This window comes from Scardinius erythrophthalmus (genome assembly GCF_964197995.2).
Source record: "Scardinius erythrophthalmus genome assembly, chromosome: 12".
Lineage (NCBI taxonomy): Eukaryota > Metazoa > Chordata > Actinopteri > Cypriniformes > Leuciscidae > Scardinius > Scardinius erythrophthalmus.
Window position 1 is genome coordinate 42085266 of NC_138232.1, and position 286013 is coordinate 42371278.

The 286013-nt window shown below is 40.4% G+C and overlaps 12 protein-coding genes across 21 annotated transcripts in view; 7 read left to right on the top strand and 5 right to left on the bottom strand.

The window, feature by feature from the left end:
• Positions 1 to 32032: 32032 nt before the first annotated feature.
• On the bottom strand, positions 32033 to 37519 carry LOC308699945 (uncharacterized protein). Of its 2 annotated transcripts, none has more exons than XM_081381141.1 (11): positions 37452 to 37519; positions 35887 to 35933; positions 35703 to 35776; positions 34931 to 35617; positions 34739 to 34784; positions 34547 to 34638; positions 34335 to 34445; positions 33538 to 33814; positions 33268 to 33451; positions 33010 to 33051; positions 32033 to 32876 (listed from the first exon to the last, which is right to left on the bottom strand). In XM_081381141.1, exons 4-10 carry the CDS (start codon positions 35608 to 35610, stop codon positions 33041 to 33043), a joined length of 1401 nt encoding a protein of 466 aa, XP_081237267.1. In that variant the 5' UTR covers positions 35611 to 35617; positions 35703 to 35776; positions 35887 to 35933; positions 37452 to 37519; the 3' UTR covers positions 32033 to 32876; positions 33010 to 33040. The 2 variants fall into 2 exon arrangements, with proteins under 2 accessions (XP_081237267.1, XP_081237266.1); XM_081381140.1 differs by having other exon boundaries at positions 34335 to 34463.
• An 8762-nt stretch (positions 37520 to 46281) lies between these two features.
• On the top strand, positions 46282 to 60657 carry LOC308699949 (granzyme K-like). The gene is made up of 5 exons (XM_081381152.1): positions 46282 to 46410; positions 46517 to 46661; positions 59541 to 59688; positions 59782 to 60042; positions 60143 to 60657. The coding sequence occupies exons 1-5, from the start codon at positions 46347 to 46349 to the stop codon at positions 60311 to 60313; spliced, it is 789 nt and encodes a 262-aa protein (XP_081237278.1). The 5' UTR covers positions 46282 to 46346; the 3' UTR covers positions 60314 to 60657.
• A 16866-nt stretch (positions 60658 to 77523) lies between these two features.
• Positions 77524 to 81366, top strand: LOC308699951 (uncharacterized protein). Of its 2 annotated transcripts, XM_081381156.1 has the most exons (5): positions 77524 to 77560; positions 79642 to 79730; positions 80005 to 80068; positions 80185 to 80319; positions 80399 to 81366. In XM_081381156.1, the coding sequence occupies exons 3-5, from the start codon at positions 80044 to 80046 to the stop codon at positions 80647 to 80649; spliced, it is 411 nt and encodes a 136-aa protein (XP_081237282.1). In that variant the 5' UTR covers positions 77524 to 77560; positions 79642 to 79730; positions 80005 to 80043; the 3' UTR covers positions 80650 to 81366. The 2 variants fall into 2 exon arrangements, with proteins under 2 accessions (XP_081237282.1, XP_081237283.1); XM_081381157.1 differs by having other exon boundaries at positions 79642 to 80068; positions 80399 to 81363.
• Positions 81367 to 82466: 1100 nt separating this feature from the next.
• orc4 (origin recognition complex, subunit 4) lies at positions 82467 to 195147 on the top strand. Of its 5 annotated transcripts, none has more exons than XM_081381143.1 (14): positions 82467 to 82592; positions 183264 to 183320; positions 183403 to 183479; positions 183738 to 183828; positions 186002 to 186077; positions 186168 to 186253; positions 186350 to 186398; positions 187559 to 187710; positions 190595 to 190768; positions 191039 to 191125; positions 193396 to 193504; positions 193637 to 193732; positions 193817 to 193884; positions 194768 to 195032. In XM_081381143.1, exons 2-14 carry the CDS (start codon positions 183270 to 183272, stop codon positions 194948 to 194950), a joined length of 1299 nt encoding a protein of 432 aa, XP_081237269.1. In that variant the 5' UTR covers positions 82467 to 82592; positions 183264 to 183269; the 3' UTR covers positions 194951 to 195032. The 5 variants fall into 5 exon arrangements, with proteins under 5 accessions (XP_081237269.1, XP_081237272.1, XP_081237268.1 ...); XM_081381142.1 differs by lacking the exon at positions 82467 to 82592 and adding an exon at positions 182533 to 182611 and having other exon boundaries at positions 194768 to 195147; XM_081381144.1 differs by lacking the exon at positions 82467 to 82592 and adding an exon at positions 182610 to 182865.
• On the top strand, positions 140464 to 142891 carry LOC308699644 (protein N-terminal asparagine amidohydrolase-like; the record flags this gene model as incomplete). Its single annotated transcript, XM_081380542.1, has 4 exons — positions 140464 to 140515; positions 141073 to 141170; positions 141424 to 141540; positions 142769 to 142891. Coding segments are annotated over 4 exons (390 nt in total), but the record flags the coding sequence as incomplete, so codon positions are not given.
• Positions 164635 to 167736, top strand: LOC308699398 (GTPase IMAP family member 9-like). Its single transcript, XM_081380180.1, has 5 exons — positions 164635 to 164660; positions 165207 to 165243; positions 165547 to 165615; positions 166199 to 166852; positions 166931 to 167736. The coding sequence occupies exons 3-5, from the start codon at positions 165597 to 165599 to the stop codon at positions 167242 to 167244; spliced, it is 987 nt and encodes a 328-aa protein (XP_081236306.1). The 5' UTR covers positions 164635 to 164660; positions 165207 to 165243; positions 165547 to 165596; the 3' UTR covers positions 167245 to 167736.
• A 939-nt stretch (positions 195148 to 196086) lies between the features above and the next one.
• Positions 196087 to 198166, bottom strand: crygm4 (crystallin, gamma M4; the record flags this gene model as incomplete). The annotated part of the gene is made up of 3 exons (XM_081380543.1): positions 196087 to 196356; positions 197280 to 197519; positions 198158 to 198166. The coding sequence occupies 3 exons, from the start codon at positions 198164 to 198166 to the stop codon at positions 196087 to 196089; spliced, it is 519 nt and encodes a 172-aa protein (XP_081236669.1).
• Positions 198167 to 201606: 3440 nt separating this feature from the next.
• On the bottom strand, positions 201607 to 203822 carry sowahcb (sosondowah ankyrin repeat domain family Cb; the record flags this gene model as incomplete). The annotated part of the gene is made up of 1 exon (XM_081380544.1): positions 201607 to 203822. One exon carries the CDS (start codon positions 203820 to 203822, stop codon positions 202392 to 202394), a length of 1431 nt encoding a protein of 476 aa, XP_081236670.1. The 3' UTR covers positions 201607 to 202391.
• Positions 203823 to 208862: 5040 nt separating this feature from the next.
• On the bottom strand, positions 208863 to 243255 carry mbd5 (methyl-CpG binding domain protein 5). Its single transcript, XM_081381666.1, has 10 exons — positions 242960 to 243255; positions 237975 to 238514; positions 232719 to 232821; positions 227736 to 227916; positions 224437 to 226347; positions 215362 to 215630; positions 212274 to 213236; positions 210748 to 210821; positions 209205 to 209280; positions 208863 to 209114 (listed from the first exon to the last, which is right to left on the bottom strand). Exons 2-10 carry the CDS (start codon positions 238079 to 238081, stop codon positions 209055 to 209057), a joined length of 3744 nt encoding a protein of 1247 aa, XP_081237792.1. The 5' UTR covers positions 238082 to 238514; positions 242960 to 243255; the 3' UTR covers positions 208863 to 209054.
• Positions 243256 to 244279: 1024 nt separating this feature from the next.
• LOC308700282 (mpv17-like protein) lies at positions 244280 to 253072 on the top strand. The gene is made up of 4 exons (XM_081381851.1): positions 244280 to 244788; positions 244927 to 244997; positions 245104 to 245133; positions 251680 to 253072. The coding sequence occupies exons 1-4, from the start codon at positions 244485 to 244487 to the stop codon at positions 251869 to 251871; spliced, it is 597 nt and encodes a 198-aa protein (XP_081237977.1). The 5' UTR covers positions 244280 to 244484; the 3' UTR covers positions 251872 to 253072.
• A 4177-nt stretch (positions 253073 to 257249) lies between these two features.
• On the top strand, positions 257250 to 262894 carry bmerb1 (bMERB domain containing 1; the record flags this gene model as incomplete). Its single annotated transcript, XM_081380410.1, has 5 exons — positions 257250 to 257365; positions 258423 to 258496; positions 259573 to 259687; positions 260545 to 260606; positions 262782 to 262894. The coding sequence occupies 5 exons, from the start codon at positions 257250 to 257252 to the stop codon at positions 262892 to 262894; spliced, it is 480 nt and encodes a 159-aa protein (XP_081236536.1).
• Positions 262895 to 266520: 3626 nt separating this feature from the next.
• The window catches only part of marf1 (meiosis regulator and mRNA stability factor 1), a 42508-nt gene continuing 23015 nt past the window's right edge, over positions 266521 to 286013 (bottom strand). For all 4 annotated transcript variants that reach the window (XM_081380917.1, XM_081380916.1, XM_081380915.1 and 1 more), the window contains 15 exons: positions 284945 to 285123; positions 281503 to 281583; positions 280919 to 281152; positions 279876 to 279995; positions 279493 to 279674; positions 278554 to 278774; positions 278119 to 278261; positions 275939 to 276072; positions 274393 to 274595; positions 272423 to 272650; positions 271069 to 271302; positions 270348 to 270575; positions 270178 to 270238; positions 268860 to 268937; positions 266521 to 268344 (listed from right to left, as the gene is read on the bottom strand). In XM_081380917.1, the coding sequence (XP_081237043.1) occupies positions 268052 to 268344; positions 268860 to 268937; positions 270178 to 270238; positions 270348 to 270575; positions 271069 to 271302; positions 272423 to 272650; positions 274393 to 274595; positions 275939 to 276072; positions 278119 to 278261; positions 278554 to 278774; positions 279493 to 279674; positions 279876 to 279995; positions 280919 to 281152; positions 281503 to 281583; positions 284945 to 285123 (2619 nt within the window). In that variant the 3' untranslated portion in view covers positions 266521 to 268051. The remainder of the gene's footprint in view (positions 268345 to 268859; positions 268938 to 270177; positions 270239 to 270347; positions 270576 to 271068; positions 271303 to 272422; positions 272651 to 274392; positions 274596 to 275938; positions 276073 to 278118; positions 278262 to 278553; positions 278775 to 279492; positions 279675 to 279875; positions 279996 to 280918; positions 281153 to 281502; positions 281584 to 284944; positions 285124 to 286013) is intronic.

A 286013-nucleotide genomic window follows, 5' to 3' on the forward strand; every position in this document is an offset into this window, starting at 1 on the left:
TGTTACATATTCACTGACAGATTTGCTGATTATGCCTTTCTCCTCTATCTCTGATAACACTTCTCTCAATTTTTGATAGTGGCCAGGTGGGATGCGGCGATAGGGCAGACGGAATGGGCGCTCATCATAAAGATGGATCCTGTGCACAAAATCCCTCGCCTCTCCACAACCCAGCTTATCCTTGGAGAAGACATCAAGGTAGGAGCCAAGAAGAGCCGCCAATTTCCCCTTCCACATCTCAGAGACCTCACATCCATCAATGTCAATGTCCCTCAGACCAAGATCCTTCAGCAACTGTGCCGGATTAAAGGACGTGTAAGGTATGAGGGGATCTGAATCAGGAACATCACAATGGGTTCTGCTCAGACCCTGCATGACAGTGAAATCCTCCACAGCTAGACAGGAAGAAACATCAGTCAATTTAGTGCTACGGCAAAGGGACACTGATATTGGGTTAGGGTTCAGTACCTTCATTGGCACCCATGGATCACCCCACATAAGTGTTACTATTCATCCGACAAGAATGTTTTTAGAAGCTGAACGTGCAGTGGTTGGTTCAAAAATTACAGTACTTCCTGGAGAAACAGGCACAATCGCTGGCAATTTGCCCCAAACAAGATACTCACATTTGGGAAGCAGAGTGATTGCCTGACAGAGTTTCACAGTGCCAAGTTTATCAGGCTGTTGAGGCACAGACCATCGGGAGATGCAGCTCAACAGCTCAAGGAATTGCTCACACTCAGGATTACTGTTATTGCAGGAAACCAGCTCCCAGTACTAGTGATGGGAAGTCCGGTTCTTTTCCGCGAACCGGTTCTTTCGGACAGTTCGTTTCAATGAACCGGTTCAAAAAACCGGTTCACCAGTTCTTTTACGTCATCACGTAATGACGTCAATTCAATCATCCCGGCGGATAAATATACATTCAAATAAAGGCATTTGTAATCATAACTTCAGTTAAATAATAGTACTCATCGTCATAATCATCTTGGATAGGTTTCTTACATTTACGTTTTGAAAATGAACCCTGTAGTAGGCCTAAGGCGATGTTTTACATGTCTTGAAGTGAATAAACTGGTCTTCATCATTTTTTATTTTATTTGTAATTAAATAAACTTACATTTCGCCGAATTCGGCCCCTCATTCAAGTCCTTGGTTCACCCTTGCTCATGTATCAGCACAGCACATAGACAGTATAAACACAGCATCAGTTGGCCAAAAGAAAGTTCGGTTCAGAGACGGTGCGATCACGCATGCGCAGTCTCTCCAGCTCGTCGGTTCTGTATCGAACGCGTCCGAAAGAAACAGTTCTCGGTTCTGTACTGGTGATCCGAGAACTGCTGCAACAACCAGTTCTTGACTCGAGAACCGTAGCATATGCCTCTGTGTGAGCTGAGGACTACTGAAAACTAAAAACTCGATGCATGTCTCCAGTTATGTTTTGATTAACACATTATAAACATTTACTTTGCACCCTTTAAAACCTTGGCAAGAGTTTACGTCAAAAATGTATATCAACTTACTTAGAAATTAAATGATCTTTTCCAGAAAATAATGTTTTATAGGCTATAATAATAAATGTTTAGTTTTACAATCCATTCATTGTGTTTCCAATCTTTAAAATAATACAGTGAAAAGGCAGCCTATGTGATAAACATGTTTCTAACATGTTTTATTTTGTTACACTTATTGATGTTCAATAAAATACTTAAGAAACATGCATTTCGTCCCTCTGAAAGAATTGCACGCATGCTCAGCTCATGCATCAGCTCATCGGTTCTCCGTATCGAACGTGTCCGGAAGAAACAGTTCTCGGTTCTGTACTGGTGGTCCGAGAACCGCTGTACCTGTACGTTTGGTAGTGCGTGCATGCTCAGCTCATCAGCTCATCGGTTCTCCGTATCGAACGTGTCCGGAAGAAACAGTTCTCGGTTCTGTACTGGTGGTCCGAGAACCGCTGTACCTGTACGTTTGGTAGTGCGCGCATGCTCAGTATCAACTGCTCGTGCTCATCACTTCTCTCAGCACAACATGTCTCAGTTCAGTGAACTGTTGGATTTACTGGAGTAACATATATGCCTACTCCGGGATATTTGTTTATTTTGAGTCGAAGGGACTGTCAGGACTCAGGCATGTCCGAAAGTGAGTAACTTTAGTAACTTGTTGTGGATCAGTGCTGACGCAAGACGCGAACTGTTTTGAACGATTCAGTCCGATTTGGTGTACTGGTTCGACCAGTTCACTAAAAAGAACCGGTTCAAAAGAACGATTCGTTCACGAACCGGACATCACTACCCAGTACCTGTCATGCAATTTCATCTTCTGCACAACACATTTGATCACATTACTTCCAATTATGAACTCATCTTTTTGTCCAGGCACCACAAGGAACGACAAACTTAAATCCATAGACTTCAATCTCCAAGTCGTATGTACACTTCGGCTGAATCGTAAGGCCACCACAGCCAACCAGAACCACATTACTTGCAATCACTTGATGATGTGGAAGAAGACCATCAGCTTGCAGCTTGGACTCACCCTCTTCACTAAGCGTGCAGGCCATACTACCAGAATCCAGTAACCTCTTTAAGGTGTAACGGTTGCAAACTGAAACAGGAGCATAAAACAACTCACTTGCCCCATCAACTCTCTGAGACCCCACATATAACACGGTTTTGTCTTCTGGCAATAGTTTTCAGCTGTTAACAAAAACATTTCGCACTTCTTCTGTGAAGGAGGTTTTATGAATATTGCCCATGCTAGCCCTCTCATCACATGGGCTCTTCAGTTTAACTGAGCAGTATCTGAAGGAGCCCCTGGGCATGCTGCTTTAGGACAGTCATTCTTAAAGTGGCCAGGACTGAGACAGCGATGACATAGCCTCTGACGTCTACAATGTTCATACGTGGTGTGTTCCTTGGATCTACAGAGACCCTACATGCAGAGCTTAAGTTTGTTTTGAAATCTGAAGTTTTGCCTGTATGAACCTGACTGGATGAAGGTAAAGAGGCAGTGCACAATGACAGGACTCTATCCATCATGCCAACCATGTGCTGAAGGCTGGTATCTGGAGAGAAAGGAACAGCATTAGGATTAAGAGAACTTACAGAAGGCAGCGACTGGGCTGGCATGGAAACAGACTGCTGAGGAGAACTGGACACAGAATTGGGGCCTGCCATAACAGTGCACTGGTTGCATGCTGACAAGGACATTGTGTGCTGCATCCTTGAAGAAACTCTTTTTAGATCCCTCTGATGACTGTCCAATCGCTCCTGGACCTCAGCGGCACTTCACTTCTCAGCTGGCTTAAACTGAAAAGACATAGCAAGACTCTGGTCCGGGCAATGTGAAATAAACATCATGACATCTTCAGCAGCGGGATCCTCAACACTCTTATTACGTCTGCGCAAGCACTCATCAGCAACATCTATGGACTTGTTAAGCCGTATCCAGTAATCCATGGGGCTTTCATCTGCTCTAGGGACAGTGTTATAGAAGTCAGCCATAGGCATGTTAGAGTAAGACAACTCACTGAAGTTGCGTTTCAGTATGTCAAACACTGCGCTTGGGAGCTCACTGGCACTCAGTTCAGGGCGGCTTCGCAGGGACACCTTAGTACATGAAAAATCTTACATATAGCCCCTTTAAAGGGACAATTCACCCTTAAAATGTAAACTTGAGTGATTTTATTCTTTCTGTTGACCACAAAAAAAAAAGTTTCATTTGATGAAACCTCATAAAACCACATCCAAAAAAAGCACTGAAAAAGTTGTCATTACAATTAATTGATTATATTCTAAATCAGAAGGTCAATTGATGCTTTATGAGAGGAACAGACTCAATAGTCATTATTCATGAAATGTGTCCCTCTGTTGAATAACGGCTTAAATGTAGATTAACACATTGTGTTTTATTGAGTTCTTTGAGTCTGTTCTTCACACAGAGCTGATGCATGACTTCAGGAAACTCTGACTGATAACATGCACATCATAATTATGTTTCTTCAGAAATGAATGACGTGACCAGAGACGGGGTTCACCGGCCCGTGGTGTGTGGGATAGGTAATGTCAGCTTCTCTTCATGATGTCCTCTGTTCTCTGAGCTCTGCGTTTACAGTATCAGCTGAACGTGATGAAAGAGAAATACAGGGTGACGCACAATAATATAAAAACACTAATAAAGGCACATTTTTCAGTTTCACTCAACAATAAACAGAAAGTGTGACCAGTGCGGTCAAATTGTGATAAATATTTAATTTCAATTTATTTGATTTTTTTAAAGCTCCAGGTTTGTGCTTGTTTAGCCAAAATATGGGCAATGACATTATTTGGGCAATAAAATAATAATTATTATTATTAGTTTTATAATTTAATGATGATTATTATATTACTCTATCAAATAAAGTATTTATTTTAAAAATACTGATTTATTATTATTTATTTAAATGAGTATATTAAGAAAATTAATATAATAATAACATTATTTCACAGTAAAACGGTACTTAATATCTTAATTTTCAAATATTAAACTATTAATCTTTTATTTGATTTAAATCACCTTAAAGCTTCTCTTTTGTTGTGTGATCTCCAGTTTATAAGCGTTTCTGGTTGCAAGCCGCATCAGTGTTGTGACGTGTCGGTGTTGTGTGGTTTCAGGTGTGAACGTTAAAAGCGGTCACATGTTTCCAGCCTTGTTTGCGTGTCGAGGGCCGGAGGAGGAGCTCAGATCCGCGCGCACCTTCTCCGGTGGAGAGGTACACAGATAACACAACTAATCTCCTTCAAGTGTAGATCTCATTACAAATATCTGCATGATGATACTACTGACCAATCAGAATCTGAGTAGCCGAACTGATGGAGTCTCAGCTCATCCAGATCTTCAGCCAGATGAACTGGATAATAGAATGTTCTGATCCAATCTGACCTCTGACCTGTAATGCTGCCTGGATCATGATCATACACTATTCGCTCGTTTGCCAGAGGAGAACTGAGCGACAAGCTGTCAACGATGGAGTTTTGGTTCCTCGCCACTGTCGCCATTTTTTCGCCTTTGTCTTTTGTCTTCCTTAGTTGGGGACATTTAATATAATATTTAACAATATTATTGATCTCCTGCATTGACACCATTATATGAACTGAGCTGGACGATGACATCACGTTTTTCTCCAGAGCGGCTGTATGTATAAATGAACTACCGGTAAATTAATCATTTTTTTACAACAAAAATGAACCATCACTGAATTACTTAAAGGGATACTCCACTTTTTTTGGAAATAGGCTCATTTTACAACTCCCCCAGAGTTAAACAGTTGAGTTTTACCGTTTTCGAATCCATTCAGCCGAACTCCGGGTCTGGTGGTACCACTTTTAGCATAGCTTAGCATAGATCATTGAATCGGACAGGACCATTAGCATCTCTCTCAAAAAAATTACCAAAGAGTATATTTTTCCTATTTAAAACTTGACTCTTCTGTAGTTACATCGTGTACTAAGATTGGTCATTTTTTTGAGAGAGATGCTAATGGTCCTGTCCGATTCAATGATCTATGTTAAGCTATGCTAAAAGTGTTTAAAGGGGCATTCCACCCATTTGAACATTGTTTTTTATTTAAAGTGGGTCATATATGTAGTCGAAATGTAAAATAAATTTTGAATTTGGTGCCTTCGTGTCCGAGGAAAGACAAAAAATAACTTCAGGACGCATTTGTATGAAAGACAACAACTCCCACAATGCACCACATTGCACAGCTCCGCAAGCCACTCCCACTAATCCAGAAAGCGCATATCTGCCTATAAGAGAATCACTCTTCCGTCTACAAGGCTAGCTACCACCAGAGCTTGAAATTCATTTCACATTCACACAAAATGTCTAGTTAGTTGGCGAACTCATTAGTGCATTACTCCTCGTTTGTATTTCTTTCGAAAAGGTGAATTATTGCATGGTACCTGGATGTTCAGTCAATGTTGGGCAAGAGTCTGACCTCTGAGGAGGGGGGGGGAGAGAGAGTCTGACCTCTGAGGAGGGGGAGTTGGCGATAGTCTGACCGCTGAGGAGGGGGGCAAGAGTCTGACCTCTGAGAGGGGGGGGGTCTGACCTCTGAGGGGGGGGGGTGGAAGAGAGTCTGACCTTTGACCTCTGGGGGGGGAGTCTGACCTCTGACCTCTGGGGAAGGGGGGGTGGGCGAGAGTCTGACCTCTGAGGAGGGGGGGGGGTCTGACCTCTGAGGAGGGGGGGGTAGAGAGTCTGGGGGGGGAGAGAGTCTGTGGGGGGGAGAGAGAGCCTGACCTTTGAGGAGGCTGGGGGGAGAGAGAGTCTGACCTTTGAGGAGGCTGGGGGGAGAGAGAGTCTGACCTCTGAGGAGGGGGAGTTGGTCATAGTCTGACTGCTGAGGAGGGGGGCAAGACTCTGACCTCTGAGGGGGGGTGGAAGAGAGTCTGACCTTTGACCTCGGGGGGGGGGGGGGGAGTCTGACCTCTGAGGGGGAGGGGGAGGGGGGCAAAAGTCTGACCTTTGACCTCTGTGACCCACTCAAACCCAGCCAAAGGCCTTTGAACGTTACAGTAGAAGCTCCTTCACACTGATCTGAGACCTGCTGTGAAGGCCATTTATGCAGAGTGAAATATCTGAAGATGGATTTACTAATGCGTGTTTTCAGAGATGGCCCTTACATCAAGACAAGAGCTTATTAACTCTTTTATTTCTGTTTTATTTCATATGTGTTTTGATTATGCATCATTATTTTTAACTGATATGTCACATTGTTTTCTTCCTAACATCCAGCTTTGTCTCATTTGCTCTTTATGAATTCATTTGAGAAACTGTAAATAAAGTATGTTTGTGGTGAAATAAGAGAATTAAAATTCTGTTACCAGAGGAAACATGTTTTATATATTGAGTCCTTTATGTAATAATAACAATGGAAATGTTAAATATATTCAATATATTGAATAAACAGAATGAAATGGGGGAATCTGTTTAGAACTCAAAATTATAAGGCAACCTGGTAATTTACTTTTTTAAGTTAGACCAACAATATTTTCTTACAAGCCAAGATGTTTGTACTTAAAAATTTAAGGCAGCAACTAAACGTTTATTTTTTACAGTGTTTAAATTCAAATGTATTCATGCTTTTATCCAACCTAAAGCAAAACATTGTGCTACAAAGTTGATCAGATACAAGCTGGTACAGACATTAAAGCGCAAACAGTCCAGAATAGTATTTTTTAATGTTATTAAGTATATATTTCAAAATGCGCAGATACAAGTAATGTGAGTTACGTAATCAGAATACTTTTTTCAAGTTAAGTAATGCATTACTTTTACATTTACAACAAAATATCTGAGTTACTTTTTCAAACAAAGAAAGTCCAGCCCAGATGAGATAAAGTAACACAAAAGTAACGTGACATATTACTTTTCATAAAAAAGTAACCAAGTAATGCAACTAGTTACTTTTTAGGCAGTAACACAATATTGTAATGCATTGCTTTTAAAAATAACTTTCCCCAACACTGGCATTGTATATTTTCTTGAAAACTGCGAGTGACAATCTGTCGGTTGACACTGGAAAACTGAAACCTGAAAGACAGAAGAAAAGAGAACAGAGATAAAAGACTTTTACTAATTTGTACTCCTGAATGAAACACAGACTAGGACAGAATGAGTGAATACTGGTGAAGTGGGATTTATTATTATATTCTTGCATTACTAAATACCAGCATTCATCCTAAACTTTGCCTCTTTGGTTCTTACATCATTTCTGTGGGAATAACACATTTAGACAGCTTTATATGCTTTATATTAAAGATGTGAGGAAGTTAAACTGCAGGTGTTTGCTAGATTTTGTGCTGTTGTTGATGAAGTTTCCTGAGCAATTGTGAGAAGAAGAGATTGTGGAGTCCAGAACTACAGTGGAAACAGGAACATACGTTATAAATATGCAACACTCATAATGTTTTCCTTATAATTTTTTATTTGTCCTTAAGGATCTTACATATTTACATATTTGGGGATATTAACACGTTTTAAATGTTTAAATATGTTTCTCATATGTCATGGCTAAACGACTGTACAAGCACTGTGTAAATAAAATGTATTTGGACTAAAATACACCATACCTCCACCCTAGGAGCTATGTTGTCTGGGGCTATATGCCCCTGGTAGGGTCTCCCAAGGCAAACAGGTCCTAGGTGACAGGTCAGACTAAAAGCGGTTCAGAAACCCTTTATGATACCGATAAATTCAAGGACCATGTTTGTCCATAACGAACACCATGTTCAAGCGTAAGTGTCCATCAGTGCACGTGGCACCAGGACACCCTAGGCCGGAGGTCAATGATCGACTTTGTGGTCGTTTCATCCGACCTCCGGCCGTATGTCTTGGACACTCGGGTGAAGGGAGGGGTGGAGCTGTCAACTGATCACCACCTGGTGGTGAGTTGGATCCGATGGCGGGGGAGGAAGCTGGACAGACTCGGCAGACCCAAACGTACTGTGAGGGTCTGTTGGGAACGCTTGGCTGAATCCCCTGTCACAGAGATCTTCAACTCCCACCTCCGACAGAGCTTTGACCGGATCCCGAGGGAGTCTGGAGATATTGAGTCCGAGTGGACCATGTTCTCCACCTCCATTGTCGACGCGGCCGCTCGGAGCTGTGGCGGTAAGGTCTCCGGTGCCTGTCGAGGCGGCAATTCCCGAACCCAGTGGTGGACACCGGAAGTAAGGGATGCCATAAAGAGTCCTATTGGGCCTGGCTGGCTTGTGGGACTCCTGAGGCCTCGAAGAGATTCTGGCAAACCGTTCGGCGCCTCATGAGGGGGAAGCAGTGCTCTACCAACGCTGTTTTCAGTGGAGGTGGGCAGCTGTTGACCTCGACTTGGGGATGTCATCGGACGGTGGAAGAAATACTTCGAGGATCTTCTCAATCCCGCCGACATGTCTTCCATTGAGAAAGCAGAGACTGAGGGCTCGGAGGTGGACTCATCCATCACCCAAGCCGCAACTATAGGGGGATCACACTTCTCAGCCTCCCCGGGAAAGTCTATGCCAGGGTACTGGAGAGGAGAATACGGCCGATAGAAGAACACCGGATTCAGGAAGAACAGTGCGGTTTTCATCCCGGTCGTGGAACACTGGACCAGCTCTATACCCTCTCCAGGGTGCTGGAGGGTTCATGGGAGTTTGCCCAACCAATCCACATGTGCTTTGTGGATTTGGAGAAGGAATTCGACTGTGTCCCTCGCGGCGTCCTGTGGAGGGTGCTCTGGGAGTATGGGGTCCGGGGCTCTTTCCTAAGGGCTATCCGGTCCATGTACGACCGGAGCAGGAGCTTGGTTCGCATTGCCTGCAGTAAGTCAGACTTGTTCCCAGTGCATGTTGGACTCCGGCAGGGCTGCCCTTTGTTGTCGGTTCTGTTCATAATTTTTATGGACAGAATTTCTAGGTGCAGCCAGGGGCCGGAGGGGGTCAAGTTTGGGGACCACACGATCTCATCTCTGGTCTTGTAAAGTTAGTTCATGCATTCATGACCTCGAGACTAGATTACTGTAATGCGTTATTAGCCGGTTGTCCTGCATCCTCAATAAACAAGCTACAGTTAGTCCAAAATGCCGCCGCTAGAGTTCTAACTAGATCAAGAAAGTATGATCATATAACACCGATTTTATCATCCCTACATTGGTTACCTATAAAGTCCCGTATTAATTACAAGGTATTGCTACTGACTTATAAAGCCCTAAACGGCTTAGCTCCAGTCTATTTAACGGATCTTCTATCGCCCTATAATCCATCGCGCTCTTTAAGGTCACTAAATTCGAGGCTTTTGGTCATACCTAGGATATCTAGGTCCACCAAAGGAGGGAGAGCATTTTCACATTTAGCACCAAAACTCTGGAATAGTCTTCCGGATACTGTTCGTTGCTCAGACTCGCTCTCCCAGTTTAAAACTAGATTAAAGACGCATCTCTTCAGCCAGGCATTCATATAATACTTTTAATCCTACAGTTAAATCCGACCTCTAGTTCATAAACGCCAGAGGAGAACTGGCCCCCGACTGAGCCCGGGTTCTCCCAAGGTTTTTTTTTTCTCCATTAGGTCACCTGATGGAGTTTTTCGGTTCCTTGCCACTGTTGCCTTTGGCTTGCTCAGTTGGGGATATTTGGGGATATTTAATTTAATTAATCAATCAACGATAGTATTGATCAGCATTACCAAACGTAGACGTTCCACTAGAAACAAACATTGATGTATTGTTCTAATTTATTACTGTGAAGCTGCTTTGATACAACCTGTGTTGTGAAAAGCGCTATATAAATAAACTTGACTTGACTTGACTTGACTTTGTGGATGATGTTGTCGTGCTGGCACCTTCAGACCAGGACCTTCAGCATGCACTGGGATGGTTTGCAGCCGAGTGTGAAGCGGCTGGGATGAGAATCAGCGCCTCCAAATCCGAGGCCATGGTCCTCAGTTGGAAAAGGGTGACTTGCCCACACAGAGTTCCTGCCTCAAGTGGAGGAGTTCAAGTATCTTGGGGTCTTGTTTACGAGTGAGGGAAGGATGGAACGGGAGATTGACCGACGGATCAGTGCAGCTTCTGCAGTAATGCGGTCGCTGTACCAGCCTGTCGTGGTTAAGAAAGAGCTGAGCCGCAAGGCGAAGCTCTCGATTTACCGGTCAATCTACGTTCCTACTCTCACCTATGGTCATGAGCTGTGGGTCATGACCGAAAGGACAAGATCCCAGATACAGGCGGCCTAAATGAGCTTTCTCCGCAGGGTGGCTGGGCGATCCCTTAGAGATAGGGTGAGAAGCTCGGTCACTCGGGAGGAGCTCAGAGTAGTGCCGCTGCTCCTCCACATCGAGAGGGGTCAGCTGAGGTGGCTCGGGCATCTGTTCCGGATGCCTCCTGGACGCCTTCCTGGGAAGATGTTCCGGGCATGTCCCACCGTGAGGAGGCCCCGGGGAAGACCTAGGAGACGCTTGAGGGACTATGTCTCCTGGCTGGCCTGGGAACGCCTCGGTGTCCCCCCGGAAGAGATGGAGTAAGTGTCTAGGGAAAGGGAAGTCTGGGCGTCCCTGCTTAGACTCCGGCCCCGCGACCCGGCCCCGGATAAGTGGAAGAAGATGGATTAATGGATGGATGTACTAAAATAATTTTTGTTGTTTAGGATTTCATGTATACGTTATTAAGTCTAAACTAGACTAATGGCCCAGTAAGCAGATACTGTCAGTTTTGGGAAATATATTGACATTTAATGGTATTTCATTGCCATATGTCATAAACAATGTTATTTTCCACCATTTTGCACCTGATAAAAGGAGCTGGTAAAAGCGAGAGTTCATTCATGGATACGGAGAGATGAAATTCATTAGATTCACTGTCACTACATTCTCTTTTTTTATTCCGTCCAATTTTACATACCCCTTTTGGAACTAAAAACACAAAGGGCTGAAAATACGTAGTTTTGAAAGCGTATAGGCTAATATTCTGACTGGAATTTAATTTTGAAGAATACCAGAAAAAGAAAAAAAAAAAAACCTTTGATTAATATTAATGGTTTCTATATCTATGTCCTTAAATTCACTTTCCATTCCATTAGGCTTCAAAACCAGTTGTTCAGTGACATCATCCTCCAGGAAGTGACATCATCTTGGAGGGAAATCAGCAGCACAAACATCAGTAGAAGTGCTCTTGTTGCTGTCTCTTTTCCTGCAACCACATTTTTTGGTCTTCTAATTTTATATATTTTGGGACAAAACATAGATGACACTAAATAAATGTTTGTATCACTAACAAAATTACAGAAATGTCCTACAAAATATTAGAAAGATTTAGGCTGGAAAAGAAGTAATTTTGCATTTGGTTTTAAGATTATTTTGGAAGGATCTACATACCTATTAACAGAAAACTGGGGTCTATGATAGAAATGTGTGTATTCAATGTGCTTTTTTATTTTCAAAATCACTTTTTGGAAATTAAAGAACAAATACATAATGCATTTATTTATTTTATTTGGAAAATTAACCAACTCTTTATGAATCAGATTTCTTACATTTTATAAATGAGAAATTTTACATAATCCTTTTGGAAAAAACTAAAACTAAAAGTGTTGAAATGTAACTTAAAAAAAAAGTCATCAGTTTCAATCACATTTATGCCTTCACTAGTTCATTATAAATGGTTTTGTGTATGATGTAATGCATGATTATTATAAAAACTATGATCAAAATGTTGTTTAAAATAGTTAATATGGAGTATGATTGTCACTCAGAAGAAAGTATTTAATGTTTAAAGTAACCAGACACACAGAAATCACAAATTGTGCAATCTTTATGTATTAAAGTTTTTTTCAGTCTGTATTTATTTGCAACGAATAAGATTTGAGAAAGTATCTGGATTTTTTAAACATGACCAACCAGATCCTGCGAGATCACGCCACCAGAGCTCGCATGCGCCTTATGGGCAACTAATATTAAATATTAATTTACCTGGGTAAAGCACTGTTCAAAGTTTATGCACAACACCATAAACGGCATAAATGAAAGTATTTCTTACACGGAAGTAAAGGTACAGAAAAACAACCAGCTAGCAATTCAAGGTAGGCTGAATCTATATTAAATTTTGCTTATTGTTTGATACTTTTTAAACTTTTAAAACAGTTTAAGTGTATTCTGCTGTTGAATAAGCTTTTGTTCAGTGTAGGTTCACTTGAAGCTTAAATGAGAAAACAGGACTTGATTTACACTCCTGAATGAAACACTGGACAGAAGGAGTGAATAAAGGTGAAGTGGGATTTATTATTGTGTTTAATTATCTTCAATCAAGGAAAATGCCAATCAAATGCATCACAAACAATATTAAAGAAATGTACTAGAAATACTATATATGATTGATCCAGTTAAGCAGGTTTTGGAAATATCTAAGCTATTTCATATATACTTGTATTTTGCAGATTGGAAAAGATTATTTTGCATTTGATTCCTCATTGTTTTTAAGATTAATTTTGGAAGGATATAGATATCTATAATACTGGGGTCTATGGTAGAAAGAAATGTGTGTATTTGGTGTGCTTTTTTATTTTCAAAATCCCTTTTTGGAAAATAAAGAATAATAAAAAATTATATAATTATTTATTTTATTGGTGAAAAAAGTGGGCTCTCATTTTATAAACGACTTACTAACCTAAATAATGTTAATATTATGTGAATAATATTATATTCAGAAAAGCCATATTAAATAAATGCTGTTCTTTGATATTTCTTTTAATCAAAGAATCCTGCAACAACAAGTCAAGTCAACAAAAACAGTTTCTACAAAAACCTGAAGCAGCAGCACAACTGTTTTCAACATTGATAATAATAATCATAAATGTTTCTTGATCATCAAATCATCATATTAGAATGATTTCTGAAGGATCATGTGACACTGAAGACTGAAGTAATGATGCTGAAAATTCAAGAATAAATTACATTTTACTATAGCCTGGCTAACGTCAGACCAAGTCTCATTTAAGACTTGTTACAGTCTGGGAACCACGTGTTCATTTTCTCGTATTTGAGGCGTGGTTTATGAATGCCCAGAGCCGTTTATTGGGCGCTATGAATGTCTATCAAATGCGCCTGTACGTAGCTCATAGCCAATCGCTTCAATTATACCAGATGACGTATGTAGAGTGACAGAAATTCGACGAGGAAAAAGACGATGGGTCAAAGATTTATTTGTACACAATGGCGTTTAGCGAATATTACCGTTTGTGCAAGATAAACATGAGGGTAGAAGGTAACGTCGACTCCGATGCCATGTTGGATCCATAGATATAAACAAACTGCTTCGGTGTCGTCATCGTCTTGCTGCTCCCTCCCCGTTCTGTGATTGGTTCCCTTTTTCAGGGGAAAATTTGGTCCATGGTGTCCAGACTGCCTTAGCCTAGAAATCTAGACGCACCCTAGCGGCAGCAAAATGTATTTTGCAGCCAGGGGGGTCTAGCAACTCTCAATAGACCTTCTAGCTGCAAAAACCCAAATTGGGTCAGGCCAATCACGTCGCTTATAGAGTAGGCGGGGGCGGGCTTAACATATGACGACAGAGTTGCGACGGTTACCTGCCTGCGACTTGAAAACAAAGAATGACGGCTGCTGGAGAACAGTCTTTCGAATCGGCTTTGTCCGCGACTCTGGAGGACTTGGAGTTAAGTTTTTCTTTGAGAAAAGAGCAAAGAACGGCACTTAAGTCATTCTTTAAAAAAGGAAGATGTGCTCGTCGTTTTGCCGGCCAGATATGGCAAAAGTTGAATGAATCTATCAACTAGCTCCGCTGTTGGGAAAACGCTCTGGGGTGCGTTTCCCGAAAGCATCGTTGGCCAACTATGGTCGCAAGTTCATCGCAATGTCCATTGAACTCTATTGGTAACGACGGAACTTGCGACCATAGTTGGCCAACGATGCTTTCGGGAAACCCACCCCTGGTTGGTTGAAGCGCTGTCCTATTGCGTGCAGAGGGAATTTGAAAGACAGCCGTTTATCCCGCCCCTCGGAGTGAGCGTGTCTATGGTGAGTTGCCAGACTAAACATCTTGATGTAGTCTGGCTTGCCAGGCTAAGACTGCCTAGCAGCGTGAATAAAATCGCGCTGCGAGCAAGGCAGTATGGGGAAACCCAGGCTAATTTTACTATATATTCACATAGAAAACAGATACTTTAAATGGTAATAAATATTATAAATAAATCATATTTCACAATAATACTGTTTTTACTGTATTTTTAATCAAATAAATGCAGCTTTGATGAGCAGAATATACTTATTTAAAAAAACATTAAAAAAAACTTGTAATGTTTCCAAACTTTTGACCGGTTCTGTCGGTGTCGTTGGCTTATGATGGCTGATGAGGTATGCTCAGCGTATGCTTGGGTCACTATATGAATATGGGGAATAAATGAATGAATGAGGCATTTGTAGGCGCCGCCCTGACTGTGCTCGTCTCGAAGAGGTGGGGTTGTGCTCACAAATCCAGGTTCTGATTTCAGGGGTTCATCACCGTTGGTCCACTGGGTGTTATCCATTTATCATAAAGGTCTTTCAGTCTTGCCTGCAGCTCTTTGGGAGTCTCCACTTGTCGTAGGGCTTTTGCCCTAAAGCGCCGCCTGTAAGCCTGTTGTGTAAAGCCCCACAGTGTTTCTGTTCTCGGTGAACCCAGAGCTAATAAACTAATCAATAATACCACAAATTAGCATAAATAAGTGCTACAAAATAGTGTTACGTATTTTATGATAAGGCAAGATAAAATGTCTGTGTATTCAGTGAAACCTGTAGAACCGACTGTGTGTTTTCTTATTATCAGTTTCATGAAGAGCAAAAACAGCTTCTCACACTGATATCATGGGTATACTTTCTGAAGGTAGGTCAATCCTTCTGTGTGATTTATTTATTTCAACAATAAAATAATATGATTAGACACCATTATGGAATAATATTAATTAGATGAGAATTATGGTGATTTCTTCATTCCACAAGATGGTAAAGAGATCGTGCTCAGGATGAGACGTGGAAGTAATGGGTTCATTCCTCTTGACAGTGAGTATCTCTCCACTATTCTCTCAATTACTGAAGCACTGATTAATGAGTGTTATTTTCTTTTACAGTGAGAAATGACAACCACATCGGCCCCAACAAATTATTGCTGATAGTGATGGTTCTATGTGGAGCTCTTATTGGTGCAGTTGTTGGAGCTCGACCTGGATTTCATGGAGTTCCAGGGTCTGGTGTGGGAATCATCTGGGGTGCTGTTGTTGGGTTTATATTTGCAAAATTGATCAATCTCATGTCATGACAACATTACTTCAGACCTGTGTGCCATCCAGCAAGTGAACAGCGCCTTATGGTGCCATGATCCCAAAGAGGCACAAAATGACTTTCACGGACCACTTTTTTAGTGGCAATTCAGACAAATCTCTTTTTCTATCAGTTGACAGAATAATACTAAAGCATCTGCTAAATGTAACAATAACATAAGTTTCAAGCAATTTCAACTTTTCTAGTTAAACGAGATTCAATTAGCAAATTTTATTTTTTATTTTTTTGTCAGTTTAATATAATTTATCTTGAAATGACTGTCAAGTTGATTGTACTTAAAAAAGATCTTTTGTACTCGTACTTTTTTTTTTCAGTGTTCATTATTCATTCAAATAGTCCAAGGTCGGAAGGCATCAAGGCATCAAGTTTTACTAATGCGTGTTTTCAGAGACGGCCCTTACATCGAGACAATGGCTTATTAAATCTTTTATTTCTGTTTTATTTCATATGTTTTATACTTGCATCATAAGACGTGTCCTTTATTTTAAACTGATATGATGTCACATTGTTTTCTTCCTAACATCCAGCTGCATCTCATTTCTCTTTATGAATTCATTTGAGAAACTATAAATAAAGTATGTTTGTGCAATGGAAATGTTAAATATATTCATCTTTAGGAAACAGAATGAAATGAGGGAATCTGTTTATTGACAGATTTTAGATGAAATGTTTGTCCAATATGAAATACTAAAGTACAACATATCTGTATTTAAAATGTATGATAGGCTATTTAACTTTTTGCCTATAATTTAAACAATGAAACAAAAAATGTAAAATATTTGAAAATAATCAACTCATTGTTTTAGGCAACAGAAATTATAATTCATATATGATAAGGTGCTGCATATGAAAATAACATGTATAATGGTAACACTTCAGTGTAGAGAAGTGTCCTACAAAATACTAATATTTTATTAAGAAAATTAACCATAAACATTGAAAATTGTCCATGCCTTTATGGCCAGCTGTTAATAATTAAGTTACGTGGATAAAGTATTGCTCAAAGTTCATAAATGAACATATTTTACACAGAAGTAAAGGAAGGCCAGAAGAACCAAGATGAGGTATGCTGATAAAATATTACATTTTGCTTATTGTTTGATATGTTTTCTGTGCTTGCATGTTTAAAAAAACTTTCCAAAAAGTGTATTCATAAGCTTTTGTTCAGCGCAGGTTCACTTTCGCACATTCCCTACACATTTTCTTTCATATAATCCCTTTGGGGGAAAATCTTAAAACAAATGAGTTAATAAGTGTTATAAAATTAGTGTGACATCTTCTGTGATTACTATTGCTTAAAGAGGGGGGGGGGGGTATGAAATGCTCATTTTCACTCAATCTCCTGTTAATCTTGAGTAGGGGAGACCGGGGATGGTTGTAACAGTTTTGACCTTTCTGTCTATATCTTGTAGTACTTTGAAGTCAGTGTGTTCAAAATGTGATCCAAACTAGTTACAAGTGTCTGCTATTAAATGACATAGCTATTATCTTTGCAACACAAACAGAAAATGCATGGTTTAGTTTCAAACACGAGGAGTGAAATGTTACAATTCACCCCATAGTCTGGGTTAGTTGTAACATACCCTGGGGTGAGATGTAACATTATGATATCCACCGGGGTGATATGTAACATAATGAAATAAGGATTTTGACAAAAAAATTATTTTGAAAGGTTTTTATTCAACACTGACTTTTCAATATAACTGATGTGTGTGTGTCACTCTTCGATATAACTGATGTGTGTGTGTCACTCTTAGTCTCAGTGTGTTTGTCACTCTCAGTCATAGTAATTGACCATTATAAATTGATAAAATTATAATAAATAATAAATAAAATAATAATAATAAATTGAATAATAAAATTGAAAATTTTAAATAATAATAATTAATAAAATTGAACACTTGAACAGTGTGTGTGTGTGTGTGTGTGTGTGTGTGTGTGTGTGTGTGCGCATGTGTGTGTGTGACTCTGTTGTTACTCTGTCATAGTAATTGACCATAATAAATTGAACTTGAACACTTGAACATTCTATTTGTGTAAGCATAGTTGTTACTGTCAGTCTATAGTATTGGCCATGATAAAATTTAATGTTTCATTGTTGTTACAACTAACCCAGAGTCTTGTTGTTACAACTAACCCAGAGTCATGTAGCCATGAACTAGCTCAACTTACAGCTAACAGGCAAAACATTAGCACTAACAACTTGCATGGAAAATATCTACACAGACACACAATAAACATAATAAAAGTTTGATGAGTTTAACTACAAAGCAGAAATTCCCATAACAAAAACAAAAAAAGTAAAAAAAGTAACTTTCTTATCTCAAAATTGTTTTTTCCACTCTAACATGTGCTGTGTCTGCCACAGGGCTCTACTTTATCACATGTGGAATAAGAACTAAACTGAGCGTGTGCGAAGTGAATCAGGTGATTTGTAACTAGTTCCTGATTGGACAGATTGGAATTGTTACAACTGACCCGTGTTACAACCATCCCCGGTCTCCCCTACCTATAGAGTAGTATTGCATCCTTCATATCTCCAAAAAGTCTTTAGTTTTATTATATTTATAAAAGAAAGATAGGCTGTACCGAGTCTTTCCGGAAAAAAACGAGCGTCTGGAGGCGGGCCGTGTGGGCGGAGCCAGAGCCATAGAGAGAATCCGTCGATCTGGGCTTTGTTTATAAAACATTCATCGTCGAAATGCATCCACTGTTCCTAACGCTGGGTTCTTTGGGAAGCTGAACATGGTAAGCTTTCCCTCACATCCAAAAACACACTTTGGAGACACTATGCAGCCAGGGCCGGATTAACCATTAGGGCAACTGGGCACTTGCCCAGGGGCCCATGACATCTAGGGGGCCCTGACAGGTAGGAAATACACAGAAATTTAATAAAGGTATCAAACTCTTTACGATCTTTTTCACTGCATAAGATGCATCTACGCGGGTTCACGCGACTTTCCTCCCTCCCCGCTGAACGCCAGCGATTACTAATTCGTGAAATGCACTCCCGCTGGTTGAGCGCGGTAAAGTTCGTTTCAGTTTCGATATTAGCCGGACATTTGTTCTATAGGGTCGGTAGTCTAACAAAGATATCAATAGCAAGATTAGTTTTAACATTATGTGACCATTGTATATCGACATGATGAAATATTCGTTCAAAATCATTCGTGCATTAATGCTGCATAATGAATGCTTTGACGCGTTTCCACAGCGCACAATGCTTAAGGGAACGTCTGCCAATTCCACCAACTGCGCTAAACGTAGTCTATAATTTTTATTATTTAAAATTACTTTTAACATTTAAAAACAGACGTTTTCAAATCCCAAAGCTTGCAGAAGGTTCCTAATGACAATACTGACTTTACAGCTATACAGCTTTCCTGGTAGCCTTGAGTAAATTAACATGTCTAAGAAAATGATTCATAAAACGTATAAATATCAGTTGATCCTATGTTTATTTTCGTCACTGACACAGACGAAAATGAAAAGACTATCAGTCAAAGTTCAGCTTTAGGAGAGGTAGATATAGGCCAGTATAAGAATACTGAGAGAATAAGAAATATGAAGATGAGGAGAGAGCAGACAAATAATCTAATGACAAGGTTTTAAAGATAGCCTATTTCTTATAATTTTTTGGCCTTCAAAAGTCCTAAATTGCACATATGTAGGTCAGAGAAATCCAAATTTTCTCGGGGGAGCATACCCCCGAACCCCCCTAACTACGGGGGGCCTAGAGTCTTGTTGCCCAGGGCACAGGAAATTGTTAATCCGGCCCTGTATGCAGCGCTGCCGATGATTTCCTGTTGAAGCGCGTTGATGTGCGCGGTCTCGCTCTCCTCTGGTTTTCCGGGAGAAATGCTCATATAAGGAGTTCCACTCTGGTCTACGTCATTAGATCCACGGTCGAAAAAAAACAGCCGAAACTTGTACCAACCCGGAAGTAAGATTTTCGGCACAGAAATTCTCCGTTATTCGTCCAAAATATTTTTTAAAAACTTTGGCCATGTTAAGCATGAGAATCCATCTCTTTAACACTGTAAACAACTCTGAATACATGAAACACCATTGTTAGGGTTGCCAACTCTCTGAAATGAAAATAAGGAAGGGGGGACACGCCCCCCAAGGAATATTTTTTTTTTAAATAACTCCTGAAATGATGACTTCTGGTGAATATTGTGGAAACTAATTGATATATTTAGATAAATATATTTAATAATACATTGTAGCATATTATAATACAACTTAGAATAGCAAAGTAGGCCTAATCAATATACAAGACTGAACCACATAAGTTAGATGTGAAATATAAAGCCTATCATGATCATTTTGCCAACAATAAACCATGGATTTGTTTAGTTTATAATACATTTTATTTTTAACTTAAACAAATACAACATCTAACAATCAAAACTTATGTAGCCTTGTGCAAACTTATTCAATAGAATTAGACTTCTAGAATGTTCTTTCCAGTGCAAAAAAAATATATTTTTAATTTAATTAGACAACATTTTAAGGAGGTGTAGTGCAAATATATTTATATAATTATACTCCCATTATAGTTAACTTTCTTTCCAGTGCAAAAAAATAATATAAAAACATAAATAAAAAAGCTAATAAAGAAAATCTCAAATATTGCACTCAAATACTGCATTCAAGCAATACAACACCTGTATGCACATGGAAAATCTCACAGAAATAAATAAACCTCCAGACTAAGCACATTGTGCAGCTATTTTTTCCATGTGGACTTTTTTTTATTTCTTTGCAATGTTAGGCTAAACCTGTACTATCTCTTTTAATATAATCACTTTCTTATGAACTAATTTGAGTTTTAAAATTACATAGCCTACCATATCAGCTGGAGACGTCTGACGGACAAGGAACCGTGACATCGCTCGGCCGTGTATTCATTGTCCCTCACGCATTCCAGCCACGGGTAGTCATTTTCCCATTCAATTCTATATGTTTGTGCTCTTTTCTTTTTCGCCGGCTGCTCGGAGGAAGTCATTTTTACATTTCCCGCTGTTGTCACTTGTCGTCGTCGTTGCTACGCCCTAACCATTGTACCCAATTCAAATTCAAATTTTTAATTTCAATTAACTCAAAATTATAAGGCAACCAGGTAATTTACTTTTTTAAGTTAAACCAAAAATATTTTCTTTACAAGCCAAGTTGATTGTACTTAAATTTTAAAGTACAATCAACTTGGCTTGTAAGAAAATATTGTTGGTTTAACTTAAAAAAGTAAATTACCTGGTTGCCTTATAATTGACATTCAAAATGTAAATTCAAATGTATTCACGCTTTTATCCAACCTAAAGCAAAACATTGTACACCATAAGCTACAAAGTTGGTCAGATACAAGCCGGTACAGACATTAAAGTGCAAACAGTCCAGAATAGTATTTTTTTAAGTTATTAAATGTTCATAATATACAAGTAATGTGAGTTACGTAATCATAGGACAGACGGAGTGAATACTGGTGAAGTGGGATTTATTATTATATTCTTGCATTACTAAATACCAGCATTCATCCAAGTTTGCCTCTTTGGTTCTTACATCATTTCTGTGGGAATAACACATAGTCTTTTTTTATATATAAATCTTGAAGTGTGGAATAGAACTTCATCACCTTCTAATGCAGATAGAAAATGTGCTGTTTTGCAGAATGCAGAATATTTGTCAATAAATAAGTTCTGCAATATCTTTTGTATTGTGTATATGGTTTACTCCCTGCATTTGGATTCTTAATGTGAAGGCTATACAAGTATCTGGGTTAGATATTTGAAGAAGTTGAATCAACTTAAAAAAGTAAAGTAACCAGCTGCAAAGCTTTTTTGAGTTTACTGAACTTCAGGACCTCTGTAGTTGTGCTTACTTTTTTCTTTGAGTTGGACTGGTAGTTGGATGAACTTACTGAGGAAGGTATAAGTAAGTTTAGTGAACTTTAAAAAAATGATTTGGCACAACTTCGACCACTGAAGTTGAGTAAACTCAAAAATGCTTTGCAGCTGGTTACTTTATTTTTTTAAGTTTACTCAACTTTTATTTTTTACAGTGTAGACAGCTTTATATGCTTTATATTAAATGTGAGGAAGCTAAACTGCAGGTGTTTGCTAGGTTTTGTGCTGTTGTTGATGAAGTTTCCTTGAGAGATTGTGGAGTCCAGAACTAGTGAAAACAGGAACATATGTTATAAATATGCAGCACTCATTATGTTTTCCTTATAATTGTTTAATTGTCTTTAAGGATCTTACATCTTGCAGGGGATTTTAACATGTTTTAAATGTTTATACTAGGGCTGTCGAAATGTGGTAGAAATGTGTATATTTGATGTGCTTTTTTATATTCAAAATCACTTTTTGGAAATTAAAGAACAAAATACATAATGCATTTATTTAATTTAATTTTTGGGAAAATTAACCAACTCTTGATGAATCAGATTTCTAACATTTTATAAATGACTTCTCATTTATAAATGAGAAATTTTACATAATCCTTTTGGAACAAACCAAAAATAAAAGTGCTGAAATTAAACTTTTTTAAAAATGTAATCAGTTTCAACCACATTTATGCCTTCACTAGTTCATTATAAATGGTTTGTGTATTATGTAATGCATGATTATTATAAAAACAAATATCAAAATGTTGTTTAAAACAGTTTATATAGAGTATGATTGTCACTCAGAAGAAAGTATTTAATGTCAAGTAGCCAGACACACTGAAATCACAAATTGTGCAATCTCTATGTATTAAAGTTTTTTTCAGTCTGTATTTATTTGCAACGAATAAGATTTGAGAAAGTATCTGGATTTTTTAAACATGACCAACCAGATCCTGCGAGATCACGCCACCAGAGCTCGCATGCGCCTTATGGGCATTAACATTAAATATTAATTTTACCAGGGTAAAGCACTGTTCAGAGTTCATACACAACACCATAAATGGCATAAATGAAAGTATTTCTTACACGGAAGTAAAGGTACAGAAAACAAATAGCTAGCAATGCGAGGTAGGCTGAAACTATATTAAATTTTGCTTATTGTTTGATATGTTTTCTGTGCTTGCATGTTAGAAAAACAGTTTAAGTGTATTCTGCTGTTGAATAAGCTTTTGTTCAAGATTAAACGAGAAAACAGGACTTGATCTTCAAAATTTCCTCAAGTTTTCCTCTTTTATGCCTGTTGATATAAGAAGTATTTTTTCATAATGTAAGCCAATTGTTAAAGTATTTAGACCTTAAACTTATAATGTCTGTGGATTCAGAGCTGATAAACTAATGAAAATCTCCCTTGATAATTTGCAATATTACCTTTTTCTGAGCAATTGTTATAAAATTAACCTATTTCCTCTGAAAAATCCATGCCACAAATTAGCATAAATAAGTGCTTAAAAATTAGTGTTACATCTTCTGATTAGATGATTAGGCATTGCTTAATGTTTTAAAACAAGATATAATGGCTGTGAATTACTTGAAACTTGTACAACAGACTGTGTGTGTTCTTGTCATCAGTTTCATGAAGAGCAGAAACAGCTTCACACACTGAGATCATGAGTGATACACCTTCTCAGGGTAGGTCAACCTTTCTGTGTGTTTTCCAACGAGGAAATGATTTGATTAAACACCATTATGGAATAATATTAATGTTAATTTGATTATGTTTGCTCTTTAAAGGAGGTTCGTCTGTACAGTCAGAGCTCAGACTTGTGATCCTAGGAAATGGAGATGATAAGAATAAAGTGGTAAAATCAGTTGGTCAGTGTTTGTTACATCAGCGAGATCAAGCAGGACGGAGGATCAGTGTTGTTGAAGCTCCAGGATGGGACAGATCCTCAAAACAACAAATGAACATAAGAGAAGAAGTTGAGAGAAGCGTGTCTCTCTGTCCTCCAGGACCTCACGCTCTTCTTCTGGTCATACCGGTGAAAACTCTCTCTGAAGACCCTTCTCCACATGAGATTACAGCAGCACAGACTCACATGGAGTTGCTGTCAGAGCGCGTCTGGAAACACACGATCCTGCTGTTTGCTTGTGATGAAGGAGTGGAAGATCCACAAATCAAAGAACACATTAGCAGCTGTAAGAATTGATAAATTAGGAAATTCCGGACAGTCAGTTTCTGGGTTGACCAGACCCTGAGAGGACAAAAGGACCTCTCCGGAGATTACCATTTGAACTGGCCCTCGTGCACCATCGAGACGAAAGTCTCACCTCCGAGTCATCCTAATCTACATCTCTTTACCTCTCCCATCACCCCCTCTCTCTCATGCCAGATGATCACTTGATTTCTCCAAAGAAAATGTATAGTTTAATGTGAATGATTATCACAGAGTATTTTCATGTTTGGTATTGTTTAAAATGTCACAGTGCGACTGGTACAAATGTCTCTTTCCAAATAAGTAAAACAAAAGGTAATAAGGTTTTTAAGAGTTTATGGATAACTGACTTACAAAGGAAGGTGGTCTCTCAAGCAAATGGTCACCCACCCCCATGAAGGTGCGACCACTGCATGCAAATTTCTTTTGTTAGTACATGTTTCCTGGTGAAAGGTTTGTGTATATAAGGAGATGCAGCAGAGAGTTCGGGGCCTTTTCTGTAAATAGATCGGCCCGTGAGGCTGAGAGAAAGAAATCTCTCAGCCTCACGTACTTCTTAAAGTTGGGTTTGCATCTTCTCTCTATTCCAGAGTATTTGATGTTTTGTATCGATTATCTTTGAATTGATTATGAAATTGGCATGATACATTTACCTGACATAATAAATTGTTACATGTGATTATTCCAACTGTTCTTGACATTGTTCATTTAATGGTTAAAAGGAATAGTCATTCGCTCACTATTAGTGAGGCACAGATATTATTAAGACCTTTCATTTATGGAGTCAGATGAAATTACGAGAGAATACATAACTAAATGTATTGTAAATTTAAACAACCAATACTTCGCATGAGGAAAGGACAGAGCACGTGAGACCTTCCCTGTGTTATTGGAAAACCTCCATTGGACCAATTTCACGGGCCTTACACAGCGCAGAGAAGATCCTGGACAAGTGCGGAGGACGATACTATGTTCTTCAGAAGAGTGCTCAGATCCATGAACTTATAAAGAAGATAGACGACCTGGTGGAGGAGAACCGTGGGGATTTCGTCTTACAAGTCGAACTGATTCAAGACAAGACACAAGAAGTCTGGTGAGAGTGAGCTCAGAAAGAGGGAGTATTGAAGATCCTCCTAGCTGTGAGTATTACTCCACAAAACCTACAGCTACTCTCAGTTACTGAAGCCCTGGATCTATTAGTGTTATTTTCTTTTACAGTGAATAAAGGAGATTCTGTGGAGAAGGAAGAAACCACAGAGGCTGACAAACCTTTGGAAGACACACCGAAAATCTGCATGGACGTCAAACAGTTAGTGCTGATTATTGTAGTGATATTTGTAGTGATATTGATGGCTGTAGTTGGAGCTCTTATTGGTGCAGTTGCTGGAGCTGAAAATGGAGTTTCAGGATCTGTCACTGGATTAGTCTCTGGTACCATTGTAGGGATTTTACTTGCGAGTATCTCCATGTACTTTTACACTCACATTTATTCACGCTCGTACCCAAAAAAACCTACACATCACACACCATAAGCACTTGAATCATAAGGTGCTGCAAGGTTTGAAAGCTGAACAGATACAAGCTAGTACAGATATAAAAGAGCAAACAGTCTAGGAAAGTATTTTCTTATGTACATATATATTTAAGAATGTGCATTATGCATATTCTGGAAAACTGTGAGGGACAATTTGTTCAAGGTTGACGATGGACATGTACTGTAGATTTGAACTGAAAACAGAAAAAAGGGCAAAAAACAGCTAGTGAGATTATACAGAGATCAAAGACTTTTACGAATTTACACTCTTGAATGAAACACAACAAACTAGGACAGAAGGAGTGATTACTGGTGAAGTGGGATTTATAATTATGTTCTTGCATTACTAAATACCAGCATTCATCCTAAACTTTGCCTCTTTCTGACATAATTTTTGTGGGCATAACACATTTAGACAGCTTTATGCTTTATATGTCAAGAACTACAGTGAAAACAGAAACATACTCTAAACATGTTACATTTTTTATGAATTTTTAATGGTTTCCTTATACATTTTTTTAATTGTCTGTAAGATCTTACACATTTCAGGTCTTCTTTTTTTTCAAACACACCAGCATGTTTCATTATGTTTCTTGTATGTCATCATGCGGCTTTAGATACTGTACAAACACGATGTATACTATGTAAATAAAATGTATTTTGGCTAAAATAATTTTTGTTTGTTTAGGATTTCATGTATACATTACTAAGTCTAAACTAGACCCATGGTCCAGTAAGCAGATACTGTAAGGTTTTGGAAAATATATTGACATTTAGGCTAATGGTATTTGGTTGCAGTTTAATGGTAAATCGTTAGTCAGACACGTGTCATAAACAGTGTCAGGCCATTTTCCATGTCTGGAGTTTACACCTACTCACATCAATGTACTGATAAAAAGAGCTGGTATAAGCGAGTGTTCATTCATGGAGCTGGAGTGATGAAATTCATTAGATTCAATGTCATTATTACATTCTGCATAAATTTGGTCAGCCAGGAACCAGGAACCAGGGGCGGACTTTACCATTAGGCAAAGGTCGGCAATTGCCTTGGGCCCCGAGCTACCTAGGGGCCCCCAAAATGCCCTATTAACTTATGTCTAAGTTTTTTTTTTTAATTATATATTTCTAAAACTCCATTTGCGAAAAATGGCATCAAATCATTAGTGTCGCAGACAGGAGGGGGCCCCCCCGCCTCACTACATTGGATTATTCCATTATCTCACTTACTGCGCATCTGCGAAAGTGACAAGGCTGTGCCAAAAAACTGACGGAGAAAAGAAGTGATTGACAGACAGAGTGTACAGAGTGACAGAGACAGAGTAAAAATGAAGCGAAGCTAGCTACCCAAGCGGTGCTGAAAAAAGGAGGAAGCGGGAGGAAAGCAAAAAGTCCGTAAAGGTGCGCGGCGCGAAAGATAAACAACACGCAGTAACAGGGGAGAAATACACAAACAGAGCAAGACGAGTCTAAACGCGAAAATTTAAAGTTTCGAGGTTACCCAAGCGGCTCAAATAAAAGAAATAAGTGAAAAGACGCTGATAAGTATTATTACGGCTACTGTTGGGGATACAGATCAGGAACAACAACGTCCAAGTCCAACGCACAGAAAAATCGTGAAGCAAAGAGGACACGGAGATCGACAGACAAAACTGAGCAGTTTATGAATCATGATATTTAAAAAAATCTCAGCTCTCAGATTCTGTCAATTCTATAACGAAATACAAACAATAAATACCGTTTTGCCGTTTTAATGTTACGTGACAGATTCCTATAGCGGCACGTGAACTGATCATCTCTAGCTAATAGTAAATAAACACGAATTAACAATGTTGAAAGATACAGTATAACTTACCGAAATGTATAATCCTCTTTCATAATATCGATCAATAAGTGTTTTTCAACCGTGGAAAGCTGTAAAACAGCTGGAGAACAATCGTCACATAACTTTACCTCAGGAAAGCCATTTAATTGGCTAGAAAAATAAGAGCTATAAGAGAGTATTTGGCTAAATATGTGTAGGCTACTATATTACTTATTTTAACCTTAAATTATACCAGCTGATAGGGCTTTTTTTTCTTGAGAAAAAGTAACGCCTATCTTGTGAAACGTTACCTAATATTTATCCAAATAAGTCAATATTGAATCAAATCACAAGAATTGAATCGAAATGGTGAAATTTGTCAAGCAAAAAAAAAAAAAAAAAAAAAAAAAACATAGCTTACCAGAAATTGTACCATGTAGGCTAAACATTGTAACATGTTTCTGTTTAGGAGTAAAGAAGTGTATGGAGGTAGATTTGTGTCTTTATTATTCAATCAAAAAAAAGGTTGCTTCAATCAAAAAATATATTTTCAATCAAAAAAAACCGTTTCAATCAAAGAAAAAAAGTGTTTGAATGCAAAAATATATTTGAGACTCAAAAAAATGCATTTGAACACTATTTTTTTTTGCTTGAAAATGTTTTTTTTGATAGAAGTGAAGGTTTTTTTGTTTGAAGCAACTTTTTTGATTGAAGTATTGTTGTTTTGTGTTTGGGCCATATTATGGGTAGGACATTTGTGTCTTTATAATTCAATCAAAAAAGAAGTTGCTTCAAACAAACAAAACATATTTTCAATAAAAAAATCACTTCAATCAAAAAATAAACCTTTTCAATCATAGAAAAAATGTTTTTGAATGCAAAAAAATATTTGAGACTCAAAAAATTGCACTTGAACACTTTTTTTTTTGATTGAAAATGTTTTCTTTGATTGAAGTAATCTTTTTTGTGTTTGGACCATGTTATGGGTAGGACATTTGTGTCTTAATTATTCAATCCCAAAAAAGTTGCTTCAATCAAAAAAAAACATTTTCAATAAAAAAAAAAATAATTTCAATCAAAGAAAAAACTGTTTAAATGCAAAAAAAAAAAAAAATCATTTGAAGTGTTTTTTTTTATTGAACTTTCTTTTTTTTTGAATGAAGTGAAAAAAGTTTTGAAGTCGTTTTTTTTTTAAATCATTTTGACACAAACGTACCGCAGTGGGGGCGGGTGCTTCCCCATTGGTCAGACATGTTTGAGTGACAAGTGTCTACACCAACGACGTCTTTCTGACAAGCAAGTCATGGTCGCCACTCGCCAGCGAGCCAGGAAGCAGTGGTGGAGTTGTTGGTAAGTAGATAAAACCGTATTAAAATGATTGGTGTCACGTTATTAGCCTACTCTGTTTGATATTTCGATTAAACATACAGCTTGCTAACTTAGCTCACGTTGACTAATTTGTGTGATGGTGTTAGATATCTGACGCCTCATATTGTCAGGCAGGCTAGCAGGGTGCGCTAACGGCTAATTGAATTGTTTATTTCACTTAAGTAACGTTACAGAGGCTTGCTATGTGCTTGTGCTATATTGTGTTATAATACGTAACGTCATTAGTGGTCAAACAACAGTCCACAGGCCAACTGTTGCCCACAGCGCTGCCTGTTTAGCAGCAACAGGTCATGCAGAGCCTGAGTCTATCTTCTCACACAGCCCACAGGATTACAGCTATTTGACCGTCCCGCTCTCTCTCTCGCTCACGGGTAGTGGTCTCCCCACCATCACAGTCAAATGCTCGCAGACACAGAGGCAGATGCTGTTATTTTGAGAGCGGGGCTTACATATGCCGTCCCGTACGGAAAATAATGTTGCATACCACCGGTAACATGAATATATATTCCGTTGCTCGGTGCGCAAACTAGCTGTGTCAGGCATTATTTATAAGTAGCCTAATGTCCTGCACAACTCCACATGGAAAACTGGCAGTTCAATGAAGTGATGCTTATTGTCTGACATAGTGTACAAGTAGTTACTAGCTTAAAGTATTGTGCCAATAATGATCCTTCTGGTAAATTTGGCATTCAGTTGAGACACAAAAGCTCTTAGTTTAATGAAAATCCTTGGAAAAGAAGACAAGATGGTTTGTTTAATTAGTATTCATTTATTTATATTTCTAATATCATATAGTATTGTCCTGTCAACCCATTACAAGTCTTGCCTTATTCAGTGTTGATTTATTGACATGTTTATGTAAGATGTTTTATTAGAAGGTGTGTGAGTGAAAGTTGTCTGAAGTTGTATTTTTCTATTTTATTGCAATGCTGATTGATAATGTAGGACTCTGGTCCTGGCTTGGCCTAAGTTTTGGTGTCTCTAAGTGCTGTGCTCTGTAGGCATGACACATTAATTTCTTTATGTGATACTTTATTTTTTGCATCAAATTATTTGAAGTATTGATAAGCAGTATTGATATCGATACAGGTATTGCTGCACTCTCAATTATAACTGCTCAATAGTGTCGTATGGTTACTTTTATTATACAAGCCATCAATTTTGATGGCTTGTTAGTGTAACCGTTAAGCATAATGGCATTAATGCTATATATAGCGTACATTTAGCCAGATATTTTTTATTTTGTTTTGTTTTTTTTTTAAGTAGCTAACTAGCTAAAGCCTTAAGTAGCTGAAATTAAGTTGTCTCGTGTCTCTGTCTGCAGCAACACACACACACACACACACACACACACACACACACACACACACACACACACACACACACACACACACACACACACACACACACACACACACACACACACACACACACACACACACACACAGACAACGATAGCTACCTACATTAAAGGTCACAAGGTCATATGCAAGTAAATCACAGACATTGTGGGGAGTCTGGGTACGCTACATGAGCGACCTACAATCTGTGCAATTTATGCTTGTTCTACTAGTGCAGCTTACTCCCCCCCGCTTTTGGTAATTTTTCTAAAATCACGTTTTGCTTTCAAATCAACTGAGCTGCACCAATGTCAATGTCATCCATCAAACTGAATATGAAACTTTTTCACCATTTTCTTGCATTTGACTATGCTTAACTAAAGATGGGGACACCAGTCAGCCTGATGAAGAAGACAATGGAGCACCGCTCTCGGTTCCTCGAGTGATGCAGTGGCTCACGGGGCAGGCTCACAGACACATGCTGGTCTCAGAAAGGGAGAATTTCAAAATCACAGTCCTGTTCGATCACACTTGTCTTGAACGCATGCCAAAGCACACAGTGTGCTACCCTGTTGTGAGTGCATGCAGCACCACTATAACATTCCCCACAGCACATCTGAAAGATAGTGATGCATTTAAGTCCAACCTTGAAATTGCAATCCGATATGGTTCCAGGTTTGATAGAGTTTAACTTTTTGTTTTACTAAACCTGATGTGTTTAGTCAGTTAATTTTAGTTCAACCCTGATCCTCTCAGACTACTAGTAATCACCACTCCTGCAAAATGTCTCCTGTTGTCTGCTGGGTGTTCTGTTATTTTCTTGCAATCAGTCTTGCATATAGAAACGTTCTGAAATATACTGTACAATTAATGGTATACCAGCATTGACACCCCCTCCTTCTCTGGGAAACAAGCAGAAACTGATAACATGACAGCAGAATTTCAATTGGCAACACACTCAAAAGCTCTGAATGTTTGGACAGTTGCTATTGCTCTCATGTGTCTGATACACTGTGCTCAAAATTATACAAAGCAAAATTTAAAGAGGGATGTATTTCTTTGCATTTCTGCTTGTTTCCCAGAGAAGGGTGGGTATAAGTCTGACATTTGACATTAGGTGTTGACCACTGAAGAGACCAGAAAGTGCCATAGAGGTGTTAAAAATCTTGTTAAAGTTATAGTCTTTTGTTACTATAATAAGAATTGTTGTTAATAATAAGAATAATAATTATTATTATTTGAGCCGATAATGTAATTCATTGTCATATGATAATTGTCATTTTAAATATTTTTGTTATATTGAATATACTGTATTTTTCACCGATCGTTTTTACACACAACAAGCAGGCAGCAAACTTAATTGATTAGGCTATTCAAATCTTCCTATGTGGCGGCAGGACAATTCAGGATCTACTGTAAGGTCATTAATGTTCTGTATTTTGTTCCAGCAATAAAATAATTTGAATTAAAGTGGTTCTCGTCAGGATGCGAGGGTCTGATGCTCCTTCTGTTTATGCATTTTTCATGTTTAGAGATGTGTGTACATACGGATATGATTACCCAGCAAACATTTTGATGTCTTTCTCACGTCTGATTAATGTTGTACATTACGAACCGAATCGGGTTGAATCGGAAGCTGACGAATCGGAACCTAACTTCAGCATCGCTTGGAGTTAGGTTCATCCAGTCGTCTATTTGAGGCAATAGAGGGGCTGAAATGAAAGTTTTTCTTAGGTCGTTTTTCAGATGATTAAACGCCGGCAAATCGACGTGGAAGCGACAGAAGGAAAATGCAAAGATTGAGACTTGAACTCACATGTCCCAGCTGAGAGACGTGTGCTACCAATGCACCACTGAATTGAAGAGCCCCTTACGTGTCAGGTTGATCTGTATCATCATGTGTACACAGCTGATCAGAGAGGGATTTTGTTTCGACCTACATATTGTTATGATTCTACTTACCGAAAACAGATAATTAAAAATCTTTATATAAAACAAATGTTCAGTAAAACCAGCTGTTTGTGCTGTCACCTTACGTTTATTCCCCTGCTGTATAATTACATATTTATATGGGAATTTTATATGAAACAATTTTACATTTTATATGAAACATATTCTGTTACATCATTGCAAGTTTTCCTCAAAATCACCATTTCCTGAAGATTATGTTTTAATGCTCTAATTATCATTTAATCATAATTTATGAATGTTTTTCTCATATGGACAGCTAGCAGCAGCAGGATCAGCAGCTTTGAGAGCTCCACAACACACATTCCATACATTATCTTTCTGATTTATGGCAAATAAAATATGGTTTGGGGAAACATCACAATGTGGAAATCAAAGACCAACACTAGTTATCATTTTAGGGTTTAAAGATCCTTGGACGTATTCATTGTTGATCAAAAATGACCACTTCCAAATACTGTGCTATTATGAACAACAAAAATAAAACTACTAGCAATAACATAAACAATTTTTAAAAACATGTTTTCCAACTGCTTCACATTTCAAAAATTCACGTATAAATCAATATAACAGACATGCAATAACATTTCATATTTAAAATGTATTTTCAAACTTATTATACGGGGTATATGCAGGAATGCAAAAGTTTATTTCAATACCTTTTATAAGACTTTTTATAGACCTCAAAATACTTTTAAGACCTCATTCGGTCGGTGGAGGAAGTGGTGTAGGACTTCTTTAACAGGAACAGGAAGCCAGGGAGGCAGAAGAGGACATTGATGAACTTGTGGAGGTGATCTGTAAGGTGGTGTAGTGATCCATCATGAAGCCCCAGGCGTGTTAGGGCTGCAGTGGGTTATACTGTTGCTCTTTATGCTGTTGAAAGGGGGAGGGGTCTAGCAGAACAAATAGTTTTATATGTTATAGTAATCAGGTTTTAGATTATTATATATAGGTTAAATTTTGGACATTGACAGAAAATACTTAAATGCCTGTAGTGTAGAATGTGAGTAACCATGTGTTAGTTACCTTCATTCAAAGCTGAGTGGTGTCTGTCCATTTACGCATGGGCTGTGGGTTTCAACATACAAAGGTTGGGTTGGTTTTTGGAACGCATTTAGAAAAATATGTTTAAAATTTATTTCTAGGAATTTGTAAAAAGTAAAGACATTTTCTTAGTGCCCCTTTTTTAATCATAACATTGAAATGATTAGCTGTGTATTTGTATTGTTTCAAAACATGTTTGCTATAATCATTAAGCATTTAATAGTGTGGAGCGTCACTCACTCATTACAAATTGAAGAGCACGCAGGTATATATCCTGACCAAAGGATAAGGAGTCAGAGTTAGGATTAACTTCATGTTGCAGCAGAGCAAGATTCTCTGCAGACAGGGGGGATGGAATGTAAGGAACAACAATCCCATGGTCAGTGTCTTCAGATACCTCCTCCTGATGGTCTATGTGCTGCAGCTGCATGGCCCAACAAACAAATTAATGATAATAGACAAAGTGCTTAAGGGAAAAACTGCCATGCCAATCAAGTATTACATGCCCACCTCTGCATAATTTGGCTCAGGCACAGGTGCTTGGAGCATTCCAATGTTCCACATCTGTTGAGGTGTAAGGTTTGCCTCTGTGCGGATCGGGTGGTTGTTCCAACTGTCTGTGAAATGCTGTAGATCTGACCGCAGACGAGGTACGAACACATATTGCACACAGAAGAGGTGGATCGCATTAGACAGATCAATGAAGCCCTCTTCTTCCAAGCTGTGTAGTGCGTTGTAGTACTTTGATGTTACAGAATTCCAAACATCTCTCCATAAGCGTTCCACCCTGAAAAAAGGCAGACAGACAATGGTTAGAATAAGAAACACTGGTGCTGTCTGTTCATAAGTAAATGGCATTTATGGCTTTTAAGTGGTGCAGCCACTTTTATGCCGGTGTGTGTGTGTCCGCCAGTTCACACCAGGAAATTTCAATCAGGAATGGAGAGTATAGGAGAGAGCAAGCTGAAATCTGTGCCAAGGTTTGTGACCACTGTTCAATGTAAAAGATGACTGCCAACTATAACCAGCATACCATGGAGCTTGTTGAAAGCAGCCATCTTGACAGAAGAGGGTAAACCAACATCCGGTCAGACTGACACATGATTGACACAAATTGATAATGTAATTAATGCTTCCTGTTAGTCACATTAATACAATACAAGTTTACCTTCAGTTCTCTCAAAGGAGCTGCTATAAAAAATGGTCTATTGTTGCTAAGCAGCAGAGCACTGCTTACTCCTCCACTCTGAGAAGGATTATCAAAAAAGCAGATGTCAAGTGTAGATGCGACAAGTTCATTTAATTACCTCTGGTTATGGACACTTTTGCCTGCAATAAAGCTTCCACGGCCTGTTCCTCGGACAGTAAACATGCACCTGGCTATGTCGACATTTTCCACCCCTTGATCAGCTCTCACTCTGAAAGAAAAGCAAATGCTTTTCCCCCCCATATATGACATAACTTCATAATGTACAGCAGCACGTCGTTCTTTTATTTCTCCTGCAATTTGAATATATACCTTGAGGGCCATCCATTTCTCTGAACACCCTCCATGAAGAAGCCAAAAGCAGTTGCTGCTTTGTTGTTAGCTGCTGCATCCAGATACAAAATCTATGAAAGAGGTAGACGCATACCATGTATGTTTTGGAGTTGTTCATAAATAAACAACGTTTAACGTATGTTGTGAATGAATAGAAAATAAAATATCTACCTTCCTGGAAAATCCATCTATTCCTCCAAAGATGACGATGTTATACCTTTAAAAAATGCATTTGAAAAAATATATAATTCATTGTGTATTACATGTATGTAAAACTCCCACATCATACAACACAGTAAATTGGTCAACAAGCAACGTCATACAAACGTAATATAAGTTCTGCCAGACAAGACATTAATTTACCTTATCAGTTTATGATTTGTATCAACATGGACGAGAGACAGGGGAGCAGGGACAGAGTAGCTTCGTCGAGCAATGCAACGAAGCTGGATCATCCTGGCAATGATACCTGCACCATCTACACGCTGCAAAGACAGCCTCACTCTTTTCCATTGAAGACGAAGGCCCATTGCTTGGAGACTTCCTTTGACCATTCTGTAGCCTGCATGCGGCATCCTTGCCTTAATAGCCCTGACTTTCTGGTCTAATTCTTCATCAGAAATTACAGAATAGCATGCCCTCACTGACATGTTGTGGTCCTTCATTCTTCTGTAAAGGGTTGACCGTGAAATGCCATGCATTTCTACTAAATGAACTAGAGGTAAAGAGGTATCCAGCAACGTCTGTAGTGTGTCACGACTCATTTGTAGTTCTGGCCGTCCTACATTCCCACTCCAACAAGTGGTGGCTACATCATTAAATAGTGGAGGAACAGGATTCTGTGACAGATGTGAACTGAGCACTAAAGTCAACTGTTGCAGACCATCAGCCAGCTCTGCGGGAATATCCATGTATTGTGTGCCAGCTTGAATAAACTGCAACTCTTGAGTGCACACAAACAGGAGGTACTCAAAATCAATGGGTACTCTATTGATGACAGAAACCAACCTATCCCTTAACCTCAGTAAGAGCTGTTGTGCCATCGGATGCCTGCAAATTAACATTTAGCATTATAAGAGGAGCAATTTTGAAATTCATGTATAAGTGTACTTGTATGAGATAGTCAGTGCATTACCTGCAATAGATAATGGGGAGCACAACCCCAAAATGGAGAATCAGCAGCAGAGGTGATGTGTAGTATTGGTCTTTCTAAATGGGAGGGAGAAAATATGGCTGTTGTGAAAATGGTTATGACCTACAATACACCAGACACATAAAAAGAGCAAAACCATAAATAAAATCTACCCATCCATTCTTACCTTTATTAAGCAATCCTGTTCCAAAAAGTTTTAGTGGAGTTCTTGGCCTAAAAAAACATAATTTGATCAACAGGAAAAACAATTAGTCCATCTGCTGCCTGGAAAGATGTTGCAGTTAATGTAGGTAGCTATCGTTGTCTGTGTGTGTGTGTGTGTGTGTGTGTGTGTGTGTGTGTGTGTGTGTGTGTGTGTGTGTGTGTGTGTGTGTTGCTGCAGACAGAGACATGAGACAACTTAATTTCAGCTACTTAAGGCTTTAGCTAGTTAGCTACTTTAAAAAAAAAAAAAATAAATATCTGGCTAAATGTACGCTATATATAGCATTAATGCCATTATGCTTAACGGTTACACTAACAAGCCATCAAAATTGATGGCTTGTATAATAAAAGTAACCATACGACACTATTGAGCAGTTATAATTGAGAGTGCAGCAATACCTGTATCGATATCAATACTGCTTATCAATACTTCAAATAATTTGATGCAAAAAATAAAGTATCACATAAAGAAATTAATGTGTCATGCCTACAGAGCACAGCACTTAGAGACACCAAAACTTAGGCCAAGCCAGGACCAGAGTCCTACATTATCAATCAGCATTGCAATAAAATAGAAAAATACAACTTCAGACAACTTTCACTCACACACCTTCTAATAAAACATCTTACATAAACATGTCAATAAATCAACACTGAATAAGGCAAGACTTGTAATGGGTTGACAGGACAATACTATATGATATTAGAAATCTAAATAAATGAATACTAATTAAACAAACCATCTTGTCTTCTTTTCCAAAGATTTTCATTAAACTAAGAGCTTTTGTGTCTCAACTGAATGCCAAATTTACCAGAAGGATCATTATTGGCACAATACTTTAAGCTAGTAACTACTTGTACACTATGTCAGACAATAAGCATCACTTCATTGAACTGCCAGTTTTCCATGTGGAGTTGTGCAGGACATTAGGCTACTTATAAATAATGCCTGACACAGCTAGTTTGCGCACCGAGCAACGGAATATATATTCATGTTACCGGTGGTATGCAACATTATTTTCCGTACGGGACGGCATATGTAAGCCCCGCTCTCAAAATAACAGCATCTGCCTCTGTGTCTGCGAGCATTTGACTGTGATGGTGGGGAGACCACTACCCGTGAGCGAGAGAGAGAGCGGGACGGTCAAATAGCTGTAATCCTGTGGGCTGTGTGAGAAGATAGACTCAGGCTCTGCATGACCTGTTGCTGCTAAACAGGCAGCGCTGTGGGCAACAGTTGGCCTGTGGACTGTTGTTTGACCACTAATGACGTTACGTATTATAACACAATATAGCACTAGCACATAGCAAGCCTCTGTAACGTTACTTAAGTGAAATAAACAATTCAATTAGCCGTTAGCGCACCCTGCTAGCCTGCCTGACAATATGAGGCGTCAGATATCTAACACCATCACACAAATTAGTCAACGTGAGCTAAGTTAGCAAGCTGTATGTTTAATCGAAATATCAAACAGAGTAGGCTAATAACGTGACACCAATCATTTTAATACGGTTTTATCTACTTACCAACAACTCCACCACTGCTTCCTGGCTCGCTGGCGAGTGGCGACCATGACTTGCTTGTCAGAAAGACGTCGTTGGTGTAGACACTTGTCACTCAAGCATGTCTGACCAATGGGGAAGCACCCGCCCCCACTGCGGTACGTTTGTGTCAAAATGATTTAAAAAAAAAACGACTTCAAAACTTTTTTCACTTCATTCAAAAAAAAAAGAAAGTTCAATAAAAAAAAAAACACTTCAAATGATTTTTTTTTTTTTTGCATTTAAACAGTTTTTTCTTTGATTGAAATTATTTTTTTTTGATTGAAAATGTTTTTTTTTTGATTGAAGCAACTTTTTTGGGATTGAATAATTAAGACACAAATGTCCTACCCATAACATGGTCCAAACACAAAAAAGATTACTTCAATCAAAGAAAACATTTTCAATCAAAAAAAAAGTGTTCAAGTGCAATTTTTTGAATCTCAAATATTTTTTTGCATTCAAAAACATTTTTTCTATGATTGAAAAGGTTTATTTTTTGATTGAAGTGATTTTTTTATTGAAAATATGTTTTGTTTGTTTGAAGCAACTTCTTTTTTGATTGAATTATAAAGACACAAATGTCCTACCCATAATATGGCCCAAACACAAAACAACAATACTTCAATCAAAAAAGTTGCTTCAAACAAAAAAACCTTCACTTCTATCAAAAAAAACATTTTCAAGCAAAAAAAAATAGTGTTCAAATGCATTTTTTTGAGTCTCAAATATATTTTTGCATTCAAACACTTTTTTTCTTTGATTGAAACGGGTTTTTTTGATTGAAAATATATTTTTTGATTGAAGCAACCTTTTTTTTGATTGAATAATAAAGACACAAATCTACCTCCATAGGTTTAAAGGGGACGTTTTTTCTCCTCTCTAACCTTTACATCCCCGTAGATTAGCTTTACCTGCCTATCCACCATTCAGTCCATACATATTTTTTTCGCTCTCTTTTAAAGATTGGATGGGGAGGGGGCCCATAGCTCTACCTCGCCTTGGGCCCCCGATTTGCTAAATCCGCCACTGCCAGGAACACTTCCTATAACACTCAGTGTACTCGTTACATCATAAGAAGAATGTTTGTTTGTTTTGACTTTGTTTTTTTCCAGAATGCATTAACCCTCAAACAGGCAAGAGTGGAAAATTATCATCAACAAATTATTTCATGTCACTTTTAATTTCATCTGGATTTAAGTGAAGCATATCCAAAGGGATTTTTGAAATATTTGATTTTATTAGTTGTATCTAATATTAGGGTATTATTAGGGTATAGAAAGGCCCATAATATGCTAAATATGCTGCATGTATGACATGTTTAAGTTTCCTAAAATTGAGGCATATATAATTCTTGCATGCATGCATGTATATATATTATAAGAAATAAATTGTATTTATATCTAAAATATTTATATATAATATAAATTATGTATAAATATAAATACAGTATATACATGCAAATATTTCTTAAATATATACATATGTGTTTATTTATATATACAAAATAATTATACACAGTACACACACATATATTATGTAAACACAAACTTTTATTCTGGATGCGATTAATCGTGATTAATTGTTGCCTAGCACTATATTATGTTCAATATCAAAATTGAATATTACCATTTGCAAAACATTTGAACTCAAAATACATAGATTGGGAAGGGGGGCTGTGTACAGGGGTCCCTGAGGCCAGGAGGGCCTATAAGGATCTTCGTTAAGGGCCCGGGCCTTGGAACGAGATTTCTACTGGCCTACAACCCACCCATCACCCCGGAATGCACAATAATGCCATCAATAATGCCATGACCAGGAAACAGAGGGCTCATTTTACCTTGAGACACCATTCATTGTCAATACTGTGAATAATCCCTTTTTTATACCCTAATCTGCCAACGGATCTCAGGGGATACATACTTTTCAAAATGCGGTAAATAACAGCATGATCAACATATGTCTTAATTTTCTATTTCAACATCTTAAGACAATGTTCACAATTAATATTAGCAGGTGTATTGTTTGTTTGTTTTTTCAGAAAAAGTAAGATTAATATATGCCTACTTTATACAAAGTCAGAATGTCCAGCACTATGGACGGTCATGTTGGTTTTAGGTCAAACTGACAAAACGAGCACAGAAAGTTTGAACCAAGTCATGTGACCCACATATTCCAAACAGACTCTACTATGATATTGACAACAGTACTGGATGAAAAATTCTTTCTCGTGCCTCCTACTGTCATGTAACGCTATGTAGTAAGTCGCAGAGCCATGGATGAAGCTTGGTCGATGGAACTAGGGGGGTGAATTTCTGCGACGAAACCGGCCATGATGGAGAACCAGACGGAGCTGAAGAGACACGGAGCCAGGGTGACACCGAGGGTCCAGAGGGCCAAGGCGGAGCTGACGGCTCATGGGACCGAGACGGAGATCCGGAAGACCAGCGACCAAGGATACCGGTGTACCCGGAGGGAAGGCGGAGCCCGGTGGAGCCGGAGGTAGGGCTGCAACAAACGATTATTTTGATAATCGATTAATCTAATCGACTAATCGTTGATTATTTTGCCGACTAATCAGTAAGTTCGGAACGATTATTCAACATTTTCAATAAGTTAAAACACTGAGTTATACATATTATAACCTTAAATAAAAAAATAAAGAAAATCACTTCAGGTTTTGAAATGGTGTTTTAATGAACTTTAATGAACCTCCAATTAAACAGGTCAACAAAAATAAATCAGCTGCATTGCAGACAAAAACAAAATGTTTGAATGTAGACATCTCTTGGCAGCAGTATTAAGAGCTTCATTTCTAAAACCAAGTGTTCAGTTTAATGAAAAGCAGAAAGTAACAGTGTCCTTTCTTTCAAATAAGTGCTGAATTAAAATGAAGGAATGTCAGCATATCAACATGTTCACGTGACAAGCTTGCTCTTTTTTGTGAGCAAATGTTTTCTGCAGCTGAGAATATCCGTTCTGCTGGAGTGGATGTGGCAGGAATGCAAAGAAAAGATCTTGCCAGCTTTGATAGGTTAGGGAAGCGTCCCTCCTTCCACCAACCTAAAGGATTTTCTTGTTTGGCTATTTGCGATTCTGAGAAGTACATTTGTACTTCCTTTCTCACCATCTGAAACTTTTGTTCCTCGTGTGACTCCTCCTCTTCACTGAGCTTGTCGGTGTCAGACTGGAGGAGGTTTTCTAACACTGACTCTTCCTCTCTACTAGGAACAGTGACGCTGTGACACTGAAGCTGCCCTTCTTGTGTAGATTTCCAGAACTCTTTTCCTGCTTTAATAGCAAGGACCTCAATAGTGCTTTTAACCTCTATCTTCTGTTCAGGCAAAAACTTTTTGTTTTCTAAATCTTGGATCTAGGGCTGCTGACAGAACTATGGTTTTATCTTTCTCCTTGAGGAAAGTGCTGAAATCCCCCCATCTTTCTTCTAACTCTTTAGAAGCTTTGGCTAATAAAGCTTTTCCAGGAGTAGTTTCGAAGATCTGGGATTGCTGCACAGACCTCTGTAGCCCTTTTGCAAGCTTAGGAAGGCATGACAATGTTGTGTACTCTTGGCCACTAAGAAACTCAGTGGCACATTAAAAAGGCTGCTGGCCCTGGGTCAGCTCTTCAAGTAATGACCACTGATCAGGCTTCAAATCAAAGTAATGTTTGCCCCTTGGTGTCACTTCAGGATCCGAAAGTGTGGCAGTAACAGGCCGGCGCTGCTCCAGCAGTCTCTCCAGCAGGGTGCTATTCCTTGTATCTTGTAGTCTTGTATCAGCTTATGCTCTGGTGTGTTCATTTGCTGCTGCTTTTCTTTCAGCTTAGTATTGTTCTCCTAAAATGTTCAACCAAGGTCCTTGCAGCTCCCAAAGCTTTGCTAATGCTGGTCTCTTTAAAGGAGAACTCCGGTCAATTTTAACATTGAGCTAATTTTTTTGTACATTTGGAGTGCTGTCAATACAGAGAACAACGACAAAAATCGGTGTTGCCTACACCGAGTTATTCTATTTTTAAAATTTGCACCCTGTTGACTTCAATGGGGCAAGTACTAAACCTGCTTTTAGCCTCTTCACATCCTTGATGTGTCATTACAAGTGCACAGCTAATGTGAGTGATTCCTTCAGAGTGAACACGAGTGGATCTGACTGCATTAGATGTGAAAGATATGTATAAAAATGATGTTATTTAAGCCAGCGCAAATACCTGTGTTTACATCCTGTTTTCGGGTGAAGTCCAAAGTAGTCTTTTGCCGAGTTCACGCGCATAGGTTTAGTTACCTATGATCACGCGTGTGAACTCGGCAAAAGACTACTTTGGACTTCACCCGAAAACAGGATGTAAGTCAGATTCACTCGGTCAGATTCACTCGTGTTCACTCTGAAGGAATCACTCACATTTTCTGTGCACTTGTAATGACACATCAAGGATGTTAAGAGGCTAAAAGCAGGTTTAGTACTTGCCCCATTGAAGTCAACAGGGTGCAGATTTTAAAAATAGAATAACTCGGTGTAGGCAACACCGATTTTTGTCGTTGTTCTCTGTATTGACAGCTATCCAAATGTACAAAAAAATGAGCTCAATGTTAAAATTGACCAGAGTTCTCCTTTAAGGGAATGGTTCACGACAAGCTAAAGTGTGTGTCCAGTATAGCGGATGGAGACCCAGTTATGTTTCTCAGCCAGCAATTTCAGTGCAGCCACAACATTTGATCCATTGTCATGAACAACTGATTTAATGTTGTCTACGGAAATGTTGAATTTTGTGACAACCTCTTCAAGCCATGTGGCTATGTTGACACCAGTATGTCATTCATCAAGAGGCATGGTTGCAAGAGTGAGACTCTTCATTTTCCAGTCTTCAGTTATAAAGTGGCATGTGACACCAAGGTATGCTTCTGTTGTGAGGCTAGTCCAGTTTCAGTGGTCAGTGCGATGAAGCTTCTTCCTTCCTGAATAGTTTCCTTAACCTTTAAAAAAACATCAGAATATTTGAGTTGAACATTTTATTTTTAACTCTTTTAGTGGTTAAACTGATGTTTAGTCATCATCTTTACTGGGTGTTTAGTTTTAAATCTAGAAGCAATAAACCAACGCTACTTTTGCGTCATCGAAGGGTAACGCCCCTTTTTGGGGGAAGACAAACGGATTCCCCTGAGAACAGAACTCCCTCTAGATCTGCAAAGTTTCTTGATAGCAAAAATGGCACAAACATACACACTCTCTTTGCCGGCCGAGGATCGTGAGCAGTATTTAAAGAAGCTACTGGATACGGGGTTACCGAGGGGTCCCTTTGAAATGGTCGAAAACTGGATTAATGACCCCACGCAGTGGCCAAATATGGACTATTCAGACATCTACCACTATCTCGTGGAATCACCAAGTAAGTAGCCCATTTTTTTCATTAACACACTCACAGTATGACGAACTAGACGATGAGGCCATGTCAAGAGGAGTCGGTGGTTTACTTGGATCATATTTCACTTGATTTAAGCTATTGACAGTTTTGTTGTCGACTAGCTATACTAGTTAGAAAGATGAAGTTGCTAGTAGCTACGTGATTAGCGTGAGTACACAAATTCCTCCTCAGGAAAAAGTCATCAATATTAGGCCCACTGCTTTTCTTAGAACTGAAACAGAAAAAGGAACGTTTAATTCAGGACATAACATTTTTTTAAATATTAATTTGCAAACAATTATTATAAGTATAATATGGCAATCTTTTTTTTCATGACATTTGAGCTGACAGAGGCATTCTTTTTCACCATTTAATTAACAGTATGAAAAAGTAACTGACATGATATTCTTCCTAACCCCTAACTCATATCTCCTTTTGTAAGTCTTCATGAATATGGAATAAAATACATGCAAGTAATAAGACTATTTACCTAATAGTGTTACAATAATAAAAACAGCCCTGACCCCTAAGCTCGATCAAGCTTTATTCTATGCAAAATAAATCATCACATTACTGTATTTATATTATTATTATTAATATTATCACTTTTATTAATAGTAGTATTGCATTCTCTAATAAAGAGATTTACAACTAGTTAGTTAGCTTCACCTGGAGATTGAACACTCACCTCTCACCGGCTCCTTTTGATCCGGGATGCTTTCTTTTTAAGTGCTCCAACATACATGTTGCGCTCCCGTGAAACGCAAGCTCAGCCTTGCATGTATTGCACATGACAGCATTCTTAGTTGGCAGTTTGTGGTTTGGACCAGTAAGGTGTGTGAAAGTTTCACAAAACTGCCAACTAAGAATGCTGTAAAAAAAGATGGACGACGCCCCTTCGCTCTCTTCCATTGATGAGAACTGAAGCCGCCAGAGTCCCGATATGGCGCTGACATATTGGAACTTGAGTCTGCGCAGTGGCGATCTCGGGACCAGACCTGCGCAGTAGTGAGCAGGAAGTAAAGCCGCGAAATCAATGCTCCGCCCTCACTCTCGCCGAATGCACTCAGGGAGAGTGGATTCTGCACACTTTTTTAAAAATTGACTGCAGTACGACAAGAGGCTTGTTAAAATAAAGTAAATACAATCTCCTCAGTCCTCCGAAGATCCCGAAAAAATGTCCTTTGGTGCTTCAGTGACTACTTCGCTCAGAGAACCTGTCAATCACAGCTGTCAATCATCACGTTACACCACCGCATCATGTAACTAACTAAAAACCAACTTATTTTTGAAACAGACACTTGAAATTACATCAGCGTGATGAAAACGAAAGCAAATGAAAGAAACCACCTTTGGAAAAAAGATATTTGAAGTGTAATTTAATAGTTTAGTTGGTCTCACGTCCCGTTGAATAACACGGGGAGGAGGGGCTTATGACCTATACTAGGACCAGTCACCGGGGGGCGATCGAGACGTTTTGGCTTCACTTTTCAGGGCTTGTGCGGCACGCTTGGTCCAAACTCGTTTACACTCCGCCATAATTCGCCGTTTATTTACTGTCTATGTAATTCGCGCTGTTTTTTCTTCTACCGCAATAGCATTTGTAACGGCTGCATTACACTCTAGCGCTACAGCGCCTTAGCAGTCAAAACGCGATATTGCAGGCCCATACATTGGTCACGTGAGATCAAACGACTACTCGACAACAAAGATATTTGTCGACAATGTCGACTAATCGTTTCAGCCCTAGCCGGAGGGAAGGCGGAGCCCGGTGGAGCCGGAGGGAAGGCGGAGCCTGTTGGAGCCGGAGGGAAGGTGGAGTTAAAAACCGGTAGCCATAAATCCTGAGGTGGAACCAGGGTGATGCATGATCAAGGCAAAGTTAGTGGGACGAGGGAGCCTGGTGGATATGCTGGTAAAATATAGGAGATGGGAGAGGGAGGCTGGGCGGGCAATCTGCGTGAGGGGTATTTTTCTTGTATTTTCTAAAATAATTTGATTGCAGTCTAACAATCTGTAGTTTGATTTCAAACCTTTTTAGTGCAACCCAAATACAGCTTACATGAAAAAAGAAAATGGGAACAGGTAAACCTCAAATTCTTTCCCATGGTATTTTCGTTTGTCATGGTGGTATTTTGATGCATATTTTGCTCTTTATTGTGATCATCAGTAGATGTTCAAAAGGTGTTTTGAACATCTGGGCAGCATCGTCTAGAAGAATGTACCAGTGTGTGTTTGTTCCCAAGACCACAACATTTTAAAAAGATGAAAAAATGTGCTTCGTTTCCTGTGCTAAAAAAAAAAAGCTTAAATTTCCCAAAGTTCCACTTCAGGAGTAATGTATTGTTTTTTTCTTCTTCTATATAAATGTATCTGTATTATAATCTAAATTATTGCATTATAATATTATAATGATAATGTGAACATCAATGATAGTTAACCACAGCACAGTTTGTTTGTTTCAGTCGTCTTGAAATTCTTCACAACATCCGTTTTTTCAAAAGCTCTGTATTTGTAAATGTCAAGTTAAAATATTCTCATTTGCAAGTAGTAGCCTAACTCATTTTATAAAACAGTTTCATTTTCCCCTTCCAAGATCTGATATATTCTCTCCTTGACATGAGGTTAAATTTGCTGTGAGGTTCATTTGCTGTGATTCACACTTCTATAAGGTTGGCGCATCAGCCGCATGTTTTACTTTGAAGCTTCTGCTTTGCTACTAAAGGTGTGAAAGCTTCATATCAATCTTTCAGTGAGGACTACATGTACCCTTTTACTTTCAAATCTCATGTCTGAACTCATGTCCCCTCTCAGAATTATTTTAATAGGGGAGGAATGTAAAAATACTGTATCTGGTTACTCGAAATGGTGCCATAGTTGGAGTCTTACGTTTGATCTACAGCATTGATTAATGCAGAAAATACGAGTTTGTGTTATAGTTTGTAAAGTACAATACCTTACTAAATAAGTCTTTAGGGATCCAAACAGTTGCTGTTCATTGATTGTCCCATAGAGTTTTGTAAAGGCCTTTCTGTCAATGTAAATACTATAGGGTATGGGTTCAAATTAGTTCCTGTTTTCTTATTTTTATTTACAGTCGGTAAAGCTTTACTCTCTTTAAAGAGCTTTTACAACTCGCTCTTAGCGTTAAAGCACTTTTATTTTCTCTCATATAACAGCATTTACAGAAAGTGTTATGACAGTAGATTATAAGGAATTGTTAAATAAGTGCATTTTTCTGTTGGTTTTGGACTCTTCAAACAGAGATGAACTAAATGTCAACTTGTTAAAATTTGCAAAAACAGATGCATCACATTGTATGCAAACACTCCCACATATACACACCTTTTGATTCTGCTCTGACCACAAAGTAACCAAACCGTGCATTGAAAAACCTCATTGTTTCCTCATTGCTCTCACACTTGACATTGTTGGATGTCTGAGGCAACACATTGACTTTTGCCTGAGAGAACGGTCGGCAAGATGGATGTTTGCAGATATTTGATTGTGTTTCACTTCCTGGCGTTCACCTTTTTCAAAGTGGCAGGTAATGGTTATTTATCTGTCACTGAGTTTGATTAGAAAGTTTACAAAACAAAATCATCTGTTGGTTTTTGTTAAATCTGTAAATGCCTTTAAAATCTCCATTCCAGCTTGCTCTGAGGGGTCCATTATTGGAGGCAAAGATGTCAAAAAACTTCAGCCGTGGATGGTGTCCATTCAGATGAACGAGAACCATGTGTGTGGGGGAATCCTTATTCAAAACCAATGGGTTTTAACTGCAGCACATTGTAAAATGTAAGGCAACCACTTTGATGAACTTGCAAGTCTATGTGAAGCTTAATATAATCTTTCTTTTTTTCCTCATTTTTATAATAAAATAATTGTCCAAACTAAATATACAATTATTATTTAAAGAATGTTTATTTATTTATATTTATCGGTTTAAATTTGTATTTTATTTTTATTTATTGATCTATTTGGTCACACTTACATAAAAAAATGTTAGGTACAATGTACTGTACTTATTGTGTTCCTGTTGTATTGCAAAACACTTTTGCTGCTATTGAGGTCGGATACAGGATTAGGGACAAGTTTCATGATATGGTTAGGTTTAAGGGTGAGTTAATACGTAAGTAAATAAGAAATTAATTGGAGCTGTAATTAATTGCAGGTGTAACCTCTGGCTGGGGTACTACAAATTAAAAAGAAGTATCGATACCAAATGAGTGTGTACAAAATGGTCACAATAATATGAAGGACCCTGCCGATTCATTTTTGGATTGAAAGATAGAGACGTGACTTCTTAAAGGGTTAGTTCACCCAAAAATGAAAATTCTGTCAGTAATTACTCACCCTCATGTTGTTCCAACCCCGTAAGACTTTCGTTCATCTTCAGAACACAAATTAAGATATTTTTGATTAAATCTGAGAGCTGTCTCACTCCTCCATAGACTTCTAAGGGATTGAAACTTGCCGGCCCAGAAAAGTTATTAAAGAGATCGTTAATATAGTCCAAGTGACTCCAGTGGCTCAATCTTAAGTTTATCAAGCGACGAGAATACTTTTTGTGCACAAAAAACAAGAAAAAAACGACTTTATTCCACAATTCATTTCCTTCTCTCTGGGCCTCGAGTGAGTTTACGTAGTGTTTTAGCGCTGCGCTTCTGTGTTGTACGTCACACGTTGGCAAAATGTATAATTTTGCTCTTAATTTCACGTTATCCTCTCCAAAATGTACTGTATAAACTAAATCTAACCAAACATGCTTTCTCCAAAAAAACAATTATTGCTTTAAAAGCTGTAATTCTCAGCATTCTAAATAAGCATAAGTAATCTTTGTTAAGTAGCTTAGGTCCTAAACCCAAAACTATATTTTGTATCTTTATTATGTTTGGTTTCTTAAAAAATTCTTATTATTTTAAGTATAAAATATCTGAGTGTAATGAGCTATAAGATCACTGCAACTTATCCTAAAGATAAATTATTATAATTAGAAAATATTTCTGGTGTTATAAAATATCGCATAGCCTGTTAATTTTCCAAGCAAAATGTATTGGTCAGAATTATTGCACTCCTATTTGGCGCGCATGCGCGCAGCAGCGCTCGTTCAATGTGAAGTTTAGCAGCAAAATGGAAATATTTGCACGACTTTCTAAGATTTACAGATGGAGAATATTCCTGTGAAATGTAAGTTTTGCAAACACCATGTCTCAAAACGCATAAAACAGCACAAAATATACAATGTTTGATGGTGGATCGATTTGATGATCGACTTCTAGGGCTGCTTAAGAAACGCGTGCACAAGCAATTATCTAGACTAGATAAACCTGGATCAAATTAGTTGAATTGCGTGAACTTGAATTACCTTTTATGAAACCGCTTAAGCCCCAACTTATTTGTTAGGTTTACTCAAGTCGGGTTTTGGAGTTTAATCCCCACTTTTCTTAGCATGGAACAACCCTCAGGACACATACCCCAGTTTTGTATGCCAATCCAGCCAGCATCCCTTTTCCATTTCTTAACTTAAGGTTCTCACTGTAAAGTATCTGCACCTATGCACATCTAAGTCAGTTCCCTTTCGAGGGAACTCGCGATGCGTCAATGACGCTTTGGGAACGCTTCTGCGTGATTGCGTCTGAAGCACTTGTATCAACTAGTCCAATGGCGAGAGTGGGCGTCACGGGCGGGTGAAGTGACGACCAGGAAAGGCTAAAGGACATCCGGTTTAGAACCGCGCTAGCTTCTGTGCCTCAGCAAGCGCTCTGTGTTATACTGTCTGTCTTATTTATTGTTGTCTGTCAAATAGATATTATGGCGAACAAAACAACCTTATATCGTGTGTTCCTCCCTGCCCTCTGTCTTTACGGGTGGGGATACACACGATGTATGTGTTGTTTGTTTGTAACGGAGCATGTTCTGTCAGCGGTCGAGGGTGCTGACTACGAGCATTGCGAGTTACTATCGTACTCGCTCCGTTCCCGCTTGTCACTCTTTGAGGAGGGTGTTCAGGCTCGTGTTCCGCGCAGTGCCGACCCCGTGTTGCCGAGGCAGCATGGAAGTCGTTATTGTGGGTTCGCAAATAAATCTTGCGGAGGAGTTAGAGACGGGCTCCCCCTTTTCTCTGCTTTTATCCGGGGGATCCAGTGCTCTCTGTCTGCGATCGGAAGCCCGCGCCGCGGCTTCTTTTTCCGTCCTGGTCAGAGAGCCCGGTGTTTCAGCAGTATATCTCTGACGAGGAAGAGTGCTGAGCATCGATGCATGTCCACAAGCATATTATATTTAGACAGGAGTATGGGAGCAAACAGCTTTTGATCGTGTGTTTCTCCCTGCCCTCGCTTCATTACGAGTGGGGACACATGCAATTCATGTGATGTTTGTTTGGGAGTGGAGCATGCACGGTCAGCTCTAGTAAAATAAGGGGACTGACAGTGTTCATTCATAAATTCCCGACGTGAATCTTTTGCACTATCGAGAGTTTAGCTCCGCTCCCGATGGCTTTCTTCTCGAGGGAAGAAAGTCAATAAAGATTGTTGGCACGGATCTCGCGTTTGCTGAGGCAGCGCGTAGATTACGGGTCTGCAATAAAGATTCTCGATCTCGATCTCAGATCTCGCGTTTGCTGAGGCAGCGCGTAGATTACGGATCTGCAATAAAGATTCTCGATCTCGGATCTCGCGTGTGCTGAGGCAGCGCGTAGATTACGGGGTCTGCAATAACAATAATAGTGAAACTGGATACGTTCATTCATAACATTACCGAACGTGTTCACTATCAAGAGTTTCCCCATGCAACTGTTTATTTAAAAAATAGACTGCAATAAAAGTCCAGTGGTTATACAAATGCAATGCATTGATTAAAGAGATACATGTTTTGCAAGCTACAAATTTAGGATTATTTTATTGTATGTTAAAACTATTTTTATATATAAACTTATATATAAATATTTATTCAGCCACAGACTATATTATCTTCTTGTCTGGTTGATCTTTTGCTGTTTGATTCTGAGGAATTAAATTAGTGGGCTGCATTTAAATTTGCTTATCTGACTTTCATTATGTGGCATGAAGGGATACACTTCTCAGGGCTTAAGCCCAGGCAGATTGCAGACTACGCCACGATGGGAATTTCACCCAAAGATTTAACCATTTTGTTCAACCAAGGCACTCAAGTTCGTTGATGGATAGCCAGAGACAGTGTTCCAGTACAAAAATAGAATCTTTATTTTCACTTCGACAATGATTGAGATTTCACAACAAGCATGCACTGTACACTAAATCAAATAAAACACATACACTCAATATTCACTCCACTCACTATACTCTATTCGCAACACACACATACAAGGGAGGAGGGCAATAGGACGGAATCTTACCAGTGGGAGGCTAGTGGCTCGAGCAATGAGCATCCATGAAAAACACCCCAATCACACGTGTCAAATTTCATACACACAGCAAGAGATATGACCACACTTAGTGAACACGCAGCCACAGCACACCAAGGGACCCGCCACCGCAAGGGGCACTGCTCCCACTGGCAGTTCTCAGCACCTGGACAATGAACAGACACATAAAAATTAAACAATTACAATACCCAAGGTCTAATAAGCCACCTGTTCTAAAGCCCAAGGTGGTACTTGGATTAGCAATATGAACAGACTCAATCACACAATAAATCAAAAATAAACAATTAAACATGGACAAATCACATAAAAAGGTCAAACAAAAGAAATCAAAAATTAGGCCAATCCTCTTGGATATCAGCAGCAAGAAAAGGCCTCCATACAAGAGTTAAAAGAAATAAATAAAACAATTAACTTGGTGTCAGTCCATCAAACACTCGATACTCAAACACTGAATCACAAAAATGACAGGCAGAATCAAACAGTGTTAAACAGGCAACGATGTAACCCGCCAGTCAACAGCCTGTTAATCACAGGTTTAATAATCCTTAGTCCCGTGTGAAAAAGCAGCCGGGTACGACGAAAATCCATAAACACGTAATGTGAAAAGCATAAGCAAAGCAGCAGATGTTCAGCGTCGATGTAGCCAACTGGCGACCGCACCCCCGGTTAAATAGCACTCCCTAAAATGCAAAGGATGTCCATTTACAAATGTCCCACAATAACCATTCAACTCTCAGTATAGCAACATACCTATGATTAACCTGTTAAGCTGCAACCCCACTTTTGAAAAATCCCAAGAAATGACATACCCAAACTGAAACAGATACAGTTCATGAACCCTTTGTACTAAAAGCACAAGTATGATCTCATTTGAAAGCTGACACCTGGCAGTTTATTGTAATGTAGAATTAATTATTGTCATAATGACAAAAATTGTTATAAATAGCTTCAAAGTTTTGTAAAGTTATTAGAAATTATTTTTTATGAAACATCCTCATGAAAATAAAATTGAAGTTGGCCCTGGAGCAGTCTAGAAATGCACTACAGCTAATGCCACATGTCTAAACATTTTATGTTTAAAATCTTAAGATAATAAGTCCAAAACTCTGTATTTAGTGAAATGTTTTTCAAGACTATGTCATGTGACTTTATTTTGATTTGATGCTAAAATGCTACTGATATTTAGTGTCATCTTCTTACCATCTATGCAGTATATTGTCTTTATCGTTTTGTGGTGCAAACGAGCCCCATTCAGTCTCAGTCTCCCCCTGCACACATTCACACCTCTCCAGCCAGGTTATGGCTCTAAATATGCATTTCTTTTGTCTGCATTAGTTACTAACGACTGGCTATTCACATGCTATTCATATGGTTTCAGTCACTAATTTATTTTCTCAAAGTTCACCCTTACATTCTAAACTGTTTTAAATGCATTTCTTGAATAAAGAAACATTTCAGTAAGCGTTCAAAAAATAATAAAAATATAACTTCTAGGTGGCAGGTGCACCTAGGGCTAGCTAGCATGTTAGCTTAGCACACCATCAATACACGACAATTTATGAGATTAAAACCATGTTTGTGCTTATAAACTTACTTTATAAAGCAAATCGAGTATTTTAAATAATTTTCTGTGATCTAATTTGGCTTCAGATAAAAAAATCAGACAGAAAATATACTATTGTATACTGTTCTGCACAATGATAGTCTATATAGATTAGCATTACATTATAAATATAATCTATTATTATGGAAATACCTGGCATGGATTGAAAAACACAGGTAACTCAAATATCATAGCAAACATGTTTATTGTCTTCAAAACGACTGTATCTCCATGTTACAGCGCGATCTGTTGTTAGCTGTGTGTGTGTTCGAGGCTTCCTGGATTGTCACATGATTATGGCACTTCTTCATGTTCTAATACTGTGCACAGGGCGGCGAGGGCGCCCTCATGCTATTGGTATGAATTGAAAACGCATTAACAGAGTATACAAACGCTCATAATGATTACATCGACGCATTTGGGTATAAATTCAATAAATATTATTCCTGTCTATAGAAATCTGATGTAAACCTATGAGAATATATCAATATTTCTCCAAATCTGCACATTTTTTAGCTAAAAGCCCGGAAGGACGTTGTTTTGTGTATCGCTGTCATGACGACGGCACGGGAGTTTTTTATGAATGAAAGCGGCTGACGCGCATAATTCATATCAAAGGTATCGACTCATTTTTTCATTTCATAACTCCTGACACAAATTAAGAAATAACTGTCGCTATAAGTTTCTCAGAATACAATAGTGGTCAAATTCTGAAACTTGAGTCTTATATCTTTGTAATGATGTATAGTTTGTCAAGGTATAACATTAAATCTGATAGTAACTTTGAACTATTTATAAAAAAAACCGCTTCAGTGCGCCCGCGCTCTGGCAACGGTTAACAGGTTAACAGCGTTGCGTCACAGGCCCTAAGCTCTGATTGCTGATCGCAGGGCGCACACTCAGCTGGTGAAAGGGCTGCTGCCACACCGGGGATTCTATAGCACGAAACATTCCCTATAAGCCCACGTTATAAAGTTAAGGAGTGGAAAGAGAAACAAAGCTAACCATACCTGCGGCGCTACGGTAGACAGATAACCAGGCAGACATCAGGTCTCTGGGCAGGTAAACAAGACAAGTCGCATACCGGTGACATCATTTGTCAAAAGAAAAGTCCCGGTTTATAAAGGGGTGAAGCCCTCGCGATTGGCTCAAAGTTAACTGCCCAGAATCACTCACAGCTGCAGCAAATTAAGTGTCACTTAGGAGGCATGATCCAAACAACTGCATCCTGCTACAATCTGCCCCGTTTTTTTTTAAATCGGCGCCCCGACGATGACCCCAAGACACTCACCTTCGCTGTGGGACGCTAGTAGAGCGAACAGAGAGACCCTTGGTACAAGTCCTCTTGCCATGACGGCTACACAGGAAACACGAGACACTTGTTACAAGTGCTCTGCCATGACGGCTACGCAAACACGAGATACTTGGTACAAGTTCTCTTGCCATGACGGCTACACAGGAAACATGAGACACTTGTTACAAGTGCTCTGCCATGACGGCTACACAAGAAACACAAGCGATAGTACAAGTCCTCTTCTCATGACGGCTACACGACGAGAAACACGAGATACTTGGTGCAAGTCCTCTGGCCATGACGGCTACTCGACGAGAAACACAAGATAAACTTAGTACAAGTCCTCCTGCCATGATGGCTACACAATAAACACGAGACACTTGCTACAAGTGCTCTGGCCTTGACGGCTACACAACAGGAAACACTAGAGACACTTGTTACAAGTTCTCTTACCATGACGGCTACTCGACGAGAAACACGCGATACTTGGTAAAAGTCATCTTGCCATGACGGCTACACAGGAAACACGAGACACGTTACAAGTGCTCTGCCATGACGGCTACACAAACACGAGATACTTGATACAAGTCCTCTGACCTTGACGGTTACACAACAAGAAACACTAGAGACACTTGTTACAAGTGCTCTGCCATGATGGCTATACAACAGGAAACAGTAGAGACACTTGGTACAAGTCCTCTGGCCTTGACGGCTACACAACAGGAAACAGTAGAGACACTTGGTACAAGTCCTCTGGCCTTGACGGCTACACAACAGGAAACACTAGAGACACTTGTTACAAGTCCTCTTACCATGACGGCTACTCGACAAGAAACACGAGAGCAGGGCCAGGAGCCGGGGCAGGGACAGGGCCTGGGGTCTGACGTAGGCGCTCATTATGCGCTTTCAGCTGAGCTATCAAGTCCCTCAACTCCTGTAACTCATTCCCCTCGGCCACCCCGTTCCATATTTTGGCAATGCACAATCCAATTGGCAAAAAAAAAAAACACAATCCCCACCTTACCTGCCTTGTTACCGCTCCACCAAAGAACAGCTGCTGCTTTGCTTGTAAAGGAAAAAGAAAAAAAACAAAGAAAACAAAAAACAAAATTGGAACACGTCTCTGGCTTTACCAAGCGACCCTGCCGACTATACGCCAAATGTGGCATGAAGGGATACACTTCTCAGGGCTTAAGCCCAGGCAGATTGCAGACTACGCCACGATGGGAATTTCACCCAAAGATTTAACCATTTTGTTCAACCAAGGCACTCAAGTTCGTTGATGGATAGCCAGAGACAGTGTTCCAGTACAAAAATAGAATCTTTATTTTCACTTCGACAATGATTGAGATTTCACAACAAGCATGCACTGTACACTAAATCAAATAAAACACATACACTCAATATTCACTCTACTCACTATACTCTATTCGCAACACACACATACAAGGGAGGAGGGCAATAGGGCGGAATCTTACCAGTGGGAGGCTAGTGGCTCGAGCAATGAGCATCCATGAAAAACACCCCAATCACACGTGTCAAATTTCATACACGCAGCAAGAGATATGACCACACTTAGTGAACACGCAGCCACAGCACACCAAGAGACCCGCCACCGCAAGGGGCACTGCTCCCACTGGCAGTTCTCAGCACCTGGACAATGAACAGACACATAAAAATTAAACAATTACAATACCCAAGGTCTAATAAGCCACCTGTTCTAAAGCCCAAGGTGGTACTTGGATTAGCAATATGAACAGACTCAATCACACAATAAATCAAAAATAAACAATTTAACATGGACAAATCACATAAAAAGGTCAAACAAAAGAAATCAAAAATTAGGCCAATCCTCTTGGATATCAGCAGCAAGAAAAGGCCTCCATACAAGAGTTAAAAGAAATAAATAAAACAATTAACTTGGTGTCAGTCCATCAAACACTCGATACTCAAACACTGAATCACAACAATGACAGGAAGAATCAAACAGTGTTAAACAGGCAACGATGTAACCCGCCAGCCAACAGCCTGTTAATCACAGGTTTAATAATCCTTAGTCCCGTGTGAAAAAGCAGCCGGGTACGACGAAAATCCATAAACACGTAATGTGAAAAGCATAAGCAAAGCAGCAGATGTTCAGCGTCGATGTAGCCAACTGGCGACCGCACCCCCGGTTAAATAGCACTCCCTAAAATGCAAAGGATGTCCATTTACAAATGTCCCACAATAACCATTCAACTCTCAGTATAGCAACATACCTATGATTAACAGCGTTGCGTCACAGGCCCTAAGCTCTGATTGCTGATGGCAGGGCGCACACTCAGCTGGTGAAAGGGCTGCTGCCACACCGGGGATTCTATAGCACGAAACATTCCCTATAAGCCCACGTTATAAAGTTAAGGAGTGGAAAGAGAAACAAAGCTAACCATACCTGCGGCGCTACGGTAGACAGATAACCAGGCAGACATCAGGTCTCTGGGCAGGTAAACAAGACAAGTCGCATACCGGTGACATCATTTGTCAAAAGAAAAGTCCCGGTTTATAAAGGGGTGAAGCCCTCGCGATTGGCTCAAAGTTAACTGCCCAGAATCACTCACAGCTGCAGCAAATTAAGCGTCACTTAGGAGGCATGATCCAAACAACTGCATCCTGCTACAATTAGTTAGATTCATGTATAAGTTCAGCATTTTATCCAGACTGTGTAACTTGTCTGGTTGATCTTTTACTACATTTTATTTGGAAAAAGGAATTATATGGTAAAATTATGTGCTGAGCATCGAGTTAAGGGAATTGAAGATTCTAAAAACCATCTCAATCTCCTGTGTACAATGAGTTTGGAGTTTATAACTTCATAAATGGGGCTGCTGGGCGGAGCAGCACTAGCCATTAACAAACGTCTTGTACAGGCAGAGTGTCATTCCCTGTGCTCCCCCTCAGAAAGATAGGGGACCAGAATGGCATTCTCAACAGAAGCCTTTAAAACAGAAGATGGATCTGAGGACTGTTTTTCTGTGAAAAAGGCTTTGGCCAAGGTCCTGATGCCACTGGTGTCAGACCTCTCGGGGCAACCCCGACCGGGGTGGAGCGGTGTTCACCTCAGTATACGGTGCCCGCCCCACCTCGGTGCCCTCAAGAGGCCGTTCTGTCAACCCCGCACCCTTGGTCTCGGGGCACAGCGGTCTCCAGCGAGCACATGGTTCAGTGTCACCACGACGCCGTATCAAACTCGCACCCTCTTAGGGGGGTTCAAAAACAGTCAGTTCGGTTGTTTCCTGCCAGTATGCTTCAGGTCACCGAAGTGGCTGTTACAATAACATCAGAGGCCAGTCTCGAGAGACTGGTACCCTTAGTAGATTTTCTGACAGAGTGGAAGAATCTGCCGAATATATCTCCATGGGTCCTGCAGATAATAGAGAGAGGTTACAGAATCCAGTTTCGTTCTCCTCCAACTTGTTACAACGGGGTGCTACTCGTGTTAGTACATCCCGAGCAGGCTCTGGTAATGGAGCAAGAAGTAGAGTCTTTATTAGCAAAGGGAGCTATAGAGCAGGTGTACTCGCCCGACAGAGAATCGGGGTTTTACAGCGCTACTTTATTGTTCCGAAAAAGGTTGGGGGGTTGCGTCCCATTTTAATTCTCCGTCTGTTGTATCGTGCAGTCATGAAACTCAAGTTCAAGATGCTCACACTCAAACAGATCGTGACTCAAATCAGATCCGAGGACTGGTTTGTCACGATAGATTTAAAAGGCGCTTACTTCCATCCTCCCTCTACAAAGGAAGTTCCTGGGGTTTTCTTTTGGGGGCAAAGAATACCATTATCGGGTGCTTCCATTCCGTCTAGCTCTATCACCCCACACGTTCACAAAGTGTGTAGATGCAGCTCTGGCCCCGTCAGGCTGCAGGGCTACGCATTCTGAACTACATCGATGACTGGCTGATTCTGGCGGAATCAGAGCAGTTAGCGGTTCAGCATCGAGATGTTGTACTCGCTCAGATGAAGGAATTGGGGTTGAGACTCAATGCCAAGAAGAGTGTGCTTTCTCCATTACAGAGAACCACTTTCCTTGGTGTGGTATGGGATTCAGTCACGATGCGAGCCACACTATTGCCCGTTCGTGTAGCTGCTATCCTCTCAGCCACAAAAGAGTTGAAGCTAGTCTAGTCACGCACTGTAAAACAGTTTTGAGAAACTGTTGGGCCTCATGGCAGCAGCGTCCAAAGTGATTCCCTTTGGCCTACTATATATGAGACCCTTGCAGTGGTGGCTCAGAACCAGAGGGTTCTCCCCGAGGGGAAACCCACTTCGTATGATCAAGATCATGCGGCAGTGTCTCCACGCCTTGGTTATATGGAGGAAATACTGGTTTCTATCTCACATGAGCAGTCACGCATTATGAAACAGTTTGAGAAACTGTTGGGCCTCATGGCAGCAGCGTCCAATGTGATACCCTTTGGTCTACTGTACATGAGACCCTTGCAGTGATGGCTCAGAGCCAGAGGGTTCTCCCCGAGGGGAAACCCACTTCGTACGATCAAGATTACGCGGCAGTTTTTCCGCACCTTGGTTATATGGAGGAAATACTGGTTCCTATCCTACATGAGCAGTCACGCATTTTGAAACAGTTCGAGAAACTGTTGGGCCTCATGGCAGCAGCGTCCAATGTGATACCCTTTGGCCTTCTGTACATGAGACCCTTGCAGTGATGGCTCAGAACCAGAGGGTTCTCCCCGAGGGGAAACCCACTTCGTACGATCAAGGTCATGCGGCGGTGTCTCCGCGCCTTGGTTATATGGAGGAAATACTGATTAATTTCCCAGGTTCCGGTGTTGGGAGCTCTTTGACATCGAGTTGCTATCTCGACAGATGTTTACCTCACCGGCTGGGGAGCGGTAATGGGAGACCGCTCATTCCAGGGCCTGTGGAGGAGTCATCTTTTTTGGCACATAAATTGCCTGGAGATGATAGCAGTCTTCAATGCGTTGAGACATTCCTCCCAGACCTGAAGGACCTTCATGCGCTTGTCCATCAGACAACACATCAGTGGTCTCTTACATAAATATGTTGGGAGCAGATATCCTGTTGAGGCAGGGGCTGAGGCCCGGGGAATGGAAGCTCCACACCGAGGTGGTGGAGCAAATTTGGGGAGAGGATACGATGCACGGTCCACTTTAGTTCTCCCTCACACACCCAGCTCCCTTGGGGCTGGATGTTGTAGTATGGACATGGCCGAGGCTATGTCTGTACATCTTTCCCCGATTACTCTGCTCCCAGGAGTTCTGGAGAAGGTCCGCCGGGTTGGATAATTATACTACTAGTAGAACCGTTCTGGCCGAGTCTTCTGGTTCTCGGACCCGGTGTCTCTCCTCGACGGCTCTCCCTTGGAGATTCCAGTCAGGAGGGACCTTCAGTCTCAAGTGGATTGGGTGATCTTTCACTCAGCTCAGAGATTTGGATCCTGTGGGTTTGGCCTCTGAGGGGGCCCAACTCATTGACTTTGGTCTCTCAACTGAGGTTGTGGAGACCATACTTCACTCCAGAGCTCCCTCCACGAGGAAACTTTATGTATTAACTGATGGGTTTTCACTTCATATTGCGGGTTTCGGACAGTGGGGCCCAGTTTACTGCCCGATTGGTACAGTGCTGGAGTTACTGCTGGTTCATTTTTCCGCAGGGTTATCCCCTTCCACACTGAAGGTGTACGTGGCGGCCTTAGTGCCAACCATGTCCCTTGTTGGTGGTATTTCCCTGAGGGGGGGGGGGACCTTTGGTTGTTTCTTCCGTGGTGCTTTTAGACCAGGATATGAGTTTGGCGGCTTTGAAGCCTTATTATATATGTAGATATCCCTGTAGGATGTGGTATGCGGCAGCCTGGTCCTCTCCGCTCACATTCGTAAGGTTTTGCAATTTCGACCTGGGCGCTTCCCCAGGTTCTCAAATGCTCTTGTCTTAGTTGTGCAGTATTCACACAGACAGGTTCTGTTTCGTATGGCGTATTGGGCATTCTCGTTCCCAAAGCGTCATTGACGCATCGCAAGTTCCCTCGAAAGGGAACGTCTCAGGTTACGACTGTAACCCTAGTTCCCTGAGAAGGGAACGAGACGATGCGTCACTTTGCCATACTTCCTACATCCCTGTGATCGACTTGCTTCGGCCCTTTTCGAAGCTAGCGCGGTTCTAAACCGGATGTCCTTTATCCTTTCCTGGTCGTCACTTCACCCGCCCGAGACGCCCACTCTCGCCATTGGACTAGTTGATACAAGTGCTTCAGACGCAATCACGCAGAAGCGTTCCCAAAGCGTCATTGACGCATCGTCTCGTTCCCTTCTCAGGGAACTAGGGTTACAGTAGTAACCTGAGACGTTTTCTATTTCAGAGAACCCATTCAATCTGTGAAAGTTCTCATAGGATCTCTGTCTCTGAGTCATACTAAGAAAGGCTCTCAGTATGTTGGCATCCTCAGTTATGAAAGATCTAAAACATTCAGTAGAATAAATAAACAAGATGACATCATGCTGATTAAGGTAAGGATGAATTGAAAGTGGTTGTTGTTTAGACACGATGACCGTATGATGTTTTTCACAGTATGCATTTGAGTATTGATTTTTCTTTTGCAGCTAGACAAAAAAGTGAAAGCAAAGCCCAAAAAAATCCCTAAAAAGCAAAAAGATTATCCACCTGGAACAAAATGTGTTGTGACAGGTTGGGGAACTACTAATTTGAATGTGAAAGTCTTGAAACCTTCTGATAGACTGCAAAAGTTAGAGGTGACAGTTGTGGGCAGAGATGAGTGTAACCTCCTCTACAAGAATGATCTTGTGATCACCAGAGATATGATGTGTGCAGGAAACGAGCAGGAAAACAGAGGCGTCTGTCGGGTATGTCATATTGTTGTCTTTGATTTATGGCTGTTGCAGGCTCTTTGAAATCATCCCTTTACCTGTTTAAAGGAAAAATAACCTTTTTTTTCTATTTCAGGGAGATTCCGGTGGACCTCTGGAATGTAAGACAAACATAGCTGGATTGGTATCAGGGTCGGACGGATGTGGTAATCCCGAGAAACCAACTGTGTTCACATTTCTCTCCAAAAGACATATCTTCTGGATCAATAGCATACTGAAAAAGCAACTCAACAGCACAACTTTTTAAGAACCTAAAGATTTCCAGCATATATACTGTTGTTTGTTCAGATTACTGTAAATTTTAAATGTTATGCTTTTGGAATTGGGGTTAATATATATTCACAAAGTAATATCATTCACATTTTTTTTTAAACAAGTAAAACAGAGCTAAGTTAAAATCCTGTAAATGTATCTGATATTGCATTAATACATGAAGAATTCCCACTGTACTTTGTTATTGATGGACACAAACATGGTTAAACAAACATTGGAAGATGATATATTGTCTGGTGAAATATGAAATGCATTGTATTCCTTTTTGTGATTTGTTTGCAAAACTAGGCTAAAATAAATTTTATCATTACATTTTCTAAACTCCACTAGTTAATGACTTCGGATTTGTTTAATTATAATGGATTCTGTCTTGTTTTTCATCCGTTACATTGAACACATTTCACATTAACACCAAAGTGCATCAAGTAAACTCCCATTGCTTTATGATATTCTACGGTGACGCATTGCTGCCACATACATATTATTTTTTCCCCTCAATTATGTCGTAATAACGAGATCTTATGTCGTTTTAACGACATCTTTTCTCGTAATAACGAGATCTTATGTCGTTTTAACGACATCTTTTTCTCGTAATAACGAGACCTTATGTCGTTAAAACGACATATTTTTCTCGTAATAACGAGATCTTATGTCGTTAAAACGACATCATTTTTTGCCCTTATAAGGACATGTGTAGTCATGTACAAAATATGCCTTTATCCACATAAAATTGACAGCCTATCGCGCCTTTATCACACGTTCAAAAAGCTTAAGCAAATAGTAGTAGCCCTCAATCATGCAAAATTAATCAATGAGGCTCTTTTTGAAAATCTATTTTAAATAGGCCTGTAAGTTTTTTTTTTATATAATATATTATATATAAGATTTATTTTTGTTAATAGGCTATATATATCTTCATTCATTACCTAGAGATATAATTAAACAAAAAGTAGTCAAAACACATCTAAAAGAAAATTTTACAACATTGTGTTCTTATTTTGCTTAATTAACGAAATGTCAATCTTCGCCTTTATAACAGAAGATACAATACAATACAAAAATCTTCAAGATACAGCCTACAATCTTCACATATATAACGGATTGTCACCTTATAAACAGTCCTTTGTGTGGTGGAATAAGCAATGCTATATAGAAATATATGGTTAGTATCTTAATTTAAATTTTATTTTATTATTTTATTAGTTCATTAATTATAACTCAGCTAATTAAATGTGACGAGCTGGATACTTACTAATGAAATAATGTCAAATATTAAATGTAGGCTATTGATTAGAGTTGCCATAGACTAAAGGATTTTTCTAGTCATTAATTTAAGCAATTATGACTAATCGCACGTTTATATTCAATCCTGGGTGCATGTAGGCTATAGCATATTCCGCACTCAAGCGCATGCAGAAAACTTGCCACAAAGCACCAGCAAAAGTAGGCTAATGATATAATAAATGTATCTGAAAAAAATAACGAAGCATTTTAATTGTTTATTAATTAACTAGTCTTTTCTAAATCAGTGTAGGCTGCCTGCATACATATCTCCATACATCTCCGCTGTAATGTAGCCTAGATGCGCCTTTATTACGGACAGGATTACTTAATCAGATAGTATAGCTACCGTATTTGCTTTCGATTGGATTTTTTTTTCGTTGGTGGGCATTTTTTTTATTAACTTTATAGTTATATTTCTCATGTCTGTGAGGCTTGTCTATACACTGTTTTTCAGTTCATTTTTGAGGCGCGCTCAAATTCACAGAGATCATAAAAGCGCGCCCTGTTCGTTTTATTTTGTTTTACAAAGGCACACCGTTTTCTTGTTGTTGTGAGTTTACACAAATAAAAGTAGTTGCGACTGATGTATTATTATGTTCTGTATGACCAGAAATGATGGGGTATTTTAAGTTGTTTCCACTGTTGATAGGAAAATGCGAGTGATGGCACCGGCGCCTTCATCCATGTCATATTGCGCGCTCCACACTCCGCACAAACACTGGATATGCGCTTCATAATAGAGAACATTTATCTAGGTTAACGTTAGAGCGAGCGGTCATGCCAGACAGATAATCCTCTTCATGTTTAACTAATCAAATTCTGTTGCATTTTATTGTGCCAGTTTGAAAAACACTTAAACACTTAGCCTACAGATAAACGCCCAACGCTGGTGTTTTTCTTTAAACAAATTCGTTTAGACTTTAAAATAAATATTGTTTATGGGCTAATTAATGCCACAATAATTTGTTTATTTTATTGGCTAATTGTATTTTTCATTTTTGTTTTGCATTGAATACCATTGAATATTTTCATTGAATGCATTGAATATTCGCTGTGCACCGCAATACCACCCTCCCATAGAAAGACACGTTAAGAGCCACCTATTTTCTTTATAATAAAGGGAAGGAAAACGCTTAATGTATAATTAAATGCATTGCGTTCATATTCTTTATAACTGAAGCGTTTTCTTTATTATAAGGGTGTATTATTCCATTAAAAAAGGACTGTTTATAAGGTGACAATCCGTTATACATCTTGAAGATTTTTGTATTTTATTGTATCTTCTTATAAAGACGAAGATTGACATTTCGTTAATTAAACAAAATAAGAACACAATGTTGTAAAAAATAAACAACTCAGGCTATGTTCTGTTAGATGTGTTTTGAATACTTTTTGTTTAATTGTATCTCTAGGTAATGAAGATATAGCCTATTAACAAAAATAAATCTTATTAGGCCTATATAATATATCATATTAAAAAAAACTTAGCCTATATAAAATATATTTTCAAAAAGAGCCTCATTGATTAATTTTGCATGATTGGGGGCTGCTACTATTTGCTTAAGCTTTTTGAATGTGTGATAAAGGCGCGATAGGCTTTCAATTGTATGTGGATAAAGGCATATTTTGTACATGACTACACATGTCCTTATAAGGGCAAAAAAGATGTCGTTTTAACGAGATAAGATCTCGTTATTACGAGAAAAAGATGTCGTTTTAACGACATAAGATCTCGTTATTACGAGAAAAGATGTCGTTAAAACGACATAAGATATCGTTATTACGACATAATTGGGGAAAAAAAATAATATGTATGTGGCAGCAATGCGTCACCGTACAAAACACATTCAGACACTTCCTCTAAATAATTTAAAGTCTCAAACTAATTGATACCTACTGGTGAGGACACACAACAAATCTTATTCAAAGTCCAGGACAGAAGTGTACACTGGGGCTGCGTCCGAAATAATATACTCTATTGAGTAGGTATTATTTTGAATAATTACTTACTTTGCGAACGCTAAAAGTACATTATATGCATGAATGTGTGTAGTATGAATGAAATTCAGATGTACTACATAAGAGGTGAAATGTATTCTGATGGATAGATAATTTGTTTGTCATCAGAGAGATGACACACCGTAGAAAGCCACAACACCTATAAGGTTTGTTTTAAGTTCACTTAAATTAAAATTTGTTATATTTTTTGAAGCCTATAAATGTTTAACATTTTGGGGGGAAATCATTTTCATCGAGACATCAGTAGCCATGTTAATATCGGTGATACTGGCATAAAAACCATGCCATTAAACATTTCTGACTTTTAGAATGATTCTCTATAAAGTCATGGCAATCGGCCCCTATTAAACAATAAAGTAAGACGGACATCTTTTTCTTATACATAGTTTAGTAGCCTACTATTCTTTTTGGCAGAATTTATCATTATAATCAAATTATTTCCTGGATTTTGTATCACCATAGTCCCTAAATGTAAGTAAATGCAGGAAATGGGATTCAAATTGAAAACATTTTCCACCATTTTGTCTTTAGGTATTCAGTGAAACCTGTAGAACCGACTGTGTGTGTTCTTTTTATCAGTTTCATGAAGAGCAGAAACAGCTTCACACACTCACAGAGATCATGGCTGCTAAATCTGCCAAGAGTAGGTCAATTCTTCTGTGTGAATTTTTTATTTATTTCAACAATAAAATAATTTGAGACACCATTATGGAATAATATTAATTAGAAGATAATCATAGTAATTTATTAAAGCTCCAGTATGCGACTTTGGTATTTGACCACAAGAGGGCGCAGTTTCAACAATAACAAAGGCGAAGCTTGATGACGCTATGAAGGAGGTGACGATGGGAGATGTCGTTTTTAATGCGTTTTCACCATCTAGCGATATATCTACATGGAATTAATGAATCATGATCACGGATGAGGTAATTTATTCGTTTTTGTATTACCTGTATGTCTGATCGTATTAATTTATTTCATCATAATTTATGAACTGCAAGGAACGTGAAATGTTATGCTATATTATCCCGTTACAACATACAGCTATTTGTCAAATGATTTGTTTGGATAATGTTGTGCAGTTTTACGTTTTTATGGTTAATGCCGTGTTGTTTAACGTGTTCAAACCAATATCTAAAAGTAAATTTGAACGAACATTTGCAAGTAATGACTAAATATATTTTTTTAACATCATATCCGATTGTATTTAATTGTACTGCCATAAGCTCGGTCACCACACGTGATAAAAAGCCTTACCAAAGTACAAAGAGCAATATAACTTTGTTTATAAGTGCTATTATTGACAGTTGCATGTCTTACCTGTCTATCAATACACTCGTGAGACCAGAGTCTCGGTCAAGTCCAAGATTGACGCGCAGCTCTCTCCATCTCGAAAACGCCTGCCGATATTTATCTGGGTTTTATTCCTCCAGACATTTCTTTTCCGGGACGGCCAGTTATTTAAAATCGGAATTTCTCTGAAATAAAAAATCTTTGGAGACTTTTGAGATATTGTAAGTACACAACTGGAGGAAATATATCACACTGTGCAAGTTATTTTTGGAAATTTTATTACAAAATTCCTACATATTGGAGCTTTAATTCCTCAAGATAATGCACTGATTCAGAAATTATGTGAAAGTGATCTCAGGCTGAGACATGGAGGATTGCAGATTAATGTTTTTAACAGTGAGTATTTCTCCATTAAACCTAAAGCTGCTCTCACAATTACTGAAGCACTGATTAATGAGTGTTATTTTCTTTTACAGAGAGAAATGACAAACAAGATGCAGAACAACACCACACAATTGTTGTGACACTGACTGCTTTATTTGCAGCACTTACTGGTGCAGTTGTTGGAGCTCAATTTGGAACATTTGGGTCTTGCTTTGGAGTAATCTTGGGTGCTTATGTGGGGATTATACTTGCAAAAAATTTTTGATCAATAAGTCATGTCAACATGATTTTACATTACTTTAACTCATAAAATAAGTTAAAGTCCCCCTATAGTCAATCATTTTATCCCTTAAAACTCATCTTTGATTACCAAAATTACATATTTAAAAGTTTTTTCCTGTGAAAAAAAATTCTTCTAATGTAACTCGACACCCTTGCCTCATTTTGGTTCTATGAAATTGCCAATTAGCCCCGCCTCCACTCACTCACGCCAGCTCACAGATTTATTCGGCCAACTTGCTGAGGTAAACACAAGGATATCGCTCTTTACATCATCGGACACATAAAGGTAATGAATATGATTTGCCTTTTACTTGACTATGTTATCAAACAGCTAATAATGTGTTGCTAATGTTACATGAACCATGTTTCTGTTCGCCATCTCAGAGTCCGACCACTGCCTTCTAACAATCCTCAGAAACGGTCTGGCCTTAAAAATTTATAATAAAGATTTTTTTTTGTCGCGTCTGCATAGTCATGTGAACCCGAATTATACCGACAACATTTTATCTGTGCCTATTAGGGAGTAACGCGCAATATTGTAATGCATTACTTTTAAAAGTAACTTTCCCCAACACTGGCATTTCGTGTAGACTATTTTTTTCTTGAAATCTGTGAGTAAGGGGTTGAAACTACTAATTTACTAATTAAAAAAAAACCCACCAATTTACACTACTTAATGAGACACTGCATACTATGACAGAAGGGTGAATACTGGTGAAGTGGGATTTATAATTATGTTCAGTATGTTAAATCATGGAAAATGCCAATCAGATATATTACTATCCATAAAGCAATGTGCTACAAAATACTATATATGATTGATACAGTTAAGCAGGTTTTGGAAATATTTAAGCTATTTCATATAGGCCTATAGCCAACTTTAATAATAATACATTTTGCAGACTGGAAAATAAATAATTTTGCATTTGATTCATCATTGTATAAGATTATTTTGGAAGGACATATCTATAATACTGGGGTCTACTATAGTAGTAATGTGTGTATTTGGAGTGCTTTTTTTCAAAATCACTTTTTGGAAAATAAAGAATAATAAATTATGCAAAAACACAAAAAGAAGTGGGATCTCATTTTACCTTTTGGAACAAACTAAATAATGTTAATATTATGTAGATATTCAATGCCTCTTCTTGTGGGATTGAATTTAAAAAACTGAATATTATCAATAGATCTGATGAATTTTGTGATGTTTTGCGGTGTTGGTTTGTATCTCTCTTTCTAAAGCATTTTTCCTGTTCGAGCAAATTACACAAATCAGCTTTTCAAAGCTGTTAATAAACCTTTGTTAATTAACTTAAAAAAGTTAATAAACTAATTATGTCAGTGTGAAATAAACAGTTATGGACATGTAGAAATTAAAGCAGAATCTCCAAGCTTCCTCCCGAAAATCGGCCAAAAATTCCGTTGGTGCTTCAGTGACTACCTCGTTTAGAGAAGCTGTCAATCTCAGCTTTCAATCATGACTTCAAATTCCCGTTCTTATAGCATCAAATAATTACTAACAGACCAAACTCATTTTAAAAAACGTACAAAATTAAATTTAAGAACTTTCTTCTGATGAACACAAAATAAGATTTTTTGAAGAATGTCTGTAACCAGTTGACGGCACCCATTGACTTCCATAGTATTTTTTTTCCTACTATGGAAGTTAATGGGGTCCATCAACTGTCTGGTTACAGACATTCTTCAAAAAATCTTCTTTTGTGTTCATCAGAAGAACAGGTTTGTATGAGTTTAACTAATGAACTAATGAAAAACAAACGAGACCAATATTTTGATAAAAATGTAGATCATTACTAATTTAGTACTGTTTTCTTGAAAGGAGGTTCACATCATCTGTCAGAGATCAGAGTTGTTATCTTGGGAAATAATGAAGTTGACAAGAGCAAAGTGGTCAAATCCAAAGCCGTTCGAGATGCATATGTCAATCTTTTTTTTTCCAGTTATTTTAGAAAATGTCTTAGATCTTTCAGTGGTTATAATGTGAAGTTATGGGGTCCACCTCCTTCAAGTCCCAAAAATGTGCATGCATCCTTCACAAAAGTAATTTAAGTAATAAGTGCTTAGTTTGAAGACGGTGAGAGTGCGCGTATGCGGCCGAGCAATTTACGCGTTAACACATCATTTATGCGTTAACATGTAATTATGTATTAACACACACATGACGAGTTAACGCATAAATTGCGTGGTAAGGCGTAATTACGCGTCTACAAGACAGTTACACATGTTTTGGCCCTTTTGGCCTTCCCTTTTTTTCTCCATTTCTGTAATAGATGGAGTTTGGGTTCCTTGCCACTGTCGTCTCTGTCCGGCTTAGTTGGGGAAACTTAATATTCACAGCAACATTGCTGATTCGACATTATCGAATGAGAACTGAACTGAGTTGGATGACGTCACTGTTTATAGCTGAATTGAACTAATTTCATAATTAGTATGTTTGCATGCACTGATTTTCATCAATTCAATGTATCATCTTTTTACTCTTTTAATTCATTTTATATCTGTTTTAATTTCTTTTATAACTGTTTTAATTTTGCTTGCTTTTATTTTGTGATTATTTTAATTCCTTTTGTGTAAAGCACTTTGAATTGTCATAGTGTATGAAATGTGCTGTATAAATAAACTTGCCTTGCCTTGCCGATCTGACCTCTGAGGACGGCGGCTGGACAAGAGTCTGACCTTTGACCTCTGTGACCCACTCAAACCCAGCCAAAGGCCTGTGAACGTTACAGTAGAAGCTCCTTCACACTCATCTGAGACCTGCTGTGAAGGCCATTTATGCAGAGTGAAATATCTGAAGATGGATTTACTAATGCGTGTTTTCAAAGACGGCCCTTACATCGAGACAAGAGCTTATTAACTCTTTTATTTCTGTTTTATTTCATATGTGTTAAGAGTATGCATCATTATTTTAAACTGATATGATGTCACATTTTTTTCTTCCCAATATCCAGCTTTGTCTCATTTGTTCTTTATGAATTCATTTGAGAAACTGTAAATAAAGTATGTTTGTGTCCTTTGAGAAGAAATCAGAGATTTAAAATTCTGTTACCAGAGGAAAAATGGGGTTTTGTATATTAAAGCAACACTAAGAAGGATTTTTTACCTTCAAATAATGTTTCCAAAATCGTTTCAGTGGTTCATCAAGTCGTGACAGGGTGAAAGGCACTTAAGCCACCGCTTTGCGGTCCTTTATCTGGTCCTATATCCACGCTATGTAAGATTCCCAGATCAGGTCGTGTTTCTGTAGTTCTAATGAGACTAAACTACAAATTTGGCTTGCTTTACGGCAAGCATTACAATTGCCGATAGGTGGAGCGTACTCGACAGCAGACCAGACCATTGTTGATTCCAAAGCCGGTGCTGGATAAACAGCGAGCATGCCCGTACGCATGCAACAGTATGAGGTAGGCTAAATTATTTACGACAGCAGTAATGGACAATTCCGCATCCAACCTGTAGGGCGTTGTTATTTAATAATAACAATGGAATATTCCAAATGCTCCATGGACACAACATACCCTTATTTTGCCTTGACATGACATCTGTAGATCTCTAACACGCTCCTCTCTCACCAGCGTCTGGCTAGATCCAGTGTCTACCAAAGCTATGAACTGCCTACCTCCTATTTTCACCGCATCCACTGTGTCTATGTTCTGACCAGGGGCCTGTACCATGAAGCCGGTTTAGGTGGTTAGCCAGGTATGTTTCAGTTTAGTTCATGCCATAGTAACTAACGCTCCACGGCTAACCTGGTCCGGGTCAGGTGATGTTCCAGGTAATAGGTTGCAAACCGAACTTAGACCAATCAGCTGTGAGTAAAGGATAAAGTCACTCCACCTGTTTCTACTCCAAATTAAAGGTCACTACACAGCAAATGATTTTTAAAGACAAAATCGTCTGGCTTTTAGTAACACTTATTTAGAATAATAATTTTGTATGATTTAGACATTATTTATGTAATTATTAATTACATTATTAATTGTAATAATGTTATTAATTGTAACACATACAATTTTAGTTTATCAATTCTTTTTATGCACAGTTTAAAGGAATAAATATATAAAGGTAATATAAATACGCTTTAGAATCAATAGACTAGGCTATAAAATGTGAGCTTAAATGTTCACTTATACCTTTATCAACTGTATAAATTCAATTCACAACTTTTACTTGCACTGATATAGCAAGACTTTTTCTTTTAGTTGTCCTCTTTCATAGTCTGCTATTTTGTTCTTGCTGTGTCAATTTGTTTAAATTCTTAATATTTTTCAATCTCGTAATATTCTGCAGAAGAGAGAAGTGAATCGCGCTGCTTCTCTCGCGAGAAATTAATCTCAGTTTCACTCTTTCTCAGCCTGTGATTGGCTGTTCGCTACTGATGTCACACCTAAACTCCTAAACTCAGGATCAAAGCCTGAGTTGACAGAGAAAGTTGATGATCAACTACCATCATGGTACAGGCCCCTGCTTCACCTAGTATTTGAGACGGTCTGGGAACATAACAAAGATGCGTATTACTGACTCTTTGTAATGTACATTCTCTTCTTCTGTCCTGCTTAGCCGCATCTACAACATATAAGCACTGACTGTTGATAACTTTTAGGGTAAGATTTGGATTGGGGAGTCAGTGAACTAAAGCCTAGTGATGCTATAATGTTGACCACTACCGAATCCCCTCCCAGACTTACCAGTTGTACTGTAGGCGCCGCCATGACTGTGACCCAGCTGGTAAGTTGCATGTCTAACAGCGATGCTCAGCTGCTTGTCTCGAAGAGGTGGGCTTGTGCTCACAAATCCAGGTTCTGATTTCGGGGGTTAATCACCGTTGGTCCACTGGGTGTTATCCATTTATCATAAAGGTCTTTCAGTCTTGCCTGCAGCTCTTTGGGAGTCTCCTCTTGTCGTAGGGCTTTTGCCCTAAAGCGCAGCCTGTGGGTATCCGCATTAATCTTGCATGTCAGCAATGGCACTATAGATGTAACGCTCAGTCCTCAACTGGCCTTCTACAGGCTTGAGTAATCCACGCGAAGGTTGTCAAATAGTGCTCAATGTCGTCATCCTTTTGAAGAGGTCAAATCTTTGGGCCTTGCCAGCCAATCCATTTTAGAGGAACGACTCCTTGCATAACCACAGGTGATGCCATCTCTTGATCCCCTTCTTCATTGCTCTGCCTTCTGTGGAGAACACGTGCGGCGCTTCCACACCTCCCAATGTTTGCCACTCTCACTGCTCGATCTGCTCCTTCATCTGACTGATGTTTAATGTTGATGTTCTTGACGTTGTGCTTCGTTTCCCTGATGAGACTCTGGTTCGCTGAGCCTGCATGAAACTCTCCAGCATCTTTCTGAGCTGATCCACTGTCTGTCCTGTTGGGTCTGCATCTGTGAAGTGGTTCTGACCCTGTTCCTTCCTGGTCCGGCTTGACTCAACTATCATTCCTCTTCATCCCCTGTTCTCTGAATCGTTTGGGTGCATATAGCGCTCTACTGAAGCCTTACACTGCACTGGACAAGACCGCGGTCACCGTTTGTCATAACGTGTCCCGTGGAGATCAAGGGGAGTTGGAAGATCAGGACTCATCCCAAGAGGATATTTATTAAATTCCATATATTTAAAGGAACACTCCACCGTTTTTTGAAATACAAAAACTACATTTAGATAGGTGGGCAAATGCATTTTTGTCTCAGTGCATGCATTGTTTTAGTTTGACAGGGTTGGCACTAGCTTAGCTTAGCATAATGAATGGAATCCTTTGTTGCCAGCTAGCATGTCCTGAGTAAAAGTGATATAAAAAAAATTAAAAACCCACCTAATTACTTATTGTGGCCTGCGTATTCACAACAAGTACAAATAGCGATGCAGATTAACACTAGGTGATTTCCTAGGCAGATATTGACTTGGACTATATTAGGGGGAAGCACAGGTGAAGCACTGCTACTTGGGCGCAGAGATATCACGCCCAAGTAGCAGTGCTTCGCCTGTGCTTCCCCCTAATATAGTCCTTAATATATAAGTCAATATCTGCCTAGGAAATCGCCTAGTGTTAATCTGCATCACTATTTGTACTTGTTGTGAATACGCAGGCCACAAAAAGTAATTAGGTGGGTTTTTAAAAAATGTTATATCACTTTTACTCAGGACATGCTAGCTGGCAACAAAGGATTCCATTCATTATGCTAAGCTAAGCTAAACAAACTAAAACAATGCATGCACTGAGACAAAAATGCATTTGCCCACCTATCTAAATGTAGGAAAGAAGGTGAAAAAGCCCTATTTCAAAAAACGGTGGAGTGTTCCTTTAACATGAATATTACATACACATGTGAATTTTGTTGACTGTGAAAAAATAATAATTAAACTCCAAGAGGAGTAGTCTTTGAGTATTTAGTCAATTAACTGGAAAGAATACTATATTATAAATTAATCCATCCATCCATCCATCTTCTACCACTTATCCGGGGCCGGGTCGCGGGGGCAGCAGTCTAAGCAGGGATGCCCAGACTTCCCTCTCCCTCGACACTTCCTCCAGCTCTTCCGGGGGGACACCGAGGCGTTCCCAGGCCAGCCGGGAGACATAGTCTCTCCAGCGTGTCCTAGGTCTTCCCCGGGGTCTCCTCCCGGTGGGACATGCCCGGAACGCCTTCCCAGGAAGGCGTCCAGGAGGCATCCGGAAAAGATGCCCGAGCCACCTCAACTGACCCCTCTCGATGTGGAGGAGCAGCGGCTCTACTCTGAGCTCCTCCCGAGTGACCGAGCTTCTCACCCTATCTCTAAGGGAGTGCCCAGCCACCCTGCGGAGAAAGCTCATTTCGGCCGCTTGTATCCGGGATCTTGTCCTTTCGGTCACGACCCAAAGCTCATGACCATAGGTGAGAGTAGGAACGTAGATTGACCGGTAAATCGAGAGCTTCGCCTTGCGGCTCAGCTCCTTCTTCACCACGACAGACCGGTACAGCGACCGTATTACTGCAGAAGCTGCACCGATCCGTCTGTCAATCTCCCGTTCCATCCTTCCCTCACTCGTGAACAAGACCCCGAGATACTTGAACTCCTCCACTTGAGGCAGGAACTCTCCACCAACCTGAAGCGGGCAAGCCACCCTTTTCCGACTGAGGACCATGGCCTCGGATTTGGAGGTGCTGATTCTCATCCCGGCCGCTTCACACTCGGCTGCAAACCGTCCCAGTGCATGCTGGAGGTCCTGGTTTGATGAGGCCAACACGACCACATCATCCACAAAGAGCAGAGATGAAATCGTGTGGTCCCCAAACCTGACCCCCTCCGGCCCCTGGCTGCGCCTAGAAATTCTGTCCATAAAAATTATGAACAGAACCGGTGACAAAGGGGAGCCCTGCCGGAGTCCAACACGCACCGGGAACAAGTCTGACTTACTGCTGGCAATACGAACCAAGCTCCTGCTCCAGTCGTACAGGGACCGGATAGCCCTTAGCAAAGGGCCCCGGACCCCATACTCCCGGAGCACCCTCCACAGGCCGCCGCGAGGGACACAGTCGAATGCCTTCTCCAAATCCACAAAGCACATGTGGATTGGTTGGGCAAACTCCCATGAACCCTCCAGCACCCTGTAGAGGGTATAGAGCTGATCCAGTGTTCCACGACCGGGACGAAAACCACACTGTTCCTCCTGAATCCGAGGTTCTACCATCGGCCGGATTCTCCTCTCCAGTACCCTGGCGTAGACTTTCCCAGGGAGGCTGAGAAGTGTGATCCCCCTATAGTTGGAGCACACCCTCCGATCCCCCTTCTTGAAAAGAGGGACCACCACCCCGGTCTGCCAGTCCAAAGGTACTGTCCCCGACCGCCACGCGATGTTGCAGAGGCGTGTCAGCCAAGACAGCCCCACAACATCCAGAGACTTGAGGTACTCAGGGCGGATCTCATCCACCCCCGGTGCCTTGCCACCGAGGAGTTTCTTGACTACCTCTGTGACTTCAGCTTGGGTGATGGACGAGTCCGCCTCCGAGCCCTCAGCCTCTGCTTCCTCAATGGAAGACGTGACGGCGGGATTGAGGAGATCCTCGAAGTATTCCTTCCACCGTCCGGGTGATATCCCCAGTCGAGGTCAACAGCTGCCCACCTCAGCTGCGCCGGACGGTTTGCCAGAATCTCTTCGAGGCCGACCGATAGTCCTTCTCCATGGCCTCACCGAACTCCTCCCAGGCCCGAGTTTTTGCCTCCACAACCACCCGGGCTGCAGTCCGCTTGGCCCGTCGGTACCCATCAGCTGCCTCAGGAGTCCCACAAGCCAGCCAGGCCCGATAGGACTCCATCTTCAGCTTGACGGCATCCCTTACTTCCGGTGTCCACCACCGGGTTCGGGGATTGCCGCCTCGACAGGCACCGGAGACCTTACGGCCACAGCTCCGAGTGGCCACGTTGACAATGGAGGTGGAGAACATGGTCCACTCGGACTTAATATCTCCAACCTCCCTCGGGATCTGGTCGAAGCTCTATCGGAGGTGGGAGTTGAAGATCTCTCTGACAGGGGATTCGGCCAAGCGTTCCCAACAGACCCTCACAGTACGTTTGGGTCTGCCGAGTCTGTCCAGCTTCCTCCCCCGCCATCGGATCCAACTCACCACCAGATGGTTATCAGTTGACAGCTCCGCCCCTCTCTTCACCCGAGTGTCCAAGACATATGGCCGGAGGTCGGATGAAACGACTACAAAGTCGATCATCGACCTCCGGCCTAGGGTGTCCTGGTGCCATGTGCACTGATGGACACCCTTATGCTTGAACATGGTGTTCGTTATGGACAAGCTGTAACTAGCACAGAAGTCCAATAACAGAACACCACTCGGGTTCAGATCAGGGGGGCCGTTCCTCCCAATCACGCCCCTCCAGGTGTCACTGTCGCTGCCCACGTGGGCGTTGAAGTCCCCCAGTAGAACGATGGAGTCCCCAGTCGGAGCACTTTCCAGCACCCCTCCCAGAGACTCCAAGAAGGCCGGGTACTCTGCACTGCCGTTCGGCCCGTAAGCACAAACGACAGTGAGAGACCTATCCCCGACCCGAAGGTGCAGGGAAGCGACCCTCTCGTTCACCGGGGTAAACTCCAACACATGGCGGCTGAGCTGGGGGGCTATAAGCAAACCCACACCAGCCCGCCGCCTCTCACCATGGGCAACTCCAGAGTGGTGAAGAGTCCATCCTCTCTCGAGGAGTGTGGTTCCAGAGCCCAAGCCGTGCGTAGAGGTGATCCCAACTATCTCTAGTCGGAATCTCTGAACCTCACACACAACCTCAGGCTCCTTCCCCGCCAGAGAGGTGACATTCCATGTCCCTAGAGCTAGATTCCGCGTCCAGGGATCGGGTTGTCCAGGCCCCCGCCTTCGACTGCCGCCCGATCCACTTAGCACCGGCCCCTTACGGTCCCTCCTGCAGGTGGTGGGTCCACGGGAGGGTGGCCCCACGTCGCTCCTTCGGGCTGAGCCTGGCCGGACCCCATGGGGGGAGGCCCGACCACCAGGCGCTCGCATACGAGCCCCAACCCCGGGCCTGGCTCCAGGGTGGGGCCCCGGCTGCGCCATACCGGGCGACATCACGGTCCTCTTTTTATTTGTCATCATAAGGGGTTTTGAACCGCTCTTAGTCTGACCCGTCGCCTAGGACCTGTTTGCCTTGGGAGACCCTACCAGGGGCATATAGCCCCAGACAACATAGCTCCTAGGGTCATTCGGGTACTCAAACCCCTCCACCACGGTAAGGTGGCAGTTCAAGGAGGGGATTATTATAAATTAAATTTTTGCTAAATTCCATTTACATAAATGTAAGTAGAGTAAAACACAACCTTTGTTTTTGGTTCTTGGTTCTTGGCTGTATGTTTTTTTCTATTTGTATATATTGTAGTTCTGACTGTACATTGACTTTGTTTGTTGAAGTTCAATAAAAATACAAATTAGTCAACTGACCCTTCGCCAAGCCACGCCCGAAAACCGCCACAGGCCAATCGTGGCTTAGCAACCGTAACTAGGCGTGGGAGGTCTGGCAAGCTTTCGTATGGATTGTGCAAATCTGATACCCGGTATCCTAAAAGTTTGGACGGGGTGGTGGATTTTGTTCCCTTCCCGAAACCTAAAACTCAAGGGGAGAAATGCCGGGCGTCATCTTCATTTATAGCGCTTTTAACAATGTAGATTGTTCCAAAGCAGCTTTACATTGATAATAGGAAATTTAAAGTAAAGTGTTTTGGCTTTATAGCAGCTCTAGAATAAAGTTATTGTCCAGCTCGTGGATCAAGCAGTGTGATTAAAGGCAAGACAGAGGCTCACTGACATAACTTAACATTACTTAAAAATATATTTCAGCATTTTGTAATTTGTTAATTGACGGCCAAACTAGTAACTTTACCCCAATCCGATCGCGACTCTCCCGGTGTTAGTTCTCTAGTAAAAGTAAAAGGTAGGCTAGTTAGTAAAAGGAGGGAACATCAGGGGGCTTGCCGGAGATCTCCAAGGAAAAGGTTGGCATGCAAATTTAATCAGTTCATAACAGTAGTCACTAATGTGACCCACGACGTGTGAGCAGTAACGTTAGCCTGGCGCGCTAAAAAAAAAAGCGGGAGAATGTTATCATTGCAAAGTGGTCAGGCTAATGTCTTGTGTTTATTCCACAATACATATGGATAAGCTGTTTGATTTATAAATATTAGAATATTTTCACATTTCACTTACCCTGCTGGCTCAATTTGTGTGTTTCCCATTCGAATGGTCAGCGTATGAGGCGGCTGCTGCTTGCGCTGGGACCTAACGTTATAGAGCTGGTAAGTCCCGCCCATCCGTAAAACCCCGCTGGACCTCTAGGTTGAAAAATCGTCAATGCAAGTGAATGTGAGAAAATAATTATTTTCTGGTCCCGTTTGAATTGTGCCATGAATGTGAACATATGTTGTCTGTGAATTTGTTATATAATTTTTCATGTTACGAGTTTGACAGTATATGGTATGATTCTTCGGCTAGCAGTTGTGGAAAAGACATAACGAGAAAGACTACATGTCGCCTATGTGAAGTGACATGTGCACCGTGAAGTGCACCAAAGACACAGCCATGTTTAGCGGGATCCGTGAGCTAGTGTCCGTGTGCGAGTGGTGGTGACGTTTCAAACGCGTCGAAAGCAGCGAAGAGTTGTAGTCCACAAAGTGCTCTCACACAAAGTCTCACCATATCAAACTTCTACCCGCTAATTTGTAGCATTCTTCACACGAAAAGTTATATAAAAAATTCACAGACAACATATGTTCACATTCATGGCACAATTCAAACGGGACCAGAAAATAATTATTTTCTCCCATTCACTTGCATTGACGATTTTTCAACCTAGAGGTCCAGTGGGGTTAGCGGAAGGGGCGGGACTTACCAGCTCTATAGACTTTAGCTTCAATTTTGATGAAATTATTCTCTAATCGTTTGCATATTATGTCGTGGATATAGCCCTCGAATGCATACTGCATTCTTGCTCTCTCATATTTTCACCTGTTCGCCAAAAATTACTAATTATCTCCTAGGAATGTCTGAAACCAGTGCATACATACCGTAATAGACGTGCCAGGCGCAAAAGCTTGATAGGCGTAGCAACAGTAACTAAGGAGGGCGGGGCTTAGCGAAGGGTCAATTAACCAGAAATCAAAAAAAAAAAAAAATCATTCTGTAGCCTATTTATTTGTAACCGTATTGCTGAGATTTGAGAAAGCGTCTGGATTTTTCCAGACCAAGCATGCGACATTTTATGGCCAACTTTAGGCTAATGTGTCAATATGTTAAATTATTGTGTAAATGGGGACAGCGCCATCTATGGGGCGAGTCATGGTATTTAGCGAGTGGAATAAGGATTAGGGTCGTCGTCCCCCCCCCCCCCCCCCCCCACACACACACACACACACACACACACATTCAGAGTTGAAGAGAGAGGTGCTACCTGGGTAAGTTACACGCTCGTAGCAGTCTGTGAATTATCTGTTAAAATTGTTCAAAGCTCATAAATAACTGCTTTATAGTTAATGTACACTGCAATGAACATGTTATGAATCTCTTGATGAGAGTTTGTCGAATATAACGGGTTTTTTCCTGCATAGGGAATTGAGGCTGATAATCTGCTGGTCGGGCGGGCAAGTTTAAAAAAAAAATCCAATTAACTGTGGGTGGTTCAAAGTTAAATTATTAATATGTTGATTTTAATAAAGACAAAGAACTCTAATTTCACGGGAAAAAGTTAAAAACGCCTTTGACGAGCATCACTGTTTTTTACTTTCGGTTTCAATAGCCTAGTGATGTCCGGTTCGTGAACGAATTGTTCTTTTTAACTGATTATTTTTAGTGAACTGGTCGAACTAGTTCACCAGTTTGGACTGAACCGTTCTGAAGATTTCCCGTCTCGAGTCGCTGATCCACAGTTTCTAAAGTTAGCCTACTTACTTTCGTTCCGGAGTGTTTCTCTTCAGTGAAAACCAGTCAAGGAAACACGTTTACAGCACCTGCTAATGTTCATCTTATAAAACACAAATGAAAAACATGAAAAACCCTACATGAAATATCCTTTTGAGACCCAGAAAAAAAAGTTTTGTGAATTTACTATTTTTTCGTGTCATTACATTGTACTTTAGAGCATAAGATTGTTTTAAAAGTCTTCAGATGTGCACTGTTCGCCATGATGATTTTGAATTGCTTGAAATATGATTGAATCACATAAAAAAGGAAAATACAGTTCAGTGCAACATGTGCAGCGCGTCTGTCATATAGGCTACATAAAATTGTAATCAGACTCTCAAGAATTCTATAAAAATTTGGATTTAGATTTATCAGCCAATATATTGGTTATCAGCTTTATATAAAGAATTATGGTATTGGAAAAATGATTTCATAATAATAGGTAAAACACAATGTTTGTTTGTTTTTAAATCACTAATCAATTTTTAGGTTTCAGGATTTTATATACCAAACTTTGTATAAAGATGATTCTCAACTATGTTATGAAAGATATAACCAAATGATTTAATATACCATTTTGCGTTATGCAATATTTGTGTCAAATGGTCATAAGCGGGTTTTACCATTTATACATTGTATCTAATTTGCATATTAATGTGGATTTGGGGCAACATAATGAAAAAAAAGAAGCCTAATAATGAGAGAAGTAATTGGAAAGATTTTCATACTATCTAATATTTCATAGGAAATCGATGTATAATTTCTTTCCCTATTCACTTGTGTCTCCCAGAATGCCTGATAAAGTCATATTTTGATTTGAAACCCCATAACATTTCCTGAGATGCTTATTTATGACAAACAATTAAAAAATAAGTCAGATTTAAATAATAATTACAAAAATATGATCATATTTCGATAAGAGTGTTACTTGATCTCTAAATTAATGTCAGTCATTTGTAAAGTCCAAGGAGAGGCAGTTTTCACTGTGAAACTTCCAAACATTTGCTATCTCTGAATGGGCTCTTAATATATGATGTGATATGAATGATGTCAGAGAAATTCACAAAAAAAAGTCTATTTCTGGGTCCCAGGAGGATATTGCTTTATGAATTTAACAGCTTTAACTAAAAATATACACAAGCTTAACAGAAATGATTCTGATGAGAGTGTTTTCCGACAATGATGTAATGAAACCGTGATCATTTCAGTTTGAAGGGAGTAAAGCCAGTGTTTAGGCTTTAAGGAAATGTCATTTTGCAAAAGAAAAACTTGTATTTTAAATAAATGTTCATTTAAAGCCTACTTCAGTGTGATATGTTAGCATGTTTAAGATAATTATAATAATTGTAATATGATGATCAGGAGCAGATATCTTCTAAAGCAGAGAATATTATGGGTTTGTGTGATTGACTCGGTGACGTTAGAGCTGATCCGCACAAGCCCATTCACAGACGTTTTCTGTGTTCAGTTTGCACACTGATCATGGGTTATTTCTGCTATTTCATGTTGAGTTATTTCGACTGTATTATGAGGCCTGATCATAATTCCTCTGTGTGTTATCTTGTGTTTTATGTAGGATTGATCTATTTCCATCCATTGTGCAGCATTACACACATGGAGAACACACCGCCCAGGCAACACAGTCATAAGGATTAATTTACCAGGGTAAAGTATTGTTCAAACTCCACAAACACCATAAACGGCATTAATGAAAGTGTTTTAATACAGAAGTAAAGGAAAAATGTCCTCAACATGGTAAACTTATAATGACGGCAGTGTTTCTGTTCTCGGTGAACCCAGAAACTAATCAATCATACTACAAATTAGCATAAATAAGTGCTACAAAATAGTGTTACGTCTTTTATGATAAGGCAAGATAAAATGTCTGTGTGTATTCAGTGAAATCTGCAGAAACGACTGTGTGTTTTCTTATTATCAGTTTCATGAAGAGCAAAAACAGCTTCACACACATGAGATCATGGGCGCTTCATCCTCTACTACAGGTAGGTCAGTCCTTCTGTGTGATTTATTTATTTATACAATAAAATAATATGATTAGACACCATTATGGAATAATATTAATTAGTTGAGAATCATGGTGATTTCTTCATTCCACAAGATGAAGAAGAAATTGATGATGAAGAGACTGATGAAGAGACTGACGATGAAGAGATTGATGATGAAGAGATCATGATGAGAGATGTTCGTGCGGTCAGGATGAGACGTGCAAGTTATGACTTAGTTCCTCCTAACAGTGAGTATCTCTCCACTAAACCTAAAGCTGCTCTCTCAATTACTGAAGCACTGATTAATGGTGTTATTTTCTTTTACAGTGAGAAATGACAACAACATCATCCCCCACACATTATTACTGAAAGTGATGGTTCTAGTTGGAGCTCTTGTTGATTCAGTTATTGGAGCTCGAGATGGAGTTCCAGGGTCTGGCGTGGGAATAGTCTGCGGTGCTGTTATAGGGATTATACTTGAAAAATTGATCAAATACTTTGATCATGTCAACATTACTTCAGACCTGTGTGCCATCCAGCTGCGTTCTGCAAGTGAACAGCGCCTTATGGTGCCATGATCCTAAAGAGGCACAAAATCACTCTCAAGGACCACTTTCTTAGTGGCAAGTCAGACAAATCTCTTTTTCTATCAGTTGACAGAATAATACTAAAGCATCCGCTAAATGTAATAATAACATAAGTTCCAATCAATTTAAGCTTTTCTAGTTATACGAGATTCAATTAGTATTTTTTTTTTTTTTTTTTTTTTCAGTTTAGTCAAGTTGATTGTACTTAAAAAAATACTTTTGTACTCTTTGTACTTTTTTTACAGTGTTCATTTACATTCCAATATTCCAAGGTCGGAAGGCATCAAGACACGTCATAATGTGATGTTAGTTAGACGATAGTGAAGGAAGAGAGAGGACCAGGCCTGGACTATTTTATTTAATGTTTTGTTGTATTATGTGTGGCGGCAGTCGACTGTGAGGGACTGGCGTCTTTACTTTTTGTATTTGTTTTATTTTGTTAGTAAAATCTTTTGCCTCCCTCCCTTTTTTGTTCCCTCCTCCTTCTTCCCACAATTTTGAACTGCGTTTCAGTAGTCATTAAATATTCTCTTAGTTTTAAATTAAAAACTTTTTCATTTCGATTTAACTCCCGATAAAATTTGCGATTAATTCGTTTTTTTATATATATTTATATATATTACTCATTTCGTGTGTTTTTTAAAAACCATGTGTAAATATGAATATGTTATGATGCACAATACAGCAAATAAACATGAATAAATTATTTACTGGACTAAAATCATTTTTGCTTGTTTAGGATTTCATGTAGCCGATACCAAGTATAAACTAGACTCTGCCTAGTAAGCAGATACAGATAAGGTTTTGGAAAATTTGGAAAATATATTGACATTTAGGCTAATGGTATTTCATTGCAGTTTAATGGTAAATAATTTATCAGACACGTGTCATAAACAATGTAATTTCTGGATCTAATTGCTACAATCTACAGAGTTCATGAATGGAACTAAATCCATTAGATTCACATTATTACATTCTCTCCTGTTGATTCCCTTTTGTTTGTGCATTCATCCTTTATGCATTTATTAAATGTAAACTATTTAAGATATAATGTATGTACTATGAATAGCTTAAAGGAACACTCCACCGTTTTTTGAAACAGGGCTTATTCACCTTTTTTCCTAGATTTGTATAGGCTGGCAAATGCATTTTTGTCTCAGTGCATGCATTGTTTTAGTTTGACAGGGTCGGTGCTAGCTTAGCTTAGCATAATGAATGGAATCCTTTGTTGCCAGCTAGCATGTCCTGAGTAAAAGTGATATAAAAAGTTTAAAAAACCCACCTAATTACTTCTTGTGGCCTGCGTATTCACAACGAGTACAAATAGCGATGCAGATTAACACTAGGTGATTTCCTAGGCAGATATTGACTTGGGACTATATTAGGGGGAAGCACAGGTGAAGCACTGCTACTTGGGCGCAGAGATATCACGCCCAAGTAGCAGTGCTTCGCCTGTGCTTCCCCCTAATATAGTCCTTAATATATAAGTCAATATCTGCCTAGGAAATCGCCTAGTGTTAATCTGCATCACTATTTGTACTTGTTGTGAAAACGCGGGCCACAAGAAGTAATTAGGTGGGTTTTTTAAACTTTTTATATCACTTTTACTCAGGACATGCTAGCTGGCAACAAAGGATTCCATTCATTATGCTAAGCTAAGCTAGCACCGACCCTGTCAAACTAAAACAATGCATGCACTGAGACAAAAATGCATGTGCCCACCTATCTAAATGTAGGAAAGAAAGTGAATAAGCCCTATTTCAAAAAACGGTGGAGTGTTCCTTTAAAGTGCTTTCAGGTTCAGTTTTGGGCTGCACAGCGGCTCATGTGGCCACCGGAAATACAAGTGCTGTGTCCCGGAAACACAAGCGCTGTGTCCCGGAAACACATGGGGCAGAAACTGCTAGTGTTGCGAAATCTCTGGACATTCGTGGGTGAGTTTATGCTTTTACTGTAGCAGTTTACACATAATTAACTGGTTTTTACTATATATGTGAGCAGTTGCAGCAGCTCCTGCCTTATGACAGACTAAACTGCATCTTAAACTCTTTTAAATGATGTTTATAAATCTCATAAGTCATGTCTGCACATATAAGAATACAGAAGGATGAAATAAAATAACACGGAATGTTATTTATAAAAAACACACACTGTCAAAATTCACCGAGTCAGACTGCAGTAAATGTAAAATAAAATAAAGAAGGGATATTAATTTAGCAAATCACTCAATGATGACCAGTGACAGGGCATACAAATAAAATACCCTATACATTCATATACATTTCTAGATCCTTGATGTTGGGATTTTTTAATATAAATAGCCCATGTTATCTCTGATTTGGTCTGTAACTGTATATTTTTCTACTGTAATGTTTGCTGTATATTTGTCCAACATACTGTTTTTTGCCTGTATTTATAATAGTTGCATTCAGGTGTGTGTGAGAGAGAGAGAGAGAGAGAGAGAGAGAGAGAGAGAGAGAGAGAGAGAGAGAGAGAGAGAGAGAGAGAGAGAGAGAGAGAGAGAGAGAGAGAGAGAGAGAGAGTGTGTGTGTGTGTGTGTGTGTGTGTGTGTGTGTGTGTGTGTGTGTGTGTGTGGGTGTGTGTGTGTGTGTGTGTGAGAGAGAGAGAGAGACAGAGTGTGTGTGGATTCTAATGCTGTTAGTGAGAGTACAGAGAGATAAAAGACTTTAATTTACACTCCTGAATGAAACACTGGACAGAGGAAGTGAATAAAGGTGAAGTGGGATTTATTATTGTGTTTAATCTTCAATCATGGAAAATGCCAATCAAATGTATCACAAACAATATTAAAGAAATGTCCTAGAAATACTATATATGATTGATCCAGTTAAGCAGGTTTTGGAAATATCTAAGCTATTTCATATATACTTGTATTTTGCAGATTGGAAAATATTATTTTGCATTTGATTCCTCATTGTATTTAAGATTATTTTAGATATCTATAATACTGGGGTCTATGGTAGAAATGTGTGTATTTGCTTTTTTATTTTCAAAATCACTTTTTGGAAAATAAAGAATAATAAATTATGCAATTATTTTTTTAATTGCTGAAAAATACACAAAAAGAAGTGGGCTCTCATTTTAAAAATGACTTACTAAACTAAATAATGTTAATATTATGTGAATAATATTATATTCAGAAAAGGCACATTAAATAAATGCTGTTCTATGATATTTCTTTTAATCAAAGAATCCTGCAACAACAACAACAGAACAGTTTCTACAAAAACCTGAAGCAGCAGCACAACTGTTTTCAACATTGATAGTAATAATCATGAATGTTTCTTGATCATCAAATTATCAATGATTTCTGAAGGATCATGTGACACTGAAAACTGGAGTAATGATGCTGAACATTCAGGAATAAATTACATTTTACTATATTCACATAGAAAACAGATATTTTAAATGGTAATAAATTTTATTAATAAATCATATTTCACAATAATACTGTTTTTACTGTATTTTTGATCAAATAAATGCAGCTTTGATGAGCAGAATATACTTATTTTAAAAACATAAAAAGAAACCTGTAATATTTCCAAACTTTTGACCGGTTCTGTCGGTGTCGTTGGCTTATGATGGCTGATGAGGTATGCTCAGCGTATGCTTGGGTCACTATATATGGGGAATAAATGAATGAATGAGGCATTTGTAGGCGCCGCCCTGACTGTGCTCGTCTGGAAGAGGTGGGGTTGTGATAATAAATCCAGGTTCTGATTTCGGGGGTTCATCACTGTTGGTCCACTGGGTGTTATCCATTTATCATAAAGGTCTTCAGTCTTGCCTGCAGCTCTTTGGGAGTCTCCTCTTGTCGTAGGGCTTTTGCCCTAAAGCGCCGCCTGTGGGTATCTGCATTAATCTTGCCTGTCAGCAATGGCACTATAGATGTAACGCTCAGTCCTCAACTGGCCTTCTACAGGCTTGAGCAATCCATGCAAAGGTTGTCAAATAGTGCTCAATGTCGTCATCCTCTTGAAGAGGTCAAATCTTTGGGCCATGCCAGCCAATCCACTGTGGTGGAACGACTCCTTGCTTAACCACAGGTGATGCCATCTCTTGATCCCCTTCATTGCTCCGCCTTCTGCCTTCGTTTCCCTGATGAGACTCTGGTTCGCTGAGCCTGCATGAAAATCTCAGCGTCTTTCTGAGCTGATCCACTGTCTGTCCTGTTGGGTCTGCATCTGTGAAGTGGTTCTGACCCTGTTCCTTCCTGGGGCTCGTTCTTCGTACGTCGCTAACTCAGTTAGCTGGATTTGATTGTTGACGATTTGGCATGATCTTGGATCGTTTGGTTCTTCGAAGCTCATCCTGGACTTGCTGTCATAGCAACAGCTGCGCAAGCTTAAACCTGCTCGGGAGCAGCTTATTTCATGTAAACAGGATTAGATCGCGGCTTCATGAGCGGAGCTGATACGGGAAGTCCAGCGCAGCGCGATAGTGCACTTTCTGAGATGTTTTTTTTTTCTCGTGACTCGTGAGATTGTCGTTTACATTATTAAATTGTTGGAAACGCACATTTATTTTCGACTTGTCGGAGTCTGGCTTTAAATACAGCACAAACTGTTTGCATTGCCCTAAGATTATTTGCGAGTGGCTCTTTCCTTTACACTATTGGAGATGCGGAGAACTTGATGGAAAGTGCTGTCTGTCGTGTCATTTGGAGTTTACCTGGCGCTTTTAGGTTTAAAAAAGTTTTTTTTTTTTGTGGCATTTCCAAGCCACTTTTTTTTAAAGCAATTTTTTTTAGGCTATCATCATTTTTTATGAAGATCATACAATCATGACCATGCCGATTACAGTATGTCACTCAGGCTTCACTAACGTGATTGGTACCATAGACTAGGCTCCATAGACTGCCATCAAGGCCTCAATGAAGGGGATTATGTGAACAGAAAGGGGGATTATGTGAACAGAAAGGGGGTTCACAACGTAAATGTGCAGCCCAGTTACAATTGGGATTCTTAATATTCCAGATTAATAATATTATATCAAATAAAAAAAGGCAGTTGACTAAAATCTTCCATAATCACAAATGTGAAAGCAAAAAGTCCAGGATCTGTGCATGACTTAAGAATTTTCAGAGATTCACATTTATGCACATTATTTGAAAGATGTAAGGAAAGTTCCACAATTAAATATCAAGCTCACTGTATTACATACACTTATGCTGATCCTCACAGAACTGCATTTTTTCATAGGTGATTATGACATGTTCCTGCAGACAGGTGTTTTATGACCCCATTCCCTGACCCAAACCAGTTACAATGCAGCTCTAGCCAGGACAAGGGCACACAATGAGATGAACTTCAGCTAACTAAAGGGAAGATTTCAGTGTCTGAGAAGTCTGAGGGTTGCACACCTGACAGGGCCTGTGGCATTGCTGCATGTGCCATATTACACAACATTGCCAAAAAAAACAACACATTTCATTAAATGTTTAATAAAAGACAAATATGCTTAGTTCCTTGAGTTTTATTTCAAGTGTTCTTTGTAAAGAAAAGCCAGTGGTCAAGTGCCTGCAACAAGAGATATTAGACACATGCCTCATGCAACAAATAAAAAGGAAAAGTTGGCTATACACTGTCCAGCTGTAGGCCTATGTCTCCTCTGTCTGTGCAGACTCTTCTGTAGGCCTTTCTGTAGATGTGGAATCCTGCAACTTATATTGCAGCCGTAAAGCATACAAGTATAAATGAAGTAAAGTTATTTATGCACTTGCAGGTAGGCTAGTTCCTCCATATGACAGTTATCTGAGAGGCTTTATTCAGTGTCCAGTGCAATGGAAACAAATAGACATTACAAAGTCTTATACTTTCTTTCCTTTGGAAAGGTAGAAAATGTCCACTTACTGCACATATTTCAGCCACCACTTTCTTGGGAACAGATACAAGTGTGTATTATGTAAAAGTGCACAAAAGAGGAAAACACAATGTCATTACAATGAACTACACTCTGGAAAATGTGATCAATAACTCATGGCAAAATATTTTTACATTAACATAAGTTTATCAGTTTTCACTTTCACAAGTCAAAGCAATTCATCACTTTTAATGCGGCCTTCATTTAATGCAGCAATATGTACAATTATTTTACAGTGTAGGCTACTAAGATCTTTTCTTTTTTTCAGCCTTTTTCTTGGTTGCTTTTATAAACAGACAACCATTTATTCAACAGTGCCTTTTATAGAAGAGAAGAGACTATAATATAACTAAAAATTACCATTAGGCTATGTAGAATATTTTTGTACTTCACTTTTATTTGTTCCCATGTTCTAGTGTGGTGACTCTGACATTACAATGAAAAAAGTAGCCTAATTATGCAATTATTAAAATACAAATAAGGCTAATAAGTGATAAAAACATCTAACATGGCCACTTCTAACGGATTTAAATTGTCTGCTACTTTTTGCCAGCCCTCTCTCCTGGCTTTTGCAGACTTTGTGTTCCCTGGCGTTTTGATTAAACATTAAAATTCCGAATAAACTTCGACTATTAGTTCTTGCTCTGCTGAGGAGAAAAACTGTGCGCGCTCTTTGGCCACGCTGAACAGCCAATAGCAGCGTTGCTGATCAATGTTTCTACGATCGATACATATCCCCTTTTAAACCAGCGCATGAACGCGCAGTTATCTCAGATAACTCAATCCAGCGATACTAATCATAAACAACAGGTGAGTTCGAAGAACCCAATTAGCCGGATCATGATTAGCACGATGATGTCATCTTGGATGTGTCATTTGATCTCGGATGTAATAAGCAACGTACGAAGAACGAGCCCCTGGTCCGGCTTGACTCAACTATCATTCCTCTTCATCCCCTGTTCTCTGAATCGTTTGGGTGCATATTGTCACAGTTCTGTTCTGTTTGAGTGTTTTTGTCACTGGTCACATGTCTTCCTTTGTTCTGTTTTCCCGCCACTCCTTGGTTTCCATGGTTACCCTCATTAGTTCATTTGTATCACCTGGTTCCTCGTTAGTCTTGTCAGCTGTGTCTTGTTTCCCTGATCTGTTCTCCCCTGTATTTAAGCCCTGAGTGTTTCAGTCTTCACTTGTCGGTCAATGTTTATGTTAGGTTTGTTTAATGTTAGGTTTATCTTTGTTCTGAGCGCACGCTCCCTTTTTGTTTGTATTTGTTTATATTTAGAATTAAAATCTTGGAATTCATCATCTTCGTGTTCGTCTCCTACTTCATCCACCCAGAAGCCTGACAGATTGACCGACCAAGGTAATGGATGAACACCTCAAATTCATCCTCGTGGCTCAGGAGAACCACGACATCCTGAGCTTTGCCAAGGAGTTTTGGCAGCTCGCCCTCTTAAGCTCTTTGAAGGACGAAACCCTCAGCACCCTGTTCTGGATCGGGGCCTCTTTCCATCGTCCTCTCAACCTCCCAGACACCACCGGACTGAGTTGGAAGGAGACGGTAACCCGGTGTCTGGAGAGTGTTGCGACCCGGTCCAGAACACCACCCAACCCAGCACTTCACGCCAGTCCAGCCGAGCCCGCACTTCACGCTAGATCTGCCGAGTCCAAAGCAGTATGCGCCGTACCCACCAAGCCAGAGACTGTCCGCCCAGTATCTCCTGTTCCTGTCCTCAGCCAGAGTCCGGACGAGAAGGACTTAATTGACCTGTTTTCAGAGCTTCCTTCGCCGCTGGTCCCGCCCAGCTCAGAGCCCTCTTCGCCGCTGGTCCCGCCCAGCTCAGAGCCCTCTTCGCCGCTGGTCCCGCCCAGCTCAGAGCCCTCTTCGCCGCTGGTCCCGCCCAGCTCAGAGCCCTCTTCGCCGCTGGTCCCGCCCAGCTCAGAGCCCTCTTCGCCGCTGGTCCCGCCCAGCTCAGAGCCCTCTTCGCCGCTGGTCCCGCCCAGCTCAGAGCCCTCTTCGCCGCTGGTCCCGCCCAGCTCAGAGCCCTCTTCGCCGCTGGTCCCGCCCAGCTCAGAGCCCTCTTCGCCGCTGGTCCCGCCCAGCTCAGAGCCCTCTTCGCCGCTGGTCCCGCCCAGCTCAGAGCCCTCTTCGCCGCTGGTCCCGCCCAGCTCAGAGCCCTCTTCGCCGCTGGTCCCGCCCAGCTCAGAGCCCTCTTCGCCGCTGGTCCCGCCCAGCTCAGAGCCCTCTTCGCCGCTGGTCCCGCCCAGCTCAGAGCCCTCTTCGCCGCTGGTCCCGCCCAGCTCAGAGCCCTCTTCGTCGCTGGATCTGCCCAGCACCGAGCCCTCGTCGCTGGATCTGCCCAGCACCGAGCCCTCGTCGCTGGATCTGCCCAGCACCGAGCCCTCGTCGCTGGATCTGCCCAGCACCGAGCCCTCGTCGCTGGATCTGCCCAGCACCGAGCCCTCTCTGGTACCCGGGACTTTTCCCAAGTATTTTTTTGGGGGGGGCCATAGGGCTCCGTCCTGGCCACTCGAGGGGCCATGGCCACCTGAAGGGTCTTCACCACCATGGCCACCCGAAGGGTCTTCTCCGCCGTGGCCACCCGAAGGGTCTTCACCACCGTGGCCACCCGAAGGGTCTTCTCCGCCGTGGCCACCCGAAGGGTCTTCACCGCCGTGGCCACCCGAAGGGTCTTCACCGCCGTGGCCACCCGAAGGGTCTTCACCGCCGTGGCCACCCGAAGGGTCTTCACCGCCGTGGCCACCCGAAGGGTCTTCACCGCCGTGGCCACCCGAAGGGTCTTCACCGCCGTGGCCACCCGAAGGGTCTTCACCGCCGTGGCCACCCGAAGGGTCTTCACCGCCGTGGCCACCCGAAGGGTCTTCACCGCCGTGGCCACCCGAAGGGTCTTCACCGCCGTGGCCACCCGAAGGGTCTTCTCCGCCGTGGCCACCCGAAGGGTGTTCTCCGCCGTGGCCACCCGAAGGGTCTTCTCCGCCGTGGCCACCCGAAGGGTCTTCTCCGCCGTGGCCACCCGAAGGGTCTTCTCCGCCGTGGCCACCCGAAGGGTCGTCTCCGCCGTGGCCACCCGAAGGGTCCTCTCCGCCGTGGCCACCCGAGGGGTCGTCTCCGCCATGGCCACCCGAAGGGTCCGCACCGCCATGGCCGCCCGAGGGGTCGTCTCCGCCATGGCCGCCCGAAGGGTCCGCACCGCCATGGCCACCCAAGGGGTCTTCTCCGCCATGGCCGCCTGAAAGGCTGTCTTCGCCCTGGTCACCTGAACTGCCAGCTCCGCCCTGGAGGCTCCCTGTCCTGCCAAGCCACGCCCTTGTCAGCCTCCAGGGCGCCCACCCTCCCACCCTATTTGTTGGTCTGTCTACGGCGCGAGGACGCGCCTACCGGGAGGGGGGAATTATGTCACAGTTCTGTTCTGTTTGAGTGTTTTTGTCACTGGTCACATGTCTTCCTTTGTTCTGTTTTCCCGCCACTCCTTGGTTTCCATGGTTACCCTCATTAGTTCATTTGTATCACCTGGTTCCTCGTTAGTCTTGTCAGCTGTGTCTTGTTTCCCTGATCTGTTCTCCCCTGTATTTAAGCCCTGAGTGTTTCAGTCTTCACTTGTCGGTCAATGTTTGTTAGGTTTGTTTAATGTTAGGTTTATCTTTGTTCTGAGCGCACGCTCCCTTTTTGTTTGTATTTGTTTATATTTAGAATTAAAATCTTGGAATTCATCATCTTCGTGTTCGTCTCCTACTTCATCCACCCAGAAGCCTGACACATATAGCGCTCTACTGAAGCCTTACACTGCACTGGACAAGACCGCGGTCACCGTTTCTCATAACGTGTCCCGTGGAGATCAAGGGGAGTTGGAAGATCAGGACTCAGATATCATCCCAAGAGGGTATTTATTCAATTCCATATATTTAAGATGAATATTATATACACATGTGAATTTTGTTGACTGTGAAAATAAATAATTTAGCATCTCTTTTATCATTGTATTTAAGATTCTTTTGGAAGTATAGATCTCTATGTTAACAGAACATTTGGGGTATATGATAGAAATGTGTGCATCACTTTTTGGAAAGTAAAGAACAAATTATGCAATTATTTATTTTATTAGTGTAGTGGGTAGGGTGGTTGAGATGGGAAGTGTACCTTAAAGGCCATCTCACTGGCACTGATTATTTGGATCAGGTGGCGTAAGTGTCGTGAGACATGAACAAAAAAACATTAATGCGGTGTGAGTTGAAGAGTGAGCCTCTTGGTGTATCGGCTGTGTAAACGGGAGAACTTCGGTTTGGCGTCTGCGTGTATGGTGACCAGTAAATGCTACCAGCAGTTACGAGTCTACAGAAACTTACTCACATAATAGCGAGTAGTGATTCTATACACTGTAAAATGTAATTAGTTGACCTTACTTAAAAAAAGTATGCAAACTCGTTGCCTCAAAAAAATTAAGCAAAGTAAGCTTAAGATTAGTGAGTTAGAAAAGCTTGTTTATTTTAAGTGTGCAGTACTAAATCAAGTAGTACCACTAGCACGGTTTTTTTATGTTCATGTAACTTAATGGCCATGATTAGTGTTAACTTAGTTTTTTCATTTTGTGTGGATTGCTTGATATAAATTTAACCCCACTTAGAATTACTAAATACCTACAACTTAACACTTTTAGTTCTGCTCACTCATTTTTCAAGTTCACTTAAATAAAAAATAAACTATTTCTGAGTTAGGTTTATTTGATTAATTATAGCACTGTCCTTGTACAGCATAATATTTATAATTTCTTAAAAGTTTCCATTATGCAAAAAAATATATTTTTTTTGTTTGATTTAGATTTTAGACACATTGACATCAAGAATCAGCCTGTGAATCTCAACAATGGTGACAATTATAAAGCATGTTGCAGTGCATTCTGGGTGCAACCAATAAAAACTCATTCATGGCTCCCATCATGCATTGCTGCATGAATAAATAATGAGCTTATGATCAGAGGTGATCTGTTGTCACCATTGTTGAGATTCATACTCTAATTCTTGATGTCTGTGTGTGCCTACATTAATAGAAATAAATTGAAGGGTTTTTTTATTATTTATTTGATTATTTGGATTTCATTGAAATGGCTAAAAATATTATGCTGTACCAGGACAGTGATGCTATAATTAATAAAGTAAACCTAACTCAGAAATTGGGCTCTATATGAGTTCAGTGAATCAGGTCAAATGATTGTGAAATGATTATGTTAAAACACAATCATCACCATCAGATCACCTTTTCTATCTGTTCATCTGGCTGTAGTAACTCAGTTACAGCAGCCAAACAAAATGTTAAATTAACGATATAAGGGGCAAGAGCCCAACTAAAACAAACACTAATCACCACAATGGTGGCTTAAAATTACGGTTTTCACCTTCAGCCAATAGTAGCTATTGAAGGGCGAGTCTTGGCGTGGCCATATATCAACGTCTAGCGTAGAGAGGACTGATCTGCGCATGCCCACAGGTCATAAACTTACTTTTTCTAAATGAATCCAGCTCAAGTAGACTGAGCTGGTAAGATTTTTCAACCTCAAAGTACAAGTAACTTACTAAAATTGAGTGTTAAAGTGTTAGTTCACCCAAAAATGAAAATTCTGTCAGTAATTACTCACCCTCATGTTGTTCCAACCGCGTAAGACCTTCGTTCATCTTCAGAACACAAATTAAGATATTTTTGATTAAATCTGAGTTGTCTAACTCCTCCATAGGCCTGCAAGGGGCAGGTGGGAATTTTCTTGACTCAAAGTTGTCCTGAGGGCAGAAACGTTTGTGATTGGTTCAATCTGACAACCAATCGCAAGAGGGGAGAGAATTGCAGAGGCGGGGCCATCATTTCCAATCTCAACCGTCAAAATCCCTCATATCAGCGGTGCGCAGGCAAGAGGAAGGAACTGGTGGTTATCATTTCAAAGTAAGTTTTTTAAAAACAAAAACGTAATATTCTCGAAAATGGAGCATTGTATGTGCACCTATGTGTGACTGTGCAGCTAGCTTAAGGATAGGCTAGCCTACTGTTTCAAGCAAGCTAGTGTTGTAGCTTGCATTAAAATGTTGCAGTGGCTGTCATAGATATGGTGGCTGTTGCCAGCGGTTCTTATCACAAAAATGTAGAAAAACAAGATAATTCAGAATAACGTCACCTTTAGGGGTGTAACGATACGCGTATTCGTATTGAACCGTTATTCGGTACGAGGCTTTCGGTTCGGTTTTCAAACCAAACGGTTCTTTGGACCATTTTTCCTGCCGACCAAAATTTCGTTATTTTCAGATGAGCACGCTCATAATGTAAGAGATGCCGGCGCGACCACAACATTGCCCAACATCAAATGGCAAACGTAATGCAAGTGGAACGAAACTGCTCGTTATTGTGTGGTTGAAGGACCGTTTATCAGTTTGGACCAGTGCAGCGCGAGCCGATCGTGATCATGCGACACTGTCACTAATGTTACACAGCGCTAAGAGATCCAGTAAAGAAAGCATTTGAATTCGCCACAGTAATAACATCGCTGCAAGAACTAGTGAGAAACATTCACATTTCTCCGTTATTAACGGATCAATAATGCTTTCAAGTAACATTACGCCGGTTTTATTTTGACATTGTGAATACAATTGCTGCCCTCAAATGATAATCTGAACTAAAAATATACCTTTAACTACTACAATATTACATTTCATTTTTTCCAATGAGCTTTTTTTGTTTTATATGCTCGATGTTAAATTTAAATTTGTATTTATAAATTTTGTTAAATTTATAAATTTGTCTTTTCTTCATGACTGTTTAGTCTCATCTGGTCCCAGGGCAGACATATATTTCTAGATTTTGGCTTTTCTTCATGACTGTTAGTATCATCTGGTCCCAGGGCAGAGACTATTGTTTCCCACAATTTTGTCCCAGAGCAGGGGAATCCCTCCTGGTCTCAGGGCAGAAGTCATATTTTTCTGTTCTCAGGGCAACATAGTTGGACAAAAGGGAGTCAGCTGTCTTCTCTGGTCTCAGGGCAGAAGTGGTCATAGGGCAGGACGGTGAATCTCTCCTGGTCTCAGGGCAGAAGTGGTCTGAGGGCAGGACGGTGAATCCCTCCTGGTCTCAGGGCAGAAGTGGTCATAGGGCAGGACGGTGAATCCCTCCTGGTCTCAGGGCAGAAGTGGTCATAGGGCAGGACGGTGAATCTCTCCTGGTCTCAGGGCAGAAGTGGTCATAGGGCAGGACGGTGAATCCCTCCTGGTCTCAGGGCAGAAGTGGTCTGAGGGCAGGACGGTGAATCCCTCCTGGTCTCAGGGCAGAAGTGGTCATAGGGCAGGACGGTGAATCCCTCCTGGTCTCAGGGCAGAAGTGGTCATAGGGCAGGACGGTGAATCCCTCCTGGTCTCAGGGCAGAAGTGGTCATAGGGCAGGACGGTGAATCTCTCCTGGTCTCAGGGCAGAAGTGGTCTGAGGGCAGGACGGTGAATCTCTCCTGGTCTCAGGGCAGAAGTGGTCTGAGGGCAGGACGGTGAATCCCTCCTGGTCTCAGGGCAGAAGTGGTCTGAGGGCAGGACGGTGAATCCCTCCTGGTCTCAGGGCAGAAGTGGTCATAGGGCAGGACGGTGAATCCTTCCTGGTCTCAGGGCAGAAGTGGTCTGAGGGCAGGACGGTGAATCCCTCCTGGTCTCAGGGCAGAAGTGGTCTGAGGGCAGGACGGTGAATCCCTCCTGGTCTCAGGGCAGAAGTGGTCATAGGGCAGGACGGTGAATCCCTCCTGGTCTCAGGGCAGAAGTGGTCATAGGGCAGGACGGTGAATCCCTCCTGGTCTCAGGGCAGAAGTGGTCATAGGGCAGGACGGTGAATCCCTCCTGGTCTCAGGGCAGAAGTGGTCATAGGGCAGGACGGTGAATCTCTCCTGGTCTCAGGGCAGAAGTGGTCTGAGGGCAGGACGGTGAATCTCTCCTGGTCTCAGGGCAGAAGTGGTCTGAGGGCAGGACGGTGAATCCCTCCTGGTCTCAGGGCAGAAGTGGTCTGAGGGCAGGACGGTGAATCCCTCCTGGTCTCAGGGCAGAAGTGGTCATAGGGCAGGACGGTGAATCCTTCCTGGTCTCAGGGCAGAAGTGGTCTGAGGGCAGGACGGTGAATCCCTCCTGGTCTCAGGGCAGAAGTGGTCATAGGGCAGGACGGTGAATCCCTCCTGGTCTCAGGGCAGAAGTGGTCATAGGGCAGGACGGTGAATCCCTCCTGGTCTCAGGGCAGAAGTGGTCATAGGGCAGGACGGTGAATCTCTCCTGGTCTCAGGGCAGAAGTGGTCTGAGGGCAGGACGGTGAATCTCTCCTGGTCTCAGGGCAGAAGTGGTCTGAGGGCAGGACGGTGAATCCCTCCTGGTCTCAGGGCAGAAGTGGTCTGAGGGCAGGACGGTGAATCCCTCCTGGTCTCAGGGCAGAAGTGGTCATAGGGCAGGACGGTGAATCCCTCCTGGTCTCAGGGCAGAAGTGGTCTGAGGGCAGGACGGTGAATCCCTCCTGGTCTCAGGGCAGAAGTGGTCTGAGGGCAGGACGGTGAATCCCTCCTGGTCTCAGGGCAGAAGTGGTCATAGGGCAGGACGGTGAATCCCTCCTGGTCTCAGGGCAGAAGTGGTCTGAGGGCAGGACGGTGAATCCCTCCTGGTCTCAGGGCAGAAGTGGTCATAGGGCAGGACGGTGAATCCTTCCTGGTCTCAGGGCAGAAGTGGTCTGAGGGCAGGACGGTGAATCCCTCCTGGTCTCAGGGCAGAAGTGGTCTGAGGGCAGGACGGTGAATCCCTCCTGGTCTCAGGGCAGAAGTGGTCATAGGGCAGGACGGTGAATCCCTCCTGGTCTCAGGGCAGAAGTGGTCTGAGGGCAGGACGGTGAATCCCTCCTGGTCTCAGGGCAGAAGTGGTCTGAGGGCAGGACGGTGAATCCCTCCTGGTCTCAGGGCAGAAGTGGTCATAGGGCAGGACGGTGAATCCCTCCTGGTCTCAGGGCAGAAGTGGTCATAGGGCAGGACGGTGAATCCCTCCTGGTCTCAGGGCAGAAGTGGTCATAGGGCAGGACGGTGAATCCCTCCTGGTCTCGGGGCAGAAGTGGTCTGAGGGCAGGACTGTGAATCCCTCCTGGTCTCAGGGCAGAAGTGGTCATAGGGCAGGACGGTGAATCTCTCCTGGTCTCAGGTAGGGATGGGCATTCGATTAAATTTTCTTAGTCGATCGTCGGGAGAATTAACTAGATAATGATTAATTATCATTAATATTTTTATATTGAAATTCATTATTTCTTTAACTTTTTATAAATTAAAAATGCAATTAAAATACAAAAATACAGTTTGTTTGTCCTCGATGAGATCTTTATTACAAGAAGATCTACTTGTGGCAGTGAATCTGGACGTTCGGTAGACTTGAAGATATGCCCTGCGGTGCTCTAAAACAGAGGAACCTGCAGCTGCGAGCCGGCGTTCTTAAATGGCCACTTCATCCGTTTTCCATCGCGCTAAAATTAATTCCATTGCTTCAAGACTCTCACTACGCAACGCAACCTGCATTAGTTTAATCGATAACAAATAAACGTGATCGACGAAATTCTTAACGATCAATTATCGATCGTCGATTAATTATGCCCATCCCTAGTCTCAGGTCTGCACTGATCCCAGGCTACCCTGCCCTGGCTTAGAATTAGTTTGAGGCCAGTGTCTTTTCCTCCATTTAAGTTTTGCCTCAGGGATGTAAGTATCATAGTTATAGGTTGTCATAGGTATCCAATTTAATGCTTCAGCAGAAATACATGGTTTTAATTTTTGTCTTTTGTCTTTGCCTGTAAAGGGAAACTTAACCAAGCCAAATGAACAGTAAGTTATTCAAAACTATTTTTTTCCTAATCTATGTTACTCATTGGCATCATCTGCATACATAATGATATAATTTGCATACATCTGACCAGGTAGAGCACATTCCGGTACTTTTTTTAGCTGGTGTTTTTAGAACGATTAGACACATGGGCAACACAAGCTCACTAACTCACAGATAAGCACTTGAAACAGAGCGCTGTTAGACTGTGTATTTTGATGGTTATCACCAAAACAACGTGTGAAACCAACACATTCAGAAGTCGGCAAAAAAGTCGCTAGTCGATAAATGTGAATTTTAGTCGCCAAAGATTATAAAAATCGGGGGGGAAAAAAATAATTCGCCAAATTGCCAACACTACTTTAAAGTAGTTTTGTATGCTACATGTAGGCCTAATAATTGATTGGATTACATTTGTGCCTGTTAGCCTAAGTAAGGTGACTTATTTTGGGACTTTTATTTTCTTCACCCATGCAGACTTAGAAACACTGAAGTCCCAAGGACTTCATAGTGAAGATGTCCTTGGGACAATTGGGCCTTTCCAAATCTTTCTGAGTAGTTTGGAGGCCCTTTTAGGCCCATTTGAACTTCCAGATGAGGTAATTTTCTATTTCTTTAAAAAAATTATCCTCTTCCCCTTCACCTTGCCTCTATTGTGATTTATTGCAGTTTATATATAATATTTTTTCATGTATTACTTCCCCAGGTAATGGATGCCTTATTTTACGTCATGAGCAGGGTAACTCATATCTTTTTTACAAAACTCACTCACTCACTCACTCACTCACTCACTCACTCACTCACATACATACATACAATTAAAATATAGATTTAACATGATTTAATGACTTAAACCATTTCTCTCCCTCGCTTAGAGCCAGCCTGGGACAGAGGCAATTAATAGTCAGGCTATGCGCCTGATTTTGGAGGGCAGCTCTAGGGCTAGGAGTACTTATTTCTTAAAAGTAAGAGTTATGTAAATGTTTAAAGTTATTGTTCAGTGCTGCTGAACACATTAGGTGTCAAGTTTATTTATGTTTGTTCATGAATGTTTTCTTCTTTTCCTGTCAGAAAAACATTCTTAAAGGAGCCAGTGCCATCTTCGGGCCCTACTTGCTGGGAGAGTGCCACTGGACCCTCTTTGTAGGTTGCTGTTAGGTTATGCAGAGACTATTATTCGCTAAATAGCATCACACTAGTCATTATTGTTGCTGTTGTGTCATTCTCATTTGTGTTGTATGAGCTGTTAGTGCTTCACATTTTAAAAGAATTTCAATCATTTTCAACACAGATTGGTTGAAATTCTCCTTCAAACCTTTCTCATATGTTTTCCCATCTTTTGTATAGCATTGCAACTTGAAAGAGGGAACTATTACCTACATCGACTCCTTGGGGGAGCAACCACAGCGTTGCTTCCAAATAATGGAAAATTGGAGGTACAAGGTTTTTGTATTGCTCTATAAAATGAGATAATGAAAATTCAGCAGAGATCTCCTTCACAATTATTTTCTCTAATCTTTCAGCTTATTTGCTGCTAGCAGAGGCTGCCAAGGGCCCTGGAAGATGATGAAGAGGGACCATGACTTACAAAACGACTCTTTGTCATGTGGGGTGTTCTCACTAATGGTACAGTTTGGTCGTTTTCTGCATAATGTTTCTGTTTTCTTTTGAAAATATAAATATTTTTAGTTTTCACTTTAGAGCAATTTTGAATGAAAGTTTCAGATCAAATATTAATGGATTTTTGACATGGACACAGTACTACCTTCAGCACACGATACAGGAGTCATGATCATATAATTATTAAATGAGCACCATAATCTTCTCTTGTAATATAGTCCAATTTTTTTTTACCACAATTTGTTGTTCACATTTATTATAAGTTACATTATTTCATTAAAATAGACTTTCTGTTGCTCTTTTAGTTTGCAGAAATGATCCTCCAGGGACAACAAGGGCACCTCCAATGCCTCCCTATCGCTCAAGAGCGGGAGAGACTTGGGACTTTGTTGTTCAACTCCCTTGGTAAGTAGTAGACATATGTACGGTATGGGTGCTCCTTATTGAGCTCTGCTGGCTACCTGTAGCTGCCTGCATTAAGTTTAACTTACTGATGATTTGGAGTGGTAGCTTTAACTTGTAAATTCGGAGGATGTCATACTTCGGAGTACATTGTTACTACATCATTTCAAGCATAAAATACGACATTAAGTTTATGTTCAAAATCAGATGCTATTTATTTACGATCTTTCTTAGAAGGATGAGGTGAATACACTGTCTTGGTTCTACGCACATTGAAATAAGCATGCAGAATGAATCATTATTTTCATGATTATTATTTGGTTTTTGAAACATTATAATAACATTAAAATGACATTAAGAAACATGTTCATTTCTTTTAGATACGAAGACTCTAAGAAGAAAAAAGGCAAGGGTTAATGATCAAAATATACATACTGTTTCTCAACATATTGTATACTTAACTCAATGTTTTTTCTCTTTTCTAGGGAAAAATCGCCAAGTCTAAAAATACAGGTAAGAACAGCCACAGACTGGGATTCATTTTAGGTGTATTGAGATTCTAGGCAAGTCTGTTTGGTAAGTAGGGCTGATGTATGTAGACAAGCTACAACCAAACCTAGTATAATTGTTAATGTTAAGTAAATTTGTACCGATGTTGTTCCAAGACTGGTTCTGCTCTTGATTAGCTTAGACACACACACACACACACACACACACACACACACACACACACACACACACACACACACACACACACACACACACACACACACACACACACACACACACACACACAGTCTTAAATACAGTAGATGGTGATCAGCATTCGAGTCACTCACTAAAAACATACATGTAGATTCAGATTCAGATTCACTTTATTAGCTATTTGCAGTATGAAACCATATTGCACTTTGAGCTTCTTGTACATTTTTTCCAAAGTCGACACTTACGATGACACAACACAAAAAACAAACAAGCAAATGCCACATAAAGTCTTAAGAGTAAAATGCTGTACATTAAAAATCTATACAAAAAATTTAAAAGCCTATTTTAAAGTGCTTTGTTTAAAGTGATCACAGCTTGGGGAAAGAAACTATTTAAATGGCGATCAGTGGAACATTTGACCGAGCGATACCTTCTCCCTGAGGGAAGCATTTCAAAAAAGGCCCTTGCAGGATGGCCTGAGGCATCATTAGCAAGTTGTAGAGCTCTTTTCAAGAGTCTAGCTTTATATGTGGCCTCCAGGAACGACAAAGTGCAGCCAATGGTCCTGCTGGCTGAGCGAACCACTTTGTTCAAAGCCCTCTTCTCTTTCAGAGTGAGATTACCAAACCACACATTTATACTACTGGTTAGGACACTCTCAATTACACAAAAATAAAAGTTCAAAAGAATCTTAGTATTTTGAGTAAACTCTCGAAGCCTACGTAAAAAGAAGAGGCGCTGTCTCGCATTCTTAGCAATGTTAGTCGTATTTGAGCTCCAATTCAAATCGTGAGAAAGAGTCACACCCAAGAATTTACATTTCTCAACAATCTGCACATCAGAATCATGGATCGTAATAGGAAACTGATTCCTGTTGTGACAAAAATCAATAACAAGTTCACACGTTTTTGAACTGTTCAAAAGCAAGTTATTTTCTCTACTCCATTGAACAACATTCTCTACCTCCTCTCGATAATGAGATTCATCATTTGAACTAATCAGCCCAATGATAGTTGTATCATCTGCATATTTGATTATCACATTATTATCATGAGATGCTACAAGGTCATGAGTGTACAACGTGAACAAGAGGGGACTCAAAATACACCCCTGCGGTGAACCAGTGCTAATATACAGCTCATCAGAAATGCAACCATTCATTTTGACCCTTTGTGGTCGACAAGTCAAAAAGTTAAAAATCCATTTACAAATGGCATCATCAAGTCCAAGACATTTCAGTTTGTGAATGAGCTTTGTAGGGACCATTGAATTAAAAGCTGAACTGTAGTCTAAAAATAGAATTCTAGCATATGATTTATGTACATCAAGATGCTTGTAGGGATCTTTTCAGTAAGAAATTGTGTCTTTGATGTATTAACTTTGCTTAGTACAGAGATCTTTCTTTTGAAACAGTTTGTTCCCTGAATGCTGTTCTCTGATTGGTCTTAAATATAGTAGATGGTGGCCTTGCACAGGAATCTGAGTCCACGGAGGGTGAACAAGGTAGGAAGATACTGTATTTATGGTCAGCATTCGAGTCACTCACTCACAACATACATGTAGGGATCTTTTCAGTAAGCAATTGTGTCTTTGATGTAGGGCTGGGCGATATGGCCAAAAAAAAATATCACGATAATTTTTTTTATATCAGTCGATATCGATAATTATCACGATAAAAGTCAAATCTTTATTTCTTTAAAGTTTAAAGGCAGATTTTTGCTCCTAAGTGAAAGTTGTAGAAACCAGAGCGTTACCTGTGGTTTTAAACTACTCTTTATTGTCAGAACATATCAGGACAAACACATACAGGTCAACTTTTCACAAATCTGAGGTAGAACATTCAAACATTTGTCATTTTTCCTTAACAAAATAAATATCTTTATTGGACAATTTCTTAGTTTCTGCATGTGCTAATTTTTTTTTTTTTTTGGTAGAATGTAATATTCTGACTGAGTTTTATTAAACTTAAGTGGTCATCCAGTATCATGCATTTAGATCATGAGAACCACAGATAAAACAAGGCATAGCCTGCCCTACAGCACCTCACTATCATGGCAAAATGTAACTTTATGGTTTCTATGGTATTTGTATGAAAAACAGTAGTCTAAATACATTATTAAATACTGTAATTATATTCCATTAGTCCTTTAATACATTGACTACATTAATAATATAATAGCAATTCCATATGTAACGTACAGTATATCCCACATTTCATGGTGCAGTTAATATTACTAAGCTAACAGTAAATTCGTGGTAAATTATGGGAATTTCAGCCTTCAGACTATATCGTTGCGCACAGTGTTTCACCTGTTTGTCAGCACTGTTTCATCTGCCTTTAAGCTGGTTTAAATCACTGAGACATTTGTGTTCCTCGCTGAATTCAAACGCTTCTCACTGGATTTCGTGACCGAGACCGTTTAGAGTAAATGTATCTGCTCTAACTTTAGTGAGCTCGCGCTCGCGCTGCCGTTTGGACTTTGAGCCGAGCGGATAAACGGTCCGTGTGGCGCGCGGTTCAAATGAGTTTCGTTCCGCTTTTGGCGCATAAACATTATCGAACATTTATCGACCTCTTGATATCGTTTTATCGAGAAAAATTATATCGCGATAATTATTGTTATCGTTTTATCGCCCAGCCCTACTTTGATGTATTAACTTTGCTGTTAGGAAAGTACAGAGATCTTTCTTTTGAAACAGTTTGTTCCCTGAATGCTGTTCTCTGATTGGTCTTATATATAGCAGATGGTGGCCTTCCACAGGAATCTGAGTCCACGGAGGGTGAACAAGGTAGGAAGATACTGTATTTATGGTCAGCATTCGAGTCACTCACTCACAACATACATGTAGGGATCTTTTCAGTAAGCAATTGTTTTTTTGATGTATTAACTTTGCTGTTAGGAAAGTACAGAGATCTTTCTTTTGAAACAGTTTGTTCCCTGAATGCTGTTCTCTGATTGGTCTTAAATATAGTAGATGGTGGCCTTCCACAGGAATCTGAGTCCACGGAGGGTGAACAAGGTAGGAAGATACTGTATTTATGGTCAGCATTCGAGTCACTCACTCACAACATACATGTAGGGATCTTTTCAGTAAGCAATTGTGTCTTTGATGTATTAAAGGGATAGTTCACTTTGAAATAAATTTTTGATATGTTTTAGCTTACCTCAAAGGCATCCAAGATGTAGGTGTCTTTTTTTCCGCAGTAGTTTCAATTTTGATATTTTTAGGTCAAACCGTTCTTGTCTGACAGTCATATAATGCAAGTCTATGGTCACTGTCTCAAACCCCAAGCACAAAGTCCAAATTAAACAATTCCCCATCGGCCAAGTTAAACAATTCCCCATCGTAAGTACACATTGATGGCCTAAGACACGAAACGAGCGGTTTGTGTGAGAAAACGACCAGTATTTATATTGTTTTTGTCCTCTTGTATACACACACACCCAAATGATCAGAGGACGCGGGTGCTTCGGTCTGCGCAAGCGCCGGAAAGCGACGGAAAAGGTCAGAGGGCGCGGGCGCTTCGATCTGCGCAAGCGCCGGAAATTATCTCTCGCGCGTGTACGTCACTCATTGTTTACACAGAACAGAGATTGTAGGTAAGACGGCTAATCGAAATGGTTCTAATTTGCGCTTATCCAGGATGTTTAAACCGACGTAAAAGAAAACAATTACGTATGCTCGCGCGAACTCATCCGGGAGTGGTGACTTTTCACGAATTCCCAATTTATAAGCCTTCCCTCTTGAAGTTATGGTTGATCGCTCTTCGGCTGGATATCAACACACCCATAAACGTACTAAAGTTGAGGAGGGTCTGCAGCGATCATTTTTCCCCTGATGATTTTATAAACCAAGGAGAGGATCGCATAGTACTGACATCATCAGCTGTGCCTGGTGTTTTCTCATCCAACGGAGGTATGTGAACAACGTCTTTGTATGTGTCCTTTGTATTTGTAAAGCTGGCATTACATGAAATGAGCAATAAAATGTATTTCTGCACCATATATTTGGTAAGAATGGTTTTACATGAGAGAGTTATAAGATATGTGTAGCCTATACTAAGCAGCTGCGTGCTAGTCAAACCAATGTGAAACTATGTGTACTACTCATAAGGGTGCAGTCAATGATACTACTACTACTACTACTACTAGCCTAATAATGATAATAATAATAGTAGTAATAGACAGTGTGGATTCATGTTCGTGTAGCTATAGTGTAGAGATAATTTCCGGCGCTTGCGCAGATCGAAGCGCCCGCGCCCTCTGACCTTTTCCGTCTCTATCCGGCGCTTGCGCAGACTTAAGCACCCGCGTCCTCTGATCATTTGGGTGTGTGTGTATACAAGAGGACAAAAACAATATAAATACTGTTCGTTTTCTCACACAAACCGCTCGTTTCGTGTCTTAGGCCATCAATGTGTACTTACGATGGGGAATTGTTTAACTTGGCCGATGGGGAATTGTTTAATTTGGACTTTGTGCTTGGGGTTTGAGACAGTGACCATAGACTTGCATTATATGACTGTCAGACAAGAACGGTTTGACCTAAAAATATCTAAATTGAAACTACTGCGGAAAAAAAGACACCTACATCTTGGATGCCTTTGAGGTAAGCTAAAACATATCAAAAATTAATTTCAAAGTGAACTATCCCTTTAACTGATCCACATAGCACTGCTTTTTAGGTAAGAAATATACAAACGTTATAAAATGTCACATTATAAAAAGGCCCTAAAAGTGGCCAGGGCTGAGCACCTCCGCAAATTAATAGAAAATAATCAAAATAATCTTAGGTTTTTATTTAACACCGTGGCTAGACTAACAAATAAACAGAAGTCACCCGAACAGAATATCCCGTTACAGTTCAGTAGTAATGATTTCATGAACTTCTTCACTGAGAAAATAGAAAGCATCAGAACCACAATTGCAAACGTTCAATCTTCAATCGCGCCTTATAATTCAGCCTCAATTATCACCCCGCAAGAACAATTACAGTGCTTTACAACTATAGAACAAAAAGAGTTAAATAAACTTATCACTTCATCTAAAACAACAACATGTGTATTAGATCCTATACCAACTAAACTATTGAAAGAAGTGTTACCTGTAGTGGAAGAGCCTCTCCTCAATATTATTAACTCATCTTTATCTTTAGGTCATGTTCCTAGAACATTTAAACTGGCAGTTATAAAACCTCTCATTAAGAAACCACAATTAGATCTTAAAGGAGAAGTTCACTTTTAAAATGAAAATTCTGTCATCATATACTCACCCTCATGTTGTTTCAAAGCTGTATGAATTTCTTTCTTATGCTGAACAGAAAGGAAGATATTTAGAAGATTATCAGTAACCAGACAGTTTTTGGGTCCCAATGACTTCCATAGTAGGAAAAAAATTACTATGGAAGTCATTGGGACCCAAAAACTGTCTGGTTACTGATATTCTTCTAAATATCTTCCTTTCTGTTCAGCATAAGAAAGAAATTCATACAGCTTTGAAACAACATGAGGGTGAGTATATGATGACAGAATTTTCATTTTAAAAGTGAACTTCTCCTTTAATAACCTAGCAAATTATAGACCCATTTCAAATCTTCCATTTATGTCTAAAATATAAAAAAAAGTGGTTTCCGCTCAACTGGGCTCTTTCTTGCAAGAAAATGATATCCATGAAAAGTTTCAGTCTGGGTTCAGGCCGCACCATAGCACTGAAACTGCGCTCGTTAAAATCACAAATGATTTAATTTTAGCTTCTGACCAAGGCTGTTTCTCAATAATAGTTTTACTTGATCTAAGTGCTGCGTTCGATACTATAGATCATACAATACTCTTAGATCGACTACAAAATTATACTGGTGTTCAAGGACTCTTTAAATGGAGAAAAATCGATCGTAACTCCAGTAAACTATGGAGTGCCACAAGGATCTGTGTTAGGCCCTCTATTATTCTCAATATATATGCTGCCACTTGGAAATATTATAAGGAAACATGGAATTAGTTTCCATTGTTATGCTGATGACACTCAAATATATATTTCATCATGGCCGGATGAAAACGCTAAATTATCCAAATTGACAGAATGAGTTAAAGATATAAAAGATTGGATGACGCGCAATTTTCTTTTATTAAATCCAGACAAGACAGAGGTAATACTTATCGGTTCAAAAAACCCCCCACAAAACCTCTCACAATACAACTTTAACATCGTAGGATGTCCTGTTACTTTATCCTCTACAGTAAAAGACCTGGGTGTTATCCTCAATGGTAAACTGTCTTTTGAAAATCATATTTCATATGTTACAAGAACAGCTTTTTCCCACCTTAGAAACATTGCTAAGCTACGTAATATGCTATCAGTTTCTGATGCAGAAAAGTTAGTTCATGCATTCATGACCTCGAGACTAGATTACTGTAATGCTTTATTAGCTGGTTGTCCTGCATCCTCAATAAACAAGATACAGTTAGTCCAAACTGCAGCCGCTAGAGTTCTTACTAGATCAAGAAAATATGATCATATAACACCGATTTTATCATCACTACATTGGCTACCTATAAAGTTCCATATTAATTATAAGGTATTGCTACTGACTTATAAAGCCCTAAACGGCTTAGCTCCAGTCTATTTAACGGATCTTCTATCGCCCTACAATCCATCGCGCTCTTTAAGATCACTAAATTCGAGGCTTTTGGTCATACCTAGGATATCCAGATCATCCAAAGGAGGGAGATCATTTTCACATTTAGCTCCAAAACTCTGGAATAGTCTTCCTGATACTGTTCGTTGCTCAGACTCGCTCTCCCAGTTTAAAACTAGATTAAAGACGCATCTCTTCAGCCAGGCATTCATATAACATTTTAAATCTTACTGTTCAAACTACAATCTGGCCTCTAGTTCATAAACGCCAGAGGAGAACTGGCCCCCAACTGAGCCTGGGTTGTCCCAAGGTTTTTTTTTCTCCATTAGGTCACTTGATGGAGTTTTCGGTTCCTTGCCACTGTTGCCTTTGGCTTGCTCAGTTGGGGATATTTTGGGGATTTTTAATTTAATTTTATCAATCAATAAATTTACACTAGAAACAAACCTTGTTGTGTTATTTTGGTTTAATGCTGTGAAGCTGCTTTGATGCAATCTGTAATGTGAAAAGCGCTATATAAATATACTTGACTTGACTTGACTTGATAAACACACAGCCCACCTGAAGATCTTTCATGTAGGCATTTGTTTTCTTTTATGTTTGGACAGATCAACCTGTTGGAGAGCACCCATGTGCAGGTAAAAAAATATATAGAGAACACACACACACATACGCACCTTTCCTCTGCAACCAACAGCACATTGCTGTTAGGAAAGTACAGAGATCTTTCTTTTGAAACAGTTTGTTCCCTGAATGCTGTTCTCTGATTGGTCTTAAATATAGTAGATGGTGGCCTTGCACAGGAATCTGAGTCCACGGAGGGTGAACAAGGTAGGAAGATACTGTATTTATGGTCAGCATTCGAGTCACTCACTCACAACATACATGTAGGGATCTTTTCAGTAAGCAATTGTGTCTTTGATGTATTAACTTTGCTGTTAGGAAAGTACAGAGATCTTTCTTTTGAAACAGTTTGTTCCCTGAATGCTGTTCTCTGATTGGTCTTATATATAGCAGATGGTGGCCTTCCACAGGAATCTGAGTCCACGGAGGGTGAACAAGGTAGGAAGATACTGTATTTATGGTCAGCATTCGAGTCACTCACTCACAACATACATGTAGGGATCTTTTCAGTAAGCAATTGTTTTTTTGATGTATTAACTTTGCTGTTAGGAAAGTACAGAGATCTTTCTTTTGAAACAGTTTGTTCCCTGAATGCTGTTCTCTGATTGGTCTTATATATAGCAGATGGTGGCCTTCCACAGGAATCTGAGTCCACGGAGGGTGAACAAGGTAGGAAGATACTGTATTTATGGTCAGCATTCGAGTCACTCACTCACAACATACATGTAGGGATCTTTTCAGTAAGCAATTGTGTCTTTGATGTATTAACTTTGCTGTTAGGAAAGTACAGAGATCTTTCTTTTGAAACATTGTTCCCTGAATGCTGTTCTCTGATTGGTCTTAAAGGAGAACTCCGGTCAATTTTAACATTGAGCTAATTTTTTTGTAAATTTGGAGTGCTGTCAATACAGAGAACAACAACAAAAATCAGTGTTGCCTACACCGTGTTATCCTCTTTTTAAAATTTGCACTCTGTTGACTTCAATGGGGCAATATTTAATCCTGCTTTTAGCCTCTTAACATCCTTGATGTGTCATTACAAGTGCACAGCCAATGTGAGTGATTCCTTCAGAGTGAACACGAGTGAATCTGACTGCAGTATGTGAAAGATATGAATAAAAATGATGTTATTTAAGCCAGCGCAAATACCTGTATTTACATCCTGTTTTCGGTCGAAGGCCATACTAGTCGATTGTCGAGTTCACGCGCATAGGTTTAGTTACCTATGATCACGCGCGTGAACTCAACAATCGATTACTGTGGACTTCGACCGAAAACAGGATGTAAATATAGGTATTTGCGCTGGCTTAAATAACATAATTTTTATTCATATCTTTCACATCTACTGCAGTCAGATTCACCCGTGTTCACTCTGAAGGAATCACTCACATTGGCTGTGCACTTGTAATGACACATCAAGGATGTTAAGAGGCTAAAAGCAGGTTTAAGACTTGCCCCATTGAAGTCAACAGGGTGCAAATTTTAAAAAGAGGATAACATGGTGTAGACAACACCGGTTTTTGTAGTTGTTCTCTGTATTGACAGCACTCCAAATTTACAAAAAAGTGAGCTCAATGTTAAAATTCACCGGATTTCTCCTTTAAATATAGTTGATGGTGGCCTTGCACAGGAATCTGAGTCCACAGAGGGTGAACAAGGTAGGAAGATACTGTATTTATGGTCAGCATAGTTTTGGCCATGAAATGAGTTGACAATAAAATAAAAACAATATTTTTTCACTTCTACAGTATTATTTGAAGTGGAGAGTGTTCTCCGGTTACCTGACGGGACCAAGGCCAAAAGGTAACTTTGTATGTCATTACCATCAATATTTCATACATTTACATAATTCTTCCTAAGCAATTAATAGTTCCAAACAATAACTGCACAGGTCTACACATTGCACAATTACCGTATTTTCCGCACTATAAGGCACACTTAAAAGCCTTTAATTTTTTCAAAAAATGACAGTGCGCCTTATAATCCGGAGCGCCTTATATATGGATAAAACAAACGCTGACTTAAACCTTGTTTATACTTTCGCCTGGCACCGGAGTGCGAGCCTCCGCTGACTGCGCGCGCAACTCCCCATACAGACGAGGCATTTATACTTGGCGCAACTGTTTTGTTTTAGACTGAACACCAGACCATACAACTGATTTAGACGCGCCAACTGGGTGCCGGTGTGATGAGATGTAATATCCGTCTGCTCGGGCAGATTCGGCTCAAAGTCATGCATCTTCGGATGCGGAGGCGCGTGCGCTGTTACAATGACGTCATTTTTGCCGCACTCGCGTCTCCGCATCCGGAGATGCATGACTTTGAGCCGAATCTGCCCGAGCAGACGGATATTCGTTTTTTTATTACCTTCTCGCTCATGCGGACGCGTTGAGTATAAACAAGGTTTTACAGCTCAGCCACTTGTTTTTTCATATTTTTTTGCAAGTGGTAGATCTTGGTTTACATTTGGACTTTGGATGTGATCTTAGACTTGAAAAGGTTGGTGACCACTGCATAACGCAAACCGAGTCAAACGTTTGACTGCAGTATCTTCTATTCTATGCGCCTTATAATCCGGTGCGTCCTATATATGAAAACAGTTCTAAAATAAGCCATTCATTGAAGGTGCGCCTTATAATCCGGTGCGCCTTATAGTACGGAAAATACGGTATATTAGACTGGGTATAACCCTCGGTGTTGCACGCTATTATATTTAAATTTAAATTTGCTCTGCAGTTATGTCTGGCCCTGAGAAATTACCTTCTTGGGAGGTACCAACGAACGTAGACAATCGAAAAATGTTTCTGTGTACAAGGGAGGAACACGTTTGGCTCGGTATGTTTTCAAAGTCCGGAACTGTGATTGCGCGGGGTCACACTCACTGTATGAAATGAAGTAGGTGGGGCTGGTAACTAGGCTATCAGAAGTACACAGAAGGAATTTTTAAGCAGAAATCTGTTTCTCTACAGACAATTACTAATTTCCCAAATTTAGGTAAACTCTTGCTGTAAGGACAGGTGCATATCATATTCCTAAGCCTTTACAAAAGCTCATAACAGCCTCTTACATGGCTCATCATGCTAACATGGCACAAAATTCCTACTTGCAGCACCTTTGCTGTGGAATAAATCTTTAAAAGTCCCCAGCTTCCACCTAGATATACTGGGCCAAAGTCAGTAATACTGAGTCATGTCTTAAGAAGCTGTTAGGAATAAGTTATTTAAAACCCTTTTTAAGGTGTCATGTATGTGTTCTCCTGTACCTAAAGTGTTACCTACCAACATTTCTACAAGGTAGAAGATTGTTTTAACTCTTTATGCCTGCTTAAAATCTCCACTGATATTGCAGATATAAAGTGACTAGGGAGGAACTGGTTAGAAGGTGTGGGCCACCAGAGGGCTATTCGCCCAATGCTCTGGTGGCCTACTTAAGGAAAGGCAAGAGCCAAAAAGAGGCGCTCATGGCCAAGTTGCACGACTCACAGGTGGAGCCAGGACCACGAATCAGGCTGTCAACAAGTGTCAGCAAGTTGTGTGAAGGTAACTGAGGTCTAGAGGTTAAGAACATGATGTGTAAGAGTTTAAGGGCAGTGAACCACCCATCACTTCACACAGCTGGTATAAGAATCTTTTCTTAATAGTCTGGCTAGGCGGAAATCTTTGTTACCATTAAGAGTTTGGTAATTTTGCACTATTTTGGCAGGATGTGAAGGCATTGAAATTGGTTCTCGTTACGCACAATACAAACACATTGCCAGAAATAACTATTCTGCATGACATTGGGCAGTGATTTAAAAAAAATTTTACCTTGAGTACCACCTCAGAAAATATTAGGCTTTTCCAATACCACCATCTTACACTTTACAGCAGTATGGCATGCAATCGGGGTGAAATTGCAACCTCACTGTGATGTCAAATCATAAGAATGAATAAGACAAATAGCAAAAATATTTTTTAATTTTCAAATCTTGTTTTACAAGTTTTATTATTTATTGTGATTATTGCATCATTGACCTATTCACTTAGAAGTTGCCACCAACACGGATGCACATAGATTATTAACTCTGATCTATGTTTTTGGTTGCAGAAAACAGTGAGATAGGAGGTTGGGTAAACATCTTTTGTTTATAGAAGCCATCTCGTTATCGTGTCTTATGTCTCTGTAAGATGTTAGCCCACTTAAATGAAGATGAAGATTCTGGGATAAGTAGGCTCAGAAAGAATCTACCTTTGTATTACTGAGAGGTCTTGAATTAACAGGACTTACCTCTTCCCCAAGTAACATTAGGCTGTAATTATGAAATTTTCATAGATCTTATCAACTAGGCGGACTCATCAAATGGCATCATCAAGGCACTTTCACATGTTGATCAGAACTTTTTTTGGAATGACTGAATCTCGTTTCTGTCCTTAACAGTCTATACTCCATTCTTAGTTTGACAAAAATATAATTTTTTTGTACTCTCTTGCACTGTGTATTTGTAGAAGAATGTCTGGCCCTTGCAGAGGATGTAAATTACATGGGTTTTAAATACCTACCAATTCAAAAAATTGGCCAGGCTTGCCTGGAGGAGGACCAACATCTTGAGGCCATCGTCAAGGCCCAACACTGCAGGTTCATTGATCTGTTGTTACCAATGCCAGTATGCAAGATTAAAAAGGCTTAGATCTACATATGCATTAATGTATTACATCACCTCTACCACTGTTCTTTATGTCAATAACATCTGTTTTTAACACTTTTGCAGGCAGACACTAACAAGGATAAAGACCGCGATGGAGGCCAACTGGTCCTATTACAACCTCGCTTCGCATGGCCTTGGGCCAGAAATGTTGAAGGGTGCGTTTTCTTTAATTGATGCGTGCCTGGTCGAGGCAGAGAACCTCCACTGCCTCCAGAAGTAAATAAAGCATGTCAATTTTAAAGTGGTATCAGCATTTATGGGTAGCCTTGACAAAGGAATAGTCTTTATGGTTTACTGAGTAAACCACTTTGCACAATATAGATGTGATTTAACCCTTGTGTTGACTTTGGGTGAAATTGACCCGTTTTCAATTTTTGTTTTATATCAGAAAATATGGGACGTAGAAATAAGCACTGAAAATGTGTAAAAGAAATAATTTAAAACGTTGGAAAAAGCAAAAACAAACAGTGGAAAAAAATGGCTTCAAACGTTGAAGAAAGTTTTTTTTTTTTTTTTTTGTGACAACACAAGGGTGAAAACATAATTTGCCAAATACATGTTAAGTTAAACCATAAGAATGTATGGAAAGTCTTGGTTTTGGACTGAGAATGTATCAAAGCATCAAAGTTATAAAGCAATTTTCTTTATTTGTAATTGTGAGTACATTTTTCTTGGGGATCAATACTTTTACTGAATTACGGGACCTGTGTACTTCACCACTCTGCTGGTGTAATTTACATTTCATATTGGTAAAACACTACTATTGCTTCTGCCAATAATGTAAGAAGTCTATATATTTACCAAAACTTCATAAAACTTTGATTTAATTATCAGTATTGTATTTACCTTATCAACTACCAAGAAAATTCATCAACCAATCAAGACGGGCGCTTTCACATGCAAACAATGGCACCTCCAGAATAACAGAATTAAGTTCTTCTTGCTCTTCTTTTGCTTTTAAAGTTCTCAACTACTGCTCTCTGCAGTCTAGCTTTTTTAAATTTTTTACGGTAACCATGTAAAGGGGTAATTTTCCTTTTTCTGGACACAGCAGTGAATTTTCCAAAAGCCAGCTTGTGTGCTCTTTGGATGGTATTGTACAGTTCAGGGGTATGTTCAAATGCTTCGGACTTGCTCCACTCTAGTAGGTCTGATAACATGGACTGTATGGGAGGATTCCCATGGGAGGCTTCAGACACTTGTGCATTTTCTTTGGGGTCTGTGAGAATGTCTTGAGACTTGAGGACATGTGTGACATGTATGCAAACACATCTTTCTCCAAAACTATTAGCAATGCATGTGCACAAAGTCGGAGTTTTCCTATTCACAATACTCATAGTCCCATCACTATTGAAGATGGTTATTTCATCTTCCGTCTGCTGATAGAGACGGAGGCTGATGATTTCTAGCGCTTTATAATTCCGCATTTTTTCAATGTCAATACCTCTCCTGCCTACCTCCATCTTCACCAAAAGAAGATGTTTGCATATGTTTCCCATCCGGAAATTGGTGCATTCACACGTGAAGTGCAATAAGTTAACTTTGTAGGCTGTGTTGGTTGACTGTGACGGCACAAAGCACTGCCCCGCTTCTATGTCCAAATCTTTGACCACACCATTTTTAAATAGCAGCGCAGCAGCCTGGTGAGCAGCAGAGCTGGATAATGACAGTCGTCCTGCTTCGCTGAGGCCATCCATGTAGCTGTAGTAATGAAAAACAAGACACAAATTTGGAATTACAGTAAAATAGTAGCCTTTGCCTCAGATAGGACAGTGGGGAGCGACAGGACACCAGTGTGTGAGAGTGTGCCCTAGCTAGCTTCAACACAGGTAAGGGCACCATCACAAACTTTTTAATGGTACACATTTTGCATATTCTGATTGGATGGCCAATAACTTGTGCAATACCATAAACTCATAACCATACTGTATATTGGCCCTTATTGTTGGATAGATTTTAGCTAAATGCAAGTTTCATTGTGTAGTCATGTAGCCATGGTGATTGTTTTTTTTAGTGCAACACCTCCATAAAAAATGAATTCACTGTTAAGACTGTGAGAGGGTGGCAAGCTTCATGAAAGTAGCTGTGTCTCATTTTATTTTATTCTATAACAGGCTGAAATAGCCATTTGGCAAAATCCACATTCCCTGTTAGAGAGATTACTAACCTGTAATACTTTTCTACATCTCCACATAGCAAAAGCAGAAGTTGGTCGACTCTTCGGTTTGCCTGGCCTCGCAGAAACTGGTATTTCAACGTAAGGAAGAATCTTTAAGACAGAAAGGCATGAAAAATGTGAAAAGCTTGACAATTACAAATCTGACACCCACCATACCATTGGCTTCCTATCAAATTGGGAGAAAATAATTGAATAGCAATACAAAATAAACTAACAGTGTAAAACACTGATTCCTACATATTTTTTCTGACTTCAGTGAAACCTCGCTCATTCAACCTAAAGAGCTGCATTAACTGCTGATTTGGGGAATATGGGTTTTTCAGCTCATGGTAAACTTTGCCTCCCAATAGTCAGGCCACGAGGTGAGCCGGAACGTTCAGTGCATAATAAGTCAGTGTTCAATATGTGGTATTAAATAGGCCCATGCCATTTTGAGAAAAGCTAGTAGAGTATATTTGCATGCATAATTTTAGGAACATGATGTTAGCAACACCTTGATGTTTTAAGCAAATACTCTGATCCCAATATGAAAATAAATTATTTTAAATATTATTGGCAAATGTAAGTAAAATACCTTTCAGCCTTGTTGTTTGTCTCACTGCTACAGTGATAGAACGTTCTGCCGAAGTTTACCCACAGCTCCGCATAAGTGAACCAATTTGTCTTCAGATAAGTTGTTACATGGGGACTATCCAAAAAGGTGTCGATCTCACTGCATTTCTTGGCAGATACATTGAGAAACTCTTCCTCCTTAGGGGAAAAACATATTTAATCTGAGATGCTTATATACAAACATTAAAAAGAAAAAGCATAAATAATTGTAAACTCACTATTATGTACACTACAGAAAGCATAATTTGGTCAGGACCACTTAGTTGCACTGGGGTTATGAATGTAAGAAAATATAGTACCGTCAGACATGCTTTCATTGATGCCATGGCATGAATGACCACATTTCTTTGTTCAGGTGTCAGGTGACCTCCATCTGTCTTCACAAGCCACCGGTTAACAGCCTATAACAGCATAAATTGCTTCAGATGCACATTAGGGTATGTTATTTCACCCTGTCACGTGGCAGTTAGTTTCCATTGCTTGGCCAAAAGGGAGTTTATGTTATTGTACTGCAATGTAACTCTGTATATATCCCAAATTTTCATGTTTCATGTAAGTAGAATTCAGGATTTGAAATAAGCATATACTGCAAACTGTAAGTATTTATGTCACAACCACCTGCAATTACATTGCAGACCACTAGTTGATTGCCCTTAACCCTCTGATGGTCCGCGGGGTCTTTTTGACCCGCAAATGACTTTTGCTCAAATTTAAAAAAAAATTTCCCTTTGTCCAAATGGTATGAAACCTTCTACGGCTCTTAACACTTTCTAGATCTACAAAAAAAAAAAAAATAAAGTGGAATGATATCTGTTTTTATGTTAGCGTGACAAAATTTGTGACACTCGAGGTCCTCGGGGTCTCTGGAGACCCCGCAATCAAAATAGACAAAATTCATCATCAAAATCAGAAACAACACAGAACACATCGACAGAAATGACAGAAATAAAGTGGCACACTTCCACCAATTCAAAAAGCATCCACAATGCTGAATTATTTTGCTCACAACAAGCACACACACACACACACACACACAGAGGAATACATTTTTGAGACTATAAAAACTGTTCTCTTATCATTTGTAAAATAAAATCATCCAAAATGCAGTACCACCACAAAAATAAATTGGTGACACTGACACATTGAAAAATGTACACACACACACACACACACACAGGAACATTTGTAAGGCTATAATTTGTCAAATAAAATCATGCAAAATGCAGTACCACCACAAAAATAAATTGGTGATACTGACACATTGAAAATGTAAACACAGACATACACACAGGAACATTTATAAGGCTATAATGTGTCAAATAAAATCATCCAAAATGCAATACCACCACAAAAATAAATTGGTGACACTGACACATTGAAAAATGTACACACACACACACACACACACACACACACACACAAACATTTGTAAGGCTATAATGTGTCAAATAAAATCATCCAAAATGCAGTACCACCACAAAAATAAATTGGTGATACTGACACATTGAAAATGTAAACACACACAGGAACATTTGTAAGGCTATAATGTGTCAAATAAAATCATCCAAAATGCGGAACCACTACAAATATAAAGTGTGGTGACACTGGCACATCGACAATGTGTACTCACACACTCTCTCTCTCTTTATCTCTCAGACACACACACAAACACACACACACACACACACACACACACACACACACACACACACACACACACACACACAATTGAGTGTGTCTAGAATCTAGAATTAGATTAAAAATAAATGATTGAAATAAATGATAAAATCTTAAGACTCCAACATTTCTCTTTGTAACATTTTGTTCAGGTTTGATTCTAATCATAATGTAACATTATGGAAAACTGGGGGTTTTTTTGGTACAAAAAATGCTAAACTTTGACAAAAATATTTTATTTTTGTTATAATTGTGATTTTATCATATTTAGATATGAATCCAACTTGTGAAAAGATATCTTTCAGGTAGTCTAATAGCAAATAGCATACACTGGAGCTCTATAGCCATCTAGCGGTTAAAATTATTATTTTTTATTTTAAAACTGCATTTTCCAAATAATGGGCATAAATGTTACATTAAACCATTTAAAATCATCCATGTTATCCCCATGAATGAAAGTTAGAAATCTGGGTCTTTTATAAAGTGAATTTTACATCAAATGCTATTTAAATATTTATTTATTTATAGAAATTTAAATAATATCATAAATTCTCCAAAAACTGCACAAATGTTGAGTAAAAACATTAACAAACAGACTAAAATTACATTTGTAAAAAAAAAAAAAACTATTATCTTGTTACAAAATTAAATGTTATTGTCTGGGGTCTCTAGAGACCCCAAAGAACTCGAGTGTAGACATAAAAAAAAGACCATCAGAGGGTTAAATATACAGTACAGTTAAAGATTACACTTGTTTACACACCCACCACATTTTTAAAGAACACTGTTGAAAACAGCACACTTTGCCAAAGATCTCTAGAATAGTACTTTGTACCTGCTCAGTTGACATTTCCTGTTAGTTTGTCAATGTCAACTGCACAACATTGTAGATTTAAATGTCACAAATAGTGATATTGTATATTCATCGACTTACCTGAAGCACATGGAACCAACAAAGGAGAAGCTTTGCATTTGGGAAAACGCTTTTAATAGCATTAAGCACTCTCAAGTCACGGTCCATCATCACTGACCTGTAACATTGAAAAAGAAAGAAAAGAGAAGAGAGGAAAAAGTTGCACCACACCCAAAAGCATACATTATACAGAGTGTATTGTATACAGTGTAAACATTGTATCAAGAAAATTTAGAATAGAGAGTTAAGAACCTAGTGAGATCCAAAATTCAAAAGCTGTAGCTCAGTGCAGTAGTATTTCCAGATTCAAAGTCAAACATGCTACATAGCAAACATGCTATTTCCTGTTGTTCCAATTACAAAGAAAAGAATAAATACAGTATATCATAAATTATGCTAACATTTGACTGACCTTGGATAGAAGCTTGGGTTACTCAATTGAAGCTTCTGTAGGCAGAGGCTTACTGTTGCAGTAGTTTCCTTGCTCAGGATAAAATAGGCAAATGGCACGCCTCTTCCAGTTTTGTTTATCAATAACAGTGCATAAAATGCATACCCGTAGGCTGTTATGCCTTTGTATGAAGCATCCATGAAAACCATTGGATGGGGGTTCTCTTCCAAAAGTTGTTTTTGAAATGGTGTTTGTACAACTAAAATGAATGGTTGTTCATTGTGAAGTGGCTGATAAAAACAGATGTTGTCTCTGAGTTCCATGGAAACCAAATGGTCCACACTGACAGAATCACTGTCACCCACACCTCTGAGGTTTTTCTTTAAAAGCCGAATGTCATAAGGGGTCAAGTAAAACCGGCGGTCTTTTTTGTCCACATGCCCATTTTGTTGAGCCCAATCATAGCTTTTTATTAAGATCTCAGAAGTAGAACAACCCTGTTGAAGCCATATTTCGATGAGGGAATGCAGGTCTGGGTGGATGCGGTTTTTCTCTTTAGAATTAGCCTCGTCATGGCCAGTGTGCTGTAGCATCTTTTGGATTATGGCACCTGATATTCCGGCATCCGTGATGACTTTGAAAGAGATGTATGCCTTGCAAGAATTGGCCCGAGTTTGTGTGGCTTCTCCATTACTTTTGCCTGCAGCGTGATTCCCACGGTCACAGCCATAGTAATAATAGTCATGCCGGCGGCAGACTGGGGGTCTGAAGTAGCAATGCTCCTTCTCCTGCAATTCGTTGATGTAACCCTCCATGAACTCCTTGGCATCCCCCCTAATAATAACAACATCTTGGTGGACCCTGGAGTCATGTGGCTTCTTCAACCGTTTTTTAACACCATTCACCCAATGTGTCGCCATATTCTGAAATTATAAAAGACACTATACTTGAACATATAGATTTTTGGAGAAACACAGGCCAAGCATCAAACTGATCGGTCCTGATAAATATTTAACTAACATAGTCGAAGAAGAAGAAGAAGAAGAAGAAGAAGTCTTTTCATCTTCGCTTTTCTATTTTACAAGTCTTGGCTGCATTTATCTCTCCCCTGACTTTTTCGCTTTATGGAAATTTGAGCCCTCAATAAAGTCTTCCAGGCAGCGCTGCAAATTATACAAACTACTAATATACTAAATAATACATAAAAAATATGACTTCTGCCCTGAGACCAGAGAAGACAGCTGACTCCCTTTTGTCCAACTATATTGCCCTGAGAACAGAAAAATATGACTTCTGCCCTGAGACCAGGAGGGATTCACCGTCCTGCCCTATGACCACTTCTGCCCTGAGACCAGGAGGGATTCACCGTCCTGCCCTATGACCACTTCTGCCCTGAGACCAGGAGGGATTCACCGTCCTGCCCTATGACCACTTCTGCCCTGAGACCAGGAGAGATTCACCGTCCTGCCCTATGACCACTTCTGCCCTGAGACCAGGAGGGATTCACCGTCCTGCCCTATGACCACTTCTGCCCTGAGACCAGGAGGGATTCACCGTCCTGCCCTATGACCACTTCTGCCCTGAGACCAGGAGAGATTCACCGTCCTGCCCTATGACCACTTCTGCCCTGAGACCAGGAAGGATTCACCGTCCTGCCCTATGACCACTTCTGCCCTGAGACCAGGAGGGATTCACCGTCCTGCCCTCAGACCACTTCTGCCCTGAGACCAGGAGGGATTCACCGTCCTGCCCTATGACCACTTCTGCCCTGAGACCAGGAGGGATTCACCGTCCTGCCCTCAGACCACTTCTGCCCTGAGACCAGGAGGGATTCACCGTCCTGCCCTATGACCACTTCTGCCCTGAGACCAGGAGGGATTCACCGTCCTGCCCTATGACCACTTCTGCCCTGAGACCAGGAAGGATTCACCGTCCTGCCCTCAGACCACTTCTGCCCTGAGACCAGGAGGGATTCAACGTCCTGCCCTATGACCACTTCTGCCCTGAGACCAGGAGGGATTCACCGTCCTGCCCTATGACCACTTCTGCCCTGAGACCAGGAAGGATTCACCGTCCTGCCCTATGACCACTTCTGCCCTGAGACCAGGAGGGATTCACCGTCCTGCCCTCAGACCACTTCTGCCCTGAGACCAGGAGGGATTCACCGTCCTGCCCTATGACCACTTCTGCCCTGAGACCAGGAGGGATTCACCGTCCTGCCCTATGACCACTTCTGCCCTGAGACCAGGAGAGATTCACCGTCCTGCCCTATGACCACTTCTGCCCTGAGACCAGGAGGGATTCACCGTCCTGCCCTCAGACCACTTCTGCCCTGAGACCAGGAGGGATTCACCGTCCTGCCCTATGACCACTTCTGCCCTGAGACCAGGAGGGATTCACCGTCCTGCCCTCAGACCACTTCTGCCCTGAGACCAGGAGGGATTCACCGTCCTGCCCTCAGACCACTTCTGCCCTGAGACCAGGAGGGATTCACCGTCCTGCCCTATGACCACTTCTGCCCTGAGACCAGGAGAGATTCACCGTCCTGCCCTATGACCACTTCTGCCCTGAGACCAGGAGAGATTCACCGTCCTGCCCTATGACCACTTCTGCCCTGAGACCAGGAGGGATTCACCGTCCTGCCCTATGACCACTTCTGCCCTGAGACCGGGAGGGATTCACCGTCCTGCCCTATGACCACTTCTGCCCTGAGACCAGGAGGGATTCACCGTCCTGCCCTCAGACCACTTCTGCCCTGAGACCTGGAGGGATTCACCGTCCTGCCCTATGACCACTTCTGCCCTGAGACCAGGAGAGATTCACCGTCCTGCCCTATGACCACTTCTGCCCTGAGACCAGGAGGGATTCACCGTCCTGCCCTCAGACCACTTCTGCCCTGAGACCAGGAGGGATTCACCGTCCTGCCCTATGACCACTTCTGCCCTGAGACCAGGAGGGATTCACCGTCCTGCCCTATGACCACTTCTGCCCTGAGACCAGGAGGGATTCACCGTCCTGCCCTCAGACCACTTCTGCCCTGAGACCAGGAGGGATTCACCGTCCTGCCCTATGACCACTTCTGCCCTGAGACCAGGAGAGATTCAACGTCCTGCCCTATGACCACTTCTGCCCTGAGACCAGGAGGGATTCACCGTCCTGCCCTATGACCACTTCTGCCCTGAGACCAGGAGGGATTCACCGTCCTGCCCTATGACCACTTCTGCCCTGAGACCAGGAGAGATTCACCGTCCTGCCCTATGACCACTTCTGCCCTGAGACCAGGAGAGATTCACCGTCCTGCCCTATGACCACTTCTGCCCTGAGACCAGGAGGGATTCACCGTCCTGCCCTCAGACCACTTCTGCCCTGAGACCAGGAGAGATTCACCGTCCTGCCCTATGACCACTTCTGCCCTGAGACCAGGAGAGATTCACCGTCCTGCCCTATGACCACTTCTGCCCTGAGACCAGGAGGGATTCACCGTCCTGCCCTCAGACCACTTCTGCCCTGAGACCAGGAGGGATTCACCGTCCTGCCCTATGACCACTTCTGCCCTGAGACCAGGAGGGATTCACCGTCCTGCCCTATGACCACTTCTGCCCTGAGACCAGGAGGGATTCACCGTCCTGCCCTCAGACCACTTCTGCCCTGAGACCAGGAGGGATTCACCGTCCTGCCCTATGACCACTTCTGCCCTGAGACCAGGAGAGATTCACCGTCCTGCCCTATGACCACTTCTGCCCTGAGACCAGGAGGGATTCACCGTCCTGCCCTATGACCACTTCTGCCCTGAGACCAGGAGGGATTCACCGTCCTGCCCTATGACCACTTCTGCCCTGAGACCAGGAGAGATTCACCGTCCTGCCCTATGACCACTTCTGCCCTGAGACCAGGAGAGATTCACCGTCCTGCCCTATGACCACTTCTGCCCTGAGACCAGGAGGGATTCACCGTCCTGCCCTCAGACCACTTCTGCCCTGAGACCAGGAGGGATTCACCTGCCCCGGGACAAAATTGTGGAAAATAATGGTTTTTGCCCTGGGACCAGATGAGACTAAACAGTCATGAGGAAAATCCTACAAAACAACTTCTGCCCTGAGACCAGGATGGATTCACCTGCCCTGGGACAAAATTGTGGGAAACCTATGGAATGCCAAAGCTGACTTTATTATAAATAAATACATAAATAAATATACAAAGAAATGTAAAAGAGCAAAAATACATACATAAATAAATATTCAAAGAAATGTAAAGAAGTACAAATAAATGAGTATTTATACTTTTATTACCTTATTTATGTATAATTGTATTTTTCACACTTTTATTTATTTCTACATTTATTTATTTCCACTTTTATTCATTTCCACATACATTTATGTATGTTTTTATGTCTACATTTATTTATTTCCACATTTATTTATTTCCACATTTATTTATTTCCACATTTATTTATTTCCACATTTATTTATTTCCACATTTATTTATTTCCACATTTCTCTGTCCGTATGCTAATGAGGGGGGCGTGTTTTACCTCAGACATCACATCAGCAATTGAGCTCAGAGGGGCAGTGCTGAAGCTTTGAGGCCACCGTGACACCTTGTATAAATAAATCTTGTGGAAATAAATAAGTTGAAATAAATAAATGTGTGAAAAAATAAAATTTTATATAGGAATAAGGAATATTATATTTTAAGGAAATAAAAGTATAAATACTAATTTATTTGTACTTTTTTACATTTCTTTGTATATTTCTGTATTTTTGCTCTTTTACATTTCTTCGTATATTTATGCATTTATTTATTTATTTAAAATAAAGTCAGCTTTTGGCATTCCATAGGAAACAGTCTCTGCCTTGGGACCAGATGATACTAACAGTCATGAAGAAAAGCCAAAATCTAAAAATATCTGTCTGCCCTGGGACCAGATGATACTAACAGTCATGAAGAAAAGCCAAATTTATAAATTAGACTGACTTCTGCCCTGAGACCAGGAGGGATTCACCTGCCCTGAGACAAAATTGTGGGAAACAATAGTCTCTGCCCTGGGACCAGATGAGACTAAACAAACAGTCATGAGGAAAAGCCAAAATCGAGAAATATCTGTCTGCCCTGGGACCAGATGAGACTAAACAGTCATGAAGAAAAGCCAAATTTATAAATTAGACTACAACGCCCTAAATAGTCATTGATTTTTTGATTATGAGTACAGTAAAGCTTATTGCAATGTACTTTCTAGCTCACCTGATTAGCTTGACTAGCTAGCTTAGCTAGTGCTTATAGTTTACATGTAAGTTATGTGCACACACTAAAAAGTTGACGTTTTTCTGAATGATCTTGTTCTTCTACATTTTTGTGATAAGAACCGCTGGCAACAGTTACTGCAACATTTTAATGCAAGCTACAACACTAGCTTGCTTCTGAAACAGTAGGCTAGCCTATGCTACAAGCTGCACCATTATACTATGATTTCGAGGGCAGAAAGAAAATCACACATAGTGCTAACTGTTACATACAATGCTCTATTTTCAAGGAAATTACATTTTTGTTTTTACAAACTTACTTTGAAATGATAACCAGTTCCAGTTCCTCTTGCAGTTCCTCTTGCCTGTGCACTGCAAAATGATAATCAGTTCCTAATTGCCTGCCTGCGCACCGGGGGGAATATTTGCGGGAATTTTCAAAATGATGGCCCCGCCTCTGCAATTCTCTCCCCTCTTGCGATTGGTTGTCAGATTGAACCAATCACAAATGTTTCTGCCCTCAGGACAACTTTGAGTCAAGAAAATTCCCACCTGCTTCTAGCGGACCGAAACTTGCTGGCCCAGAAAAGTTATTAAAGACATCGTTAATATAGTCCAAGTGACTCCAGTGGCTCAATCTTAAGTTTATCAAGCGACTAGAATACTTTGTGTGCGCAAAAACAAACAAAAATAACGACTTTATTCCACTATTCATTTCCTTCTCTCTGGGCCTCGTAGTGTTTTTGCGCTGCGCGTCTGTGTTGCACGTCATCACGCATCACACACATGATCAGCGTCGGCCAATAGTGAGCTTACGTGGTGACGTGTAACACAGACGTGCTGCGCAAAAACACTACGTGAACCAACTAGAGGCCCAGAGAGAAGGAATGAATAGTGGAATAAAGTCGTTATTTTTGTTTGTTTTTGCGCACAAAAAGTATTCTAGTCGCTTGATAAACTTAAGATTGAGCCACTGGAGTCACTCGGACTATATTAACGATGTCTTTAATAACTTTTCTGGGCCAGCAAGTTTCTGTCCCTTAGAAGCCTATGGAGGAGTGAGACAGCTCTCAGATTTCATCAAAAATATCTTAATTTATGTTCCGAAGATGAACGAAGGTCTTACGGGGTTGGAACAACATGAGGGTGAGTAATTACTGACAGAATTTTCATTTTTGGGTGAACTAACCCTTTAATAGCAGGTTGAAAAAAAATGATTAAAGTCAATTTACTATTCTTAATTAAATACCATGTTTGCATTTACAGTGTAAGTTTCAAGCATTATTTTTCAACAGCGTGATCAGGAAGTAACTCTCACAATACAATGAAACGGATTACTATACAATTATATTACACAAGATGAACGTTTTAAAATGCTTATTGTACTGTAACTAATGTATCATTATAATGTATAAAGAATGACGTTTCCTGTGTAATGTGTAAATTACATTACACACGCATATTAATGTATACATTTTTATTAATTTACACTTATATTCATGTATAAATTTATAAATTTCGTGCAATATATAAAATGCCCATAAATTTCAAGCATTATATTACACAAGATTAACGTTTTTAAATGCTTATTGTACTGTAACTAATGTATCATTATAACATGTATAAAATATGACGTTTTGTGTGTTCTCGATACTCGGCGGAGTCGGCGGTAAACTCCGCCCCTCACTTCCGGTCCTGGCACCGGTGGGTCCTGGCCCTGGCACTGCGGGTCTGCAGCTGGATAGCCTACTATTGGAGCTTCTAACACAGGCGTCTGGCTGCTTTATTTTAAATAAGCACCAAATGGCGCTGTTCTCGACACTCTCGAAGCTTTGAATCTTTTCCCGGAACAGTCAGGGGAAAGCCGATTCGTTAGGATTCATTTCCCCATCCCTACGCAGATGGCGGGACTGGAGACGGCAGGCTGATGGCTGGAGAAAGAAGACAGATGACAGCGATCAGAGATTCGAGGAGGAAGTTCAGATAAGTGCTCTTCAGGTGTATAGAGGAGTCTGTACATCAGGTAAAGACGAGACCAGACATTATAGTGTGTGTTGAAGAAGTGCAGGTGCGGTGAATCAGAACTCCGGAGAGAGTGAACGAGTGGGCGGAGTGTGCAGATATGGTGACTCTTTTATTTTTTTTATTTTTTTTAAATTATCATTAAATCTGACTAACTTTTGAATTGTGTGTCATAAATAAACATCTCAGGAATTCTTATGGGGTTTCAAATCAAAATATGACTTTCTGTTACGAAAAAAATACATACATTTCAACCATGTAGAGACACCAGGGGCCTGTACCATGAAGTTAGCTGAACAAACTCGGGGTTACAGGATAAGTTTTGAGTTGACAAAACCAAACCGATGCAATCAGGCTTTATTGGTACCATGATGCAGCTCATCAACTTTCTCTGTCAACTCAGGCTTTGATCCTCAAGCTATGATTACTCCACGCACGCGTGCACATAAAAGAGTGACGTCGACACTGAACAACCAATCGCGGGTCGCGATTTTTCCGCGGATGAGCAAGAGATAATCATTCATAATTACGATGAATTTAAATATGTATTTCAAGCTCGAAACAATACGGTTTCTGCTGCCAAAGCAAGAGAAGACTGTTGGAGAAAGATTGCTGATTGTTAATGTGTAAGTTAAACAAATACGTTCTATATTTATGTAAAATTATGTATGTATGTGTAGCCTATACGTGTAATATATAGCCTATTTTCATAATATATAAAAATGTGCCTACCTATGTAGCCTACCGGTACTAAGAAAAATTAATATTCATTGATTTTTAGATGCAACCCCAACTCCAAATGTTCTTGGCAGCAGATAAAGACAAAATATAAAATATATAATTCAAAGTGGTATTTACCACAACCTTTCATTATTTTTGTGAACATTTTATCACAAACACTTGTTTGCAGAAAACAGAAATAAAGAATTAAATTCAGAAAACCAGAATACACTGTGGCGGAGGAGTTGGCTCTGAGTCGGCAATAAGGGACGGCCGATTATGGATGGGATTACAGGTGCTGTACAATCTGCCCCTGGTGCTGGCTCCTCTAAGCAAGTAACACTGGGTACGTGTGCAATACATTACTACTTTTTGAAGTTGTAAATATGGCTGACTGTATGTTCTGCAGTAGAGGAAAATACAGTGTCCCTGTTGAAGCCAGCACACACACACACAGTCTCCCACACAGAGGTCAGTATGCAGCAGACAGAACACCAAACATAACCTGCTTTACAACATCTTTACATTGGCCTATTTTTATTTATTAGGGTGGAGGAAATGATGAAGACACTCTGCCTGTGTGTTCTCAGACAGTTGCTGATGTGAATGCACTGGGCTTTTTATTACGGCAAACATTTGAATGTGTGGCATAAAGGGACTGGCCCTTACACATCTCTTTTATTTTTTTTTTTTTTTTTTTTTTTTTTTTTAAAGGCATTAATTCACTTTTATCCCAATTTATTGTGAAACCTGATAATTTATTAAATGAATTTAAAAGATTCAAGAGAGGAGGAATGGACACTTCAGGCTTTGATATATACAAAAGCACGTCATCTGCATATAAAGATATATATTGGGGTCTATCATTTATTAAAATGGGGGCGATTTCAACATTCCGTCTAACACTTTCTGCCAAGGGCTCCATCGCTATTGCAAATAAATACGGAGAAAGGGGGCAGCCTTGACGTGTTCCTCTGTATAGTGAAAACGAGGCTGACAATGTCAAATTTGTAAGTACCGAAGCTTCTGGTTTAGCATATAGAATTCCGATCCATTGAATAAATTTAGCCCCAAATCCAAATCTTTTTAGAGTAGTCAACATATAAGGCCATTCAATTTGGTCAAATGCTCTTTGTGCGTCTAAGGAGATCAAGCATGCTTTAGTCATATGCTTCGTATATATTATATTATAAAGGCGTCTCAGATTTGATTGTATGTGACGATTTGGCATAAATCCAGTCTGATCTTGATTTATGATTGAACATATATATCGTTTCAATCTGTTAGCTAATATCTTACTAATAATTTTTGCCTCTATTGGAATAAGAGAAACTGGGCGATATGAGGACATCTTCATTTTATCTCGTCCGGGTTTAGGTATCAAAACTATGTTAGCCTTGTACAATGTGGGGGGGGAGTTTCAACTGGGAGAACGAATGGTTAATCATACGGAAAAATACCGGGGCAAGAATCCCCCAAAACTTTTTATACACATCTCTATTATTGTAGGATTTTTCACAACCTGCCCCAGAAACCGAGGCCTCTCAATGGGCTTCAGAAGAAATGTGTAAGGATTTAAAACCCTTGACATACATTACAGTCAGTCCTGTGTTTGTAGGAAGTCAAGGAACTTTTTGTGATTTTGATGAGCCTCCAGAAAACTTGTAATGATTCAGGGCCCTGTACAAAAGGAGACTCGAACTAGACTGCACACTAAAGGAGCTGACTGTGAGCTGAGGAGGCTCCAAACAAAATCAAACAGCTGGATAAAACTGATCTCAGTATGTATATGGATACATTGTATAAATGGGAAAACCCGCTTATGGCCATTTGACACACATATTGCATAAAGAAAAATGGTATATCAAATCATTTGGTTATATCTTTTATAACATAGTTGAGAATCATCTTTATACAAAGTTTGGTAGGCCTATAAAATCCTGAAACCTAAAAATTGATTGGTGATTTAAAAACAAACAAACATTGTTTTTACCTATTCATGTTTTTTTTTTTATTATTGAATCCTGGTGTTTCAACAGTGTTTCTTTAGGCTATATTTTAAAGCTGATAACCGACATATTGACTGATAAATCTAAATCTAAATTTTTATAGAATTTTTGAGAGTCTGACTACAATTCTTTTAAAAAAAAACTTATTTTTTCTGGGTCTCAAGAGGATATCTCATGTAGGGTTTTTCATTTGTGTGTTATATATTGAACATTAGCAGGTGCTGTAAACATGTGTTTCCTTGACTGGTTTTCACTGAAGAGAAACACTCCGAAACGAATGCAAGTAACTTTAGAAACTGTGGATCAGCGACTCGAGACGGGAAATCTTCAGAACGGTTCAGTCCAAACTGGTGAACTAGTTCGACCAGTTCACTAAAAAGAATCGGTTAAAATTGTTCTGTTCACGAACTGGATAACCCTGTCCACCGTATTCCTGCGTCCCATCATGACATTGAACGCAGTAAGGTTGTCAGGAATAAGATGGATATTGAAAACGAATCATTGATTCATTTGACGGTCGTCAAAGGCGTTTATACCGTGAAATTAGAGTTCCGTGTCTTTATTAAAATCAACATATTAATAATTTAACTCTGAACCACCCACAATTAATTGGAATTTAATTTTTTAATACTTGCCCGTCCGACCAGCAGATTATCAGCCTCAATTCCCGCAGGAAAAAACTTACATTCGACTCCAAACTCGCATCAGGAGATTCATAACATGTTCATTGCAATGCACATTCACTATAAAGCAGTTATTGATGTGCTTTGAGCAATTCCCAGACTGCTGCGAGCGTGTAACTTACCCAGAGGCTTCCCTTTTCTTAAACTCTGAATGTGGGGTGGTCCCATAGACTGTAAAAGGGTGGTCCCTATCGGTCTTTGTCAGACACGTGGGTTTGTGGGTACGATACCGTAACTGTTCTTCTCGTATAGTACCCCCACACATTAAGTGAATAAAATGACAAGGACAAATTGAAAAGTAGAACAAGTTAACTCAAAACTAATTAAGAGGAAAGCTGTATTTTGATTTTGTAAAACTTTCAATGCAGGTTTTTATTTTCTACAAGTAACACATGCTTTAGCTTCAGATTTTAATTTCAGGAAAAATATGGTGTTTTATTGATACACAGCAGTTTAATGGAGAAATAGACGATAAATGAGTAATAGTCCTTCACAGACGTGCAGCAGTGCGTGATAGATGAAGTGAAAGTGGAGTGCACACGCCTCGGGTTGGTGGAGATAGCGTTCGTAGACAACAATGATACAGGAAACAACACAGACACACCAGGAGTAGACTGGGGAGACGCAGGAGATCAGGAACGAAGGTAAGTGATATAACTTCGGTCTTGGATAAAACAGGAAAGCAGTCGGGGCTCACAAGGGATGGCAGAAGTGGACGGTCTCGGAGCGAGTTTCCTCTCCCTCTGTTCGAGCCGTGCAATACGCCGCTAACGAGGGATGGCAGGAGCGGACGGTCTCGGAGCGAGTTTCCTCTCCCTCTGTTCGAGCCGCGCAAACTGCGCCGCTCACAAGGGATGGCAGGAGCGGACGGTCTGAGCTCTCTTTACGTTACAAGAAAGCTACTCCGTCCTCGCGCGTCACTGGTGAAAGGGGAACAGAGTGTTTTCGTCCCGCCGTGGCCTGGACTATAACCTCCATTCTCACACATTTCTCAGTCCCCTCTTAAGTTCAGGCGACTGGAATTGTTACTATTGCAGTATACGAGCCTGTTATAAATACACGCTCGCCTGCAAGCAAACGCCGTCACAAGACATGATACTAATGTATTCTCCCCTGTGGCTCAGTGGCGGAATCCTAGACTGTCAAGCTAGAGACCGGGGTTCGGTCCCCGCTCTCGCGGCAGATAAAGTTTATGCTGTTCGCTTCTCCGAGCTCGCGGCCAGTTTTTCTTACATACAGAAAACAAGCCCGCTCTCTCCCTCGTTGGGCCGCGCAGATTGCGCCGTTCAAGGGATGACAAAGCGGACGGTCACGAGCAGCGTTCAGCGTACGCGCCTCACTCACCGGCGGAAAGAGAAGAGAGTGTGTTAGTCTCGCTACGGCTGGACAACCACCAATTCTCACACATTTCTCAGTCCCCTCTTAAGTTCAGGCGACTGGAAATATTACTATTGCAGTAAACAAGCCTGTTTTAAACACACGCTCGCCTGCAAACGAACGCCGACGCGACACATGAGGTCGCTTTTTATATGCTCGCGCTAACTGAAAGCCTATGTGATTCCCCTGTGGCTCAGTGGCAGAATCATACGCTTTCATGCGAGAGACCCGCGTTCGAGCCCAGCTCTCGGGGAAAATAAAATTTATGCTGCTTGCTTCTCCGAGCTCGCGGCCAGTCTTTCTTACTTACAGAAAGCGAACCCGCCCCTCGCACCACACCTTCTCAGGGTGCTCGAGTATTTTTTGAGCGTCTAAACACGAGAGAAGAAAAGACGGTTAAATCCCGCAGCCCTGCGGCTGGACCACCGTCGAAGCTTAACGCTCTGTCAGTCCCCGTTGCCACGGCTACTGCAGCTGTTTACCCCGCAGTCAACGAGCCGGTATCTACCCGCTCGCCTGCGCGCATCCGCCGTTCTCACGGCAACCCAGAAAAATGTCAAAAGAGCATAATGTCTGGTTGCACGGCTGACGCCGTATGTGTTTCTAGTACAGTGAATGTGCCCACGTTCTGTGCTCACCCCTGTACACAAGCACTATACATCCCGTGTCTCTCACAGAGCCCACTCTCATGAAGCAGGCAAAAGCCGCTTTAGTGTTAAAAGTAGGTCACGTGTCCACTTCTCCGTGCCCACACCTACTCACTGCCCGCTCTGTCACACGGCCTCGCACGACCGGTCATGTTTTAAATGTGAGTCCTGTGCCCGCCCTCGAGCGCTCACACATACATTTTCGCGCCTCACACTATATGTTCCCCGTCCAAAGCCACCGGGACACTGTGTAAAACGGCCAGCTATCGCTACGTGCGATCCGCCGTATCTAACCACCAAGAGCGCGCGCGCCGCGCCCGCCCCTGAATGTAACTCCTGTGCCCGCCCTCGAGCGCTCACACATACTAACGAACATTTTCGCCCCGACGCCGCCATCGCGCGTCGCGCCTCACACTTTATGTTCCCCGTCTAAAGCCACCGGGACACTGTGTGTAAAACGGCCAGCTATCGCTGCGTGCGATCTGCCGTATCTAAGCACCAAGAGCGCGCGCGCCGCGCCCGCCCCTCCGTTTCGAGCTCTCGAGCCCGCGATGCGCGGCGATCGGAGCCCGGAGGCCATTCTGCCCCTGGCTGCACACGCAAAAGCGTGGGAAACTATTCCAGGCGCATCAGAACGGGTGCTAAGCACAGTAAAACAGGGCTATACTCTGCAGTTCGCTCGCCGCCCTCCGCGCTTTCAAGCGCGTATCGAGACCAGAGTGAATGGGGAAGTAGCACATCTACTTCGAGCAGAAATAGCTACACTTCTGTGCAAAAGGGCTATGGAACCGGTTTCCCCTTCCATGAGCGAGTCGGGCTTTTACAGCCGTTATTTCCTCGTTCCCAAGAAGGACGGAGCACTCAGACCAATTTTGGATCTGAGACGTTTGAACGAGGCTCTTATGAGAAGACCGTTCAAAATGCTCACAACCAGACAAATTCTCGCGCAAATTCGCCCGAGGGACTGGTTTATATCTCTCGATCTAAAAGACGCGTGCTTTTCAGATCCTGATAATACCCCGTCACAGGCCATTCTTGAGATTCGCCTTCGACGGTCAGGTATATCAGTACACGGCCCACCTGTCGACACAGCGCGCACGCTGCATTCGACGCCTGGCCGCGTCCCTCCGGCCGGGCAGCACCGTACCTCTCAAAACATTTCAGAGGCTACTGGGTTGTATGGCCTCAGCCGCAGCAGTGCTTCGGCTGGGTCTTTTACGAATGCGCCCGCTACAACGCTGGCTGAATGCCCGAGTGCCTCACAGAGCATGGGCTTCCGGCGGTATTCGCATCAGAGTGACTCAGAGCTGCGTTTCAGCTCTGAAGCCCTGGTTAGCGGCCGACTGGTACCAGCGGGGAGTGACAATGGGAGCTATCTCACACCGCAAAATTATCTCGACGGACGCTTCCACCTCAGGCTGGGGCGCTCTGTTCGAGGGCAAACCGGCTTTTGGCCTATGGTCAGACCGGGAAAAATGCCTCCACATAAACTGTTTGGAGATGATAGCGGTCGAGAACGCGCTCAGGCGCTTCCTCCCATTCATACGGGATCACCATGTGCTAGTCCGCTCGGACAACATGTCCGTGGTATCCTATGTGAACCGACAGGGCGGTGTCAGATCCAGGAATCTGTGCAGGCTGACAGAACGCCTTCTCGTGTGGGCTTACCGCTCGCTGCGCTCGCTGAAAGCCGCGCACGTACCGGGCCACCTGAATGTCGGTCCAGACAGACTGTCCAGGGACAACATTCCCCCGGGAGAATGGTCTCTGCACCTCCAGACAGTCCAGTTTCTCTGGCGCCTATTCGGCAGAGCGGAAATCGACCTCTTTGCGTCGAAAGACAATGCTCAATGCCTGAAGTTTTAATTTGAAGAGCGAGGACGCGCTGTCCCAGACATGGCCCAGCCTCCCGCTGTATGCTTTTCCTCCGATCTCCCTGTTGCCACAGGTCATTTCGAGGATCAGAGAAACGCACCACTCAGTGCTGCTTATAGCCCCGCGATGGGAAAACCAAACTTGGTACCCAGAGCTAGTGAGGCTGTCGCACTCACCCCCGTGGCCGATCCCGGTGAGAAAGGATCTCCTCTCCCAAGCCGCTGGATCGATCTGGCATCCCCATCCAGAGCGCTGGTCGCTGCATGCATGGGTGATCAACGGATACCCGTTGACCTGTCAGAAGGGGTCGTGAACACGATCACACAGTCGAGAGCCCCCTCCACGAGACGCTCTATGCGTCTAAATGGTCGGTGTTTTCTAAATGGTGCGCTACTCAAAACCTGGATCCGCGCGCATGCGGGGTCCCGCGGGTGCTCTCCTTCTTACAAGAGCTGTTGGAAAAGGGCAGATCCCCTTCCACGCTCAAAGTATATGTAGCCGCTATTACAGCGTTCGCTGAGACGACGCGCGGCCGGGCAATGGGAAGGAATGAGCTCATTATCCGCTTCCTCAGAGGAGCTAGACGGATGAATCCCCCGCGGCCCCCCTCGGTTCCCTCGTGGGATCTGTCCTTGGTCCTGGCGGCCCTAAAGGCTTTTCCCTTTGAACCGCTTGAATCCGCGGATCTAAAGTATCTGTCGCTTAAAACCGTTTTTCTGATAGCTCTGTCTTCAGTCAAACGAGTGGGTGATTTGCACGCGCTATCTGTTAGCCCTGCATGTCTCGAGTTCGGGCCGAATGACTCGAAAGTCATTCTCAGACCGAGGCACGGTTACATCCCCAAAGCGATTGGAACCCTGTTTAGGGCACAAGTTATTTCCCTCTCGGCTCTGCCAGCATCCGATAGTGGGGACAGTGATAACCTCCTATGCCCTGTCCGGGCGCTGAGAGTTTACATCACGCGCTCCGCCGCTTTCAGGCGTTCAAAGCAGCTCTTTGTTTCCTTCGGCGGACGCACCAAAGGTCTTGCCGCCTCGACGCAGAGCTTGTCCAGGTGGATAGTGGACGCGATAGCAGCAGCTTATGCCTCCAAACACCTGCAGTGCCCTCTGGGCATCAGAGCCCATTCCACTAGAGGCATGGCCTCGTCGTGGGCCTGGTCCAGCGGAATTTCTATCCACGACATTTGTATGGCGGCGAGCTGGGCCTCCCCGTCAACATTCGTGAGGTTTTATAACCTGGAAGTTCCTGCCCTACAGGCAAAAATATTGTCAGTATAAGTGACATGTATGCTCTGCCCAGCTCCCGTGTGCAGACTACGTTCATATGCTGGCGCTATTCTGGTAACTACTCAGGGTGAAGTGTTTGACTCAGACCGGCTGATCCGTTCTGTTTCCTATTTCCCGTTACGCGCTGTTATCGGTGCTGGCCCGCGCTGCTGGCCGCCCGCATTATTCTCTGCCGCGCGGGAATTTTTCTCTTCATGTGAGACCGACTATGTCGTTTTCTCCTACCCTTATGAGTGCTTATGTACTGTATGGGCTCGCTCCGCCGGCCCTACTGTTTGTACTGTTATGTTTATAGACCGGCCGCGCCGCTCTATTTCATATGCTGCATGAAGTGCATGTACTGCGCTGGCCCGTCTCTCCGACCGGCCACATTTCCCAGCAGAGTGTTTTCCCCGGTTCCCCTGGGATTCATGGGCTGGATGCTCGGCGCACACGGCGTTGACAAAGGGTTCCCGATGCGTAAGCTACTTACGCAATACGAGAGAACCTCTCGTAAGAGAACGTACTCGGTTACTAATGTAACCTCGGTTCTCTCTAGAAGAGGGAACGAGTATTGCGTAACCTGCCGTGTCGCGCCACGAGCTTTTGCGCTTCAGACTGCGAAAACCAGAATTTTAGCCTGTGAGCGCTGAATATATACACGCTGGCCACGCCCATTCTGACGGTTAGAAGGGTGTGGAGGGCGCGAAGCGCCCTCATTGGTTGCCGCGTTCAGAGCGCTCACCGATAGGCTTAAGCAGTTGCAGCCGAGCAGCCAATGAGCACGCTTATTTAGCCTGCCTAGGTCTGTCGGCTGCTGCACTGCGTTGACAATGAATACAAAATTAAGGATAATTTTTTGGCTTCAGATCTCGAAGAAAGAAGACTTTCCCGATGCGTAAGCTACTTACGCAATACTCGTTCCCTCTTCTAGAGAGAACCGAGGTTACATTAGTAACCGAGTACGGTTTCAGGTGTGAGTGATCAGTACTCTGGAGATGGTGCTCTTTGTGATTGGCTGCTGATTGAACCTGGTACATCTGTTACACTCGATGCTAAATTAATTTTGGGAGGTGACTGGAACTGCATAAGTGACCCCATGTTTACCTCAAAGGTCCTTAAGAGGCACTTATAGAGAATTTAATAATCTATGTGCATTTAAACTGTTGTGACATGTGGAGACTAAAAAATCCACAGCGTTTCCAGTTCACGTGGAGTAACAAAGATTGACTTTTGGCTTATTTCAAATGAGTTACTAGACAGTGTGGAAGAAAACAAAATAGAACCCTCAGTATTTTCTGATCATAATATGATTACTTTAGTGCTATGTATAAGGGATCAATCAATAAAAAATAAACCAAATTATTGGAAATTAAATAATACACTTTTGAGTGATAAAATGTTCAAAGAAAAAGCCATAAAAATCATAAATGAAAATTTGATAAAAGCAAAAAAAAAAAGACAAAATATATGGCAAACATTGGGAATATAGAACATTTCAGATCCGTATTATGGCCATTAAAAGGGCAAAATAATTATCAAAGGAAAAAATATGAAAATAATTTCTATCTGAAAAGAATGAGCAATCACAAGCTGATATCAATATTTTATTTGGACCATATCTATCAAAATTTGGCACAGGGAGCTTTTATTCGTTCTAGACGGAAATGGATAGAGCATGGTGAAAGAAATACAACATATTTTCATAATTTAGAAAAAAGAAATGTTAGTGTTAACAGTATATATAAACTTAAAATTAATGATCAGATCTCTGAAGACCCCCCAAAATTTCTAATTTTGTGGAAGATTTTTATAAAAATCTATACTCCGAACACAACAGTTGTCAGAGCTCATATTTCCTCTCTTGCATAAAAAGTGTGGCTGAAGGTATTGATGAAACTCAGAAGGACATCTTGTGATCAAGACATATCTCTAGAAGAACTAAAAAAGAACATTAGTAAGTTAAAATATAACAAATCCCCAGGGAATGTCTTACAGGTGAATTTTATAAAGTATTTCAATACATTTCTGAATTCCTATAGTATTAGTTTTAAGGAGGCTATAGAAAATTGTAGGCTTCCCCCAACTTTGTGTCAAGCCTTAATCACCTTGTTACCTAAACCCAATAAAGATTGTTTGCTTGACAACTGGAGGCCTATAACCTTAATTAATAATGATGCAAAATTGTTGGCTCATATTTTCGCGCAAAGAATAAAGTTGTGCTTAGATACAATTATAGATGATAGTCAGTCTGGTTTTATGCAAGGACGGCATATTAGTAATAATATTCGATTAATCTTAGATTTAATTGATTATAAGGATTACATAACTGAAAATAGTTACATTCTATTTATATTAGAGGTGGGCATAGATTAATTTTTTTAATCTAGATTAATCTAGATTAATTTTGAAATTAATCTAGATTAAAATGGCTCATTTGAATTCTGCCGAAGGCATTCAGAATATGTATGCTACCCAAATAATGACTATAAAAGTAAGTCTTTGAGAACGGGTTTCTCAAGCCAGGTGGCGCATTAGACCAGGGGCTCATCTCCTGTTTCCAAAATGCATCACAAACTGCTTGAGAAAGCTGTTCTACTCATAGACTGTAAAAGTTACTACTGTAGCCTACTGTTACCATCCATAGGCAACATAGGCCTATGTTATTATCAACTACTATAGGCTATCAATTAGGGATGGGCGATATGGCCTAAAATTCATATTGTGATATAGGCCTACATTGCAGCCTCTTGCGATAACGATATATATTATAATAAAACCATTTTAGAACAGGTTACACAGACCCTGCTAAACAACTGCTAAATGTATTTTTTTTAAAGGGTGTATGTAGTTTTGAGAACATATATTGTGCAAAACTGTAAGTATACAACATAATTTTGCAGATAAATAAAATTTAAGTACACTAGCTGCAGAGACTTAAGTAGGTCTAATGTTTATTATGGCTTGGAGCTTATGAAACCCCAAATTTAAAATTAGAATATTGTTTAACTGATGTCTTTTCAGTTAAAAAGAAACACAACAACGATTCTTAAAATCGGGCGCAGACAGAGATTATGTGCGACACCACTGAGATATATTGGGAATAATACGCGCGCGCTGGTATTCAGTGATATGTTTCGTTTTGAATTTGAGGTGGTAGAACGGATTAGTCGCGTGTTAACTTACCGAACTGTTAACCCCACACACTCTGTCTATATAGTTTGCTGCTGCTCGTTGCACCGATCTTTTTCACCAGCTTTCACTTACAGCCGTGTTTCCTTAAGATGACGACGAATATGATGCGTTGCAGGCGGGTGTTCCTCGCGGCCGTGGGTAGATTGCGTCATCATTGCTTGTGTAGTATTAGCCAGCTTCCAACCCAACTTGGAGAATAGATTAACGGCGATATTTTTTTTATCGCGCGATAAGAGTCTCGCGTTAACGCAGCACGTTAACGCCGATAACGGCCCACCACTAATTTATATACAAAGCATTTGACACTGTGACACATGATTTTTTATTTGATGTATTAGATTTTTTTGGTTTTGGTCAATACTTTAAAAGGGCAATACAAACTTTATATAATGACTGTAATAGTTCATGGGGAACTACTCATAGATTTAGCATCTCCCGGGGCATAAAACAAGGAGATCCAGCGGCTCCGTTGCCATTTCTTTTGGTCATGCAAACAATGGCTCTATATATAGCCTACATAATGACTCTTTTCAAGGCATCAAAATTATGCAAAAAGAAACTAAATGCTGTCAGCTTGCTGATGATACAGCTATTTTTTTTTAAAGACATCACAGGTTAAAAAAGTTATAGATTGTCTCAATATAGTTTCTAAAGCTTCAGGTTTATCTTTAAATGTTGATGCCAAACCGAATTTGAAGGTATTCCAATTAGGGAGGAATTTGCGTATCTTGGTATCAATATTTGTAAAAAATCAATCAGTCAGAGTGCAATCCAATTTCCTTTTAAAGTTCCCTTTAAAATGAGTTCCTTTTAAAATGTGACTTTTAATTAGTAACAGTAGGCCTACAATAAGTACTTGCTACTCGGCGGTAAACTCCGCCCCTCACTTCCTGGCGCTGGTCTGGTGGGTCCTGGCGCTGGCGGTGCTGCATCATCTTTATTAAATGTGCTTATGACACTTATTACTGATAGTGCTTATGTAACTGTAGGAATGACATAAAGGTGATAAAGTTTTTAATTATTTTAATTAAGAAATAAAAGTTGTTTCACAGTGTTGGGGCTGAGTCTATTTCTCCTCTTAGACAGTAGCCTACTTCCCCAGCCTTAGAGAACACTCTTTCACAGAGGAGGCCGGGATACAAAGAAACTGTAATGCCAATGTAAATGGGGTTAGACCACAGTCTATGGGTTAGACTTGTTTCTGCATTCTCCAGTATTCAAGTGGATCTTCAGCTCTCTGTATGTTTGTCTCTGTAAGTCACCAAAAGTGCAAAGATTTTACAAAAACAAAAAGACACAACAACAACAAAACATAGCCTAATAGCCTAAGTAGTGAAAAATTAATTTTGGTTATTAAAATGTAATATATTGATTAACTTTCAAAGTACAGCACTCTCCTCACAAACCCATCAACCAGACTGAGGCAACAATCGTTAAATACGATCTGGAGTTCGAGCCTTCTGACACCCAAAGCGAAACGCGCACGTGATTGGACAGAAAGTGAGGCTTCGTTTGTCGTCGATCACGTGACTCTAGTAAACCAATACACACCCCGATACGGGGCTTCACTAGAAATTGTGTGATACGCGCGTCGAAGCTTCAGTGTCATACATCACTAGATCACTGTCAGGATGCCGCTGTTGATTCAGAATAAGCGAATAGAGCTCGTGGACTCTTCAGCAAATACCCGCATCTCAAGGTACAAACATAATAATCTGAGAGCATATTTAATATTTTAAGTAATATAATACGGAAGTATGTATGCGCAGACTATGATACATCAGCTGTGACAGATTGAGACGAAATGCAAACTTGTGTATTAGGACAGTACTTGGGTTGGGCCACAAAAGATGACGTTTTCACAAGAACACACGAACACAAGTACAGACAAGAACACAGATTGAGAAAAGCCCTTTGCATAGCAAAACAATGGTTAGCGCTTATTTGTATAGCAAAACAATGGCCGCGCCAACGCCTACAACAACCACGCCTGAACAGCAGTTCGAAATCTACACTCCTGACAATTTGAAAAGTCGCTAAAGTCATGTGGCGCTACTTTGGGTTACCAAAGAAACAGGGAAAAATCACGAGTATGGAGTACGCACTGCTAGAGCGACGCTTAGATGAATCTGTAAATATGTGCCTCACGCTTTCCTCTCAATAACAGAATAAACACACAAAACTGCCAGCGGTGAGAAAACAGCGGTTCAGAAATCATCTGATCATATAGATGTGGATCTGAGATTCACCGGCATCATGATGACAGATGAGCTCATTAATATCACACAGTTATGATAGTTTGACTCTTTAGATCTGACTATGTGAGTCTATAGTTTAAATCAATCTGATCCATCAACCATCACATACTTTTGATTTTCCCACCAAAAACGTCCTGAATCCTTGATATAAAAATCAGTCTATACAGGCTTTCATAGACAAACTAAGTCAGGGAAGGTCTCGTTTTTTAAGTTTCATTACAAGCTGTTCACACATTAGCAATAAAAAAGTTAATAATACATGAAAAATCTTACATATAGCCCCTTTAAAGGGACAGTTCACCCTTAAAGGGGTCATATAATGGTACATGCACTTTTACAAGTTGATTGTACTGAAATGTGAGTTGGCAGTGCCTGTACACAACCATCATAAAATGATAAAAATCCATCCAGTGTTTTTTTTTTAAATCTTCTTATACGTTTTCCCCTCTCCTAAATCAAGCCGTGGATGCCCCTCCCATGATTGTTGTTTGACAGCAGTGTTTCAACACAGACCCGCCCTCGCTCTTGAGCGAGCTGTCAATCATAGTCTGCATTGTTGATACTCTGGAGCACTGTCTAAGAGCAGAATGGCGTCTAAGCGATGGTGGTGTTCTGTTCTTGGGTGTAATAAGGAACACAGCATCATGTTGATATTCCTAAATCCGAACCGCTGAAGACGCAGTGGCTGAGTTTGTTTTCGAAAGGAATATTCCCCATGATCAACAGCAATGCTTTCATGTTTGCGCGAATCATTTCACACACCAGACTGCTTTACAAACGAGGGTCAGTATAAAGCTGGTTTTGCTAAGAAACTGCTCCTGAAAAAAGGATCGGTACCAGCTATTCGTGTTCCTGCTGCACCTCCAGAAGAAGAAGTGAGTGTAACGTTTTATTAACGTTTATATTAATATTTATATTAATCTTTGCAAATCGCTAGCACGCTTCACGATGAATGGCTAAGGTTTACACTCAGGGTACATTACGGCATGTTTTCTATGTACGACGTTCTCAATATAATTCATAATCCCACGTTTATAATGAACAACGCGTTGGTTATTGTGTTATTGTGTTACGTTGTACCCACAGAACAGAGGGGCGGGGTGAGCAAAGCTCATTATCATTTAAAGACACATGCACTGAAACGGCATGCTGAAAACAGAGCTGTTTTTGACCAGGTAAAATTAGTGTTTTCTTACAATACTAATGAGAATTTTTAATTAAAGTATATTATAAACTTTTAATTTAGACCCTAAAGAATCATATTAGCTTGTACAAAAATGGCATTATATGACCCCTTTAAAAATGTAAACCTGTGTAATGTTATTCTTTCTGTTGATCATAAATTATTATTATTTTTAAATCAAATGATGAAACCTCATAAAACCACATCCAAAAAAACACTGAAAAAGTAGTCATTACAATTCATTTATTATATTCTAAATCAGGAGGTCAAATGATGCTTTATGAGAGGAACAGACTCAATAGTCATCATTCATGGCAATGTGTCCCTCTGTTGAATAACGGCTTAAAGGACAAGTTCGGTATTTTACACTTAAAGCCCTGTTTACAGATCGTTTCTGATGAAATAGAACGGTTAAGATTAAAATTTGGACACATGCTGCTGTCCCAAGAATTTTAGGTTTATTTCGCTTTCCCCAAAACCTCTAGAATGGGTGTATTGGTGCACTGGAACAATCCTTCCTAAAACACATTAAACTTTCATTTACAAAGACGTGAAACTCACCGAGTGGTCAGGGGTGTTCACTGATATGCTCACACAAAAATCGCTGCAAAAGATGCTTTCCAACAGGTTTTATCGTAGTTTTTGTCCAACTCCATTGACTTGCTGTGTGAGGTACGGTATTACTCCGCCGCTTCTTCTTCTGCAACACTACAACGAATGGTAAAACACCTGTTGGAAAGCATATTTTGCAGCGATTTTTGTGTGAGCATATCAGTGGACATCCCTGACCACTCAGTGAGTTTCACGTCTTTGTAAACGAAAGTTTAATGCGTTTTATGATGGATTGTTCCAGTACACCTATACACCCATTCTAGAGGTTTTGGGGAAAGTGAAATAAACCTAAAATTCTCGGGACAGCAGCATGTGTCCAAATTTTAATCTTAACCGTTCTATTTCATCAGAAACGATCTGTAAACAGGGCTTTAAGTGTAAAATAGCGAACTTACCCTTTAAATGTAGATTAACACATTGTGTTTTATTGAGTTCTTTGAGTCTGTTCTTCACACAGAGCTGATGTTTGACTTCAGGAGACTCTGGCTGATAACATGCATATCATAATTATGTTTCTTCAGAAATGAATGACGTGAGCAGAGACGGGGTTCACCGGCCCGTGGTGTGTGGGATAGGTAATGTCAGCTTCTCTTCATGATGTCCTCTGTTCTCTGAGCTCTGCGTTTACAGTATCAGCTGAACGTGATGAAAGAGAAATACAGGGTGAAGCACAATAATATAAAAACACTAATAAAGGCACATTTTTCAGTTTCACTCAACAATAAACAGAAAGTGTGACCCGTGCGTCAAATTGTGATAAATATTGTGATTTCAATTTATTAGATTTTTTAAAGCTCCAGGTTTGTGTATTATTATTCTGTTTATTATTTAATGATTATTATTACTAAAATACATTGATATATTTCTCTATAAAATAAAGTATTTATTTAAAAAAATATTTATTTATTATTATTTATTTAATGTACTCGTTTAAGAAAAATAATATACTAACTTTATTTCACATTAAAACGGTATTTATTTCTTAATTTTCAAATGTTAAACTACCAAGCTTTTATTTGATTTAAACCACTTTGATGTGTAATCTCCATGTTATACGCGTTTCTGGTTGCAAGCCGCATCAGTGTTACTGCATGAATCCTGCTGGACATCTCTGTGTTGTGTGTGGTTTCAGGTGTGAATGTTAAAACCGGTCACATGTTTCCAGCCTCGTTTGCATGTCGAGGGCCGGCGGAGGAGCTCAGATCCGCTTACACCTTCGCTGGTGGAGAGGTACACAGATGACACAACTAATCTTTCCTGTAGCTCAAACAGTAGAGCGTCGGAGCTTGCAATATCAAGGTCATGGGTTCAATTCCCAGGGAAAGCAAGAATTGATAAATGTAAAAATTTGTACCTTGAAATGCAATAAAAAGCATGTGTCAAATGTAAATGTAAATGAAGCGCTCATTACAAATATCTGACTGCATTCTGACCAATCAGAATCTGAGTAGCCGAACAGATGGAGTGTACCTGTTCTCCACAGATAGTTGAAGTGTATGACTCCAGCCGAGAGCTCGTGACCATCGGCCCGTACCAATGGATACATTGGGACGAAAACCTGGGCATCTGGCTTTCTGAAGATGATGAAAGCATTCTACAGGTCTGAACGCCCTTCAGAGTTTACATACGTGCTTCTGTTGAGTATTATTATGTGTGCATCAGGCTTTTATGGCTCAGACAGTGTGATATAGTGAGAAAATGGAGGAAAAACAGAACGTGAGATGAAATTATGATGCTTGTAATTAGTGGTCGACCGATATTGTTTATTTTATTTTTTTGATGGCCGATGCCGATATCTTAGAGAGCAGGGTGCATGCCTGATATAAATATATAATATACTTTATATTTATTTTAATCAATATTTAATAAATTAGAAAACAAATCTTAAAATAAACATGCTTATACTTTAGATGGCAATACTTCCTGAATCTGCAATCCTATTACATATTGCCGGTAAATGAGAAAGTATTTTAGCCTGATTGTTTGCCTTTTCTGTTACAAATAATATAAAAGCAAACACTTTACTTTTTCGCATACGATTTACTTTCTTTGTTTACCAGTTCTGTTCTGTCTAACAAAGTATTAGATATGACTGACAGAGATCGTAAACTAATGAAGACGAGAATGTGAGTGAGATAAAAGTCAAAATAAAAGTCCTGCTTCCAACACATTGGCCAATCAGAAAAACTTACCATGCCGATATTTTAAAAATGACAAATAGCGGCATTGGCGATATAGCGGTCGACCACTACTTGTAATGTAAATTAATGAGATCTTAACAGTACAGCAGATACTGACATAAAATGCATATGAATATCAGTCGTTACTCTAGTCTATACCTTCCAATAATGTCTTAGTAAGATCATTTTTAAATGCTTAGTTTTATGATCAAAGGTCTGTAGTTTTAAAACATATACAGCGATGATTGAGAGATGAACAAATAAACCTTCCTCAAAAGCCTGATGATAATATTTGATACTCATGATTTTCTAAAAAAAAAAGATGAATTATCAAGGAAACTTCAGTCCAGTAAGTGTTCATATATCACTAACAATATTAAAGTTATTCTTGCTTATACATGATAAAATCAGGTCAGATTTGACATCAGAAAGGCAGGTGAAGCTCGAGCTGATGGAGGATGTTTGTACAAATAAAAAGGCTTTTATAAAAAGTCTAAACTGTCAGTCACACGACAGAAGGAGTGCAGGAGATCGTGTGCGACAGGTTCATCAGATCATATAGAAATGATTAATGATGCCTGATGTGTGTTCAGTCACTGATCAGATCTGCTGGATGAAAAGCTCATTAATGTCTGGTTTGTCCTCCAGTATTTGTCCACGTCTCCGAGCGCTGAACCTCCTCACTTCGTCCAGCACATCAAATCCACCATCCGGTTCCTGCTGGATCATCCCAGCGCAGACGAGCTGTTCCCCGGCGGACAGGCTCAGCTCTACCGGCGCTCTGAGGAGGAGGGGGGGTGGGCGAGAGTCTGACCTCTGACCTCTGACCTCTGAGGAGGGGGGGTGGGCAAGAGTCTGACCTCTGACCTCTGAGGAGGGGTGGTGGGGGGAGTCTGACCTCTGACCTCTGAGGAGGGGGGGTGGGCGAGAGTCTGACATCTGACCTCTGAGGAGGGGTGGTGGGGGGAGTCTGACCTCTGACCTCTGAGGAGGGGGGGTGGGCGAGAGTCTGACCTCTGAGGAGGAGTGGTGGGGGGAGTCTGACCTCTGACCTCTGAGGAGGGGTGGTGGGGGGAGTCTGACCTCTGACCTCTGAGGGGGGGGGGTGGGCGAGAGTCTGACCTCTGACCTCTGAGGAGGGGTGGTGGGGGGAGTCTGACCTCTGAGGTGGGGTGGTGGGGGGAGTTTGACCTCTGAGGAGGGGTGGTAGGGGGAGTCTGACCTCTGAGGTGGGGTGGTGGGAGAGAGTTTGACCTCTGAGGAGGGGTGGTAGGGGGAGTCTGACCTCTGAGGAGGGGTGGTGGGGGGAGTCTGACCTCTGACCTCTGAGGAGGGGGGGTGGGCGAGAGTCTGACCTCTGACCTCTGAGGAGGGGTGGTGGGGGGAGTCTGACCTCTGAGGTGGGGTGGTGGGGGGAGTTTGACCTCTGAGGAGGGGTGGTAGGGGGAGTCTGACCTCTGAGGAGGGGTGGTGGGAGAGAGTTTGACCTGAGGTGGGGTGGTGGGGGGAGTCTGACCTCTGACCTCTGAGGAGGAGGGGTGGGGGGAGTCTGACCTCTGAGGTGGGGTGGTGGGGGGAGTTTGACCTCTGAGGTGGGGTGGTGGGGGGAGTCTGACCTCTGAGGTGGGGTGGTGGGGGGAGTCTGACCTCTGAGGAGGGGTGGTAGGGGGAGTCTGACCTCTGAGGAGGGGTGGTGGGAGAGAGTTTGACCTGAGGTGGGGTGGTGGGGGGAGTCTGACCTCTGACCTCTGAGGAGGAGGGGTGGGGGGAGTCTGACCTCTGAGGTGGGGTGGTGGGGGGAGTTTGACCTCTGAGGTGGGGTGGTGGGGGGAGTCTGACCTCTGAGGTGGGGTGGTGGGGGGAGTCTGACCTCTGAGGAGGGGTGGTGGGGGGAGTCTGACCTCTGAGGTGGGGTGGTGGGGGGAGTCTGACCTCTGAGGAGGGGTGGGGGGAGTCTGACCTCTGAGGAGGGGTGGTGGGAGAGAGTTTGACCTGAGGTGGGGTGGTGGGGGGAGTCTGACCTCTGACCTCTGAGGAGGAGGGGTGGGGGGAGTCTGACCTCTGAGGAGGGGTGGTGGGAGAGAGTTTGACCTCTGAGGTGGGGTGGTGGGGGGAGTCTGACCTCCGACCTTTGACCTCTGTGACCCACTCAAACCCAGCCAAAGGCCTGTGAGCGTTACAGTAGAAGCTCCTTCACACTGATCTGAGACCTGCTGTGAAGGCCATTTCTCTGCAGAGTGAAATATCTGAAGATGGTTTTACTAATGCATGTTTTCAAAGACGGCCCTTACATCGAGACTAGAGCTTATTAAAGGTGCTGTAAGTGATGCCACGCGTTTTTTAGGCCAAAAATTTTTTGTCACATACAGCCAGAGATGTATAAAGTACTAGAGACGCAGACTTGAGTAAAAGTACAAGTGCTCTATCAAAAAAGTGACTTGAGTAGAAGTTGAAGTGCTCTTTAAGCAGAATACTTAAGTACTAAAGTATTCAACATTTTTTGTACTTAAGTATTGCAAGTAGTTTATTTTAAAATGTACTACTCAAGTACTGAAAGTAAAAGTACAAGTATTGTGTTATGAAGTTATTAAAGAAAACAGTCAAACGTTTGAACATCATATTTGTTTATATAATTTCAAATGTTTAGGACACTCACAATTAATTTGGCTGAAGCAGCAGTACAAGGAAATGAATGTTCAAGAACACCTTAACACACTGAGCTTAACTCTTTGTAAAGAAAAACAGTTCAAATATGTCCCTTCCCCCTCTAAAGCATCCCTCTCTTCTCTTCCCTGCTTGTGCCTTTTTTCTCTACAGCTTATTGGGTATTTATCAGCATGTAACAGCGATCTCTGGAAACTTTGTTTATGTCAGGGAGTTCCTGGAATGGCTCTTCTTCATGTGTTCCACTACTGTGGACTAATGTGCATAGGGCGCCCTTAGGCTGCCAGTATGGACTGAAAACCTAGTACATCAGAGATCCAGCGCTCATAATGATTACATCAGCCCATTTTGGTTATAATAATTTAAATAAATATTATTCCTCTCTATAGAAATCTAAGGTAAACCTATGAAATCTATCATTTTTGAGCTAAAAGCCCTGAGGGACATGGACATCGTTTGGTCAAGCACTTTCATGACGACCGCACATGAGTTTTTTTTTTTTTTTTTTTTCTGAATGGGTGCGGCTGACGCTCATAATTCATATTAAAGGTATCGACTATTTTTTTCCTGATATATAACTGACACAAATTAAGACATAACTGTCCCTATAAGTTTCTCAGAATAAAATAGTGCTCACATACTGAAACTTGAGTTTTATATCATTTTAATGATATAGTTTGTCAAGGTAATGACATTACATATAGTAGCCTAACTTTAAACTATTTAAACAAGTAACGGACGATTCAGTTCATCGGCGTCCTCATGACAGCTAACAGTTACGCACTTCAATCTATATGAATTGTCTTTCACTCCGACAAATGAAAACATGGACTAGTAGGGCCGGGAGTGGTCTCCTTCCTCACCCTCACCCTCACCCTCACCTCCACTGCCACGATCACTCAAAGTTCTGGTTCTTCCATCTCGAAACAACTGAACAAAGCTCAAGTGTTCTCACTGGAGGCAGACAGCAGAGCGAAAGGCAGAACGGGAGCACGCGCGGTCTTCTTGATCGCTTGATTCGCTGGGCTTGCTTCATCAAACCTGGTGACAGAGCCATCTACCGCTCTGGCAGTGATAATATGGGTTTGGAATGATTCGTAACATTTTTATAATTGTAACGAGTAACGATGCAGCACATAAAAAAGTATCGGAGTAAAAGTATTACACTCGCCGAAAATATGTACTGAAGTAAAAGTGGAAGTAGGAGAAAAAAATAATACTCTAGAAAAGTACAGATACTGCCTTTTAGTACTTAAGTACAGTAGTGAAGTAGTTCTACTTCGTTACTATACATCTCTGCATACAGCAAACATCTCCTCACTCTCCGCTAGCTGCCTGTCCCCTGAACACACTGTAAAAAAAGCGCGGTCTCTGTAGACACCACAGGCTCCACAAACGGCAACAAAAACAAGCTGGGCTCACCCGCACCACGAAACATAATAAACAGAGTTCCAGCCAATCACAGACAAGCAGTATTGGAGGGGGTGGGGTTTGGAGGGTTAGTGCGCGTGCACGTGAAGGGGGGTGTGTGGAGGAGAGAGAACAGAGAAGCATGAAGAAGGAAGTTTGAATTATGGCCAACACTCGACCAAAGAGACGACGTTCCGATGAACAAATTGCAAAGAAGAGGGACAAGGATAAGGAACGAGGATAAGAAACGCGCAAAGTCCCGAATTTACATCTGACAAACCTTTTAAAGGTGGCGAGAACTCCGCCGGCAGAAGGGCTTCCAATCCACATTCAGTTGCTCTGTTTTTGCAGAACAGGTAAATCCATATTTATTTCTAAACTGACGTTCATGTTCGCCAAACCAACACAAGGATGTAATTAGCTAGAACTACGCAGTCAGCGTTAACTCTGGTGAATACAACATACGTTATGTTTCCAGCAGCGATCAATCTCTATTGTAAATGATCAAGCAAATTCACATTAGGGCGACAATTTGTGTGAATGATTGTTTTCATCCACTGTTTGTTATGAATTTGAATGTTCATTTATAGGCTATTGACAACTTTGACTAAATTTGTTTACGCCGCCGCCGTTGTTTATGCTCACTGGGAAACGCGAAGCTAACGTTATCTTGCTATTATTACGTCCTTGTATGGGAGCTATAGTTATAGCTTCAGGTGGCGAAACGATTTTAAAGGAGAACTCGGCAACTCTAGCGAACTCTAGTCACTTCTTCGCTGATTTTTCCTTTGTTGTCGCATGTTTTCCCCGCGAGCTCCCCCTACAGCTGTGTGGGGGGGCGTATATGTCACAACACGGTCGTAAAAAACTCACTTGCGGCGGCCTCCTCCCCCTCTCTACCGCTGCTCATGTGCGTTTGTTTTGATCGGAGCAAGCCAACTGTATCGTGTGGGGCTATGTCTACCGAGGTGGGTAATCTGGTAATACACGTTTATATACTGTCTATGGTAATACATCATACATGCGTGTGTGTTTATGTCGAATTGCCGTAAAGCAATTCGTGTTTCGCGCTTGTTCTCGTTCTCGTTTCTCACGAGACTTACAATTTCTATCTTGCTGGGACGGTAGTGAACAAGTTGCAAGGTTGGTTTTCCGCCTGGGAACGCTGGGGGGAGCGGGGAAAGTCTCCAATATCACCAGAACAGGTTGTTTAACCATCCAAATGAATTCTAGACAGTTTTATTAAGTTAAAAAAGTTACCAAGTTCTCCTTTAAAATAATGTTTCTCTTTTTCTGCATTCTGTTCTGCAACATATAAAACCCTTTATCTAACTTGGCGACATTACACATTGAATGAAGTATCAGTAAAACTTAACTTTGTTTGTAGTGACTCTTTTGACTTTCCTTTATGCCGGAAGGGAGGGGAGGAGGGAGGAGACGGGATGAGGAGGAGGGAGGGTTTTGTTTGACAACAATTCGAATGTCAACGAAGTTACGACTCCCGGGGCCTGTACCATGAAGCCGGTTTAGGTGGCTAGCCAGCTGTTTCAGCTTAGTTTCCGCCAACCCTGGGTTTTAGGTACTATGAAAGTAGCTCGGCTTTAATCTGTGTTCGTTGCCATGGTATCTTACGCTGCACGGCTAACCTGCTCCGGGGCAGGCTATGTTCTGGATTCAAGATCTCAGACTGAAGTTTGACCAATCAGCTGAGAGCAAAGAAACATATAGGTGACGTAACTTAGGCCATCCTTAAAAATATTTTGGTTTGCAGTAACAGCAAAAAAAAAGAAAAAAAGGGTCGGTAGGTAGGTCTTTATTTTTTTATATATATAAAAAATAATATAAAAAAGTATATTTTTTTAATAATAAAAAAAAAATCGGGGTCGGGGGGGTCTTGAGAGAACATTTTTCACCGATGTCTAGGGGCTGTTTACACCAGGCCACTTTGCGTTTTCTCAGATCGGATTGCAATCTGATTGATCAAAACGATTCAATTATTTACACCTGGTTACATAGATGTGTGTTGTTGTTTTTTTGCGGATATAACCGATCTTCAATTCCCGCTATATGCAGATTTAATGCAGTGCACCGAAAGCAACAGTTATTATTTTATTGGTCAACAGCTAAAATTTCTGAATCAAAGCCCGCAATAAGAGAAAGCGGAAACAGCCCTGGTAAGATCATTTCGTTTCTTTACATTTAATAAAGATGATCGTGTGTTAAGCGTCTGCGACTTACTTTCACTTTGATTTGCGATAGCACGTTGATGCTTAGCTTCTCATCTGCGGCGATGCGTGTTGCAGTAGCGTCGTCATTACTGACTAAAACATGACATGTAGCCTATATAACACGCTTTCACATGTTTATTTTTTAATAAACCATATTCAACAACATATAAAAATGAAATAATCTTTAGAGTAAAGCCGCAGCCATCATTACCAAGCGCGAACCATTGACAGTGAATGAGACGGAGCGATCTCAGCCTGCAGGCCGTAGTGTGACATGCGTAAACCTGGTGTAAACATAATGACGCGCCACGAGTTTTTATTTAAAAGAAAGAACGTAGCTTATGTTTGTATGTATGTCTAAGCAATTTATATTCACAATACTTAATAACTAATATTATTTTATTGCATTTGTATTAGTTGTTTGAAGAGTTAAAAAAAAATTGGTCGGTCTTAACGCAAGTTTACAACCGGCAAGTCGGTCGGACTAAAAGGGGAAATAAATAAATAATTGGGTCGGTACTAAATTGACAGGGTCGGTCGGGTTACGGCAAACAAGAATATTTTTAAGGATGGCCTTATTCCAAGTGTCTGTTGCAATGACTTCACCTTTTCTTCCAAATCCGGTGGACATCTCAGCGCAAATTGTTTGACGAGCACTTCGTAGAGAGAGTTTTTAGCCAGACAAAATCCCCTTGTCTTAACTGATAGTTAGGCTACTTGTATGAAAGATACAGGTTTTCCGTGGAAGGAATTTCTTATCTTTGCGAACTTCTTGAGCCGCACATAAAGAATTTAACACGTCGAATTCATGCACTTACTGCACCGCAAATATTGCGTTGCGTTTTTTTTTTTTTTTTGTGCAAGTGGTACATTCTTGCACGGTGGGTGACGCACAGAAGCTAGGAGAAAACACGGTTTGTCAAACCATTCGTAAGGTGGTCCTCGCTCTGCAGGAGTACATGAAAAGTTTCATTAGTGTTCCCCGGACATTTATCGACCATGTCCATAAAAGAGGGCTTTTATAAAATTGCCAGTAAGATATATTGATAGGGTGACATCACATGAACACTTTTATTTTAAGCAAATTTCACAAGTGTACTATACAATATAATACATGTTAAGAATTATTTTGAATCTTTTTTTTTATTATTCTTCTGTTAATCTTATGATAGGATTCCCAAGTCATTGCAACATGTATGCAGTCTATTGCTCCAATCTCCACTGCTCTAGGGGAACATGAGGCAGATTATGTTAATAGGAAGTCATCACAGCCATAATGTTCAGGTAGAGATGATGTGAATATGTGAGATGATTATTTTCTGTGAGATGAATCTTTAAATTAATAGTGACATTAACAGATATAACAATGATTTACTAAACATTTCATCTGCAGACGACTTGTGGTCATGAACATATATGATCAAAGTTTGGATGACAAATGGCCTGGCTCCAGTGCTTGTCTCACGAATTTTCTGTGAGTCTGTGTTGTGTCAGCACTTTGAGGAAAGCAAGTTAAATTTGGTACAGTACAAAACACTGTTAATTTGAACTGAGCTAGAAAAACCTACACAATAACCCCCTATCATGACCCTCAGACAGGGCCACAGCACTGCTTCAATGTGGCCCTCAGTAAAACCAGCGTGAAGATAGAGATGACCTTTGGCCTCCTAAATGCACGTTTCAAAGGTGTTCGGCCCTTAAGAGTCACCAGAGATCACAGATAGTGGCTGCATGTGCCATTCTGCACAATATAGCCACCAGTAGGAAGGAGCGAGAAACACCACAAAACCAGCTTCTCCCCGATGAAACGGACCTGATCACACTTGACCACCCAGCTGATGCAGATGTAGATGCAATCACCATACAATATTACACTTAATAAAAGCACATTGAAACTGCAGATATGTCTCAAACTGTTTTATTGGTTTTGTGGGATGGGAGGGAGAAAGAGAGCAAGAGAAAGTTGCATTAATAAATATTCATACTAAAGTGTTACTTGGTTAAATAAGTTATACATTATATATATATATATATATATATATATATATATACTGAGATCAGTTTTATCCAGCGGTTTGATTTTGTTTGGAGCCTCCTCAGCTCACAGTCAGCTCCTTTAGTGTGCAGTCTAGTTCAAGACTCCTTTAGTGTGCAGTCTAGTTCAAGACTCCTTTAGTGTGCAGTCTAGTTCAAGTCTCCTTTAGTGTGCAGTCTAGTTCAAGACTCCTTTAGTGTGCAGTCTAGTTCAAGACTCCTTTAGTGTGCAGTCTAGTTCAAGACTCCTTTAGTGTGCAGTCGAGCCTCCTCAGCTCACAGTCAGCTCCTTTAGTGTGCAGTCTAGTTCGAGTCTCCTTTAGTGTGCAGTCTAGTTCAAGACTCCTTAGTGTGCAGTCTAGTTCAAGACTCCTTTAGTGTGCAGTCTAGTTCAAGTCTCCTTTAGTGTGCAGTCTAGTTCAAGTCTCCTTTAGTGTGCAGTCTAGTTCAAGTCTCCTTTAGTGTGCAGTCTAGTTCAAGACTCCTTTAGTGAACAGTCTAGTTCAAGACTCCTTTAGTGTGCAGTCTAGTTCAAGACTCCTTTAGTGTGCAGTCTAGTTCAAGTCTCCTTTAGTGTGCAGTCTAGTTCGAGGCTCCTTTAGTGAACAGTCTAGTTCAAGACTCCTTTAGTGTGCAGTCTAGTTCAAGACTCCTTTAGTGTGCAGTCTAGTTCAAGACTCCTTTAGTGTGCAGTCTAGTTCGAGTCTCCTTTAGTGTGCAGTCTAGTTCAAGACTCCTTTAGTGTGCAGTCTAGTTCAAGTCTCCTTTAGTGTGCAGTCTAGTTCGAGGCTCCTTTAGTGTGCAGTCTAGTTCAAGACTCCTTTAGTGTGCAGTCTAGTTCGAGACTCCTTTAGTGTGCAGTCTAGTTCGAGACTCCTTTAGTGTGCAGTCTAGTTCAAGACTCCTTTAGTGTGCAGTCTAGTTCAAGACTCCCTTAGTGTGCAGTCTAGTTCAAGTCTCCTTTAGTGTGCAGTCTAGTTCAAGACTCCTTTAGTGTGCAGTCTAGTTCGAGTCTCCTTTAGTGTGCAGTCTAGTTCGAGGCTCCTTTAGTGTGCAGTCTAGTTCAAGACTCCTTTAGTGTGCAGTCTAGTTCAAGACTCCTTAGTGTGCAGTCTAGTTCAAGTCTCCTTTAGTGTGCAGTCTAGTTCAAGACTCCTTTAGTGAACAGTCTAGTTCAAGTCTCCTTTAGTGTGCAGTCTAGTTCAAGACTCCTTTAGTGAACAGTCTAGTTCAAGACTCCTTTAGTGTGCAGTCTGGTTCAAGACTCCTTTAGTGTGCAGTCTAGTTCAAGTCTCCTTTAGTGTGCAGTCTAGTTCGAGGCTCCTTTAGTGAACAGTCTAGTTCAAGACTCCTTTAGTGTGCAGTCTAGTTCAAGACTCCTTTAGTGTGCAGTCTAGTTCAAGACTCCTTTAGTGTGCAGTCTAGTTCAAGACTCCTTTAGTGTGCAGTCTAGTTCAAGACTCCTTTAGTGAACAGTCTAGTTCAAGACTCCTTTAGTGTGCAGTCTAGTTCAAGTCTCCTTTAGTGTGCAGTCTAGTTCAAGACTCCTTAGTGTGCAGTCTAGTTCAAGACTCCTTTAGTGTGCAGTCTAGTTCAAGACTCCTTTAGTGTGCAGTCTGGTTCAAGTCTCCTTTAGTGTGCAGTCTAGTTCAAGACTCCTTAGTGTGCAGTCTAGTTCAAGTCTCCTTTAGTGTGCAGTCTAGTTCAAGTCTCCTTTAGTGAACAGTCTAGTTCAAGTCTCCTTTAGTGTGCAGTCTAGTTCAAGACTCCTTTAGTGAACAGTCTAGTTCAAGACTCCTTTAGTGTGCAGTCTGGTTCAAGACTCCTTTAGTGTGCAGTCTAGTTCAAGTCTCCTTTAGTGAACAGTCTAGTTCAAGTCTCCTTTAGTGTGCAGTCTAGTTCAAGACTCCTTTAGTGAACAGTCTAGTTCAAGACTCCTTTAGTGTGCAGTCTGGTTCAAGACTCCTTTAGTGTGCAGTCTAGTTCGAGGCTCCTTTAGTGAACAGTCTAGTTCAAGACTCCTTTAGTGTGCAGTCTAGTTCAAGACTCCTTTAGTGTGCAGTCTAGTTCAAGACTCCTTTAGTGTGCAGTCTAGTTCAAGACTCCTTTAGTGTGCAGTCTAGTTCAAGACTCCTTTAGTGTGCAGTCTAGTTCAAGACTCCTTTAGTGTGCAGTCTGGTTCAAGTCTCCTTTAGTGTGCAGTCTGGTTCAAGTCTCCTTTAGTGTGCAGTCTGGTTCAAGTCTCCTTTAGTGTGCAGTCTAGTTCAAGTCTCCTTTAGTGTGCAGTCTAGATCAAGACTCCTTTTGTACAGGGCCCTGACTGAGTCTGTTTCCACCTGAAACATAATTCCACCACAAACATGATCATTACAAGTTTCTGGAGGCTCATCAAATCACAAAAAGTTCCTTGATTTCCTACAAACACAGGACTGACTGTAATTTATGTTAAGTTTTTTAACCTTGTTCACATTTGTTCTGAAGCTCATTGAGGTAGAGGCCTCAGTTTCTGGGGCAGGTTGTGAAAAATCCTACAATAATAGAGATGTGTAAGGGCCAGTCCCTTTATGCCACACATTCAAATGTTTGCCACAATAAAAAGCCCAGTGCATTCACATCAGCAACTGTCTGAGAACACACAGGCAGAGTGTCTTCATTTCCTCCACCCTGATAAATAAAAATAGGCCAATGTAAAGATGTTGTAAAGCAGGTTATGTTTGGTGTTCTGTCTGCTGCATACTGACCTCTGTGTGGGAGACTGTGTGTGTGTGATGGCTTCAACAGGGACACTGTATTTCCCTCTACTGCAGAACATACAGTCAGCCATATTTAAAACTTAAAGTAGTAATGTATTGCACACGTACCCAGTGTTACTTGCTTAGAGGAGCCAGCACCAGGGTCAGATTGTACAGCACCTGTAATCCCATCCATAATCGGCCGTCCCTTATTGCCGACTCAGAGCCAACTCCTCCGCCACAGTGTATTCTGGTTTTCTGAATTTAATTCTTTATTTCTGTTTTCTGCAAACAAGTGTTTGTGATAAAATGTTCACAAAAGTAATAAAAGGTTGTGGTAAATACTCACCACTTTGAATTATATTTTTATATTTTGTCTTTATCTGCTGCCAAGAACATTTGGAGTTGGGGTTGCATCTAAAAATCAATGAATATTAATTTTTCTTAGTACCGGTACATGCACATTTTTATATATTATGAAAATAGGCTATAGGCTATATTACACGTATAGGCTACACAAACATACATAATTTTACATAAATATAGAACGTATTTGTTTAACTTACACATTAACAATCAGCAATCTTTCTCCAACAGTCTTCTCTTGCTTTGGCCACAGAGACCGTATTGTTTCGAGCTTGAAATACATATTTAAATTCATCGTAATTATGAATGATTATCTCTTGCTCATCCGCGGAAAAATCGCGACCCGCGATTGGTTGTTCAGTGTCGACGTCACTCTTTAATGTGCACGCGCGCGTGGAGTAATCATAGCTTGAGGATCAAAGCCTGAGTTGACAGAGAAAGTTGATGAGCTGCATCATGGTACCAATAAAGCCTGATTGCATCGGTTTGGTTTTGTCAACTCAAAACTAATCCTGTAACCCCGAGTTTGTTCAGCTAACTTCATGGTACAGGCCCCCGGCATCACTAGAGCACCTTTAACTCTTTTATTTCTATTTTATTTCATATGTATACATGCATCATAAGACATGTGCTTTATTTTATTTTTATGTCACATTGTTTTCTTCCTAACATCCAGCTTTGTCTCATTTGCTCTTTATGAATTCATTTGAGAAACTGTAAATAAAGTATGTTTGTGATGTTTGAGAAATAAGAGAATTAAAATTCTGTTACCAGATGAAAAATGGTGTTTTATATATTGAGTCCTTTATGTAACAATAATGGAAATGTTAAATATATTCATCTTTAGGAATAAACAGAGAATGAAATGAGGGAATCTGTTTATTGACAGATTTTAGATTAAATGTTTGTCCAATATGAAATACTAAAGTACAACATATTTAAAACGTATGATAGGCTATTTAACTTTTTGCCTATAATTAAAACAATGAAACAAATTTTTTTACATATTTTGAAATAATCATTGTTTTAGGTAACAGGAATTATAACTCATATATGATAAGGTGCTGCATGTGAAAATAACAAGTAAAATGGTAACACTTCAGTGTAGTGTAGAGAAGTGTCCTACAAAATACTAATATTTTATTAAGAAAATTAACCATATACATAGAAAATTGTCCATGTGCCTTTATGGCCAACTGTTAATAATTAAGTATAAAGTATTGCTCAAAGTTCATAAATGAACATATTTTACACGGAAGTAAAGGAAGGCCAGAAGAACCAAGACGAGGTCTGCTGATAAAATATTACATTTTGCTTATTGTTTGATACGTTTTCTGTGCTTGCATGTTTAAAAAACCTTTCCAAAAAGTGTATTCATAAGCTTTAGTTCAGCGCAGGTTCACTTTTGCACATTTCCTGCACATTTTATTTCATATAAACCCTTTGGGGGGAAAAGTGTTATAAAATGAGTGTGACATCGTCTGTGATTACTAGGCATTGCGTAATGTTTAAAACATGATAAAATGTCCGTGTGTATTAAGTAAAGTTTTCTTGTTATCAGTTTCATGAAGAGCAAACATAGCTTCACACACTGAGATCATGGGTTCTGCACCTTCTAAAGGTAGGAGAAGTTTATTTCAACAATAAAATACTTTGATTAGACACTTATTTATTAGAAGAGAATCATGGTGATTTCTCTCCACAAGATAACGAACCGACTGAGGAAAAAGTAAACACGTTTTGTGAAAGTGAGCTCAGGCGGAGACGTGGAAGTCTGCAGAATAATCCTCATAACGGTGAGTATTTCTCCACTAAACCTAAATCTGCTCTCACAATTACTGTAGAATTACAGCAGCTCCTATAGCTCCCGACGGCTTGGTTAAACAACGCACTTTTTACGCACATCAACAGTCTTGTTGTCCATTTCTTCTTTTCTGTTTCTTTATTTATCAAATACAAACATTAAACATACTCGAGACGGTAAACATCCCACCTTGTGTGTGGTAAAAACTGTATGCGTTCCCCCACCAAGCCCAACTAACTCTACGTGTAAAACACCGGTTTAAAAACACTGTGCACATACTGCCCCCACCTGGTGACAGCCCGAAATACATTAATACTGGCTCCAACACACCGGCCCCATAATTGTTGGTGTAACTACAATTATTTCTTAAATTATCAAAGGAGCCAAAAAAGGTGTATGTGTATTTCTTGTTGATGAAGATCAGTCCTTTGTATCTTCAACCAGCAAACAGATCTTAGAAACCGGTCTATCCAGTAGTCCTGTTTTTGTCTTCAACTGTACGGAGCGAACAAATCCCTTTTTGTCAGGATATGTCTGGATGATTTTGCCTAATGACCATGAGCCACGTGGAGCTGTTGGATCCATGATGACTACTATATCACCGACAACAAAGTTTCTACGTGGTTTCATCCACTTTTGGCGTTCCTGAAGCAATGGAAGATACTCCCTTATCCACCTTTTCCAGAAAAGATCAGACAGATATTGGACTTGTCGCCATCTACGCCTGATATACGAGTCACTCTCTTGAAAAAGTCCTGGTGGAAGAAGTGGTTTTGATCTTAATTGTAGGACATGGTTGGGCGTGAGAGCTTCCAAATCGTTTGGATCGTCTGAAAGCTTTGTGATTGGTCGGTCATTAAGGATGACTTCAGCTTCACAAAGAATAGTGTGAAAGCTCTCATCATCCAAGCATTGTTGACGAAGAGTGGAGTACAAAACTTTCTTTACAAGGCGAATGAGCCTTTCCCACACACCTCCATGATGGGATCCTGCAGGAGGATTAAAGGTCCATTTTATGCCTTCTGATAGAAAGGTACGCTGAATTTCATCATGGTTCAACGTTTTCAAAGCTTCCCTAAGCTCCCTCTCTGCTCCAATAAAATTTGTTCCATTATCGGACCTTAAATGCACTACTTGCCCACGACGACACATGAAACGACGAATGCAATTTATACAAGAATTTGTATCCAGAGAGTAGGCTACTTCAAGGTGTACTGCTCGACTAGTCATACAGGTAAACAGAACTCCATACCTTTTCACAACACTGCGACCTCTTTTCACATCAATCGGTCCAAAGTAGTCTACACCAGTATTAGTAAAAGGAGGCAAATCTGGCACAATCCTTTCCTTTGGTAGGTCAGACATTTTTTGTTCTCCAAATTTGCCTTGAAAACGTCGACATACGACACACTCAGAGATTACTTTCCTACAGGCAGAGTTTGCTTTAATAATCCAGTACCTTTTCCGCAATGTTGACAGCATGTGGTTTCTCCCTGCATGACCTAGTTGTTTATGAACGTGCTGCATGATAAGTTTAGATATATGATGTTCCTTTGGCAGGATAACCGGACATTTAATCTCCTCAGGCATTGCTGATCTACTAAGTCTTCCACCCACTCTAAGTAAACCATCAATCAATACTGGATCAAGCTTGTAGATGTTACTACTCCTTTTAACTCCAGATGTTCCACTTTGCAGAGAAGAAATTTCCTGTTTGAATGAACCACGTTGAGAAAATCCAATAATTGCTGATTCTGCTTGAGAAAGATCATGTGGTGTAAGACCTTGACAACGGAATCCAGTTCGGAACTTTTTCATTTCCTCTTTAACTCTGTCATGTTCTAATATAACATTACTCGTTCCAGAAGTAACAGAGGACTGAATATGTTTCCTGTGTTGCTTGAGCCTCCAGAGCACATCCTTGAACCTTAGAATCCATGCTACTGCAATTTTCAATTTTTTCCAATCAGAAAAATAGTTCAGAAGTTGATTAGTAGCAGTGTCGACACATTTGGAAATGGTAGCAATTACTACTGTGTCCTTTTTAACCTCTGGATCATCCTTTAAGACCTGGTCACAATAGGATGGTTGCCATTCTTCTAAGGCTTCCAACAGGAAATCTGGACCCTGTATCCATCTGTTGGCTTTCAAGACATTTTCAACGGACATGCCTCTAGAGGCATCATCAGCAGGATTCAATTTTGTTCCAACATGTCTCCATTGTACAACGTCTGTTGCGTCCCTGATGACTGCCACTCTGTTTGCCACAAACGTATGGAATCTCTTTGCATCATTAGCAATATACTTCAAGACAGTTTGACTGTCTGTCCAAAACATTGATTTGTCCAAATCCATTTGAAGTTCCTTCTTGAGCATCTCGTCAACTCGAACAGCTAAAACAGCAGCTGCAAGTTCAAGTCTAGGTATAGTTATCTGTTTTAAAGGAGTGACTCTGGACTTTCCAAGCATAAAGGAAAGTCGTACCTTTTTGTTTCCATCTTCCAGACGCAAGTAAGAAACGGTTCCATAACCACACTCACTTGCATCTGAAAAGTGATGCAATTGAGCCATTCTGATCTTTCCAAAATCCTTTGGCATAATGCATCTGTCTACTTTCACCATAACTACCTTTTTGAGATCTTGCAGCCACTCTGACCACTGACATGCAAAAATCTGTGGCATTTCATCATCCCATCCGATGTTTCTTTTACATAGTTCCTGTAATAGTAACTTAGAAGGCAGAATTAATGGTGAAAGAAATCCCAAAGGATCGTAAATAGAACTGACAACAGACAAAATGCCTCGTCTTGTGTATGGTCCTTCACTTACGGCAATCTTGAACATGAATGCATCAGATTCCACACACCAGTGTAACCCAAGCGCTCTTTCCACAGGTAAGTTGTCTTTATCCAGGTTGAGATCTTTTGTTGATTTTGACAGGTGTTTTTCTGGAATACTTGCTAGTACCTTACGACTATTACTCATCCATTTGGATAACTGGAATCCTCCTTTAGAGCAAACTGAAGTTAAATCTTTAACCATGTGAAGTGCCTCCTCTTCAGTGTGAACAGATGTTAAACAGTCATCAACATAGAAGTTATGCAAGATGGTATTCAAGACTCTGTTTGGAAAGCAATCTTTGTAATCCTCCGCAAGTTTTCTCAAAGCATAATTGCTACAGCTTGGTGATGAAATTGCCCCAAACAAATGGACTTTCATTCTATATTCTTTAACGCTTTGCGTAATGTCGCCATTTGGCCACCACAGAAAACGAAGAAAATCCACATTCTTCTGTGACACCTTTACTTGATGGTACATAGCCTCAATGTCCGCCATCAAAGTCACATGATCTTGCCTGAACCTGGTCAAAACCCCCAACAATGTGTTGGTAAGATTTGGGCCTTGCAGTAATTGTGAATTCAAGGACATTCCTTTAAAGACTGCACTACAGTCAAACACAACTCTAATCTTCCTTTTTTTAGGATGGTATACCCCGTGATGTGGGATATACCACACCTTTCCATCATCCCGCTGTAACTGATCTTGTGGTACTACTTCAGCATACCCCTTGTCGATAACATCAGTGACGAAGGCTGAGTATTGTTCTTGAAACTCCTGGTTCTTAGTGAACTTTCTTTTCAAGGTCATTAAACGCTGTTCCACAAGGCATCTGTTATTAGGCATGATAACATCATGTTTCCTAAATGGCATGTCAATACAGTAATGACCATTTTCGGTGGTAATTGACTGATCCATTATCTCCATAAAACGTTGATCCTCTCTGGACGGTTTGAAGTCATCTTCTAAAGACTTCTCATTGAAATCGTGATTATACTGTGCCACCAGTAATTCTTCTATCTTGGCAACAGAGATCCTATTAGCAGTGACTGTTTGAAAGCCAGTCTTCCTTCCATCATCTGCTTCTTTTACAAGACCGTTTATGACCCACCCCAATAGGGTCTTAACGGCATAGGGTCCTTGACCTTCACTATTGATGATCTCCCATGGTTCCAAGAGTTTTGGAGCATTTGTACCGATTAACAATTCAACTTCAGCATCCAGTTTGGGAATATTGACAACATCCAAATATTTCCATCTGCTTAGATCCCTTTGATCAATTACATTGCTTTTGTTTACAGGTATTGTCTTCTGAGTAAAGACTTCTGGCAAATCCAAGAATTTATCCTCCGACATTCCTGATATCTCTAATCCAGTGAGCACAGATGTATTTACCACATTTTCGTGTCCCATTGTTCGCAGCAATATGCACTTCTTTGTCCCATTCATCTTCAGCTTCCGCATAAGCCCTTCAGTACAAAAAGTGGCTGTACTCCCTGGATCCAAGAAGGCATATGTTGTTACTGTAAAGTCTCCAAGCCTAGACTTCACCTTAACTGGCACAATAGACAATGAACAGTCTTGTTCTCCGGCCCCAGTATGAGCACAGGTCTGCAGAGTAACAAGAGCCTTACTCACTGGTTTTTCTTCAAAGGTTTTACTCTTAGCTGAGATATGCAGTATAGTAGGATGCTTCTGACCACACACACAACAAGTCTGTCGACTTGTGCAATCTTTACTAAGGTGTCCAGTTTTCAAACAAGCAAAGCAACAACCATGATTCTTCAAAACCTCAATCTTTTGACTGTGAGCCATCTTCTGAATCAAAGGGCATTTTTCCAGAACATGGTTTTCTTTGCATGCATAGCAGCAAGATGAAGAGCTATGCTGTGATGAATGGACTTTAGGCTGAAACCCTTCAACAGTGTTTACCATAGCCACTGTAGCTGAACGCTGCCCTTTACCACTGAAAGGAGGAGCAGATTTGATTTTATGTGATATAAGTGGTTGTATATCTTTAATATCTCCAAAGAGAGGATCTGTGAGAACCTTAACCTGATGTTCAATGAAGTCCACCATATCTGTAATCTTAATCCTACAACCATTGCGTTCTTGTAACTCACAGGCTATGGCTCTCCATTTTTCCCTAAGTCGGTAAGGCAGTTTCAACATGATGTTCTTAAGATTCGATGAAACATTAATCTCATCCATATACTGCAAGTTTATCATCACATTGCAATACCCTCTTAGAAACAAAGCATACGCTTGCAAACCATTGATGTCATCAGGTTTTATTACAGGCCAATTCAAAGCCTTTTCCATATAGGCTGCTGTAATTTTCAACTCATGGCCGAAGTGCTCCTTTAACAAATCCTTGGCCTTTTTGAATCCTTGTTCAGCTGGCATATGCTGACAGCTTCTCACCAGTTCTTTCTTCAGTCCTCTAGTGTACTGTTCTAGATAATACAAGCAATCCTTTGAATTGGTGGTCTTTCTTTCAATTCCATGCTCAAAAGTTTGAATAAAAGCAGTAAACTGTAATGGATCTCCATCGAAGATTGGAATAACTCGAGGAGGTAAAGAAGCCATGTCCCCCCGATGAGCAAGCTGGGCTGTTATATTTGCCTGTTGCTGCATGATGTTGTACAAGATATTTTGTCCAGTATTAGTTTGCGGAGAAGATTGTGAAGAATGAACTTGTGATTGACATTGAGAAACTGGATTATTTTGAACAGCAGCTGCCAAATTCTGCATATCTGAAGTTTGTTGTGTGGTTGAACAGTGCTTTGGAATTTGAGTAGAATTCTCAGGCAACTGTAGTTGTACATTCAGTGAATGTGATCTTTTACATTTTGAATCATCAGAAAGTGCCCTTCTACTACTTCCATCATGCATGGTTGTTAAAACTGACAACTTTGCATCGTTGGCTGCTATTTTTGCATTCATCATAAGTTGTTCCTTTTGTTTTTTGAGTCTTTCACTTTGTATGCGAAGTCTCTCTTCTTCTTCCTCCAAAACATGTCTCCTCTCCATAGCAGCAGCATGTTGTAATAATGCAGCCTTTTCTGCCATGGCCTTTATCCGTGCAGAAGATGTTGAACTTGAAGTAGTAGTTGAACCTTTTGATGCTTTGCTATGATGAGATCGTTTTGTGGACACATTTGAAATGCTGTCATCAGGTCCTATTTCACTGCTTGTTATAGATGAAGCATCGCAAGTTTTATTCACATTCAACGATTTTCCAGTATCAGCCAACCATTCTCTGACATCTTTATAAAATTCCTGGTTTTCAGTCATTTTAGCACAGAACCATTTGTTTTGTTTGTCAGACTCATCCTGAGGTATCGGCATTTCAACGATTGAATTATGCAGTTCTTCGGCTTCTTTGCAATACTTGTCAAACTTATTAATTTGCCTTTCAACATCGGTTACAGTTTGACATGTGATTTTGAGAGAAAACAGATCGTTCACCTTTTGTTTGATCTTGTTTACTTGATTTAACTTCTGTTTTCTAGTCCTTTGCAAATTTTCGAATAACAGAGTAACCCCCTTAGCGGTCATTTTTCTCACTCTTTTTTGCGACTCATTTTCATCAACAGCACAATCATTATTTGCAACCTTTTTCCGAACAACATCTCCAACATCAACACCAGCAGCCATCTCAAAGTCTGATTTCTCCTTTCCATCCATGAACAACAATACAACCAGCACGTAATATCAGCACGGCATGTCTCTGATTAATTCGAACTTCAAATTCCATTAGATGAAGCCTTTTAAACAAAGTAAACAGCACCCACCGGCCTTCCTTGGTTTCCGTCCTATGTCCACGTTGCAAACTTACAGCGAGCAGGATTCCTTTAATCCTCATTCACCGCCCTTTGTTTGGAGTTAAAACAGGAAACCAGTCCAAATAGCGCTCCACGTATAATCCATTCAACGCCTCGGTGCGATCCAACGGGAACACAGTTTTTACTAATGTTACAGCAGCTCCTATAGCTGCCGACGGCTTGGTTAAACAACGCACTTTTTACGCACATCAACAGTCTTGTTGTCCATTTCTTCTTTTCTGTTTCTTTATTTATCAAATACAAACATTAAACATACTCGAGACGGTAAACATCCCACCTTGTGTGTGGTAAAAACTGTATGCGTTCCCCCACCAAGCCCAACTAACTCTACGTGTAAAACACCGGTTTAAAAACACACTGTGCACATACTGCCCCCACCTGGTGACAGCCCGAAATACATTAATACTGGCTCCAACAATTACTGAAGCACTGATTTATGAGTGTTATTTTCTTTTACAGTGAGAAATGACAAAGAAGATTCAGAAGAGAAGACGCAGAAAGTGTACATTGAACTCCACAGATTTGTACTGATGTTGATGGTTATAGTTGCAGCTCTCATTGGTTCAGTTGTTGGAGCTCAAGCTGGAGTTTCAGGATCTTGCAAGGGAATGATCTCCGGTGTTCTTGTAGGGATTATACTTTCAAAATTGAGGTCAATAATTCATGGCAACATATGATTTTATAATACTTAAAATTATAAGGCAACCAGGTAATTTACTCTTTTAAGTTAAACCAACAATATTTTCTTACAAGCCAAGTTGATTGTACTTAAAAATTTAAGGCAGCAAATAAACATGTATTTTGTTACAGTACACTGTAAAAAATAAAAAGTTGAGTAAACTTAAAAAAATAAAGTAACCAGCTGCAAAGCATTTTTGAGTTTACTCAACTTCAGTGGTCGAAGTTGTGCCAAATCATTTTTTAAAGTTCACAAAACTCATTTGATTAAGTTACTTATACCTTCCTCAGTAAGTTCATCCAACTACCAGTCCAACTCAAAGAAACGAGTAAGCACAACTACAGAGGTCCTGAAGTTCAGTAAACTCAAAAAAGCTTTGCAGCTGGTTACTTTACTTTTTTAAGTTGATTCAACTTCTTCAGATATCTCACCCAGATACTTGTATAGCCTTCACATTAAGAATCCAAATGCAGGGAGTAAACCATACTGTAAATACAACACAATACAAAAGACATTGCTATCATTGCAGAACTTATTTATTGACAAATATTCTGCATTCTGCAAAACAGCACATTTTCTATTTGCATTAGAAGGTGATGAAGTTCTATTCCACTCTTCAAGGATTATTAAAAAAAAAAAAGAAAAAAGAAAAAAAAAGACTATGTGTTATTCCCACAGAAATGATGTAAGAACCAAAATGGCAAAGTTTAGGATGAATGCTGGTATTTAGTAATGCAAGAATATAATAATAAATCCCACTTCACTTGTATTCACTCCTTTCTGTCTTATGATTACGCAACTCACATTACTTGTATATGGACATTCTGAAATATATACTTAAAGGAATAGTTCACTTTAAAATGAAAATTCTGTCATCATATACTCACCCTCATGTTGTTTCAAACCTGTATGAATTTCTTTCTTCTGCTGCACATAATTAAGATATTTAGAAGAATGTCAGTATAACCAGACAGTTTCTGGGTCCCATTGACTTCCATAGTATATTTTTTTCCTACTATGGAAGTCAATGGGACCCAGAAACTGTCTGGTTACTGACATTAAATTTAACTACTTCTTTAAAAAGCATTATTTTGTTTTTGGATTGTAGTGTTGCAATGTTAGAATGTAATGTGATTTGACCCCTTTTTTGGATAGACTGCTTAGATAGACTGCAAGGCATTCACTGTTTTCATAGCCTTCAATATGAACATTGTTTGTAGGACAATAATAGTAAATAAAATTAAAAGTAAATTAAACACAGATTTAAAAATAAATAAATAATGGTTTTAATAATAACAATCAAAAAGAAAAAAAATGTAGGCTAATTCAGATTTCTTTGGCTATTGCCCAACCCTACCTTATTGTGTGCTTTAAATACTGAATTTTCCATTTTTAGCTAAGCAGTAGTAGGCTAATGATACATTATTATCACTGTAAAATGGTTTGGCCTATTTAACAATTAGCCAACATTCCGTCCTAATTCAGTTTGTTTTTTTAGCACCAGCCGCCACTGCAAAGTTGCAGCCTTCGACGCGAGGAAAGGAAGCGAGGGTGCACGAATAAGAAATGAGAGGAACATTTTTTTGGAAATGAGAGAAACCCAAATGAGTTGAGAGGAGGCTGTAACAGTGTAATTTCACTTGGTGTCGCTGTTGGAATGTGTTACTTTAGAAAAACGAGTGACTTTCACACTTTTTAATGTCACATTTTGTAATATTTGCTAATATCTGTTTTATTTTTGTAATATCGATTATTTTCAGACACTGCCTGCTCGAAGGAAACACCCCTGATCTGTGCATTTGACAGATGCTTCAAAGTGACATACAGTGCAAGTCTGTAACTGGATACCCTCATAAATCCTGAAAGTGAAACTGATCGAGTAGCCTAACCTATTTTACATGCGGAAGTAATGAAGAAAAAACAACTAGCACTGCAAGGTAGGTTCATAGCTCATAATATTTTAAGCATTATTTATATATATATTGATATATTTTTAATTTCATGTTTACTGTGATTGCTTTTACAAATTAAAAATGAAGCTTTTAATTGTATACTGTTGTTGCATAAGCTTTTGTTTAGCGTAGGTTCACTTGATCCTGACACCGAAGATAGGCCTACTTTAAAATGGTTGAACTTGTTTTTATGTGTTTAAAAACGTATCGCTTTTTGCTTTCTGTCTTTGTCTTTATATTAGAAATCCCCTTACAATATAGGCTATGTTTGAAAAATATTTTTCGAGAAAATATTGTTCATATATTTCATGTGTGAAAGGTATTTGCAATGTAATAGAGCAATGCTAAGTGCTAAGTGCTAAAAAGCTTTTAAAAATGGTAATAATGACGGCAATGTAATTTAGGTGAACCCAGTGCTAATAAACAATCAAAAATATACCTTCACTATGTGCTATGCAATTTTGAATTATTCTGCACAAGAATGTTCCCCATACTTGGACATTTATGCCTGTGATCTGTCTGTGATTATAGGCCTTGTTGGATGGTTTTAAAGCTGCTGGACAAAATAGTGAGTCTTAAATGAAAATTCAGTACAACCAAATATTATATATATTTTATATATATAATATATTTTTTTAATATATATTTTAAATAATTTTCACTGCAAAAAAAATAATATCTCAACCTTTTTTTCCTTTCTTAAATCAACTTAAATTCACTATGTTGTTCATATAGCATAATATTTTGAGTTTATGTTGATTACACTAATTTCTTTCTTGTTGTTATTTTTTAGTTTCAATTACCTCAAAATTTTAATGCTTACTTACTTCTGAGTTATTTTTTCAAGTTTTACCAACAATCATTTTTACAGCGCAGAAGAGCATGTTGTAAAATCCTCTTTGAGCTCCTAAAACTGTGATCATGGCAGCATCATTTCAGGGTGAGTGAATCCTCTCTCTCTTAGTGTTTTTCCATCAAAGAAATATTTGTATGTCCCCCTGTAGTTAATAATTTGATCCATTAAAACTTACCTTTGATCACAAAAGTTGCATGTTTAAAAGTTTTTTCCTTGAAAAAAAAATTCTTCATGCCTTGAAATTGCTTGAATGTAACTCGACACCCTTGGCTCATTTATTATGCACAGTTCTATGAATATGCAAATGAGCCCCACCTCCACTCACTCACAGTAGCTCAGAGATCCACTGGTTGACGATCACAAGGTAGTAGGTGCCTGATGAAGGGTTGAACCCAAAAACGTTTTGCGCACCTTGCACTTTTCTGCACTTTTTCACCTTATTTGTGGCCTCTGGACTATAAAATTATGTGAGCTTTTTTGCTTATATTCGTGTGCGGATCTTTTTTCTGATTTTTGACTTATGAATTTACACATGGTTTGTCTTAAAGCACATTAAAAACACCACATAGACACATAAACAACATTAAAAGCTGGATTTTCACCACAGGGGGACTTTAAAAAAAAAAACATTAGGAATAACAATTTGTCTTTTGACTTTATTCCATAGGTTATTCCTCTGTACAGTCAGAGCTCAGAATTGTGATCCTAGCAAATGGAGATGATAAGAATAAAGTGGTAAAATCAGTCCTGAACTGTGAGAATCTGACAGGAGTGAAAGTTGGTCAGTGTACGTTACATCAGCGAGATCAAGCAGGACGGAGGATCAGTGTTGTTGAAGCTCCAGGATGGGACAGATCCTCAAAACAACAAACGCCGGAGATCATAAAAGAGGAAGTTGAGAGAAGCGTGTCTCTCTTTCCTCCAGGACCTCACGCTCTTCTTCTGGTCATACCGGTGAAAACTCTCTCTGAAGACCCTTCTCCACATGAGATTACAGCAGCACAGACTCACATGGAGTTGCTGTCAGAGCGCGTCTGGAAACACACGATCCTGCTGTTTGCTTGTGATGAAGGAGTGGAAGATCCACAGATCAAAGAACACATTAGCAGCGCAGAGAAGATCCTGGACAAGTGTGGAGGACGATACTATGTTCTTCAGAAGAGTGCTCAGATCCATGAACTTATAAAGAAGATAGACGACCTGGTGGAGGAGAATCATGGGGATTTCTTCATACAAGCTGAACTGATTAAGACACAAGAAGTGTCTGGTGAGAGTGAGCTCAGACACAGACGTGGAAGTTTGCAAATAAATCCTCCTGACTGTGAGTATTACTCCACAAAACCTACATCTGCTCTCAGTACTGAAGCCCTTTATCTATTAGTGTTATTTTATTTTACAGTGAATAAAGACAAAGGAGATTCTGGGGAGAAGAAAGAAACCACAGAGTCTGACAAACCTTTGGAAGACACACCGAAAATCTACACAGAATTCAAACAGTTTGCAATGATTTTTGGACTGATATTGATGGGTGTATTTGGAGCTCTTATTGGTGCAGTTGCTGGAGCTGAATACGGAGTTTTTGGATCTGTCGCTGGATTAGTCTTTGGTACCATTGTAGGGATTTTACTTGCGAGTATCTCCAAGTGCATTTACACTCACATTTATTCACGCTCTTTAAAGAAACCAACAGATAGTAGGGTGAAATCAGGTTAATTGGGACACATTTTGGCATTGAGATAACTCGGAAATGTCCCAATCAACATGAATTCATCCCTACATTATAAGCATCTGAATAAGGAGTGTATAATATTTTATATCTTATAATATATATATATTTATATTTTATATTTTATAATATATATATACACACACATACATAAAGACATTTACTACACTAATTTACACTCCTGAATGAAACACTGCATTACTATGTCAGTAGGGTGAATACAGGTAAAGTGGAATTTATAATTTCTTGGGATTTATATTTTAATGTTCTTGCATTACTAAATACCAGGATTCATCAACACATTTAGACAGCTTTATATGCTTTATAGTAAAGATGTGCATCTGAGGAAGCTAAAAAGCAGGTGTTTGCTAGATTTTGTGCTGTTGTTGATGGATTTCCTTGAGCAATTTTTTTTTATATAAAGCATGTTTATGTGTTTCTCATGTCATGTGGCTTTAAATGACTGTAAGCACGATGTAAATACCATGTAAATAAAAGTTATTTGGATTAAAATATTTTTGCTGTTTAGGATTTTCTGTATAGGTTATTAAGTCTAAACTAGACTTCTTAGTTCTCGCGTATGCGTCGTCATGCTCTTGTGAACTCACACAGAAACACAGAAGAAAATGAATAGTTGAATATAAAAGTCGTTAATTTTGTTTTTGTTTTTCGCACAAAAAGTATTCTCGTTGCTTGATAAACTTAAGGTTGAGCCGCTGTAGTCACTTGGACTATTTTAACGATGTCTTTAATAACTTTTCTGGGATGGCAGATATCGATTACATAGAAGCCTATGGAGAAGTGAGACAGCTCTTTTAGATTTCATCAAAAATATCTTAATTTGTGTTCAGAAGATGAACGAAGGTCTTACGGGGTTGGAACAACATGAGGGAGAGTAATTACTGACAGAATTTTCATTTTGGGGTGAATTAGCCCTTTAATAGAGAAAATTGGACCCTTTTTTTTTTTTTTTTTTTTATATGTATTAGCTTTTGCCCTCTGTTAACTCAAACATACCAACCCGGTTACATTAAATGCGTCTCCAGCGCCTCTATAGCACGCATTGTGTTTAAAGGAGAACTCGGCAACTCTAGCGAACTCTAGTCACTTCTTCGCTGATTTTCCCTTTTGTTGTCGCATGTTTTCCCCGCGAGCTCCCCCTACAGCTGTGGTGGGGCGTATATTTCACAACACAGTCGTAAAAAACTCACTTGCGGCGGCCTCCTCCCCTTCTCTACCGCTGCTCATGTGCGTTTGTTTTGATCGGAGCAAGCCAACTGTATCGCGTGGAGCTATGTCTACTGAGGTGGGTAATCTGGTAATACATCATACATGCGTGTGTGTTTATGTCGAATTGCCGTAAAGCAATTTGTGTTTCGCGCTCGTTCTCGTTCTCGCTTTCGCTTCTCACGAGACTTCCAATTTCTATCTTGCCGGGACGGTAGTGAACAAGTTGCAAGGTTGGTTTTCCGCCTGGGAACGCTGGGGGGAGCGGGGAAAGTCACCAATATCACCAGAACAGGTTGTTTAACCATCCAAATGATTTCTAGACAGTTTTATTAAGTTAAAAAAGCTACCAAGTTCTCCTTTAACGTGCAATTTATACGCGAAAATTAGTTTATAGGTGCATATGATACGCATAGGTTTAGTAGTGGTGTGGGGTACGTACGTGCGTATAAAGCCTCTGTTATACTTTCCGCGACCGCGATGGCGCGAGGGTCCGCAAGGGTCCGCGTGACGTAAAAATCGTCATCGGGGGTGCGCGCGGAGGCTCGTTGCGGACTGGCGCGTGCCTCCCATTTTTTGTGACCGCGCGGACCAAGGGCGCGCGTTCATTAGGTTAAAACCGCGAAAGAGATGGAAATAACATGGACGCCGAATTTGAAAAAAACGGAAAACGTGTGCATTCTAGAAATAGAACCAATGCCTATTTTTCACGCAAGCCTGTTGGAAGCGTTTCCAGGCAAAATAGAATAGGAAAAGATGTTTATATGTCATTTTGACACGAATACATATTAATAAATGTCATTTTGATGTTTGAAAGTGTCTAGGTTTTGACATAAATGCAAATATAAACTATAAATATTTAAAATATTATCGATTATACTGGCCAGACCGATCTACTGCGCATGCGTTTAACGCGTTTACCGAGCGGACCTCAGCAGAAAGTATAAATACAAGTAGTCCGCGTCCGAGCTGTGCGCAGCTGTCGTGTACGCGTCCAAACTGGAGTATAACAGAGGCTTTATACGTTTGGTTAGGATTAGTGTGTGGGGTGCGTGTGTATTACACGCAATAACGTGCGTATCATATGCACGTATAAACAAAATTTTGCGTATAAATTGCACGTTAAACACAATGTGTGCTATAGAGACGCGTTGTCATGAGATCAGGCTGAACATACAGACGGAATTACCTAAATTGAAATTAAATTAAAACTTTGTTTTATAATAAAGGTTTCCATATCTTCCAATCATTCTCCAGGAAGTGACATCATCTTTTGACAATTTTGTTGACTGAAAAAAAAATATATAATTTAGCATTAGCATCCGTAACCCTTTACAATAGGTTTCATTAGTTAACATTTGTTTATTACCTAACATGAACTAACAATGAGCAATACATTTGTTACAGTATTTATTAATCTTTGGTAACATTAGTGAATAAAAATACAGCTGTTCATTGTTTGTTCATGTTACTTTACAGTGCATTAACTAATGTTAACAAATGTAATTTGTAAGTAATTTTAATAATGTATTAGTAAATGTTGAAATTAACATTAACAAAGATTAATAAATGCTGTAGAAGTATTGTTCATTATAAGTTTATGTCAGCTAATAAAACCTTATTGTAAAGTCTTACCATTTCATCAAGGTATTTAAGATTATTTTGGAAGTATAGATAGGCTACCTGTATTAACAGAAAACTGGGGTGTATGAGACAGAAATGTGTGTATTTTATGTGCTTTTTTATTTTCAAAATCACCTTTTGGAAAGTAAGGAACAATACATTATGCAATTTATTTATTTTATTAAGAAAATTAAACGTATACATAGAAAAATATGGGCTATTTATGAACCAAATTTCTTACATTTATAAATGACTTCCAATTATACATAAACTTTATGGGACAAACTAAAAACAAAAAGAGCAGAAAACATGTAATGTATTGAAAGCAATGAAATTTGTGTAACTTTTTACATTTTTCATCAGTTTCAATCGCCTTTTTGCCTTCACTAGTTCATTATAAATGGTTTTGTGTATGATAACCTCCATGATCATTATAAAACAATGAGCAAAATGTTGTTTAAAATAGTTTAAATGTATGATCGTGTATTTGCAACTGAATAGCTGATATTTGAGAAAGTATCTGGATTTTTTAAACGTGACCAACTACCAGATCTCAACAGATTACACCAGCAGAGCTCTTTTACTTTATGGCCAATTATTAAATATTAATTTACCTGGGTAAAGTACGGTTCAAAGTTCATACACAACACCATAAACTGTATAAATGAAAGTATTTTTTATACAGAAGTAAAGTTAAAGAAAAGAACCAACTACCAAGGCAAGGTATATATAATATTATAATTTTGCTTATTGTTTGATACTTTTAAAACAGTTTAAGTGTATTCTGCTGTTGAATAAGCTTTTGTTCAGTGCAGGTTCACTTGAAGCTTAAATGAGAAAACATTTTCAAATGTTTTTTTCCTCCTCTTTTATGTCTGTTGATATTAAATACTATTTGTTTCATAATGTAAGCCAGGTGTTTTAGACTCTAAAAATGTAAACTCATGAAAAACTTATAATGACTGCAGTGTTTGTTTGTTTTTCTCGGTGCTAAAAAAAACAAATGAAAACATAATTTGCAATGTTAAATTTATCTGAGCAGCTGTACCACAAATTAGCATAAGTGCTACAAAATAGTGTTACATCTTTTGTGATTATAGGTAAGATATAATTACTGTGTATTCAGTAAAATACCAGTAGAACCGACTGTGTTTTCTTGTTATCAGTTTCATGAAGAGCAAAAACAGATTCACACACTGAGATCATGGGTGATACACAGTCCAAGAGTAGGTCAATTCTTCTGTGTGATTTATTTTTCAACAACAAAATAATTTGATTAGAAACCATTATGGAATAATATTAATTAGATGAGAATCTTCATTCACAAGATCAGCAACTGGTTGCTAAAAGGCAACAACAACTTTGTGAACTCGAGATCTTGAGTATGTTTCAAGGCAATATGCAGACCAATACTCTTAACGGTGAGTATTTTTCCACAAAACCTACAGCTGCTCTCACAAGTACTAAAGCACTGAGTTATTAGTGCATTTTCTTTTACAGTGAGAAATGAAATCAAAGTAGAGAAGACACCGAAAGGACACATGGACCTCATATGCATGGTAGTCGCTGCAGCAGTTGTTGGTTCAGTTGTTGGAGCTCCAAATGGACCTTTAGGGTCTTCCAAGAGAATAATCGGCGGTGTTATTGTAGGGTTTATACTTGCAAAACTGATTTATGTATAAGTCATGGGTCAAACGTATGCTTTTACATTACTTTAACTCAAAAACAAGTTACAAGATTCAATTAGCTACTTTTTTGTCAGTTTAATATAATTAAACATGAAATGACTTATACAGCCAAGTTGATTTAGGCTACTTAAAAATTGAAGGCAGGAACAGAACTTAAGTTTTATGTGCAGTGTACAAATGTCATCGCTTCATATTGAATTGTTAAGAATGTAAATGTGTACCTTGAAATGCAATGTAAGTCGCTTTGGATAAAAGCTTCTGCCAAATGCATAAATGTAAATGTCATACATACATCATAAGCAGCTGAATTATAACGAAAGTTTGAAAGTTGATCGGGTAAAAGCTGGTACAGATATAAAAGTGCAAACAGTCCATTAATAGTATGTTTAAGTAAAAAATATATTTGAGAATGTTAAGGCGAGTTACGTAATCAGAATACTTTTTCCAAGTAACTAGTACAGTAATGCATTAATTTTAAAACTAACTTTCCCCAACACAGGCATTATGTGTATATCTTCTTGAAATCTGTGAGTAAGAGTTTGACACTGGACATATTGTACAGTAGATTTGAACTGAAAAACAGAAACAAGGGGAAAAAAAGCAGCTAGTGAGAGTACAGAGAGATAAAAGACTTTAATTTACACTCCTGAATGAAACACTGGACAGAAGGAGTGAATACTGGTGAAGTGATTTATTATTGTGTTTAATTATCTTCAGTCATGGAAAATGCCAATCAAATGTATCACAAACAATATTAAAGAAATGTCCTACAAATACTATATATGATTGATCCAGTTAAGCAGGTTTTTTAAATATTTAAGCTATTTCATATATACTTGTATTTTGTAGATTGGAAAAGATTATTTTGCATTTTATTCCTCATTGTAATTAAGATTTTTTTGGAAGGATATAGATATCTATAATACTGGGGTCTATGGTAGAAATGTGTGTATTTGGTGTGCTTTTTTATTTTCAAAATCACTTTTTGGAAAATAAGGAATAAATTATGTAATTATTTATTTTATTGGTGAAAAAAATACATAAAAAGAAGTGGGCTCTCATTTTATAAATGACTTACTAACCTAAATAATGTTAATGTTATGTGAATAATATTATATTCAAAAAAGGCACATTAAATAAATGCTGTTCTTTGATATTTCTTTTAATCAAAGAATCCTGCAACAACAACAACAAAACAATTTCTACATAAACCTGAAGCAGCAGCACCTCTGTTTTCAACATTGATAGTAATAATCATAAATGTTTCTTGAGCATCAAATCCTCATATTAGAGTGATTTCTGAAGGATCATGTGACACTGAAGACTGGAGTAATGATGCTGAAAATTCAGGAATAAATTACATTTTACTATATTCACATAGAAAGCAAATATTTTAAATGGTAATAAATATTAATAAATAATATTTCACAATAATACTGTGTTTACTGTATTTTTTTATCAAATACTGTAAATGCAGCATTGATGAGCAGAATATACTTATTTTAAAAACATTAAAAAAACTGTAATGTTTCCAAACTTTTGACCGGTTCTGTCGGTGTCGTTGGCTGATGATGGCTGATGAGGTAAGCGCAGCGTATGCTTGGGTCACTATATGAATATGGGGAATGAATGAATGAATGAGGCATTTGTAGGCGCCGCCCTGACTGTGCTCACAGATCCAGGATCTGATTTCGGGGGTTCATCACCATTGGTCCACTGGGTGTTATCCATTTATCATAAAGGTCTTCAGTCTTGCCTGAAGCTCTTTGGGAGTCTCCCCTTGTCGTAGGGCTTTTGCCCTAAAGCGCATTAATCTCAGACTTCACCAAGATGGCTTCCTTCATTCTGGCATAATCAAGTGTTATCAAGCTGCATGGCCACATAAGCTGCTCTTGCCTTGCCTGTCAGCAATGGCACTATAGATGTAACGCTCAGTCCTCAACTGGCCTTCTACAGGCTTGAGCAATCCACGCAAAGGTTGTCAAATAGTGCTCGATGTCGTCATCCTCTTGAAGAGGTCAAATCTTTGGGCCATGCCAGCCAATCCATTGTGTAACGACTCCTTGCTTAACCAGAGGTGATGCCATCTCTTGATCCCCTTCCTCATTGCTCTGCCTTCTGCCTTCGTTTCCCTGATGAGACTCTGGTGCGCTGAGCCTGCATGAAACTCTCCAGCGTCTTTCTAAAGCTGTTCCACTTTCTGTCCTGTTGGGTCTGCATCTGTGAAGTGGTTGCCACTGACCCTGTTCCTTCCCAACTATCATTCCTCTTCATCCCCTGTTCTCTAAATCGTTTGGGTGTCATATAGCGCTCTCCTGAAGCCTTACACTGCACTGGACAAGACCGCGGTCACCGTTAGTCATAACGTGTCCCGTGGAGATCAAGGGGAGAAGATCAGGACTCAGATATCATCCCAAGAGGATATTTATTAAATTCCATATATTTAAGATGAATATTACATACACATGTGAATTTTGTTGACTGTGAAAATAAATAATTTAGCATCTCTTTTATCATTGTATTTAAGATTATTTTGGAAGTACAGATCTCTCTATGTTAACAGAAAATGTGGGATATATGATAGAAATGTGTGCATCACTTTTTGGAAATTAAAGAACAATAAATTATGCAATTATTTATTTTATTAGGAAAATTAACCATATGCTATATATAGAACAATTTGGGCTCTTAATGAACCAGATTCATTACATTTTATAAATGACTTCCAATACATAAACCTTTTGGAACAAAGTAAAAACAAAAGTGCTGAAAAGCTGTAGTTTTTAAAGCACTGAAATTTTACTTTTTACACTTTTCATCAGTTTCAACCTTTTTGGCTCGACTAGTTCATTATTAATAGTCTGTATCCTACATAATAATTATAAATCAATGAGCAAAGTGATGCTTAATATAGTTTATATGGAGTATGACGTCACTAAGAGAAGTCTGTATTTAGTCAATTAACCGGAAAGAATACTATATTATAATTTTAAATTTAATGTTTTTTAATTCCATATACATAATGGAATTATGTATATGGAATTAAATATACATAATATTTATGTATTAATCCCCCCCCCTGCATTTATATATAGATATAACATATAGATATATGTAGTCAGACTGACTATAGGTCAGTATTTATTTACTGTATTTATTTGTAAGCGTATAGCTGATATTTGAGAAAGCATCTGGATTTTTGTGTGAACATGTGACCAAACCAGACCATTTTATGGCCAACTTTAGGCTAATGTAACGGAGTGTCCATTATGTTAAATTATTGTAAATGGGGACAGCGCCATCCATGTGGCGAGTCATGCTATTTAGGGAGTGGAATAGGGACCACCCTTTTATATGGGACCACCCCACATTCAGAGTTGAAGACCAATATTTGTAAAGGTGTCGCCTTTCAAGTGCAAGAAAAAAATATTTGCAGCATTTTCCTGCTATTCGTAAGTGTAATTCATGTATTGTGAAACTGCAGCTTCATGCTAACGCAAAATAAATAGGATCTGTATTCTTCTGACTTCCATTTTTCCGCACTTACACGGTTTTTGCGCACAAATATGGTCAAAAGTATCACGGTAAAAAAATTGCTGTAGTTTTGCAGCTGTTTGCCAGTAACTTACTGTAGATTTAAATGGATGTTATTTACTGGCAACAGTTTGTTCAAAGTTAAATGAACATTAAACATTAACAAGTCTTTGTCTTTACAGAATAAAACTATAAAATAACAACCTAATGCAAAGCATTCTGGGAACCAGAAATCTTCATCAACCTTTTTCTGTTTTTTTCCTTCAGATTTTGGTTCCCAGAATGCTTTGCATGAGGCTGTTATTTTAGTTTTATTCTGTAAAGATAAAGACTTGTTAATGTTTAATGTTCATTTAACTTTGAACAAACTGTTGCCAGTAAATAACATTAATTTAAATCTACAGTAAGTTACTGGCAAGTAGCTGCCAATAAAACTGTAATTTCTACAGATTTTTTTAACAGTGTATTGCAGGCCTGTGCATGTGAACAGCAATTTGCAACCGAAAGCAACAGAGTCAGGAACTGCAGAACAGATTAATTGCATAAAATCAAACTTTGTGTAAAATAACAAACTGTTGCAAATGTCTAAATGGCTTGTTGTGTGCATGGGGCAAAAAAGTTCCCGGAATAATCCGATTTGTACAGTTGCGTCTTTCTTTTACATGCACTCCAGTTTTGGCGCGATTCTCTCACTCTTTCGGGTCCACCTTCTTCAATAAACACGCCAGTCACCAGAACACATCTTTATCTTCATTTGGCTCAGAAATGTCCTCGTTGCCGAAATTGTACTTTTAATGCACACATACATGTTAGATAAATAAATAAATAAATCATGATTGCTTAATAAGCTGTGCACCATTAGGCTGACTATATGAGTTAATACTGAATTTCACATTTGAACCTACCTTGCAGTGCGAGTTGTTGTTTTTTCTTCTTTATTCCAGTAACATACTTTACATCTGTGCATTTGGCAAATGCTTTAAAGTGGCTTAGTATATATCATTTACTGCCAAATGCACAGATGTAAAGTGTGTTGCTGAAATGATTATGACCTGTTATGCATGCAAATATGTAGGTTGTTTCACTTAGAACTAAGTTGCCTCTTTTCTTTCTTTCTTTTTCTTTTTTAAGCTGCCACAACATTTCGACAGGCAAATTTGTACCTGAGTTCAGGGCCGTAGCTTGAGGATTCGGGGCCCCATGAAAAAAATATTGATGTGGGCCCCCACCACCCTCCACCAATATCATATACTGTACAATAGATGAGCATGGAGGCCCACATATAACAGAAGAAGGTGATGTTGTTGTAAAACCTTCATTTTAAAAGTTAAATGTATATACACATTTCAACTAATAAAAAGAAATAGTTAAATAATAATAAAACCAATTTTTAAAAAGTAACAGCAAAATAATGTATTTTTCCCCATCAGTTATAATTCATAAATCAAAAAGTAAACATTTATTAATTGACAAGAATGCAGTCAAATTTAAAAAAAGTAATTTATTGTCTTATTTTTTAATAAAGATAATATTATTAAATAAAGATAAAATGTATTCATTCACGTGGAGTTTGTATTCGTGTTTTATTGATGTATAATAAATATAATAAATACATTATCAGCCGGCAGGTCAGGTTGCATCGTGACTCATGTCAATTTTTTAACTCTATTTACAACAGTGTAAAAAGACAGGAATTTTGACCACATAATCATTCGGTGGATTGTGGTGCGCAGCGATAATGAAGAGTGACAGGACCGGCAGGCTGTAGATGATAGTTTTCTTATTCCCAGCAAAATAATAATAGGCTACAACATGTCTTTAAGAACGTCTTGATCGACTGGGATACAACAGCTCTCCTGGCCTCCCTCTCCTTCTTTTCATGGCGTTTCTGGTTCCCTGATTCATGTTTTCTTTTCCCCGACATTTTGTCAGTCAGTCAGTCTCCTGCTCTTCCATCAAGTTCATGGTTAACTTCAGGCACTGCCGCCTCAACTCTGATTGGTTCTGTTCACGAGCTGGGGTGGGACTTACAATTGTATTGGGTCCATCTGATGTTCGTCACTGACTGAATAATTAATAAATACTTTAGATCGGACTAAACCATTTATAGGGAGGTACGAGAATATTTGGAAAAAATATTTAACCAAATTGGATGTTTTTGTGGTTTTCATTTAAATCTCAGGCATACAACTAATTTAAATATTAGAATTGTTCATACAACAGGGGCCTATATAGTATAACTGCAGGATTTTATGGGGCCCCTGGGCAGCGGGGGCCCCTATAATTGTCACCACCTTTCACCCCACTAGCGACGGCCCTACCTGAGTTACCTGTATGACCGCTTAATGAGTAAAAGTGGAAGTATTTTATATACGGAAGTAAAGAAGAAAAAACAACTCGCATTGCAAGGTAAGTTGGTAGCTCATATTTTAAGCATTATTTTGATATTTTTTGATGTCATGTTTCCTGTGATTGCTTTTACTAAATTAAAATAAAGCTTTTAATTGTATTATGTGGCATAAGCTTTTGTTCAGCGTATGTTCACTTGAACCTGAAACGGGAAAATGCTGAATGTTTTTTTTTTTTTTTTTTTCAATACAGTTTTGAAAAATATTTTTTAAAGAAAATGTTGGAAATAGGGGAGCGCGGGGCACAACCTAACGCGGGGTTAGTTGTAACACGCTTGTTTTAAATACTTCCGCACATGCTTGGATGACGGAACTTTGTTTATTTACTAGTTGCCATATCAACACTATATAGAAAAAAAAAAATCCGCCAAAATTATTATTTTTTTGGAAGATATAGACATTTATTAAACCATAGCAAAAGTAAATTTCTTACTTAAGTTAATTTTTCATCTCTATTTTTTGTGTTTATTTAAAATAAGACAAATCTGATATTATTTTAATCTCTAAGATGTTATTTAACAGTTGAGATAGTTCTTTAATGCTTCGCTAACTAGCAGAAGACACCAGCCGGGTTTAAATCCCAGTTGTGTGGGGCATGTTGTCACACTGCGTTACAATGTGCCCCTATTAGAAATATGCTATTATATTCTATGCTTTTATTAATTTTATTGAGAAAACGTGAGAAAAAGGTGAATAAAGACTGAGAGTCAATGTTCAGAAATTACTAATTATTTATTTGTTTTGAACTATGTTGTATAGCTGTGTTTTCATGTGTTCGTAGTCAAAACTCAAAAATGAGTTTCTATTTAATTATTAAAAATTGCCATTATTTTATATGAAAAAGTTTTTTAATTGTATTTTATTTAGAAAATATTTTAGTTTTTTTTTTTTTAGTTTTTTTTATTAGATCAGATAACATTTTAAGCTGTCATATGTCATGTTACAATGTGCCCCACACATGTTACAATGTACCCCACCTATGGGGCATGTTGTCACATTTCACTTCCATTCTTTCGGGGTATATCAAGAAAAAAGTATATACTGTATTAATAAAACAAAAACACATAATTGTACTAGACATGTGGGAAATTAATGTGGAAAAAAATAAATACTCTTAACCATAAGTAGATTTACACAAACTGAGAAAGTCAAAAAGTGTTACTTAGTGCCCCGCTCTCCCCTATATTGAATGTGTGAGAGGGCTCAGATTAGCAACATAGCAATGCTAAGTGCTAAACCCTCATCCTTCACTCGCACTTTGTAACAAATATTTCCCTCGCGGGTCAAAACTATCCGAAGCCCTAAAATTATAAAATTCTTGTCCAGAAAGCTTATTTCATTTCATTGTGATAATATTTAATATCTATTTTGTAATACATTTTTGTAATTATTTTTTATTTATTTTATTTATCTTTAAATTACTAGATTTTATCAATAAATAGGCTAATAAATAAATATCAATTTAAGCACATTCCACACATTCTTTCAACTTAAATTCAAAATAACTAATTTCATGCATTACCCTTTAAATGCAGCTCAAAATATCTTACATTGGCTGTCTCTGGAGTTTCTGCCGACCTATTGTGGAAAATAAAATAAAATAAAATAATATAACATGATATTTCATGACTCTAGATGGCCTTATAGCTCTAAATGGAGCAAATCAATGAGCTGTTTTCCTGAGGGAAAGTACATTTCATTCATCAGTATGCAAACAGATATCTATTTAGAGATTATAAAGTCATTTTTGGTAAAGTTTAACGTGTCAGATATTGTAATAATTCAAGTTAGGTAGGCAGCAGGGGGGGGGGGACACACAAAAAACAACTAAAACCATTAAGAATATTTATTTGAAAATGCTGATTTTAATAAATTTAAAATCTCTTTTTTTTATCTAATAAATAGATTTTAATCTGATGATAAATTTGGTGGGAAAAAACATTGTATGACCCCCATTCATTTTAATGGAAATTCCAAGGTGTGTGTGTGTGTGTGTGTGTGTGTGTGTGTGTGTGTGTGTGTGTGTGTGTGTGTGTGTGTGTGTGTGTGTGTGTGTGTGTGTGTGTGTGTGTGTGTGTGTGTGTGTGTGTGTGTGTTTGTTTATATTACATTGTGGGAACCAAATGGCCCCACAAGGATAGTAAAACCTGAGATCACCTCCATTGTGGGGACCAGCCAGCGGTCCATGAGGGAAATGGGTTAATAAACATACTAAATGATATTTTTTTTTAAATGTAAAAATGCAGAAAGTTTCCTGTGATGGGTAGGTTTAGGGGTAGGGTTAGTGTAAGGGGACAGAATATACAGTTTGTACTGTATAAAAACCATTACGTCTATGGAGAGTCCCCACAAAGATATGTGCGCCTGTTTGTGTGTGTGTGTGTGTGTGTGTGTGTGTGTGTGTGTGTGTGTGTGTGTGTGTGTGAATGTGTTCTGCATTGGGGATGTTCAATAGTCTCATGTCTTCATTTGTGTGTGTGTTTGTTCTGGATTGTGCCAGATGTTGTTTTTATTTTCTTGACAAATAAAAAAAAAATCCTCACATTCCATTCATTTCAATGGGGGTCAAATTGACCCGTGAGGGAAGGAATTGTTACATTTTTTAATATCATAAACTCCTCGAATCCAGTCAAAAAAAAGTTGTGCATTCCAAGTTCAGGTTTGTCAAATGCGCTATGAACACTCAATTTCTTCAACGGTTTTAAAACAGCTGAACAATAAATAGTGAGTATTAATTGTAAAACCAACTGTCTGTTTTAAATCATTTTTACTGTAAAAATCATTCTCATGATTTATCTCAAACTTTTTTCTTTTCTCAAACCAACTTAATTCAATATGTTGTTTAGATGTCATAATATTTTGAGTACAATTATTTCTTTGTGTTATTTTTTGTTTTGTGTCAATGAAGTCAATATTTTAATGCTTAATTTTGAATTACTTTTTCTAGTTACAGTGACAGTCATTTGTACAGTGCAGAAGCTGCTGATCATGGGTATGGATTCTCTGCATCTCCCAGGAGTGAGTGAATCTTCTCTCTCTAAGTGTTTTTCCAACAAAGAAATATTTTTATAAAAAATTCCATTATGGAATAACAATTTGTCTTCTGATTTTATTCCATGCCTTATTCCAACTTTCTATGAACTGATTCAAACACAAGACTTTTAGCATGAAACAAAGTTTCGACGAACGTCGTGATTGTGAGTATTACTCCACTAAACCTATGGCTGCTTACCTAAAGGGATCACATAGAAATTCTCAAATTCACCCTCATGTTGTTCCAAACCTGTATGAATCACTTTCTTCTGCTGAACACAAAAGAGGATATTTTGAAGAATGTTGGTAACCAGACAGTGTCCAACAAATGGTGTCCATTAACTGTTTGGTTACCAACATTCTTCAAAATATCTTCTTTTGTGTTCAGCAGAAGAAAGTGATTCATACAGGTTTGGAACAACATGTGGGCGAGTAAATGACATCATTTTTGGGTGAACTGTCTCTTTAAGGTTTAAACACATATATTATTGTTCTTTTATTTGACAGTCAAAAAATACATAAGAGATTCTGAGGAGAACAAAAAAGAAACTGCAGAGGCTGCTGAACTCTTTTGGCATACCGAAATTCTACATGGATTTGGAGAAAAAAAAAAGGAAACTATGGAGTTTCCGGTGCCTGCTGTGGAATACTCTGTGGTGTTGTTGTAGGGATTTTCCTGCAGGTTTTTCACCATATACATTTACACTAGATTTGAAAAACAGAAAAAAGTGCAACAACAACAAAAAAAGCTACTGAGAATATAAAGAGATAAAATGCTTTTATTACACTTATTTACACTCCTGAATGAAACACTGCACACAAAAGGAGTGAATATATAGATTCCTTTCTATTATAAAAAACGGGATTTTTAATTATGTTCCTGCATTACTAAATACCAGCATTCGTCCTAAACCTTGCCTCTTTAGTGACATTTCTGTGGGTATCAACACATTTAGACAGCTTTATGTTTTAAAGAAGCTAAACTGCAGGTGTTTGCTAGATTTTGTGCTGTTGTTGGAGTTTCCTGAGCAATTGTGTGAAGAAGAGAATGTGGAGAACAGAACTGTCAAAACAGGAACATATACGTTATAAATATGCTACACTCATGAATTTCCTTATACATTATTTTTTTTAAATTGTCTGTGAATGATTTTACACATTACAGGTGATTTTCTCTTTTAACACATCAGCATGTTCATTCATCAGACACGTGTCATAAACAATGTCATTTCTGGATCTAATTGCTAGAATCTAAAGAGTTTGTGTATGGAACTAAATTCATTATATTCACTGCCATTATTACATTCTCTTCTGTTGATTCCCTTTTGTTTGTGCATTCATCCTTTATGCATTTAATATGTAAACTATTTACGAATGGTGATTTTATCTTTAAACGCATCAGCATGTTAAAATATGCTTCTCATATGTCATGGCTAAATGTCTGTACAAGCCCTATATAAATAAAATTTATTTGGAGTAAAAGGATTTTTGTTTAGTATTTTATGTGTTATGCATTTTATGAGTTTGCACACACACCTACTGTAACAGTTTACTGATGAAACGCTCCGGCTCTGGTGAAAGCGAGAGTTCATTCACATTCACTGTCATTATTACATTCTCTTCTGTCGATTCCCATTTGTTTGTGCATTCATCCTTTATGCATTTAATAAATGTAAACTATTTACGATACAATGTACTATGAATAGGTTAAAGTGCTTTGCAGTGAGGTTCAGTTTTGGGCCGCACAGCGCCTCATGTGGCCACCGGAAGTACAAGCACTGTGTCCCGGAAACACGCGAGGCAGAAACTGCTAGTGGCGCGAAGTCTCTGGACATTGGTGGGTGAGTTTATGATTTTACTGTAGCAGTTTACATAATTAACTGGGTTTTACTATATATGTGAGCAGTTGCAGCAGCTCCTGCCTTATGACAGACTAAACTGCATCTTAAACTCTTTTAAATGATGTTTCTAAATCTCATAAGTCATGACTGCACATATAAGAATACAGAAGGATGAAATAGTTTCAGGACAAAGACAACATGAAGTGCAACAGTAAATACGAGTAAAGATCATAGAAAGTGTGCAAAAGACAAATGTGTGCAATCACTAATTTTATGAGCTCATATTAATTTAGAAATAACACGGAATGTCATTTTAAAAACACTGTCAAAATTCACTGAGTCAGACTGCAGTATATGTAAATAAAATAAAGAAACGGTATTCATTTAGCAAAACACTCAATGATGACTAGTTACAAGGACTAAAAATAAAATACCCTATACATTCATATATATTCCTAGATCCTTGATGTTGGGGAAAAGTTCGTTTGGGAAAAGACCAAATCAGATTTGGTCTGTAACTGTATATTTATCTACTATAATGTTTGCTGTATATTTGTCCAATACACTGTTTATTCCATGTATTTATATTAGTTGTAGTCAGATGTGTGTGAACATCTGCACATTATTAACTGAGATGTGTTGAGTGTTGCAGGTGAAGATGAGCAAGCGCAGATCCGCCGCTCTCACTGAAGATCAGTGTGTGTCTCTGGTCAGTCCGTGTGTATTACAGTTCCTCATGAGTGTGTTTCTGCAGTGAGTGTGTGTTTACTCCTGTTTAATCCTGTGTTCAGGCTCAGAAGATCCTGAGAGAGAGACTGTGTCATCAGAAGCTGCCGGATCAACCCTCGGGTCTGGACTCACAGCACAAGTGTGTTCATTACACAATATCTGTGTGTGTGTGTGTGTGTGTGTGTGTGTGTGTGTGTGTGTGTGTGTGTGTGTGTGTGTGTGAGAGAGAGAGAATGTGTGTGTGTGTGTGTGTGTGTGTGTGTGTGTGTGTGTGTGAGAGAGAGAGTGGATTCTAACGCTGTGTGTGTGTGTGGATTCTAACGCTGTGTGTGTGTGTGTGTGTGGATTCTAACGCTGTGTGTGTGTGTGTGGATTCTAACGCTGTGTGTGTGTTCAGGCACTTGCTGGAGCTGTTGAGACGCACTGCTGTTCATGGAGAAAGTAACTCTGTCCTCATCGTTGGTCCTCGAGGATCCGGTAAAACTATGGTACGACACATCTGTGATTTAAAGGAACACGCCGACTTTTTGGGGCTTTATCTTCTTCCCCGTATCCCCCCCAGAGTTAGATAAGTCCACACACACCCTTCTCATCTCCGTGCGTGCCGTAACTCTGTCTGACACACCCACCGCTAGCCTAGCTTAGCACAAAGACTGGAGGTAAACGGCTCCAGCTAGCATTCTGCTCCCAATAAGAGACAAAATAACGCCAACATTTTCCTATTTACATGTTGTGAAGTGTATAGTCACAGCGTGTACGAATAACAAGGTCACATTAAAGCTGCAAGCAGCGATGAAAAGGGCCCTCGTGCCACCGCCACCCGGCGCCTTTAGGAAAACAGAGCGCGGTGGGCAGTATGTAAATATAGGAGGACTATGTTAAAGTGATTTGTATTTACCACACTTCCTGCTACCAGCAGGTGGCGCTATAACCGAAAATGAGCATGGTCATGTGTTCAGGACAGGACTCTTATCAAACGTGAAGTTTGGGGCAGATTGGACATTGTATCAAAGAGTATAGAAGTAACAAGAGGCGAAACTCAATAGAACGTTCCATTGCAACAAACTCACCCATGCGCAGAGCTGCAGCTCCGCCATCTTGGACTGAACGCAACACAGCTGTCATAGGATTGAACGATACCGGGTTCAAATTCAAAAGCGGTTAAATGAACTAAAAAGTAGTTTCTAGTTTTTAATATCTCTAGAGCAGACATCCCACGTCTCCCGGAAGATCCGGGAGTCTCCCGCATATTGATAGCGGCTCCCTGATGCCCGCAAATTAGCTAAAATCACCCGGAATCTAGAGCGAGCGAGCGAGAGCGCGCAAACCGTGTAACGTTAGAGCACACGGCAGAAAGGTAGCGAGATATCAACATATCAACCTAAAATGTGGAACACAACTTGTTCAGATTTTTTGCTTTCATTTTCTTGCAGTTCTAGAGTAAAATATATTTTGTAATATATATATTTTATATAAAATATAAATAATTATTTTTTAAAATTTGTACATTTTAATAAACTCAAACTTATATAACTTTTTTCTGTTTTACTTTCATAATTTATTTCACTTCAACAATAATCTGACAAATTAAAACAAGACCAACCATAGTATTAACGTTACAACCATACTAACGTTACAACCATTTAAGTTTGGATAGTGATTTTCATGTTTATGCGAAAAAAAGGTGACAGTTAAAGGGTTAATTTAGTGATAACAATGAATTAATAAAGCGGTCATTTGCCAGGTTAGGTGTTCATATATCTCTGAAAGTATGCGATTTAAAAAGCCCATTTCGAGTTTTTACAATTTCGACCAAATACATAACGTTAGCAAACTGTTACTGCGGTTATGGGATAGCTTACATTAACGTTAACGTTACAGCACCTGTTATCGTTGACGTTAGCTCACTTTAAAGTTAATAAAACCTTTTCTACTTTACCTCTCTGGATCTTTGGGGAATCTATGAAATGCTAGTTGATTGGTTGTACACTGGTAGTTGTTGCAGTTGATGGCAGAACACTGTTTTCTTTGTTTGCAATTATTTCCAGACATAATGTTAATGCTGTACAGTAGTTGTGAAGCCGTTGGTTCAGTCCAATGGACCGCGCTACCGAAGTGCCACCTAGTGGCTGTTGTCAAAACTGCAACGGAGTTTCGCCTCTTGTTACTTCTATACTCTTTGATTGTATGCCTGAGTTACTGCAGGCTGTCTGTGGTTGCCTAGCAACATCGGAACTGCAAGCAACATTAATATTGAACTTATCTGATGATGCATAAATCACCAAAAGGCTGAAATTGGGTGTTCACATCTACATTTGTCAGGCCGCCGAGGACACGCCATTTGACGAAAACTCAAGATCTTCGCAATTTTACGTTGCAAAGGCCTTAAGATTACACTCACCAAATTTGAAGAGGATCAGATCAAAACTGTAGGAGGAGTTCGTTAAATACAACATCAGGAAATGGCAAAAACTGCACAAAATCTGAGAGGAAGTTCAAAATAGCTGACTTCCTGTTGTGTTTAGGGCTATACTCCAAGAGACTTTTTTGTAGGTATTGGGTCATTACATGTATGTGCCAAATTTCATACCTGTACGTGAAACCTAGAGCCGTGTGTGTGTGTGTGTGTGTGTGTGTGTGCGTGTGTGTGTGTGTGTGCAGCTGCTGGGTTGTGTCCTCAGAGAGCTCATGAGTCTGAAGGAAGTGCAGAAGAACGTTCTTCTAGTGGAGCTCAACGGTGAGTTCATGCGTGTGTTTCTCTGCTGTTAATCTGAGACTCGAGACGCCGCATCATCACATCTTCACACACTCGCTTCTCTGAGCGCAGGTCTTCTGCAGACGGACGACAAGATCGCGCTGAAGGAGATCACCCGCCAGCTGCACCTGGAGAACGTCGTCGGAGACAAAGTGTTTGTGAGTGTGACACGAATAATTTACCCAGAAACCAATGCTCTGTCTTCATTCACTGAAACAGTGATGTCATAATGCAGATTCTCTTGTGTTTTATAGGGGAGTTTTGCAGAGAATCTGGCTTTCCTTCTGGAAGCTCTCAAGAGAGGTGAGGCTTCATCACTGTCAGCGCTGGGAATCGGAAACCATTTTAATGTGATTTTAAACCATTCAAGCTGAAGAAGACACAGAAGAACTCTTAATAGTGCACAAATACTCCATAGATACATTTATATTTAATGATGGCTTATTAACCCTTTAAGACAGCCCTGGTGTAAGCTACGAGTTTAATCAATGTTCTTTACTTCTGTTAAATTAGTTCAACTTAGCTTTAAAATAATCGTTTAACAGCAGAATTCACGGAGAAAAACTACATTACCCATGATGCAGTACAGACAATTCCACCAATCAGAGTCAAACATGAAAAATGTGCCAAAAGAGCTCGTTAGCTCCGCCCACTCCCATAAAGCTCCGCGAATGACGTAATCGAGTCGATCTCCTTATTCTCTGAAAATTGTGAAATATTTAAATATATACGCATATTTTGAAATAAACATAAATACAATTATACAAACAAATATATTGTTTTATTTATAGAATGAGTAGTTTTATATTCCTCCATCGGTTTAAATTTGATTATGCTGTTCGCAATGCTTCATGGGATTGGAATTCATGCAAAAATACACAGAATAAATGTTTGACTTAATTTTTTTTTACCTAATTAGAATCTAAAATGGGAATCGATAAGAATCGAAATTGAAAGGCAGAATCAGAAACGCTACAATTCAAATACCGACCCTAATCAATATACTGTTATTATATTTTTTCATAATTTGAATTGGTTTTTCAGTTTTCTTTTTCTTTTTAAAGTTTTATTAATTTAGTTATTTTTGTCATTTTTTTATTATTATTTTAATATTTTATTTATTTTATTTTAATATTTCTAATTTGAAATTGTTTTTGTTAAAGTTTTAGTAATTTTGTGATTTTTTTATTGTTATTTTAATATTTAATTTTATTTTAATATTTCTAATTTGAAATTATTTTTATTTTAGTTTTGTTTTCAGTAATTTTACTATTTTATTTAGCTGGCAAAGCAACATTTTTACTTTTCCATTTAGTTGAAGTTTTTCATCCAGTGTTAATGTGTGATTTCAGCAGTATTTACCTGCAGTGATTGAGTAGTTGTGTGTTATCTCCTGGTGTGTGTTGTGCTGGTGTGTGTTGTGCTGGTGTGTGTTGTGCTGGTGTGTGTTGTGCTGGTGTCAGGTGACCGGAGCAGCAGTCGTCCTGTGCTGTTCCTGCTGGACGAGTTTGATCTGTTCGCTCATCATAAGAACCAGACGCTGCTGTATAATCTACTGGACGTGTCCCAGTCTGCGCAGACGCCCGTCGCTGTGGTGGGACTGACCTGCAGACTGGTGCGCGCGCACACACACACACACACACGCTTAAAGGGACAGTTCACTTAAAAATTAAAATTCTGTCATCATTTACTCCTCCTCACACCGTGTCCACACTAGACGCGACTGCGAGATGCGTCAAAATCAATCAAAACCCACAGCCAATCAGAACAGCGTGTGGGCGGAGTCTCGCGGCGAGTGCACGGCACCAGAGAGTTATCTTGGCGGCATTCGCAAGAAAATGGATAAGTACATAATCAGATTCACAAATATTACACCATTTAAACATTATTAAAAATACATAGGCTGAGTTACTAAAACAATCTTTGTCAAATAATACACTTGTTTGTTCACATTTGAAGGTTCTTGTTTCCATTTGTTTAATTTAAAGATCTGAGGTGAATTATCCACTGTTGCTTTTACAGCTACAAAGCTGGAGCACTAAATGATATTCAAAGTCACATTACATGCTTTAAACATTAAAGGTGCATTGCGCAACATTTCATGTTAAAAATACCGTTTTTCTAACCCATACATGCTTAAACAATTGCCTGATGGGCTGAATGAGCCCTTCTCTGATCGCTGCGATTGCCTCTATAATCCTGTACAGTAAAATAAATAAGAGGGATTCGGGTCGGAATTTGAGACTGGGCGTGACGTCATGCGCGTTCAGTTGCAGTTTCGCTTGTCGCCAGAGGGGGCATAGTTCTGCAAAAACTCAGAGACTTGCGCAATGCACCTTTAAATAAAGCACATAAACAGTGCCTGAGATTATCATCGCCACACTTTGTGTTTGTTGTTCCAGCGCGACGTCGCAGAAAAATAGAAACCGTTTCTAAAATAGAATCGTCGTGTGTCGCCGTCGCGGCTCGTTATGACAAACACTCTGATTAACATGGAAAATAAAAGTTTAGTTAGCACACGGTGTACAGTTGCTTCAAACCTGTATGAGTTTCTGTCTTCTGCTGAACACAATGGACCAAACAGTTTTTGGACCCCATTGACTTGCACAGTATTTTTTTTCCTACAATGGAAGTCAATGGGGTCCAGAAACTGTCTGGCTACTGACATTCTTCAAAACATCTTCCTTTGTGTTCAGCAGAAGACAGAAACTCACAGGTTTCAAACAACATGAGGGCGAGTAAATGATGACAGAATTTCTTTTTTAAGTGAACTATTCCTTTAAAATAACTTATTCTGTCATCTATTGTTTCTGGAACTTAATCTGTCATCATTATTGTTGTTTAATATTCTAATGTAATGTAATATTCCCACTGTTACCCAGGGCTCTCCTTTAAACAATGGTGTACACTGCAAAAAACATGTTCTTTCTCAGTATCTTTGTCTAGTTTTTCATTACAAATAACATTCTTAAATCAAGATACATTTACTTGAGATGTAAAATTACTAAAGACATTAAATCTGTATCAGAAAAGTGAGATAATGCTTAAATTTAGGAAAACATCAGTGGTTTAGAAAAATAATCTTGTTTTTGAATTAAGTCTCTTCCTTTTAAATTAGGTTTATTTTTATGAGCCCATTTTTTCTTGTTTTAAGCATAAACTCACTTCATTTTTTACATATTTCTAAAGAACCATTGAAATTATTTGTATGCTATTTTGATTAGTTATTGATTGTAGTGCTGATTATTCCGAAACATCAGGTGATTTACTGAAACTAGAGATGCACAATTCATCACATCTGTCATCGCGATTACAATTACGGATCCCACAATTATGTAATCGTTTAAAGACGCAATTACAAAAAAAGGTTGACTTACATTATTCTGTGTGCTTAAGATGTTTTTTTTCCCCTACAGCTTATCTTAAGGGTTTATCTTCCATTGTTTTAATGTTAGTTTTAGTATAACATTACAATACCATGCATATATTTACTTTGATTTGGTTTCTTTAAAAATATATATATTTGACATTTGAGGCTTAATGCTGTAGAAAAGCAAAGAAAAGTTTTTCTGGATGAGTGTTTTCATCTTGTGTGTTGATATAACACTATGGCATGCAGTCGCTTCAAGCTATTCAAAACATCATTAAATGTAAATTGTGATAATTGTAATTAATAATCGCAATTACATTTAAAGCTGCAGTCCGTAACTTTTTTGGGTTCAAAATCTGTCCACATAAAGAAGAGTCTCGGCTAGTCGGCTTTGAGTGTGAGGATGCTGGAGATTTATAGCCTTTTCTCACAGCATTTGATATAATTACACTTATCAATTTGATGGCGGATCCAGAGAGGTTCAAACGACAATCACCAACTGGAGATTCACCGTTGTAAAACGCGAAAGACTTCGGACTCCGGAGAAAAAAAAAAGACTGCAACCGGCCCATGCAAAAACAAGGGCATTAAATGTAGTCACGCACTGCTGATGTTGTTAACATTAACAATTTGAGAACAAAGTATAATTTGCACGGTTTGACGTGATATGGTAAGCGATCGTTAGATTTAATCAGCGTGATTTACAGCAATGCCTTTTCCCCTTAGTTGGTCAGAACAAAGTGGATGTTACTTGGTCAGACGACATTTTACAGTGAAAATTCTTATGTTGGTCACACTTCCCAAAAGTAGAATCTGTGATTGCGAATGCCAGGATCCACACCGGCGGCGACTGACAGCCGCACATTCTCCTCAGAACACTGGATTCATCCGTGCTGTGCCGAGCCGAGACACAACCCGCGTAAGGCTGATCATTCCGTGAATAACTGCAATTGCAGATTTCAAACAGAGGTGGCGACAAAGAGGAAAAACTACGGATTGCAGCTTTAAGGGAATAATCGACAGTTCTGATTTTTGTCATAACCGTGCATCCCCAGCTGAAGCCCAGCTGATCCTCCTGCTGTCTGTGTGTGTGTGTGTGTGTGTGTGTGTGTGTGTGTGTGTGTTGCAGGACGTGCTGGAGCTGCTGGAGAAGCGAGTGAAGTCTCGGTTCTCTCACAGACAGGTTCATCTCTTCAGCTCGCTCTCCTTCGCTCAGTATGTGGATGTGGTTCTCCATCAGCTCCGCCTGCCTCAGGACTTCCCGGACCTCAGGTTCTCCGCCGAGTGGAACCGCAGCGTCACGGTACACACTCTTCTTCTGATGTGTGTTTGCTGCTGTAGAGAGGAAGAGTGATCGTGAGGCCGTATGAAAGCTGAGGCTCTTCATAACAGGAGCTCACTGTTATTGGATCAGGCGCTACTGTAATGTTTAGTGAAGTTTGTTCACACATCAGCTGAAAACGGCACAGGATAAAAGATCTTGGGATTTAAGAATGGATGTTTAACCCCGTCCGTACACACACTCCGTACACACACACTGTCAGTTTTCTCACTTGTCTCTGTTCTCCTGCAGAGAGTGTGTGAAGATAAGTGTGTTCTGGAGGTTTTGAAGAGGAGCTTTAACTCCAGTAAAGACTTACGCTCTCTGCATTCACTGCTGGTGAGTGTCTCTCGCTCAGACCACAGCTGGAGGTGTGTGTGTGTGTGTGTGTGTGTGTTTGTCTCTGTGTCGTGTGTGTGTGTGTGGGTGTGTGTGAACTGTTGGCCCGTGCTCGTGTGTGATGGTGTGTTTGTGTGTTGTAGTTTTTGATTGTGTGTGTTGTGATCATGTGTTTGTGTGTTGTAGTTTCTGGCGGTCAGTCGAGTGTGTGTGTGTGTGTGTGTGTGTGTGTGTGTGTGTGTGTGTGTGTGAACTGTCGGCCTGTGCTCGTGTGTGATGGTGTGTTTGTGTGTTGTAGTTTCTGGCGGTCAGTCGAGTGTGTGTGTGTGTGTGTGTGTGTGTGTGTGTGTGTGTGTGTGTGTGAACTGTCGGCCTGTGCTCGTGTGTGATGGTGTGTTTGTGTGTTGTAGTTTCTGGCGGTCAGTCGAGTGTGTGTGTGTGTGTGTGTTTTGAACTGTTGGCCCGTGCTCGTGTGTGATGGTGTGTTTGTGTGTTGTAGTTTCTGGCCGTCAGTCGAGTGTGTGTGTGTGTGTGTGTGTGTGTGTGTGTGTGTGTGTGTGTGTGTGTGTGTGTGTGTGTGAACTGTCGGCCTGTGCTCGTGTGTGATGGTGTGTTTGTGTGTTGTAGTTTCTGGCCGTCAGTCGAGTGTGTGTGTGTGTGTGTGTGTGTGTGTGTGTGTGTGTGTGTGTGTGTGAACTGTCGGCCTGTGCTCGTGTGTGATGGTGTGTTTGTGTGTTGTAGTTTCTGGCCGTCAGTCGAGTGTGTGTGTGTGTGTGTGTGTGTGTGTTTTGAACTGTTGGCCCGTGCTCGTGTGTGATGGTGTGTTTGTGTGTTGTAGTTTCTGGCCGTCAGTCGAGTGTGTGTGTGTGTGTGTGTGTGTGTGTTTTGAACTGTTGGCCCGTGCTCGTGTGTGATGGTGTGTTTGTGTGTTGTAGTTTCTGGCTGTGAGTCGAGTGTGTGTGTGTGTGTGTGTGTGTGTGTGTGTGTGTGTGTGAACTGTCGGCCTGTGCTCGTGTGTGATGGTGTGTTTGTGTGTTGTAGTTTCTGGCCGTCAGTCGAGTGTGTGTGTGTGTGTGTGTGTGTGTGTGTGTGTGTGTGTGTGTGTGTGTTTTGAACTGTTGGCCCGTGCTCGTGTGTGATGGTGTGTTTGTGTGTTGTAGTTTCTGGCTGTGAGTCGAGTGTGTGTGTGTGTGTGTGTGTGTTTTGAACTGTTGGCCCGTGCTCGTGTGTGATGGTGTGTTTGTGTGTTGTAGTTTCTGGCTGTGAGTCGAGTGTGTGTGTGTGTTTTGAACTGTTGGCCCATGCTCGTGTGTGATGGTGTGTTTGTGTGTTGTAGTTTCTGGCTGTGAGTCGAGTGTGTGTGTGTGTTTTGAACTGTTGGCCCGTGCTCGTGTGTGATGGTGTGTTTGTGTGTTGTAGTTTCTGGCCGTCAGTCGAGTGTGTGTGTGTGTGTGTGTGTGTGTGTGTGTGTTTTGAACTGTTGGCCCGTGCTCGTGTGTGATGGTGTGTTTGTGTGTTGTAGTTTCTGGCTGTGAGTCGAGTGTGTGTGTGTGTGTGTGTGTTTTGAACTGTTGGCCTGTGCTCGTGTGTGATGGTGTGTTTGTGTGTTGTAGTTTCTGGCTGTGAGTCGAGTGTGTGTGTGTGTGTGTGTGTTTTGAACTGTTGGCCCGTGCTCGTGTGTGATGGTGTGTTTGTGTGTTGTAGTTTCTGGCCGTCAGTCGAGTGTGTGTGTGTGTGTGTGTGTGTGTGTGTGTTTTGAACTGTTGGCCCGTGCTCGTGTGTGATGGTGTGTTTGTGTGTTGTAGTTTCTGGCTGTGAGTCGAGTGTGTGTGTGTGTGTGTGTTTGTGTTTTGAACTGTTGGCCCATGCTCGTGTGTGATGGTGTGTTTGTGTGTTGTAGTTTCTGGCTGTGAGTCGAGTGTGTGTGTGTGTGTGTGTGTGTGTGTGTGTGTGTGTGTGTGTGTGTGTGTGTGAACTGTCGGCCTGTGCTCGTGTGTGATGGTGTGTTTGTGTGTTGTAGTTTCTGGCTGTGAGTCGAGTGTGTGTGTGTGTGTGTGTGTGTGTGTGTGTGTGTGTGTGTGTGTGTGTGTGTGTGTGTGTGTGTGTGTGTGTGTGTGTGTGTGTGTGTGTTTTGAACTGTTGGCCCATGCTCGTGTGTGATGGTGTGTTTGTGTGTTGTAGTTTCTGGCTGTGAGTCGAGTGTGTGTGTGTGTGTGTGTTTTGAACTGTTGGCCTGTGCTCGTGTGTGATGGTGTGTTTGTGTGTTGTAGTTTCTGGCTGTGAGTCGAGTGTGTGTGTCCCGCCCGTCTCTCTGCGAGGCTGATCTGCTGGAGGCCGGTCGCTGGATCTCCGCCGACTCGAAAGCAAACGTCCTCCACGGTGAGACACTGACTCGTGAACACACTCGTGTGTGTGTGTGTGTGTGTGTGTGTGTGTGTGTGTGTGTGTGTGTGTGGGTGTGTGTGAGAGCGCAGGAACACTCGTCTCTAACTCTCGATCGCTCTTCCTCAGGTCTGTCTATCCTGGAGCTGTGTTTGATCATCGCTATGAAACATCTGAACGACACGTACGATGGAGAACCCTTCAACTTCCAGATGGTCCACAACGGTACGCCGTCCTCCTGCTCATCTAAAGAGGAGATTGTGTGTGTGTGAATGTTCATGTTCAGCTCAGGTTCTGTCGTTCCCTCAGAGTTCAAGAAGTTCATCCAGAGGAAGTCTCACTCCATCCACAAGTTCGAGAAGCCTGTGGTGATGAAGGTCAGTGAGTGCTTCATCCTCAGACATTAATAACTCATGAGTTCACACTAGTGGTGTAGCGCTGTGGAAATCTACAGTACGGGGGTTTGTTGGTTTGATGCACGTGTGCAGAACGAGTACAGTGGTGTTTTAACCACTGCACACACACAACGGTAAATATGTTAGATTACGGTTTGAATGATTGCGCTGCTCTGTCTATCTGATGCTCATCTGAGATCAGGCGTTTATTCCATTCAGGAGACTCTGACTGTACTGTGTTTGCAGTATCCACACTTTAATGCGTTTACCTGTGTGTGTGTGTGTGTCTCTGTGTGTGTGCGTGCGTGTGTGTGTGCCTGTGTTTGTCTCGCTGTGTGTGTCTCTTTCTCTGTGTCTCTGTCTCTGTGTGTGTGCGTGCCTGTGTTTGTGTCTCTTTCTCTGTGTGTGTGTGTGTGTGTGTTTGTTTTTGTGTGTGTGTGTGTGCGCGCGTGTGCCTGTGTTTGTGTCTCTTTCTGTGTGTGCGCGTGTGTGTGTGCCTGTGTTTGTCTCTCTGCGTGTCTTTCTCTCTCTCTGTGTGTGTGTGTGTGTGTGTGTGTATGTATGTGTGCGTGCGTGTGCCTGTGTTTGTCTCTCTCTGTGTGTGTGTGTGTGTGTGTTTGTGTGTGTGCGTGTCTGTGTTTGTCTCTCTTTCTCTGTGTGTGTGTGTGTGTGTGTGTGTGTGCGTGCACATGTGCCTGTGTTTGTGTCTCTGTGTTTTTGTGTGCATGTGTGTTTTTGTCTGTGTGTGTGCCTGTGTGTGTCTCTCTCTGTGTGTGTGTGTCTCTCTCTGTGTGTGTGTCTCTCTCTCTGTGTGTGTGTGTGTGCGTGCCTGTATTTGTGTCTCTCTCTGTGTGTGTGTGTGCAGGCGTTTGAGCACCTCCTGCAGCTGGAGCTGGTTCGCCCTGTAGACTCGGGTGTGTGTAAAGTCCAGCGCGAGTATCAGCTGATGAAGCTGATGCTGGAACACACTCAGGTGATGGAGGCGCTGCAGAAATACCCACAATGCCCCACAGACGTCAAGCAGTGGGCGCTCTCGGCCTTCGGATGACACCGCCCTCTCCAACTGCTCAAATATGCACTTTGTAAATGTATTTGTATAGTTTGTATTTGCAATAAAAAATAAGTTAATATAACTGCTCATTTGTAAAATGTCTTTGTCCGTTGTCTACGATGTGTAGATGATGTCTTTGTGCTGATGTTTTGAGAGCATTATTAAAGACCAGATATCTGATCGAACGTTATTGGAACGGAACCTTGCCAGAACATTTGTTCTAAGAACGTTCCCTTTTTCTACGGCGAACTCTCTTCAGGAAACGGTCGAACTTCACATTTGACCCCTGACCTTCACTGCTCTCTCTTTACAGGGTCAAACTGTGAAGACTTCACTGAACCTTTCCCTCATCCTCCCCTCGCACTTTGTAACACATCATTCCCTCGCGGGCCCTAAAATTATACTTAATTATTTTTTTGTCCAGAAAGCATATTTTATTTCATTTTGATAATGTTTTAATGCAATTTTGCGAGATTTTTTGTTGTTGTTTTATTTACCTTTAAATTACTAGATTTAATCAATAAATATTTAAGCACATTCCTCACATTCTTTCAATTTAAATTAAAAATTACTCGCAATTTCATCTGTGCATAACCCTTTTAATCCAGCTCAAAGTATCTTACGAGTGTTTGTCGACCTCTTGTGGAAAGATAATAATATAACATGATATTTCATGACTCTTAAAGCTCTATGTGGGGCAAATGAGCTGTTCTGCTGGGTCCGAAAGTCAGTTTCTCTTCGGTATGGATTCAGATGCACATGTAGACATTATAAAAAAAATTTTTTGCTAAATGTTTAGCATTTTTAGTTTGAATTTTGAGCATTTTTCAATGTGAACTGAAGCATTCCATTCATTGCTAAGGGGGTCAAATTGACCCGCGAATGACGGATTTGTCACTTTTTTAAAATTTCAACCACAAAACTCAAATCCATTAAAAAAAATGTGTGTGTGTATTCGTGGTTCAAGTGTGACTAAAGTCCGGGTGTCTTGGACCCCTCTGATGAACACTCGATTTTTGTTAGTGATCAAAATGACCCGAGGGAAGGAAGAGGTTTAAATGTGAAAAACACAACAAAACCAAAACGAGTACGTAATAATGAATGTAATTTAATGCATTGTTGATTGATCGTGATTAATTGCAGGGGTCCATGATCCTGCGCATGGAGCTGAACCTGAAGCCCATGTCCCTGAAGCTCCTGTACTCTCCGGGTCTCAGGTACATCATTCTGCCGCGGTACTGAGGCTGCTCGTACATCAGCCAGTGGCCGTCCATCACGTGACAGGACCGCATCTCAGCCAGGCGATAGCGGTCCGTCATGGACTCGCAGTCGTCCGTGACCTCGTGCATCATCCCGCCGAAGTTCTCCCTCTCGTAGATCCTCATCCTGAAGGGTCCTCGGTGCTGCTCAAACACACACACACAGGCACTGAAACACAACAGGTCTGGAGGTGTTGATGTAACACAATGATGCATCTTTGACCGAATTTTTTTAGATATTTTTATTTTTTACTTTATCGGAATGGTACGAAACTTGGTAAAGGTTTTGGCACTTGCTATGTGAACACAAAAAGATATATCATGAACATGATTCATAAAGGTTAAATGGTCCTGAAAAAATAGTCTCACTTGATCTTCTCGCGTCAGAAATGCGTGCATTGGAAATTGCGTTTCCTCTAGTGGAAGCGCTCGGTACTGCAGCCGAACACACTCTCACTGAAAGCTCATTTATGGAGATATCAACTTCAAATTTTGAACACAACTTGTTTAGATTTATGGTTTTGATTTTCTCACAGTTTTAGAGTAAAACATGTTTTTGAAAATATATATTTCATATAAAAAAATGCCTAAAAAGAATAAACGTAATAAACATTTTTCACTTCACTTTTTAAAACTTTTTTAACTTCATTAATAATCTGTCAAGTGCCGTTATTAAAAAGAGATCAAACTTCAGTCTGTTGCTCTAAAACATTCAAGATTTACCACAGTTCAAGTTGGGAATTTAATTTTCAGGTCTATGCTCAAAAAGTGAATAAATGGATTATAAATACAGCATAAATATAATTTAGTATCATAAAATCCCCTAAAAATACAAAATATTAAATAAAAAAACTATCGAACTTATAGTAGCCTAAATTAATTTAATTGAAATATATATATTTATTTTTTCGGACATATTTGACCGACACACGAAGAAGGTTAGGGTTTTGATTCGTTCAAAAATGACATATTTTATTTCAATTAAATTAATGTACTATATTTTAGTTTGATAATGTTTTTTTTTATATATATATTTCGTATTTTACCCCTAGCCGAGAGCGCTGTACCTGAGGGATCATCCTGCAGGATCTGATGGAGTCGCTCAGGCCCAGTCTCTTGCAGTCGGAGTACTCGCCTCGACGAGCGAAGAACTGGTTCCCCATGAAGTTGGAGCGATCGTAGACCATGAAGCAGCCGCTCTCCACCCGGCAGGAGCTGCAGCGGCTCAGGAACGAGTTGAGCTCCGGGCAGTCGCTGCCCGTCTCGTACGAGCGGCCCTGGAAGTTTCTGTCCTCGTAGAAGATTATCTAGACCAAACACAAACATCATCGTTTATTAGGAGACCCAGCTAATGTTCTCTCAAAGGGACGAGCAAACGTTTCCCAACAACTTTTGCTATCTGGTTTTAACTCTTTCCCTGCCATCTGTGTTTTCACTGTTAAACGGTAGGTGGCGCTGTTACGCATCTCCTAAAAGAGCACAGAGACTCCAGATCAAAACAGATTAAGCAGAAACAAGCGATAGAAGCATATGTAAAATAAACAGATTTTTCAGAACGTTTAGAGAATATTCAAAAGTAATGAAGAAAGACCAACTGGAATGTTTCTTTTAACAGTTTCATAACCACGACTGCAAGCGTTTTGAATGTTCAGAGAACACTGAGAAAAAACAGTTTCATAATCTAATGGGAACGTTAGCAAAACATTCTCTCAAAGTTATAAACGTTCTTTCAGTAACGTTAATAGAGCGTTCGTTCAAAGTTATATGGTCTTTAATAATGTTCTCCCACAAACATTATTTATATAAAAAATATGATGTATTGCAAAATGATACAATGTAATGTTCCACTAACATTCCCATAACCACAACAAAACGGATTTAAAAAAAATAATAATTGAAAGTGAATGTTTTGATCAGTGTATGTGAACAGGAGATGTCTGCTTACCTTGTTCATGGCTGCTTCTGTGCAGGACTGATCCGCCGCTCCAGCTTTTATACTTGATCAGCTCTGCTATAGCTTTTTGTTATTCAAATAGTCAAAGCTGATGAACAAGCAAGAGAACTTTTCTGTTAATTTCTGCATCTATCACGGGCTTCCAGCTACAAAAACTATTGTGCATCGAATGCAGTTTGTGCCTGAATGTTTTAGAAGATTAATGATCTATTTAGTCCATCATCAACACAATAAGAAACACAAACAATCATTCAAAATCAATGTATAAAAAAAAGATGTATAAATCCTGCACAATACTCAAATTAATGTTTGCATCAGCACCGTTTCGGTCAGCCCGAGGAGTGTGTGGGATTTATATATTTCATAATCATTATTATAGATTAACACGTTGAAAAAGTGAGGCATTCAAATGATTGAGCACTGACTCCCTCATCCCATCATTAAACCCACTAATTATTGAGGATTTTAACAAAATGCAAAAAAATATATGTATGTTTGAAAAAAAAAAATGAGTTTAAGCATTTCTGTTCTCCTGTTAGTTTTCCTGGATTGCAACAGTGTTATATGAACTGCAAGAAGGTTTAAAAGACTGTTATTCAATACTATATTAATATTCAATAATCTCTATCAGATGAGAACAAAACATGAGCTGATTTAATCTGAATTGTGTCTTCAATTCTGCTTATGCTGAATCACATTTGTTTCGTGACGGATGAACTTTGCAGTGTTGACCTTCACTGAAGTAAACTGAATCAACTTTGAACTGAATTATGACACTAATAACTTGACATGGCACGTTAGAGTGAGAAAAAATATGAAAAAACATTGTTTATTAGCTAATCTAAGCGAAGTTTTGAGGGTTAGACTTAAAGTTAATACATGAATTATTTATATTGCCTCAGTTATGAACTTGATTTTTGTAAATATAAGTTAGTTGTTTACATCTTTATTTTTAAAACTTATATATAGCATTTTGACCACTTCTGTAGAGCAACCCATATGCTATAAATAAATAAAAATATAATTTACCATCAGAAATGTGATATATAGCGACTCCTTTCTATGACCATATTGAGATCAGTCTTATTCGAATGGTAAATTAATGTGTTTGTGTGTCTGAGGACAAAAGAGATGTGATCTGTGCTGATGATGATGATGATTCAGGGAGATTCTCCCATGAGCTGATGTGTGTGTGTGTGTGTGTGTGTGTGTGTGGGACAGGAGCGCTGAGAACGCTCAAATAGTTTGATCCATCTGAGTGCACACACACAAACAGCTGATCCCACATCATCCCAGCGCTGGACACCGTCACTCCGATCGGCTTCTGTTTGCTGCAGGAAACATTTATTCACATTTATTACTTTGACAGGCATGAGTGAATAATACAAAATTAGTCGTAACTAATACAACATATATACAAAGTTTTTGTGCTAAACTATGGATGCATCTCTTTCAGGTCAATAAGGGCCTTTAACGGCATGCAGGAAATGGCATGAAATTCCAGGACAATTGGGGACTTTTCGAAGCACTTTTTAAGTACCTTTTCATAAATATGGCTGTTTTCAAGGGTTTTCCAGGACTTAAATTTTAAGTTAAATTCAAGCACTTCAAGTTCAAGCACTTTAAAGGAACAATCTGTAATTTTCTCGCCGCTAGGGGTCGCTAACCTTACAACAGCAAAGGCGTAGATTGATGACGCAGTAAATGAGCGTGGAATCATGGAACTTGTCGTCATGCCGATGGATCTAACGTTAATGATGTTTATACAGTTTATGAGTGAATACATTGATTTTTTAACATGACTTTGGAATGAAGCAGAGCGCGAGTGCTAATGAGAGACAGATATCAGCGCCACACGCAAGTTCATTCTACCGAACTAACTTACCCGCTAGTGCTGAATACTCACACAGGTACATTTATGTACATTTGCTCACCCGTCTAATAAAGCTCACGCAAGAGCGGCGGCTCTATCAAGTCGGAGTTAGCCGCGGACGCTAGCTCTCGGCATCTCGAAAACGCCACGCTGATATTGATCATCGTTTTATTTCTCCTTTTGTCCCAAATCTGCTTGCCATGATCCATAATGTTTGAACAAAACAACAACAGCGTGAGCGCGCCGCTAGATGTAAGGCAGTTGTCCACGTCTGTCGCCATGGTTACTATGGCAGTACGAGCAAAAACAGGGATAACGCGGATATTACGTCATTGACAGGCGACAAGTGAACAGGGACGGGCACTATTTAAAATTGTGCATTTCTCTGAATTTACTAATTCTTGGAAACATTTAGGATAATGTAAGCAAACAATGGATATAACATTGTGCAAGTGGTTTTTGGATATTTTGATAAAAAATTCTTACATATTGTACATTTAAGCACCTTGTACGAACCCTGAGAGAAACATAAGCTGTGTTTTCAGAGCCTAATGAACACTGTATGAGAGGCACAAAACCCCCAAAATAAGGTGTTTTGTTAAAGGGCTTGTTGGAATGAAAGATCAAGTTAGTTCTCATTCATCAGGGTGTATCCGGACATTATTTGGGAACACCAGTGTTTGCCGCTTCTTTAACATGGGTGTGTTCAGTATTACACATTCAAAGTAATTGTGCTGGATTATACCCGTTACCTGGTTACAGTGTTGCATGCCTGAACTAATTCATCATTCTTTTCTCTTTCTGTCATTCAACGTTTACCCGGTTAGACGTGTTACAAGATCTCAGTCTGAAGGCGTTGCCTAATCTGATCATCACTGAACTTCAGAGCTCGATGAGAAACATGTCAAATATGATCAGCAAGACCAATATCTTATTCAACTTGGAAAGCTTCCTTAAATGTTCAGGCAATAGATTCAGATTTGAATGCTATAGATCGGTCAGTAAGGATTCAAAAACACTTAGAGGAAGATTTTTTATTTTTATTTTAAACATTGCATAAGTGATTTATCCTTGTGGCTTCACCTACTGGTTAGAAGTGGGCGGGGCCAAGGAGGTGATGAAGTGAAACTAGCCAATGATGTGTTGACCTGTGACAGAGTGATGTCACAATGTAATAAAAATACAGGAGTCTCTCAGATCAGTTTCAAGTGAAGATAAAGTTGAGTTATGAATGTAAAGTCCAGTACATCAAAAATCATCAAGGAAAATCTGACTCTTTGTGTCATGAGCCCATAAGTCCCAGTACAAATAGTAAAAAAATAAAAAGCAATGTTCCACAACCCTTGAATATCATAAACGTCATAAAATGATCATAAAACATTCAAGTTTCAAGGCTCCTAGTTAAATTTAAATGAATATAGAATTGGTGTCACTATAAAATTTCCTTCTGAGAAATAAAGCCTTTAAGTGCATAACGCTGAAAATCAAAAGTGCGGGAAATCTAATACTATTTGATTCAATTATCGGTTTAATTAATATATCACAAAAATGTTAAAGGTCTGCCTGGTGGATCGATGGTGTTTCAAAACTATTTAAAGATATACATCACAAATCACTTGTGATATAACTTCCATACACAAATACATATAGATAGAATAGATACGTCACAATTTTACATTAATTCAGGACACTTAACAGATGTGCTACTCTTCTAATGCAGGTGGGTGTTATTTAGAAAAAAAAAAAAAATATTTAAAGTCCTCCTGTAGTCAATATTTGTTGTATCCCATAAAACGATCACACGTTGATCTGATTGGTTACAAGGTAGTTTGTGACGTCAGAAACACCAGCGATTTCAAAGCGTGTTTTTGAGACTGTCTTTGGTTCACTGCAGTTTTAAGGAGGAAATACTCAGCAATGCTGTCGACTTATGAATTTACACATGGTTTGTGTTAAATTATATTAATAACACCACATAGACGTATAAACAACATTAAAAGCTGGATTTTCACCACAGGGGGACTTTAACAAAAGTCAAGACAGAAATCAGACTATCATAATGCTTTGGAAGATTTTGAAATTCAGTTTCACAATAAATATTGTGCAAGACAGCCCCCAGTGACGGGGTCTTTACTCGAGACTCAATTTTTAAGAAAATTTTCTAATTCTCAATTTAAAATGTCTTTGCATAATACTTTCATGTTTAATGCGTCATTTCTAGTGATAAAGAATGTTTTCAAGCTGCATAATTCATAAAATTGAATCAAATCAAAATTTACCGAAACTAAATCCATAAAGTCCCATGATAGATATGTGAAGTCTATGAAGCGCAAATAGAACCTTTTCCCAATGTCACCCGAAGAGGTTTGATTTGGGTCTTGAGAGGTTTGAAGGCTCTTCTGTCGCATCTTTCTCAAACCGGTCCATGAGAGAAGTGCTGTGCACGATCTGCGACCGCAGCCGGATTTTATTCAGACTGGGTCTCATTTTAGTAAACGAAGATTTCCTGCGAAGAGAAGATTTCCTGGTCACGCCACTACTTTCCTCTTCGCTACTGTTTTGTGTTTTCAAAGGTCTGAAGTTGGATTGAATAACCCTCGATAATCTCCAGCGACTCGCGTCTCCAACATCCACTTGATCCGCGTCAGATTCAACGCACGCGCCCGCAATGTCTAGAATGTTCCTCGCGATGTCGCTCTTTAAATACTGACACGCTTTTCTCCCGTTGTAATCGCGAGCTTCCACGTCGGCGTCAAACGCGCCGACTAGCAACTTAACGACCTCGAGATGATTATGCATCGCGGCTAAATGTAAAGGCGTGTATCCCGCGCTAGAGCGCGCGTTGACGTTCAGCGTGATGCCATTTTGTTTCGCAAAGTTGACTAGCATTACAATCAGCTCGTGTTTCCCGAGCTTTGACGCCCAGTGTAAACAAGTGAATCCCGTAATGAAGTCTTTCCTAGTAATGAGGCTGGGGTCCCTGAGGAGAAGCCGATGGAGACTCTCCCAGTGTCCGTCAGACGCGCTCATCATCCAGTCGTGCTCCAGCGGCTCGAGCGTCAACGACGCGGGCTCATAATCGGCGTCAGGACGCGGACAGTCGCGACTCCTTCCCGGGAGATAAACGGAGCTTCTCAGGCGAACCTGAGGCCAACTGTCAATCAAACCCTGGGCGAAATGTTTACGGGTGAAATCATCAGTTAAACGGTTTTCTTTTCCAGGCTCTGATTCGCTTTTCACTTCATTTCCCAAACTAGTTCCCTCAGATTGTTTACTCTCTTGTTCTTCATCTTCACTCTCTGATCGGTTTGTTTTCAGACTTATATCAGTTTTATCCTCCTTCGTCGTGCTACTGTTTGTATTCCCCATGTCAGATTCTGTCGCTCCCTGTGAAAACTTGACTGAAGGATCCGGTTGTGATTTTGCGTAACTAGTTCCGTAACCTGATCCAGGTAACATTGACATTCCTTCTTTTACTCCACTTTTGCTGACACAGGCCTCTTGTTGTTCTTCTCCACGGGATTTGAGTTCATTCATTCTGTCACTCGTCTCGTTTGAACGCCTGAATTTCTTTTTGAGGCAAACGTATTTCTCTCCGTTTTCCTCTTTAACGTAAGCCACGCTGTCTACGTACCGTTTAAAGGCTTCCCTTGCCGCTTGTTTTAACGCAGGATCTTTGGGGATTGTAGCTCGAAAATGATCCGCTAAATGCGTGTTCTTCACGCGTCCTCCGTTCTCCTTTATGAAATATAAAACCGTTTCTTGGTTGAATTCGGTCGCCATGGTGTGTGTTCTTCAAGCGAAACACTGCCTCTGTAAATCAGCTGTCACGGACTATTTAACAGTACATAAATAGATGATATATCCAGGTAAACAGAGAATGCTTCCTTTATCCTTTATTCCCCAGTTAATCTGCTTGATGCTCCTCATCCCCGCCCGCACTCACTCACTCGGGTCGGTAGTTCTCTATTTCTCCCACAGGTGGCGCTGTTCATCTGGAGTGAACACCAATGGATTTACGAATATTTGACCCTGGACCACAAAACCAGTCACATGGGTAAATTTTAGGCTATATTTAAAAAAACATACATATGAAAGCTGAATAAATAAGCTCACCATTGATGTATGGTTTCTTAGGACAATATCTGGCCGAGATACGCAGGATATGAATTTGTATTATCAGGAATTACATTTCAACTAGTAAAAACTATAATTCTTGATATCTGTAATTGTATTTTCACTAGTTAAATGTCACCAAAGGTTGCCATTCAAATTCAATTGTTGATTCCAATTTCATATTTCAAAAATTCTAGCAAAAATGTTAATTTATGATATCAATAATTACTTTGTTACAAGTAAAAATATATATTCCTGAAATCAAAAATTCAATTGTCACTATTTGAGATGTTAATTTCTGATATCTGAAAATGTCTTTTACAACAAAAATGATGCATGAAATATAAAGGTGACTTGACATTCATATAAAAAATTAAATAACAAATTTGCACTAGTAATCACGTAATTATTGATATAAAAAAATATGATTTTTTACTTAAGAATACGTATGAATTGTATTTCTGAAATTATAAGAAATCAATTCTTGATATCAAGAACTGAATTTGAATGGGAGCCTATGGTGAAAAAACAGCTGCAGATATCAAGAATTATAGTTTTTAGTTGAAATTTAATTCTTGATATCAAGAATTAGCATTATAACTAGTGAAAATGTAATGGTTTATCAATAATTCATATCAAGGGAATAAATAAAAGTCAAATCAGCTCGACAGGAATGTGTTCATGAAAGATGCCCGATATGTTAAAAGAATGGGAATCATCTTTCAGTCACAGAATAAAAATTAAGAAAGGTAACTGAAACATTATTTCACAATGCTGACCTTTTTTCTCCTCGCAAAACTCACAATTCTGAGGGAAAAAGTAAGAATCGAAAAACTCAGAATTGGTAAAAATTCAAGATATCGCGAGATATAAACTCACAGCCAGCAAAGAAATAGACATAAACTGATATTAGGAAGATATTCATATCAGGAAAGCTTGTTTCCGCCCTGGAATGAAAAAAGTATCTTTATGCAATTGTGAGTTTACATCTATAGAAGATAAAAAAAAAAAATCAAAAAATCAAATAAAAATCACTATTCTGACAATATAAAATTGCGAGAAAAAAGTTAGAATTGTGAGATATAAAAATATCTGACATTTCCTTGCAAATTCAAGTTTTATATATACATTAATCAGACTGTATTTTAGAGCAATTTTTACAAATGTGTATGTGGCCAATAAAATTGAAAAGCATTTAATTGCTAAACCATTGTGATATTAACTAGAATTAAACAGAAGTCTAGGTTAGATTTAAAAATGGTATTAAACCATGAATTAAAAAAGACAAAACAAACTATTATTCCTGAAGATCCGTCATATAAAGACACCAGTTTAGTGACCAGGTTTTAATTGAAACATTGGTGCAACATCATTTCAATGTCACATCACAGCATGACCTGTAATGTTCACAATATTTACAAAACTGCTGTTTAGGACATCTTTAAAAAAAATCAATCGAAACAATAAGAAATTATGGACTTTAACAAACTAAACCTAACAGCCACATCAAAGCTATCAGAAACAAACAGAATCAAGTGCACAACATACTTTACAAAGTCGACTGCTGTAAAGTACATACTGGTGAGAAAATATATACTCAGATACGCATCGGGGAATATTGACATCAGAGAGGCTCGTAACACCAGTCAGATACCAATCAGAAAATAGCAAGCAAAGACGACAAAATAAAAATGTTCACACACACACGCACGCACACACACACACACACACACACACACACTCTCACACACGGAGGAAATGAAAGACTCGAGAATAGAAATGGAAAGGTTTTGGGCAACACTGACCACATGAACACAAAATGTATTTTGACCTTGAACAGTAAGACTTTGAACACAGAGCCGCATCATTGCACTGACAACAGAGTCGACTTCACCAGCACACACACACACACACACACACACACACACACACCGTCCGTCTGTTCATGGGCTTCAATGATTTCACCTCTGGATATTTGCGTTGATATAGTTTTCAGATCCACTGCATGGAAATATTGCACTTAATTTTGTAGTGAACTTCCTGTCCGGCCCGAATCCGAGGAGAGAAACCGGCCCAAACCCGAAGTTAGACCGGCCCGAGATTAGAGTTACTGATGAGAGATCCTACACACATCTATAGAGTTTACACACAAAAAATAATTTAATAAGCTCTTCATCTTGAGTTAGTGTTACTGGCAGATGTGCCACAGTAGTTATATACAACCTGTCCTGACCCCAACGGTGACCTCTGACCTCCAGGGTGAGGCTCCTTCCAGTCTATGACCCCTAAAGCACAACTTCTTTTAGAATCCTATTAGAGCGTGAATCTGAATGATACCAGGACTTTCCTGAGTCTGTTCTACAGTTCGTCGGTGTCGTTCATTAATGCAGTAATGACACATTATTACACGATCGGGTCGCGTTAGAGACGCACTCAGGCGTGATCGGATGTCGGCTGGCCGATATGTACACGTTTTCGGACTGACCGTTGCGAAAGCTTGTTTCTGCCACAGAATAAATAATAAAAAAAAGTCATTTTAATCTCAAAATTTGTACTTTTTTCTCAGAATTGCGCGATATAAACCCACAATTGCGTGAAAAAAGTCAGAACTGCGACTATCTCGCAACTGAAATAAAGTCAGAATTGTGAGACGAAAAGACACTTGTTAGATGTAAACACAAATTCATAATTGAGTTTATATCTCAGAATTACGACTTTTTCAGAATTGCGACTATTTCTTTGAAATGCTACTATTTATCTCGCAATTCTGACTTTATAACTCAGGATTCAGGAATGAAATAAATTAAATAAATATAAACTCATAATACTGAGGAAAAAGTCAGAATTGTGAGTTTACATCTCAAAATTACAACTTTCTCAGAATTGCGACTTTCTCAGAATTGCGACTATTACTCGGAATTCTGTCTTTATAACTTGCAATTGAAATTCTGAGATATAAACTCGCAACTGCGAGAAAAAAAGTCCAGATTGCGAGTTTATATGGGATTTCCGATTTTATATCTCAGAATTATGACTCTCTCAGAATTGCAACTATTTCTCTTGTAATTCTGACTTTATAACTCACAAATGAAATGAATTCAGAATTCTGAGATATAAACTTGCAATTGTGAGAAAAAAGTCAGAATTGCGAGTTTATATTATAATTGCGACTATTTTGCAATTTTGACTTACGCAATTGAAATAAAGTCAGAAATGGGTGATATAAAGCCATAATTGAGAGTTTATATCAGAATTGTGTGAGTATTTATCGCAATTTTGACTTTATAACTTGATTGAAATAAAGTTTGAATTCTGAGATATAAACTCGCAACAGTGAGAAAAAAGTCAATTGTAATTTTGAGAAAGTTCACATCTCGTACTGAGGAAAAAGTCAGAATTGCGAGTTTACATCTCATAATTACAACTTTCTTAGAATTACGACTTTCTCAGAATTACGACTATTAATCTTGCAATTCAGACTTTATAACTCGCAACTGAACAAGAAACGGCTGAAGACGCATCTTTTTCAGCAACACTTGATCCATTAATACTAACACTTTCCTTTCTCTTCTCTTCTATAACTAATAAAAATAAAATAAAACCGCGTTAGACTACTGAAGGGTCATAGCACTTACATATTGTTAGTTGAACTGCTTCTATTGCTCTTCTCATTTGTAAGTCGCTTTGGATAAAAGTGTCTGCTAAATGATTAAATGTAAATGTAACTGAAATAAAGTCAGAATTGAGAGATAAAGTCGCAATTACCTTTTTAATTCTTTTATTCTGTGGCGTAAACAAGTTCTCGGTGACTGACAGCATTCCCCTTCTGGACGTCAGTGAGATGAAGATCATCACACTAATGATGAGACTGAGACGAGCGGACGAGGACACGATCCTCTACTGCTCATTTCTTAACGAGAGAAACTTCCAGGAGAGAAAATAATGAGTGCATTTAGAAAGGCAAAACAAACTAAAATAATACTGAAGGGTACGTGTCTGTGTGTGTGTGTGTGTGTGTGTGCGCGTACACACACACGTATAAGGCTTTACCGAGCATGTGCCGTATTATTGCCAAGATTTACTGAACATGTCAGGGAGTTTCATACATCACTTCTAACACACATCATAAGGCCTCAGTTCTCCTCTGTTGGCCAGTACAGTGTGAAACCAGTGTTTCATCGGTGTGGTCTAATATAACTCGAACAAATATGACAAAAGAAAAACAAAAATAACGGTATAAAGACAGAAAACATCACAGGACGATCCTAAACGCATGACTGTATTAGTGTTTAGTGCTGGAAGACCTGAACTATATAGAGAAGCCCACAAGTCTAACCCGCAACTAGCCCATAGAGCTGGTGAAGTCCACTCCGACACACTCACACACACACACACACACACACACACACTCAAAATACAACTCAAACTGAAGCTTAGAAAAGTCTCAGATTGACTCTTATTCATTGTAATGTCACAGGGCCTTATGGGCCGCAGAGACACTTCTGCTTTGTGTTTTGTACAGCTGAAGATAAAGTGTGCATCGAGTTGGCTTGTACATGTCATTATCCTACAGTATTTACACTTCTTCCCATGTTTTTACCATGAAACTTCTGTATTGTCTATATACACATTGAAAACATATCAGAAATATTTGGACTGTCTGTGTTCTTAAATGCAGGATTTTTTTTTTTTTTTTTTTTGCTTTTTCGATATTTTTCCTTGTACACTAGAAAAAAATAGTTCTTCAGCAAGTTGTCTTTGCTGCCTTTTCTAATTGGCTGATCCAGCACCTGTCAGTCACAGGGTGTGGGCGGGGCCACGGTGAGCGTCTGCTAGTGTGTAGCACCACGATCAGAGAGAGAGAGAGAGGGAGAGAGAGAGAGACACTGATCGCTGCTGTTATCTGGAGATCTTCCTCCTCTTGGGTTTGGGCAGTTTGACTTGACGATCCTGGTGAACCTGCAGATTGACAGACAGATTCACTCAGCCAATCAGGTGTGTGAGAACCTCCGTGTGATGTGTGTGTGTGTGTGTGTGTGTGACACTCACAGTTCCAGACATCTTGTCCAACTCACTCATGGCCTCATGAATCGCAGCTTCTAGATGATGATTCAGCTTTCCCGCCCTGCGAGAGAGAGCGACACCAGACGCTTCAGTACAAGCAACGCATCTTTAAAGTCACCATGAATCACAATTACCTTTTTTTAACGGAATATTTCAGTTTATTCTAAATGATTTGTCAGTGCACACACATCATTGTTTTAATAATCTTGAATCAGAATAAGTTCTTCTCTGATGACGAGGGCGGGGCTATAACCTGTCACTCACATGAGATCAGCCAATAGCAAACCACAACCATCCACTCCATTCCTCACAGACACAATCAAGCCCCGCCCACTTTTGTTCTTGTTCCACTCGGATACACTGCCGTTCAAAAGTTTGGGATCTGTGAGATTTTTAATGTTTTCGAAGTCTCTTCTGCTCACCAAGGCATTTTTTTTAATTAAAAATACAAAAAAAAACAGTAATATTGTTAAATATTATGACAATTTAAAATAACTGTTTTCTGTTTGAATATATAGTAAAGTGTAATTTATTCCTGTGATCAAAGCTGGATTTTCAGCATCATTACTCCAGTCTTCAGTGTCACATGATCCTTCAGAAATCACTCTAATATGATGATTTGATGATCAAGAAATATTTATGATTATTAAAAAGTGCTGATTAAAAAATAAAAGCCATAATAATAAAATTATGAAACGATAATGATAAAAAAAATAATCAAGGGATTTATCTTAAATTGGAACTGACCTCTTTACATACTCCGACATATGAATATTTTCCTTATATTGCAATCGTTATCGTATTTACAACCTAAACACACGACTTATAACAGTGATATATAGATCTAAGATGGTACATGACATTATGCTGTTGCTAGGCGGACACCTCACCACTCATGAAGTGCTTGATCACACTTTATATTATGTCTTTGACTAAGTCTCTACTTGTCTATGCACTTGCATAAAAAAATATTGTTAGGAACAATGTCTTTGTCATAATAGTACTTAGTCACTTATTTTCCTTGACAGTCGCATACATTACTGCTCACTGGGGTTTACAGAGTGATGGAGATTCCTTGATTTAATGACATATCATTTTCTGTAAAGATGCTTGTAACGAATGTAATGTATTGTGAAATAAATGTGAATTGAACATAAGAGTGTGAACCTGGCATTTGAAATCAAATAGGTTAAGGAATAATTAACAAATACCGAGTGTAAATAATGTGTGAAGGCACTATCATCTCATTAAAGGGAGAATGTGATTGGGAAATACAGGAACATTTTAAACATCTGCCGGCCGCAGATTTTACTGTGTAAATAAGACTGGACTATTATCCTGGCAACATCAACTTTAGATTTATTTGCCCATAAATAGCTTTTTTTTTTCTTTTCTTTTTTTTTTTACTGTTGTCAGTCGTTTTACACAGCCGTCGCACACACACACACACCATTAAACATCCTCACTTGTAGATGTTAACCAGCGTGAGGGTTTTAGGATCCCGACGTTACAGAGACAACACACTTACTTCCTGTTCTTCTTGCTGGCTCTGTCCAGCACCTGAAGGTCCTGTGTTAGTGTTTTCAGCTGCTCCGGCTCCACCTGAGGAGAGGTCAGACAGAGATCGTCACTGCAGCTCCAGATACACAACTTCTGAGAGGTAAACATTTACTACCGAAGATTTGAGACTTGACTTAATTCTTGTATCACAAAGTGCACAGAGATCTGATATGCTGGACAATCTCTAGCTGTGTTTCCATCCAAAGCTGTGAATTTCACTTGGAATATCGCATAAAACATGTGTGAATAATGGAGCGTTTCCATCCCATGTGTTCAAGAGAACTAAATCATCACTTCCTGGGAAATTAGTGCAAATTATCAGTAATAAACTGTAAGTTTCTGCAATCTTTCTCTTTTTCCCTCCGTCATAAACGAGTGTCTCAGAGCGTCAGACGAAACACAGTAAACGCGGTCGTGTTCTCTAGCGTTCGGATGCTGGTGTTCGGGAACACACTCGTGTGTGTGAGACGCTTCTGGAGGGAATTACACTAAATCATTCTGATCACACACTTCGACTCCGGCGTTTCAGAAACACCAAACTAACATTAGAGACGCTGCGACGCCATTGGTCCACTGGTTACTCCAGTTATCCAATCACAGCTGACGCTGCGGGAAAGTCACATGAGTTTATTGTTGCACATTGAGGGATTTATTCAGTAAATGTGTTTCCATCGCATCATTTATGAGCATGTCTTCTTATCAGATAAAAAAGGGATGGAAACGCTACTGACAGGACTGAGTCAGATCTCTGAAACAAATCTCACAGAGATGTTCAATGAAACAGGAACGCTTCTCTATAGCAAAAGTGGCATATGATGTAACATTCTGTATTAGTGCTGGGCAACGATTAATTCATCCAAAATAAAGGTTTGTGTTTACATAATATATGTGTGTGTACTGTGTATAATTATTTTGTACATATAAATACACACACATGCATGTACATATTTAAGAAAAGTGTCATTTATATATAAAATATTTATATTTATGTATAAATATATATACACACAGTATATACATGCAAATATCTCTTAAATATATACATGCATATGTGTGTTTATAAACAAAATACAAACAGTACACACATATATTATGTAAATTAATCATTGCCCAGCACTAATTATAACAGATAGAATATTGCATTAGGCACCTTCAAAGGGACATAAACAGGACAAGGCAGTCTCTCTTACCCTTGCACAGGTGCATGCTGGGATTGTTGTGCATGAGGGATTTATTCAGTAAATGTGTTTCCATTGTAGTTTATGCACGTCTTATCAGATCAAGAATGGATGGAAATGTAGCTACTGACAGGACTGAGTTCATCAATTCTCATTTTTTCATTACTTGCCCACCAAAAACAACCTCTGAAACAAACCTCACGAGATGACACCGGAAATGCTGCTCTATAGCAAACCTGGCATATGAAGTTTCCTTAACATTTTGTATTATAACAGATTAGGCATTAGGGACATAAACAGGACGAGTCTCTCTTACCTTGGCCTGTTCAGACAGTTGCATGCTGGGATTGTGTCCATGCTCCTCTCTCATCAGTTTGTTAGGCCAGGCGGGGAAGCCTTTGATCGGCCACACCAGCTCCCCCACGTGTAAGGCCCTGGGCCTGTAGTGCATCAGTTCTGCTGAGGGCGAGTCGGGGTGCCGGAGCTCCTCCTCGCTGCTGAGGCTCTTCGTGTCCGAGGGGCTTGGCGCACAGTGTCCGTTAAAGTGCCCGTTGAAGTGAGCGTAGTCTTTGAGCAGCGGCCCTTCGAGGCTCGTGGAGGAGCCGGGCGACTGGTCGTCATCGTATCCGCCGCGAGCCATCGTGCCGTTCACCTGCTCTCTCACGCGCTGGTTAAACCGTTCGTGGGGTTCGTGAGTCTCCGTCGGACAGTCCATGATGGGTTTCCTCTCGGACTTGCTGACGCGCGTGTTGCTGTGCACATGTGTGGAGCACTCGAGGAACTCCTCGCCTCTCCAGTGCGCGTGATTGGACTCGTCCCAGTGTGGGCGGGGCGAGCGGAAATACTCGTGCGCGTCCGAGCCGTCGGGCGTGTTCTTCTCGCGCTCCGAGCTCCTGCGCGTGTGGTTGTGCTGCAGCCGGCTGCGCTGGATCTGGGAGAGCGTCTCGTTGGCCTCAGAGCTGCGCGGCGCGTGGATGACGGCGTTGACGGCGTGAGGTAGGCTGAGCGGCTGGCCGATGGAGGCGGTGAAGGCACTCATGGCGCTGAGCGCGGGGACGGGGCTCGCCTGCGTGCTGACGCTCATGCCGGTGGTGATGGTCACATGCATGCCTTTGCCGGCGGCGTCCACCACCGCTCTGTAGATCGCGTCCACCGACTCCACCGATCCTCCCGCCATCGAGGCATCGTGACCCTGTAGCTTCTGCTGAGGCTCTCGGTACATGCCCGCGTCTCCGGAGTGAGATGTCATCCCAGGCTGGGCGCCGTCAGGCATGCACCCCTGAACAAATGCCAAAAACACATAATTAATTAAGGCTATTTTTACATGCAATCAAATAATCTGTTAGTAATCAGATTGACGACTCAATCACACTGAAAAGCCTTCCTGTAAACACCTTAAGGGGGTCGCACACCGGACGCGCAGCGCCACGTCTTTAAAATTCGAACACATTATTCTCTATGAGAGTACACACACCAGCGGCGCCATTCGGTGTCTGTCCGCGGCGCCCAGCAACGGCTCAGGACCTTGTTCAAAATCCTGCCGTGCCACAGAGCACCATTTACATATTTTTATATTAAATTTACATTTATTTGTCTCAAATCGTAGTTAATGTATATACTAACTTCACCCTGTGCTGCAATATACATTTAGATTTATATTAATTTACAGAAATCAGCTGCTTGAAGGAAAATTGCTTATGTTATCGGATTTGCAGGTGAGAGTTGTCCTAGACGCGTGCAACCCCCTTTAATCGATCTGATTGAGCTCGATCCCAATGAAATCTCAATCCAATTGAAAGGAGTGGTTTATTACTTTTCTAATCCCATCGTGAGAACATGTAAACACTTGATCCGAAACTGAAAGGACTGCGCATGTGTAATGATGTAGAAATAGCGCAATGACGCGCTGAACGAGCTGTTGTTCCTGTTGAATAAAGTGTCGTATAAATGAGTGTCCCGTTGGTCTATAATCCTCCTTTCTCTGCGTCTGTGAAGTGGAGCAGGACAACGGCCCACCAGTGCTCGTTTCAGACTCTCATCCACAGACGACTGGTTTTGGGCATTTATATTGGGTGATAAATGTAAGCAACGCTCGTTGCTCATATGCTCATTGTCTCCATTATGATCAGAAATTCCTACCGTTGCATTGGTAGGAATTCGGCAAAAACAACAACATCCGCAACATGGAGGGGTTTGCAATAGAGATGTTTTCTTATTTAAATGTTACAACATGTAAATGTGTATCCGCCGCGCTGGTCTACTGTGTCTTCTGAGGCCGCGGCAGAACCGGAGGCTGGTCTGAGCCGCTTTATTCTGCACTGTCGTCTCCGCCGGTTTTAAAATACGTCTCCGTTATACTGTCGTTTTCTGCTCGTTCTGCACTTTGCAACAACAGCATTGTTTCGGCAGCGACTTTTAGTGAGTTTACTATAACAACGTCTGACGCTTACATTTTAGAAATGCGTATAAAGAAACCACATAAGGATGTAGCTTGAAAAAAACATTTCATGTGATTTTTGGATGCTCACATTAGCTAATTCTGATCGGATTTCAATCGGATATGCACAAAAATCTGATTTGGACTTCGTGGTGAAGGAATTTCACTTGCAGTAATTTTAAATGGCTCAATAGCGCGATATGCAGTATTATCAACATTTATTTATTTTGATTTATTTTTTGCTAAATAAATAAGTGTTACGATGTAGTCAGCATGCACAAAAACTAGTAACCAATGTAACCGAATCTAAACAGCGTCTCTGCGCATTGAAAGGCTGTCGATCAGCGCACAGTTACATTGTTACCGCAACGAAACCGTTCATTCAACGAACACATTCAAAAACGCTGATTCATTACAAGATAGTAAAGAAACGAGGTGTTCATTATTTTTTACTTTGAACTCCACTTTTCAAGGCTCAGCTGAGCAGCAATGCGTCGCACGGGTAACGCTGAAGCTGATGCTTCGCTTAATAGAGACAATGGCATTGATTCAGTGCGTGACTCGCTGATTTTTGTTTCCCACGTCTACCTCGCGCTGTGGATGCTGACCAGCGCTGTTGCTGAGGCCATTCATGGTAAATACCCTTAAACGTTAAAAGGATGACACGACAAATATTTTGCTTTCCTTGGACACGGCAACCGTTTCACGAATATATGACTTGACCTCAAAGACAGACGCAGGACAATACACATGCACAAAGTTCAAAACAAGAAGGGTATAGCCTTATGAAAAAAGAAAACACGCGAATATGGCGGTTGCATTCCTCTGCGGTTAGCCTGTCAGTAGCGCGGTACTGCAATATTGCGGTTATCGCGACAGCCCTATTTGGACTGACAGTCTGAACGTGGCCTTAGAGCATGCTAGCTATGGAAAAAGAAAGGACTTATTTCACTTGACTGATGATCACCTGATAATCCTGGTACCGGCAAGGCAAGCTGTTGGAGTTGGGAACGTTATTGTCCGTGAAAGGAGCTGTGGCGAAGGAGTGCCCCTGGTTGGGATATGTGGAGACCCCGTGCATGCCCTGCAGTGACGGGTGCAGCTGCTGCTGCTGATGGTGTGGGTGTTGCTGATGGTGTTGGTGCTGATGGTGTTGGTATATGTGCCCAGCGGCAGCCATGACACCGCCCATCTGAGGAGAGTTTCCTATACTGCAGCTCAGCGACGCAGGGTCACCTGTGGATGAAAACAGTCAGCACATATCACTATACTGCATTAGTACTAGTACATGGTAAATAGTAAATAAAATAGGCAAATTTGGAGGAACTACAAATATCTTAACCTGGAAAAACAAAAAATGTATTGGCAGCCCTGGTTATGCATGCAGTGTTTGAAAAGTACAACTACAAGATTATACATGTTAGCATAAAGACTAGTGTGAAAGAATCAGTGACTGTTGGGGGTGTAACGATACAATCATGTCACGATTCGATATATATCACGAAACTGAACTCACTATTCGATATTATCGCGATACTCAGCAAAATCATACTATACACGATTTACAGCAGAAAAACATGTGCAAAAAGTGGTTTTGGTGTTTATAGCTAATATTGCCCTTCATGACGAGTGTGAGGGGGTGAATATTTTTATCACTCATCCGTTTAAATTATATTAAGCCTTAAAGTTGTGTATAATTAAGGGGCGTGGCCACTTGAGTGACAGGTGGATTGCCGCTGATGTCACTACTAGCCGTTAGGGTGGTCCTTATTTTTAAAGTCTCCAATTGTCATGCTCTTAACCCTTCAAATTGTTCCTTTATATAAGAAAATACAGCATGCCAATTTTTATGGCAGTAACATAATAGTTACTGGTAGCTCAATAGCTTTAAACTTTCTGAGATTTTGATGATTTTCGTAAAAACAGATCATTTGAATTGGTATTGTACCTGGCTAGTAAAATTCCAAAAAAAATCTCCATAAAAGCATCTAATGCACCATATATTCCTAAATATGTATTTTAGACACACATCTCAGTTTACTTATTGTAGAAACTAAATCCAAATTAATCCATCCATGACCCGGTTTAACAGACTTACCTTTCCTGGTGGAATCAATACATATTTCTATTGATGATCACCTTGGTTATTGTTTGGGTTTAGAGCACATTTTATGGTTTAAAAAATTACATTACGTTCCTTGAAATTGACCCGGAACTTTGGCCGAATCAAGCAGATTATCAGGAGGCACAGGCAACCATACATGCAATGAAAGTAGTCAATGATCACGCCGAGAGAGGAGTGGCTATGATTTACACCCAATGGGAATACAATGTACCTTTCCTTTTAGCTCAAACAGTAGAGAGTTGGCGCTTGCAACGCCAAGGTCATGGGTTCGATTCCCAGGGAAAGCAAGAACTGATAAGAATGTAAACGTGTTGCTTGAAATGCAATGTAAGTCGCTTTGGATAAGAGTGTCTGCCAAATGCATAAATGTGAAATGTGAAAATATCTCACACACTCTGAAGAACAACTGCAGTTTCTCCTTCATGTGCTGGAAGATCACCGACGGATCTATCCAGACTGCAGAAAGTCAACACTGGCTGCTGAAAACTTTGTGCTTTTTTGAGATTGTTGTCATGTCAGTGTTGCTCTGATTTCAATAAATTGAGTTCATTTGTAGCAACTTTTAATATTACGTGCATATCACAATAACGCCGCACAGCTTAACATAGGCAATCTTCCACATGATTGAGCTACCTCTAAATATCATTTTTTGTCAACATTTTTGCATATTTTTAATTTTGAAGTTAAAAGGAACAGTTAAAGAGGTTAAGACACTAACATTTTGCAAAAAAATAAAATTGGGCTTGATAAGGACCACCCTACTAGCCGTTTGTCTGCTGTCTGTTAGCGACACGTCACCTCAGCTAATCCGCCTCGCTGCACATTTGCGTTTATCCGGGAGTTACGTTTATCCAAGATGACGACGGCTGGCTCCGCCCACTTTGGGCTTCAGAAATGCTCTTCAGAAACACGTGATTTTTTTTTTACAGTCTATGGCTAAAACTGGTGTACATTCAGCATGATACACACACCCACAGAAACAGTCAGAAACGCATACCAGATATGTACATGTATCCACTGTACATCACACACTTTACAGCACTCCATTAATAAACAGGAAGTCATTGAATAATTCACATGCTCCATCTAATAAAAATATCATGTTTCTGCTTTGGGCTCCAACCCTCATCAAACACGCCTGAACGAGCTAATCGAGGCCGTCAGGATTACTGGAAAGCTACAGGCGTGAGAGTCTGATCAGGGATGGAGCTTATCTCAGCAGGAATGCCTGCAAACGCAATGTTTGTCTTTACAAAAAACCTGAGGGACGAATATCTGACGTTTAGAAAAAGTGGCATGTTTATTGCAAGCGTGTGCGTAGTTTGCGTAGCGACAGATCGGTGTGTATAAACCCTGTGCGCTGGCTGATGTGATGTCATGCACATGATGTGCATTTATTGTGCTGGTTTTAAAGATCCACACACTCCTCCACAGGCGTTCACAGCACATGGAGTGAGATTAAATGCATGTGCTAAATAACAGTCGTGTCGCGTTGCATAATGAATGCGGTGTGTGGTGTCACAGAATGACGGCCCTGTGCGGACAGTGTGTATGATCTACTGGCGAGGTTGCCATGGAGACAGCAGTGCGATGATTGGTAGTGCTTTCCAAGGTATGATTCACACACACTCACACACACACACACGACTGAACAGGTCAGGGAGGAAGATGTGTGCATTATAACGGGAGCATTTGTAAGCACAGGTGCTCAGGCTAACAACACTCGTGTCATGCTAACACTGGATCTGTGCTTTTACATGCATGCGTTGAGGATACAACGTCCTTTCTGAGGTCTTTCAGTCTTACAAATCTTTGAATTTGGAGTGCAAGTGTCACTGTAGTGATGGTTTATGAATCATAACCTCACCTGCCTGACAGTCATCTTCCCTCCGACGTAAGATTGAGTTAATGAACAACATTTGATCTAAAGACGCTGCTTCATATCGACAGAAACCGCTTGAATGTTTCATGAGAGGAACAGTGATGTGACTTCTTGATCAGATAATAAGGAAGCTGGGATTTATCTCAAAACAGAATATCCTGCTTATGATTTAAGCAAAATTAAATAAATCACACATTTTTGCCTAGGTGTGTTTGGCCCGTTTTTCTCCTTCATTTAGTGCAATTGTAAGAACAAACATGGTGGCCTTATGAGTTTAAGCAGATGATTTTATCATTAGCAACAAATCTGATTTTGTATTGAATATAGTCACTTATAAAAAGTGTTTGTTAGAGACGACACAAAGCGGAGTGCCTATATTCTCTATATCACACAGCTCCAGCAACTCACTTATAAAAAAGGACACAAATATTCATTATATTACATATTTCAATATCATATGTAGGGTCTCTTAATTACAATATTGAATTCCGCAGGGCTCAACGCAAGGATTTTTTTCATATTTCTACTTGCCGTGACAAAATTACCATTGGCTCCGCCAAAAAAAATGGGTTAGTTCACCCAAAAATGAAATTTCTGTCCTCAATCACTCACACACATGTGTCGTTTCAAATCCAAAAGTCTTTCGTTCTTCGTGCTTTCATTCTTCGGAACACAAATTAAGATATTTTTAATTAAATCTGAGAGATTTCTGTCCCTCTATTGAAAGTCTGTTCACCCAAAACATCACAGCGTTCATAAAAAGGTGGTAAAATAAATCCATATGTTTCGAGCGGTTTAATTAAAGTCTAAAAACTAAAGCGATCGAGTCTTTAGAAGACTTGGATTAAACCACTCATATGGATTTATGAAAGTTTTGAAGCGTCAGAGTTTTGGGTGAACGGACTTTCAATGGAGGGAGAGAAATTGCTCAGATTTCATTAGAAATATCTTCATTTCTATTCTGAAAATGAACGGAAGTCTTTTGGATTGGGAACAACAAGAGGGTGAACAAATAATGACAGAATTAAAATTTTTGGGTGAACAATCCGGTTCAAAAATGGGCATTTTTTTCCCTCTCCGTTAAATTATTGTACTATATTTTAGTTCGATAATGTTTTTTTATTTAATATTTAGTATTTTGGGGGGTTTTATGGTACTAAATTATATTTACACTGCATTTATAATCCATTTATTCACTTTTTGAGCATAGACCTGAAAACTTAATTCCCAACGTAAATCTTGAATGCTTTAGAGCAGGGGTTTTCAAAGTGGGGGCCGCCAGGGGGGCCGCAGCAAGTTGGGGAAAAAAGCGGAAAAAAGTAAAAAAATATATATTTATAAAAAATATTAAATATTTGCTAATATGAGTATTGTTATGAAATAACATTATAATAATTTGTTGCATAGCCTATCTTAACATTATACTTTTAATGTTAATATTTTAGAGATGAACTGATTGATCGGCTAGTGACAAGAATTGGCCGATTTTCACGTGATTTTGAGTCTGACATATGCCGATTCAAATGCACGCAGGCGCCGCATGAATAACATGATCGCGCAACATCAGCATCACACATGCACACAGAACGCACATGTAGGAAACCTTGTGAATTACGGTCGTTTCAGACCGCGAGCGGCGCGCGAGCAGCGCGATTTTTTTCCGGCGTGCATGTTCAGTGAGTGCATTCACACCGCGAGCAGGAGCAGCGCGTGAGCGTCAAGCAGGAGCGTCGCGTGAGCAGCAGTGAAGCGGAGGGTTTCGGCGCCGAGTCTATTTTTGCTGCGCTGCTCACGCTCAATTAAAGTGAAGGCACACTTTTGATGGACAAAATAAATATGATTTCACACAAAAAGTACCTAAAATGCACATATTGCATGTATAGTGTGTTTGAACAAGAACTGGAGTAGGATTTTTGCCTTCATTTTCTTTTCTGACATAGCCTACTAAAGAAAATGAAGACAAAAATATTTATAGAAAATGTATTAATTTAAACTTGTTTTTATTAATCAGTTTGGGTAAAAGTGGTGTTTTATTATATATAGGCTATATTGGGGCTGGAGGAATTAACGCGTTAATCTTTGCGATTAATTTGAAATGTTTAACGCGTTAAAAAAATAACGCATTTAACGCAGCACTTTTTTTTGCCTCGTTTTAATGATTTCCTGTTGCGGCTGCTATTAAAAAGCCGAAAATATGTGGATCGGGTTTCATTCTCGAGCAGCTTTAATGAGCGGGTCTTTTCCGCTCCGTGTGCGCCGCCGCACTCTCCGTTCCGTGTGTGTGTGTGTGTGTGTGTGTGTGTGTGTGTGTCGGCGCGCTGCGCGTTCTGCTCTGTCGTTCACGGCCCAAACGCTCCAATCATGTACCGATCACGCACTGGAAAAGCAAGTCCAAAATAAGGTGAAATTTCTCTCTAGACTTCTGTTTGCTGCGCTGTTATTCATGCTGGGCAACAATGTTAAAGGGATAGCTCACCCAAAAATTAAAATTCTGTCATCATTTACTCTCCCTCAAGTTGTTCCAAACCTGTATGATTTCCTTTCTTCTGCTAAACACAAAAGAAGATATTTTAAAGAAGGTTTGTAACTAAACAGTTGCTGGTCCCCATTGACCATAGTATTTTTTTTTTCCTATATGGAAGTCAATGGGGTCCATCAGTCGTTTGGTTACCGACTTTCTTCAAAATATCTTCTTTTGTGTTCAGCAGAAGAAAGAAAGTCATAAAGGTTTGGAACAACTTGAGGAAGAGTAAATGAGGACAGAATTTTTAATTTTTGGGTGAACTATTCCTTTAAAATGACCTGCTCTGATCACATGCTATGTGTAATAATAGCTTTTTTAGGACTATAGTTTATTTTTATAATTAGTAAAAAAAAAAAAAAAAATCGAAAAAAAAAAATCTTAAATTGATTATGTTGATTGATTATTGAAAAAGAATAATACATTGATATATTGATGTTTAATATTATTTTAATATAGGGCTATTTTCTGTTCCTTTTTTCTGGTGATTCTAAGTTTTAATTATTGATGATTACAAGCTTGGAGGAAATGCAATTAATTGCAATTAATTACAGCAAATTGTGCAAGTAATTAGTTAATTTTTTCTAATCGATTCCCAGCCCTAATATATATATATATATCTGATGTTCACCTAGATGTTTTATTTATTTATTTCTACACGTGCCGTAGTATTGTCGATGGGTTCAATAACACATCCTGCAAAAGGGGGGCCTTGGCCAGAACCTAGTGGTATTTGGGGGGCCTTGGCATGGAAAAGTTTGGGAACCCCTGCTTTAGAGCAGGGGTGGGGAACGTCGGTCCTGGAGAGCCACTGTCCTGCAGAGTTTAGTTCCAACCCTAATCAAACACACCTGAACCAGCTAATCAATGTCTTTAGGATCATTAAGGCTACAATCAGATGAGTTTTTATCAGGGTTGGAGCTAAACTCTGCAGGACAGTGGCTCTCCAGGACCGACGTTCCCCACCCCTGCTTTAGAGCAACAGACTGAAGTTTGATCTCTTTTTAAAGACGACACTTGACAGATAATTGTTGAAGAGAAAAAAAAGTTTTAAAAATGTGAACTTAAAGTTACAGAATTAAAAAAATTTTGTTATGAAAAATGCACAAAAATAATATTTTAAATTTTTATATGAAATATATTTTCAAATACACGTTTACTCTAGAACTGCAAGAACGCCGAAGGCATAAATCTAAACAAGTTGTAAATTTGAGGTTGATATCTCAAAAAAATGTGCTTTGTTTGGCCGCAGTACCAAAAGTTTTCACTAGTTGAAATTGAATGCGCTCATTTTTGACCTCGACGAGCACAAGTGTGTTTTTTTTTACAGGATCATTTAACCTTTTTTGAATCATGTCCATGATTATTATTTTATTTTTTATTTTTTTCCCACACACAGCAACTGCTAAAACCAAGTTTTGTACCATTCCGATGAAGTAAAAAATTCTTTAAAAAAAAAAAGTAACATTTTTCGTTCAAAAATGACCAAAGAGCACCAGAGGGTTAAGCGTGTAAACGACTGCTTCCAAATCATTAAAAACATTGAGCTGCCACAATGTAAGAAATTTCACTGCTGTCCTTTCACTCTTTTCAATATCAAGGCAAGCATAGATTTATATTACATCTTGTGAAAAGAGGCATAATGTGTCACCTTTAATTTGTTACGTTGCATTTTTGCATTGGTTCGGTTCGCTTTTACAACGCAACCTTTCAAAGCGTACCAAAATGTGTTCACGCAAGTCACATGCGAGTACATTGGTCAAAGTTTTCTCTGCATCATCCACCAAGATGACAGACAAGTTCGCTCCATGAGCTTATTGTGGCTTTATTTCTAACTGTCGAGACACACAAACACTATACGAATGTAGCCGTCATGTTAAATTATACACTACATTTGTATTAACACTGCAGCAAATGCAAACACGCTCTCTGGATCTCCCAGCGCTGTCTAGAGGTTAACAGAGTCAAGACACACGCAAACACTGTACGAAGGTTATAATGCAGTTAGAGCAGAAAGCAAGGCTTGCAATGTACTGAGAAGAGCTTTCAACTGATAACTAATGCGCTCACTCACAGAATCAGTATTATATAGTACATTTCCCGTTATCAATTATAATAGCATTTGGTTCGTTGGGTTGGATTGCTTTTACACCTCAAGCAAACCGCTCCAGAGAGGCTGGCTCACTCGGGCTGAGATCAACTCATTCAGGCGATCTCAGGCGATTGTTTTGGTGCGGATCCGAGCGCGATTTAGAGGTCTGCAAGCCCGTCGGCACCCGACACGCTAAGCCCATTCGGGCCAGGCTCGGGCCATTTGATTTTATTTTTTACAGATCGGGCTCAGGTCGGACTTATTTAGCTTCTCTCCTTTCATTGTGCCCATAATATACGTGCAGAGGACACGTCACATAATGTGTATGAAATATTGTTATATTTATTATATTATAAATATTATACATCGCGTAAGCAACACAAACGCAATACGCATGCGTCACTCACGTGCAGTAACAGGGGACAGCTGACCATGCAGAGGATCAGGGAGAAGCTGGATTTTTTATTTTTTTATTTTTTTTAACATTAGCCAGTTGGCGAAGAGTTCTTCATTTTTGAACATTGTTCTTCAGTTACTTAAAGGTGCATTGCGCAACATTTCATGTTAAAAATACCCGTTTTTCTAACCCATACATGCTTGAACAATTGCCTGATGGGCTGAATGAGCCCTTCTCTGATCACTGCGATTGCCTCTATAATCATGTACAGTAAAATAAATAAGAGGGATTTGGGTCGGAATTTGAGACTGGGCCTATTAAATTGCCTATATTGCAGTTTCCCTTCTTGCCAGAGGGGGCATAGTTCTGCAAAAACTCAGAGACTAGCGCAATGCACCTTTAAAAGCAAAGAAAGGTAGGCTGTTTATTTACCTACTTATTTTTGCGGTTGGATCCCGTAGCGCTATATTCTCTACTGCATGCTTATGCTTCTCTCTAATGGACAGTCTGTTCAATATTTGTGGGCATGATTGGTTATGTTTCAGGCCAATAATAAAAGTTTAACTTTTAGCGCGTGTGTTTGCGTGTAGCAGAGAGAGCTTACAGTGATATTGATGTTGGTCTCGGGTCGGGTTCGAGCTGAAGAAATTGCAGCCGTTGTCGGGCTGGGGCCGGGTAGGGCTTGAACACCACGGGCCAGGGCAGGGTTAGGGCTGGAGTTTTTGGGGTTCTAGCGCGATTGCCGTGTTCACATATATATATTTATATATATATTTTATAATATGCCTAAACGAACCGAACCAAGGGTGAAAACGCACCTAGTTCTGAAACAAACGCTCGGGAGTGAAAGCACCCTTACATTACCATGAGATTTCTCAATTTCACTACTGTCCTTTCACTGTTCTCAATACCAAGGCAAATGTATTTAAAACATCCAAGATGTGAGATGATCAAAATCTTACATCACCATTTGAAATATCTCAATACCAATTTGGTGCAACAAAAGTGCTGGATATTCTCCTTACCTGTGTCAGTCATGGGTTGTGAGCAGCAGGCGTCGCTGCCGCTGGGTAGCATACAGCTAACGTTTGGCTGAACACGCTGCTGAAAGTGAGCGGTCGTGTGTCCCATCACATGGTTTCCGAGAGGAACCTGTCCGCTTTGGTTCACGGGTCCACAGTTTCCCATCGCTGTCGCCTGCATCTGGTTGATCCTGCCCGAATACTGGCTCTGGGTGTCCATCATGGCGTCGGTCGGGCCGTGCAGTCGCTGCTGAACCTGCGCGCTCTGAGACGCCACACCAGAGGTCACGACCCCCTCGGCGAAGTGCACGCGCCCCCCCGGACTCACGAGCCCCGGGTTTCTGCTCCCCCGGCCCATGTGCGAGCTGTGGTTGCTCAGAGACTGCAGTAGCTGAGCCATTGACGTGTTCGATGGCATCCGAGAGTTTTTCCGCATCTGCTCGGCGGACGGCGTTCTCATGCCGGTCATGTTGAAGAAGTTCTCGTGGTTGGTGGCGTTTGGAGGATGTTTACGCTTGCGGAGAGGGTCGCGCTGCTGTGCCATTAGCTTATCCCGAAGCGCCGCGCGTCCACTCTGGGCTTCGCTCGGTATAACCATTCCAGGGTTTGGTGGCAACATGTGTGTTTCAACAGCCCTGTTGGTCTCACCCGCACTTAGAGGGCAAGCGCCACCGGCTCCTCCGATCTTGTTTTGATTTGCTAGCTGTGCTTTGGCGGCGGCTGAGAGGAGACTGCTGGCAGGGAACGAGGCAGCGTTGTGTTGGTTAAGGATCTGGTTCAGTGGCATTCCCAAAAGGCCCGGGTGCTCCTTTTCCTTCGCGGGGGGGTACATGGGGTTGTGCTGACTGCTCATCCCTGCCAGCAACTGGGTTGGGATTTCTTTGTACTGGTGGATACCGTCCGGTTTGCCAGATGGGCTTGAAGGCAAAGCCGGTCGTGGGGAACTCATTGAGGACCTCGGCGAGCGTGGCGGGACCTTTATCGTGGCGCACGGGGGAACGGCGAAGCTTCCTTGCTCGGATGAGGTCGACGAGGAACGGGAACGTTGTGGAGACGCTTCGATCCGGTTCAAAGCCGGCCCGGACATGTGCACAGGAGAAGTGACGGGCGACGGGGAGATTGATGTGGCTGTGCCGTGCGACGTCCTCGTCATGTGACCGACCGGTTTCACCGTGGGCAAAGGCAGGTTGCTCGGCAATGGGACGATTGCAGGAGGGATGTTTACATTCATCATTGGTACCTGAGAGTGGGCGTTGGGTTGGAAAGTGGGATTGGGTTTACTAGGAATGGGATCCAGGATGCCAAGAGGGTCTTTCTCAGAGCTCACCTGTTTGTTCTGCAGGGAACAGGGAGCCGACGGAGCCTTGTGGTGAAACACCGTTCTGCTCGAGTCCATGCCGGGCGGGTAGTTGCACATGGGCTTTTTCATAACGGGGCTCTTGTTTGGGACTGGCGGGGACAAAGGCATGTTAGTCCTTCCAGCCATTACGCATGATGACTGTGTGACGGGCGAGCCGTGCATCATGACCCCGGGAGAAGACAAAGGGATTCGGCTGTTGCTGTGGATTGCGCTTGGACTACCGGTTCCCTGGAAGCCACAGGGGTTGTTCCGCAAAAACGCGTCGGGACTGCCAATAGCGTCTGTTCTTGGGGACAGAGAACCGTCCCCGAAGGCTTGCGAGGGAGGGCTCAGCATGACTCTGCGGTACGGAGACTTGGGCCCCGGGTCCCCGCTGGCCATTCTCTGTCGGGAGAACGGAGGGAAAACGTCCTGCGGGACACACCGATCCGGAGAGAAGTGCCGCTGCCCCGCCGCCATCATCGCCTTATACGGGATCTTACATTCTGGCTGGCCCTCGTGGGTTTTACTCCTTATTGCTCGAGGCTGTGCGGTCGAGGTCATGGAGGTCACACCTGCAGGAAGACACAGAGAGACGCTGTCAATCATTTAGTGTGCAGTTGTTTCTTTACCACAGGGTTTCCCGATGAGGCTATATGAACCCCTGGGAGTTTGTGCAAGATAATAATGGCTGTATTAACAGGGGGAACTCTAAATAGCCGCCATTGGTTGTTATTTGCGATAAACTGTGATATTCTGTGACATTTATTATATTTGTCAAAATGTTAGAATGGTTTAATTTACATCATAAGAACCCCTGTTGTAAAGCACAGTAAAATCACCAAATACTGAGGAAAAAACATGCACAAGATTAAAAAGGGGGAAACATAATTCATTAATTAAAAAAAGGTGCTTGTTCAGATATGTTCATATTAAAGTGCCCCAATAATGCTATTTTAAAGGTTCCTAGTTTTGTTTTTGAGTCTCCTACAACAGGTTTACATGCATCCCAGGTAAAAAAAAAAACCTCAAATTTCCTCATGATATACATCTCTCCATTTTGGCCTTCCGTCCACACTGAGACGGCGTTTTTACTAATGAAAACGCACTCCAAAGTGGATACATTTGAAAACGCCGTTGTCGCGTTGTAGTGTGGACTGTGAAATCGGTGGAATTTAAAAACGATGACGTAAATTTAGTCATGTGACGCATATTGTACCAACAGATATTCATGTTAATACCAGTATTGTGCCTGTTATGTGCTGTTCACTTTCACACTGTTGCTAAAAATATTCTACATTGCACACTCTTCATATCACAGTCCTGCAAAGATGACAGAATTTACTCACATTTGCTGCGATACATGAGAGCAGTCGCGTTTTAGACCAAACATGGCGACTGTGTGCGACCTGGACCGCATCAGTGAATGGTGAGATGTTTTACTAAATAAAATTATCCTGTCAGAAGAATTGCACGATAACTTCATTATTTATTTTTCCATCTGAATCATATCAGTGATCTTTTGGGGGGTTTTACGCGTGCGCAGTAAAGGTGAGTTTAGCATTTTCAGGCGTTTTTGAAATGTTTCTCATCCACACTGAAACGTCTGAAAACGCTTGAGAACGCCAGTGTGGACAGAGGGCGTTTATAAACGAAAGCGACGTTTTCAAATGTCTCTGGATTAATGTAGTTAATGGAAGTCTGTTGTGATTGGTCGACTGCTTACAGCGCGTGTCAGAAACGAAACACCAAGTTAGTTACAAACCTACGTTTGTAACTAATTTCAGGCAGTTCAGAATCACTTTCTTTTGGGAGACAAAAACTCAATTTATCTGCACTTTGATCTTTGCAGGTGTTTTACATTCGCATAAGCTTTATTATACGCTACATTAAAGGTAATAGCAGGAAAACACATAACAGGGGCACTTTAAATGTACAAAAATGATCAGAGAAGACGTCATACTTGTGCCTCCGCCAGGACTGGTGAGTGTTAGGGAAGGAGGCGGCAGCTCCATGCTTTTATGCAGCGTCGCGACAGCGATAAGCTTCCTTTTGTGGATGCAAAGCTTCGTAACATCCTCATCAGCCTTCACGTCCTCGGCAGTCCTCTGCTTCACCACCGCACCAGGATCAAAATTAAAAACCTAAGAAAACAGAATCGTCAGAGCAAGCCTTGGGTTTCGGCATAAACTCTCAGTTTGCTTTGTTTATTCAACGTGACATTTAGAGGCGATTAAATCTCTAAGTCAATGATCCCACACTGATTACTGGAAGTTATCCCCACACAGTCAAATTTCCCTACTAGTATAGTATGCGTGAAACGAGTAATATGTTGGAATAAGCAGTATTTATGAAGCAAATGGCATGCATTTACATTGTAGGTCACATGACAATGCCAACATGGTACATTTCCATGAACATACAAATGAGCAGAATAAAGGTGTTTCAAGACACATCTTAACTTTTTAACTTGACACAGGGTTCAATACAGGACTTTACAGTACTTTTTACAGCACCGTTTTTTAAGGACTCCATACAAAACAATATACAAGTTATTCTTTCATACAATTGACTTATTTCTCACATATTTTCATCATTTTCAGAACATAATATCAGAAAAGAATACAGAATAAGGACGGAAAGTTAAAAGTCTATATAATATATACTTTTATATAATTCCTATTTAATAAATAATTAAATCATTATTTATTAATTAATAATTACATTAATAATTTAATAAATGCAGCCTCTAATGATAATCAGTATGCATTAGCTACTCTTCATACAGTCCTGTGTGGCGAACTCTTCCTTTGAGAACGTTATTCATTTCCTGTGTTTTAGACACTGGTGGCATTACGCATTCTTACACTTTATTCACAAGGAGAATTCTCAGTTGCTGGATAATTAAAATCAGCACAAAGAGTCTCATTATTTATTTTAACTTATGATTTTTATCTGGTTTCAGAACTGATCTTGTATGAAGTTCAATAACTGCACAGAATTGTAAGTGTTTGATTTATTGTTGGTGGTTATAAGTTTGTCTTGTAAACGAGAGTCAGGAGTAGTGTTCCTAATTTCATTGTATGCAAATACAATGACAATTAAGGCTTCAATTCAATTCAATTCAATCCGTGGAATACTGGCTGCATCCGAAATCACACACTTCCCTACTCAATAGTAGGTGAAAAACAGCACACTTCAGTACAAACAGGACACTTTACTATCCCATGAGGCCACGGGAGAGGATTTATGAATGGCAGTGAAGCGACGCAACTGACTCTGGTACAGGGCCGTGCACAGACCTTTTGAGGGGCATGTGCTGAAACTGAAAAAGGGCACCCCCCTCCCTTTTTTTATATCAAAATTATTTAGTAAGCCTACATAAAAGGAAGAAATGGTCACGTCTTCATGACAAATTCAATAACACAAAATAATAGTCTCAAAAGCTTTAGATTTATTCACGATCAATAACAACCATAATAATAATATAGATAAACAGGGTTTTAAGGGCCTCTTAACCTAAATACAACAGCAACCTTCTGTTGCTCTTGTGTACTCCGTCTTTTTTAAATTGCATAGAAATATATGTCAAAAATACTTGACTCATACATAAACATGTTAACCAAATAATACAAATTAGCTTACAAAACCAAACAGAATAGCTAAAAAATTCTGTTTTTTTTTTATTGAACTTTATGCACTTTTTTATGAACTTTGCAGATATATATATATATATATATATATATATATAGAGAGAGAGAGAGAGAGAGAGAGAGAGAGAGAGAGATAGAGAGTTTAGATGCAAAAGCCTCTAAGTGCCATCTGAAAATTTCTTCTAGAATGATAATTTTTATCAAGCTCGTATATTTAAGTTCAGTAATTTCACTTAAATGACAATTAATAGCTAATTTTCATTGCCATTTAAGTGAAATTACTGAACTTAAATATATGAGCTTGATAAAAATGATCATTCTAGAAGAAATTTTCAGATGGCACTTAGAGGCTTTTGCATCTGAACTCTTCATATTCTCTTTTTTAGCTATTCTGTTTAGCTAATTTGTATTATTTGGTTACCATGATTATGTATGACATTGAGAAGAGGGGAAGGTAGAGCAATGAGTCAAGTATTTTTGACAAACTATTTTGAAATATAATTTGAGTAATTATGTCCAAATCAATTCCAGCTTATAAGAAACTATAGCCATACCTTTACTATATCCAACATGTATCCGCCTACCTGGCAAAAATTTGATACTGTGCTGTGGAGGACAAGGGATGTTGGTCTCTTGAAGGTCTCTTATTCACTAAAAATATTTAGTGTTTTTGCTGTATTTGGGATCAAATAAATGAAGCCTTGGAATGAATTACATCATGAATTACATTCTGCATGATACAATATAAAGATTTCACAGTGATCTTCTCTAATGTTTTTTGTTTTTTTTAGTTACTACTACAACATTACTGTAGTAAAACCATGTTTTACTACATTTTATACATGTGAGGATGAGCGGAGAGTATAGAATAATATAGATTAAAAATTAGCTAGATAGCGAATACATGCATATTAACAGCCTTGAATTAACCATAATTGAATATTATTACCATAACATGATTAGCCTAAATGTTAATAAATTAAGTGTATCAGCAATCAGAAATCAAAGAAGAAATTTCTTAGAAATATGTTACCTAGGTGATGAGGATCGCTTTGTGTAAGTTCCAGTACGAAACAGCGCGGGGGCGCACCTGTTATGATTTTCCGATGTTAAAAACAAATTATATGTTGTTGTATTACTTATCAATATATAGTTTTTGACCAGCGAATGTGTGCAAATGTGCATTTTTTTTGTCCGTCATTAATACGGCGCAGGCGGTAGGCTATCACATTACATTTTCATCAACAGGTTACAAACTAGTTTGTTTTTCCTGTTGTAAAATACATTTGGCCAAAATCGCATTTTATAAAAGATGAAATACTACTGTATGCACAGGATATTTAAGTTATTTGCGTTAGGCTATGTATTGGGTATGACTAGATGGCAAATGCTAGCCTAGACCTCTCTCTCAGGCGACGTCCCACATGTCTCAGTCAGTGAGTCATCAAATAAATAAAATATGAGCCTTTATAGACATAGTGTTTAGTAGTACTTATTCAAACAGCAAGATATTTATTTACCCTTCGCAAAACTTCGTTCAGCTGCTGTCTACTGTGCGGCTGCTGTGGAACTTCAGTTGATTCAGTGAATATAGAGGAGGCGGAGTTATCAGCTTACTGACAGCTTGAGGATCGAATAAGATTTACACAAGCTCGGTTTAAGAACTTTCATTGGCTAAATATTTGTAAAACAGACAGACAGACGTAAAGGATGACCAATAGCATTGATTAAAAAAAAAAAAAAAAAAAAACACCACCAAAAAAGGGCACTTCGGAGTGTGAGGGCAAAAAGGGCATGTGCTCTGCACAGGTTGAGCCCTACCTGTGCACGTGCCTGCTCTGGTAGGTCACATGACAGTGACAACATGGTGAATGTAGTACGTCCGGATTACCTTATGTAGCTCCGCCCCTTTTCAGCGCTGCGCTCGCTGTCTTTTGACTTCCGGTCTGTATATTCACAACGTTTTGCATATTTATTAATGAACGGCTTGTTTTAAAATCTTCCCGGTCGACTGACATTTAAGCCATCTGCTTTAAACATTACAGTCCTCATGATGACTTTCGTTAACTTTACATTAAGTAAATCCACTTCAAAAGCTAATTACTCCTGGACAGAAATGCCATAGAAATATACAGAGTGACCGCAAAAACAGAAGTTGAAAGACAATATTCTTAAGATGGCGGCGCCCTCGTTTCTCTGGTGCATAAGGTCTATAGAACAGTTTTTATCAGCAGCAAAGTAATTACTTGTTCACAATAAGCACCTAGTCAGAGAGTATGTGATTTCCCACACAGCCACTATGATCTGGATTGTTCATCACTCATGTCATCCTCAAAGTATATGACTTTCTGTCGTCAGACGAAGTCAAACAAAGATTTTTAGGAAAATAATCCCTCTCTGAGAGTCCATATAATGCCACTGAATGGCTGCCGCTCGATTGATGACAGCGTTCATGAGACGGATGTTGTGAAGCTTGTGCGAGAAGTGACGGTCCTCTGTGCTTCTGCATTACTTCACAATGCACTTACGTTTATGTCAAGCTGAACTGAAAAGGACAGTAGACAAAATTATTTTGGATTATTTTCCTAAAAATCTTCGTTTGTGTTTTTCTGAAGAAAGAAAGTCACACATCAGGGATGATTTGAGGGCGAGTAAATGATGAGAAGAGCATTTAAATCTTTGGTTGAACTGTCCCTTCAACGGTCTATTAAACACATCACTACTGTCAGAGAAGAAACAGGGAAGTACGGCTGAGTTTGCATAGGAAATGAATCGAAAAGCAGCACTTTCAGCCTGAACAGCTTATTTTCATGACCCAAAATACCTTTCAAAAAAGCTGACTATTGTTTTATTTTGACTGAGTTATTTTAGTTGTCTGGTCTCTGTTTTACTGACTAAACTCCAAATGATTCAGTGAGAGAGAAACTGAATAAATCAAAATGAATCATAAATCAATTCAGGCCATTTTGCAAACCACATATAAATGAAGTCTGATTCATTGCTCAATATTGAAATATTCTCAGGCATAATGTGTCTCAGGTCAGCTTGAGCATGAGTGGTTCACAACCGAACAGTGAATGAAGACTTGAGATCCTCGTGAAGGTTGAGGAATGGAGCGTCTATGCTGATCTTGCAGTGATTTATCAGTCACGATCAGTGACGATGTAAACGTATAGGCTACGTTATAGCATGTATGTGTCATAGATGTCTACGTCTATGTAATAATGTGGCTTTTGGAAACATGTCCAGAGTGTATGCATGGTGTTTGTGATGTGGGCAACTTCAGTACTGACCTTGGGTAGGATGAGAGGACACTCCAGACCACATTTACAGGTGCCATCAGTCAGCAAGTAAGACTTCACCTGCTCGAGGCAGGACAGCACTGATCCACTTGGACTGCACACACACACACACACACACACACACACACACACCAGATACACTATTACTTTACAGAATTTAGAATTGGTCTCATATTTAATGAAGTTTGCAGTAGGGATGCACCGATATGAACATTTTGGCCGATACCGATAACTCTTTATATTTGAAAGCCGATAACCGATATATCGGCCGATAAATCCAAATCCAAATTTTGATATATCTTTTGAGAGCCTGATTACAAAAACTAAAGTCTCACCATTAAAATCCACATCCCAAACACACAATTATAAGGTTCTCATAATTTTCTGTAGCCGATATGACAGACTTGTGCTGCACTTCACTGTACTTTCCTTTCTTGAAGTGATTCCAATCATATTTCAAGCAATTCAAAACCATCATGGCGAAGCTGAAGGAAATAATACGTTATTTATCGGCTTTAATATATCTGCCAAATTTTCTTATCGGGCCGATAACTTTAAAAAATGTCCGATACCGATATGGTGGCCGATATATCGTGCATCCCTAGTTTACAGCATTGAGTGTTATTCTCCTGTTTATCAGGGTGAAGCTGCTTAGTCTAAAGACCTGCAGAAACAAAGGTGACTGGACAAATACAGTAAAGACATCAATCTATAAAAGTGAAAATAAACACTTAAGTTTTGACAAATAATGTCAAAAGAGTCTGGAGGACTATCTGAAATGACATGTTTCACACAGGGTCCAGACTGAACACACTGAAAGAGAGCAGCTCTGAGCGAGTCAATGTCACGATCATGAATTATGAGCTGAAGATTAATTGTCATACAAGAAATTGCAATTCTGTTTTGTTCATGCCACTTACAGTGTCAGCCTCAGGGCATCTAACTTTTTGCAACTCCTGCCAATGGCTGGTGAATTAAGAAAATGTACCGGCCATTACACAGTTTTTGCAAAAACAGGCATTAATACGGAGCAAATCCAATCGGTGAATTGCTCCTTATGATATCAAAATTTTAGATACCAGTGAAAGTTCACAATTTTCTATTTCAATTTCAATACCACAGCTAAAACTACTAGCCGGCTAACTCATATACTTTTAAAACATTACTAAAGAAAAGTAAACAGTCAGTAATAAAATAAAAACAATCAAATTAAAAGCAAAAGCACATATAAATACAATATAATAAGGTACAAATGACATAAACAGTGCTTTTCAGGTTAGTCTAACAGTAGTTCTCAGGCACAGGAATTTAATAAATTAAGCACATGTAAAATAACACTGCATAACCATAAATTTATAAATTAAACATCGTAATCCTTATTAAAGTTACAAAACTTATTTTTTCGAGAGCATTGAGTGATTTTAACTTTGTCCTCTGTTGTTTGATTCACATTAAAACACAGACGGCTGCAGGAATATTAGGCTGCTGTCACTTTAAGAGCGAATGCACAGATCTAATAGACTGATGCTGATGCAAATGCGTTTATTTTCTCAACTGTTTACGTTCAGGATAGACTTAACCGACTATGTTTACTAGGATACTCGATATTGTTTGGCATAAAATTGTGTGAATTTAGACCTATCACTATATTTTTGTACTTTATAGCAGTGTTATGCCTGCTAGATGATGACTCTCCTGTTTCTGTGTACTTCACTGGAAAAGTAGAGCAATAAGGCATTTCCTTGAGCGCTTAAATTTCCCTTATTTGGATGGCAAAGTTGTGATTAAAATTGAACTGCACAATTATTGCAGTCATCTCAAATAATTGCTATGTTATTAACTGTTATGAATCTGAGATTCGCTGATGTAAGTGATGTGAGTGATGTGAAGGTTCCCCCCCGCTACTTTATGTAGTGATGTGCACACGAAACTCCCCACATAAAGCCAGGGAAACGAAAATAGGAAAATGGAGAGCAACTCTCATAATCATAAATGATGCGCCGAGTGACAATCATCTGCTGTTTGTTGTTAATATTCAACAGACGAATAGCTAAACAATGCCACTGTTGCACTGACAAAAATCTATTTTTAACAAAATAATTAGAGCTGTGCGATTAGCCTAATCGAAATCGTAATAAAAACATGATGAGAGCATGCACGATTTCTAAACAATCTGAACGCAGCGCAAGAGAACAGAGCAGAGCGGGTTTACCGATATGACATGGAAGAAAGCGCAGAAACAGGGAAGATGAACTCAGCGCAGGATAAGGACTTGTTTACAAATTTTTTGGAATAATTTGGATGCAGGATGAATGATGGATCACAGAGCCAGGAGATTTGAAAGACCTGTCAAACTATCGTTGAGGCAAAACAGTGAAGGTGCATTTCACACAGGACGCATTTCTGAGGTTAAAAACACGTTTTTAAAAGCTGAACTTCGTTAATCTTGAGCAAGATGCTGCAAAAGACGTGAGATGCGAGGGCAACGGTTAAAGATGTCCGTCTAGCACGTGTTTACATAGAAAAACAATGGCACATTGTGAACCAGTTGAATAAAAATTCGATAATACAGGCATTTGCGAACTGCACACACCATATGAAGAGTTCAAAAGGCATAAAGAAATAACAAACGGCGTCACATTTCATTTATGCAAAGATACGGCGCCCGCAAATATCGCCAATAAAGCCGGCTTCCAAAACATGACACAAGCAAGTATATGTGTGCAAGGAAAATTTGTTTCGCACAGCATTATTATAGAAGCTTGTTTCCGCCACAGAATAAATAAACAAGGTAACTACGACTTTATCTCACAATTCTGTCTTTTTTACTCACAATTGCGTGATATAAAGTCAGAATTGCGTGATATAAAGTCAGAATTGCGTGATATAAAGTCAGAATTGTGAGATATAAAGTCAGAATAGCCTGATATAAAGTCAGAATTGTGAGATATAAAGTCAGAATTGTGAGATATAAAGTCAGAATAGCCTGATATAAAGTCAGAATTGTGAGATATAAAGTCAGAATTGTGAGATATAAAGTCAGAATAGCCTGATATAAAGTCAGAATTGTGAGATATAAAGTCAGAATAGCCTGATATAAAGTCAGAATTGTGAGATATAAAGTCAGAATAGCCTGATATAAAGTCAGAATAGTGAGATATAAAGTCAGAATTGTGAGATATAAAGTCAGAATAGCCTGATATAAAGTCAGAATAGCCTGATATAAAGTCAGAATTGTGAGATATAAAGTCAGAATAGCCTGATATAAAGTCAGAATTGTGAGATATAAACTAGGAATTCTGAGGAAAAAAGTCAGTCTTTTTTTCATTAGAATTGGACTTCATAACTTGCAATTGCGAGTTTATATCTCACAATTCTGAGAAAAGATGTCTGAATTGTGTGATATAGTTGCAATTGTGTTTTATAAAGTCAGAATTGCGAGATATAAAGTCGCAATTGCGAGACGTAAACTTCCAATTGTGAGATAAAAAGTTGCAATTATCTTTTAAAATCTTTTATTCTGTGGCGGAAACAAGCTTCCATACAAAATATCGATCCATGGCTTGTAAGAAATATTTATGACCAGTAAGTTTGGACCCAGCTAATGCAACAGTCAAGCATCTCAAAGGGGTCATCAGATGCGTTTGGATTTTCTGAGCACTATGATGTCATATTGCGGGGGAGCAGTTGCTCATTATCATTTAAAGAGACATGCACCGAAACGGGTCGCTGTGAACAGAGCTGTGTTTGAGGAGGTGAAAGGGTGTTGTTTTACACGACCATAGAGGAATTTTAACCAAAGTGTGTTACAAACTGCATGATGTTACAAACTTGACATGATGAGCCTGAAGAATCATACCAACTTGTGGAAAATGAGCATCCGATGACCCTTTTAAAGAGGTCTCGGGGTCTCCATATAAAAGTGAATTTTGCATCCGATGACCCCTTTAAAACATGCTAACATTGTGCCAATTCATGCTTGAAACTTGTTAACAACATGCTAAAACACATTGTTAACATGAATTAGCATGTTGCTAACATGAAATAGCACATTGTTAGTATGATTTATGTTTTAGCACATTGCAAACATGAATTAGACATTGCTAACACGAATTAGCATGCCGTTAGCATGTTTTAGCACGTTGCTAACATGAATTAACACATTGTTTGCATGAATTTGCATTTTTAAACACATTGTTAAACTGAATTAATGTGTTGCTAGCATGAATTAGCTTGTTGTTAGCATGTTTTACACGACCATTGAGGAATTTTAACCAAAGTTTTTTACAAACTTGACATGAAGACCCTAAAGAATCATACCAACTTGTGGAAAATGGGCATCCGATGACCCCTTTAAAACATACTAGCATTGTGCTAATTCATGCTTGAAACATGTTAGCAACATGCTAAAACACATAGAATGGCACATTGTTAGTATGATTTATGTTTTAGCACATTGCAAACAATGAATTAGACATTGCTAACATGAATTAACACATTGTTTGCATGAATTTGCATTTTTAAACACATTGTTAAACTGAATTAACATGTTGCTAGCATGAATTAGCTTGTTGTTAGCATGTTTTACATGACCATTGAGGAATTTTAACCAAAGTATGTTATAAACTTGACATGAAGACCCTGAAGAATCATACCAGCTTGTGGAAAATGGGCATCCGATGACCCCTTTAAAACATGCTAGCATTGTGCTAATTCAAGCTTGAAACATGTTAACAACATGCTAAAACACATTGTTAACATGAATTAGCATGTTGCTAACATGAAATAGCATGAAGACCCTGAAGAATCATACCAACTTGTGGAAAATGGGCATCCGATGACCCCTTTAAAACATGCTAGCATTGTGCTAATTCAAGCTAGAAACATGTTAACAACATGCTAAAACACATTGTTAACATGAATTAGCATGTTGCTAACATGAAATAGCATGAAGACCCTGAAGAATCATATCACCTTGTGGAAAATGGGCATCTGATGACCCCTTTAAAGGGGTTTCCACATAAAAGTGAATTTTGCATTCGATGACCCCTTTAAAACATGCTAGCATTGTGCCAATTCATGCTTGAAACATGTTAACAGCATGCTAAAACACATTGTTAACATGAATTAGCATGTTGCTAGCATGAAATAGCATGAAGACCCTGAAGAATCATACCAACTTGTGGAAAATGGGCATCCGATGACCTCTTTAAACATAAGGAGAAAGTGCATGTAGTGAGAACACACCTGATATACAGGACCCCCGAGGGCTCCACCTTGCGCTGCCAGCCGATGGGCACCTGGGCGAGATGTCCTCTGCCGTCCCCACCCTCCCTGTCTTTACCTCCATTCATTTTTATGGACCAGTGCAAAACTCCTCGTGAGAGATCACACGCTCTTCTCTGTCCCGACACAATGTCTCATTCTGGCGCTCAGAAGAGGGAAGACGGAGCACAACTTTCCCGGGACCGCAGTGAGGCGGGCTCACAGCGCAGACCCGCCGCGAAACGGACTCATTACTTTTCCACTCGACGCAGACAGAACCTCCGCTGCTAGAGTCCGACCAATCAAAGCCATGAGAAAGAAGTCTGAAAGCGCTTCTGATCTTGACATAAAAGCACCTCAAATGACTAGAGTTGCAGCTCCCAGCAGGCAGTGGGACCGGCGGGTCCAGGTCATGTGACGTGTCTTCACAGTGGACCGCACATGTCACGTTCTCTCGGCAGGTCTTGAGATGCGCTGCTCATCGTGGACCGTTTAGATGCAGCTCGCGGAAATTCATGGTTCCTAAAAGAGAGAGAGAGAAACATTATAATCCAGACACTCATTAGATCGGATCTTTCGTCCACACGCTCCTCTCAAACCTTCGCTCTATGAACACTACGACGGGTTTCTGCTCAACACACCGTGATGATCTGAGAGCGGAAGACTTCATCCAAATGCTGCCGTGAGTCTCATTAATGAAGTCAGTGAATCTGTGATCATATTCTCAAAAATACTAAATGCAACTGGAACTAATCTCTTTTGGTTTTAGGGCTGTGTATAATTATTTTGTATATATAAATACACACACATGCATGTATATATTTAAGAAACATTTGCATGTATATATGTGTGTGTGTGTGTATATGTGTGTGTTTATGTGTATATATATATACATACATATATACATATATCTATATATATATCTATATAAAGCAAAAGCCTCTAAGTGCCATCTGAAATTTTCTTCTAGAATGATCATTTTTATCAAGCTTGTATATTTAATTTCACTAATTTCACTTAAATGGCAATGAAAATTACCTATGAATCGTCATTAAAGTGAAATTACTGAACTTAAATATACACGCTTGATAAAAATGATCATTCTAGAAGAAAATTTCAGATGGCACTTAGAGGCTTTTGCATCTGAACTCTTCATATATATATATATACACTCACCTAAAGGATTATTAGGAACACCTGTTCAATTTCTCATTAATGCAATTATCTAATCAACCAATCACATGGCAGTTGCTTCAATGCATTTAGGGGTGTGGTCCTGGTCAAGACAATCTCCTGAACTCCAAACTGAATGTCAGAATGGGAAAGAAAGGTGATTTAAGCATTTTTGAGCGTGGCATGGTTGTTGGTGCCGGACGGGCCGGTCTGAGTATTTCACAATCTGCTCAGTTACTGGGATTTTCACACACAACCATTTCTAGGGTTTACAAAGAATGGTGTGAAAAGGGAAAAACATCCAGTATGCGGCAGTCCTGTGGGCGAAAATGCCTTGTTGATGCTAGAGGTCAGAGGAGAATGGGCCGACTGATTCAAGCTGATAGAAGAGCAACTTTGACTGAAATAACCACTCGTTACAACCGAGGTATGCAGCAAAGCATTTGTGAAGCCACAACACGCACAACCTTGAGGCGGATGGGCTACAACAGCAGAAGACCCCACCGGGTACCACTCATCTCCACTACAAATAGGAAAAAGAGGCTACAATTTGCACAAGCTCACCAAAATTGGACAGTTGAAGACTGGAAAAATGTTGCCTGGTCTGATGAGTCTCGATTTCTGTTGAGACATTCAGATGGTAGAGTCAGAATTTGGCGTAAACAGAATGATAACATGGATCCATCATGCCTTGTTACCACTGTGCAGGCTGGTGGTGGTGGTGTAATGGTGTGGGGGATGTTTTCTTGGCACACTTTAGGCCCCTTAGTGCCAATTGGGCATCGTTTAAATGCCACGGCCTACCTGAGCATTGTTTCTGATCATGCCCATCCCTTTATGACCACCATGTGCCCATCCTCTGATGGCTACTTCCAGCAGGATAATGCACCATGTCACAAAGCTCGAATCATTTCAAATTGGTTTCTTGAACATGACAATGAGTTCACTGTACTAAAATGGCCCCCACAGTCACCAGATCTCAACCCAATAGAGCATCTTTGGGATGTGGTGGAACGGGAGCTTCGTGCCCTGGATGTGCATCCCACAAATCTCCATGAACTGCAAGATGCTATCCTATCAATATGGGCCAACATTTCTAAAGAATGCTTTCAGCACCTTGTTGAATCAATGCCACGTAGAATTAAGGCAGTTCTGAAGGCGAAAGGGGATCAAACACAGTATTAGTATGGTGTTCCTAATAATCCTTTAGGTGAGTGTATATATATATATATATATGTGCAAATATTATATGTCTCAGAAAAATGTCTCAGAAGTGTATATATTTATATACAATTTATATTTTATATATATATAAATCTGTGATCGTGATCATATTCTCAAACCTTCAAAATGCAACTTTCTCTCTTTCCCTTGTAAAGCCATGCCAGCCTCTATGGCTATATTCCAGGTTTAGTTATTCAATAAAAAAAAAAAAAAGAAAAGTCAAATAAATCGATTTTTTCTAAAAACCTTAAAGGCTCGTTCACATAAAGGACGATTTCGATAAATATACTTCTAAAATCGTTCTAACAGAGTCCACACCATAACTATCAAGATAGAAACAATATCATCGGAATCACTATCAGAATTATTTTTCTGACAGCCAATCAGAATCCATCCTGCGTTAAAGCGCTCGAGCATTTAAAGAGACAGACGACAGAATGTTATCAATGTTAGTGTGGACAGTTTCATCTCAAATCTGAAGCAGCGCAACCGTTTTCAACACTAATAATCAGAAATGTTTCTTGAGCATCAAATCATCATATTAGAGTGATTTCTGAAGGATCATATGACACTGAAGACTGGAGTAATGATGCTGGAATTAATTATATTTTACCGACCCCAATCTTGTGAACTCTACTGAGCAACTCAACTAAGGTGAGCTCTGATTGGTCAGGACAGATTAGCGAGAGATGAAATGTCGCACAGCAGACCTTTATAACGTGAAGGCATCATCAGCGTGAGTAAATAACACTGTGTTGATTTCAAAAAGACATTTGAACACGGCCCACAAAGAGAAAGATCATGTAGAAATCCTGGATGAATTTAGGGCACTTAATAAACAGTAAGCCTACGTTCAGACCGCAGGTTGAAGAGGACCAATCAGATTTATTTTGCGCACACATGATGTGACTCAGATCAGTTTTCCCCATGACAGTGTGAGCGGCTCAAACCACATGGATCTTTTCCGTTCAGATGTATGTCACTTCCATGTGTGATACAGGTCAGATGTTTCGCAACGCGTCCTCAGTCTGAACAGTCACATCAGAAGTCATGCAACTTTTATGTCTAGAGCAACATTCGCTACACACCTGAGCTCATGGAGTCACATTGTACACAGCCGATGTCATATAGACAGTTGTGAAAGACAGTCAGTGAAGGACAGAGATGTGTCAGAACTCAAGTATTCGAGACACAGATCTTTATACACGAGATCTGAATTCACTCCTGAACACCAGCAGTGTGAACGGGTCTGAGTCCGGATCACACAAACCTCAACGCTGGACTTCGAGAAGACACGGCCACATTCATGAGAAGACGAGCAGCTGTGTGTGTCACTGTGTTGCTGACTCACTACAGGTGTGAATGAGCAGCACACACACACACACACAAACACACACACCTGCACGAGTGCTGTCAGAGGAGATTCGGACAAGAATGAAACCCATTACCTGAGCAATCAGGTGCTAATCTGCACAAACCACACTGAAACTGAAGCACAACACACCAGAGATGACACAATGTGATCATACACACAAGTTGTGTCCCAAATGACGCACTATATGCGTATATATACACAATATTTTGTCATTCAACATCGATCCTTCACTAAGTAAAGCTGTCAGTGCATGAAGCATACAACGTTCAACACTTTGCTTTTTTGGTTAATTAAGTGCATCATCCTATATATTACAACAAAAATGGCATAGAATAGTGAACAAGTATGCAATTTAGGCCAGACCTACAGAGTCCAGCTGTTGTGCCCTGCGGTGACCCAGGTCAGAGGTCATTCACTACAGTGTGTGCTGACTGAACAACATCAAAAATGACAATGTTATCAGCTCACAAAGCACTGAGAAATATTCACAAGTTAAACGACAACAGGACAAAATACAGTACGTGAAGAAGACACAGAACGTCTTGATCTCTACATGAGTGTTGCATTAGACACATCAGGGGTGTGTGTGTGTGTGTGTGTGTGTGTGTAACACTCCAGGTGTTGCCTACCTGTCATTAACATGACATAAGATGATTCCCATCTCGGCATTCAGGTTTATCCACCGATTGATAGCTGTAAATACTGTGGTAATCACACTGATATATGAGTGACAGTTGTACTGACAGTAAAATAATGTGAGTTTCAGATGTGATCAGACTCTCTCTCTGGAAGATGTACTGACACAGATGAGACAGTAAACGTCCTGCTCACACACTTGTGTGCTTGTATCACGACAAACATCACATTCACAATCACTTATTTCAGCATTTACTGATGACAACACTAACCCAGAGCAGATAAATGAGCTGCTGGCCCACAGCTAAGGCTAAAGCTAGCCCGAGATGATGTCGAAGAGCATCAGAGGTCGGATCGCGGCTCAGCACGGGCTCGGCTCGGTTCGGTTCGGGATGAAGCTCTGGGCTCATTATGGCTGCGGGTGAATCCGAGCGAGCGCACACACGCACGCGCGCGCGCACACACATACACACACACACACATACATATACACACAGCTAACTGCTAACCTAAACAACACACGCGCAACAAACATACAATCACACGTACACACACGTACCTGCTCGCGTGCGGGCCGGAAACACTCTTTTAGCGGATTTACACTCAAATGTGTCGCCGCGGCCGAAGCACAGCAGCAGCGGCTCGATCTACCTCATAACACCCGCCACACGCATCATTTCTGTCCGCTGGAAGCTCCCAGGAGGATAATAACGGAGGAAGAGTCCGCTCGGGTTTGTTTCACATCGACTCTGAGCGTTTAAAAATAAAAACAAAACGTCCACAAGCATCAACACATCCGCTGCTCTTCTGCGCTCGGGATGGAAAGATGGAGCTCCGCTGTGCGCATGCGCCCCTGACAGCGACCACAATGCACCGGGGCATGACGGGACACACGAATGAGTTCGGCCATGTAGCCTGTTTGTTAAATGTTTCATGAGAACATTGATGCCTCGTTAATAAGATTCATAAATGGTCAGCAAAATGAAAATAAAATAAAATAAATAGGCCCATAAAAAAACGTTATGCTCAGCTGTGTCAGTGTCCTTTTCATTTGCATCCCATACATACAATATTTACAGAATATAGATTGTAAAATTCAAACAAATGAATATCAGCTTTAACAGTTCATAGTTATTACATGAATACAATTCAATTCAATTCACATTTATTTGTATAGCGCTTAGTTTTCACAATACACATCGTTTCAAAGCAGCTTACAGTAAATGCATGATCCACATTACAATTTAGAGTGATTTGTAATCAGAGATAACTGTCTAAGTGAAGTTTTTCAGAAATGTACATATACAAATCACAGTTAACTAAAAATGTATTCATTTAAACAATGCAATAATTTAAACAATGAGCTCATTGAAGCAATTAATACACCATTATTACACCAATATGAAATGAATAATATTTCAAAAAAACTCAAGGAAAACCAATATGCTATACTTTCTACTTGTTTATTTTAAAAAACATGATTAAAAATGTAAAGTACTTAAACGGCAATCGAATTACTGTTTATTAAAAATATTAACTTAGTCTATGTCAAGTAGAATTAAGGAACGAGTGGTTGATGGTAAAGTCCGCCCTCTCTGGCAGTGCTTATTCGTGTATTTATTTTAAAAAGAAATGGAAGGTCTCAAACTTTATGTTTCTCTGTGGTAGAATATGAAATAGTGTAGACTACTGTCTTTGTCTGCTAATCGTTTGCCTTGATTCTTCTTGCTCCTTGCTATATAGTTAGTTAGTTAGTGTTTATCCTGGTGCTTGTGTCTTATGTTATTGGTTGTTACCGGTTGTGTGTTGTACACAAGAATAAATCATTAAATAAGCAATAAAAAAAAAAGAAAGTTTGCAGCCCGATTTACTCCCTTTCGGTTGAGTGGGCGTGACGATAGGGTGGTTCTGCGCATGCGCGTGTCGCGCTCTCGGTTGCACTTCCCATTGAAGACTGTCAACACACACAGTACATTAGAGTTTTAATAACTATAAGGATCTTGGAACAGCGTTGAGGATCAATCCATATTTAATCTCAACTGTTCGTGGATCATTGTTGTTGTTAATGAAAGGCCGCAGCTGAGATGCGCGACGCGCTGTTGACGCCTGTCAGACGCTTCCCGTGGGCGACTAATGTGACCCTGTACGGGTGCCTGTTCGCGGGCGGCGATCTCGTGCACCAGCGCTTCTCTCGGAAGGAACAGGTGGACTGGTCGCACACGAGGAACGTGGCCGTGGTCGCGTTCAGCTTTCACGGCAACTTCAATTTCTTCTGGATGCGGTTCCTGGAGCGACGCTTCCCCGGTAACGCGTTGCGAGCGGTGATGCAGAAGCTCGTGCTGGACCAGACGCTCGCCGCGCCGCTCGCCATCAGCGCGTTCTACACAGGTGAGCACAGGTGACTGACTGACAGGTCTTATGACGAGATGTGTTGTGATGATGTCATACACAGGTGAGCACAGGTGACTGACTGACTGACTGACAGGTCTTGTGACGTGAGATGTGTTGTGATGATGTCATACACAGGTGTGAGTTTCATGGAGGGCAGAGATGAGATCCTGCAGGACTGGAAGGAGAAATTCCTCAACACGTACAAGGTGAGTCTGCAGGCGTCATTTATACGGATCTGTAGTTTTGCTGGTAAATGTCAGATTGGCGAGGCAGCAGATAGAGTCACACACTCGTGTTTGTTTCTCTGTGCAGACCGGGCTGATGTACTGGCCGTTTATGCAGGTAAATCGCACTCACAACACTTTCTTACAGTTAAAGGTACAGTAAGCGATTTCTGAAATCGACAAAACGAACACGCCCTTAGCCAAAACGAACACGCCCCTAGCCAAAACAAAACAAACAGGCCCCTAGCCCAAACAAACACGCCCCTAGCCAAAACAAACACGCCCCTAGCCCAAACGAACACACCCCTAGCCCAAACAAACACGCCCCTAGCCCAAACAAACACGCCCTTAGCCCAAACAAACACGCCCCTAGCCCAAACAAACACGCCCCTAGCCAAAACAAACACGCCCCTAGCCCAAACAAACACGCCCCTAGCCAAAACGAACACACCCCTAGCCAAAACGAACACGCCCCTAGCCAAAACAAACACGCCCCTAGCCAAAACAAACACGCCCCTAGCCCAAACAAACACACCCCTAGCCAAAACAAACACACCCCTAGCCAAAACAAACACACCCCTAGCCAAAATGAACACGCCCTAGCCAAAACAAACACGCCCTTAGCCAAAACAAACACGCCCCTAGCCCAAACAAACACGACCCTAGCCAAAACAAAACAAACATGCCCCTAGCCCAAACAAACATGCCCCTAGCCAAAACAAAACAAACACGCCCCTAGCCAAAACGAACACGCCCCTAGCCCAAACAAACACGCCCCTAGCCAAAACGAACACGCCCCTAGCCAAAACAAACACGCCCCTAGCCCAAACGAACACGCCCCTAGCCCAAACAAACACGCCCCTAGCCCAAACAAACACGCCCTTAGCCCAAACAAACACACCCCTAGCCCAAACAAACACGCCCCTAGCCAAAACAAACACGCCCCTAGCCCAAACAAACACGCCCCTAGCCAAAACGAACACGCCCCTAGCCAAAACGAACACGCCCCTAGCCAAAACAAACACGCCCCAGGCCAAAACAAACACGCCCCTAGCCAAAACAAACACGCCCCTAGCCCAAACAAACACACCCCTAGCCAAAACAAACACACCCCTAGCCAAAACAAACACACCCCTAGCCAAAATGAACACGCCCTAGCCAAAACAAACACGCCCTTAGCCAAAACAAACACGCCCCTAGCCCAAACAAACACGACCCTAGCCAAAACAAAACAAACATGCCCCTAGCCCAAACAAACATGCCCCTAGCCAAAACAAAACAAACACGCCCCTAGCCAAAACGAACACGCCCCTAGCCCAAACAAACACGCCCCTAGCCAAAACGAACACGCCCCTAGCCCAAACGAACACGCCCCTAGCCCAAACAAACACGACCCTAGCCAAAACAAAACAAACACGCCCCTAGCCCAAACAAACACGCCCCTAGCCCAAACAAACACGCCCCTAGCCAAAACAAAACAAACATGCCCCTAGCCAAAACAAACACGCCCCTAGCCAAAACAAACACACCCCTAGCCAAAACAAAACAAACATGCCCCTAGCCAAAACGAAAACGCCCCAAGCCCAAACAAACACGCCCCTAGCCAAAACGAACACGCCCCTAGCCCAAACAAACACGCCCCTAGCCCAAACAAACACGCCCTTAGCCCAAACAAACACACCCCTAGCCCAAACAAACACGCCCCTAGCCAAAACAAACACGCCCCTAGCCCAAACAAACACGCCCCTAGCCAAAACGAACAAACCCCTAGCCAAAACGAACACGCCCCTAGCCAAAACAAACACGCCCCTAGCCAAAACAAACACGCCCCTAGCCAAAACAAACACACCCCTAGCCCAAACAAACACACCCCTAGCCAAAACAAACACACCCCTAGCCAAAATGAACACGCCCTAGCCAAAACAAACACGCCCTTAGCCAAAACAAACACGCCCCTAGCCCAAACAAACACGACCCTAGCCAAAACAAAACAAACATGCCCCTAGCCCAAACAAACATGCCCCTAGCCAAAACAAAACAAACACGCCCCTAGCCAAAACGAACACGCCCCTAGCCCAAACAAACACGCCCCTAGCCAAAACGAACACGCCCCTAGCCCAAACAAACACGACCCTAGCCAAAACAAAACAAACACGCCCCTAGCCCAAACAAACACGCCCCTAGCCCAAACAAACACGCCCCTAGCCAAAACAAAACAAACATGCCCCTAGCCAAAACAAACACGCCCCTAGCCAAAACGAAAACGCCCCAAGCCAAAACAAACACGCCCCAAGCCAAAACGAACACACCCCTAGCCCAAACAAACACGCCCCTAGCCCAAACAAAACAAACACGCCCCTAGCCAAAACAAACACGCCCCTAGCCAAAACGAAAACGCCCCAAGCCCAAACAAACACGCCCCTAGCCAAAACGAAAACGCCCCAAGCCAAAACGAACACACCCCTAGCCCAAACAAACACGCCCCTAGCCCAAACAAAACAAACACGCCCCTAGCCAAAACGAACACGCCCTAGCCAAAACAAACACGCCCCTAGCCAAAACAAACACGCCCCTAGCCAAAACAAAACAAACACGCCCCTAGCCAAAACAAAACAAACACGCCCCTAGCCCAAACAAACACGTCCCTAGCCAAAACGAAAACGCCCCAAGCCCAAACAAACACGCCCCTAGCCAAAACAAAACAAACATGCCCCTAGCCAAAACAAACACGCCCCTAGCCCAAACAAACACGCCCCTAGCCAAAACAAACACGCACCTAGCCAAAACGAAAACGTCCCAAGCCCAAACAAACACGCCCCTAGCCCAAACAAACACGCCCCTAGCCAAAACAAAACAAACACGCCCCTAGCCAAAACAAACACGCCCCTAGCCAAAACAAAACAAACACGCCCCTAGCCAAAACGAAAACGCCCCAAGCCCAAACAAACACGCCCCTAGCCAAAACAAACACGCCCCTAGCCAAAACGAAAACGCCCCAAGCCCAAACAAACACGCCCCTAGCCAAAACAAAACAAACACACCCCTAGCCCAAACAAAACAAACACGCCCCTAGCCGAAACGAACACACCCCTAGCCAAAACGAAAACGCCCCAAGCCCAAACAAACACGCCCCTAGCCCAAACAAAACGAAAACGCCCCAAGCCAAAACAAACACGCCCCTAGCCAAAACGAACACACCCCTAGCCCAAACAAACACGCCCCTAGCCAAAACAAAACAAACACGCCCCTAGCCAAAACAAACACGCCCCTAGCCAAAACAAACACGCCCCTAGCCAAAACGAAAACGCCCCAAGCCCAAACAAACACGCCCCTAGCCCAAACAAACACGCCCCTAGCCAAAACAAAACAAACACGCCCTTAGCCAAAACAAACACGCCCCTAGCCAAAACAAAACAAACACGCCCCTAGCCAAAACGAAAACGCCCCAAGCCCAAACAAACACGCCCCTAGCCAAAACAAAACAAACACGCCCCTAGCCAAAACGAAAACGCCCCAAGCCCAAACAAACACGCCCCTAGCCAAAACAAAACAAACACACCCCTAGCCCAAACAAAACAAACACGCCCCTAGCCAAAACGAACACACCCCTAGCCAAAACGAAAACGCCCCAAGCCCAAACAAACACGCCCCTAGCCAAAACAAAACAAACACGCCCCTAGCCCAAACAAAAACGCCCCTAGCCCAAACAAAAACGCCCCTAGCCAAAACGAAAACGCCCCAAGCCAAAACAAACACGCCCCTAGCCAAAACGAACACACCCCTAGCCCAAACAAACACGCCCCTAGCCAAAACAAAACAAACACGCCCCTAGCCAAAACGAACACACCCCTAGCCAAAACGAAAACGCCCCAAGCCCAAACAAACTGTAAGACTGAAAATATTGGTTGCGGCCTGGTCTATGAGACAAAGGGGCCTTGCTGGCTAATTAGCATCCGACCTCCCCCATACAGCCTGACTTCCTCTCAGAAACAACAAAGAACTCACTCAAGAACATGGTTTGATGCGAATGTTGATCAATAACTTATGTTTTTGGTGTCATTTGAAAGGTCTCAAAGTGAGTGGTACAGATATCTCATACCCAGATAAATAAAATAAAAGGTAATAAGGTTTATAGAAGTTTAGAGAAAACTGGTTAAGCCATTTGAGGGTGGTCTTCCCCATCCCCCATGTCACCTGGGCAAACAGTATAAAGGAAGGTGTGCTTGCTCTATCTGGTCTCTTGTACTTGGCTGGTGAGAAACGGAATAGGTGGTAGCTCTCTCTCTCTCTCTCTCTCTCTCTCTCTCTCTCTCTCTCACACTCTCTCTTTCTTTCTTTCTCTTTCTCTCTCTCTATCTCAAATACAAGCTGGGTAAGATTCTTTGGTGTAACCAATGTATAACCATGTTCTAGATATTTGAATTGATTGTGGAATTAATTTCTGATATCTGAAACATTAAAATGTTACATTCGATTATTCTAACTGATCTTGACATTGTTCATTTAATGGCTAAAAGGAATAGTCAAATACTCACTCACCTTTAGTGAGGCACAGATATTATTAAAACCTTTCATTTATGGAGTCAGATGAATTAACGAGAGAATACATAACTAAATGTATTGTAAATTTAACTAGCCAAATACTTTGCATGGGTAAGGACAGAGCACGTGATAACCTTCCCTGTGTTATTGGTGAACCAGCAATTGGACCAATTTCACGGGCCTTACAAAACACGCCCCTAGCCAAAACAAAACAAACACGCCCCTAGCCAAAACAAACACGCCCCTAGCCAAAACAAAACAAACACGCCCCTAGCCAAAACAAAACAAACACGCCCCTAGCCAAAACAAACATGCCCCTAGCCAAAACAAAACAAACACGCCCCTAGCCAAAACAAAACAAACACGCCCCTAGCCAAAACAAAACAAACACGCCCCTAGCCAAAACAAAACAAACACGCCCCTAGCCAAAACAAAACAAACACGCCCCTAGCCAAAACAAAACAAACACGCCCCTAGCCAAAACAAACATGCCCCTAGCCAAAACAAAACAAACACGCCCCTAGCCAAAACAAAACAAACACGCCCCTAGCCAAAACAAACATGCCCCTAGCCAAAACAAAACAAACACGCCCCTAGCCAAAACAAACATGCCCCTAGCCAAAACAAAACAAACACGCCCCTAGCCAAAACAAACACGCCCCTAGCCAAAACAAAACAAACACGCCCCTAGCCAAAACAAAACAAACACGCCCCTAGCCAAAACAAAACAAACACGCCCTTAGCCGAAAATGCCCCTAGCCAAAATGAACACGCCCCTAGTTACTTTTAAAATTAATGCATTACAATATTGTGTTTACAATGTTTAAATAATTGTGTTACGTAGTTACTTTTTATGGAAAGTAATGTGTTACATTAATTTTGTGTTACTTTTTCTCACCTTGGCTGGGCTTGCTTGTTTGTTTTTTAATAACAACAAAAAAAGTTCTATTTCTGGCGAATGTAAAGACCCTTTCACACCAAAAGTGAAGTGAATAAGCCTCACGGCGCTGATCCACTTTTGCGACGTGACTGTCGCGTGGTGTCGCGACGCCTCCCCACATTGGTACGTTGATGGGCGTTTACCGCTATAGGAGTGGTTCTGACCGAGCGGGAAATGTAGCGTATCAGAACAGACGACCTGCAAGAGACTTCCCTCCGTCTCCATATGCTCTACTTCTATTGGATAGACGCGTCGCGTTTAACGGAATTCATTTGCATAAAGATGGGCATCGGCCAGCTTTTTGACACGCAGCATTTTTTCAAATGAAGCGCCGCCTTCCCGGAATGCTTTGCGGGCGCGTCAAAGTCGCTTGACGTCACCCATAGGAATATAGTGGAGAGCGGCGCGACAGAAGTGTCGCACGGACAAGTGGATCAGCGCCGTCAGGCTGAAGGAAAAGCAGGTTCACTCCTGTCCAGCAGAGGGCGCCGCTCAAACCTTTCAGCTGCTGTTAACCTGGAGTGAAGAACTGGATGCAGAGAAGTTTAACACGCTTACTTGAGCAATAAAAATGTTAAAAATTAAACACAAATGTGATGTTTATCTGTAAAGTAGGGCTGGGCGATATACCGCATGACATTGTTAGGCGCATCTCGCCAGTAAAGCCGGTTCCTTGATTAGTAGTAAATCGCCATCTCCTGCTTTCAGACGGAGCGGCATTCACTACACAGAGCCGTAGTTCACTGACGAGCTGAGCCATATCGCATTAATATCACGGACGTATCGCCTGCAATAATTAATGCGATATGGCTCAGCTCGTCAGTGAACTACTACGGCTAATAACTTGCGTTATTTATTTGAAAAAGTAACTCTGATATTTTATTGTAAAATTAAAAGTAATGCATTCCTTTACTAGTTACTTGAAAAAAGTGATGATTGCGTAACTCAGATTACCCCCAACACTGATCCTAACATCAGACACGCTGTGTAATGGAGAGCGGCGTCAGTGGACTCGGCCGTCTCAGTGCTCGTACATGCAGCCGTCAGTGGGAAACACTGCACAGAGAGGGTATCGTGTGAAGGGGAAGTGTCCCGGTCCTCTGAGAGTCGGGCAGTGTGTGTGTGTGTGTGTGTGTGTGTGTGTGCGTGTGTGTGTTCTTCTCACGTCAGTGCTCTTCACAGTTCCTGAACTTCTCCCTGGTCCCGGCGCTGATCCGCACGATGTTCTCCGGCTGCTGCGTGTTCCTCTGGGCCTGGTTCCTCTGCTTCTCCCAGCGGAGCGGAGACGGGACCGTCACTCCAGCGCTGGACTGGATCAGGGGCGTCCCGCGCACACCAGAGCCCCCCGTCTCAGGGAAGAGCGGCGGAGAGTGAGACTCGGGGAGCGTCGTCCGGCTCTCTCTCGCTTCTGCAGGGTTTAAGCGCTGTGCCCGGTCCAGACGAGCTGCAGGTCCACTCTTACACTTTTCCTGGTTTTTGATGTTGCCTTTTCAATTTAATTCTTTTTTTTTAAGATGGTAGTTTTTAATATTTAATTCTTCCTGATATATTAGTTTTGTTTGTCTCCATTTTTTGATTCCGTCATTCACACACGATTCCTGGGACACAAATGTAGTGCTAATATTTATTTGTACAATGTAAAAAATATATATTTTCAACATTTTCAAATTTATGTGGTTCAGATAACATAATATTTTAAGATTCTGTTGATGAAACAAATCTCCTTTATTGTATTAATTTATTATGTTGATTTTGTTTGTCTTAATTTTTTTTATTCACAAACGGTTCCTGGGACATACATTTAGTTATTGTACTAATATTTATTTGCATGTTTGACTGGGGTTTAATTAGTATTTTGCACATTTTTCTCTGTGGAAATGTATTTATTTCAGGATTTATTTAAGGCCGGTTGCAACAAAGGTTATAATTATTAATGAATGATCACGTTTTTCCTAATTTAAGGGTTTTATTGCAAACGGCGGCTGAAATCATAGCATATTTACATTAGATTATCCTCTTTATTGGATGCTTTGAATATGCCTAAGGTACTTTACTAATATAGTAATATGGTAATTTCTTATCTTATTTTTTTTTTAAATCTTATATATGCTATTATCTCTTTCATAAGCAGCTAATTCCTTTGTCCAAACATACATTTTGATTGCATTCTGTTTTTGTTTTGCACATCATTTTTCAGTCTACATCAAATTCAGTGGAATGAAATTATTAAAAATGTATTTAATAAGTTTTACATATTGTCCTATGGGATGGGAAACAGTTTTTAGCAAACTGTAAATATCTTGAACATCTTCATAATCTTCTTTAATTGAAATGAATGAATCACACATGGGGAGAATTATTATTGTGTATGCTGTTTTATGTAAATGATATGTTAACAATAAAACAATGTTATAAAATAACAGACTTTTTTTATAACACATCAATCATTTGTATATACGGTTCATTGCAATGAGTTGGACGTTTGGGTATAACTTTACAGTAAGGTTTTATATATTAAGTTTTAATTTAATAAATCTTATTAACTGAGATTAATAAATTGCTGTTCTGAATTATTCTTTATTGTAATGTTCATGATTGATACTCACTGCATTAATGAATGCTATCATAAAGAAATGTAGTGTTATAGTTTTACAATACAGTCAGAAAGATGTTTCCAAATTCTCTACTGTAGTTTTTTTTTAATGTTTTGATAACGTTTTTTTTTTTTTCTTTTCTCGGTTTTCGATCGTTAAGGGAACATTCCATTGCATCATTCTTCAAACATTATGGGAACGTTACTTTTGAATGTTCTTTGAACGTTCTGAAACAAGTAGTTACATTTAAAAAACGTTACATTAATAAAGTCCACATTATTTGAACGAACGTTCTATTAGTTTCACTGGAATAACGTTTGCTAAAGTTCTCAGAACGTTCCCTGTTCTTTGAGACGGAAAGAAACGCGGGTCCCAAAACGAGTTTTAAAGTGTAAGTTGCAGGTTAAACTTTTCACGAAGATAATGCAATGTGTTTATTAAACATAAAGATAAGAACCGCCCACCATTGTTTTTTATACCAAAATGCTGATATAATATGAAAAGTTGGCACTTTTAACTGTGGTTTTAACCGCTCCCGCTACCTTCCACTAGATGGGGCGTGACGTCATATGAGGAACTCACTAGTAGAGTTACCGTACGCTTGCAGCTATATGCCTTACATAACTGCAGAAAAGTTGGTTGTATGTTTTATTTGATAAAAAAAATATGGATAAAATAACTCCACTGTAAACATACTCGTGTGTGCTGACTTCAAGGGGACCGTGATCCTGCCTGAAATGAGAATAAGCTATTCGCAAAACTAACGGGTTCAGGCACGTCAGATCAGCCGGTCGCAGCTCGAGCTGTTCCACTAAACTCCAAAACGCGTTCACCTCACGGCAGCACACACTCTCCACTGCTGATAGCACACACAAACACAGTGATGGGGACATCGATCTCTCTTTTTCTTTTCTGACAATAAACATCGCTAATTAAATCGTGAGAAATTGATAACGCGTGGATTGAGGAAGGGTATTACATGACGTTTGAGGCGTCGACGAGACTAGCGATTGATGCCTGTGCAGTCAGTGTGTGCATCTCTACAGCTCTGATTTGGACTGACTTACTGTAAGTAAATAATGTATTCAGTTCAGTCGTTGTCCCTCCTTGCTATTCTACATGACGGCAATATTTTGAAAAGACTTGTTTGTTCCGTTATATTATCCGGGTTAAGTTTGCACCAGGCTAGACTATAAGGTAGCTTACGTTACTCACCAGGACACTTGGCCAACCCTCTACTAATTCTCCTCACACCAAGCATTAATAACTCATTGAGTGCCATGGCTGCCCTCTCTCACGCCTGACCAGTTAAAAATTGTAGGGCTGTGGTCCATAAAGAATTTGATGGTTTCCCACATCCTCAGTCGTTCTCCAAATAGCCATAATACAGTAAGAATCTAGCGGAGTATGGGTTGCGAGTTCCTCTTGTGACGTCATCACCCAGTAACTGAAAAAACACGCTACCGTTGAAGAAACCCCAATAAATGTTATTTTAACGCATTTTAAGACAGAAATAATTAAATATATACATATAGAGCACTTTAATTTACACATTAATTGACTGTGGTGGTTAACCTGCAACTTACACTTTAAATAGACCTTCTTTTAAGCACATGTTAACAAAAATACCAATTAAAACAGTTCGTACCGACGCAAAAACACCAATTTTAAGTTTGCAACAATTTTCTCTTACTATAGGCTACTCAGTGTGATTATTTTCTAATAACGCCACTGGTATCGGTGTTAATGCAGAGTAGCGTTCTTCGCCTAGTGTTTTGTGTCAGTCCGTCGAGTTCGCCCTTGTGCGCATGCGCTCTGCATCCCTCATCACGGTGACGTCACGGGTCTTCATTCTGTCATGATGTTGTTGGTCTCCTCGGATGAGCGCAGATTAGCGTGATTACAAAGACGAAATCCAAGAAATCAGAGATCTGTCACATCAGCATTTACCATGGAACTAAAGAAAGCCCTTTCCGAGAGCGACGGGGCGATGAAGACATACGGCGCGATGCACGAGACCAACCGGGGCAGAGACAAAGGTGACAGTCACTTCAGATTTACATGTTATTATTACCAGATATTTCAGATATCATATTAGTCTTATTATCAGATATGGTTTCACCGTCATTACCAGGCGTCACATTAGTGTTATTGTCCATGTGATAGTAGTCTTATTATTAATTAGATAAAAATCTGATTTCAATATTATTATCAGACGTGCATTAGCGTTGCTATCAGATATGATTTCAGTCAGTCATTGATATTTGGTTTAATATTAGATATGATTACAGTGTTATTAACAGACGCGATATTGATGCTGATGTTATCAGTTATGATTTTTTTTTTGTTATTAATTTGTAACAATTGAAAAAAAAAAATCAGTTTTCAATAACACTGATGACCTCTCGTGTTTTTAAGGGTCACCCGTTTGTTTTTCTATTTGTGACCCTTTCAATTCAGTCATATATTATGACAGGTAATTAAAAACTAAATCCATAAAAACATTTTTGTTGGAATAAAATAAATGTTAACAAAATAAAATATTAAAAAGTTTAACATTTCAGTGAGTTGCCAAATATTAAAAATTAATAATACAAAAAAGAAATAATAAAAATAATTTAAAACTAATAAAAATGCTAAATTTTAAATATTAATTCAAAATATTAATACAACTATACTCTCAATGATACTAACAGATTATTAAACAAATGTTGTGTTTAATAACATCCTGTGGTAAATAACAAATGGAGTTCTAAACGGAAAATTAATTTTAATAATATTTCTGTTCTTTTATTACTCATTTGAGTAATTATTATTAAGCTGAATCTTGAGCAGGGGAACTTGGGGAACATTTTTAAAATGTTTTTATGTTTCTACATACATTGCATGTCTTACATTTCATCTCCAGCTCTTCAGTTTCTGTTGTTGTCTTGGTAAATATGTTTAATAACTGTTGATAAAACAAAAAAGTGGCAAAATTTTTCTCTATGGTGAAAATTTCATTATAGCGCGTTTCCATTTTTTTTTTTTTTTGCTTACTCTTAAATTGAAAACTAATATTATCATGAAAATACAAACAATATTATTTCTACTGTATTTAGGCCTCTCAGGAAATAATTTGCCAAATTTCAAAATTTTACCAAATTTTACCAAGTTTCGTACCATTCCGATAAAGTAAAAAAAAAAACGTAAAAAAAAAAATATATATATTTCAGTCAAAAATGACAGAAGAGCACCAGAGGGTTAAAGCTTAAAGCTTTCGAATGATGCCTAATGATGATTACTAAAATATGTGATAGGGAAACAAAACGCGCTACAGGACACTGACAGCTGACTGGCTAAACAATAGTATACTGTCACAACACTGATAAGAGCCACAAGAAAGATCAACTGATTTGTTAAATATATTGAACTTGAGCAGAACTGTCTTCACACATCTACTAAACACCAGCGGATTCAAACAGAGAGAGCATGAAGAGTGATATTAGTTAAAGATTTGCAATATTTGATTTATATTTTATATCTAATGCAGTGCCATTAAAGAGCCCCTATTATGCTATTTTAAAGCCTCCAACAGGTTTACATGCATCTAATGCCAAAAAAACACTTTAATTTCCTCATAATCTTCACTGCAGCATCAGTTCTTTTCTCAGTGTCTGAAACGCTTCGATCAAGGATTCAGTCTCTCTAAGCTCCGCCTCTGCTCTGCTCTGATTGGTCAGATGGCCCAGTCTGCTGTGATTGGTCAACCACTTATAGCATGCGTCAGAAAAACAAACGCTCACTGCCTAATTTGTTATATTATTACACAGGTTCGTATGTAACAGGCCGTTTCAGCAGTTCAGAATCGCTTCTTAGGAGACAATAACTTTATTTGTCATACACTTTGATCTTTGAAACTTTGCAGACCTTTAATATATACACTATATGAAAGGGAATATCCAAAAAAGCATAATAGAGGCACTTTTTAAGTTGTTTTTTTGGGAACTACTGTGTCAACGGCTCTACAGCAGTGATATATGGCACCAATGCAATGGTCCTGAAAGATTCCACACACACTCACTTACTCACTCACACACACACACACACACACACACACACACACACACACACACACACACACACTCTTACCCGCCGTCTGTTTGCACTCTAGGCCAGATGGACGTGTCGATGGCTGAAAGCTCCATGTGTCCAGACGAGATCGAGGCAGAAATGGCTCGTATTCAGCGCCTGCGGGAGGTTCTGGTGAGACGCGAGTCCGAACTCAGATTCATGTGAGTATCTGAACTAAACACTCAGATTCATGTGAGTATCTGAACTAAACACTCAGATTCATGTGAGTATCTGAACTAAACACATGAGATTATGTGAGTATCTGAACTAAACACTCAGATTCATGTGAGTATCTGAACTAAACACTCAGATTCATGTGAGTATCTGAACTAAACACTCAGATTCATGTGAGTATCTGAACTAAACACATGAGATTATGTGAGTATCTGAACTAAACACTCAGATTCATGTGAGTATCTGAACTAAACACTCAGATTCATGTGAGTATCTGAACTAAACACTCAGATTCATGTGAGTATCTGAACTAAACACTCAGATTCATGTGAGTATCTGAACTAAACACATGAGATTATGTGAGTATCTGAACTAAACACTCAGATTCATGTGAGTATCTGAACTAAACACTCAGATTCATGTGAGTATCTGAACTAAACACTCAGATTCATGTGAGTATCTGAACTAAACACATGAGATTATGTGAGTATCTGAACTAAACACTCAGATTCATGTGAGTATCTGAACTAAACACTCAGATTCATGTGAGTATCTGAACTAAACACTCAGATTCATGTGAGTATCTGAACTAAACACTCAGATTCATGTGAGTATCTGAACTAAACACTCAGATTCATGTGAGTATCTGAACCAAACAATCAGATTCATGTGAGTATCTGAACTAAACACTGAGATTCATGTGAGTATCTGTGTATGATTATGTGAGTATGAGTTTGTGAGTATCTGAACGTTTAATGAACTAAACACTGAGATTCATGTGAGTATCTGTGTATTATTATGTGAGTATCTGAACGTTTACTGAATCACTCAGATTCATGCGAGTATCTGTGTATGATTATGTGAGTATGAGTATGTGAGTATCTGTACGTTTGCTGATCTAAACACTCAGATTCATGCGATTATCTGAGTATTTGTGTACTTGTGTACGAGTATGTGAGTATCTGAACGTAACGCTGAGATTCATGTGAGTATCTGAACGTTTACTGAACAAAACGCTGAGCTTTTCTCTTGTGTTCTTCTCAGGATGGACGATGTTCAGCTCTGCAAAGACATTATGAGCCTGAAACAGGAGCTGAGGAAGATCGTGACAGTGCCAGGTGACTGAAGAGAACGTGTTTCCATCAGCTACAGTGTACAAAACTACTGAAAATACACCTCAGCATAAACTGTTATGAGTATTTATTCGGGTGATTTTTTGTGCACATCTCCATCTTGCAATTAAAATTCAAAATTTGCATATATATATATATATATATATGTATATAGCTGAGTGGAAACCCAGCAAACGAGACCCACTAACACGGAACGGACTCTAAGCGTCATGAACAAGCGTTGGAGAACATTTGTTCAAAGTTATCTGGTTTTTAATAATGTTCTCAAAACATTAGCACAAAAACATTATTCATACATCCTTTATGGATCGACTACCCTTTATTAAATCTTACTACTAGTTTCAGAGCACATTCAAAAGTAACGTTCCCATAAAGTTTGCAAAATGATACAATGGAATGTAACCTTAATGTTTCTAATCAAGAAGACAATCAAAAAACATTTAAAGTCCCCCTGTAGTCAATTTTAAAACTCATCTTTGATCACCAAAATTCCATATTTAAATGTTTTTTTCCTTGAAAAAAATGTAATCATGCCTTAAAATATCTTGAATGTAACTCGACACCCTTGCCTCATTTAGTATGCGCGGTTCTATGAATATGCAAATGAGCCCCGCCTCCACTCACTCACTCACTCAGCTCAGAGATCCACTGGTTGACGATCACACGTTGATCTGATTGGTTACAAGGTAGTTTGTGACGTCAGAAACACCAGCGATTTCAAAGCGTGTTTTTGAGACTGTCTTTGGTTCACTGCAGTTTTAAGGAGAAAATACTCAGCAATGATGTCGACTTATGAACTTACACATGGTTTGTCTTAAAACATTAATAACACATAGACATAAACAACATTAAAAGCTGGATTTTCACAACAGGGGGACTTTAAGAAAAAAAACTGGACGTTTTGAACATTCAGGAAACATTGAGAAATAACATTTTCATAACTTAAACGTTAGCAAAACATTCTTAGAGCATATTTTCACCAGTGAAACCGTGAGCAAGTGAACTTTTTATGTGAATGGTCCATATATTCTCATCTAACACACACTCACCTGCTCACACAGACGCAGAGAAGACTAAGAAACAGCGTCAGAGAGAAGAGAAGTTAATCGTGGAGATTCATCAGCTGGTGCAGAAGAGAGACTTCCTGGTGGAAGACGCAGAAGTGGAGCGGCTGAGGTCAGAAGAGCTTCTGTGTGTTTACAGGCTTTTAGGAGATCTATCATTATACCATTAGTATACATAATACCATTAGTATAGATAATGAAGATATATCATTATCAACTTTAGGGATTTAGTTTCAATTAATTTTGTTTTAATATGAATTAAACATCTTGTAAACATACTTTATCGGTTGGAGAAATCTGATATAACGTGTTAAACATGAAAGAATTATGCCGTTAACTTTTGAGAACTGGATCTTGTAGCCTAGAGTTTTTTTCTTCAAAATGATGTGAAATAGTTTAAACCAATATATTGATTTAAATTTTGTAAGACACTTTTTGTTTATGAAGTCCATATTCAAGGAGACACAAACAGTCATGAATAATTATTTGATTCACACTGAAGGACATTAAAATCCAGTCAAGAATGTGGAACCGCACTGAACCTTTACTAGTGACAAGTCTATATATAAAAAAATATTTAATATTAACGGCAACACTTTACAATAGGGTACATTAGTTAACTACCTTAGTTAACATGAACTAAGAATTAACAATATTTGTACAGCTTTTATTAATCTTAGTTAATATTAATTTCAACATTTACTTGTACATTATTAAAATCAAAGGTTGTATTTGTTAACATTAATTAATACACTGTGAACTAACATGAACAGCTGGATTTTTATTGACTAATATTAAAGATTAATAAATACTGTAGCAAATGTATTGTTAGTTTATATGTTAGTTAATACATTAACAAATGAACCTTATTGTAAAGTATTACCACATTAACTTCAGTTAAATACATCACAGCTTTCATTGGCGACACATGAAACGCAGGTCCTGATCTGAGGTGTGTGTGTGTAACAGGGAGCAGGAGGAGGATAAGGAGATGGCCGAGTTCCTCCGACAGAAGCTCAGCGTAATACAGAGTAAGAGTTTGACTTCACAGACACGTTCTTTTGCTTTAATCTCTCACATTAAAGGAACACTTCGACTTTTGGGGCTTTATCTTCTTCACCGTATCCCCCAGAGTTAGATGAGTCCACACACACCCTTCTCATCTCCGTGCGTGCCGTAACTCTGTCTGACGCACCCACCGCTAGCCTAGCTTAGCACAAAGACTGGAGGTAAATGGCTCCAGCTAGCACACTGCTCCCAATACGTGACAAAATAACGCCAACATTTTCCTATTTGCATGTTGTGAAGTGTATAGTCACAGTGTGTACAAATAACAAGGTCACATGAGAGTGCTGCGCTAATCACTCCGCCCAAATAGCAGTGCTTCGCCTTCTGAGAAAATAGTTCCCAGTATTTAAACGTTTAAAAAATGGTTGTGTCTCATGTGACCTTGTTATTCATACACGCTGTGACTATACACATCACAGCATGTAAATAGGAAAATGTTGGCGTTATTTTGTCACTTATTAGGAGCAGTATGTTAGCTGGAGCCATTTACCTCCAGTCTTTGTGCTAAGCTAGGCTAGCGGTGGGTGCGTCAGACAGAGTTACGGCACGCACGGAGATGAGAAGGGTGTGTGTGGACTCATCTAACTCTGGGGGATACGGTGAAGAAGATAAAGCCCCAAAAGTCGAAGTGTTCCTTTAATGTTTATTTCACTATGAGAGATCTGAGACCTTTCTTTAAGTCATCATGAAAGAAGTCACACCAGTGTTTTCTCCTCTATTGTGTCGTATATCCGAGTGAAATGCTAATGCAAATGTGGGCGGGGCTTGATTAGTTATTTTAAATTTTCATAATATTTAACAGTATTACTGTTTTTTGTATTTTTAATTAAATAAATGCCTTGGTGAGCAGAAGAGACTTTTCAAAAACATTAAAAATCTCACAGATCCCAAACTTTTGAACGGCAGTGTATCCGAGTGGAACAAGAACAAATGTGGGCGTGGCTTGATTGTGTCTGTGAGGAATTGATTGGATGGTTGTGGTTTGCTATTGGCTGATCTCATGTGAGTGACAGGTTATAGCCCCACCCTCATCATCAGAGAAGAGAAGCTGCAAGATTATTAAAACAATGATGTGCACCAATAAATCATATATAATAAACTGATATTCCATTAAAAAAAAAAAATCCATTTTGATTTCATGGTGACTTTAAGGGGTTTTCCCATGACTTGCACTGGGCATCAACACACACACGCCGCTCAACTTTGACCTTGACATGACAATGACGTAAGGCAGTTGCTGTAACAAGTAACAAGTCAGAGTCAAACAGGTTAAAGTTGTTATCTGTTTGTATATAGTTCATCTGATATTTGTGATTTTGTTAAATGTTTGCAGTTTGAAATAAAAAAGTATAAGAAAACGATTGAAACTACGTCGTTTAAACCCAGCGGCTGAGAATAATGGTGGTCAAGTCATGTCGGAAACAGTTTTTGCCAGTTGAACACACGAATGTTTCCACCAAGTCGTAATTGCGAGTGGGAAACTGGGGTTTTCCGAGTCACAGTGACTTCAACACACCTGACGTCGTAATCCCGACTTCCCAACTCGTACATACGAACTTCCCAGGAGGACGTGCTGCGCCTCAATGCTGCGTTCATGCCAAGACATCATTACGAGATTCTGTGTTTGGACCATGGGTTTGGGAATTATGAGTGTATGGCAAACACTATCAGCGGCAAACAGCGATCAGGTGGTACAAGTAATTATTTATTAAGTTATTATTATGAGGGTCACACTTTACAATAAGGTTCATTAGTTAACCACATTAGTTAGCATGAACTAATAATGAACTGCACTTATACAGCATTTTTTAATCTTTGTTAATTTCAACATTTACTAATACTTAATTTAAATCTTGTTAACAGTTAAAACGCTGAACTAAAATGAACAGCTGTATTTTTATTAACTAACATTAATGAACAAATATAGGAACAAATGTATCGCTCATTATGTCACGTTAGTTAATACATTAATGTGAACTAATGAACCTTATTTTAAAGTGTTACCATTATGAGTTTACATGGACGCGAAGTCGTAATCTCGGTAATTCTGACATGGCGTGAGCGCAGCTAGACGCAGAAGAGAGTCATGTGACCCCTGACCCGTGTGCTCAGCTGATCGGCTCCTCTTCCCGCCGCAGGAGCTCCGAAGCCCCGAGCATCCGAAGCTCCCGCGAACAAGCCGTCGCTCAGCCGGAGCAGCGCCGCCCTCATCAAAGACTGCTGTGGAGCCACTCAGTGCAGCGTCATGTGACCACCTCACGCCCAACCACAACCCTGTTAACTCACTCCGATGAATATGTTAATGAGTCTGGATTTGATCCCTGGAGCAGTAAAGACTGATTCTGCAGCATGTAAAACTCCACAGTTACTCAAGCGCTTCGTTCCAGTCCGGAGACGCAGAAGAGCAGCTCCTGAAACACTTCTTCACCCTGACTATAAAGCCCGTTCACACCAAGAATGATAACTATGATGATTACGATATTAGTGTCCGCACTAACGCATGATGTCGTTCTGTTCAATTAACACTTGCCCAGCGCCAAATGAGAGTGAAGATCAGTGTCGGCATGAAACGCGTCAGTCGGCCGGTAACATTGATGAATTCTAGCAATGCAGTGTCGTGAACATGAGCGCCGCTCGGGACAGTAGACGAGCCAGCGCTGCATCCTCGTGAACGCTTAAGCCTTGACAATTAAAATATTCAAGCACAAGACGACACGAAAAGGAACTTAAATCGTTACGCTGCGCTGGAAGTTTAGTGCGCTCAGAAAGCCGCGCGGCGCAGTGTAACGATACGAGTCCCAGCGTAACGATAATCAGAAGACGCGAATACTGACATGAGCTCCGCTTCACCTCGTCTAATGCTTGAACGGACAAATACATAAAAAAATGTGTCAATATGCGAGTATGCTAGTTAACACAGTTGGATATGGCTTGAGTGAACACACAGTCGCGAAAGACAATGCATGTGTGTCAGTATATTAGATCTGTGCCTTCGCTCTTAAAGTGACAGTAGCCTAATATTCCTGCCGCCGTCCGTGTTTAATGCTAATCAAACAATCTAAAACTCATTGCCCTTGACTGAATAACTTTTGAAATTAAGGATTAATCTATGATTAAATTTTATTTACATTTGATTATTAAAGACAAGTAACAGTAGTTTAGTTAGAGACAATGAATGTTTTTAATTTATAAAATTATAAAACAGTAGTTTTAGCTGTGGATATCGTTTCTCTGTGTCATTAGCAGAGTCCACACCACCGCTATAACTATATTCTTTTATATTTAGAACAACTGTTTTCATCGTTATAGTTATTGTTGTTGGTGTGAACAAACATTAAGAGTTATGAATAATCGGTCACAAGCACAACAGAATCTCACCACAGAATCACTGTCAACCATAACACTATTATGAGTCTCAGTCCAAAGTATATTAGAGCGTTTCCACTAACAGCTGATATTTCTTCTTAGACAAACGGCCCCTGGAAAACAAAATCACTCAATCTTCTGTCATTATCCCATGGACAGTTCTCCAAACACTTCCCTGAAGGTCTGAGTGTGATTGTGAAGTTTAGGGGATTTCTACATGTTTTCTTGCACACAGAGCCGGATCAACACACACCACCTCGTCTGATGTGTGCACTAACATGACAACTAAGTTTGGAGTTTATTTGTTGCCTTTTGAAATATGATATTTAAAGGGATAGTTCACTTTGAAATTAAATGTTGGTGTTTTAGCTTACCTCAAGGGCATCCAAGATGTAGGTGTCTTTGTTTCCGCAGTAGTTTCAATTTTGATATTTTTAGGTCAAACCTTTCTTGTCTGTCAGTCATATCATGCAGATCTGTGGTCACTGTCTCAAAGAGCATGCACAGAGTCCAAATGAAACAATTCCCCATCATAAGTACACATTGATGGCCTAAGACACGAAACGAGCGGTTGTTGTGAGAAAACGAACAGTATTTATAACGTTTTTACCTCTTATACACAGCACACGTCCAAGTGATCTGAGGGCGCGCACGCATCCTGGTGTGTGACGTGTGCGCGCGTTCTGGCTTAGTCTGCGCAAGTGCAAGCGCCGGAAAGCGCCAGATGTGATCTCGGATGTGTACAAGAGGTAAAAACGGTATAAATACTGTTCGTTTTCTCACACAAACCGCTCGTTTCGTGTCTTAGGCCATCAATGTGTACTTACGATGGGGAATTGTTTCATTTGGACGATGTGGAATTGTTTCATTTGGACTCTGTGCATGCTCTTTGAGACAGTGACCACAGACCTGCATTATAGGACTGACAGACAAGAACGGTTTGACCTAAAAATATCAAAATTGAAACTACTGCGGAAACAAAGACACCTACATCTTGGATGCCCTTGAGGTAAGCTAAAACATACCAAAATTTAATTTCAAAGTGAACTATCCCTTTAAGCAGGTCAGAAAATCTGAATTAAACAGAAACTGAATCTGAATAATAGGATATCAGTGGCACTTGTGAATATCCTGCAAATAAAGTTTGTTTCAGCAGTGTGTGTCGCTCCTTCATTCAGCGTCTGATGTTCAGTCGCATCATTTACTAGTGTTTGAGTTCCAGGTTGTTGTTTTTTTCACTCACTGGATGTCATGCATTTATGGAAGCTTGTGTCCGTCACAGAATAAAAAATAAAGGTAATTCGGCAAAAATCAATAGACGTGTATGAACAGTGTTGGGGGAAGTTAAAAAGTAAAGTGTTACAATATTGCAATACTCCCTAAAAACGTGACAAGTTACTTTTTTTGGAAAGTAATGCATTAGTTTACTTTTACGTTACTCACCTTGGCTGGGCTTGCGTGTTTGTTTTAAACAAGAACAACAAAAAAAGTTGTACTTTTGGCAAATGTTAAGGCCCTTTCACACCAAAAGTGAAGTGAATAAGCCTCAGGCTGAAGGAAATGCAAGTTCACTCCTGTACAGTAGAGGGCGCCGCTCAAACTGACCTTTCGCTGAGCTGTCGTTTAACTAAAGATATGTTCGCCTAGTATAGTTCAATTGGATCAATGAAGGTCAGCAGCAAAGACATTGCTTAATACATTTAAAATGTACATTTAAAATGAGTTACTTTACCCACTACTTTAAAAAAGTAATATAAATTACATAACTTGCATTACCCTCCAACACTGCTAATGAGTGACAGATTCTTCATGGAGGTTTCAAATAATGTGCAATGATCTCATGTTTGATCACCGAAATAAATTCTCACCGAAAAAAAATTCTTTATTCCTTAAAATATCTTGAATGTAACTCGACACCCTTGCCTCATTTAGTATGCATGGCTCTATGAATATGCAAATGAGCCCCGCCTCCACTCACTCAGCTCAGAGATTCACTGGTTGACGATCACACGTTGATCTGATTGGTTACAAGGTAGTTTGTGACGTCAGAAACACCAGCGATTTCAAAGCGTGTTTTTGAGACTGTCTTTGGTTCACTGCAGTTTTAAGGAGGAAACACTCAGCAATGATGTCGACTTATGAATTTACACATGGTTTGTCTTAAAGCGTATTAAAAACACCACATAGACACATAAACACCATTAAAAGCTGGATTATCACCACAGGGGGACTTCAAGTGAATCGAGCGCACAATATATGTTAATTACCTCATTTTAGTTAAATCAAAACAAGGGAACAAATTAGTTCAACGTATAGAAAAATAAAATATGTATAGACATAAAAAAAAAACTTTTTAAAAAAACAACAACAAAATAAACTACCTGAAACTAAAATAAAAAAAAATTCAAAATGTTTATAAAACCTCAATGATACTAAAACACTTCATTTCATCCGGACTAACACCTGAACGTGAGAGACGCAGCAGACCTCGACTGAAAGCAGGACACCAAGTGATGCTTGTGATATTTATTATACATGACAGAAAATATTTGGTCATTACATAAAAATAAAAAAAACAAGAGTTTCTGGTGGAGACTAAAATCATACGAGACCTCGTGCGTCTTGAGCCTGAACTTCCCCGTCAGAACACACACGAACCGGATGATGGTCAGCTGACGTCGCAAACCTGAGGCTTCTGGATTCATCTGACGACGCGAGAGGATAAACACACACACACACACTAACACTGCACGGACGAACGGAGACGCACACACACACACACAGATCCACCGGGACGAACACACACACACCACATTCCTGCATAAACCAAATCTCCATCTACCCAACAGCACGAGAGGCGAGCGTTATGCACACATGCATATAAACACTGAGAGCTTCTGAAGACACGCGTCCTCCGCCTCAGAGTTCCAGCGGTCACCGCTCAGCGCGTCCGAGACGTCAGGACCGAAGAGAGACACCCTAAACAGAAGACGTGAACACTTCACGCAGGGTCACGAGTGCAGAACACTTGAGCGTTCGGTTCGTCGGTTCCTCCAGCCGAAAGCGTGCGACACAGTTACACAGACCAGCCTCGCCGTGACCGAGGGCGTCCCATACAAACCATTGTAAAAGCCGGACTCGGATCACGAGGAGCTTCTGCAGAGCGCGAGGACACGGACTCAAGGTTCACCAAAACAACCTTGGCATCTCCAGAGGGACATCATCTGATTAGCACCATTTTGCCAAAACACGTAAAAGAGGAAACTGCAGCTACTCATCGCAAACAAGGGTTTATGCACCATGTGCATATAACGAACAAAGCAACTTCTGGACCAAACTAAACGACACGCTGCAGAATTATGAGTACGAGGGTGTTGCTCTCTTCGGCCCGCCTTCGTTCATCCGGACGCCGGTGAAACGAGAAGCTTTAAACTAAACATTCCTTTAAGAATTAACCAACACAGACTTGATTCACATCATGAACTTAAGCGATTCGGCTTCCGTGAGTCATGTGACGAGGGCGGCTTCGACTAACGAATGCGTTTAAAAGAGAGGAAGGCCCTTTAATGACAGGCTCCCGCTCTGGAACGGATTTAACAAAAAAGTGTTAAGCGAATTCCTCCTTTCATTTCATTGGACGGAGCCCATGTGCTTCACACAACACACATAACGTCTCGAACAAAGGCACAGATTCACCGTAATGAAGGTTTGGATGAAAGCATCATGGCTTCACAGTTCCGATCAGCTGCGGCCTGCACGTGTCAGGCTCAAGCCAGACATTGATAACTAGCATTTGTGGTAAGGAAAGACCAATCGCACGGGCCACGGTTGGCTTGAGAACACCAGTTCACAAAATGAGGGAACAAAAGATTTGAGAACAGAAATTCACCACACAGAACGACTGCTTCCTCTCACAGAAGAACATCTGTGTCACATGATGCTTCTGCACAGACACACACAGTCAAAGGGAAGGACACAGAGCTGCTGGCGAACGCACGTTCATCATGACAACGTGATGTCGCGGGACTCTTTCGCGTTAGCCTCACAGGGCGGATGTGAAGGAGAAGTTAGCCGCTAGTTTGACCTTGTTTCGTGTCGTCCGGCGGCCAGGGCTGTCCGTGACGCAAGCTTTCGGTTCGCTCGAGTCGCTGTCTGACGCCGCGAGGAGGCCGTTGGCCGGGCGAGGCTGCCGATCGTGAACCGGATCGAAGCGCATCAGATCTGCGGGATAAACCGGGTCGGGTCGCAGCTGAGGAGACGGCAGGCAGGACGGGACCGGGCCACACAGGAGATCCACGGGAGATCCCGAACCCAGACACAGCAGCTCCAGCTCACCTGACGGACACACACACACACACACACGGATTAGCGGAGCGCAGGTTAATGTGCGCGTGTTCGTCGGGGTCGTGACCAGTAGCATTTGAGTTTATTGCCATATCAGCATCATCAGCTATTACACGGCAGATACACATTAAACATTTAACAACAGAATATTATGAACGTACAATTATATAAAAGATTCTTTAAATGTTCTTGTGCTAAAAATTGCTAAATACATTCTGGATCCATAAATAAATCCTTAAAATTGAATCCTGATAAAAAGCACTGTCTCATAATATTATAGATTGGGCAATCCCCTTGTTAACAAACAAGTATTCATTACTTCAGTGAGCTCATCGTTTCTGAATTAAATTATTAAATTGTTTCAATTAATATGATTTGTATATGTACATTTTCTGAAATACATAACTCAGTTTCCTCTGATGACAGATCTCTCTAAACTGTAATGTGGACTTTGCTTTGAAACGGTGTGTGTTGTGAAAAGCACTATATAAGTAAATGTGATTTACCGCTGGCGGGGCTGTCGGCGGATCTGGGCTCTTCATCGGGACGAGGACCGTCAGCAGAGACCGCTGGACTGCCTCGAGCTACACACACACACACACACACACACACACAGTGATGTCACGATTCAATACATATCATGATACTGAACTCACCAAACGATATTGCGATACTCCAAGACATATGATAAAAGGTTAACAATAAATGAACTGTTTATTAAAATGCTAAATTTGGTTTTACATTGTGTGTGTAAATGAATAGACTTGGACTCGGTGCTGAAACCCCAAAGCACAGGACAATAGAGACGCCAGAATAACAATATTCATCATTCTGAAGCTGAAAACTGAATTATTTTAGAGAAATATGCTTTACTCTGACACTGACTAGATATATTTAAAATAATGTAGGACACTTTTTACTGGTAACATCAGACATTTGATTATCAGACCCCACAAATATGCATTATTATACATTATATTCAACATTATATACTGTAGTTTGATGTAGTACTGACAAACTCTGAAAACTAGATTTGTTTTCTAGTAATTTTCATTTTGTGTGAACTACACACAATACAGATTGATGCATTTTTGTATTACGATATAACAAAAGTTAGTTCATTATCCGAGTTATATTTATTAACGTCTGCTGCACGATTAATCGCAATAAAATCGCACGCGATTTGGCAAAGGCTGCAATTATTTAAGCGCAGCTTGTCAGTGGAGTGTCATACTACCCCATCTGAACACCAGAGGGCGCTCTTCCGCAAACACGATAAATATAAATACACGATAAAGTAGTACAATAATGCAATAATGCGCATCATTCCAGGAAATCCCTATCGCTGTTGCTGAATAAACAGAAGACTGAAACGCTTTGATTAAACATGACTAATAAACACACGACTGCCTTATTCTGTGTCAGAAGCTCATCATCTCACAGGAGGAGCTCAGCTTGTTATGAAGTGAGTTTGGAGTAAATGTATGTTATTAAAAAGAGGTTCATAAATGCTTCATGTTTTGGAAAGATGTTTGACGCGTGTTGTTTTTTCAAATGCACGTTATAAGTGACAAACTCACAGTGCTTTCAGAGTGAGCAGCGTTTACAGAGCCGTACATCAGTGACAAACTGCGCAAAAAAAAAAAAAAAATTTTGCAGCCTTTGCAATTTGAAAAGCCATCTCGATTTAAGTGCAATTACATGGAAATTGCGATTAATCGTGCAGCCCTAACGTCTTCTGTTCTGACAAACATGATCACATGATTTAAAGAGCTACATCAGGGGTGTCAAACCGACATGGAGGGAAAATAAAGGATTCGATACCTCTCATATCGTTCTTCAGGACTATGATCTTCTTGTGTCCGTGACCTTTAATCCAGACAACCTGTTGAACATACAGAAGAGAGAGAATCGGTTCATTGAGGGATTTATCTGAGCATGCTGAATCAAAGCAGAGGTGTGTGTGTGTGTGTGTGTGTGTGTGTGTGTGTGACCTGAGGTATGGCAGCCAGCAGCTCGTCCAGCGTCTTGTACCCGTACGCCAGCGGCTGAAACTCTCGGCCGGTGTATTTGCTGAAGGCGCCGCAGAACTCCGACAGGAAGATCTGGTTGTAATGATAGGTGTGCAGAAGCGCACGGACACTGCGGGCAAACTGGTAGAGTCTGGTCAAACTCACACGCTCCTCAGCGTCTCCATCATCATCCTCCTCATCCTCAGAGAGCTGGAGAGGAAGAAGACACACAGACTTCACACGACAAGCAACGACACCATTCATTTTCCGGCGACACGACAAAGTTGAGATGTGTTTAATTCCATGCAAATGAGGAGCGACTTTCAAGAGTGACAACCAATAGGAGTGAAGTCAGTGGAGTCACGTGATCCGTCACTCTTCAGTGCCGAGTCCGACCGGGGCAAGAAGAATGAGAAGCTCATTTTAGCAGTCAGGAACTGTCCTGTAATTTCTGATGTCTCTGTGTGCGTACGCTGGTACTCGCTCTGCGGACTCCGAGACTGGATGCTTTCGTGAACCCACAGACCGGCGTTTGCTACATCAACATTAAAAGCTGGATTTTTACCACAGGGGGACTTTAAAGAAGCAATTATGATGAAGTAGTATGTCCCAAAGCTTGCCTACTCTTCTGCTGCACATAAAAAGTATAGTACACACACTGGCTAGGCTAGGCTCGTAGCTAAAGCTCGTGTGGCGCTCGTACCTGCAGCAGGTACGGCAGACTCTTGAGCAGCTCGGTGAGCGAGATGAAGCCGTACTCGCAGGGGTTGAGCGGCGTGGAGTAGGCGAACTCGTACTGCTGCCTCAGCTCTTCCACCCCGAGATGATCACGATCCTCAGGAAGTGACATCATCAGCGCCAGCAGCTGAGACGTCAAGGCACGCAGGGACTTCCTGTTAATGAGCTGCACCTCCTTCCCTTCGGGAGTATCGACCACCTGGAGAGAGAAAGACAGACAGAGATCATTTTCAAAAACTGAAAGCTGCGTCGCCTACAATCTTCCAAGATTGCGTCTGGTTTCAGAGCAGCTCGTCTGGTGATATCGAAGAGCGAACTGGTGTGATGTAGCTTTGAACGAAATCAGGCCAAAACGAAGTTAGTTTCTGGAGTTCGAACTTTCTGGAAAAGATATTTCTGGCTGGTAGACGCCTTTCAAACTGCCATTGGTCTGTGTGGTGATGATGTAATGGGTGGGTGTGGCTCGGAGGTTCCACCACCTTCAGGCCAATAGAGGTTATGCATCAAAGAGCTTTGGCTGTACACACATATCTGACCAGAAATTTGAGGTGTATTTTCACAGACTGCTGAAAGCTACAGAACAGAAGAAAATGGATCGCTGTAATTCTCAGGAACAACTGCTGAATACTTGAGGTCAGGAAACGGATATTTGTTATATAATTAATTTCGAAAATTAATTGCTTATTGATTCCTTTGTGAGCATTTCAATATGACTTTAAACCATTCAAGCACGAGACTCGAGTGATGTTTTCTGTGTTGCAGGAGTATGTGTATCAGTATAGTGGATCTGTGCAGCTCTTAAAGAGACAGTAGCCTAATACTCCTGCTGTCTCTATAACACTAATCAAACAAAAGATGAAGAGAAAATTCACTCATTCTTGACTGAATAACATTTGTAACTATATTTGTATTGTATATTTTATTTATAAAGTGCTGTTATTTTACATTTGATAGTTTCTGTACCTGAAAATCTTAAAGCACTTTATTTCAATCGTATCTTCGTTCAGTTGTGTCTATTTATAGAGACTGCTAATTTGTTTAATTGTTCTTTTTTAATTGCTACGTGTTTACTTGTCTTTAATAATGCTTGAAATGTACATTAGTTAGGCTAGTTGCTTTTCTATGGTATTTTTAAACCACAGGCAAACGTTCCTTGCGTGAGTGTCCTTTAGTCTGTTGATTTGTGTTCATGATATTCAGCTATTTTATTTAATTAAATGTTTTGCAATAAGACTACATTTTTTTTTTTTTCACACGATACCCAACCCCACCCCTAAGCCCAGAACTTTGCCGTGAGTTTAGAGACCTTGCCCGTGTACCTTCACGACATGGCAGAGTTTGTTGAGCAGGACGGGCAGCGTGCCGGAGTCGTAGTCCTGCAGGCGGAGGCTGTAGCCGAACGTCTTGCTGTATTCACACAGCAGCTGATTAACAGGAAGAGCCGACTCTCTCTGAGCTCGAAGCAGCTTCACCAGCTGAGCCGCTAACGCCTTCACACGCTCCACCTCCGTCAGCGCTAGCAGACGCTCCTCTCCACACTCCAACACCTGAGAGAGAGAGAGAGAGAGAGAGAGAGAGAGAGAGAGAGAGAGAGAGAGAGAGAGAGAGAGAGAGAGAGAGAGAGAGAGAGAGAGAGAGAGAGAGAGAGAGAGAGAGAGAGAGAGAGAGAGAGAGAGAGAGAGAGAGAGAGAGAGAGAGAGAGTCAAAGACTCCCGCCGACTGCTCTAGCCCTAGCGCTGCACAATTAATCGCAATGAAAGTCTGCAATTATTTTATGCGCAGTTTGTCAGTGCAGCGGCCGGCTAATCGGTAATAAATGCTCCATACAAACGCCAGAGGGCATTCTCACACACACACCACATATCCATCTGAACACCAGAGGGCATTCTCACACACACACCACATATCCATTTGAACACCAGAGGGCATTCTCACTCACACACACACACACACACACACACACACACACACACACAACATATCCATCTGAACACCAGAGGGCATTCTCACACACACACACACACACACACACACACACACACACACACACACACACATCCATCTGAACACCAGAGGGCGTCTCACACACACACCCCCCACATATCCATCTGAACACCAGAGGGCATTCTCACACACACACCACATATCCATCTGAACACCAGAGGGCATTCTCACTCACACACACACACACACACACAACATATCCATCTGAACACCAGAGGGCATTCTCACACACACACCACATATCCATCTGAACACCAGAGGGCATTCACACACACACACACACACACACACACACACACACACACACAACATATCCATCTGAACACCAGAGGGCATCTTTCACACACACACACACACACAACATATCCATCTGAACACCAGAGGGCGTCTCACACACACACCCCCCCACATATCCATCTGAACACCAGAGGGCGTCTCACACACACACCCCCCCACATATCCATCTGAACACCAGAGGGCGTCTCACACACACACCCCCCCACATATCCATCTGAACACCAGAGGGCGTCTCACACACACCCCCCCCACATATCCATCTGAACACCAGAGGGCGTCTCACACACACACCCCCCCACATATCCATCTGAACACCAGAGGGCGTCTCTCTCCCACACACACACACAACATATCCATCTGAACACCAGAGGGCGTCTCACACACACACCCCCCACATATCCATCTGAACACCAGAGGGGGCGTCTCACACACACCCCCCCCACATATCCATCTGAACACCAGAGGGTGTCTTTCACACACACACACACACACACACACACACACACACACACACACACACCCATCTGAACACCAGAGGGCGTTCTCACACACACACACACACACACACACACACACACACACACACATCAAACATCATTCCAGGAAACCACTACGGGCATCATCACTGTTACTGAATAAACAAAAGACTGAAACGCTTTGATTAAACATGACTAATAAACACACGACTGCCTTATTCTGTGTCAGAAGCTCATCTCACAGGAGGAGCTCAACTCGTTATGAAGTGAGTTTGGAGTAAAAGTGCGTGTTGCTTTTTCAAATGCACATAAGCGACTCAAACTCGCAGTGCTTTGAGCGAAGTTTACAGAGCCGTACATCAGTGACAGACTGCGCAAATAAACAAACTAATCGCAGCCTTTGTGATTTCATAATCACGATAAGCCAAATCGGTTTAAACGTGATTACATGTAAATTGCGATTAACCGTGCAGCCCTACATCGAGCACCTTCACATCTGCGGTTGTACCGACCAGAAGAATGTCCGGGATGGCCTCGAACAGCTCCATGAGTTTGGTGAAGCCGTAGTAGGAGAGTTTGCACTGGCGTCCGAAGTGGTGGTGATACGTGGGGATGAACTTGCTGAAGGGCATCCGGAAGTGAGGCTGGTGTCTCAGCAGGTCCACAACCTCCTTCCCGAACTGCCGTGTGCGCTCCACCTCCTCTGGTGTGCGCTCTGAGGGACCAGACGACAGCATTACTGTTACACGAACCCTCATAATGCAGTTATAATGAGATTTAGGAGACATTGTGATTAAAGTTTCCCTTATGCAAACAACACATTAATCAGATTGATGTGATTAAGCTTGTACTCAGTATTTATTTTCACCAAACGACAACCTTCCGGTCTCTCTCGAGTCCAACACTGAAGAGACTTAAACTGCAGTTCATCCACTGGCCACTAGAGGCCGGCTGCAGAAGAGACTCAATCCCATAGACCCCCATGTTAAAATGCCCAATTTTACAGCAGAAAAGAACATGTTTACAGCCTGGTGCAGAAAGTGGTTTTGGTCTTTATAGCTAATTTTGCTCTTCATGACGAGTGTGAGGGGGGTGAATTTGTTTATCACTCATCCGTTTAAATTATATTAAGCCTTGAAGTTCTGCATAATTAAGGGCGTGGCCACTTGAGTGACAGGTGGATTGCCGCTGATGTCACTATTAGCCGTTTGTCTGCTGTCTGTTAGCGTCACGTCACCTCAGTTAATTCGTTTATTGTGTTTCGTCTGACGCTCTGAGACACACTCCTTTATGACGGAGGGAAAAAGAGCCCGATTGCAGAAACTTCGTTTTATTACAGATAATTTGCACCAATTTCGCAGGAAGTGATGATTTTGTTCTCTTGAACACATGGGATGGAAACGCTGCTTTATTCGCACATGTTTTATGCGATATTCCACTTTTGTGCTTAAAGGGATAGTTCGGGCAAAAATGATATTAAACCCATGATTTATTCTCCCTCAAGCCGTTCGAGATGCATATGTCAATCATTTTTCAGACGAACACATTTTCAGTTATTTTAGAAAATGTCTTTCAGTGGTTATAATGTCAAGTTATGGGGTCCACTCCTTCAAGTCCCAAAAATGTGCATGCATCCTTCACAAAAGTAATCCATCCGGCTCCAGGGGGATAAACGAAGGCCTTCTGAGGGTAATCCGTGCGGTTTTGCCGTAAAAATATACATATTTAAAACTTTATAAATGAAAATAACTGGCTTCCGGCAACGGTCGACGCGCGTTCACGGGTGATGGATGCTGGCATAGGACGTAGCGTTTGATTTAGCTATACTTCGTTCTACGTCACGACGCTTACTACGCTACGTCCTATTATCAATAACTGAAAATGTGTTCGTCTGAAAAATGATTGACATATGCATCTCGAACGGCTTGAGGGTAAGTAAATCATGGGTTTAATATCATTTTTGGCCGAACTATCCCTTTAAGTTAAATTCGCAACTTTGGAAAAACAATCTTGCATCTAGATAAGTCAGGGATTCATGCATGTGCCGCAGTGTTTCACCTTTTTTGGGAACAGAGATGAGTGTGTCACAGTCCTGCTGAGTGACTGTGATGGTCGTGTCCGGAATCTCAGCCAACAGGTCCATCAGATCACACATCCCATAATCCACCACCTGCCAGTTCCTGGAGAAACACCTGACACACACACACACACACACACACACACACACACACACACACGGTGGAAGAGGTTACACCCAATGCTTAAAGGGATAGTTCACCAAAAAAAGAAAATTACCCCATGATTTACTCTCCCTCAAGCCGTCCTATCCTTATGACTTTCTTCTTTCAGGCAAATACAATCGGAGTTATATTTGAAAAATGTCCTGGCTCTTCCTGGATTTATAATGGCAGTGCACCTAAATAAAAGTGCATCTGTCCATCATAAACTCCACAGGCTCCAGCGGGTTAATAAAGGCCTTTTGAAGCGATGCATTTGTGTGAGAAAAATATCCATATTTAAAACTGTATAAAGTAAAGTAACTAGCTTCTGGCCAAACGGATTCCACTTGAGTCTAAAGCGCAACTTATGTGAGTAATGCGACGTGCTGCGATGTACTGCTGATATTTACACTACGCCATGACGCACTTCGCTACTTCTGACATCACAAGTTGAGTAAGTTACGCTTTAGGCGCAAGTAGTGACTGCGTTTGGCCATAAGCTGGAATTTTACTTTGTAATATTTTAAATATGGATATTTTTCTTACACAAACTCATCGCTTCAGAAGGCCTTCATTAACCCGCCAGAGTGGAGACCCGCCGTGTGGAGCACTTATGATGGACAGACGCACTTTTATGATGGATAGACGCACTTTTATCATGGACAGACGCACTTTTATCATGGACAGACGCACTTTTATCATGGATAGACGCACTTTTATGATGGATAGACGCACTTTTATCATGGACAGACGCACTTTTATCATGGATAGACGCACTTTTATGATGGATAGACGCACTTTTATCATGGATAGATGCACTTTTATCATGGACAGACGCACTTTTATCATGGATAGACGCACTTTTATGATGGATAGACGCACTTTTATCATGGACAGACGCACTTTTATCATGGATAGACGCACTTTTATGATGGATAGACGCACTTTTATGATGGATAGATGCACTTTTATCATGGACAGACGCACTTTTATCATGGACAGACGCACTTTTATCATGGACAGACGCACTTTTATCATGGATAGACGCACTTTTATGATGGATAGACGCACTTTTATCATGGACAGACGCACTTTTATCATGGATAGACGCACTTTTATGATGGATAGACGCACTTTTATGATGGATAGATGCACTTTTATCATGGATAGACGCACTTTTATGATGGATAGACGCACTTTTATGATGGATAGATGCACTTTTATCATGGATAGACGCACTTTTATCATGGATAGACGCACTTTTATCATGGATAGACGCACTTTTATCATGGACAGACGCACTTTTATCATGGATAGACGCACTTTTATCATGGATAGACGCACTTTTATCATGGACAGACGCACTTTTATCATGGATAGACGCACTTTTATCATGGACAGACGCACTTTTATCATGGATAGACGCACTTTAATCATGATAGATGCACTTTTATGATGGATAGATGCACTTTTATGAGGATAGACGCACTTATCATGGATAGATGCACTTATGGATAGACGCACTTTTATCATGATAGATGCACTTTTATCATGGACAGATGCACTTTTATCATGATAGATGCACTTTTATCATGGACAGACGCACTTATGATGGACAGATGCACTTTATGATGGATAAATGCATTTTTATGAGGGATAGATGTACTTTTATGGACTTCAAAACAGAAACGGCCATTCACTGCCATTATACAGCTTGGAAGAGCCAGGAACTTATTTTAATATAACTCCGATTGTATTCGTCTGAAAGAAGAATATCATGTACACCTAGGATGACTTGAGGGTGAGTAAATCATGGGCTAATTTTCATTTTTTGGTGAACTATCCCTTTAAGGAGAGAGAGAGAGAGAGAGAGAGGGAGAGGGAGAGGGAGAGAGAGAGAGAGAGAGAGAGAGAGAGAGAGAGAGAGAGAGAGAGAGAGAGAGAGAGAGAGAGAGAGAGAGAGAGAGAGAGAGAGAGAGAGAGAGAGAGAGAGAGATATGACCATCCTGAGATTCTCACCAGTGATACGCCTGAGCGAAGTCCCCGATCACCACCTGTTTACTGGCCTGAAACTTCAGTAGCTTCAGCAGGTCTTGAGTGAAGCGCTTGATCTGCGCGCGATGAGTCAACGTCAACAAACGCTTGGAGCCTAAACCCAGGATCTACACACAAAATATGAAATCAATATGCACAATTCTTTTTTTTAAAGGTGCAGTCTGTAAGATTGGCAGCTGGTGGTTGAAATAGGTACTGCAGTCCAAATGATGGTATTTTTATGCTTTAGTAGAGTGAAAGATACATACGGCACCTTTAATGGAATTTATTATAAATTATTTATCCATGCACTGGTTTTTCAATTTAAGTTTCCCCGCAATCTTGAATCAGAATATCTTGTCAAGATAATGTCAAATTGTGAATTTAATTTATTGTAAACGTGAGCGTGTGTCCACAGACCTGCAGCACGTGAGGAACGGCCTCCAGCAGCTCCAGCAGTTTGGAGTATCCGTAGTCCGACACACGGCACTGCTTGGCGAAATGGTGGTGATACGCTGGAATGAACTTGGTGACGGGCATCAAACAGGACGGCTGGTTCTTCATGAGATCCACCATCTCTCGGCTGAACTGGATCAGCTGTGGATTCCCAACCGGACTCTTACTGCGCTGCAGCCACGGATCTGACCACACACACACACACACACACACACACAGGTTTTTCACTTATGCACTTCATTAGCTTCAGATGAGCATGTGACTAATGCTACGACAAGAGATGAGCACTGTGCAATTAATTAGGATTGACCAGTATGATTGTCACCATGAATTGTGATTCTTAAAGTAAACATGAAATCTCAATGGCAATATTCCATTAAAAAAAATAAAAGTTTCAGCGTTTATAATAAATTATTTATTGGTGCACATCATTATTGTTTTCATCATCTTGAATCAGAATAAAGAATAACAGCTTCTCTTCTCTGATGACGAGGGCGGGCTATAACCTGTCACTCACATGAGATCAGCCAATAGCAAACCACAACCATCCACTCAATTCCCCACAGACACAATTAAGCCCCGCCCACTTTTGTTCTTGTTCCTGAAGCGTTTCACTCAAATAGACTAGCGCAACTTCTGTTTCATGCCGATTTTAAATGGAAATTCTGTCATGAAAATGTTCTATGAAAATTTAAAAGGCATGTATTTCTGTGATTTTCACAAGGCTTTTAAAATTAAAAAAAGAAACAACCCTGCAGATGGATCATAAAATAGACAAACTCAACATCACTTACACCTCGTGTTTGAATGTTGTACTGGCTTTTATGCAGGTGCTTCACACACTCTCACACACACACACACACACACACACACACACACACACACACACACACACACACACACCTGCATTGGGCTGTGGGGGTTTGTTGTGAATCCACTTGATGATTTTGAAGCCGTTCTGGGCCGTTACTATGGTGACTCCAGGGATGCAGGTGATGAGATGCTCCAGCGGGACGCTTCCCTCCAGCCCCCCCTCCTCCGCAACGCTCAAAGCACTGAACTCTGCAGCGTAGCATTCTGGGAAACTGTGTGCAGACAGGAAACAGTCACACATGCAACAGACACACACCAGACCAATGAGATGACAGCAGGAGTGTGTGAGTGTGAGTGTGAGTGTGTGTGTGTGTGAGTGTGTGTGTGTGTGTGTGTGTGTGTGTGTGTGTGTGTGTGTGTGTGTGTGTGTGTGTGTGTGTGTGTGTGTGTGTGTGTGTGTGTGTGTGTGTCACCTGAGCAGAGGTACCGTTCCCTCGTGACTCTGCAGTAAACCGTGGACGTGAGCCGCCAGAACTTTCAGAGACACCAGAACAAACGGGATCATGTACGAATCCGGATCAAAGTCAGATTCACTGAAACCAGAGGAGAAACAGTCGAGTTCATCACTGCTAAACCTGGACGAATACGCGAGCACACGCAGGGTTCGTACAGATACTGTAACATGAAATCCCAGGACTTTCAAGGACTTCAAGCACTACTTTTTGGTTTCCAAGGAATACAATCTGAGATCTCACTAATCAAACAACCTTCAAATTCTAAAAAAGGTAAATAGATAAATAAAACAAAATGGTTCAAATAAAGTGCAGCAGATGCAATGACTGTGGAAACTTTAACAATGATTAACTTTAACTGATTTTTTTTCTCAATATATGATTGACCTGAAGAATAAAAGCTGCATCATATACTTGGATATTTGAGCAATATCACTCTCATAGCCATGCGAAATGGCTTTATATCAGACGAGCTGCAGCTTCATTTAGCGTGAAAAGATTGTTTTATCAATAAAATTAAACACGAAGATCACTTAAATTATTGAAAGACAATATATTTGTGAAATTAAAGTACCTTTTCATAAATATGGCTGTTTTCAAGGGTTTTTCAGGACTTAAATTTCAAAGTCAAACTCAAGTACATTAAGCCCCTTGTATGAACCCTGATGATTAGGTTGGTATTAGCAAGCAAGCAAATTTTATTTATAAAGCACTTTTTCAAACAAATCAATGCAGTTCAAAGTGCTTTACAGGCAAAAAAGAAACAATAGATTTAAAAAAATAGACCCATTAAAATACAGGAATAAGAATAACATTTATAAGGATTAGCCAAGACATAAAATAACCAAAAATGAAGAAGAACAAGAAATATATAAAACACACAAGATATTACGTTTTATATTTTGCATAAACAAAATGTTTTTAATTTCGGATTTAAAACTATCAGTGTCATCCTCTTTCTGCCTCTGCAGGAGCCCTGCACAGGTGTGTGCGCCCCGACTCACCTGAAGTCCTGCTGAGCGCAGTGGCGTTTGCACACGGGCTCGTGGTACTCCAGCTCCTCGAACAGAACCGGGCTGGCCGTGTTGGAGCTGTCGTGAGAGTGTGCGGATCCTAGCGGACTCTGCCGGGCCTGAGTGCTGGACAGCAGACACACGAGCCGCCCGCCGCCCTGCTCGCGCACACACACCAGCTCCGGCAAGCGGTACAGGTCGCTCACCACCAGCTTATGCCCAAACCTGCGGGACACACACGCCGTCAAGACACCAGCCACACACACACACACACACACACACACACACGGGCGATGCTAAATGTTTTTAAATGTCATAATCATTTGTTAACAAACAAGTATTTATTACTTCAATGAGCTCATTGTTTCGGACTTAAATTACTACATTGTTTAAATTAATACATTTTTAGCTAACTGTTAATTTGTATATGTACATCTCTGAAATCTTAACGATTAGCTGAAACTTTCTAAGACGTAACTGAACACACTTACAGACTGTTTTCAACTGTTATACTGAAACGATGTGTATTGTGAACAGCACTATATAAATAAATGTGAACTGAATGTGTCACTCACTTCCTCTCGTAGGTCTCGGTGAACTTGTAGAGAGGCAGGCAGTTTGCTGGAGCGTCCTGGAGGATACTGATGATCTCAGAGCTGAGGAACAAACACCATCACTGAGGCTAGAGCTGATATACCGGGAATCACGATATGAACATGCATGAAATTGTTATCGTGTGCACTTATAATAACCAGATAAGATTTCCAACAATGCTTCAAAGAGACTGAATGAAAATGCACACTCACTCTCTGACAGCAGATGGCGATAGTATAACCAGAGCCTGTCTACGGAGAGCCTGCCCACTCCCTATTAAGTCCTATTGTACCGAATTTTGGTTGTAGTTCCACCAGAGTTCCACTGGGGGCGATCGCCATGAGTGCAAAATGAATGGGAGTCAATGGGGCTAGACGGCTAAATCTGTCTCTTTCACCCGATTGCCGTTGATAAATCTCAAATCTGATTGTAGATTTTGCAAGTTCAACATGGGTTTTAGGTCGAAAGTTGAATGAACGAGTACTTATGTCCTTTCGATTTCTTACAGGTTGAGTTGTTGTTGCCCATAACACGCTAGCATTCTGCTAATGAACGCTGATTGGTCAGTGAAGGACTGATTACGACCAGAGATACCGCTTGATGGCATCGTGTCATCCGCAGCGGGACCAGAAACAAACAAAACAAAAACTCTTCTAGCACGTGTGTTTGCCTGTGTCAGCTGTGTTGTGTGTTTACCTGTGTCAGCTGTGTTGTCGATGCCTCGAGTGAAAAGAAAGTGCAGAGCGCGAACGCACCAAAGTGACTGAAGGATTGCCGTAAAGCAGTATTTCTGATCGTACATGTGAATGACGTCATTGACACTTTAAAAGACTTTTTAAAGCAAATAAGTGACTCAAAAAAATCTGACACCCAGCAGTGTGTAATTTCTTTGCATCTCCTTTCGAATACAACATTCAAATTACTAGACAAAAAATGATATCCTGAGAAAAGTGGATTTTTATTGGTATAGCGCCATAGACCTCCATTCATTCTGCACTCGTCCTGTGAGCGCCCTCATGTGGAATCAGATACCCCTTTTCCACCAACAAGAACCGGGTGCTGGTTCAGAGCCAGAGCCAGAGCTGGTTCAGAGTTGGTTCGACTGACGAGCTTACTAAGAACCGGTTTGCCTTTCCATCGGCTAGAGAGCCACAACAGAGCCAGATCTTACGTCACTGTATACGTCTCATGTTGCCCAGCAACCGCTAGTGCGGTAGCACCAAACACAAACACGCCAGGCTTGTTCGAGATGCATCGGCTTCTCGCAGATCGATCGCCACATGACATCAAAGCACTGCGATAGCGATCTAAAAGCACAAGGAGTCGTATGCTCTCCAAACACTCCCGCAGCTCCGATCGGTCCTCGCCGCTCCGATGCATCTCGAACAAGCCATCAACAATAACGGACGTTGCAATACTATGGATGCTCATGGGTTTGCAAAAATACATCGGAATCCAACGCGTTCGTGCAGCTCGCCGTAAGTTACATAGACGGATATTATAATCAAGCCGCTATTAGCTCGACTAGCTGCTATTTAAAAATGGCGGTCACAAGTTTCTATCAGTGGGTAAGCGTTTCGTATTAGTTTGAAGGTACCCCCGGGAGCCGCCATTGGCTAACAAGCCTTCACCTGCTGTTAGCATCCCATTGACTTCCATTCATTTTGGCGTCACTTTGACAGCGAATAACTTTACATCTGAGGCGTTTAAAGACTCCATTTGTCCATTATTTATTTCTAAAGAAACACGACAATGTATAAAAGGCTCCATTACCTTGTATCTTACGTTATGGCCCCGTAGAAGCAGTTTTTGTAAAAGTAGGCTAACGATTGCGTCAAAACCATGCGACTCTCTGGAAATTACCGTAGAGACAGGAAGAGAAGCTCGCGGGCAATTTGGGGGACGCGGAGGCATAAAGTCCGATAAAGTCAAAGGAGAAGCCCATAGAGAGTCATGACGTTGCTCCTGCTCCTAGCTCATGGACAGCTCCTTCTCACACTCTCCGTCTCTGCAAGATTCGGAAGGGAATGGTTCCGATTTCGTCTGGCACAGCTGCTAGAAAACTTACAACTGTCAGGCGGGCTGCTCACGTCACATCCCCGTCGTCAAGCTCAGTTTGAGTCTGCGCAGTACGCTTGGCAATCAGGAAATGACTGCTCCTTATGTGCTTCAACTTCTCTCCGTTGAAACCTATGGGGTCGCTGTGTCCAGTTTATATACTGTCTATGGTTTCTATTCGTCTTGTTGGTCACGGTAACCCCGCCCCCAGCCTCTGACGCAAGCGGTTCTTTCTTGGCTCCGTTTAGACCCTGCAATGATTTGGTGCTACTTAAGAACCAGTTTTACTGGTTCGGAGCTGGTGCTTTGGCGGTGGAAAAACAAAGAACCGATTTGAAACTAGGCTCTGGCTCCGAACCAGCACCAGCTCTGCCTTGGTGGAAAAGGGGTAAGAGAGGAACTGCAACCAGTTCAGAAGCCGGAAGTGTACTGAGAGTGAAACTTCTCGCCATATTAGACATTCTCTGGTATAACAGCAGAAATGAATCTGATACCCAGTAAACAAAGCAGGCACTTCCTGTTTCTGAGCATTACATGCTTCACACCATTCAGATTTGTGTATCCGCTTCATCACAGCACCAAATATTGGTTTACATTTAAACATTTTTAAATATTCTGGACTAAAACATGCCCTAGATATTGACTGAAAATGTTTGGACTCTTTATTGTTCTTTGAAGTTCTTTTGCACTTTAATCTGTTTGAAACATTTGTTTACTTTAAATTCTTTTTGTTTTAGGAAAACATGTATTAAAATGGACATATTACGCCCTGTTACAAAGTCTTGATGTGTTTCAGGCTCTACTAGAACAGGTTTTCCTGCTTGAATGTTGATTATTCTCCTCATATTCTCCATTGTTGCAGCTCCTCTCTTCCCAGTCTGTCAGTAACGCTCTGTTTACTTCCTGTCTCTATGAAGCCCCTCCTCCTGAAAAGCACACTGTGCTCTGATTGGTCGGCTGGAGCAGTGTGTTGTGATTGGTCGAGCGCTTCGAGTGTGTTTGGGAAATGTCCCGCTCTTCACATAACCGCCAGTTTAACACACTACTAACTAACTCAACCAGGCCCCGCCCCTTTATTCTGCGCATTAATTATTATAATGAGGAATATTGTGACGTGTTCGTTCCCGGCAGAAACTCAAGACTACAATGGAGTCGTTTCAGGAGTTCAGAAACACTGACACTGATATAGAGAAGAACTGGAGCTTTATCATGCTCAAACAGCAACATCACACACTAAACACAGATGAACATTTAACCCTGTTAGGAGGACAACACTTTGAATTCAACGCAGTGACAACACCATATACCATGATAAAAGCTTCAGCTATTCTCGTGATGTGGAAGTTGGACACGTCACATGTGTACCTGAGGCAGGCGAGAGATTTGCTGCTGGCTCCAGTGACGAGCGACACGTGAATCCTCTTGCTGCCGATCTTATAGCGGTGCAGGAGACTGACGGCACCGATGGCCTGCTGGAGGGAACTCATGTGAACCCGCGCCTTCAGCTGATAGTCAGTGTGAGGACTCAGATCAACGCTCTTCACCTACACACACACACACACACACAGGGGTTTGCTATACTTGTGAGGACATTCCATAGCTGTATTGGTTTTTTTACTGTACAAACTGTATATTCTATTCTCCTACACCAACCCGACCCCTAAACCTACCCATCACACACACTACCCATAAACCTACCCAACACACACACACTAACCCTAAACCTACCCAACACACACACACACTAACCCTAAACCTACCCATCACACACACACAAACTAACCCGACCCCTAAACCTACCCATCACACACACACAAACTAACCCGACCCCTAAACCTAACCATCACACACACAAACCCGACCCCTAAACCTACCCAACACACACACACACTAACCCTAAACCTACCCATCACACACACACAAACTAACCCGACCCCTAAACCTAACCATCACACACACAAACCCGACCCCTAAACCTAACCATCACACACACACACAAACTAGCCCGACCCCTAAACCTAACCATCACACACACAAACCCGACCCCTAAACCTACCCAACACACACACACACTAACCCTAAACCTACCCATCACACACACACAAACTAACCCGACCCCTAAACCTAACCAACACACACACAAACCCGACCCCTAAACCTACCCATCACACACACACTAACCCTAAACCTACCCAACACACACACACTAACCCTAAACCTACCCAACACACACACACACACACACACACACACACACACACACTAACCCTAAACCTACCCATCACACACACACAAACTAACCCGACCCCTAAACCTACCAACACACACACACACAAACTAACCCGACCCCTAAACCTAACCATCACACACACAAACCCGACCCCTAAACCTACCCAACACACACACAAACCCGACCCCTAAACCTACCCATCAC

Bases quoted from the DNA above. Each gene is read 5' to 3' on its own strand.
- LOC308699951 (XM_081381156.1), top strand. From the start codon at position 80,044: ATGGGCGCTTCATCCTCTACTACAG. The intron at 80,069-80,184 runs GTAGGTCAGTCC...TCATTCCACAAG, and splicing joins CGCTTCATCCTCTACTACAG to ATGAAGAAGAAATTGATGAT. The intron at 80,320-80,398 runs GTGAGTATCTCT...TTTCTTTTACAG, and splicing joins TGACTTAGTTCCTCCTAACA to TGAGAAATGACAACAACATC.
- LOC308699398 (XM_081380180.1), top strand. The intron at 166,853-166,930 runs GTGAGTATTACT...TTTATTTTACAG, and splicing joins GCAAATAAATCCTCCTGACT to TGAATAAAGACAAAGGAGAT.
- LOC308699949 (XM_081381152.1), top strand. From the start codon at position 46,347: ATGGATGTTTGCAGATATTTGATTGTGTTTCACTTCCTGGCGTTCACC. The intron at 46,411-46,516 runs GTAATGGTTATT...TCTCCATTCCAG, and splicing joins CACCTTTTTCAAAGTGGCAG to CTTGCTCTGAGGGGTCCATT. The intron at 60,043-60,142 runs GTATGTCATATT...TTTCTATTTCAG, and splicing joins AAAACAGAGGCGTCTGTCGG to GGAGATTCCGGTGGACCTCT.
- mbd5 (XM_081381666.1), bottom strand. From the start codon at position 238,081: ATGAATGGAGGTAAAGACAGGGAGGGTGGGGACGGCAGAGGACATCTC. The intron at 226,348-227,735 runs GTATGACGTCTT...GTCTTCCTGCAG, and splicing joins CAGTCCTGGCGGAGGCACAA to GTGTGACCTCCATGACCTCG. The intron at 209,281-210,747 runs GTAAGTGTGTTG...TCTCTCTCGCAG, and splicing joins GCCAGCAAGAAGAACAGGAA to GGCGGGAAAGCTGAATCATC.
- LOC308699945 (XM_081381140.1), bottom strand. From the start codon at position 35,610: ATGGCACAACAGCTCTTACTGAGGTTAAGGGATAGGTTGGTTTCTGTC. The intron at 34,464-34,546 runs GTATATATTCAA...GGGGGGGAAAAG, and splicing joins AGAAATGGATGGCCCTCAAG to CATTTGCTTTTCTTTCAGAG. The intron at 33,452-33,537 runs GTGGGCATGTAA...TGGGCCATGCAG, and splicing joins CTGAGCCAAATTATGCAGAG to CTGCAGCACATAGACCATCA.
- orc4 (XM_081381143.1), top strand. From the start codon at position 183,270: ATGAGCAAGCGCAGATCCGCCGCTCTCACTGAAGATCAGTGTGTGTCT. The intron at 183,321-183,402 runs GTCAGTCCGTGT...TCCTGTGTTCAG, and splicing joins AAGATCAGTGTGTGTCTCTG to GCTCAGAAGATCCTGAGAGA. The intron at 187,711-190,594 runs GTGCGCGCGCAC...TGTGTGTTGCAG, and splicing joins TGGGACTGACCTGCAGACTG to GACGTGCTGGAGCTGCTGGA.
- LOC308700282 (XM_081381851.1), top strand. From the start codon at position 244,485: ATGCGCGACGCGCTGTTGACGCCTGTCAGACGCTTCCCGTGGGCGACT. The intron at 244,789-244,926 runs GTGAGCACAGGT...TGTCATACACAG, and splicing joins CATCAGCGCGTTCTACACAG to GTGTGAGTTTCATGGAGGGC. The intron at 244,998-245,103 runs GTGAGTCTGCAG...TTCTCTGTGCAG, and splicing joins AATTCCTCAACACGTACAAG to ACCGGGCTGATGTACTGGCC.